This window comes from Netta rufina (assembly GCF_964035555.1).
Source record: "Netta rufina genome assembly, chromosome: 2".
NCBI lineage: Eukaryota > Metazoa > Chordata > Aves > Anseriformes > Anatidae > Netta > Netta rufina.
This window is the reverse complement of record NC_140124.1, coordinates 113,610,912-113,899,269: the sequence shown is the minus strand read 5'-3', so window position 1 is coordinate 113,899,269 and position 288,358 is coordinate 113,610,912. Positions and strand designations below refer to the sequence as shown.

At 39.3% G+C, this 288,358-nt stretch overlaps 1 protein-coding gene across 7 annotated transcripts; it reads right to left on the bottom strand.

The window, feature by feature from the left end:
• Nucleotides 1–54,498: 54,498 nt before the first annotated feature.
• On the bottom strand, nt 54,499–245,348 carry NOL4 (nucleolar protein 4; the record flags this gene model as incomplete). Of its 7 annotated transcripts, XM_084307037.1 has the most annotated exons (12): nt 54,499–54,692; nt 62,903–62,983; nt 66,503–66,683; nt 90,686–90,799; nt 102,305–102,496; nt 103,245–103,424; nt 137,947–138,230; nt 197,035–197,167; nt 201,231–201,343; nt 201,855–201,966; nt 212,942–213,091; nt 245,082–245,348. In XM_084307037.1, the coding sequence occupies 12 exons, from the start codon at nt 245,346–245,348 to the stop codon at nt 54,499–54,501; spliced, it is 2,001 nt and encodes a 666-aa protein (XP_084163163.1). The 7 variants fall into 7 exon arrangements, with proteins under 7 accessions (XP_084163163.1, XP_084163164.1, XP_084163165.1 ...); XM_084307038.1 differs by lacking the exon at nt 62,903–62,983 and having other exon boundaries at nt 201,855–202,028; nt 212,938–213,091; XM_084307039.1 differs by lacking the exon at nt 62,903–62,983.
• Between the last annotated feature and the right edge of the window lie 43,010 nt (nt 245,349–288,358).

The following is a 288,358-nucleotide window of genomic DNA, read 5'->3' as shown; positions in this document are numbered from 1 at the left end:
AAAATAAAAATGGGGCCCTATTCACCTATAAGGAAAATATTTAAAGGGATAAAGCACATGCAGTTGCTGGGGAGATGAAAATACCTTGTTGGTTTTTTTTATTCCCACTTCAAGAAAACAAAATGTGGAGTGCAAGTTGTCCGTCTACCAAGTGCAAGTTGTGGTTGGGTCTGCCCAAATGTGAGCATCAGAGAGAAATGTTATTTTTACCATTACAGTAGAACCTCACTAACCTAAACATCTTTCAGTCTGCTCAAGAAAACTGGTTTTCTTTCCATTATTCTCAAATAGCAAATGTATCAGCTGTAATAATGTTTGGATTTCAGCTTTAAGTATGTAATACTGCATTTACTGTGGCATTCCGAAATATTATAGTGAATGAATTTAGAAAGTTAATGAGTTTAGGAAACCAGTATACCACATTTTACACCATACTTTTTTTTTTTTTTTTTTTACATGATCTTGGTTTGTGTAGTTACTGGTCTCTACTTACAGCTGTAACTGGTCTCCTTGACACTGGTATTAGTGAGGTTCTACTGAATAGAGGAACCACATTTATTTTCTTGTGTGACCATTTTCACAAAAATGATAAATGCCATTTATTGTCTTAAAAGTGAGCTGGAATATCTACAACATACATTCCTGTCATAGGAAGCTCTATGGTGCACCTTGATGTTCTCTTTTATTGTAATTAGCAACATATCAATATTATTTTTGACACTGTGTGATACAAAGGCCATTTATAATTACACTAACAAATTTGTTGCTGATACAATAATATATTTTTTCTATACAAAAGTGCTCCTTAATGTGAAATGTGATTTTAAAAAATGGCTTCTCAGCACTTTCAGGTCTTCTGGTAGGAAGATATGCCAGCCAAGAAAAAGCCCAAAAGCAACCATATGAAAATTAACATTCACTGCTATGCCAGCTCCTGTGAAAAAAAAAAAAAAGAAAAAAAAAAAAAGAAAAGTGACTGGAAAATACTCATGAATAAGCATGAGTATAGCCAGTTAATGCATATCAAATTCGTATTTGAGGAGCCTTTGTATCGGAATTGTATTGCATTGTATTTATACTTGATATAGGTAGAATACTTCTATTTAAAATGAAGAGAGCAACCAGTCTTAGACTTCTAATAACCTGTGTTTATATAAGCCTGCTGGGAATCCTTATTTCTAGCTCAGGTTTTCATGTCCACAGCACATAAGTCAGTATTTTTTTGTACTTGCATCTCATACTATTTCTTGTATTGACTGACATAATACAGAAATAAATTCCGGCCACAGGAAAAAAAAAAAATTACCTTGTTCAAACGATAAGAGTGTGACTAATGTGGTAGGTAATTCATTCATGTCATACTGTCATTTTTGTATCAGGATTGCAACTTGCATGTGTGAGGTCATGATAAAATGTTATTTAAAGTGGCATTAGACTGAATGGTGCTATGTTATATTACACCACTGACCAAACTCTTCCATAATGCAGTTCCACTCATTTCATTCGTCAGTCACTGGAGTTGCACCAGGAATAAATTTGACCAATTAGTTAGCTACAGTCATGAAGTATTGTTACAGATAATAGTTTTAGGTTATTGAAATATTTAAAAGCAACTGCGGTGATATAGGAGCCTGACTAAATCCTAGTAGGACTGAAAATCTTACCTGGATTCTTAGGTCACACAAATGCTTGGGGAAAAGTGACCCATGGTCTTGAAGAAGAACACAGTCACCTTTCAAAGTAAATTTTGAATGACTCCTTTTTTTTTTTTTTTTTTTTAATTGTCCAGGCTTCAGGCCAAATATCATTCTGTTTTCTAATGACCATGCAGTTTGCACCAATAGGTGTTAACAGTTTATGCACTGAAAAGTGGTGAAAGAATTGCTTAAGAACACAACACTCTGTGTTTATGTGTGCGTACATATGTGTCCCGATGTGCAGCATGTATAAATTACTTTTTTTTTTTTAAAAAAAAAACCTCCAAAATTGTTCCCCCACTCCTACCCCTGGAACAGCACTTTTGGGTGAGAGGGAGAAACGCTCCTTTTTTTCTTTCCTCCCTCTTTTTTTTTTTTTTTTTTTAATTGCATACCTGTGAGATATGCAGATAACATTAGGGCATTTGCAGTGTGTGTGTTTGTGTGTTCCTGTTCTGAACTAATTTTCCAAGCAGAAATTCCCTTTGAAATAATGTAAAAAAGAAAAAAAGGAAAAAAAAAAAAAAGAAGAAGAAGAAAAAAAAAGAGAGATGGTGAACTGGATGCTCCCTGTTTGCATTTTATTTACCTGCTGAGGTCTAGTACACGAAATAATGTTTAAAAGATAAAAATCAAGGTTGAGCCATAAAGCAGAAGGTATATTCTCTGTACTATAGACTTTTCTTCTTGAGGGTGGTGCATGTTGTCAGGGTAAGCTACAGAACGTGCAGATGGTTTTTCAGGGCCCTGCAATTCCTTGCCCAGTTTTTCAGCTGGTGCATATGGTGCTTTATAATGCAATTTCTGAAGTAAAATTACCTTATGCTGCACCCCCTTCCCCTTATAAACACACGCACAATTTCAGAATAGTTATTGTAGCCTCTGGTTGAGCAGTTTCTCCAAGGTGTGGTGAAGTACCAGGATAAACACTCCAGACAAGCTGAGAAATGTCACCAAAAAGGATCATTTTAGCTGATACACGGGAAGGGCCCTGCTCCAAACATTGAATGACTTCTACAGCCTCGTGGCAGCAGCACAGCTGGTCGTCTTCTGGGGCTCTGCAGGACACGAGAGGGGGGAGACCAACAAAATATTCAGTGGCTTTATCATGGACCTGTGTAGCTAAATGTTTCTGAATCTATGAAATCCTGTTGTCTTCGGTCATCATGCTTTGTCACTGTAAAACCAACAACAACAACAAAAGCATTTTTTTAGTCTAATTTAAGGAGCTGCTTCTTTTATAGCACATAATATTTCGCTTTGTACTATATTTGATAGTTAAAGAATAATTTAGTCCGTAGAATAACTTTGTTGTATTTGTACTGTTCATGAATGTTACAAGAAAAGTGCTTTACTTTGTTGCCATAATTCTCTTGTACTGCTGTAAAATATTTTTTCTGCTTTATGGAAATTTAACACAATTCACATTTTCAGTACAGGGTTTTTTGTGTGTATGTATTTTTTTTATTTTTATTTTTTGTCAGTATTCTGAATGTTTACATCTGTTCAACATTAGCCATTCTATGCCTTTATAGGGCAGTATTACTCCTGCAGTATAACAGCAATGTGAAATCCACTCATACTAAACATGCATGATAAATACAGAATTTTGGGGGAGATCCCTAACGTGCATAGGTATTTTTTCTATCCACATTCAGTGAAGTAAATACCCTCCTTCAGTCCTCTACCAAAGAAAATATTATTCCCACAGGACAAGCTCAGAAAATGGTTCTCTGAATCTTCCGAAGGGGGTGTAGTTGATTTCAGCAGGATAGCTACAGTTTAATGCTGTTATGCTTCGCTTTGTTACCCGACTGGATGTGACTGGGTGAAACAAGCAATTTGGCAATTTTTTTGTTTTGAGGCAGTGTTTCGTTTAGAATTCAGGGATCATGCTTTCTTTAATGGTGCTGGGTTTTTGTTTTTGTTTTGTTTTGTTTTTTTAAGAAAACATTTTGTTGCCTACAGAAGTGACCATTCACAAAATCATAAATTAAATAAAATAATTTGTCTTCATAACTTCTCTCTTCTCCCTTTCCTTTTCCCCTTTTCTGTCCCTTGACAATAACAACTTGGGCTTCAATATTAAAATATTCTGGAAAAAAAAATAAAGAGATAAAATAATATTTGCCATTTGTTTATTTATTTTGAGTTCAGTGCCTTAGGCAGGAGATCCTGCTTGTGCACATCCATTGTATGTACAGGTCAGTGAAACAGAAATGTGAGAGAAAAAGCAGTCCTTTGTAAAGGATTTTTAAATGACAATGATGTACGACATAGTCTGAATGACGTCTGATGTAACTCAAGTATTATCGTCTTATACTAGTAAAATAAACTAGGTGTTGTGTATTAAGTTGTTGTAAGTAGAATAGTTTGTGGATGAAAATAATTATATTGCCTCAGATGGTTAATGTCTGGTGTACCTTAGTGTTTTGCCTCCATCTTCAACCCTGTCCAGAATGCATGTAACAAGTCTGCATCCAGGTGTGCACCTCTGTCATCTCTCATCCCCATGACAGAACAAATTAAATGCCCACAGTGCAGTTATGCATGCAGGGTGACCTGTACAAATTGTATATCTCAGGTAATTTATCCTTGAAGTCTGGAAGGCCTTCCTGAATGAAGTGGAATTGAGTAGCTGTTATGGTGTGTTATTTTGTGTGTGTGTGGTGTGTTTGTTTGTTTGTTTGTGTTTTTTTGTTTTGTTTTGTTTTTAAAAAAGAGTTTTCAACATTTTACTCTGCAAAGAGAGCTTTGAGTAGTAGTGGTTTTAGGGTGAAAATGGTGGACTGTGGCAACAAATAGCTTTTTTTCATAGGCCTGCATAGAAATGCTCAGGACCTCTTAAACATCATCTTTTATCCAGCCTCTTATCAATATTTGAACTGTGGTAGCAAGTGATGGTCTTGTTCATGGGGATTAGCAGCCAAAATTTATATAACCCAGAAAGAAGACAGTACCACTGACTGTAGTTCAGAATCTGGTGACCCCCCCACACACACCCTTTTTTTTTCTTTTTTTTTTTTCATATCTGATGCCCGTGCGGCACACTCTTCACCTAGTACTGTCATTCCTCTTATTTAACTTATTTAATTCTGCTTAGATATTTGCATGGAGCTGTGCAAAATCAGGGACCAGTCTGCTTCTGACAAGTAGTAGCTTTTCAATCTAATTTTTTTTTTTTACAGTTTTTCATTTTAGCAAACTGAATTCAAATCAATTTCTTAGATCTGCTACAGCTAAATATTTACCTTTTGTTTATGTTTCTTCTGTTTACTTTTTAAAATCTGTAAAATGTTTCTGCACGTTTATTTCATACTAAAACACATGTATTTGTCTTTTCCGTGCTGTTTCCTAAGGACCTTATAAGTAATAGCAAATTAAGCCATGTGATTTCTTTCCTGTGTGTGTGGTGTGTGCTCTCCTTAGGTCAGCCCAGAGAGACCATGTCAGTTCAACCAGCAGATGGCATCAGGAGAAAGCTACCTGATATGGTCTTAGAGGGAAAAAGAAAAAAAGAAAAAAAGAAAATTAAAAAAGGAAAAAAAAAAAGAAAAAATAAATAAAAATGCCTAATTCTCCAATTTTCTTCAGGAAAAGCGTATAGCGTGTAGGAAAGTAGCCATGAATACACAGATTTTCTGGATTTTTCTTTCCTGCATGTGGAGCTGTAGTCGCAGTGAAAACAAATCCTCCTTCCCAGTCCCACCCTGGTGCTGGAACTTGGCTCTCAATAGGAGCGATGCCCTGAAGCTCGCATCAGCTTTTCCTGCACATGGCAACTTTGGCACCTACCTTTGCAATTTCTGTCTAAGTCCTGCAGTCTATGGAAGTGAAGTATTGGTAAACTGTAAATAATTCTTCCTGGGGCCAGAGCCGGGGCTTTTATTTCTGCTCTTTGCTTTGCCACCCATGGATGAGGAGAGACAGCAACGCAGCTCTGTGTATCGAGGCACTTCACAACTAAACAGGAAGGTATTATCGCTGCTGGGTGTACAGAGGGTGTGTGGTGATCAGACCTGGCCCTTGTCAGATCGCACAGCTCGCAGCTGGCAGACCAACAAATACCAATGCCTTTGTGCACCACCACCGTGGAGACTGCTTTACACAATAAAGGAGGTAGATGGAGTCATGGGCATTGGTAACCACTGGCACCTGCTTGTGGAGTCAGAGTATGTTATCAGGATATCTGTTTTTTAAGGAAACTGAGCCAGATATAGAAATAAAGCAACGTTTGTTGAAATATTTCAGACACCTGGTACTCTCTAAATATATAGCGGGCACCGATGAGAGAAGTTTCTTATATCTCAGTTAAATGACAGCCATTTAATTTTAAATACTGAAAGTTCATGTGCCCAGCCTGGGAGGTGTCTGTTGATTCACCAGCACTGATGATTTCTGGAGTTGATTCACATGTCCATGGGGGGAAAAATGCCTGGATGGGACTTTTTAGAAGCTAATGACACCTTGGATAAATGTTGTTTTTTTTGTGTGTGTACAGGTCACCTTTTTAAAGCCCTTCTGTTTTGTGTCCTTAGTCCTGGTCTCTTCTTAGAGCTTAGGTCAGCCTTCATAGTCTTTATCACTGTGTCTCTCCAACAAAAAGCTCTTTTCTTCCAATATCTCTGAACATCCTCCTGCATTCTTTGGGGTAGAGGACAGCTTAGGATCCCACATAGAAAAAACACATCCAAAAATAAGCTGAATATATTGGATAATTGACTTCAATTAATAGGAAATCTTGCTATGTTGAGTAAATAAATGCCCATTTATATTAATATAGACATATTTTATGTAGCAAATATTGGGTCTTGCTGTAAACAGTTATTTGCTTCTTATTCTTTCCCAACTGTTCAGATTCACTCTGCAAATCACTTCTCATGACCCTTCATTGTGAGCTGAGCCCACCATCCATGGTGCAGAATCTTTGCAACTAATGGGTACATTTCTGCCTTTTCAAAGAGCATGGTGGAGAGATTTGTGTACAGCACCTCACCCTCCACTTGTTTGCTTATGAATTGTGCAGCATGGTATGGAGCCCTTGGGGAAAAGAATAAAGGTAAAATTAGCTGTGAAGATGTAATAATCCTAAGGTATGCTCCTTGCTTTCCTTTAGGTTATTGACAGGAAAAGTCCAAGCCTCAGATTTTGTAATGATTGTGAGCAGCAGCTGGTCCATAGCAACTAGAATAGACCATTTGTCCTGGGTTTCATCCAGAAGTGAGTATTTACAGTTCAGGAAGTCCAAATAAATGTCCTCCGGGTACCAGGAAAACACAGCCAACCAAGATAGTCTGTCACTGAGAATAAGCATGGATAAGGAGGCAGTCAATATGACTATTGAAAAAAGAACTTTAGTTATGTTTTTGGAACAAGGAATCCTGTCAGTCGTTTTAAAATTTCAACATCTGTGCAGGATTGTGAATATTAATACCACCTTTTGTAGCTCCAAGTTGAGAGAGAAATTTAAATATTTAAGGAAAAACAGACCCACATCTAGCTGATAGCATAACATTATAAAACTTGATGTCTGAGTTCTTAAAAACATCTGTTTGATGGTATTTTACAGTAATTTTGGTTAGAAAATTTAAACATTACTGTATGCTCAGTATTTTTCAAAGTAAGAATCTTTGTTTTGGTTTCCTAAACTAGGAATTTCAGAGCCTTGCTTTAGTTTCCTGTTTCCAAAGATCTTTGCTTGCATTGCTGGACAAGTCTGATTTTTGTTCTACCCTTTGTAAGACAGTTTAAAAAGTAATCTAGAAATACATTCACTGTCACATATTCCTGTTAAGTATGTCCTTTTACCTAGAGCAATTAAACTGGGTGGGGAAAATATATAATTGTCTTTTATGTTCCTTTAAAATTAAATTAAAGGGCAGTGAAAATAGCCATGTGATTCAAGGGACTTTATCAAGTATTACTGAGCTTGAGATACCAACCTTCTCCATTTTGCATCTTCTAAATATTCAGAGAAATAATATAAAGATCTTTACGAAGCATGAATGTGACAGTAAAGAAGAATGATATGTACACTGATGCCAATGGTACTTGAATATTTAATAAAAAAGGATTTATAGAGACTTAGGAAGAAAATGAAATAACCTGTTGGAGGAATAGGGAGAGAGATGTGTGAGGTGTCAGTCACAAGGGGTTGTTCTCTCTGGCATCTGATGATTGTTGCTGAAGTGACATGATGAAAAAACTAATCACATTTAAAAACTACCAAAGGAGGCCGTAAAAATGTTTAAATCAAGATCAAATATTAGGGTATTTCTGGTGCTTAAAAAGAAGGCTGATTTTATTCATGTATTACGGAACCACAAAAATGATATTGTCAGAAATCTGTAGGCCAGCATGCCCTTCTGTCCTACAGTAAGCTGAAATGGTTGCTGACAGTGGTGTCCTCAATTCACTCTTAAGGGCCTCAAGTCACTGAGACAATTTGTTTCAGCTCTTCACTTTCTTACTATTAGAAAGCTTATCCTAATATTTAACCCAAATCTTCCTTGCTGCAGTTTAAACCCATTCAGTCTTATCTATGCTTCACAGACATTGAAAATAACTTTTTCCTTTCCTCTTTCCAGCTGCCTATTAGATAGTTAGGCTGTTAATTTGTCTCTCTTGGTTTTCCATTGTTTAAGCTAAACAAGCCTAATACTCAGCCTTTCTTTATAGGTCATGTTTTCCAACTTCTTATCGTTCTCATTGATCTTCTCCAGAGTCTCTCCAGTTAGTTCAAATCCTCTTTGCCATTCAGTTCCCAGGAGTGAATACCTTATCGCAGCTGAGGCTGAGCAGAGTAGCAGGGGTGTTTTGTATGCTTTATAGGCTAAAATTGTGCTTTGTGTCCCAGAACAGTGTGTTTCATTGTCCGTGCCTGTTTGACTCAGGTTCAGGTTGGCCCTGGTAACCTCTGCATCCTTCCTAGTAAAGTTGCTTCTAGCTACTTCTTCCCCATCCTGCATTTGAAAACTAATTATTTCTGTGAAGAACATTCTGTTTATCACCGCTCAATACTGTTCTAAGGTTTTAAATAATAGTTTGAACTTGTCAAGATCATCTCACATTCCAATCTTATCCACCAACCTTATCCCAGGGAGGCATCAGCTGGAAATTCAGAAAAATAGGACCATTGTATCAGAGGATGCTTCATGTTGGAAGGGACCTCAGGAGGCCATGAAGCCCAGCCTCCTGCTCAGAACTCACTGCCCTATCATCCAATTCATCAACTAAAATGCTGGAAGGAACTGGAGCCACGCCAGAACTGACTCCGGTGTGGTTGCCATTATGTGTATGGTTGTATGTTTTTTCACCCACTTTAGATTAACCGACTAACAGTTTCATCTAGACCATATTTTTCCAGTTTACTTATGAAAATGTTATGGAAGTAGTGCTAAAAGCTGTACCAAAACCAAGGCGTGACATCTACTGTTTCTCAGTCCACAGCCCTGTTACTCTGTCATGGAAGGAAGCTAGACTGGTTTGACACAGCTTCTTGACAAATTCATGTTGACTGCTGCTGTTTTATTCTATATTCTATTTATTAATTAATAAATACTTATTTGTGCTAGCATTTTTCCAGATAGTGAAGTAAAACTGATGACACTATTTCCCTCCACTCCTCCATTTCTCTCTTTTGAAAGCTAGTCAATTGTGTTTTCCTTTCCCAGTCTTCCTTGCATTTTTGTGAGTTCAGGACTGACAACTTTGTGTGTCCCTATGGCTGAACCAGCCACCCCTTCAAGTGCCAGACAGTGTAATCCATTATGCCCATATATTTTTAAAACATGTAACTCATACAAGTATTCTCTAAACTACTCAAGGCTGAGATAGTACCTTTTTGTCTCCAGTACCAATTGCATTAATTATCTGATTATAATCGACCTCTTTAGAGATGGCTTTCCCTCTCCATGAAGTAGCTGACCAACTGCCACCTTGGTGTTCCTCTTGCTGCTGATGTATTTCAAAAGTGACTTATTTGGTATTTTTAACGTCCTTTGATGCTTGAATCTAATTTTGTGGTAGGCCTTTTTGATTTCATCCTTACATGCTTGTACTACAGGTTTCTACTTACTGTACACTATCTTTTCAGGAGATATATGAATATATATATATATACCATACGTACAATTTTATTTGACCAACTGTTAATTCCTCTTTTTTTTTTTTTTTTTTCCTTTTTCTCTTGTGACTAGAGGGCCTGTGATTTTTGTTTTTATAGATTCCACACTGCTTGTCTTGATTTTCTTAACTATCCTCCTTATTTTGGGACAGTGGGACTTTCCCCTTATCTGCTTAACATACTCCCCACAGCTATGCCACCGTTATGCCTGTACAACCACTTGTGAACATGCAAGTTTAGTGGAATTTTCCACTGCAAAAACACAACTTTTTAACCAATGTTAATACGTGGTTTGGGGCCACCTCCAAAGCAGAACAAGTGTACAAAATAAAAACTGTTGTCTGTAACATATTCATATTCAAAGCATATATACAGGGGAAAAAAAAAAAAAAAAAAAAAAGAAAAAAAAAAAAAAAAAAAGAAAAGAAAAGGAAATCCAGTGGTGATTATTGTTATGTTTTGATTTTTTGCTTATTGGGATTTATTTGGAACTGGAATGCATATATAGAAGGACCCCAGATTTGAACATCCAAACAAAGTGTAGCAAAACAAATGCTGTGGTTGCTGCTATCAGCCCAGTGCAGTAATGACCCCTGTCACTTTGCCAAGAAGTGGCTGTTGCAGAAAATAAATAAATTCTCTATCATTCTGCCAAGCAGGACAGGTCTCAGCTTTGGCAGATGCAGAAGTAAAGAAATAAATACTAAGCAGACATTTATAAAATTAAACACTGCTTGTTTGTGTCTCAAAACCAAAACAAATGAACAAAAAAAAGCCCTTTGCTAGTAGGTACAAAACGTTATTATTAAATAGTATGGGGTTTATAGATGTTCTTACACTTAAGATCAATGATGAAATACATAATAACTTTTTCTTATATTTTTATTATTATTTAGTTGTCTGCCTGCTTACAACCCCAAAGTTTTTAACATACTTTATGCTCATCCTCCCACTAACATGCAAATGGATCCACAGTATTTACACTGAAGTAATGGGAAATGCAGCTGTGTTACACAGCACAAAAGGACATAAGCTGTCCCAAAGTGAGTGGGCGCTACTAATCACTATTACTCTTTGAGTACTTGGATATGTTGCACGTACACACTACATCCTAGTTAGAAAGCATATCTATCAGAAAAAGTCCTCTTTTTTTTTTCTGCTGGAAAGCATTACCCTAGTAGACTGGCAGACTGTCCCCAAAATCTCTTGCTACCCAGCAGGTTATATTGGCTCCATCTGAGCTACTGAATTAACCATGCCTGGGAATGCCTGTGAGCTCCAAGGCTAATTGACACAGTTCAGCTCATATCTCTGCTAATAAACTCTCACAGCTGCAAAACTAGGTGTCTGCATGGGTACTCCTCTGGGAATGATGCTCGGACTGCTCTGACTTGAGAACCATCCTCAAGAATTTCCTGGAATGGTGTTTCTCAGCACGTGCCAGAATCTCTGCAGAGGATATTCCAATATTTTATAAGCAGACATGATCATGTTTAAGTGCTGGCAAAAGTCCTGGATGCTTCTTAATTTACAATCATAGAAGCAGACAAGGAGTCTGTCAAGACGTATAGGATTTATTTCCTGTACATGAGTCGCATAGATTAGGTGTGAAAGCGCAAACATACAGAGTTTGAGATGCATCACATTTATGGGCATAACTGGGCCATCAGTAAATTTGATGTATCCTTGGTTTACCAGACTCGCTACACATGCACTGTAGATACTCTTTTTGACTGAAAATCTCAGGCTATAATATAGTAACCCTAAGCATGGGGTTGAATCTATGCAAAGAAATGCTTTAGTCTTTTCATCTTGAGCATATAGACTTTCTTCTATCACTTGATACTGTGTTTTGTTGCAAAGATGTTAGTGTAAGATTAATATAGTTGTAGTTTTTATTCATCATCTCTTCATCGTTGTGTTTCCCGGTAGTTATTCAGCAGCTCAGCACACATATTCTCAAGCGGGAAATAGAGATGTGGCCTGCTATTATGTAGGGCTTAAGGAATTTGAGATAAGGATGGTGACTGAGAGAAATAATAAACAAAACATGGACTGGATATTGTCTAAGAACTTAATAGTTGCAAAGAATTTAATAAAGGAGTAATTGTGAAGAATGCATTGTAATCATGTGATGAAGAGATGAGGGATTGAATGCATGTAATTTGTCCTCTTTGATGGTGCTGTGAGGATGTTATATTTATTTTAGTGTGATGAATTCTTTCTTTTTTTTGGGGGGGGGGGGGGGGTAAGTGGACTTTGTGAAGACTGTGATGATTGTGATGTAAGAGTATATTGTGAGGAAAATTCTTAAATGAGTTTTTGTTTTAAAGTGGTACCCAATGTGGGTCTCAAGGTGCCCCATGGACAGTGGAGGGTATACCCTGCTAGGCAGCTAACTCCAACCACAACCACTCTCTCCCTCCCCCTCCTCAAAGGAAAAAGGGGAGAAAAACAATGAAAAGGGCTCAAGGGTTGAGATAAGGATGGGGAGATCGCTTAACAATTATGGTCATAGGCAAACAGACTCTCTATAGGGAGATTGATAGTTTATTGCCTATGACTAGAAGATTAGAACAGTGAGAAACTAAAAGCAAACTAAAACCAACTTCCCCCCAAGTTACCCTCTTCCACCTCCTCCCCCTGAGCACTGAGAAACCAAAATCAAAACAAAACAAAACAAAACAACTAAACCACCTTCCCTCCATTCACCCTCTTCCATGTCCTCATGCAGGGAAATGGTGAATGGTGGCTGTGGTCAGTCCCTAACACTTCATCTCCATCGCTCCGTCAAGGTCTCTCTCTGCCCCTGCTCCACATGGGGTCCCTCCTGCGGGATGCCGTCCTTCCCGAACTGAGCCTGCGGGGACTGCCCACAGGCAGCAGCTCTTCAAGCACTGCTCCCACACGGCTCCATACCACAGGGTCCATCCTCCAGGAGCAAACTGTTCAAGCACGGGTCCCCCATGGGTGGGCGGCAGCTCCCCCCAGACCCCCTGCTCCTGTGTGGGCACCTCTCCACGGGCTGCAGCTCCGGCCCGGGGCCTGCTGCTGCGGGGGCTCTCCATGGGCTGCAGCCTCCTCCAGGCCACATCCACCTGCTCCACCGGGGACTCCTCCACCCATGGGGGGGCTACAGCGTGGAGATCTGCTCCATGTGGGACCCATGGGCTGCAAGGGGACAGCCTGCTCCACCAGGGGCCTCTCCACAGGCCGCAGGGGAACTTGTGCTGCACGGCTGGAGCACCTCCTGCCCTGCTGCTGCACTGACTTGGGAGGCTGCAGGGCTGCTTCTTACTCCTCTCTCCCAGCTGCTGTTGCATAGAAGGGTTTTTGTTTGTGGGTGTTGTTTGTTTGTTTGTTTTTCTCTTCCTTAAATCTGCTCTCCCAGAAGCCCAACCAGCGTCATTCCCTGGCTTGGCTCTGTGCAGTGGCGGGTGCATTTTGGAGCTGGCTGGAGCTGGCTCTCATCTGACATGGGGCTGCTGCTGGGCTCTGCTCAGGAGGCCACCCCTGCAGCCTCCCTGCAACAAAACCCTTGCCATTTAAACACAATGCAGGACTATCCTTTACTCTTGTGTTTATTTTGGACTCTTTATTCTGTGCTCTGAAAAGGATTCTTCAGTATATGACAATACGTGTGAGCCATATACCAGCTTTGTTTGATCTGTTAATGCAATTTTGTCTCCTCAAAGCTGTCAGATGGAAAAATACATTAAAAATTAAAAAATAAAATAAAATCATTTCCTTCTAACATTAAAATTCTATTACAGTAAAGAAAATAGTATTATTCTTGTAGTTATTAGTAATTAATGATCACTATATATAAGCAGAAATCTTCCTAGTTATTAGTTCTCATTGTCTACCTTTCCTCCTGTTTTTCACTATTTAGCTTTTCGGTATTCTTCTGCTTGTTTCTTATTTAAAACAAACAAACAAACAAAGCTATATATGCAATCTCACAAGTCCCAACAGGATAGTTATTTTTGACCTATGTGAGCTATGTGAAAGCACATATGCACCATTGCTGCCAAAGGAACATTCAGTGAAGAAAGAAAAAGAAAGCTTCCTTTGATGAACATTCAATTTCTGTCTTTTCTTAGGATAGTTACTCAATTTATATATGGCAATGAATTTGCTCTCATGGTCATTATACAATCTGTCAATCACGGTCAAGAAGTTTTACATCAAAATTACTGGCTCCAGTGGTGCCCTGTCCACATCCCAGTTCCATACTGGAGTCATATATTTGCCCTGCCTGTGATTCTTTTTCATTAGAAGGAAATGCTGGCTTGCAAAAGGGTCAGAAAATTCCAGCTGGATCTATGAAAATACCTGTTTGGAACAGTTGGTGAGGAGGATTCCAAGGTATGATCAGTATGCTTAAGAGGTATCTATGTGTAGTGCTCAAGTGATATTTCTGGTAAAAATCATCAGTTTGAACACTATATATCAAAGAGAAGGAATCGGAATAATGCTTGTAAAATTGAGTTTGTTTAAGATTGTGTTGTTAAAATTGAAAATCAATCCACAGGTCAGCGATCTGTAAATTTCAATAAAGCTTGCTCTGAAGTAACAAAAAGGCACAGGACTTTAGGACTGAAATAATTTAACTTAAAATTCTGTTTGCATCACCTCATCACTGTAATTGTTAATAATTCCAAATCAGTCTCTCCTGAAGCACATTTCTGAACGAGGCAAACATCCTCATTATTTTTTCCTCTTTTTGATGCCTTGTTTTTGCTATGGGGGAGGCGGCTGGATTCCAAGTTATTTAAATGGAGGTGAAATATATAAAGCAATCTTTTGTTTGAATAATCACATCTTTTTTCATTTTATTTATTTTTTTCTAGTCCACTCTACATAATCTAACCTGGACTTCTCAAGTTTATCAAGCTATATGGAATTAAAAATTCAGAATAAAATTAACTTCTCAAAATCAGACGTAATTCTGATTGCATTCTGACCTTATCAATAAATATCCAAAGAGTGAGAGTTGTTTCATTATATTACCAGATTTTATGCATTTCCTTTCACAACATTAATGATCTATACATACTTAATATAGCTAGTTTAATAGAAAATAAAAGTGGATGGGTTATTCTGGGAAGAAAATGTTAATTCTTCATATTTTGTTTGAAATATTTGTCTGCCTACATTTTCCTATTATTTAACTTTAAGTGCATGTTGCACTTAAATTAATATTGCACATAATTAACCCTGTTTTTTGTGTTTTTTTGTTTGTTTTGTATTGTTTTGTGTTTTTTTTTTTTTTTTTTTTTATCCTTTCTGAGAATCATACTGAACTCTCAAAAATACAACTTAACTTTCATGAACACACCACAGTTTCACCACTGTTTCTGTACCTACACTATCTATGAATAAAAAAAAGGGGGGGGGGGGGGAAGGGATTATTTTTTTCTCCATGAAAACTGAGTAACAGCATATCAGTTTAATACACATTTGTCCAAGGTAAAATTAGAAAGCACAAAGTTAAAAAGACACTGAGTTAAAAAGGTTGTGTTACCCTTCCATCAAATTTAATAGACTGAATTTTACAAATTAGTGTCTCTTTTACTGGCAATAGACTGTCTTGTTTAAATTTAAATTGGATTGTAGAGATTGTATTATATCTTTTAGTACTAAAATCCACCAAGTCTGGTGCCTGTAACTAATGAATAGCTCTGAAAAATTGCCGAGAAATTGCCAGATAACTGTAGAATGATTAAAAATAGAAAACATGAAAATAAAAGACTCTGAAAGTTCATGGTGTCTAAATACTGAAAATAGTTAAAAAAGTGACTCGTACATGGAACATTAGGTCATTCTATTGGATGAAGGTGAAACAAAATCTAGTGGTTGGAAGCTAAATGGGACAATTTAAAATACATATTTTTAACAATGACAGGAAACTGATAAATGATAAAGAGCTTCTGAGGTGTCAAGAGTTGTGGTGGATTCACCACCAGCGCAAATGTATAACTCGTATTTGACAGAACATTTCATTAGATCTTTTCTACTTCAACAACTACAAATGAAGACGCGGAGATGTCATGGGAAAAGCAGTCTCAACAGGGAGAAATTTTACTTGATTTAATACATTGCCAACTTGCACCATCTTCAGATTCAGATGTTGGTGAGGATGGAACATAGCTAGGCAAACAAACATAGAAGTAATCCACTTTCCTTCTTTTTTCTTTACTGCAAAAAACAAATGAATCAAAAAAAAAAAAAACCTTCAGTCTCTTCTCAATCTCAAATTACTTTTATTTTTATTATTTTTTATTATGATTTTTATTATTGTCATGCTCAGATCCTCTCTATTCCTTCCATGCTTATTGCTCCATTGAGGTTCACCCATGGCCACAGTCCCTCAGGGATGCCCCTCACCCCAGGCTGCAGTTCCTCAGGGTTGTCTGTACTCTAGTATGGGTGGCCCCAAAAATGTCTCCTTCCCTGCAGCTCCCCCATGCATCTTCCTGCAAGTGTTTTCCCATGTGTCTCCTGCTCCCTTGTAGCTGCTTTTTTCTTACATTTGAGCAAAGACACGAAGTACTTCTTCGATATGGAAGTTTTGGTGGGCATTTGCTCACACCAGTTTCAGTGCTAGATAGACCCAGCCTGACCAGGGCAACTCATGGCCTACTCCAATGCTGGACACCCTGAAGCCCCCTAATACCAAAATGCAGTGAATTATGCTCAGTTCTTCAGGTATGTGATTAGATTTTATTTTTAATAGATAGAGTAGCTTAGGACCATAGGCGTTGTAAGAAAACCCTTGCCCCCCCCCATACCTAGAGCAAGGCAGGCAGGGCAGATAATATCTTTAGAGCTCTCAAACAGCCCACGTTCCGTGACTTATTCTGCCAAATGCTTTCTGTTAGCAGAGGATAAAGTCCTGTTTGGAAACACCAGGTTTTTATGATCTCAGGAGAATTATTTTCAGCTACTTTGTCAGCATATTCTGTAATGACAAGAAAGCATATCCCATTATATATGTTGTGTATATATATATATATAAAAAGATTATTTTCTCTAAAATTGAAAGATATGTTTCCATTGACTTCAAACATTCCCTACTTGGCCTGATTTCAGGAATGTGCTAATTCAGAAACTCTTCACTCAGTCTCAGTCTTTAAATATTCATTGACAAAGGCACCCACTATAAGTTCCTATTTCAGCAGGATAGTTATGCCAGTATGTAAACATAAACACATGTATTTAAGTGGCTCATTTTTCTGAAAAACACAGTTGACCTTCTAAATTTCTAACTATAAAATAGAAATTACATTCTCTAAGTTTCTGCAATAAACTCTTTTTGAAACTCAAATGTTACACTTCTGCAATCAACACTCCCATTGAGTACCAGTAGGTGTCAAGATTTGCCCTTGAAACATAACCTTCTATCAGGTGTTAACTAAGAGATGTACAAGAACATTCTGAACACGGGAGAAGGAAACCTACTGGTGACATTTGTTACTGATTATGTGGGAACCTGATAGATGATTTAATTTGAGAGTGCAAATTCAATTCCTGACCCACATGTCACTACACAGAAGGTTTATGTAATTATCATTAGTGTGTTGTTATTTATCCATGTGTAGATCCTGCTGACTTTTTATTACTCTCTGCAAATGTTGTCATTAAAAATGCATGCCAATTAACATAATTTCAAATGGAGATGAAAAAAATCTGATTTTGCTTTAAACTTTATTTATTTATTTATTTATTTATTTCCCTTTATTTGTGAAACAACAGTCTAGATATACAACGGATAGAGAGATAGTAACCAAGTCTGGTAATTATCTTACTTCTGTAGGTAAAATAGCAAGCTCCTTGTTTCATATTCTGTCACTGCTACTTGACCAGTCAGTTCTTTTTTTTTTTCTTTTTTTTTTGTTTTAAATAAATAAATCCCAGCACAGATGGCATATCCTGTTGCAGCACTGCTGTTTCAGTCCCTTCATGAATCACTTGAGTAGGTAATAGAGCATCTGTCAATTTTATTATTTATTATTTATTATACTGGATTTATTGAAACCAGGGAATTAGTAAAATATAAGTATGCATTAGTCTCTATTTGACACTTTATTGCAAGTACTCAGGTATCCAAGATGTCAAATTCGGTTGTGTTTCCTAAAACCTTTAGATACACCTATTTTTTCCTATTTCACTTGACTGAAAAGACTTAATGCTCACAATTTTACGAGCCTCTGTTTCTTATGATAGGTAAAAGCCTTGACATTTCTTTTTAGATCAACTTTTCAGAACCTTATACAGAGCACAGTTTTCATGTAAGCCTTGAGATGAAAATGACAAGTCAGGAGTGATCTTAGCAGGGAGCTGACCCTGTACCACCAATTTTAGCACTAGAAAACTCTCACTCTGCCTGGGAGAAACCCATTCGCTGGAACTGCTGCTGCTTGTCTTGTTCTGTGAGGCAGGCCCAGTCCCAAGGGCTCCCAGATGTCTGAAAGAGTTAAGGACCAAATGTCAGAAATGTTGAAATGAACTGGTTGGTGATTGGGTCCCCAAGGCAAGTCAGTAGGTTGTTCAAATCTCTATTTCTTGCTAAAGGACCATATCTATAAACAGCTATTTCAGTAAAAACATTCACTCACACTTAGTGTGTGTAGTACCTTTTCTTAATACTATCTTCTCTTTTTTTGCCTTCTTTTTTGAGCAGCGGGGAAAGCAGATCAAGCAAGGTCGCTTTTTTTTTTTTTCTTTTCTTTTTTTTTTTTTTTTTTTCCCAAAACTCACACTCTTGATTCATTAACAATGTTATAAATAAAACTTAGGAATAAATGTTTTGACACTCTTTGACTCTTTTGATTTTTTGTATACTTACAAACTGTAGGTAGTAAGTTTGCAATTACTGATTTGAAGAGCATAAAACAATGAACTTTCCTAATTTTGAGATGTACACCTTGTAGAAGGTACTCTGTCAGATCCAACAAACATCATTCCACCAAAATCTAATGTTTTGTCTAGCCAGTTTGATCTCATAAAACCCATTTCTGATATTGCCATCTGGTGAAATATCAGTCACGTTACAGCTTTGCTGTTCATTTTCTTTGGTAGCTAAACCACATTTTTTATTGCAAATGAACAACAAACTTCTTGGAAGTTAGATCATAAGCATTTCAGTCTTTATATTTTTCTAATTATTACTTTTATTCCTTTTAAGGGTCCCTTCCACCAGTCCCATCTGAAGAACTTTTCAGTATTTTCATTTTCTTTCCTGATTTCAGTGGTGAAGCTGTCCCAGAACTGAAGCTAACTGATTGGGAGCAAGGTACTGAAACATAACCTCAGCCATATGGAGCAGAAGTGAAACACAATATTGATGGGGATCATTTGAGTAACTGGGAAAAGGAAATGCTGCCATGGTGAATATTTTTTTGCTTGTTTGTATGCATGTTAAGCTATTGAATGACTTTATAGGAAGGACTTGTCATGTATTTCAATACAAAAAGATTTCCAGTGTTGGAAATCAGCTTTTGCAAATGTCATTGGAAAAAGAAAATTCTGCTCATTAAGTGGATTCATAATAAATATCTCTAATTGGAAGTTCCTGTACTTTTAAAGGGATGTGTATTAGCTGTAGAACTATAAAGCTGACTGAAGCACAGTGACATTAGCCAAAGATGTATAACATCCTGTAGTGTATTATCTGATAGCAAATGTTTTAGTTCTTATGATAGCAGCACAGTCAGGGCTTTAAATCATTAGTCTCCTCAGGATGAGGAAAGCTGTTGCAATGACAAAGAAGATATGGAAAATGTTCCATTACTGTGGTAGAAGAAGACCAGAAGATGTTAGTATGTGGCTGGCATGTTCACACTGGAATGTTTAGGGGAAAAGAGTGGTTGTCTGCCAGCCAGAATTTAAGGACAGGAGAGTTAGAAGTTGATTAGGAGAAAGGACTGAAATGAGGTGCCCTGTGCAGACCAGTGAACCTTTGGTAATGCTTCAGGCTGGGAGGATCAAGGGATGAGATTTGCAGCTACATAAATAAAATAATTAGGATTTAACATAGTAGCCCTCTAGAAATGTTTATAAATTCTTTGCCTGTGAAGGACCAACTGTTTCTTCCTATCTGGGACAGCAGCACCAGTATAAAGGCAGTGCCTAGGAGAAAACATTCCTACCAAAGCTTCAATCAGTTTTAATGTTATTTTTATACTGCTTTTGATGAAGAGAACTAAATTACTTCAAAAAAAAAAAAAAAAACTCATACCGATTACAATTTAATTGGACATATTTATTTTGGAATGCAAAGCATTTATCAGAAGTGGAACAACTGATATGTATGTACTGTGATCAATCAAATGCTAATTATAACTGTGGTAGCTTCCTATTTCAGAGGTCAAATACTAGAAAAAAAACTCAGTAGCTTCTATGAAATATATTCACTGATAGAGAAGTAAGGGATTTTTGGTGGTTTGTCTTGAGATTTGTTTTAATTCCCAGCTTTAAATAAAGATCAGATACAGCAGCTTCATAAGAGAGCTCTATGGGAGTAGGTCTATGTGTTAATTCACAAAATTATCCATGAATAATTTAGGACAAACATTAGATTTGGAGAAGCAGAACTTTATCTTCTAATAATAAAATTAAAGAAAAATTAAGAATCAGGTAAGTTTATTTCTTGATTCAGAGAAGCAATTTTCATGTGATGGATTAGTCCTATTTAATCAGAACAGTGAGCAGCTGGATAAATCCTAGCTAGAAGAATATTAGGTCATTTGTTAGCCCTTCAGCCAATTATAGCTGCAGCTGCTCTACGGTATCTTTTTTTTCTCTTCATTGAGCTGCTTTTTTTTTTTTTTTTTTTTTTTCCTTGAAAACACTAGCTGATGAGCCCTCAATAGATAAAAATGTAGGGCACAGAGATCTTGGAGCATCAGGCTGCTGATGGATAAAATATGGTCCTTCCCATCACCAGTGCAGTGTCAGTGAAACCTGTTCATGAAACTGGAGAGTTGCTACTCTTAGTTCTTAGTTCTTTGATCTGAGGATTTTTATTTATTTATTTATTTATTTTTCATTTTTACCATTTGAACTGGCATTACAATGGTCATGTAGCTATTGTTTGTAGCTGCAGCATTAGTTTCTCCTCCTGGGCAGCCCTGCCTTGGCTGGCTGTGTTTTGTGCCCTATCCACCCGCCCTTCTTGCAGCTTACAGGGAGCTGCTGGTGCAAGTGCAAGAGCAAACTATTGCTGAGCCTCTGTGGCAGCAGCTGGAGTTTATGGGATATTTACATGGCACGTTATACCTTATGTTTATTGACTAGTTCTGTCTAGTACAGTGGCTTTGTGCTACAGTACATCCCCTGGGCTACTCTGCAAGGTAATAATAGTATGTGCTCTATCTTGTACATGTTTAATTTAAAATTATGTTTACACAGTGTACTAACGTGAATCAATTGAAGCTTGACATTCCTATTTCAGGGCAGGAATAGCTAGTCAATATGAACTGATATTATTGATTGGGCTGTTTGCGTGTCTGTTACGCAAACCATACAGGTAATGAACATCAATATCCAGGAGGCTGCTCAAATGTTTTACAGTCAGAAGCATGGAGAGTTCACTGAATGTGGAAGGCAGTCTTCCATGCTGGAAAGCAGCTGCCAATATTTTGGTACAATAGAGTCATCTGTAATCTAAAGTATATATAAAAAAATGAAATGTGAAATACTCTGTCTTAACAGGAAAACATGAACATATGCTTCACGTTACACTTCTGACATGCGGTGTCTCACACTCCAAAGAGGCTTTTTTTTTTTTTTTTTGGAACATTGGATGCGGAGCTGGTGTTACACTTACGGGATTTCCAGGCAGAAGCAAAGGCATGGTGGTGGAGTGTCTGTTCTGGCTGTACTGCAGCTGTCTTGCACTGCCACCTCCTCTGACTCCAGTGGACCTTTTCCTGCCCTGTTCTCAGTGGTCTGAAGTCCCAAGTGGTTGTTCCTGTTCTTGCCTTTAAAACTCGATCTGAACAGGTAGATGTTCCAAGGAAATGATGAGGATTGGGCAGCAATTAGGAATGAATAATAAGTCATTATTCTAAATCAGGATTGCTAAGCATTTACTTCACCTTAATTACAGTATTTGTAAAAGAAGAGACCAAATGTATGGCTAATAGGGGAAAATTAAGACTAATCATAAGCCAATTGTTAGCTTTGCAAACATGGCCTCTGAAGATGTGGGGCACTGCTGGGCTGCCTGGGAGCTGCGCAAGGATGGAGCTTTGACTCTGAAAGCTGTCACAGGGTGCCGTGCTCACTGAGGCATGGTGTAGCAGCATTAGTTGGTGCTTCCTTACTAGTGGCAAACTGACTCTGCTGACAGGTGATGGCAGCACAGGCACCAAGCCTGTTGTTTGCAATGAGTAAAACCCTCTGGTTTCCTTCTCTTTTTCCCCCACTCTGTGAAAATTGTCTGCACATGCCCTGAGCAGACATGTGCTTTCTTCACTGATGCCGTCTTACTGGAAGCTACATAGCCATGTCAATGTCTTGCCAACCCGAAGCAACAAAAAAAATCTGCTTCTCAGCAACGCTTGTTAGCTTGGGCCCACAATTTGCAACCCACCATTTGCAAGCATGTCTAGCTTTCATTCTGAGCTTGCTTGCTTCTAGCCAACTCCAAATACGAGCAGAATAAGGTAATGGCAGTACATAAAAAGCCATGTAGACATAACCAATGATTTCCTCATTTTATTTATTTATTTATTTATTTATTTTATTTTTAAACACGGTGTTCTTTTAACACATCAAATTCAGAGTGAGTGACTAAGTTAAAATCAAGCAAATGGATGAATTGGCTCCCCCTGTTCAGAATGGGAGTCCTCCCAGAAAGGCTTCTTGATTAGGGAACCTCATATGAAATCCGTCATCCTCAGGCTATGTTGTTTCTGAATCTAAGATGGCAGTTTATGTTCTTGTGATGAACTTCCCATTGCTTGCAAATAGACAGGCTAATGTGGTTCCAGGGGCAGGATACCAGGAGACTGATTTTTGTTTTGGTGCCAGTATGCAAAGAATAATAATGAAGTGTTATATACACACTGAGCTGCATAGTGGCTTGTAGTGGGTTTACGTGGCAAGGTTTTGGTAGCAGGGAGCCATAGGGGTGGTTTCTGTGAGAAAGATCTAGAAGCTGCCCCATGTTTGGGAAGGGCCCCATTGTTTTCCAGATCCGAGCCAATAAGCGATGTTGTTTTTCGCCTCTGTGAGAGCATATTTAAGACAGGGAAAAAACGCTGCGCCACACAGCAGCCGGGAGAGTGAGAGGAGCGAGGAACAGCCTTGCGCCAAGGTCAGTGTAGAAGGAGGGGGAGAGGTGCTCCAGGCGCCGGAGCAGAAGTCCCCTGCAGCCTGTGGTGAGGACCATGGTGAAGCAGGATGTCCCCCTGCAGCCCATGGAGTACCACGGTGGAGCAGGGTTCCATGCTGCAGCCCGTGGAGGAGACCACGGTGGAGCAGGTGGCCCTGCACCGATGGAGGCTGCCGCCTGTGGAAGACCCCTGCCGGAGCAGATTCTGGGCCGGACCTGTAGCCCGTGGAGAGGAGCCCACGCAGGAGCAGGTGATCTGGCAGGAGCTGCTGCCCGTAGGGGAGCCAGGTTGGAGCAGTTTTCTCCTGAGGGATGGACCCCGTGGTACGGACCCATATCTGGAGCAGTTCTGGAAGAGCTGCTGCCTGTGGGAAGCCCACGCCGGATCAGTTCATCAAGGACTGCATCCCGTGGGTGGGACCCCACAGCACAGGGGACGAGAGTGACCGAGAAGGAGCGGCAGAGAAGAAGTGCTGTAGACTGACCATAACCCCCATTCCCCGTTCCCCTGCGCCGCTCGGGGGGAGGAGGTGGAAGAGGGTGGATGGGGGGAAGGTGCTTTTGTTTTTTTTTCCTTTGTTTTCTCACTTCTCTTGCTTGTTAGTTGTAGGCAATAAATCTTACTATCTCCTTATGCCGAGTCTGTTTTGCCCGTTACAATAATTATTGCGTGATTTTCTCGTCCTTATCTCAATCCTTGAGCCCTTTTCACATATTTTCTCCCCATTCCTCTTTGAGGAGGGGGAGTGAGAGAGCGGCTGTGGTGGAGCTCGGCTGCCCACTCGAGCGGAACCACGACAGTCTTTTTTGGCGCCCAACGTGGGGCTCGAGGAATTTGAGATAAGGATGATAGTTAGTAGAAGTAACGGGCAAAAATATGTGCAGGATGATTGTTAGGAATGTACAAGTTGTGAAGAATTTAAGAAAGCAGTAACTGTGATATGTTAGTGTGGTGAAGGGACGAGGGGTGGTGTGTGTGTGTAAAATGTCCACCTTGTCGGTGCTGTGATGATGTTATGTTTATTTTGGTGTGGTGAATTCTTTTTCTTTTTGATGTAAGTGAAGTTTGTGAAGGTTGTTGTGATAATTGTAAAGTAAGAGTATGTTGTGAGTAGTCTTAAATATGCTTTTAACAGAGGCGAGGGGTGGAATGTAGTGGGTTTACGTGGCAAGGTTTTGGTAGCAGGGAGCCATAGGGGTGGTTTCTGTGAGAAAGATCTAGAAGCTGCCCCATGTTTGGGAAGGGCCCCATTGTTTTCCAGATCCGAGCCAATAAGCGATGTTGTTTTTCGCCTCTGTGAGAGCATATTTAAGACAGGGAAAAAACGCTGCGCCACACAGCAGCCGGGAGAGTGAGAGGAGCGAGGAACAGCCTTGCGCCAAGGTCAGTGTAGAAGGAGGGGGAGAGGTGCTCCAGGCGCCGGAGCAGAAGTCCCCTGCAGCCTGTGGTGAGGACCATGGTGAAGCAGGATGTCCCCCTGCAGCCCATGGAGTACCACGGTGGAGCAGGGTTCCATGCTGCAGCCCGTGGAGGAGACCACGGTGGAGCAGGTGGCCCTGCACCGATGGAGGCTGCCGCCTGTGGAAGACCCCTGCCGGAGCAGATTCTGGGCCGGACCTGTAGCCCGTGGAGAGGAGCCCACGCAGGAGCAGGTGATCTGGCAGGAGCTGCTGCCCGTAGGGGAGCCAGGTTGGAGCAGTTTTCTCCTGAGGGATGGACCCCGTGGTACGGACCCATATCTGGAGCAGTTCTGGAAGAGCTGCTGCCTGTGGGAAGCCCACGCCGGATCAGTTCATCAAGGACTGCATCCCGTGGGTGGGACCCCACAGCACAGGGGACGAGAGTGACCGAGAAGGAGCGGCAGAGAAGAAGTGCTGTAGACTGACCATAACCCCCATTCCCCGTTCCCCTGCGCCGCTCGGGGGGAGGAGGTGGAAGAGGGTGGATGGGGGGAAGGTGCTTTTGTTTTTTTTTCCTTTGTTTTCTCACTTCTCTTGCTTGTTAGTTGTAGGCAATAAATCTTACTATCTCCTTATGCCGAGTCTGTTTTGCCCGTTACAATAATTATTGCGTGATTTTCTCGTCCTTATCTCAATCCTTGAGCCCTTTTCACATATTTTCTCCCCATTCCTCTTTGAGGAGGGGGAGTGAGAGAGCGGCTGTGGTGGAGCTCGGCTGCCCACTCGAGCGGAACCACGACATGGCTGTACCTCTGTATATGCTGGAAAATGGAGCTTCCTACTTGGGAACAAAAAGCTTTTTCCTGCATCCACAAGGGGAGGAAACCATGCGCCTGTGTAACATAGCTGGGGATGCTGATGTAAAATATCCAGCATTTATTTTTCTCTTCCTTTAAATAAATTAAGTTAAAAATGCAGAATGGTGGTGTGAATATCTGAATTCATAGACATGAATGCTAATATTGTTCCACGTTGCCTACCTTGGTTATTAATCTTTTTTCGAAGATTAAGGAAAAGGTATTTTGATTTTTATACAATATGCTATGATGAACCTGAAGAATACTAAAGACATTTTGAATTCTCCCTTGGCACAACTTCATCTAAATGAATCCTGGTAATTTTATATTTAAAATCTAAACTCCACTTTCTTTTCCACTTTCAAGCTGTCTCGTGAATACAGTTAATTTGACCTACCCTGTGAGTTTCTGGAAAGATTGTACTGTAGAATTATTAAATATAAATATGTTTGCCTTATCAGACTTATCAAAATATTGCAGGAGGAGGTTTTGATCATTCCTGAAGAATAAGGAATTGCTGTTTGAAGCTGGATAATTTTCTCAAGTTTACAGATAAGTTTATTGTTTTTTGAGTGAGGTGGTGTTTTAGTTAGTGAGCCACTGTTGCAGTGATTAGTCACTCTATACCAAACATATTTGCTTGTTTAGCACAGCTTAGCTCTTTTTATCTGTATGTTAAAACACTTTCTTCTCAAGTCACTGCACTTGAAAGGTGTTGGCTGCTTCAGCAAAATGCTTCCTACAGGCTTGGTGTCCATGTTCCTTATTACCTGCAGGATCATCTTGTCAGAAGACCCACAGTGATTACAATAGTCTGGGGTGTTTTCTTTTTCTAATACTTTACCAGAATTTCATTAGAAAACAGTACTATCTTTCTCAAAGCATCAAAACCAAAACGAAGTTGCTATCAACATTTTTAACACTTCTTCTTTTTCCTTTTTTTTTTTTTTTTTTTTTTTTTTTTTTGTGACTTAACTATGCTGGTGACAATTCCAAAATATTATATTTGTGCATTTCAAGCAATTCTGCACTTATGCAGTGTGACATTGCCCAAGAATGTAACAACAGATAAAAGGTGGCTGATGGCCTTTTGTGTAAAAATCTGTCAATTAGCAGGTTAAATTGAGTTTTCTATGAATCTGTTCCTTCACTGGACTGACAGGAAGGAATATTCTACAAGGTTCATAACTTACTTGGGTAATAATCTTTTTGAGAAAAAGATCATAAGTTATGCAGTCATACCATATATAAATTCACAGCTATGAGGAGCCTCTTGTTTTTGATGATTGGGTTACAAAAAAAAAAGAGAGGTTAAGGGTTGCTAAATGTATACCAATCAATTCTCTCATACTTTGCATGAGATTCAGATCAGTAATTCTATAACAAATAGATTTGAGAAAGGAAAAAATGTATATCCACCAATTCTGCTGCTTTGATGTTCAGGGAAGATGAGAATATATGTATATATATACTGTCTTCGAACTGGCAGTTCCCCAAGAGTCGGAACTTGGAGCTGTGAATAGATGAAACAGTCTTGGGTTTTGCATGGTGTATTTGCGTGCTGAACTCATCTCTGTCATGTTTATCTCATGCAGATTGCACTGAAAGCAGTTGCTGCTCACGTATATGCTCCTTTTTTCTGCCATTATGTATGCAATGTGTGCAAGTGCCGAATTTTGGAGAACAGGTGGGAATGACACAGCCATGTGTTACAAGTATATTCATAGATTTTGAAGCCAAGAGAGAGTGCTACAAGAGTCTAATCTAACTTCTTATATAATGCTGTTCTGTACATGCCTACAACATCCCATTTTGACATGGGTGACATCCCATTTTGACTTGAGTGTTTGTTTACTTAGCTGTGTTAATCAGCAGTCCTCAACACTGAGGAATTGACCGTTTCTCCTGAGATAGTAAAGTGGTTATTGGCTGAAGTGTGTGTGTGTGGGGATGAATTTTTAAAAATTGCCCACCACATCAGTTTCTGTCCTCCTCTCCAGGCCCATGCTGTCTGTCACTGAGCACTTGCTCCTTGTAATCTGCACAGCTGTAGGTCTTTCCTTCAAATTTCATGCCATTTTGTTTTCATTTTCTTCAGCACTCTAGTAACAGGCTTCCTACATTTCACTTACTGCCACATTTTCTTTTACCCTCTGAGCTGACGATCCAGTCTTTGTTCCTCTAAAGATTTTGCTTCTGCTTTAAATTTTCAGCTGCAATTCTCTTTCCTTTCCCTCTGCTCTTTGTGTCCAACCTCTGTTTCTGCCCCCTGCCCCAGCCTTAATTTTATACATCAAAGGAGGAAAAAAAATGTTTTCTGTATCCGTGTTTCTTTAAATAGTCCATATCTTTGGCCATTTTCATGTGGCTCCCTCTTTCAGTAATGTAGCTTAGTCAGTGTTTCCTTGCAGTTATGTCTAATTCCTCTTTTTGTAATGACTTTCTTTGCATTTGCAGATAAGCGTTTTAGGATCCACCCCTGCAGAGCACTCTCAGTTAATTGCCTTCCCAGGGAACTCTTCCTCCTGCAGATCTGGCTGGGCCGACTGCCCCACCTGGCTGCATCATCCCTCCTTCTCTCCTGATTTCTCCATTCCTTCATCTGCTGACAGATTCGATGCCCGTTGTCACTCCACTTGCTAAAATGGAGCTTACCCTTGCAGCTGGCCTCTTCCCCAAGCTCTCCTGTAGTTCCAGTCCTACTTTGTTTCACCACATGGTGTTGTGTGATCAGTATTTTGAAAGAAATTGCTTCACTCTTCTTTATTTGTCTTTTATTTCTCTCTGCTCCTGCAGATGGAGAGGCAGGCCTGTTCAGCACCATGAGATAATAAACTCATTGCTTTGTTACAGGTTGTCGAGTACTAAAAACAGATGCAAAACATTTTTCCTAGGAGGCACTCAAAACAAGCAGTAATGTGTGTCATTACAAAAATTACTGGTGACGGCACTTTTTTGCCTCCTAAGCAATACAGAGTATGAGCCTTGTTCCTTTACTAGGAGGAGTGAAGAATATATCCTGCACCCTGGATGCATTTGTGTTTCAGGGATGGAAGAGCATCGTGAAATCTTCCTGGTACGAGGGTGCTGGGGCCAGCCACTAGAAGGCAACGTGATCACACAAACAGCCAAATGTTACACTTCCTCAGAACTAGTTAAACTGAAGCCCTCACTTCTGCTCAGTGCAATCACTTTTTGTTGCTCATATGTGTAATTAATAGGGATTAAAAATGTGGAGTTCTGCAGTGATTGTGGCACCATGATGTTTGAGAGGCAGAGCAAAAGAAGAGGCTGTGGCCACTGCTGGCATGCAGGCATTTCTGCGTAGTTGGGATTCAACAGCATTTACTGTATTTATCAGCTGTGTTTGCAAACTGGGCTGATAGCAATTTACTGGAAAATAGTTAAATGCAAATAATAGTCTCTTGATTATCACTACTGGTTTCTTAGACCTGAAGCTCCATATGACTGCATGAAGGGGATTTGCTCTGCCAGCTTGCTTCTGTGGACGATTAGTAACAAACAACTTGTCTCTATCAGGAATTTAATGCTGCCAAAACGCAGTTAATATATCCATATGCCTGGGTGGATACACGACTACAAAATAGATGCAGTGCTCCTGTTTCACCTTTTCCCTTTCATCTCTCTTGTAGCTGAAAGACCCAACAGATGGTCCTTTCTGTGTTTGTGTGTTAAAACTGGCATAAAGCTGCCTCTAAGTTTTTTCTGCCTTTTAATTCTCAAGAAAACATCTAAATGGAGGAAGTCTGCTCTGTGGATCAAAAGAACGGAGCCCAATTAGCATGGCTCTCTGCTCTCAGAGTGCTGCCTCAAACTAAGTATCATGCATCTTTTAAATGGACCGTCTTGATCTTTTATCACCTGTTTTTTCATTTGTTTGCTTGTTTTATTTGTTGTTTTTCCTAGCATTCACCTTGAGTTCCACTCTTGTTGCCTGTAATTATTTTTTTCTTACACTGGCTTTTGTCTTACACATGAATAACAAGGACCTTTTCATTTATTCCTTTCTACTTGCTCGTGTCTTTTGTGCAACCTCTTCAGGCACCTGCCACAAGCTGAAGGCTGGAAGAGCAGCCACCATGTCACTCCCAGAACATCTTGCTCAACTGTGTGCAGGGGAGGGAAAGAAACCAGAGGGGGAAGAATCCCAGCAGCAGGTAAGCGATACCCCTTCCCTGGTAATCCTTCTGCTTTTGATAAGTTTGTGGATCCAGATGAGTGTATTTAGTGCAGAATCTAATAAGGCACCGGTATTTAATTAAACCTGATATAAAGCGGAATGATAAAATAATCATTTCAGGATTTGAGAGTAGAATCGCACCTGCTACAGCCAGGACACACAGTTCCCTTGTCTTTGCTGACTGTACCTAACAAAAATCTGGCTTTTGCACAGTGTCAGCCTCTGGAGGACAAAAAGCCCTGTCCTGCACTACGCCTTTGGCTCCTCAGAAATGACTCATTGCTGTTCTGCACTATTTCAAAGTGCTCTACAAGGGACAGGCAGTTGGATGCTGTGCCGTAGTCATTTTTTCTCATTACCATTGTGCCTTTATGTCTGGGGTTTGTGTGTGCATGTGACAAGAACCATCTATAAATCGGAAATCTAATTAGGGAGATTTCTACATCTTGTGGCTCAGCAGCATGCTCTGGAGAGAGGGACAGGGCAAATCTTCCCAGCCAAAGGACAAAGTGGTGCTGGCACCCCACTGCTAATCCCTGTGGCCAGGGTGGGCAGGGGAGGCAGGGTTACCTGTGCACCCACCGCCCAGCTGGGAGCCAGCTCAGGGCTTTGCTCAAGCAGGTGCAGAACCTGTTGTTTATTTAACAAGGCTGGCGGCAGCTGCTGCTACCGCTCCAGAGCAATCAAAGGATGTGTTGTTTGGTAGGAGGTTGCCAGGTGCCGGCTGTCCTATATGCTGTGACAAGCAGGGCAAAATTTCATGTAAACACCTGCCAGCATCCCAGGCAAACCTGTACTAACGGGCTATTATGTACCTGCCATTAAGCCATTTGGGGGTTTAGCTGACAGCAACATGTGCACACCAGCTATCGCAGGGAGTGCTCAAAGAGATAAGATATGGCCCTGTTTCCTTACCTCCAGCAGATGCAAGGCCAGGATGTTTGAGAAAGACCAACAGCCCCTCCAGACTTCACCCTCTTAAACACACAGAGCCAGGTCTTTAGGTGGGCTGACTGCTGCTACTCTTGCTGACATCAGGAGAAAGGCATAATACAGTCAACACAGTGAGGCCTGCCAACCACTGCCTTATTTTTCCATTCTGGGTTGTTTTTTCCCCTGGGAATCTGGGTTTTGAATGGGCTATCTGGCCTCCATGTACATGGCAGGCATGTTTGTAGGTTAGGCACTTAATTATTTGCGTATATGATCTCTGTCTTTTTAACTGAGATTGGTACAATCAGTGTCATTAGTCACAAATGCCCCCCTGGAAAGAGCAGATGCTACTAGAGAAAAAAGCAGTTCTTTGAAATATTTACGGGCATATCTTATGATGATTAACACACTTCTGAGAATGTGTATGACGACTACTGTTACATTTGGTTTATGAGACACCCAGATATTCTGCTGCAGTAGTCCTCTTAGAGCATAACTCAAGGAAAGGGGCCAAAAAGAGTTAGAAGCTGTGCCTTCTTTGACGTGATTCACAGCATCACAGGATGGCTGAGGCTGGAAGGGAGCTCTGGAGGTCACCTACTCCAACCCCCTGCTCAGGCAGGGCCAGCCAGAGCAGGGTGCCCAGGAACACATCCAGGTGGCTTTTGAAGATCTCCAAGGAGGTAGACTCAGCCAAAGATCAGAAGAAGTAAGTCTCCCAGAGCTCCTCTGCACACTGTCTGCTACTAATAGCCCTCAAGAGACAATCAACCAGCCAGAAGTGGCTGAAGCACAGCATCACTCAGTCATTCGTGCTGTAAGCCTGGCAGCAATGCTGGAGGAGTGGGTGGGAGGCCTGGGCACTGGCATGGCTACTTGCATGCCCCTCAGCTTTCAGTATGTAACCAATAATAACTGCATTAATCACACCACAAGGAGGCTCTTCACTTTGCTGTCATGCGTTGTGCCTTAAGAGTTTATTTTTCCTGTCTGCTTAAGTATAAACGGGCAGTCAGCTTTATGAAGTTTGAGACAGTCACTGGGAATGACTCTTACCTGAACTTGCTTTCCATATGCAGTGTATGTTTGCAAGAGCACTTATTATATATGCATTTTTCTTCCTTATTGAAAGTAAAACCTGCAGTCTCTTGCCCCCTGCAGTTTTTAGTGAATATTGTACATAAATGATTTATTTCTTTCTTTAGAAAGGGCTTTGCTCTGCATGGCATCTGTCATCTTGGGATTTCCCCCTCCCCCTCTTGCAGAAATGTAGCTTGAAGCTGTTTGGCTCAGTCTGAGCACAACTCAGTGTCGGCTGTATTAATTCCATCAAGCTTCATGTACTCCTTAACATTCTCTTTCATCTGTCTAGGACCTTCATTAATATGCACTATTTGTGATTAAGGTAGCATTTACAGGACTATCACAGGATAATTTGCAGATTACTACACTTTGGAAATTCTGCCCTGTCATTCACCTATGAAATTCAGCTTTTGACTGCTAAAAAAGAAACAAACAAACAAAAAACACATTAATTTCACTTTAATAATATAAAAAGACTTTTTGAATCACTTCTTAGTTTTAATTAAGAAAAGTCATGCTAACAATTCCATTCTAATATATAATCTTTTCGTTTGCTGTGGCAGGGAAATTTCCCCTTGATGAAGGTACAAGATTTCAACTGAAAGTCAAGGCAGGCAGTATGTAAATTAAAGCAGGCCAAAAAAGCTGACCTATAAAAAGTCAATAACTCAGTGGGATGGTAAGGTTTCTTGCTGATAGCCCTTCCTAAGGAGAGAAATATCTGTGTCACACTAGTAAGTACAGAGGTGCAAGTGTTAGTAAATGCTGTGAATTGTGATTATTATTTTTATTTTTTTAAACAAAGTTCAAAGAAGTGTTCTGAAAAAGAGCCCCCAGGTGAATTTCTGTGCAATGGCCAAGAAAATGCAGTTGCTGGCATGAGATAGAAGAAAAAAATAATATGGGTAACAGGAGAGAGAAACTTTGGAAGTAGATGGTGTATCAAAGAGAACAACAGAGGTCGATAAGGAAGAAGATTAAAGTAGAATAGGAAAAGCAATCAGAGGAGGTCTCAAGTGAGAGCAGTTGGAGGGTGAACTACATGGCGCAGAGAGGGAAGTCTTTGAATCGTTAAATACACCTCAAAGTGCAGTCATGCCTTTTCTGACGGTCAAAACTGCACCCACTGAAGTGAGTACAAAGGTTTCAACTGATGCAGAACTGATCCTACAAAGACCCTCAGCAGCATCACTGTTGGAAATGGCAAGTGTCACCAGCTGGGGCTCTGCTGATGACAAAGACAAGATGGAAAACTGTTACCAACACAAAGCACATGTAGCTCAGCTGTGTGTGGCTCCCAGGAATACCCTTTTTTAGGAATGCTGTTACCAGAGGACATGTGGACAACCACAGGGTGCTGGGACTCCTATGGGGTGATGAGGAGGTATGTGAGGCAGCTCATCACAAGCATGTGAAATGCTTTGGTGTACGATCACATCTGGATGTCTTGCAGAGAGAGACATCAAACTGAGTGGGAAGATAGGAGGCTTATCAGCACATCAAAGTGGAAGGTGGTGCTAATATGCCTGCACTCAGTTTGGATGCATGATCACTTGTTTAGTGAGCAGAACACAAAAAAAAAAAAAAAGGCTTTTTTTTTTTTTTCAGCCTAAAATACTATATATATATATATAAATATTCTAGTTATTTAGCAATTCAGCTCAATGACATGTGGAGGCCAGAGCAAAGTTATAAGGGCTGGGATGTTGGAGCACACTGATAAAAACTATTATGCCTAATAAAGGATAACTCTGGCTTTACAAGATGGCCTTTCTGCTCTGCTGGAGGGTGGATGGCTGCAGGGTTGGGAGGAAGCATTAGCTCAGGACTCCCAAGGAAGTTGAGACCTAGCCCCTGAACCACTTGGTGGGAAAGTCAAAACATATTGGGTAGACAGACAAGTTCAAGGACACTGGGCTGGAGAAGAAAAGAGAACAAAACAAAACTGATCAAAAGGACGAGATTATCTATGGACAATGGACAAAAGTGTGGCTCATAAGGAATCCTGCAGACCTGTGCTGAACTGCAATTTAGATGTCTTCTGCATGTGGACAGGCAGGTGACTTGTCTCACTGCTGCTGGTGAGAGACGTGCTGGAGATGTGCTTTGTGCTGCATGTGTGCACAGTGATGTATTGGGCTGGGACATGTTTGCAGGGGCCCAGCCATTGTGGCTGAGGGGTTAGGAGAAAGGAGGGAAAGCGAAACAAATATAGCATGAGTAGAAAAAGCAAGATGTTGAAAGTAGGGAAGAACAAAAGGAAGGTGGGAGATATGGCTGCAGATCCTCTTCTCGGACCAGTAATTATCAGGGAATTACTTCCCCTGCCCTTAGCCCCAAATGTGTGTGCTTCTGTAAAATAGCATTTATGGGGCAATTCCATCATTTTTATAAAGATAGTGTAATTTGCATATCACATTTGGATTATGTTACTTATTTGCATACCAATCCCACTTAGCTTTCCTCCTGCATTTCAAAATTTCAGACGTTATCACTGTAAGCAAATATTGAACATTTAGTAACTACTAGCTTCTCTGTTTAATCAAGGGACCATGTAGCATTCGTTAATGGCAAGAATATTAGCAAATACTTGATGGATATGCAGAAATAACGGAAGACAATAGGTAACGTTTACAGAGTGAAAGCTAGGCGCTGGTTTTAGTCTTCAAAAAGAGTATAGTAGCCAGTGAGTGGTGTTGAGGAAGTAGAGAATTACAAAGATATCAATAGGCCCCCACTTCAAAAGCTACTGCCTGGGAGAAGGGAGGGGGCAGAGAAGGAATTGGATTAAAGGATTTGCTTTCCACAGGAAAAATGAACATCAGTCTTGAAGGGGAACCAAGGAGTAGAGTAGGATTATGAAGGTTTATTTCTGTTTATGAGGATGATGACCAGCCCAAAGAGCATGTTCTTTCCTTCCTTCCTTCCTTCCTTCCTTCCTTCCTTCCTTCCTTCCTTCCTTCCTTCCTTCCTTCCTTCCTTCCTTCCTTCCTTCCTTCCTTCCTTCCTTCCTTCCTTCCTTCCTTCCTTCCTTCCTTCCTTCCTTCCTTCCTTCCTTCCTTCCTTCCTTCCTTTCTTTCTTTCTTTCTTTCTTTCTTTCTTTCTTTCTTTCTTTCTTTCTTTCTTTCTTTCTTTCTTTCTTTCTTTCTTTCTTTCTTTCTTTCTTTCCCATTCTCTTTCAGCACTGTTCTTGGAGTTGCTTTCTGTCTCAAAAAGAAAGCAGGTTGTAGAATGGAATTAACATGGTTGTCTCAGGTGGTGCTAGGCAGCTCCTCTGTGAATCACTCAATTTTGCACTTGGAACTGGGGCATATGATGGCAAAGGATGATCTGATGAGAAATGTAGAGACATACCTTCACTCTTTTCCTATCAACTTCTCCTCCCATCAGCCTTCCCCTCCTCTGTCCTCTTTGCTGGTTACTCTTGTGATCTTTTTTACCCCTTTTGTTATCCCTAGCCCAGGTCTCATACATGAAGCCTCACCTTCTTCAGAATAGTAAGAAGGGATCAAAGAATCAAGGGGTTTGAGGAACCAAAATGCAAGCCAGAGAAAAAAAATATTAATTTGAAGATGTGCCTTATTGGTTGTCTTAAGTGTAGTGTTTCCATTCAATGAAATTAAATGTACATTCCCGTAATTAATTCCCTTTTCTGGCAGTTACATCAATTAGCATGTAACATGGATAAAGAGAAGAGGCAGTGGTTGGTATTTTGCCTTCAGCAGCCAGCAGTGCAATATGTTAAGCCATCAAGTGGTATATGTGCTGCAGATCATTTCTCCCTTTGAAAAAAATGTGCCTGCCATTAAGGCGCTAGCAAAGAAAATCGAGCCAGGAGTTTAAGGCAAAGGGGCAGTGCTTCAAATGTACATTTTATGCTGCTAAAGAGATCCACAGTACTGTGACCAAAATCCCATTAAATGGAACACTTTCTATTTAAATCATCCCATGACATGTTTCTGGTATTACAGTACCAGAGAGGCACATAACTGTCAGGCTTAGAGACTGCTCTTCTTTTCTTCCCTGAATGGCTCTTCAGACTCAGACTGTCACTTCCAGTTCAGGATCTCAGGCTAAGTACTAAACTTCTGGGCTGAACAATGCCTTACCTCTGCCTGCCTTAACTTGCATACCTAGCAACAAATTAACAACTTCCTTCTCAAGTGAAGAAACCCTCTCTCCCCTTCCATCAGCCCTGCTGTACATCCCTCACGGGATGGACTCCAGCGTGGTGTTACTGTGGGGTGCATTGCCCACCCTTTGTGGGCAGCGTTAACCTGGCCAGCAGTGCGTGATCAGGAATAACTCAGACGAGAAGCTGTTGGTTGCTGCTTTTGCAGTCACCCTCTGGGCGTTTGAGGCATGCTGTGGCTTCTGATGTGCACAAACAATAGTTTCTCACCACACAGGGCAGCAAACTGCAGCGAGTTACAATTAAAGTCAGTGCTCACCCGCTATTACCATCCAACATTATCTGAAATACCACACTTAGCTTTCTTTCAAGGGCTGATCTCAGCGTCTTGGATACACTTAATGCTGATTCGCATTAAATGCTTGCTGTTAAATGCTTTTAATAGTCCCAAGTGCTGTGTGTAGAGAATGGAGAGTGCAGGACTTGGTTCAGAGGAACAGAGAAACAGATGTTTAACTAAATCTTAAAAAACTGTCAGCTCCTCAATTATTGATGATGCTACAAACAATAAACTTGAAATGGTGAACTAATGTCTAGGAGTTTTATTTTGTTCACTGAGAAACTGACATATGTTTTTTTTTTTTATTATTTTTTATTTTTTTTAACATTCTGTATAGGAAGGACAGCCTTTTTTTTCCCCCCAAATTCAAGTGCTTCAGTTAATCTTCACTTCTACAATGTAGACAGCTGTAACATTATTATCACATTCACCTAGATTATAAAGTATGTAGAAATCTCATTAAAATGTGGGATTCTTCATAGAAACAGCTTATCTGACTAGTGGTAGCCAGTTGGTCAACCAGAGCTGTTGTTTTAATTAGAATATTTTTCATTTTTATATGTTGTCTTCAGCTTTTTATGCCTCACAGTTGGATATTGAACTTTTCTTTTGCTGCAGATTTGGTCAGCCACCCTAGCCCTGGTTTTCTTGCTTCATCCCGGAACATTAGCAGCACTACAGAAGGAAGTAACTTGGAGGTACTTCAATCTCTAGCTAAAGAGATTTGACTCCCTTCCTGTATCTTACAGTGGACATCATGGTTACTGGCAAAACTGGTATCCTCCTTGAAGGTCTCAGAAAGGACACAAAGACCCGAAACATCAGGAAAGTACTGTCTCCAAGGATGCTGATTTTTCAGGTCAGTCCTTAGGCACATTGACTGGGCAATTCAGAAGTCCAAATTAATGTTCATCCGTTATGCATGTAAATATTATTCTAGCATCCTTCCTAGTGCTTGCTATGTGAGAAGTAAATCTGACAAAACCCTCTCCAAATACACAACCCAGGATAAATTCAGAGAAATAATATATTGAAAAGGCATGTTAAAGCATGTTAAAATATGATATCTGTCAGGTAACGGAGCGCATACTTTGTTGCAAATATTTTTTTAAATAATTTTCCTGGCTAGTATTACTATTTATCAAGCTCTCCTTTGTTTAAGTAAGGGCTTGCTGCCTCACAGCCTGTCTGCTTGGTCCTGCAGTGCAGCCATTATGCTGAATTTATGACACAATGGTAATTAGTGTGCCAAACCCAACCAGCTGCTGTTAAAAAAAAAAAAAAAAAAAAAAAAAAACTCAACCAAACCCAAGAAACAAAACCACTGGCTTGTGCCTAACAATGTAGAATTAGATGGTAGAGGACAGGGGAGCTTTATTCAAGCTCTAATGTTCACTGAACTGGCAGGGACACTGGAAATGAATGGCAGCGTAAGTAGCACGTTGAATAAATCTCTCCTCCAAGTTTGCTCTGTTGTAAGAGTCCTTCTCAACCTACAGTGTCGCCCCAGTGTAAGGCACACAGAGAACCAAATGCTTACTCAGAGTGAACAAAAGCTTGTCTCCCGCTGCTGCTTAATGCTGTAACTTTTATTAGCAGCAAGTGACAGCAGTTTAGCCTCCCTTCCTTTTTCTAGATGATTACATTCTTAAGCCGATTGACTGTGTTGACTAAAGGCAGCTGTTGATCCACACTCTTTCCTCTTACACACAATGGCACATGAAGAAAAGAAACACCAGATTTTGTGTGTTCAGGATAAGCTTCAGATTTTGATTGCCTGAACAGAGGTGAAAAATTGGTTGCTATATCTCAGGAGGCACGGTGTCCCCAGACCTGGCCAAAGCAGGGGAGCTGTCACGGGTCTGGGAGTCCAGAGCTAAGCCAGGCATGGGGCCGAGGAGTGTGGTCACAGTTTGGATCTCGCTAGATCTAGCACATTACGTCACCAATGTAATACAGGGAGAACGTTGTCAAGAAAAGGGAGAATTTGGTGAGTCAAATGTAAGAACAGCCTATAGCCTTTATGCAGAGTTAAATGGCGGTGTGTAAATAGAAATGTTTTTCTTGTTTTCAGTAGAGGCTGTCAAGACCAAGTTCTGTTTCCACTCCACAAGCCCCAGCAGGTGCTTTGCTTCGTGCTCAGAGGACATTCAGGATGTCTAGTGTGGCAGCCGCCTTTTTTGCTAAGCCACAGGGATGCAATGGCAGTGCATGGGGATGTGGATGGTGTGGAACTGACTCACTGTGTTGAATTTGCAAATAATCCGCTGAGCTTGTGAATAGCACTACTACAGGGCATGGCACTGGGGAAGCGTTTCTGTAACTGCTCAATAGCTGAAAAGCTGGTTCTTGTAGAGGAACTCTGTTTTAAGTAACTTGTATGTGTGAATTTGCACATAACTTTACCCAGGATGATGATGATGGCAGTGACATCAGCTGTAATTACCCAATTAAGCTTTTTTTCAAGGAGAAGCATGTCTTATATATAACCTTCTCTTGCGTAAATTAATGGAAAAAAAAAAAAAAAAGACCTTCTGCAAGGATTTAGTAGATAAATTTTCAAGCCCCGCATCTGCAATGCATGGCAAATACATCAGGTAAAGGTGTCACAAGAATCTGATCTCCCAAGAAGGCTCTTAACATTGTCTTATCTAAATGAGAGGAAATTTGCTTCTGAAAGGAACATCCAAAAACAAGTCCTCATTCACAAAAAGAAAATACAAGTGAAGAAAAAGTGCTTTGTTGTTAGCTTGTTTGGTTTTGGTATGCACAAACCAGTGAAATATTTTGACATTTCATACTGGAGTTCTCAAAACTGGTTAAAGCAAAGGTACTTTTCTAGCTGGGAAACTATGCTGTGTTACTGCTTTGGAACTTGCGGAAGGAAAACATCCCTTTCATTATGTCCCTTATTACTAAGAGACAGATAAAATAACAAGCAATGAATGCTGGCATCCTTACTATCCTTTTCTCCTCTCTATATACATATACCTAAGCTCCCATTCATATCTGTGTGACATAAGATGATTTATGCAGCTGAAGTACTGGCCAGACATACCGCTAGTAAACTGCTGGAAAAGCTGCTTGATTCTGCCTTGTGCAGTGTGAAAATGGATTTATGCACAGTGGAAGGACTTAACAGGGATGACAATTTGATAACTGACATTGCTACAGTAATTTAATAAGAGGAGAAAACCTAGACTAGATCTCAAAAGCTTGAGTAGACATAGATAATAGCTCACTGGTAAACCATATCCTGAGGAACAAAACTGCTGCTGGTGTGCTGTCAGATAGGGAAATTCTATTCAGTAATGAAACAAGACACATCAGTGAAGCAGATGGCTTTCAAGGTGGTGACAGAAATAGGAGTGTGGGTCTGTTAGAATAAAATGCTTGAAAGGGTCAGAGCCCAATGGAGTTTGCACTGAGATATGGAAAGATGCTTTATTTTTTGTGATTATGCCAAAAAGTTGTTTGTTTTAGAAGCATTTTGGAAAATTCTGCACCCATTGGTGGAGTGGTGTGGTAAAATTAAAATATGACCTTTTAAGTTCGTCTTTTAAGTAAGTCTTCACTGACGGTTTGGATGAAGGAATTGAGTGCACCCTTAGTAAGTTTACAGATGATGCCAAGTTGGGGGGAAGTGTCAATCTGCCAGAGAGTAGGAAGGCCCTGCAGAGGGACCTGGACAGGATGAGTCGATGGGCAAAGGCAAGTGGACAGAGGTTCAACAAGGCTAAGTGCTGGGTCCTGCACTTTGGTCACAACAACCCCATGCAGCACTACAGGCTTGGGGCAGAGTGGCTGAAAAGCTGTGCAGAGGAAAAGAATCTGGGAATACTGATTGATGCTCACCTGAATATGAGCCAGCAGTGTGCCCAGGTGGCCAAGAAGGTCAAAGGTATCCTGGCTTGTATCAGGAACAGAGTAGCCAGCAGGACCAGGGAGATGATTGTCCCCCTGCACTCTGCTCTGGTGAGGCTGCACCTCGAGTGCTGTGTTCAGCTTTGGGTCCCTCACTACAAGAAGGATGCCGAGGCCCTGGCATGTATCCAGAGAAGGGCTATGAAGCTGGTGAAGGGCCTGGAACACAAGTCCTATGAGGAGCAGCTGGGGAACTGGGGTAGTTTAGTCTGGAGAAGAGGGGGCTCAGGGGAGACCTGATTGCCCTCTACAACTACTGGAAAGGTAGGTGTGGAGAGCAGGGGGTCGGCTTTTTCTTACAGGTAACTAGTGATAGGACTTAAGGGAATGGCCTCAAGTTGTGCCAGGGGAGGTTTAGGTTGGAAATTAGGAGACATTTCTTCTCACAAAGAGCAGCCAGGCACTGGGACGGGTTGCCCAGGGAGGTGGTGGAGTCACCTTCCCTGAGGGTGTTTAAGGAAAGGTTGGACATGGTGCTTAGGGACATTATTTAGTGGGTAATACTGGTGGTAGGGGTATGGTTGTACCAGATGATCTTGGAGGTCTTTTCCAACTTTAATGTTCTATGATTCTATGAGCTATTGCTTTCCAAAACCTTAAGCTAAACCAATAGCTGTAGTTTTCAAGCAGGAATGGTGTCTTACATGATTGCTCTGCTCTCCTAACTAGAACAAAACAGAAATGAAATATAGCTTCAAGTGAAGCTAAATCCCAAAATGAAGTTATTTGTAAGGATGTCAAGGCACAGGAACTGAGTGTGAAATGCTAACCTGAGACAGTCTTATGTGGGCTGTACCTGCCGCATGCAGACACTGTGGTACTGGATCAACCACTGTTCCTTTCCCCAGGTCCCATTTCTAAGTCACAGTAATGGTGTTGTCTATGTGGATATACAATAATCACCTCAATGAGAAACAAAATTGTGGTTTAAACAGAAGCATCTATTTCATTCATAAGAGCTGTATCTATTTATTTTGGTTATCTCTACCAGTAGGTGTCATGGTACAGCAACCTGTGAAAATTCTCTGTTTAGTAGGGGATGAAGTGGTTAAATAAACACTAACTGTTGTGAAATTTTATTTAAATTACCGTATTTATTTAAGTTACTAGCGGTTAAAATAGCAGTTAATATTGTCAGATGCTATAACCCAGACATTAGAGCCCTTGTTTTGGGTGCACTATGGGTTAAAACCTTTGTCATTGCCCAGAAATTTCTTTTTGACACCTGTGGAATATACCCATTTTTCTTGTTCCAGAAACCATACCTGCCATTCAGTGGGGCACACTAATGATGGGGTGGACAAGAAACTGAGGAGTGTCATCCTCTGAAGAAATTTATAACTTCTCCTCTGAAGACCAAAATTCAAAATGAATGCCACACACATTTGCTACATGTAAGAGCAGGTTGTTTAGATATTTTTGTCACATGTCAAGCCATACTCACAGTCTTGTCCATTTTTGTGATGATCCCCATTTCATCCTTCCAGGAAAACAAAACAAAACAAAAGCACCTGTCTGGTGTGAGAAATTAATTAAAAGTGATGGCAGTATGTAAGATGGGCAATAAGGTGTTTGGGTTAACTAGGGTCATCCCCAATCAGTAATGTTGCGGTGCCTCAGTGGAGTAGCAGTTATAAATGTATGATCATAGCAAAGTATGACTGTAAGTGGATGTCTCACTTTATCTCTGCTCTTTCCTCCTGCTAAGAGGATGATGAAACAAACAAACAAACAAACAAACACCTTTAAATACGTGAAGATCTTATTAATATCCACATTCCAGAGTGGGTTAAATGACCAGAAAGTGGGAGAAATGTTTTAGCATAGACACACCTTCATTCACTGAGATAAGCTGTGACAAATTACAGCATGACACATGCTTTCTTTCACCTTCAACACACCAAGACTGAAGAGCAAAAGGCACTCTCAGCTCCCACAGACTTCCAAGTGAGCTGAGGGCAGGAATGCCAGACAGGGTGTTCAGTTTTCAAGGCTTTGCCTGTGCAGGCATGTTGCATCTACAGTGGAATAAAGTGTTTGATCAGATTGCTATGACTTCTCCTGATTATGTCTCTTGCTACCAATAAAAGCACATGCTAAAATGTTGTTGTTTTGTATTTATTAGTCCATAAACACTGTGGCTAAAATAACAAACACATTTCATGAAAGGGACTGTTACCCTTCAGCAAGGGAAGAAAAAAAAAAACAGGAGCATAACATATTAGAAATATATAAGCCCTCCTTCACCTATCCTTATTTCGTGTTCTCAGCAAAGCTCTTGCTCTATGTTCCAGGGGCATCTGAATCCTTTTTAGATATTTTAGATGATTTTTGTAGCCCATCAGCTGAAGCTACAACTGTATTTTTAAGGTAGTTGTGTTTACAGCTGAATTGAAAGGCTTAGTATGAGAAAATAAACAGAGAAAATTAAACAGATTCCTCAGAACAGATAAAAAACAAACAAACAAACAAAACACACACACACACACACACAAAAAGAACATGCCTTTCCTTTTTGTGAAAACCCTACCAAATATAGTAATGAAGCCAAATGGGAGTGTGAGAACAAATGTGCCATGAGGTTGTAGGCACCATGGAAGAGCACAAGGGTTAACCACTAGGAGTAGCCTATGAGTGCCTTCTAGTCAAGGAAGATTTGACTGAGATCTCTAGCGATAACTCACCAAGTGCCTACACAGAAACTCTTATGTTCCTGGCTTGGAGAGGCTGATCACCTGAGTCAAATATGCACCTAAGACTTGCTTGAGTGTCGGATGTGACAGCACTGCAATAAGCACTGCCATCTGCAGAACAGAATCAAAACTGCTTAATCTTCTTTAAAGATAAAACTTCTTTAGTTTGACAAGTGTGGGTTTTGCATAGCACTCCTCCACTTTGTTTCACTGGCATTATTGAAGGAAAAATAGCTAGACGAGATTGCTACATTATACTGGTATCATCTCAGATACTGCTTTTGGGGGGACGTCAGGTCTCTGTTGAATTCCTACCATAAGAGTTAACTGACCTTATTTTGGGAAAAGAGACAGGAGCCATTCTTGGAAATACTTTAAATCCTATTCCTAACTACCCAAGTGTTTCTCAAAGATAGAGAAAAGCAGCTACCCTCTTCTGGGTACCTTTCTGGGGACTGATTTTCAAAACTACTGCTGCTCAGCAGCTTGCAAAAACTCACGTGTGGTTGTTTGGTGCCAGGCTGGGTACATTTTTTCACTTCTCTATAGCGTGTCCTCAATTTCAAAGCAATATTCTCACATCAATCAAAAGTGAAATATTCACAAGGAAAAGCTACCATAGTGTACCTTCTTGTCACAAATAACAACCACTTCAGTGTGGTTTACCACTTATTAGTGATTGTGCTCAGTCTACTACTCAGCAACTAAATTTTGCAAGTGAATATTGGCAAAATAGATCGCAGGTATCAGTGGATGAATATAGGGTCTCTGGCTCCCAGACTAAATGTTTATCCTTTTTTGTTCTGAAGGAGAATCAGAATAATAAAAGAGCTTTTTCCCTTCATCTTAGAGCTGTCAACTTCCTAGAAAGCAAAACATATCAGGGTATTTCGTACTGGCCCCCAGCTCGTCTGTGATCACTTGAAGAACTTTAATAACATGGGAGAGGAGTAACAGTAAAAGGAGATCAAAGGAAGAAATTGGACAGATACTTGGAGCGGATGGTCACCTAACAAGTAAGGAAAAGGCAGAGGCATTAAATGCCTTTTTTGCCTCAGTTTTTAATATTAATGATAGACATTGGGCTGCCCACTCCTCTAAGCTGGAGTACCATGACTGGGGGAGCAGTGACTTTTCCACTCGTGATCACCTAAACTGTGAGGGACCAGCTGTATCAGTTGAATGTTTGTAAGTCTATGAGGCCTGAAAGGATTCACCACGGAGTGCTGAAGGAGTTAGTGGATGTTGCAGCTGGACCCCTCTCGCAATTTACTGAATTTCTGGAGTCTGAGGAGGTACCAGCTGACTGGAAGCTAGCCAGCATTATACCCATCTACAAGAAGGGCATGAGAGTAGACCCAGGAACCTACAGGGCTGTTGGTCTAACCTCAGTCCCTGGAAGAGTTTCTGCAGCTGGAGCAGAGCAATGCCGGACACAGGTACAGCCTGAAAGCTGAGTGACTGGGGAGCAGCTCAGCAGAAAGGGCTTTGTGGGTGCTGGTGGCTGAAGGCTCAGCATGAACCAGCAGTGTGCCCTGGCAGCCAAGAGGGCAAACCGTGTTTTGGGGTGTATTAAACACAGCATGGCCACATGGTCAAAAGAGGAAATTCTCCCGCTATATTTAGTGTTGGTGTGGTTTCACCTTGAATGTTGTGTGCAGTTCTAGGCTCCATGATATAAAAAGGATATACAGGTCCTTGAAAGTGTCCAGGGGAGGGCAACAAAGATGGTAAAGGGGCTGGAAGACCTGTCCTGTGAGGCTGAGGGCACTTGGGTTGTTTAGTCTGGAGGAAAGAAGGTGACCGCCTCTGCTCCTTGGTGTCAGGATGTGTGGGAATGGCACAGAACTGCACCAGGGGAGGTTCAGGCTGGACATTAGGAAGAATGTCCTCTCTGTGGGGGTGGTCAAACACTGGAACAGGCTTCCTAGAGAGGTGGTCAATGCCCCATGCCTGTCAATATGCAAAAGACATTTGGACAACGCCCTCATTAATATGCTTTAACCTTTGGTTAGCCCTGAAATGGTCAGACAGTTGTTCTTTGTAGGTTCCTTTCCTTTCCTTTCCTTTCCTTTCCTTTCCTTCCCTTCCCTTCCCTTCCCTTCCCTTCCCTTCCCTTCCCTTCCCTTCCCTTCCCTTCCCTTCCCTTCCCTTCCCTTCCCTTCCCTTCCCTTCCCTTCCCTTCCCTTCCCTTCCCTTCCCTTCCCTTCCCTTCCCTTCCCTTCCCTTCCCTTCCCTTCCCTTCCCTTCCCTTCCCTTCCCTTCCCTTCCCTTCCCTTCCCTTCCCTTCCCTTCCCTTCCCTTCCCTTCCCTTCCCTTCCCTTCCCTTCCCTTCCCTTCCCTTCCCTTCCCTTCCCTTCCCTTCCCTTCCCTTCCCTTCCCTTCCCTTCCCTTCCCTTCCCTTCCCTTCCCTTCCCTTCCCTTCCCTTCCCTTTCCTTTCCTTTCCTTTCCTTTCCTTTCCTTTCCTTTCCTTTCCTTTCCTTTCCTTTCCTTTCCTTTCCTTTCCTCTCCCTTCCCTTCCATTCCTACTCTACTCTACTCTACTCTACTCTACTCTACTCTATTAAACAATCAATGCTGTATTTCATCCAGAAATGATGATGTGATTTCCTTAGTTTAATATTTTCTTAATATTTTAGTTAATGTTATGACTGGAATTCCAAGTAGTCGTAATGGCATCCTGTTCATGGGGCTTACCAAGTCTTAATCAGGTAAAACTAGAAGACATAGGTTACTGCTTCTCATGTTTATAAATATTTTCTAAGCTTAGAGTTGCTCTCTGTTTGACAAGTGCCATCTCTTTTCCCTATCAGGAGTGGCCCTAATCCATTGATGTTATTCACAGCCTGGGATTGGATCTGGAATATTTGAATTGTAGGTAATTCTTTCTAATAGCTGACCAACAGAAATTTAGTGAACAAAAGAGTGACAAATAGACTAAGTAGCACCCACATAAAATGTGTTAAGCTGAGTCATGACTCAAGTAACTTTAGGCAAACAGATCTGGATCTGAAGAGTGCTGTCAGGGCTTAGCTCTTATTGGGGCACCTACTGATTTCTTTCACTGAACTGTGTCATTCACACAGTATAACCATAACAATAACTTAATATTGGTGGGGAACAATAAAGGTTAATAAAAAATAATAAATAAATAAATAAATAAGTAACTGCTATCCCTCTTAGTATCCTTATCCAGCTCTAAGAAGAAAAAAAGAAAACCATCTTTACTAGTGATGAGGATGAGCAGTCTCCTTTTTAACCAGAGACTCATTTTCACTTCTTTACGTCATAAAAATGTACCAATGAGAAGGATGTGCAGCCACCGCTAATAATCAGACTTCTCTCTCAATTTTTTGAAAATGGAATTCTGTTTCAAGTCCTAAAATATCAGCACGAAGTCTCACTGACAGTGATATAGGGACCTCTGCCTCTGGAAGATCTTCTAAACTATTACCGGAACATCCTCAGACTTCCCACAATACCTTAGCCATAGCATTTCATGGAGATTTTCCATAAACTCTTCAGTCCAAAAAATATTAGAAATGCAATGACTAGACAAAAGACGATCAGGAATGAGAGCTTTTCTATAGCAGCATGCGGTAATCCCAACAGCATACTCTGACATATATTGGAAAAAATGGGTCAAGGTGTTGATACCAAGATCTAAAGGACTTGGTATTTAAGACACTAAACTTTAGTAAATAACTATGTGGTAGTTTTTGAATTGAGCGTGATTTGAAACTCTTCATCAGCAAAATGTTTGTAAGGTAACAGAGTGACAAAGCAATTAGCAGGGACAGTAGACAGGCATGTACCAACTTCTTTTACCCACTTGTCCAAAGTAAAAGGTGGACCTCCTCTGTACTGATTTCCCCACACAGTAGTAGAAATCTGGACTCCATAGACTGTAAAAAAACTCTCACCTGAACAGCTGAAGAGTTTCTTCCCTCCCGTCATATTTTTTTTTCAATATATTTCTTCTTCTTTCCTAAATTCCCTCTTGTCTTTTCTTCACTGTTTCTTCCTACTTCATTAATAATAATTTAAAAAGGAGCAATCATTTGATTCTGTACTTTTAGCACTGAGACTATTAAGGTTTTCTGAATGTGTACCACAACTATATGTAGGACATTAAAGACTGATATTAAATCTGTATTTTTTTTTCTTTACTGGTTAAATGTTTGTATTGAAAAGTGTTTGGAAAACGAAGTTTAAAAAATTAGCCTGTGCTCCTAATTATTAGAGAACAGATCTGCAAGTGAAGCTTGCCTTGTAGCTTGCAATTTTCAAGTATCAAGGACAGCAAATGAATGCCAATAAAGCTGCCTGCTGGCTAGGGCAGTAAGAGCTTTTCTCAGCTAGAAGCTACTCCTCCATATAACAAATCCTTCCCCCCCGCTACAGAAGATGAGAGGAAATAAATAGGTCAAGCTTGTGGTGCTACAGAACTCTGAATTTGAAAACACAAATAAAAATAATTAAAAAAACAAAGTTAAACAGAGATGTTGGAAATAATAATAATATTAAAAATGCTTATGCTTTATTAAAAAAAAAAAAAAAGCCTAGTGCTTTTCCTGCTATGTGTGCTTCGCTATGTTGTGACTGAGTGTGAAAAAAAAAAAAAAAAAAAAAAAAAAAAACAGAAAACTGCACCAAACACTGACTAGCTACCCTACAATAATAAAACAGCAGCCTTGCAGGAAAAAGCAAAAATTTATGTGATTTAAATTTTCAGGGAAGCTTTAGAAATAAAAATCAATTAAAATATTTTCTACAAAATCTTGAAAACTCTAACACTCTTTCTTTATTAATTAGCTACCGTGATCTGTGCTCTTGCTGAGTCAGTGGCTACTTAGACTCTCAGGGAAAACATGGACAATCTACACACAATTGGTAGACTGGATCCTTCTCCCAACTCTCCTTACACCATAATTTTAAAGTTGGCTTACCACAGCAAAGCTATACTTACAATATAAATTATATATGTAGTCACAATAATTAGAACTCTTTTCCATTGTGTTTCCAGACATTCATTGTTAGAACAGGGAACAAAAAACTTTGCATAAAAAAATCTTTCTTCATACTCAGGGAAATTAACTGAATTAGGTGGTGCAACATAAAGTTTCTATTCATAAAGCAGGTATTAATTTTACAGTCTTTCCAGCTCCTTTGTGCTCCATATTTTTCTCTGTGGTGTAAAACAGATTTAAATGGGTTATTTGGTTTAGAGTATAAAAACATTTCTGAATCCTCTTCCCCAGCATTTCATCCAGTCCTGAGGACAGCTTACTAGAAAAACAGAATTCAATCTTTGGACTTTACATTCTGTACTTGGCACATCTGGAATACTGTTTATTGGGACAGGATATTGGAAAGGAGTCAACGGACCTGGCTCAGGCATTCACAGATTGCGTGGCCTCAAGCAACTCATTTTGCTTTTCTGCCTGTTTTTTCCCTCCTACTCATTGGTATCCATTTAGATAGGAGTGCTTTCAGGGCAACACGATGTCTCACTATGTTTGGAAAGTGAATAGCACAATGGATTCCTGATTTTGGTTAATACTCTCATATTCCAAATGACATAGACATCCTAAAGGAAGTTCATGAGCCTCTGCTGGGTCTAGCTGGGATGGAGTTAACTTTCATAGAATCATAGAATCATAGAATCATAGAATATCCTGAGTTGGAAGGGACCCTTAAGGATCATCAAGTCCAACTCTTGACACCGCACAGGTCTACCCAAAAGTTCAGACCATGTGCCTAAGTTCACAGTCCAATCTCTTCTTAAATTCAGACAGGCTCGGTGCAGTGACCACTTCCCTGGGGAGCCTGTTCCAGTGTGCAACCACCCTCTCTGTGAAGAACCCCCTCCTGACGTCCAGCCTAAATTTCCCCTGCCTCAGCTTAACCCCGTTCCCGCGGGTCCTGTCACTAGTGTTAATGGAGAAAAGGTCTCCTGCCTCTCGACACCCCCTTACGAGGAAGTTGTAGACTGTGATGAGGTCTCCCCTCAGCCTCCTCTTCTCCAGGCTGAACAGGCCCAGTGACCTCAGCCGTTCCTCGTACGTCTTCCCCTCCAGGCCTTTCACCATCTTCGTAGCCCTCCTCTGGACACTTTCCAACAGTTTCATGTCCTTTTTATACTGTGGTGCCCAGAACTGCACACAGTACTCGAGGTGAGGCCGCACCAGCGCAGAGTAGAGCGGGACAATCACCTCCCTTGACCTACTAGCGATGCCGTGCTTGATGCACCCCAGGACACGGTTGGCCCTCCTGGCTGCCAGGGCACACTGCTGGCTCATATTCAACTTGCTGTCTACCACGACCCCCAGATCCCTCTCTTCTAGGCTGCTCTCCAGCGTCTCATCGCCCAGTCTGTACGTGCAGCCAGGGTTTCCCCGTCCCAGGTTTCCAACTTTCTTTGGAAACCAACTTTTTACATGGGCAGCTAGTAATAGGACAAGGGGGGACAGTTTTAAACTAAAAGAGGGGAGATTTAAATTAGATGTTAGGAGGAAATTCTCTACTCAGAGAGTGGTGAGACACCAGCACAGGTTGCCCAGAGAAGCTGTGGCTGCTCCATCCCTGGAGTTGTTCAAGGCCAGGCTGGATGGGGCTTTGGGCAACCTGGTCTGGTGTGCCCCTGCCCATGGCGGGGGGTGGAACTACATGATCCTTCAGGTCCTTTCCAACCCATGATGTTCTGCTGTTCACAGAAGCCCATATGTTGCTGTGCTTTGGGTTTGTGGCTAAGAGAGCAGCAGATGTAGCACATCAACATTTTAGCTATTGCTGAACAGTGTCTGCAAGACATCGAGGCTTTCTCCGTTTCCCACTGGGCCCCAGCAAATAGGTGGGCCAGAGGTGGGCCAGAGGCTGGGAGGGGACAGCTGGGTCAGCTGAACTGTGGTGTCTAAAGAGATATTCTATACCATGTAATGCCAATCTCAAAAATAAGACCAGGTAGAAGTTTTTCCAGAGTAGTCAGTGCTCAGGGACTAGTCTGCTGATCAGAGGTGGTGAGTGATTGCCTTTCCATCACTTTTTTGTTTCTTTGTTTGTTTGTTTTTCTTTTGTTTTATTCTTCAATTATTAAACACTGCCCAATTTTTTTTTTTCTTTTTTTCTTTTCTTCTTTTTTTCCCTTCACTTTGCCCTTCTGATTCTTCCCCTCATCCTGCTGGGAGGAGTGAGTGAGCAACAGGGTGAGGATACACCTGCAGCCAGGGTCAACCTATGACAGCCTCAAACTGTTGAAGGCCATGACTGTATATTTAGAAAGCATTTCTATATGCTTGCTCTGTTCTTCTGTATTGCTATATTTGCTACGTCTTTATCTGTTTTATTTATTGTCAGAGCCAGGATACAAGGGTAAGTGAAAGATCAGTCTTATCCAGTGTATTTTATATTCTCTATACTTACTCCAGTAACCAATCAATTGCTTGATTTGTGCCATTATTTCACAAATCATTTTCATGTGCTGGTAAATGTTTTTCAATAGTTGATGTTGGTGTCAGGGCCAGATCTTGACTCCAGTCTCTGTTTAAGTCAGCTTTACATAGAAAAAAAAAATATACATCTTCCTTATGACTGTCTGGCAAACCTCTCAGAGTTTACAGTAAGCTTTTAATACAGGCATAGAAACTTGAGGGAAACAATTTTTCTCTGTTTCAATGTTTCACAAAACTTACCTCCACTTAAAAGGTAGTTGGCAGGTCCACAGATCATTACAACAAGAATATCTAATTCCTTCAGTATAGCTGCTTTCTGATTATTTTTATAGCTATGGTCATGTACACATTCATCTACTTTTCCTCGTTCAGAAGATTCTCCGTAAGGGATGGGCAGCTTTTGAACTGCCAAACACTTGCTTACCCATGCACTGGTTTTCTGTAGCTTCTGATACTCAGTGATCATTGTGACTCTTATGGTGGTGTTCCTTGATGACAAGGAGCAAGGTGCCAATCTGTAAGAATCCATTTGACCCCAGATCTCTTTTCATGAATTCTGGCTCCAGTTTCTCCGCTGATAATATCAAATACAGTAAATAAATCCAGTAAGTTACTAAGCCGGTGGGATTGTTACCCACAGCCTAAGGTTGTTTCTAAAGCTGCTACCCACAGTTGCTTGCCCTATCAGTGAAAACTACCCTTTCAGAAACTCCCTAGAAGAGGAAGGTCTTACAGGACTGCTCCCAAGGAACCTCCAGGATAGCTGGGAAAATTTAAGGCTGGGTCAAGGCACACCAACATCTACAGCCCGCATTGATGAGGCGTACTGGAGCATGCATCAACTTGAAGGACTGGTACAGTAATGATACTGGGTGTAAGGATAATGCTTTTGTGAAGGCAGTCTTAGACAGGAATACTCAGGGATGTGCCTTACCCTAAGAGCAAAATTTATTTAGCCTGAGGTGAGTAGGCATTGGTTACAGAAGATGTGGATAGGGAAAAGAAATACCTCTGAATTTATTTCTGGATAGCTGACTCAGCCTGTGGCTGGAGAGAGATCTTCCCCACCTGAGCTCTTACTTCCTTAGGAGGCTCAAGGCAGGGAGAGAGTAGATGGTTCTGAGAGCTATATTGGATCCAAGAGGGCAAACTTAATTGTGATGTCTGGTCTATATTTGCACACACAGAAGTGGACTGAGATTTATTGTCTCTCCCTCACTGGATGGGATTGAATTTAAGTACCCTCATAGAACAGAAAGTTAAAATTATAGTTGAATCTGTGATTGTTTCAAAGAGGAGATGAAAAAAGAAAAAATGTACTCAGAGGTGGAAGCACCTATAGAGTAAAATTCCCATTAGCTTGCTGGAATTTGGCACAGATAAAACACTTGTGGGTTGAAAGCTAAGTATTTCTTTGAGCATTTAGAGACAGATGTAAATTGTTCCTATAATTGAGGAAGGCCTTAAAATTTTCAAAGAAGACACACAGAAGAGGATGTGGTATAGAAGACACACTTGGGGAACTATTAAGTTAGGTCAGGCGTGGAGCAGGAAAAAGGGAAAACTAGCAACAGGCCGTGAAGATCACATAGTGACCTGCAACTTTCTTACTTATCCCTCAAGAGAAGGAAGGATTGATAGAGAGAAAAGAGGAGTCAGAAGATAGAACATTGATGCAGATCTCTTACCTCCTCTTCCTCTAGCCTACTGTCCTTATCTGGATTTAGCAGGGTGGCTTAAAAGGCAGTGAGGCTGCCCAGCTGAGAAGCATTCCTGGCTGGCAAACAGCCTCTTGGAAAAAAATGCTGGTCGCTGCTTCACTGGCAGTTTGAGGCATACTGGCCCTGCAATACAGGACTAAGGAAACTTGGAAATCTAAGCACAGTTTTCATCCTTCTTCTCTGAGGAAAATGTGTGCCAGTTGTTCTTTGGCTGAAGACAACATAGAAGCCTGGCACAAGGTACCTGCTTCATCCCCTCCTGACAAAGAAGAGACAGAATACGATGTAGTTATCTGAAAAGGGAAGAGAGGAAAAAGGCACTTGGTTCCTAGCAGACTTCTGAATGCTTGGAGAGATATAAGTCGAGGGAACCACACTTCTGTGGTAGAGATGAGCTACAGGATTTCACAAACATGGTGAGAAGATCTAAAAAGCAAATGTATCTCTCAAGTGATGAGTAATAACTAATAAGAAATAGCAACAATATTCTCATATCCAGGAATAAGTGCCTTTATAAAGGCACCCAATAGATTTTTAAAAATAAACGCAGAGTAGTAAAATGGTGTTGCCTCCAGCCAACTTACTGCTATAAAATGTTAGTGACTCAGATCTCATGATTTATGGACCACACGCTTCTGCTCTTATTGAGGAAATTCCTCATTAAAACAAAGCTTCAGCTAGATAAGCCTACTGGATTTACTCAATAATTTTGAGAAATGAGCTTTGGCTGTCTGCATGAATTGGACTGGAAATCTCTTTTTCCTGTTTAAAGAGAATAATATTTACAGTTTAAAATGCTATGTCAATTTGAATGTTATAATGTTTCACAATCATGTATTTAAACACAGAAATCTGTTTATTTACCCAAACAAAACAGAGGAAATGATTCCAGCCCTCAGGTTTTGAATTCTCATTTAAATATGTGAACATCAGTCCACAACTTAGAGATGTTTGTGTATCTATGTACCTCCAAAATACTCATATTTCATAGGCTTTTTCACATTAATATTCACCAACAGTATCACAAAAGTTCTTTTTCTTTTACATAACTGTAAGCAACAGTAATTCTAGAAACACTAGAGAAAAAAAAGCATAGCAATGTCCACAGTTACAAGAAAAAGTGCACATTACTTGGTCACAATCACAGTCATTACTTGGAAAACTATATGTAACAAGTAGATATAAAATATCACTGATGCCTTAAACTCATTGTCAAAAATGGAATTACATAAAAGTTTGTACATGAAATAAGGCAAATTTAGGAATGCACAAGAAACTTGTTATTCAACAAAAGCTAAACAACAGAACAGATAGTACAGTAAGCATAAACTAAAGTACCTCTTCTATATACTTAAAAATAAGCCTGCCGTAGTGCACAAAGAAAACACCATTTATGTGTAATCAATATTATAAAATAAGAAATAGAGGGGTTGGGAAGAGTGGGGGAGGGGAGAGAAAAGTTTTATTATAGTTGCAGCTGCATCCATTTACATTTTTGTACAGTTTTTAGCTAGGCCTGGGAATTATACAAATCATACCAGAAGTGTCAGTGACCTTCCTCCATAAGAATTTTGTTTAAATTAAGGAAAACAAAATAAATACACACAAGAGTGCAAATTTTCAGATTGTCACTTGCAACCTCTTAACATTCATCATCTACATCCAATCACAACTAGAGGGACTTGTATAGGACAGCAGCAGTGATCATGGAGTTAGATGAGCTCGCCGTAAGAAATCAATTTCTCTTTTTATTTTTTTCTCAATGATATGTCTTTTTTTAAAAAACCCTCAACTCTTTATTAATTGCTAATAAAGCTGCAATATATTACAGAATGGAGTTGAGAATGGTATGAATGCAGGAAATGCATGCTTCCTTTGGAAGGTATTCCATAGATGACAATTTACAGTACACGGGGGAAGAATTATCCAGCATCAAGAGTTACTCGTTGTAGAAAGAATATGAAGTTGGGGAGAAGGGCACAGTCAGGGAGGGGTTAAGAGAGGAAGGGGGGACTTACAATAGCTCCTCAAAACATTTTCAGGACCAGTGAAAAAGTTTACCAAAGTAAAAATGAAAAATCTTGAATGAAAACAAAAATCTTTTGTTTTGTTTTTTATAAAAATTACATTTTTTTAAAATACAAGATCCTTTTAATTGCAATTGTGCCCTGTAGCAACAGGACATTTGGCAACGTTTTGCCATATACTGCAGCTTTAAGTCCAATGAGTCAGTATCACATTCCACTAATATTGCACTTGGATCTTGAACTATTTTTTTAAAAACCATCACAGCATCTTCTGTTTCCTCCACTTGTTAGAACGAGTTAATTTCTAGCCACTTTTTCGATATTTATGCTGACACACTAAAACAAAAGCAATAGGCTGGACACAGTAAAGTACCTCAGAAATACCAGAGGTCGAAGTTCACTTGAAGCACCTTAACACATCACTCTATGGATCAAGAACAGTGTGGCATTATGGTAATTAACTCTCCTAAAAGACTGTGCAGTAACTGAAGTGTGTGCTCTGCGAAATCAAAATGTCATTAGTGGAAACTCTGAGATAAGACCAGGCCAGTGTGTAGTTCACATGACTCAGTTCTGCTGCAAAATAAGGTTTTCCAGTTCATCTGCAGAACGCAATAAAAATGCGGCTGATTCTCGATACCCTGCCACAAGCTGCCTCACTGCATTTATCTCAGTTGGACTCAGCTGGGGTCTAGAGCTTGTGCTACTGGAGGATCCAGAGCTCGTTGCTAACTGCCTCTTCATACTGAGATCTGTTGGACCTGCAGATAACACAGGAAAAGAAAAGAAGGTTCAAATCCTGCTGCCAGAGACATTTCACTGCAACACGTTTGTAGCTACAAATCCACAGCAGCAAAACCTGCTCTCAATGAGTGCGGGTGAGAAGCAGCACATACAAGCAACAACTGTTCAGTTATCATTCCCTTGACAGGAACCACAGCAATTTATTTTTATATATGACAGAAGCGCTTAAAATTCAGCTGACATAACAGAAGTCCACTGCCAGCAGAAGCTTAGCCGCTGAGGGGTATCCCAACAGTGTTAGCTGCACACTCCCCAAAACTGCCCAGGGATCCGATGCTGGCAAGGAGGCAGAATGCTCAACTCCTGTGCACCCCCAGCTCCAGCTGCTGTCATAGCCCTCATGGCAATCTACACAGTTGCTTTTTTTTTTTTTTTTTTTTTTTTTTAATCACAGAGCATCAAGCCCATGCTCTCCAGATATCTATTTTCACAACTTTTTGTGCTTCAATTAGCATGTGGCCAGATTGTGAATCCCTTACTGAGGTAGTTAAATGGCCTTTCAATTAAATAGTCCTCATGCCATGTGATCTTTTATTTAAATCATTAGTCATGAATGATAGGAGGTCGGTGAGAATCTGGCTGGTATAGTAAGTATGACACTACCATTTTTTTGCAATATATTGCAAGGATCTTGTAAGGTCTGAACACTGACAAGAGAACCTGAAGCAATCATCATGTTGCATTGGCAGCTTCCTCACTGTACCACTATGTACCACATTTCTCATCAAAGAATTTTCTCCAGACCATGTATGCTGCCTGCAGAAGACAGAACTCCTGAGGGCAATCTGCAGATTACTGCAATCAACAAAACTGCCTGCTATGTTGAAGTTCAGCTTTGTGGGGAATTTCCCTGATAGCATGACCACAGTTATTAGCTAAGACATACAGTGCTTTGATGAGGTGTTTGCATTTTCCACTTAAAACAATACTTTTTTTTTTTTTTTTTTTTTCCTGCCTGGAGATTTGGACAGGCAAAATTGGATTCGGGACTATTTAGGACATAGAAGGATATAGATGATAAGTATACCTATGAAGCAGTTCATTATGTGCAAATCTGGATGAACACTGTTCATTCATTTTGACAATGTAGCGAATCTATTCTTCTGGCAGGCAAAAGATCAGCCTGACCTGATCTCAATCTTAATACTCTCCTGAAAACTGGGATCAAGTTACCCCCAGCAATGTCTTTCACTTTATTATGAGATAAATGTCACTGTTCAATTTCATTTGGAAAATGTGTTTCAGTGTCAAAACTTTTCCCAGGATTGGAAAAGTTGATAGACCTTGCTTCCTAAAAAGACTGCGATAATTTTGAAATTTAGCATATTCAACTACAGAATACCAAACACACCAGTTTATATTCCAGAGAATAATCCCATCTGAATTACAAGATTCAGAAACATATATGCTAGTTTAAGCACTAGTGGAAAGAGATGCACTGATTTCCAGAAGCTGAAAATCTGATCATAAACATTACTATTATTTTTCTGTCTTTTATGTTTATGCAACTATTGGCTGAGACCACAAAGAATGTCAAGACTGCCATGTCCCCACATGCACTGAAGTTAATGAAAACCTCCCCCCGAGTGAATGAAAGTAGAGCTGGGTCTATGAAAAGAAACTACTCAAACAGAAAGAGTCTTCTTAGATCTTTCTATTTCCTACTATGCAACTAGCATGAACACCACTTAGCCTTACAACTGTATTAACCAATTTTACACTGGCATAAATGGATGGACTTTAAATGACTTCCAGTGTACAAAGGATAAATAAAAGGACAATCATCCTATGTGAATTTGTTTCAGTGTGACCACACGCTGCTGGGAAATGATCACGGTGTGAAGAAGCTCAGAGGATGTTTCCAAATAAATTCTTAACCTGGCACAGGGAAGAGGGGTATACAAATCATAAAGGCAGCTAGACTGAATAGTTGTAATAAGCCATTAAAGACTTTTATATTTATTGAGGCAGCAGTGGAAGAGCTACCACTGACATATTGAGGGCATTGTGCTCCAGGTGAACCTACTTTAACTTTTATGCTCTTTCCTTGATTCTCATTCATGTCAGAGCCAAAAACACACACACAATATAGGGCACAACAGAGCTGCTGTGGCAGAGCACATCTTTTTCTGAAGGAAACTGTAGGGGTTTTATTTGTTTTTCCTTTGTAATCCAGATTTTTAAGTAGTCGAACAGAACATTATTTCACTCATAATTTGAAAATGTATAGAAGCATTCTTGCTCACACTTGTGAGGTTTTCCTTATAAAAATAAAAGACACATAATAAAAGCACCACTCTGAAAGGAAAACTAGGTGAAGACCAGATGTCCAGCATGCATAAATCTGTATGATTCCTCACAAGGCTATAGAGTCACACTGATGTACTCAACTGAAGGACTCACCCTCTATTCCTAGATGTGCTGATTAATTATCATGAAGAAAGTGGGTTTTTTTGTTTGTTTTGTTTTGTTTTGTCTTTAACTCTTTGGAATATGTATCTCTGAAGCTCTGAAGGAACTGAAAATAAAGTTTTGTGCAAGTAAGAATAGAGACAAATGTTCAGCCTACATTCACTAAAAAAATCCTTTTGATGTGGAAGACTTCTGTTGTATACTGAGTTCTTGTATACATAGGAAATGTGAAACCTCGGATTTTAACGTAGCCCTGATACTTCAAAATATTTTTATTTATTTATTTATTTATTTTTATTTCTATGTAGTAGGAAAATAGGATTTTCATTCACTCTGCAACTCCTACCTTAAGTTCTTAACAAGTAACAGTGCTGTCCACTTCCCTTCAAATAAAAGCCCCCTGAGCAATAAAGCAAAGAAATCCAGACATGCAGAAATGTGTTCTTGGCTATGGCTTTAGGATAGTGAACATGCCAGGCAGAGAAGCTGCGTGTGCTGGCAGAAGGCTGAACAGAAAGAGGAAAAGCCATGCTTGATGTGGGGAAAACAATTTCAGTTCTTTTAATTTTGTTATGTGACCCCTACACCTCACCTCCAAATATTGTTTATGACAGGTCAAGCTTTATATCTGGGACAATACCTTGCACAGAGACTCACCACATGATATATTATACTGAATTCAGCTTTCAATAGCTATGATAGACACTCACTGGCAAATATTACTGATTATTAAAGGCTGCTTAGGCTGCTTTCTACTAAAAATGCTTTAGCCTTATCTGTAGCTTCATCAGTCATACCTGGCCCTTCAGGAGATAAGGAATAAATGCATCTTATTCTTCTAGTATAGATTTCCTTGTTTGTTTTAGTGCAAATCGGTTGTTGAAAGACACAAACCTAAAGCTTACTAATAAATATCCACCACGTTTCTTTATCCAGGCAAATAAATCACAGATATTCTGAATGCTTCTTAAAATAACTGGTTACTGTGGACACTTCATATACCTCTGTCTCCAGAAGCCATCACTACAGATGACTAAACCTGGAGAAAGCTGAACAGATTATACGTCATTTCTTTTGATGACTGTCCTTACTTTAAGTAGTATTTCCTTCATATGTTTAATAGTATTTATTGAAAAGCCAGTCTTCACAAGAACAAGGGAATGTATCTTTAAACAGAGGAAAAGCCTCTGAAAAAAAGAAGAATTCAGAGAAAGCCTGATTTTTTTTTGCAATTAATTTTGCACTGTTGGGTTCCTCCAAGGTGGTATTGCATGATTTAACATATTGTTTCCCATGCTAGAGTACATCAGGACAATTAAAAATCCTAATGCAAACACTACCAGGTTCCACAGTGTTCAAGCAAAGATTAAGCGTACATTGCAAAGGTGAAGACAGAAAATTTTTGTGTATTTATTTATTTTTCTTAGTGCATACTATTATAACTCATAAGTGTCACCTCCCAAGTTTTTATAGCTTCATAATATTCTCTTGAGCTGTGAATTAAACAAATTCCTTGAGACAGATCCTTTCTTTTATACTGTTTCTGAAGACTGAGATACTGCTCCACTGCCTCTTGGAGAAGCCACCTGATTGATGTTTTAGCACAGGAATATTTCACATTCACTACCTCAGTCCAGTTACAGAGACCTAATTTCCCTTGTGAGGTGAAATGGTTCTTGTTGGAACCAAATCAAGCTGAATAGGAAAACCCTAAAAACCTACTCTCCATTTGCTAGACAATCATTTATCAAATAAGCTGCTAGTAGTATCTGCCATTAAATACCCTGTGGGACAAATGGCTTTTCTGTAAATTGCAAGACTTAAATGCAGCTAGTTATTGCCTCACACACTACTCATTAGTGACAAGATTTATATCATATTCCAAAATATGGGTCAGACATGGATGTATTGTACTGATAGCTCAGACAGTACCAACTCTCTCAGCAAAAATCCCTTAGGAATTGTGTTGTCACTGGATGGCTACCAGTCTTAAAATTAACAACTACTGAAACAAATGAGTAATAAATATGCCAATGACTCTCAAAATGGTTACCATTATTGCATAAAATGATTGAGAACAGAAAAAATATTTTAAGCCATGTGTGTTTAAGCATCTAACCTTTCTCTCACAAATATATATATGCAGTGTGAATATATAAACTCATTTATAGCAAAATAGGAGCATAGAATCATTAAGGTTGGAAAAGACCTCCAAGATCATCTGGTACAACCATCCCCCAACCACCAATATCACCCATTAAACCACATCCCTAAACACCACATCCAACCTTTCCTTAAACACCCTCAGGGATGGTAACTCCACCACCTCCCTGGGCAACCCATCCCAGTACCTGACTGCTCTTTCTGAGAAGAAATGTTTCTAAAATTCCAACATGAACCTCCCCTGGCACAACTTGAGGCTATTCCCTCTAGTCGTATCACTGGTTATCTCTGAGAAGAGGCCAACCCCCAGCTTCCCACACCTTCCTTTCAGGTAGTTGTATAGAGCAATATGGTCTCCTCCGAGCCTCCTCTTCTCTTAGGGACATGGTTTAGTGGGTGACATTGGTATTAAGGTGATGGTTTGTCCAGATGATCTTGAAGGTCTTTTCCAACCGCAATGTTTCAATGATTCTAAACTGAACACAGTATTCGAAGTACAGCCTCACCAGAGAAGAGTACAGGAGGATGATCACCTCCCTGGTCCTCCTGGCTGCACTGTTCCTAATACAAGCCAGGATGCTGTTGACATTCTTGGCCACCTGGGCACACTGCCAGCTCACGTTCAGGCAAACATCAACCAGCACTCACAGATCCTTTTTCTCTGCACAGCTTTCTAGCCACTCTGCCCCAAACCTGTAGCATTGCATGGAAATACATTTGCCCATGCTTTGAAATCTCTCATGTGTCTTTCTATGCCATCCATTCTCCTCTCTACCCCCCCGTTTTTTTTCTATGAGTGGCTTTGGAAGTGAATATTGTACTTGATTCTCATCTACACCAATAAAATTAAGTTGAAACAACTATCAAAGCATGTTACTTTTTCCCAAATCAGATGTATTTATTATTGCAGGAATGTTTTATTGTGATATTATGCATCTGTCAATGTTTCTTTTCTTCCTCCTCCAAACAGAACAGATGTGCCTAAATCTATTGTTTTAAGTGCCAAGAGATCTCAGATCAAGTAAACAGAGACTAATGAATTGGACCTTTTAAGCTTCTTTCTTCCCCCTACATCTTTCCCTCTGGGAAACACATTTTCTGCTAATTTAAATAGCAGGTATATATGTACATACATATATATATGTATATATTTATATAGATGTTGCCTGAGGAAAGAGATGTGAAAACACATAAATGCCTATAGCCACTGAGCATCATGCATTTTCAACAATCAGCTAACACACTGTTTTTCAATGAAAGGATTACATGGCATACACCTGTCTGGCTTGAACGACTGTCTCCTGAACTTTGTGCTAAGGTAGAACAGTAAGATACTGTCCAACTAAGCCACAGACATTTCATCCCAGTTCCTATGGTGGGAGCAGAATAATACTTGCATATGCCATATGGACAATAATTTGAAGAGGAGGAGGAAGAAGGGGGAACAGAAAAGTGGGTATGATCTTAATAAACAATTCAGCCAGTATTTCACAGAGGGAAACAACCACTTTTGCCACAACATAGGTAAAATAATTTAATTTCTCCCAACAGAACATTTTGCTGTTTTTTGAAAGGAGACTAAACACGCTCTCCCAGGTTCCTAACTCCATCAGTCTTGTTCTGTCTCTTCATGCTCCAGGCTCCACCTGTACTAGAAATAAACTGTTTTGTCTTTTATTTCTATCTCCGCTTTGATTTCTGCAGGATAGCACTGAGAGCACAGAAAACTGTGCAGTAGTACAGGGATAAAAAGCTTGAGAAAGCAACCACAAGGAAAATATTGTTCATCCCCTACATTAAGGCCATCCATGTTGTGGTGAGCATGTGACACTTAAAGAATTAACTGCATACTGGATATGCTCTGCTGGACTCTATATTATTTTTTTCCCTACTTTATCGCCAAGAAGCCTCTAGTGAATGTTCAAGATTTTACATAAGGTTATAATTTCAGCAAATTTGAGCACATTTTCTCAGAGCAAGAAAAGTCCCCAGCTGTATGACAACTTCCCCTACCAAGCATGGTTCCTGGGACATTTCACAGAGGTGCTAGACCTCATCACACACATGGGATAAATGACTTGCATTCCCAACAACCTTTGGCTAAATTACTTTTGATGAAACGACTTCAGAAATATTCACCCTGCAGCTGACTTCAGGATGGAAAACTTCAGTTCAAATAGTTAAAGTTTGGCAAAGTTATAAACAAGGAAAATAAGAATGCATAATGGGAAGAGTGGAAAAGAAAAGACATAACAGCAATTTTCTCTTGCATGCCTCATGTTACCATCACAGAATCACAGAATTTCTAGGTTGGAAGAGACCTCAAGATCATTGAGTCCAACCTCTGACCGAATATGAAGGTTGCATTAGAAAACTGTCAAATTTGAGACATAGATGCCTGTGAATTCTCACATCACTGTTATCAGTAACATCACCCTCTAAAAACTGTTACACCTGACCATCCCCTGCATTTCAGTACATGAATGCATACAGGCTTAGTGAGGCACATGGGAATTGCATTGCACCCTGCACCCTGATACTGTAACCTCACAAAAGATAGTCTACATAACAACTTCAACTGTGATAAGTACCTGTTATTCCTACACAACTTCTCTGTTGCTTATACTAGTGTCAATATACTCTCTTTGCATCTATGCCAATGTGGTGTGGCTTAAAGGGAAGGAACCACGTGGGTCTTATACCCCTCAGCATTCTGTGAGCAATGCTTGGCACAGCACATGCTTCTGTATAACCTTATGGCTGATAAATTGTACAACCCCGTTCAGCACACAGTATGTTCTACTTTTCTCTAACCTTTCAACCCACTTAATGCACCTGTATCCCAGTGAACTGACAAGCCCTGTGGCAATTGCTTGCATCTCTGACCTAAATTGCACAAAAGAGCAGTGAAATAACTACTTCCTACTGCTATATGAAGAACTAGACTGAAGTGCTCAGCCATCCTCTCCCTGCCCCAGAGCAGCACAGCCATGTCAAACATTGAGGCTTATCAGCCTTCATCCTTCCTCTTCATCAGGGATGCACTGCACTGCCCAGCATGCATGCAGTTGCCCTGCTCATACAAACCTCTCTTGATCCTGCAGCTATACCAAAATAACTTCAGTTCTGGAGCACAACATGCTCTAGAAAGAAGTGAGGGATCAATGAGCAAAATTAACTGTGTGAACCAACATTTGTGCCAGGGATTGCAATTAATTCCACTGTTTATTAGTAACAAATAGTGACAGAGGTGAACTTGGACAGTGCACCAGATATAGTGGGGGCTTCCCATTCTACAAAAGTCCTGCAACCTGGGCTACTTGGCTGATGGGGTCGATTCTGCAGGACCCTGAAGAACCAGGAAGGCTGATTTGGACATGGGTAGACAGTGGAGAATAGCCTGGGGACCAGAGCCCTCCTGGAGCAGCAAGGAGAGGTGGGCAGTGCAACAGGAGTCCAGCAACTACTGCAACAGGGACATTGGCTGCAGTGTGTAGGCCTGCCTGTGGGAAAGGGGGCTGCAAGAACAGCCTGTCAGGGCTCAGGATTTGCTTGCAGTGTGAATTTATTGGGACTCACCGGGAGGACTCACCTGAGTTGGAAGGGGACTGGACATTTGTGGTGCCTGGGATGCAGTGCTGACTCGCGGCTGTGGTAGAGGGTGGCTGCAGATCTGTGTAGAGAAACAGAGACAGAACAGCTGCTTTGTCATGTCATGATACAAGGGAGTGTCTGGCACGGCTAGTCTGCCATTCAGTCTGAAACACAATCTCTCTTTTACACACACAAAGGGAATGACTGACATTTCTGCCTAGAAAACCAGATGACGGCAGAGAAGGAACAGCCCCCAGATCAGCTCCAGGAGGCCCAGCAACAGCAGCAGTGTACACCCTCTTAGAGAAAATGAACCTCAGGAAACAAAGTGGCTGTGGAGAACCAGGCTCAGAAAAGCCAGCCCTGACAGCTGGTAGTAACCAGGAAAGGGTGGACGAAGACTTGTTAGACAGAAACACCTGGGGTGATCCCATTTCTGCCAGGAGAGGCTCAGGCAGCAGCACGCAGGGACTCTGACAGCTCATGGTGGCAACAAGGGATTTTGCTCCCCGTAGAGCAGTCTGACACCTGTACTCATCCTCCTGCCCTTGGACTGGGCATCCCTCCAGGCTCATGCCAGGTATGGTGGAATGGGGCCAGCTGAAGCCTTTGCGGCTGGCTGGCGACTGGCAAGCAAATGTCATTTGCATTCACCCCACCCTGCAGCTTTTCTTTTCATCTCTGTAGCAGGAACTGCCTTAAAGCAGGAACAGCCTTAAAAAATGAGAACCGTGGAAATCCACGCTTCTCAGTAAGCAGTTCTCCTTGAACATCTACAAGAGTCAAGGGCTACTTGCCAGAGGCCTCTCCTCAGTCTGTGTACAGGCTGACAGAAGCTCCGTCAATCCATAGATTTCTTGCAGATGGGTTGAAGCTTTCAAGTTGAGCTGGCTTGGCCTAGATGGCAAAACACCTGAAACACCTTAATGCTTAAAGACCAAGCCTTTTCCTGCCTTTTTTTTTTTTTTTTTTTTTTTCTCCTGACAATGAAGGAAGGGTCACTGTACAAGCTGTTGCATTCTGCTTGCTCATATTGAGCAGCTGTATGAAGGCTCACCCCATACAGTTGTGTAAGGAAATAATTATGGTTCTGTAATTGCCATGTGGAAAGACAGACTGAGGAGGGAAGCCTGCAACAGCAGGCAGGCACAGAGAGGTCCCTGAGCCAGGGCTACAAAACAGTTGGGTGAGCAGATAGCTAAGTATTTAAGATAGGATTGGAGTAGGAATGAACTCTATAGGGGAGGAAATAACCAAATTAAATGAGTCACAGCATTTAAAACACACACATTAGCTGGATTACTAGATAAGAGAGCTATTGGACATTGTCATTATATTACTGTGGGGAAATATCCAGAAATAAAAATTCAAACAGCAAGATTTAGCTGTCTTTTGCAACTTCTCTTCCTTTTTCCTGTCTTAGCAGATATGTAAAACCAGACTGTATTTGTTTATACGCACATTCTGACTGAGGTGTATATTTATCTTTACACTAGGTGAATGTTTATGAAGGTGATAAAAGCATTTGATGAGTTACTAAGTTGAAAAGGAAATGCATTCTTAAAATCACTTCTTAGGTCCTGAAAACAATTCACAAAGAACTATTCCATGTATGTTTGGGACTTGACTCCCTGAAACATAATAATTACTGCAAACAACTGCCCTGTGAGGTCTGTCAGGAGGGAAGCTGTCACCCCTCTCAACTGCAACTCCATCCACAAATGAAAAAACAAATATCCAGGGACATGTCAGAGATGATGGTCAAATACCCCAGCGGTACTATGCAGAGGAGTACAGTGCACTGCACAGTTACCCAGCTGCATTAGTTGTGCATCATTTGGTAGTTCTGGGATAACCACCGTTTGTGGTTACAAAACCCATCTTGAACATTAATCATGATGAAAGCACTAGAGTCCTCTGCATTAAAGATATGAAGAAAATGTTGCTTCTAATCAGAAAGCAAAACTAATTTGTGATGTCAAATTTGTACCTCATTTTCAAAAATTGAAGTTCATATTGAGGCGCCATAAAATACTTTTGCCTAAATCTTACAATCCACTAAAAAATAGAAGCTATGAAAATGTGTCCTGTTACAAAAGGTTTGAAGGGAAGAACAAGGATACAAAAGAGTTGTGATTCCTTCACAGTTTAGGATTATGTAAAATGCAGCAATTCTGATGGCTTCTGCTGACAAACAAATCATATAGGAAGCTTAATCCTGCTCTTACTTGGATGGAAGAGCAAGCACCAACTGTTTTCAGCAGGAACTGATTAGGACATTCTCTGACCACAGTGTAAAAGGCAATTTGAAAGTTCTTGTACATTTTTCCAGGAACAGAGATTTCCACGGCTGTCTTACTCTTATGAAAACATTTGATCAGAGATCATATTCAATATCTCAGATGTGTTTTTTGTGCACATGGAAACAATTGTAATCATCTCTTCACATCAAAGAATTTTGAAAACTAAAATATTTTCTTTTTTTTAAGCCTATAGAAAATTTTATGTAAGTCATTCACAGAGGTGAAGGTCACCAGTACACCATATACCACTAATGCTTCGCAGGCTGCAGCCCTGGTAACATTCTGAAAATTGCTTAGCATGTTGAAAATTGAGGCTGTAGATGAACAATTATTGTCTTGCCAAAGCCAGTCCATGTACCTGTAGCATCATACTCCTCAACCAGTGAGGAATCAGCCAGGACAACAACCCAGGGATTTCTCTGTCCTCTGAGACATTTTTTAAGTACTGTTCTTGGAGGCAAGAGTCCCTCAGTTTTCCAGAGTAATCACTTTTCTCTGACAGACAGACAATAATATTCTTCTTATCAGAATAGGTAAACCATTTCCTTTGCTCTGAATTTGTGTGAAATCAGTAAGGGGGACCATTTCAAACAAATGTTACAATTAACATACATTTGTTTGTTCGCTAATATAAGAAAGGACTATTTAAACAAATGATCCTGTTTGTTTATGAGGTGTTTATTTTTGTTTTGTTTTGTTTTGTTTTCAGATGGGCATATAACCTCATGGTGACACATAATTACTTGCACCATTTTTTAGCATAGGGTAGAAATATATGTGCTGATTTCTCATTTAACACTTGTCATGCCAGATCCTTATCTGCAGTAAATTAAAACATCCAGAGAAACCACATGAGAAATCCAGGCCAATTCGTTTGTTTCACAAAATATGGAGCTCAGTGTTTTCAAACTCCAGTCACAAAGATACTAATGGCTTCCTTTTGTGATCAGTATAGGAGATGACAATAATAACAGGGTATGTTCCCGTAAACTCATACAAATCTGATGAAGATCTAACCCAGCATTTTTATTTATTTTTTTACTCTTTGCTAGGGACTTCAGGTTTAGTCTCACCCTATTGTGAATTAGTCCCTTGAAACCGAAATGAGACTAGCATGCAGTGAACAAGCATTTTGCTCAGCAGTCGCTGTTTGCAGGATTGTGTCCCTACTCATTATCTGATAATATCGAGCCCCTCGGACTAGCTTTCTGGACAGCAGGAGAAATGTACACATGAACACATATACACACGAACACATATACACACAGGCATATTTTGTAAGGAAGGAAACTCACCACTGCTAGAAGCATCGTTGAGATTTAGCAGCCCACCTCCGAGCCCTCTGTAACTATGGTAACTGTAGGTCCCATTTCCATTGATGTACAACACCTCCTGTGTGCTGGAAACAGCTGATGTTGAGTAAGTGACCTGGGTTGGCTCCTGTTTGTACTGTTTGTCAGCTGGAGCAGCCTCATCCTGAAAAAACAATGAAAGGTTTTGAATTATTGTTACATTTTATCTTGCATGAGAGGGTCTTTTCCATTGTTAAGACTTCCCATCCGTTGCTTTCACAAAATTTTAGTACATGTCAATCAAGCACATACGTGTCTCTCATTGAATATCAGCTGAAAAAATACAATGTAAAAAAAAGCAATAAAAGATGTTTCCCGCAAATATGAGACATTTATTTATTTATTTATTTATGTGCACCACTAGCCAATAATACTGCTTCTCAAAGGGGAAGAGGCATCCTCTCATCCTGAAGAGCTCACAGTCTCCTGCAAAATCCAACTCTTTGTTGGCATGGAAAAGGATAGAAAGAAGCCATTGTTTTCTGATGATGGGTGTGACTCTTCTGAGTCAAAGAACCATCTCTTTCTAGATAAAACAAAACAATACAGAATGCACCAACTCCTTTTCTTGATGTATCAGCCTCAAAAATGACAGAAGGAATGGAGGAACAGAATACAAACACATTTCCTATATTTGCAGGGGGCTGAATGAGCAACCATCCACATAAGGACAGTCCTTACCACGCAAGTGGTAAGGATGTCTCTACAAACGTGGTTTGAAAGTATTTGTAGTCTCGTGTATAAGCAGCGACTCTTTGTACACCATGAGTTCTTCTCATGCTCCCTATTAACTTCTTAGATGATTGTGTAATATCAAACAGGATTTAGCACAATGGCCCCACAACTTTCCCCTATAGAAAATCATATTTCAGAAGTGTATATCTCTCCATCTATGATTGCTGTATCTACTGCTGAGAGCACCACGCCTCCACTCATGATCATAGACTGCCCCAGTAGCAACTTCACTTATGACACTGGGGGGCAGAAAGCATTGAAAAAAGATTTAATGTGGTTTAGTATTTGGAAACAAGGAAAACAATCAGTGCATGACTGCTCAACCCACTGCGGGGATTTGAGTGCCAGAATTTCTCAGAATTTCTGATTTAGCTTGCAATTGAATTTGAACTTCTTTGTTTCTCTTGAACGTGTAGACATTTTTTATTTTATTTTTTTTTTAGTAGGCCTGACTCTATTATGTGATGAAAATATATGTCAGTAGTTTCAAATAAAATAGTTGTATAGATCATCAGTATTTATAAAAAACAAGATTTTTTAAAGACATTTTCAAAGTAGTCAACTAAACAATGATTTTTTAGTATCATCTCCCCTTTTTGTAAGATTCTGTATTACCTCTTTATTGTTGCTAAATATACCCAAGTTACAAAAAATTATAAAATATTACAAACCTTTATATATATATAAATAATAACAATACATATACCAACACAGAAGGATCAAAGAGTTCAAATAGTGCCCAGACTGTGTCAAATTAAACGTTTGTGAAGTAGTTTTCCTGTTACCATTAGTCAGTCCCATCTCTCAAATAAGATGCCACCAACTTTTCTGAGATGAAGATATCCCTTTCTCTTTTATTGGCTAAAAAGACTTGGGCTCAACTGAGATGACTCATGAAATGGAACATATATTATTAACAGAAACTTTTAATATTTAATACAGAATAGTGAGCCACCAGATAATTAATTCCATAAACAATCAGAATGGGGTCTGTTGAGCACTAATATGAGTGGAAGCTAAGCTCTGCATTTTTAAGAGAGATAGCCAAACTGGTCTCCTATGTATTTTCTTAAACAATAATAGACTTAAACAAAGAGCCAAAATCGCAATGCCTTTTTTTTTTTTTTTGGCCAGGAATTCAACTTTAACATTATTTACCTTTAATCTCCAAATGTCATTATAAAAGAAGAAGTATTATTTTCTATGAGAAAATATAAGCTATACAGTAAAGTTCTGCCTTCACAGCAAAGCTTAAATCATCATCCAAATCCTTGACTCTGTCAAGGCTGAGATGTCTTCTTATCTCCAAAACTAGATGACATTTCATGACGTAGACTCACTTGGGGCCTCATTTTATTGTCACAAAGATCAGCAAGGGATTTTCACCAAATTTATCAAGGACTGGACAGTGTTCAAAGGGTACAATGCAAAAAGGACTAACTCCCAGAAGCTGCCAAAATACTTAGCTGTATGTACACCAACTGCCCCATCTTTTGCAAGAAATGTACTGATGTCTCCAGAAGAATCACTGTACAGCCACATAGTGCCAGCCCATGGCTCAGCAGAGTATCTGAGGCCCTGTTTCCTTATTCAACTTTCTGGGATCCACAGATTTGCTGGGCTCCAGAGGCCCTCTATCCATTGAAATGAAAACACATCAGTGAGTTTATTGCAGAGCTGGTGCACTGAGCTCATAGCAGAGCACAGCAGCGTTGGGCCAGAGGGCACAGCATGGATGCAGCACATTGATGTGTGCCAGCCTGGGTGCTGGAGCATGTGGCTGAGGTAGGAGACCTGAGCTCCAGCTTCTTGTTGCAAGACACAGTGAAGAGGGGTCAAATTTGGGATGCAAGGTCTTTGCTAGCTGTGGCAAGGAAGGGGCCTGAACTCAATGCTGCCATCTCCTAGCAACCAGGCTAAAAGCAAAATTGTGGTGGGAGTCATAGCTGAAGCTGTGCCACTCGCCGAGTGCAAAGAAATGCACAATTCATGGGCAGAGAGATAGCAAACAGAAAGGGAGCATGACTCAGTTCCCTTTCAGAAGCGTGCTTCCAGCCCTGCTCCCTTCCCTGTCAATACCTCTCATTCAGCATCTCCCTAGCACAAGCAGCTCTGAGACTGGGTGCCCAGGACTTTGTATCAAACCAGTCACAGCCCTGTGAAACACCATGGTGTGCCCTGTGGTGGGGCTTGGGGAGTAACCCTGGGGAAGGCGCTCCCTAGGGGAATGAAATGGGTTGAGCAGGATGCTGAGCATGGGACTGTTGGTTCTGCGTATGCTCTAGGTGCATACTTAGAGGAAGGTGTCTTCCTCTAAACGTTGCATATATTTTTAAAAAGCGTGCCAATCACCTGTACTAAAATGTTGAATAGGGCGCCATACATTTCAGACCTGAAATTTGGACCTTACCTAAGTGCTTAATTCAGTGCTTCAGGATGTATAAATGTAGAAGCAGGGTAGCATTTTGGACAACCTTTTTCTGAGCAGGCTCAGGTGTTAGCTATACCTGCAGGATGATGAACCATTAGCCTGGTAACAGAGGGGTTTAGGTGTCAACTCTCATACACTTCTCTGGGATTTAAGCATTTTTCAGGAATCTTATCTACTAAAAAGGCAAAAGTTTGTACTTTCTCCTTGTAGCCATGTTGATGATAAAGAAGCCAAGTTCTCTTTCTCTTGGGGAGGGAGAACATGAATATCATGTTCATTTTTGTATATCCAAGATTTATTCTGCACAGATTAACTCTCTTTCTTTTCATCTTAATTGCCTTTGCCTTTAAACTGTTGTAGAAATTAAACAGTGTTGTTCCAGAACTGAGATTTTTCAGTCATTCTGTGTTACTTGTTCAGCACTTTCTTCTGACAAATACTTTCCCCTTATGTTACATTTGTATTAGAAAGGCTTAATAATTGATTTTAAGTTTGATTTTTATAAAACATTTAAATTCCATAATACTCAGCAACAATTAACTAACCTTTTATTAATATGTTTAACCTATCTAGAACACATATTGTTGCGATTCATAACAATTTTTAAAACCTTCCAAGTATTAACTAACCATTTTATAACTGTTTATAATTTACCTTTAATAAGGAGCATGAACAAGAAGCAGATAAAATATTTGTCCATCTAGAATTTGACTTATACCATCTTCATTTTGTATATGGCAATGGAAATAAGTCATCGTTCTAACAATATTTCTCTTCTGACTTTACTTTGGAGGAGAGGTAATTTAGGTCTTGAGCATACCATCTGGAAAATGATGGAAATCACAGAAATGCAAAAATACCTTTTAGGTACCAAAGCATGCTAAAGTGCAGTTATCTGTTCACTTGAAAAAGTGGCAGCATGAAGTACATACTGTGATCTACAACTTGGTGTATATCAGCAATATCTATATTTTACTTTTGTGCCCAGGTCTGAACCAGGGGAACACAATTTTATTATTATTATTATTATTATTATTATTATTATTATTATTATTATTATTATTATTATTATTATTATTTGCTTAACAGAGTAAATAGATGCATTTATTTATTTATTTATTTATCATGGTAGTGATTAAATAATCTACTAAAGACGGTATATAGTCAGAAAAGATTTAATGAACTATTACATAACCCATATACCAAGGAAACCCTACTCTGATGTATTCTGAGCAGCTAAGGAATAGTTTAAAAGAAATTACCCTCCACAGCAATGCAGATGCTAGTGCAGAATGTCACTTTTGTGCTACAAAGAGCAAGACTCACTGGCAGCATCCCAGCCTCCCAGCCTATGCCAAAGGAGGTTATATAGGCATTTCTTTTCAAGAAATCTGTTCATTGTGGAAGCAACTCTAACAATGTCAAAGCTCCCGCCCCCCTTTTTTTTTCTTGTTCCCTATCTCCCTCACCACCAACAAAATAATAAAATAAAGTTATATCTTGTTAAAATAAGAAGCCCCAGAAAATCAATGCTGCTCTATGGGAATTTTGTTCCCATATATAGAGAAACATCAGAAATTCTGTGCACTCCCATCAAGAACAAACATTGCTGTTGCCTTGGCTGTTGCTCCACTGTTATCAATAAGCACATAATCACATGGACAATGCTGTCTGACCAAAAAGCTAAAAAAACTACAAGAATATAAATGGTAATGTTCCAAACATGGCAGAAATGGTAACATGCATTTGACTCACTGCTTTCGTGAAGCACATTGTCTACCAGATCAATAGATTAACAACTCCCAGAATACCAGCTTTTTAACTGCCCTATGTCAAGGTGATTTTTTTTCCCACTCAGTTAGAAAAGAGAGAAACAAGGAAACACATTTTTGCCTCATGTTGCCTGACATTTCCTTTCTGAATATGCTAAAATGCCTAACGTGGATTGCTTTTTGTTTTTCTCAGTAAATGCTGCTCTTACAAGACGACTTTGAGGCTAGAAAAACTCAAATGCAGATTAGTCTTCAAACAGATAGGCAAGCCAGGGACCCTGTATTTGCATACAGTCCTCCATTTTTTCAGCGTAGGAAAATCAATTTATTCACGTGAAAAAACAAAACAAAACAAAACAAAACATGCTTTCATGTGCTTTATTTTTCTTTTCCAACCTCAATAGCTTGTAGTGTGGCTTTAGAAGAAAGTAGATAATGCTTCATATATTTTTTCCCATTTGGGCCACACCAATTTATTTCTGTGATTTTTGATTCAAAAGTGAAATAAACAGAAATATGTGATAAAACTGTGCAGCACTTTTCAAAGCATACCCAATTAATCCTCACAATACTCTTGTTAGATGGGACTTTTATCACTGTTTTTCAGATGGTGAGATTCTGGCAACAAAGGCAACCTTAAGCTAGCATTACCTACCATGGAAATGCTTGAGTTCTGCAAACATATCAGTGTAAAGTACTTCTCTTTGTGTAACTTTTTTTTTTTTTTTTTTTTTTTAATAATGTGAAGAAACTCCAAAGTTTAATCATGGGGACACCCTGCTGAATCTGCAGAGGCTGTGGAGCTGGGAGCTCCCTGCACATCTCAGCTGCTGCACAGAGAAGCAGCTGCCAGGTGAAGAGGCCTTCAGCATCCATCTGCATGAAGCAGGGCATTTGAAGGAGGGTGAGCCATGGGATTCCCATGCTGGGTCTGTGGGGCGGCCTCTTCATGGAGATCCAGAGACAGCTCCTGTTTCCCCATCTCATGACATGATACCTTGTACGCTGTCTCTTCAAAATTGTTTCATACTGTGTCTTCCAAATGCCCAACTCCTCATCCCATCCTCTTTGTTTTTCCAGTTTCATTTTCTACCCTCCATCTCAGTTTCAGTCTTCTTGTTTTATAAAACCCTAATCACACCTTTTCAAACAAGTCTCTTGCTCCCTGATAGCTGAGCAGCTTCAGCTACTCAAGTCCTTTCATTTCCTAGTTTGTATTTCATCAGTGTCACATTCACTGATGGTCCCATCTGAGATTTTCTCTTCTTCCTGGGACTCCTTTCAGTCTCCTAGTCCTCTGTAGTGTCAAGACCAAACAGCATCCCAACCTTTTTATGAAATGGTAAATATATTTAAGAATCATACAACCCTTAAAGGACAAATTTTTCCTAATTCTTGAAAATGGATGGTTTTCTCTGAAAGAGTTCAATAGATGGGATACACAGAACAGTAAATATAACCCCTGGGGGCTGAAGGTCATGAAGTTATTATCAAACTGCACACCTGGTACTATAATGGAAAGTGTCAGGTAATCTTAATAAATGATGGTACTACCAATGGCTTTGATGACATACATTGTTCTGACTGAACACCACAGCACCTTTTATTGGCTTTAAATGCATTAAATTAATTCTCTAGTCTTTGACACACCTTTTAATTTTATGACCAATATCCTGGAAGCCCAGACACCTAAACAGTATTTTGGCATATTGCACTAGAGTAAATTTTCCTTCAACATGGCAATAAGGCTGTTGACTCACTGTACTTAGAAATGATGGAAATGACATTTCCATAATTGATGGATGTGTTTCTTTTAGTTTTGGTTTCCACTGCACATTCTCCCTGCCCTGAGTTGTTGGGGTTTGTGTTAGGATTACTGTCCACTAAATAAAACCGGCTCAAGACTAGGAATCCCTGAATAAGATTTAAGACATACACAGTTCACTGAGTTTAAAATCCAAATGAAGCTTCATGGTAGTCCTTTGCATTGGCTGACCTTCATATTTAAAGTACTGAATATTTATAGTCCTTTAAAAGAACAACTTTTTTTTTTTTTTTTTTAAACACATAGGAGGTCCTTTTACAACTGTGATCTAAGCATGGAGGCAAAGAATGGCTTGTAGAAATAGGTAACACGTTTTCCTAGGCCACGAAAAGAACTTCTATGCCCAAAAGATGATCTATTAAAAGATATTACCTTTCCCAGAAGTCCTTATTTCTCTTATAGCACAACAAGGAAAAGACAGATGTTCAGTTAAGTCATCACAGTTTCAGAATGTACAATGAGAAAATTGCTGCTACAGGTTTCCAGACACAGGTATCCCAATCAATTTGTGTGAAGAAAAGTTAATTCATGTAACTTGTTTACTTTGTTGCATACCTCAAGACTATTTTGAGTAAAGTCCTAAAAAATTTCCAATCCACATATTTAGGTATTATTAATCCAAAAATAACATGTACCTGAAATTTCAACTTACAGCTGAAACCTGAAAATTGAATTGCCAGAATCTTTATAGTCTGTTTAGGAAAATATTTAAAACACCCTGTATATGTGTTTTATCTGAGGGGCAAAGTTATTCTCCAATGATTTTCCAAGGCAGATACTTATGCTGAGTATTTCTCCACCTCTCAGACTGGTCACAGTATTCTTTAAAATGATGAGTCCTGTAACCTGTTGTCCAAAATCATCATGACAGATAGATTCAAAAAAATTACTGTGCCTCTGGACAGATTCCTTCCACTTTAAATCTAGTCATCCTTCATAAAAGACATTCCAGATCTTTTTCAGAGGATAAAGCAATAGAATTATAGATGAGGTCTAAGCACAGCCAGAAGAGAGACTCCAGGGTTTTTCCCCAGAAGTAGTGAGAATAAATTTATGGCTAAAATCAAACACAAAGACAAGTCCAAACAATCTCACAGGACTCATGCCAGATATTCTTTATACTGGGAAGTGTTTTGACAATTCAGCAGTGGACTTACTGGTGAAGTCAAGAGGACTCTAGTTGCTGTTCTCATGCATGCACCCTATTTCTTCTCTTGAAATGAACATCCTTCTATTTCCCATCCTCTGTATTCAAATCTAGATCATATTTTTCCTGTTTACTGCTTTCCTGAAAAAAAAAAACTGTTTTCTTCAGATAGTGAGGAAATATTGGATTAGTCTACTTAAGCTAAATCAGGTGTAATACAGAGTTATGCACCTAAACCCCTTGTAATAGGAATGGAGATGTGGGAACTTGAAAAGCACCTATCAAAATGCTAAGCTGGCTGCCAAAATTTCAAGGATCTCCAAACTGTCCCCCTGAAGCAGGCCTTACTTCAAAGACAGCAAAGCACCATGCTACAGTTGCAGATTAGAAGGGCAGTAGGTTCCTTTTGCTTTTAGTTTATTAACACTGGAATGAACTGCCAGCATCAGGGCTGTCACCAGGCATCAAAACTGACACAAGACAGTGTTTGACAAGAAATGAAAGCACGAGACTGACAAGAAAAAAGAAGATCAAAATAAAAAGGTGCTATTGTGTGGAAAAATCAACTTTAGTCTCCTTATTTCTGACAAAATGACACCTTTTTTGTAGACTGGAATGGGTATGTTAACCTATGTTATGTTAAATAACAGGTTACTGTTTTCGCACAGAAGCATTTGAGTCTGTGTTTTTTTCTACCACTGCTACTTCACCCACAGAACAGAAAACTTTTGGAAGAGGTGCTCAGACTGTTGCAAGGAATCATCAGAGAATCACTTTTATTGGAGCGATAGCAAAGCAGAGGGATCATTTTTCATAGCCTGTCAACTTTAGCCAGTTCATTATCCACTGTGATAGCAGAAGAGCAACGTGAGCTTTCAGAGGTCACCTGTGCTGCTGGTTGAGTGTGGAAGCATGGACAAGCTACTGTTATAGTTTAGATAACTGTGATTCAAAGTCAGTGGGGAAAGAGAAACTGGGTTCTTCTAAAGGACCAGGTCTCTCCCTGTTCATACTGAGAAGAATAGCTTTTTCCTTCCTCTACAGTGCTTGAGATAAACTCACTGTTCTTTAGTGAAGATCTGGGTAGCTGATTTTTTTCATATTCTTTCCCCTGGAAAGTGTCCTGCAAGTTTAATTTCCCTATTGCCCCTGATGTTCTTGTCTTAGGCTGCAGTTAGCTTTCTTCATAAGATATTTGAGTATTTCCTGTTATATTAAAGAGGGAAATCTGAAACTTGGACATGGCCATGCTTTTATTTGTCTAGAGTGTTTTAATGTGTGAAAAAAATTAGTCAGCTAATGGTTTGTCAGCTAACAGTATTAATTGGAAATGGCTCAACATATAAAACAGGGGCTTAGTGTATAGCACACTGCAGTGCATGCACAGCAATGACTTCCTCAGTTTAATTTTTAATAACATGTCCAGTGGTGACTAGCACCAGGTTACAAACATTTACAAATATGTTAACAGGTGGAAATAGACTTGGCTTGATTACATAAACTGCACTAATGCCTTTGAGTTTTGGCACAACTCCTCTATGTTCATGGTGTATTTCACAAAATACGTATGACATTTATCATGGTGGAAGTCCCATCTGTTTCAGTTTAGACGAAGATACCATGCAAAGAGCAGGAGAGCCCTCAGAACTACAATTTTGTGCTTTGTGGAGGAAGATGAGAGAAGTGGAGGCATGCGGGGCTTTTGCTCTATCCCCATTTTACCAGCAGAGATAAGAGATTTGATAGGGCCCAGACCTCACAGATCTTTTTCTTCTCTTAGGACAGGCAGAAACAAAGGCAGATTCTCACTCTGTCCTGAAGAACAGCACAGCATGGATCTTGCCTTAGGCCTTATGATAAATTACCAATTTAGGTTTTGTTTTAACTGTTGACCTTGAAAATCACAATGTCCTTTACTCGAATCTCTGCATCAATTCTCAGCCAGCATTTTCCTGGAAAGTAAAAGCAGTTTTCCATAGGAGACTCCATCACAAAGTCCTTCAGCCTGTCATGGAGGATAGGATTAGAAAGAATATGAAAGGATCTTTGCCTTCCTTGGGCCATCTCCCTCAATCTCACATCCTAAAATAGGTCAAGACATGGGACCAAGGAAGCAAGGCTTAAAGAGCAAGCTCCTAAGAGACCTCATTTGGTAAGTGCCTAATCCGAAATGTGAAGCACCATGGTCCAGGATGCCCCTGCTAAAATGAAATTAACTGAAAATATGAAGAAAATACAGGTAAAACTTCAGTGGAAATGAAGCACAGGTTTCTGAACAGAAAAAGAAATAATAATAATAATAAAAAAATATTAATACCCTTCTGCATATCTCCTAGAGTCCTTTCAAAGCCAAATTCTTTGCAGCAGCTAGCTCCTTGCAGAAGATGACTACAGATCATTTTTGCTTATTCTCATTGACAAGCAGTACAAACACAGAAGCCTGAATACCTGACCTTTCTTCCAAACAGAAACAACATACACCGCATGAAAACAATGTTATCTTTTGCTATCCCACAAGCACTTTTGCCTGCAGGTAATGGTGTTGAAGGAATCAATGTGCTACTGAAACTGATGTATGATGACAAAGATGTAGCAGTATTTGCTGCTGACCCAGAAGGATGCAAACTGGGAGAAATCCCTCCTTTGGAGCAAACTCTTCTCATTCAGAACAAGCCTTGCCATGCCTCAGGCAACTCCACTTTTATGATCACAATCAAGATTTTTTTCCGTGTTTTTCATACTTGTGTGTATTGTCCTCAAGAAATTACCTCAGTGACACCCTCCTGTAAGAAGTGACTTTTCCATTCCCCCTTGCCAACATGGCATTTTATGGAGATTATGATTGGCAGCATGTTCAGCCAGGATAGGTGAACATTACTTCACTCCGTGCAGGAGGACTGTGGCACCAGAGCACCAACAGAGAAGATTTTAAAACTCCTGAATCACATGTTGAGGGAACGTGCAGGGGAAAGTGTGTGGGAGTAGTGGAGCAATGCTAGTGCCAGCTTTGCAGATTTATTACTACAATATCATCACGGTCAGCATAATTAAACCTCCCACTATAGGTCCCCTTGTCTGGTGCATTACAACAGATATCACTCCCACTACTGACACCATATTTTCTTGACACAAAACAGCTTTCCATACACCTGCTAGCTCTAGGGTATGGAAATGCAACTTCTCAAAAAGGCTTTATTGGAAAATTATGGAGTATGATTTGAACTTTTAGAGCTTTTTCCTATTTCTCTTCTGCCCTACACTTTCTTTTAATATTAGATATATTAGTCTTTGTGACAGGGGGAATGGACCAAAGCACTTTCTATTAAATCCTAAATGAAATTCTTCTTTATTTAGAAAGAGAAGTTGATAGCCTAGACATGAAGAGCTTGAAGTCAACACTGAATTAAGTTCCTCAGTTTCACCTAATTAAAAATATCTCTGTGTTCTGCCTTGAAAAGAAAAAACAACAACAACAACAACAACAAAAAACAACCCATCAAAAAAAAAAAAAAAGCCCTGGAGATTCCAGCATATTGCCATATTTACAGTATGGTGTCTCTTCCACAGGTAAATTCTAGTGGAAGTTACAAATAGTTGTCTTACAAAAACATTTTTCTTGTCTTAAAATAGAGAGTGAACAATTGCTTTCCTGTATGTATTTAATGACCGGTTCTTGTTTTCAACAGTAGGCTCGGATATTTTGAAGTGTTTTTCCCTGTGGTTGACACATTTGATTGGTAACTACTCCATTTCAAATCTTCCTTAAAACTTGTACCATATGTTTTTGAAAACCAAAATTCTTTCTATTAATTGAGTGCACAATGCCTTCTTTTAAAACACTGCCTCAGGTACATCTTGACTTTTACAGTTAAACAACAACAACAAAAAAGAAAATATCTTTTAAAAATTCAAGGTATCTTAATAAATAACAAAAAAACACTACCACCAAAAAAACAACCACCACACCCTGTCTCAAACTATTTAGTAGCAGGAAAATGTTTTGCTACTGAAGACCTACTCTAAATTTTTGACTGAACTTGGTGCATGTCCTTTGACTTTAGTTCTGTGTTTTAAAAGAAGATTCAGAAGATAAGAAGTGATGCTTTGGGGTATGGCCTTTGATTCCACAGTCATCAAACCACAGTTGGAAGAAACAAAGAAATGAACTTTGACCAGTCTTTGGAGGATGCACTGTCTGATTTGCTTCATTAATGGAGATAGTAAAACTGAAGCTTAATACGAAATACCATGAGTAATAAGCATGAAATTTGTGCACTGTAGTACAAATCTGTTCCCCAAATATTCTCATTTCAGGGGAGGATTCATCTGGCATGATGCCTGGGCTGCTGGCCACAGCCTGCCTGGCTGTCTTGCCCTGTTGCCCTGTGCCGAGCCTCTTTAGCATCTGGTGCTGCTCCCAGGCAATGCACTCAGTTCCTGCTCTCACAGCTTTTTTTTTTTTTTTTTTTTTTTTTTTTTTTTTTTTAACCCTTGGAAAAATATGTTTCTAAATATAGTTTAGGGACATCAAGCCCATTGTTGAATTACAAACATGTTCCTGCTACCAAACAGAAGCAGTTTGTGCATACATTTCCCCATATATTTTCTGCGTGAAGAATTGCAATGTTCTGAGGCATACAACTGAATCTATTGTGCAACTGATGCTTTGAATTTAGTAGTAATTTGTCATTGTTTGAAGTCTTCTAAATCTACTAATTCATTAAGCAAAACCAAAACACACTACCCTTCCCTTGAAAAATAAGGGTTTGTACATACACACTGGGTTTGCCCTGATTTCATTAAACTGGATCAAATTCTGTATGATAACAAGGATTTACTTCCAGAAAGATCAACCTCTCCCTGTGCTGTAAACAGGAGGGTGTGTGCAGTGAATTCATTAGCTAAACATGGAAAAGGAAAGGAAAAAAAAAAAAAAGGAAAGAAAAAGATTTTTTAATGTATTTATCTCTATCCTAGAAACATCAGACAGACTAGAAAAAGCTTCACATTTAATGTCATCTTGTCATGTGAAAGGGAGGGATAATTAAAAATCTCTGTATTCCTGGCTTTCAACACAGGGACAGGAAGAACAAAAGGGCTGACTCCAAACCCTGCATCTTTGGGCCTGAAGAGGAAATATTTATATCTACATTTCCACTGGCTTTTCCTCTTCTGTCTCCTTGGCAGGAGACAAATGTAGAAGACACAAGGAAGACAACTGTTTCAGTCCCTGTTCATTTGCATTCCACCTGCAGTAGAAAAGTGAAAGGTTGTTTTAAAGTCACTGTCCAAAACCATCTTGACACTCCATTTCTGAGCTTTCGGTTTTACCAGCCTCCAAACCAGTAAACTGACATTGGCATTAACTTTACTTCATACAGCAGCTCTGTGTGTTTAAAATGTTCTCTGAAGTCAGCAGCCTGAAATTCAACGATATATGCTAAGCACGAAGAGCCTGGAAAAATAAAGCTTTTTCTAATTTAATGATCTCTGTATCGAGGTGAAAAATTACCTGCTCACCTTAAGTCCTCAGTGTAAATCCAAGGCATGAAATTATTTGCAATTGCATGCCTTGCACATTATTCCTTTCCAATACATGTAGCAAATTTAACGTAGGTCGTGCTGGAGTGTGGCAGGAGGGGATTGCCCTGTGATACTCAGCAGTCCCTTCCAGCTGCATCTGCTAATAGCACAACCATATCCAGCACTGCTGAAATCAGGAATTTTGCCACTGACTTGAAAGGCAGCAGAATTTAAAATTACAATGCATACTGCTTATTTTCTTCCCCTTGACAATATGGCCAATGCATTGTGGGTAGGAAGCTGAGTTTCCCAATACTGGTACATAATTTGATCTCTTGACAATAATTCACATGCAGCTAAATGGTGCCTGCATAACATTTTGTGCCTCAGTGGTTAAAGCATATCATTTGCAACCACAAAAGCAAACCATAGACCAACTCAGAAGTAAAATAATCATTAGGTGGGGAAATGATGGAAGTGCACAAGGCCTGAAATGCAAACTGGCATGTGAGTATCCAAGGACAGCACAGTCTCCTTACTGATAATTTTGAACACAGATAAAATAAGTATTGAAGTACAGAAATTAGTCCAGTCCTTATTAAATACCAAATCACAAGGAGATGCCTGAACACAAAATATTATTTATAAAGCTTTCATATGTCATTGAACTCTGCAAGTTAAAGTGACTTTTGTCTTTTGTGCTTTTTAGGATTCCAGTTCCTATTTGGCTGCTTTATGTTAAGTGAACCGCCCGTTTCCCTTTGCTCTTTTCTATTATCTAAGATGCTACAAGCGTCCCATTCTGAAGCAAAAATCACTCTGAGTTGAAATTTTTCAGGTCTTTTGGAAATAGACAGCAGAAAAAGACTTGACCCCATCCCTCATCCCTCTGCAGTGCTGACATTTCTGGTCAGCATGGATGAAGCATCTTTTCTTTCCCATCCTCCAGAGCAAATGAGGCTCCATGAAACCCAAGAAGAAGAGTACCCTCCTCCATCTCTTAAAAGGATGTATAGCTGACGTGCTCTTCCTGCATACTGAATAGCTGTGGCAAGGACTCAGTCTCCCTGAAATGAGACCACTTCCTCATGCTTGCTGAATTCGTGGCTTTCTGTCACAGAAGCGCTGTCTTAAAGGGCATACTCCAGCTCTCCTCTAGGAGACATTTCTGCATAACTGCCTTTTCTGTAACCATTATTGTCCAATTTTGCCCTGGATATGAAAACAGACAATATAAATAACAGAACAAAGAGAGCATTTAAGAGTCCTACTATTTGTTTCTTCCTTCCTCTTAGGAGCTGCAGTATTCATTGATCAGGAAGGAGAACAACACACAGAGTGACACAAATGTATATCCTTCTTCCTTCTTTCCTGCTGTCTGAATTGTAATACAGGAAATAACTGCTCAGCATCAAGATTTAGAAGCCATGAATTAATGGCACAGCCGAAACACAAATTCTGTCCTCATATATAAAGGTTTAAAGGTCTTTTTTCCCCTCAATGCCAAAAACCAGATAGAGTAATCCTGAAATGGAAGTCCATGCCCTCCCTGCAATTCAGGTTTTTAATTAGTTTCTTCCAAAACAGTTCTACAATTACCTGCAATTTGTCTACCAATAATTTCCTTCCCTCTTAATAGAGATACAAACTATTCCTGGTCTGTAACAGCCAGGTTTTTTTGTTGTTGTTAATAAAACTGTGCTTGAAGAGTCTTTTGTTAGGTCAACCCCCTTGTTACATATAGAGAAACAACACCAGAAAATGTATTGAGGCAGATCATTAACATCTCCTTACAAAGCTCAGTTTCTTGAAAAATGAACATTTAGGAATTAGATGTAAATGGAAGGAAACACAGTAGCTATGATCTCCAAGTGGCAGTATGTGTGTGCATTTATATTCTGATGTATTGTATTAGCACAGAACCTGCATCCAGTCTGCAACTGGCACTTGTATCAAGCTGCTCTATTCAGGTTGCTGCTATGACAACTATCCAGAGGCAAATGTCAGGTCAACTCCCAGCATATGTGTCTAGGCCATAATTGCATTGTCAGAAACCTAATAGCCACCTACTCCTACTCCTGTAACAGCTAAAAGCAATGTTGTTAAAATTACTAAATGTTGCAATAGTCTTAACCCCCTATTCATATGCTACTAAAGCATTGAAAAGTTTAGATTTGTCTTCCTTTTGTCCCCCAAACTAGAATAGGGAAGAAGAATGTGTTTAAAGGGCCTATTTACAAATTTATGCTCATTTATGTTTCAGTGTAAACCTCTCGTTACACTTTCTCTTCCTTGAGGGCTAGATATTATCTTTTGCTCCACCATGATGATTATAGATTATTGATATTTAATTTGCGTGGCTATAAATCACAGTGGGGGAGATCATAGCTGCCACCTTGCTGAGAAGTTTCTTCAAAACACTTTCAGTGTTTATCATGTTATCAGCTACATTTTAAAGAATTTCTTCATAACATAGTGCGTCACAGTGACTTGCTCTTATCAACATGAAGAGCTCAAATAATCAAAGATTCTTTTACTGAGTTTACCTTTTATAATTAAACTGGTAGCTTTCATAGGGCTCAGAAATATCACCTCACATTTATCCTAATCTTACTTATCCTAATTTAAAATATATTTTAACACACGCATATATATATATATATATATATATATCATGCTTATATTGAGGGAACTTTTTGAGATACCTCATAGGGAAGGAAATAATGAAAATGGAGATAAAGATGAAGAAAGTAATATTGTTGCAATTGCAAAGTTGTCTTGCAGCTATCTCCAAATGTGATCCGATATGAAGAATTAAAGTCAGCATATAACTGATTTGTTCAGAGGAAGGGAAATTGTTTCCCATGTGCACATGGAGATGTACACATGGCTTAATAGCCTCATTGTATTACCTCTCATTTGCCTTGTAGGTAGTGATAAAGAATTGTTAAATTAAATCAAACTAAACCACTTGTGTGTTTTACAAGAAAAGTACTCTTTTTACTCCATTTGCTCTGTGCACCAAAGGTACGAGGACATCACCTTTCATAGCCTATAAAGTTGTCTGACTTGTTATTTTCAGCTAGTGTCTGGAATGAAAGGAAACCATACTCTTTAGATTTAGTTTTTAAAAAATTAAAACACAGTAATTTTTTTCTTATCATGTATGTTCTATAAAGTAATGACTGTCAAGCATTCTGTGGAGAGCCTACTGTTTCAAAAAGCACAAGCTTCAGCTGAGAAATACCTTTGTTAGGATGGGAGATATGTAAGATAACTTATTTTCCTCTGAGCTTAAACTCTCTTTCATCTTAACTTGTAATTTGCTATGTAACTATAAAAGAATCATACATTGCATATCCTATTACCTAGGGCATAAGGATAAAAGTGTATGTAGCGCACTCCTTTAGATATCCAAAAAACTCTGCATGCTGTGGTAACCTTTCCATGACACTGCTCACTGAAATGGAGGTCAAAACTGCTAGAATAACATGGACTCTCCTCTTTGAGGAGAGAACCCAGTCCATTGGTTTTGCAGTCAAATGTGACTGCTATTCTAGCTACAAATACAATAATGAATTCTTAAGGGTCCAGATTCCTAACTACTACAAATCGCCAATGAAGCTACATCAGTTTTCTAAATGATCTGGCTATTTATCTATAAAGTCTATAAAAAGGCTCATACACTTCTAGAGGCAATGTTCTATGATTCGGTTGTTCTACTTTCTGTTATTTATCCTCCCTCCTTTTTCCCAGATGCTCACATTGTGTCTTGATCCCCAAAACCTTATTTCAGTTAGAGGGAAAATGCTCATTCATAAATTTTGCAGCATGACAGCACATGATAAAAATCAGTTCTAAGCGACAAAACAATGAAACATAAGGCATTAGTAATAATAATAATAATAATAATAATAATAATAATAATAATAAAAAAAAAAAAAACTACCAACCAACCACTTGTGTCCCATAAAAGTAAAGACATTTTTTTCCTTGTATTGTTCTATTTGCTTTTCCAAAGGAAGATTTCAACTTTTCATCATCCCTAGGAAAAATAAAAGAGCAGGTGCTTCTCACATGCACATATTAATTTTCATAAACTCTTATTTGTTCTTTATTTACTCTTAGATCTTCCCTTGAAGAATTTTCCTTGGTCTTTTTAATTTCAGAAAGAATTGTAACAAGGCTAATCCACCTGCACTTTTTTTTTTTTTTTCCACAGAGTATCTGTATTGTGTTTACATGGCAAGGGCTTGGTGCTAGGGTGCTGCAGAAGTGGCCTCTGTTAGCAGAGCCCAGCAGCTGCCCCATGTGAGATCAGAGCCAGCTCCAGCCAGCTCCAAAGGTACCTGCTGCTGGCCAGAGCTGGGCCAGGGAGCTATCCTGGGTGGGACTCTGAGATTTAAGAAAGGGAAAAAAACTGCTGTGCAACAGCAGCTGGGAGAGAGAGGGGTGAGAAGCAGCACTGTAGACCCCAAGGTCAGTGCAAGTGCTCTGGGCACACAGCAGCAGTTCCCCTGCGGCCTGTGGAGAGGCCCCTGGTGGAGCAGGCTGTCCCCCTGCAGCCCATGGGTCCCACATGGAGCAGATCTCCACACTGCAGCCCGTGGAGGAGCCCCCGGTGGAGCAGGTGGATGTGGCCTGGAGGAGGCTGCGGCCCATGGAGAGCCCCCACAGGAGCAGGCCCCGGGCCGGAGCTGCAGCCTGTGGAGAGGAGCCCACGCAGGAGCAGGGGGTCTGGGGGGAGCTGCTGCCCACCTGTGGGGGACCCGTGCTGGAGCAGTTTGCTCCTGGGGGATGGATGGACCCCATGGTATGGAGCCATGTGGGAGCAGTGCTTGAAGAGCTGCTGCCTGTGGGCAGTCCCCGCAGGCTCAGTCTGGGAAGGACAGCATCCCATAGGAGGGACCCCAGGGGGATCAGGGGCAGAGAAGTGAAGGAACAGTGGAGATGAAGCATCAGGGACTGACCACAACCCCCATTCCCCATTCCCCTGCACTGCTTGGGGAGAGGACGTAGAAGAGAGTGGATAGGGGGGATGGTAGTTTTGCTAGTTTTAGTTTGCTTTTAATTTCTCACTGCTCTAAACTGTTAGTAATAGGCAATAGATTTTATTAATCTCCCTATGCTGAGTCTGTTTTGCCTGAGACGATAATTGTTGAGTGATCTCTCTTTCCTTATTTCAACCCACGAACCCTTTCCATTGTATTTTCTCCCACTTTCCCTTTGAAAAGGACAAGTAAGAGGACAGTTGTGTAGGAGTTCATCTGCCCAGCAAGGTAAAACCACCATAGTACCCTAGCCCAACACTGCTGTACACTGTCTTATGATGAGGTTTTATAAAAACTGCATCATGGAAGTAACTTTTCTGAAGAAGCAGAGACTGGCAATGGTTAAACTCTCAAAACAAAACTTCCATTTCTGTGACATGAAACAGAGCCACAGAGCTGAGGCCTCTACAGCAGCAGTACATAGAAGAAGCATCACAATCTCTATTCACTGCCCAGTACAGCAATGTCAGGATGACTTTGTTTCCAGGTTTTTCTATTTATTTAACCACTCTCCTTTTGCCCAACCAAGACAATAGAATGCACAAGAAATCATAAGGATTCAGATAATGCCTCTTCTATTTCTGACTGAAGCATGTAATAAAAGGTCAATCCAGTTATTGTTTCTACATGTTTGATTAAATGTGATGTAAAAAAATAAAGCCCTCAAAATTCAAGACTGGAGTTACTGTTTTAGAATCTGGACTCTGCAGAGATGATATGGAGAACAACACAAAAGCTCCCTATTGCCTTTGCATCCTCATTCTTCATATGAACGGTGGAAAATCAACCAAATCCAGGCCAGTCTGTAGGCATTTCACATTTTGGCAGTAGCATCAGTAAGCCTCTACAAATTTCAATATATAAACCTATAAAATTAATGGAATGGAATTTAAATATTTTTAATATCAGGCAGAATTAAAAAGTGAAAGCAACAGAACTCTTCAGTCAAGTAATATATTTCAAATATGTAACTTCCAGCATGTAGGGTACAGGCCAATCAACAGAGCTTGATTTCAAGATAATGAAAATGCACTGAAGCTAAAGAGATCACTTGAGCAATATCTAACACAGCCAGGCAGCCAAAGCACTACAGTATGAGCTGGTAAACACATTTATATTCCTTATCCAGAAGTCTCAGAAACTGACAATGCTTTTACTGTTAGTTTCGAAAACTATGGAAAGGTACTAATTTCCTTACAGACAAGATTACATTGTTTCCAATTATGAAATAAATGGTTGTTATGAAAAAAAATAAAATAAAATTGACAATAAGTAACTGATGCCAGTGAGACCAGCTTCCATACCTTATTTTCAAAATTGGATTTTTGCAGGCGGAGTCTTTGAGCCCTTAAAATTTTCCATTGTTTTGACTTTTAAGCTGGTTATTTTTGCTGAGCAATAATTGAGGTATATTTTATTTCTTCAAATCACTATTACTGTAGACAAACCCATATTTAGTTTGGAAAGTCATATTATTTTACTGGTGTACAGACTTGCCTTAGAGACCTACACACAGCATGCTCACAATTTCTTGTTACAAGACCATGTCATGCCAGGGAGAGGAGAAGAAACGAAGGAGACGATGAAAGAAAAATAATAATAAAGAAAGAAAGGGATTTCAAGAAACTGATGAGGTTTTATCTTAATTTCAGGACTGGACATATGACTCCTTGTTCATAACACACAGACTCTAATCATCCTAGCACTGACTAGGTGTCCCTAAGCTATCTGAGTGAGGCAAGGAATGTGAAAGTAAGCTGACACCAACCACCTTTGCTGGTGGAGGTGGCACTGTTCAGTGGGGACACTGCAACTCTTTAAAACACATACCATTCACTCCACAGAACCCACAAGCCAGAGACAACATACCTGCAGCAGGCACTTTTCAGCAGCATAAATACATAGACATTTTCTGCATAGCTACAGGCAGGGACAGAGAATGAGAGAATAAACGTGTGAAAACATGAGTGAACACACAAGGCAGTGTGACCAGGACCTTCTGATATTCACCCTGTTTTTTAAAAGGATCTGGCTGATCAAATTACTGAGATTCCTTGGAAAGTCCTCCATACATACGCATTAGGTTTTCTATCTATATCTGTAAATGTACATTTGCCACATTCTGAAAAATATATTTCAGAATATTACCCATAAAATATGTATGTATGTATGTTTGTACATCTTTGAAAGATGATGATGAGGATTCAAATTACATCTTGCTCTAAGGCAGATCTACCCCTCTAGAGGAAAAATAAAAGGCAATCCTTCACTCTGCTGCATGCAATAACGCATCTTTAATGCAATACTTCCATTCATGTCTGAGGGGAAGTGCTGAATGAGTGCTCTTACCAGATCCTCTTAACAATCTACTTTACAGAACCATCAAATGTCTGTCCTCTGTTAGAAACTCTCTTGATAAAATTTATGAAGTGGTAATTTTCATTATCTACATCTTTTTTCCCCTTTTCTCCTCCCAAACTTCCACTGAAGAGTCCTTAAAGCCTGAGTCCACCCCATTTGTTTAATGCTCAATATTAAAAATTTACACTTACAAAGCAAAATTAGAGCTATGTTAACAAGAAAATGAGTTTTTTGCTGGTTTGGTTTTGTTTTTAAATTTGTTTTTGTTTTTAAAGCTATGGAACAGTAAAAAAAAAAAAAAAAAAAAACAGGGTGAATTGAGTGAATTGAACCTTTGCAACCTTAGAATCATAGAATCTAGGAATCTTCAGGTTGGAAAAGACCTCCAAGATCATCTGGTCCAACCATCCCCCAACCAATAATATCACCCGCTAAACCATGTCCTTAAGCACCACTTCCAACCTTTCCTTGAACACCCCTCAGGACAGTGATGCCACCACCTTCCTTGGCAACCTGCTCCAATGCCCAACTGTTCTTTCTGAGAAGAAGTATCTCCTCATTTCCAACCTGAACCTCCCCTGGTGCAACTTGAGGTCATTCCCTGTAGCACTATCACTAGTTACCTGTGAGAAGAGGCCAACCCCTAGCTCCCCACAACTTCCTTTCAGGTAGCTGTAGAGAGCAATAAGATCTCCCCTGAGCCTCCTCTTCCCCAGACTAAACAACCCCAGTTCCTTCATCTGCTCCTCACAGGACTTGTGTTCCAGGCCCTTCACCAGCTTTGTAGCCCTTCTCTAGACATGTTCCAGGACCTCAATGTCCTTCTTGTAGTAAGGGGCCCAAAACTGGCCTTGAGGTGTGGCCTCACCAAAGCAGAGTACAGGGGGACTCTGGCCCTGCTGGCTGCACTATTCGTGATACAAGCCAGGATGCCGTTGGCCTTCTTGGCCACCTGGGCACACTGCTGGCTCATGTTCAGGCAACTATTGACCAACACCCCCAGATCCTTTTCCTCTGCACAACTTTCCAGCCACTCTGCCCCAAGCCTGTAGCATTGCATGGGATTGTTGTAACCAAAGAGCAGGAACTTAATCTATTTAAGAAAAAATCCACTGAAAAAAAATCATTTGGAATATAAATAAGAAAAGTGAATGAAATTTAAAAGTAAATAAAGATAAAAATAATAAAAGATGGATAGAGTCCTTTTACCTATAATGGACTGTCCCTGGATACAGGTCCACCTCCCACCTCAGCATGAGAACTGAACACAGTAGTTGGTTTTAAATACCCCAGTCAGATATATTCTGGAATGCTTTGTTCTCAATCTACTTTGTTAATATTATGTACTTGGAATAAATAATTACATTTCAATGGAACCGGGGCTAGAACCAAGGTTTTCTACTTCTTTAACAACTGTCCACTATTCCCCCCTTTAGGGTAAGTTTCTTAGTGTAGGCTTTATGGAGCTAGCTAACACATTCACATTGTTTTTTTCCAGACAAAACTATTCAGCAAATTTATCCTGAATTCACAAATAGTTTTGCAAGTACCAAATCTACATCAACTGAACTAATTTACTGTTTACTGAACCAAATAGCTGGGACTATTTGCAACTGTCTCCACAATGTTCTTGTAACACACTGACAAAAAGATGAAGGAACTGAAGAAAACAGACTCCACTGCATCTTCTTGTTAGGCAACTTTGCTACTTTAACATCACCTTTGAAAGAAAGATGATCAGTTTGGAGCCATGCTACTGACAAGTTTTGAATTCTGTAAGTAAAAGTAAAGAAACATCTTACCCCTCAATGAAAATCATTACCAAATCCTTCAGTGATAGTAGTACCACAAATAAAAGTAATAAAAATCCTATTAATACGCTTTCTGACTTCTGTCTACAGCTTTTTCAATGTGCTTGTTTCAACAGCTGACTCCTTGGAGAGTATTATGGGTTTATTATTTAAATCACTCAAAAACTCTGCTTTACCCTGTCTGCACTAAGGAGCCACTATTTTTGTAATTACTGATCAGGTTAGTCTCCAGACAATGCAATGAAAGTAACTGCAATTTGTACAAGTCTTTTCTTAGTCTCCTTGGCAAGCATGTTGAGTTTGTAGTTTTCTTTTTTAATTGTTACTTGACAAATCAGAGAAAAATTGACAGCATATAAAACCTGCAGAACCTGAATGAATACTAAGCCACACTTAACATTACAATGCTTTGACATGTGGTTTGTAAATCTTAATGCAAATGTACAGCTTTAATGAAAATACTTTTTTTTTTTTTTTTTTTTTTTAAAGAGCAGAAAAGCAATATCTCCTCTCAGCTCCTAAGTTAACAATAATCTAAGTGTGGTATTAAATATCCTTTCTTTAGCTAGGGAATGACCTGAAAGGAGTCAATTCCACAAAACAAACAAACAAACAAACAAACAAAAAGTTTATCTACCATGACTGAGCATGACTGAGACATATCTCAGAAACAACTGAGATATTACTAGAATTGAGCTTTTTGATAATCACAAAGAGAAATAAAGCCTAAAAGTTTTTTTCAATACAAATGTTAGACATTCACTGTATCTTCAGAGCAACTAAATAATCAGTGTAAAATGAGCTACCAGTTTGGCTTTAAAATACTGAAAGAAAACGTGTGATTCTTAGCAATTTAAAAACACTGAAATCCTAACACACAAAGTAACAGGTGCACAATCACATACAAAAATAAATATTTATACGAGGTTAAAAAACTCACTAGTAAGTCACCTGACAGCATTTATATATATATATATATATATCATAATAACTTTTCTGTTTTAGGCAAATAGGCATTTTCAAAAACATACACAATTTCACCTTACATTTATAAATACATACAAACATTTGAAAGAGATTATGTGCACAGCTAAACATTCTGACTCATGTATACAGGCACAGTTTCTGATATCTATGTAACATATATACTGCATGTTCTGTTACTTGTAAGTCTAGTAGGCAGATTGCAGACTATGTCCTCAAAATCTATAACCATTAAAAATCAAATATGTAACATTATTCAGATGGACTTTATAAATAAACTAGGCACCCTCATACAGCTTATGTAAATATATATAGACAAAGACATGCTGGCATATCATTTTAAGAACTACAGCTTTTGTATTTTCATTATCCTTGCTCGCAAGAAATATATAAGGGATTGCACCACCCTTCTGCATGGTACGCAATGTAAATGAGTCCAGTGGATTTATAAATATGGATGTGGAAGACCCCCAAACAAAACAGTACCTGCTGTCTATCCAACCGCATCCTTTTTGCAGCATTTCTGCTTTCACTCTCACAGGCGGAAGCCAGGATACTCTCTGCAACTGCTGAAGTAAGGTGTGAGGGAATAGGTCGTGACTATGAAAGAGAAAAGAAACAGAAATTATTTCTAGCATAATCCACGATATCCTTATCAAAGCACACAAATATCATCACCTAGACAGGAAAGTCTGCTCATTGAAATGTAGCTTATAGCAACAAAACAGGGAAATGGAACTTGTAAAGATGAAAAATGAAACTAGTTAGATGTTAAAGCTGCAGCTGATCTGCGGATCCATGAGAAGCCCTTTCCCCCCACAGCTCTATTGTCCAGTGTGTTTAGTCTGGCTCATTATGCTGTACTTTGAACAGACAGTGGCATATTCTCCGCGTTCCAGCAGCACCCTGGCCGTCTGATTCTTGTTAAGAAAACTGAAAGGCTTTTTATCCTGTGCAGCATGTGACAGAGATGACTATTGGTTTTTTATAGTCATAAAAAACAAACCAAAACAAAACAAAAAACCCTGAGTGATAGGACTGAAACATCACTCACAACATAACAGATTGTCAGAACATTTCAGAGTCTCAATCTGTAGTATATGAACATTTGCATTTCTTGCTGCAAAATGACTGATGTGATTAAAATGACTTTAAAAAAAAATAATCTGTTTTTCTCTTGATAATGCCAGCCTTCCAACAATGTAGATATTTTGTGGTTCAACTAGATATGGTTCATTTTTCTCATAAAAAACCTTCCATTATGAATTTCACAGCATTTACATGCTTTTGGTTAAAGGTGCAATGAAACAGAAAAACAAAACAAAACAAAACAAAAAAAAAAAGATGTATTTTATATAATATGATATATTTTTTAGTCTGCTGTCAGTTATGTATTTCAATATGGTCTTCCCCACACATTCATTGAGAAGACTATTTACACATCTTTTTTCCTAATTACATACCAAACAATCTGGGAGATGAAGCTCACAATATTAAACTAGTCTTATTCTTTAGTATACAAAGATATATTAGAACTATCTGGAAAATAAAGAAAATCGGGACAACATCACAGATACAGTTATGTACACATATATAAGCACACTCCAGAGACCGCAATTTATTAGACCATGTTCTGAACTTCCATAAATTTTCAAAGCTTCATTGAACTCAAAAGAACTGTGTGACTTTACAGCTACTGAGAAACTGGCTGTATACATGGAGCTTTTTTTTTTCTTCTTCTTCTGTTGTTTTGTTTTTGACTGGGCGGGGCTCTGTGTGTGTGTTTTTTTAGTGTTGTTTGTTTGATTTCCTTTTCTTATTCCCCAAAACATAATTGTGAACCTGTTGAGAAATGTCATTGAGTTTTGGAAGCAGATTTTGAAGTATTCTGTTCAGTTCTTATACAACCTTAGAACAGATTCATTATATTGGCTCATCTGATTTTATCGTTTTCATAATATTCCAGAAACTGTTAGGTGGCCATTACTAATAGTACATTTTTACCTTTAAAAATTGAAATCCATTTATAGACTTTGAATGTCCTCTGCAGAATGCCTATTTATTATCTCATGCTGTACCTTCTCTAATGCATGGGACAGCATTCTGGGACCAGAGGCTGAACTAGCTTTTAGAAATAGACAGGGATTTAGGGTCTCCATCTCTAGTGCTCTTGACTTAATTCTACCCCCTCACACAAGAGCAAGCTCTCTGGCATCAGTAACAGCTGTGTAAGAAAGACAATCACCAGCAACGCTGCAATAAAATATGACATTTGGATTGATTTGACAAAACAAAACCTATTGAACTTGTTTACAGTTTGCACAGCAATGTATTTCCATGCACTTTTGAAAATAAATCATTCAAAAGGTGAAGGACACAGATGTTAAGCCCTGGTGCCATTACAAAAGTTAACATTACAGTACATGCAGACACCTTTCCAAGATCTCCAGAGGAGGGAGTAAGCCTTTGAGGGAGGCTTTCACTGACAAAATTATTTTGCTTCCTTGCATGGTGGTATGCTGGTGATGATGACCTGAATATGTTATTGCATCACTTAGCCTTGCTAGATTCCTCTCTATATTTGGTGGCCAAGTATCACTATAAATGCCACCATTTTATATATGTTTCAGGTACATCAACTATATTAGCTGCATGAAAGTCTCAGTGTGTTCCTCTAGCAGTGGCTACACAATGATGGTCCAGAAAAATTGTTGAGTAAACACATGGCTAATTCCTCCAGCTACAGTTACAGCTCAGAGCTACAAGCAATCGTTCACACCAGATACATAGTACGCAATGTATGTGCCCAGAAAGTAATGTAATGACCAAAAGGTAAAATGAACTCAATTCCCTAGATTATTTGCTTATGGCAGAGAATGAGTTTATTGAAGTGTTCATTAACATTAAAAATGAGTCGCCATTATAACCAAATATTCATTTCTCTCAAAAAGACTGTAGCAGTTATGTTCACCATTGAAACATTGAAAATTAATACCTGCAAAAATGAATTAAACTCCAAGTAATGGAGTATACTTCTCTTGAAATATGTGTTAACCTGTAATTTCTCACACATCACTGCAGCCGGCTGTTGATATGTTCATGTCAAGAATTATCTAGAATGAACCCTAGGGAGAATGTAATGAACGCATGGTTGAGTCACCTGGGGATTAAAATACTGTAACAATGCACAGGAGAAAAATCATCTGATTAAGGTTCACGCTCTATCAACTCAGCTTGGGCAGAGCCCTAGTCTGGCATTGATTGAGATGATGAACAGTCCTCTGTCACTTTAACAGCTCCGTAGAGCTGTTAAAAAGATCTTCTGTTCCATGAAATGCCATATCTGTGAAACGTCAAAAAGACCAATTTTGAAAAGCCTTGCCTAAGAGGGAAAAAACACTTTGAAGTAATCTTATTATTATTATTATGTATTTCTAAATAAACTGAAGTCGCTGCCCCATCTTCTAAGTTCAAAGCCCCCTTCTGGCTTAGCTTAACTTCCACTTTTTCTATACTTCTGATTATTCATGACCCCTGTCATGACTACCAGCTATAAAGCCAACCCAGTCCCTGTAGGGTTCTGCACATTTCTAAACTCCCTATCCAAGGGTGAGACAGAAAGACCGAGGAAAATGTGGCAGAAGCAACATCATTCAATTCTGCAGAAGGAAGCCTGCGGGTCTCAGACAAACCAGTATTTTTTAGGCTCCCAGGGTTCCTTCTGCTGATAGCAGAGCTCTGGTTCCTGCATGTTTGAGACTACAGCAGGAAATGTGGGAGCCACAGAGTCCCTATTTCCAAGGGCTCGCAGGCTCCACAAACAATCCCTAGATCCAAAACCTCCTCACTGGTCTAGCATGAAAACAGGTTTCAATTTACTGGACAAATTCATATTTCTTAAAGGGGAGGAAAGAAAAAAAATAGAAAAAAATAAAATAAGAAAGAAAGAGTCATTACAAAAAATTCCTGACCAGCTTTAAGTGACAGAACATACCTACTGTTTGATACATAACATTCATAGCCCCAGACTTGTATTTCTATCACTTCACAGTGATGTAAATCAGGTAATATCTGTAGTGGAACTACCCATGTGTAAAAAACAGAAAAGAACCAAGCCTCTAATCTTTAGTCTGTCAAAACAAGCAACTCACATGGAAGAAGGCAGGATATAATTTTTGTCCTTTTGAAACAATGACAGATAGAAAAGAGGAAAGTGTCAATTTTATAGTAACTTTCAGGTGAAAGGATTAATAAAAAAGGGAATCTTTAAAAACATCTTAACATAGACCTTTGGAGAAGACTATACACTTTGGTCCACCACACAGCAGGGGTATACAGAACTCTTCTGTATTTAGAAATGAAACTGACTGTATCTGCACTAAAACAGCAGCCACGTTTTGAATACACATAGTTCTTTGTTTTTGTACTTCTTTTTGGCTGACACCCAACACATGTTCAACCTTAACACAATGCATGTGAAGAGCATTTTGACAAAAGATGTAAAGGAAATCTCCTAACTTTCAGGTACATGTGGATGCATCTCTTTTTAACACCTTTTGAAAAGACTGACATTCAGGAGCTGGTTGAAATTCCCTCAGTAGCCCAAAGGAGATGGCCGACCACCTCCAGCCCTCTCATATTCAAAAACTGCCTTACAAGGCTGTTTAAATCTGATTCTTGAGACCACCCCAGAGCCTTAAGATAATGATGATGATGATGATGACAAAGAAACAAACACACTTAACTATCATACTGGACAGGACCTTGTACATGGTTTTAAGATTTATTTTTTCATTTTTGTGCAAATTAATATAAAAACTTCACAAAATTACCCCCTTATGTCTTTCTGAAAATAAATAAATAAATAAATAAAAATCTATTGGCAAATATATTTTAGCAGATTTCTTCAAGAAAAATCATATCAGCTGTTTTTCTTTTGTAGTCAAATAACCATTGGTCTGCTTTCAAGAACATTAAAAATGAAAATATTTCAGAGGCATTGGTGGTGGTTAGATCTGGCTCTCAATAACCAAAGCATCTTACAACAAGCTTTCTGGAGGGATGGAGTAGTTTTGCAAACTTGCTGATTTCTTCCATAGTTAAAATCAGGAATATTTGGCCAAGATCCTCTAAAAAATAACTCTATTAATGTAATCTCTGGTTCCCTAGCATAACAGAGGCTAGTACTTTCAATATGCTGTGAAATACCCATTTTGTGGCACACATCATTTATATGCAATATCCCCAGGTCTTCTGTTTGAAGTGATGTGCCTTTTCATTACTGATATGGGAAACATGAAATACCCTTTTTGCAATGTTCACAGAATTTTTTTGTTTCTATAGGGAATCTAAACATAAAAATAAAAAAGTCATATTCTAATTTTAAATGTGCATTTGTAGTGCAAGTCTACCAATTACAGACATAATACAGGGACTATTTTCAGTCTAAACCACTAGGAGCAGTGTATTCACCAGAAAGAGGTTTCTAACTAGCTGTGTGTGCTACCCTGTGGTTACAGAACTGTTGCCTCTAAAGTTACTGCATTAGTGTTTTCTGTTAGGTCTAGTATTTCCTTCTAAATAATAGCCTAAGTTTTCATACAGGAGCTTGGTCTAGATACTTTGTCACATGTTACACAGGTCTGACTCAGTTCTGAAAAAAAATCAGCTATCAATTATGTCAAATAATGGGCACACATGCACACCTGGTAAAACACAAAACTTTATATCCTGACATTTGTGCATAAATACTCCCTTGTAGTTTAGGTCAGTTAACACCAGAATGAAGAACCTTGGAGTATAAGATAGTTGCAAGCATGTAAACATGGAAGCTAATTTCTTTTGTTCATAGAGACTCTAACAACTAATATACATGTAAATGTGTGAATGAGGACATATTTTATCTATTACTCAAACATGAAAACAAATTTTCCAAGGCAATTGGCCATCCAAAGGTGAAAATGAATGGCTGAGATGCCTCAATGGCAGTTACTGAGTTTTTCCAGAGGTACCCAAGCAGTCTGTGCTCCCAACATTGCGAGGCTCCCTACTGCTTTCCTGCATGTCAGCTTTTCCTTATGCATTGTAAACCAGTCCATTGCCAAAATGAAATATTATGCCACAAACCTTTCATAATAATGTATTAAGATCTAAGACAATGTGTGAAAAACCATAACATGTATCTAATAACGGAAAATATCCACAATGCCTTCTAAGAAAGGGTATGGGTTATCTTCAATGATTTTTTTTTACTCAGTATAATGCAGTTGTATGGCACAGAACCATCCTACACTGCGCAGTTAGAAGGATTCTGAAAAAATTCTGCAGAGTAGTTTTAAATGTCCACAGTAAAGTATGATACCACAGTCTGTTGGATAAAATTTTATAATTATTTTGTAGAAAACTATGAAATATGAACAACCAGACTGGCATTTTAATGCTTGCAGCAACTGTTTCTAACTGGGTTTTGATGTATTTTGCTCAGTCTTGCAGCCTGCAGTGAAACTGTGATAAATACTCAATTGTAACAGCTACTAAGGAATTCAAAGAAACAACTAGAATTTTTTTTTTTCCTAAAAGGTAGAGGAGACTTTTTGAAATGTTCAGTTATAATCATATCACTTTTTAAAAGTTTTCAGCTTTAAAACACATTTAATTGAAACAATGCATATTGCACATTGATTTGACAGTGCCTAAATACCTAACATACATGTATATATAAACTTACATATCCATATTCCTGTGTTAAGGAATTCCCATATGATACTTTTCAGCCAACTACTTTTCTCCTGTTGCTGCTGCCCCTACGTACAGGGCCAAGTCCTGGCCCACTTACTTAAGAAAGATTTTCAGTGGGGCTACTGGAAAATTTAATTATCTTTTGTAAATAACAGAAATAAGATCCGTCTAACTTAGTCTGCATAAAATCTGAGTATTTCATCTATACTAGTTATCTAGGCTCCTTTTTTATTTCTTTTAAAAGACAGGTATCTCCAGAAGTTGACTCTCAAGTCAGCTGGAGATAATCTCTCAGGAGGGTGTCATCTATGGGATTCACTGATTGCTGAGGGAAAGTCACCTAATTTCTCTAGCACCTTAACTCTTAGCTAGTAAATGTAGGTGAGATTACCTCTATCCTAAATACATATGGTATGACAGAGTGATAGAGAATCATAGTTCATTGGGCTGAACTATATCTGAGATAGGCTTGGATTTGATAGATTGGACTGGGTACTCCAGCAGCAAACAGTTTTCTAGTAAAACTCCAGAGGACCAGGAACAACTGAATCTGATTTACCATTGTTTCCTAATTCAAATACAGTGATCTAGGTCACCTACTCTTAAATTAGTGTCAGAAGCCATATCATCAAGTAACACTATAGCAGGGGTCATAATATGTCAGAATCACGGTACAAGAAAAACTGAAATACTTAGTACTTTTTTTTTTTTTCTTCCTGATTTCATTATTTCAGTCTTCAATTTCAGTCAGGTTGAACATTCTTTTTATCCCAGATTTTAATCTTTCCCTAAAATAGTTGTTGGGGAGAGGAAGTGCTGGTGGTAGTTCCTATTTCGTAACTTAGTGCAATTTTTCAGTCATGCTTATGACCTTTACTGTCAACATAGGCCTGGAGGACTGAAAAGCCAAGTGACTGCAAGGGCAGCTGGACTACTCAAAACTAAATTACTGAAATGAAAGCTTCCTCACTGTAAAGCTAAAACTCTAAAACAGAGACATTTTAAAGAGGCAGATTTCAGAAGACATACCACCCTCTGAAAAACACTCGATCACAATAAAAAAGCACTCCAGCTCACTAGATGCATTTAAAACATCTTGATCAGCATGTGCACAGTTGCAAATTGTTAAAACACCTCTTACAGCCAATTGGCACAAACAAAACACAGAAGCAGCAAAAGACATCAAGGTTGCTGATCTGTTATTGATAGATAACAATCAATAGGATAGATCCTGTTATTGTTCTTCTCAGCTCCTTCTTACTTAGGAGCTATCTTTATTCATAGTGTTATTCCTTTCCTCATCGCTGACACATCCAAACATCTTCAGACAATGAAAGGTATTTGTAACTAGACTTTTCTCTCCAATATATAACAGCAGTATCACTTAGTTCTTTTATAGTATTTATTTGTATGACAGTAGTGTCTAGTGGGGGGTGGGCAGGGGCAGGGGGGAATTACTCTTGCTAAAACCAAATTTTTTATGTTTAAGCCTTGATATACTACATGGGAAAAAGTGCATATCTGTGCAAAAGGCACTGTAAGGTGCAGTTTCAAATGGAATGCAGAAACTGAGTCTGATGATAAGAGATCCTGAAGATGGAAAGGAGCAGATAGTAGAAAGAAAATGTGATTAAGTTAATTCAACTCTATTTTATCATTTCAAACATTGCAATTTTCTGGACTGTAACTAAGTAAGTAAATATGTGTACTCAGCAGCTATTACTTTTTTTTCTTTTTTTTTTTTTTTTTTTCATTTGGCATTTTTTCACATATACATAGGCAGGGACAAGTCTAAAGTACAGATTTTTAAAATATTAGTGAAATAGGTCATTTGACTATTTCAGGGAGAAAACTCTTGTTTAGCATACACAGATCACAACCACTTAATATATAGAAAGGAACTCTCATTAACATCAGTCCTTCAGAGAGGGGCAATAATTCATTTTTTCTTTTGCTTATGGGCAAATGAAGAGAAAAACAAACATTTTCTTTAAGAACTTCTTAAAGTTGTGTGGCACTGCACAAGTGGAAGCATAACCCAGAGATATCATCCAAAATTCAGTGATTTCAGGACTAGGCAAACTTCCTTCCCAATGGAAAATTATGAACAAGATCACAGAATATAGTAAGAGAATGTTCTCAATAGACCATAAGCAAGAAAGAACAGGAGGAGAAAAGTGATCTTGCAATTCATGAGAAAAACTTTGACAATGCCTTGTTGAGGGATATGGTTGTGCCAGAATGAAAATGCAAGTGGCAAAATTATGAGCTAAAAATCAAATGAGGAAAGCATTTTCAATGCAGAAAGGGAATTCCTCAAAAGAATATTTGTAACAAGAATCTGTTCAAGCTGCCTTGGATTCCACAGACTCCAGGCTGTCATAAGTAGGTGAATAACTGTAAGCATCTCTTAAAAATAATAATAAGAAGAAATATTAACTAACAACACAAACTCATGACACAGAACCTTTCCTATTGCCTCAGAGCTAGAACTAGCCTGTTATGCAGTGAGAACTGTCATTTGGATTACAGATGGAAAATAACTGACAGAAGCAGGCTTCAGGCATGCTTTTTCATCTTTACCATGCAGTCTTACGCTAATTAAACTTATTGTTTACATTTTCTCTTCACTTTGCAATATGACGCTGTAGATAGCTGCACCACTCCACATAGTCTGAACTGTCACACGCCATTTATGAGATTAATTCTCTTTTTCTCTTGCAACTAGATGCTCGAAACATGGCATTCTGGCCCTGAACAAAATGAAAAACTTGTGTTTAATATGTCTAAAGTAAAAGGCACCACCTGTGGAGATTATTATCTGATATCCTATTTAATATAACAACAGTAGCACTATTGCTCCTGAGGAGATCATTATCCTGTTTTGCTGTAGCTGTGTGTAGCACCTGATTCAAATCAACACCGACATGTCCTTTCATGATTGTTTTGAACAAAAGTTATTATCCAGACACAAAGTGATTCTTTTCCACTGTCAAAATGGTGAGTATATTCAAAATAATCATACAGTCAAGTGCCTCTGCCCATGATAGTATTTTTTTAAAATGGCTTATAGTCATGACATACCAATAGAGTAATTTAGAAACTAGAAAATAATTAAAAACAACAAATGGATATGCGTTATATTTCAGAATTATTCAAGACTTAAACATAAAGCACTAGTAGTTCTCTCAGGAAGTTAAAAGGGAACTGCTCCAAAGATTTTGTCTCCTCTTCCTACCTGCAAACAGTGAAGCAGGACAGATTTTCCTTCTGGCCCAAGAAAGCTGCAATCTTTGGTATGAACACCTGTGCCTTGTCACTTCTATTCATGGGCAGCAAAGTCAATATTTTAGAGGGTAATTTGTTTGTTTGAAAGGAAATAAAGCCCATCATAAAATGTAATATTATAAATATAGGGAATATTTCTGAATTATAAAGGTTGCCTATTTGAATCATGTTCCTGGTAATCACTGCTTCTTTTCCCCTCCCAGGAATAAATTTGACCCTGCAACCTTTGTTCATATGAAAGTAACCTTTGCAAATATACATAATACACTAAAGTCAAACCAAGCTAGCTTTTATGGGTCAGACTGTAAACTCCTTGTTCATACAGAAAAGCAGTTGTGCAGATCTTTCAGATGATAAAAATTAAAAAAGTCAGTTTACATAACTGCTCATCAGCATGAATAATGATAGTAATGAAGCCATAAATTGGAACAGCGAGGAGACTTGCTAGCATCAGCTAATTTTATAAGTATTTTTATTTTAAAGTACAGCACAGCAAAAATATTTGGCACCATGAAAGATGAACAAGATGTTGCTGAATTATTCTCAGCTGGAGTGAATGGATATAATTTGATTCTACTTACTGTATCATGGAAAATATTTACTTTCTGTTTTTCCTTCTTTTATTTTGGAGGGCTATACAATTTGACATGTACACCACCAGTCAATCTGTGGTACTTTTATCAGTACAGCTGCCCTTTATTCTACCTGTCTATTTTCATCTGTGTTTCCATTGTTCAGAAACAACATTGTCCCAATGTTTCAAATAATTAAGCCACACAGTCACAAACACATACAAAAATTTAGTTTCTGTCTCTGCTGTTTGTGGTATCCAGTAATGGTCTCACCCTACAATAAACTTGATATTGTGTTCTTAAAACTGTCAGCTACCATTTTAAAACAACATATGGACATAAGCATTCTGCATAGACTGCAGGAAAGAGAAAGACAGAGAGAAAGAGAGAAACAGTAAAATTCAGTCATGCCCAGTATTTTTATGTAATCAATGGGTTTGTAGATGATTCATTAAAATAAAAATGGTATGTTTGATCACTAAATGATATCTATTTGTAACGATGAAGTGATTTCATTGTCATCTAAAGGCCAGAGAGATAGCTAAGACACATCAAGCATAAGGTAGGTAGATACTCAATTTCTTGCAGTTTTCCTGGAGTTTGGAAATATAAAAGTTTTTTAAAGATAATAAATTTGCGAATTGGTGAGAAGAGCTATTCTTTGCCCATTCTTAAGCTACTGGGTAATATTAAAATACTAATGTTGGAAAACACTGCTATTTGTATACTGTTTTCATGGTCTTTTGTTCACTTACAATTAGTAAAACTGCTCAAAATGTAAACTTGATACCTGTGTTTTAAAATCACTGCCTGTGTTTTATATAGATATATAAAACTATATATCTATATAGTTTTCTATCTATATAGTTTTCTATCTATATAGTTATCTATATATAAAACTATAGATATATAAACTATATATCAACTGAAAGATTTAAAGGAGTTACCATTACTGATAGTTCATAGGATAAAATGTGCAAGAAAGAAAATACAAACCATTGCCAATGCAATGTTACTACACTGAGCATTTGCTTAGATATAGCATTTTTCTAGCAAGATCTAATTTTTATAGAGTTCACACAAATGCAGTTAGCAGAAGTATTTTATAGAAAAATCCATCTTACTTCAAGATTTTGCCAGGCAAAAATCTCTAAGTGTAATCTTGAGTAGGAAATAAGTCACTATATAAGCCATCATTTGGTTTCTCTCCTTATACCTTGTTTTGTTTTTAATTTCTTACAGATCCATACTAGTTCATCTTGTGAATTTTAGTGTCTCAAATAATTTTTATACCAGTGAAGAAGGGGAATAAATTCAGGAAGAATGAAGGAGGCAAAAAGAAACCTCTGACCTGGTATTACCAAAAATAAATAAATAAATAAACGAGGAAAAAAAAAAAAGAAAAAAAAAAAAAAAAAAAGACACTAAGATGAAAACAAAATAGTGTCATGGATTTACATATGGGGTTTTGATGGAAACTAGGGCTGGGTTTTAAATCAAAACTCACCATCTCAAAACCACTTCTTTTCATCCGCCTGCAGGACTTGAGGTAAGTACGTATGCGTTTTCTGGCACGCTCTTGATACTCAGGGAATTGTCGCCTGCATGAGTCAATGATAGCTTGGATCTTTTCTTTTGGCTGCTTAGAGATTGGGACCATTCGGTCCAAGTTTTCATCTACAAACAGCCTGACAAACATCTGTTGGCAAGAGGGAGACAGAGGAGACGGGTTTGGAGGGCTGCTCTCTTCTCTTCCTAGCTTTCTGTCTTGATTACTGATAGGAAGACATTTTTTTCTATCCACGGAATAGCTTTGTAATGGGAAGCCAGAAATATTAAGCAAACAGTTCTTTAAAGGATTATTTGGGGGGTGGGAAGGAGCTAATTTAAGGGAAAAAAAATAAGGACAAGAAAAGAATAGTCTATAGGATACAGAACTTGTGAGATAAACCAGAACAGATTGTGAAAATAGGCACCACTTAAGTTTCATCATTAACAATAAGCTGTGATTGCTACATCATTTTATTGAAGTGAATCTCACTTTTCTTTGTTTGAACAATTGCTTGTGTTTTCATGCATAATTACATACACTGGGAAAGCAATAGCGAACAGCTGACCACTGGAATGGTCTTCTGATAAACTAGCTACAGCCCCTTTCCATTCACTGACTGAACATGCACATCCACACGTCCACACACACAGGCACATATACACACACAAAACAAAGCCTTGTTTTCTTCACTGGTAAAAAGGCACTGTGCCTTAAATTCTAAATAAAACACAGTAAAACTTTCATCTGTTGGCAAGACTTTAATGTGCATTAATATAATTGAAAAAGTTCCAGCAAATTAAATTAATGTGCCTTTAATATTGTCAAACTTACCATAAATAGCAATGTAAAAGGAGGTAGTAGAGGTAAACAAAGCAACAAGTGCAAGGGGACTTACATTAAAAGCTTTCAGTCGCTCAGCTTCTACCCCATCCGACTCATTAACCTTCTCAGGATCTTCCTGCTCATCATGGTCATCCTCATCTTCATCTCCTCGATTCAAAGACAGATCTTCAGCACCTCTGCCTACACTCTCATTCTTGCCAGAGTCATAGCTTGAATAGCTATGTGCAGGGGACTGAAAATAGATTTAAAAAATAGATATGTATATATCTGTAAAAATTCACCATAGAAATAAGGTCTGCACATCAAAAATGCTTTATAAACATTTAAACAATTCCGTGGTTTCTTTTTATTCTTGGTTCAACATTGTGTGCTCATGGTCCTTGTAAGAGTAAACAAATCTCAATAATATTCATTTTAGTATTTTTAAAAAATGTGACCAGATGCAAATTCAGTAAACAAATTACCAAATTACCTATGATAATTACAGTCAAGATACTTGCCATACATACTACATACAGAAGTTTCTAGCAAATACTAACTTCTTTATATTAGCCAAGATGTAAATAAGGGGCAATAGGTTTTCCACAAAATTCCAAAGTGTTAAACATTACCCATTTTAAGGCAAAACAGATATAAGTAGGAAACACTGATATTTATTCAATCAGTATGAAATATTTTCAAGAGCCAATATATGTTCAAAACATTCAAAATGTGCAGATGATCATGTTCTAGCTTTCACTTGGAAAACCCTAAACCAAATTAGAGATGCGTAGGTTGGTTAATTTTATGAATGCTCTGCTGAGAAATATGTAGCAAAACCATTTTCTTTCCTCATATCAGCATTCAGATTTTTCCCCTGAGCAGAACAGTCAGCTTACTGTATAAATCAGATGACCATCTCATTAAAGTGCTATCCACTTCCGAGACCAAAAAGTTTTCAGTTATCAAAAGAGTCAATACTGTGCATTTTTTGTGAAATATCAAGACCTCATTTACCTGTTTCCTCTGCATATGCTTCAGACTGACAAAACACAAAATGACATCAGTAATGAAAAGCCTTCTACAATGTAACACTTTAAGATCAAAGCTTTGCACCAGCCATACAAAAGTATCACAGAGTATTTTCACCAGAGCCATCAGATTCACATTTAGGTAATTCAGAGCTCTATTTTACTTCTATAATAAAAATCCTGTAATATTTCAAGATATTCCTCCCTTGCTTCAAAGCATACTGTATTCAATTAACTTCAAAGAGTCCTGTATCAGGTACTACATGATGAATTTCACACATATCTATATCTTTTTGTGCCTCTTGTCTAAATGCCACCAACATATATATCAAGATATATATATATATCAACAAATATATATCAAGAGCATAATGTGTCAGTCAAGAATATATTTCAAATACACATGGTTAAAGTCACATCTTGTTCTACATTCTGAGCCTCCTAAAACTGTCTTTCATTCAGTGTTGTTTTCATCAACAACAGAATGCAGCTGGGCAGTGAGGTAGGAGGGAAACGCCTACAAAACTACGTTCATCTTTAAGGTATATTTCTTGCTTTATATTCTTTCTCCAACTATTTTTTTTTCTTTCCCTATTTTCCCTATTTTTTTTCCCCTATTTTCATTTCCATCTCATCTTGGCCCTCTGTACACCACTGGTTTTGCAGTCACTACCATTCATTTCCTCGCCTTTCCTTTCCAGCACTCATGCTCCAAGCCTTCCTTATCTATCCTCCCCAGACTATATTATCTCAGAACAAATCCCCTTGAGTTCCACTTTTTAATTTCTAATGCTTCTAACATCAGATCTTGCAGCCTCTCTCTCATCCCCCTTCTTAAGAGTCTCTTCTCTCCCTAAACCCTTATAATAGACAAAGGGAGAATGAAGAAACATCAAAAGAAAACAGAAGGGCCAGCCTCTGGATACAAATATCTTCAACAAATAGTAAGTTCAGTATCACCTCCTCTTCTTACAACTGCACAGTTACAAGGCAAAAAAATTACCACTAATCCCAGTGTTCATGATGACAGACATGAGGTGGTGTGGGAAGATGACTTTGGAGAGACAGAAAAACAAACCAAACCAAAAAAAGGTCCATTTTCTTCTTTGGCACACTGATGTTTTATTTTCAGATGATGAATATCTACACTGCTGCCCATTCAGATCACTCGTCCTTGCAGGAGGTGGTGAATTCATTGGATAATTATGCTCAAGAAGAATATCCTGATCAGTTCCATCCTGATAGAAGATGCTTATAACATATCAGAGAATCTAGCATATATGAGCAACAGTCTTTAACCTTACTATTGGCTACCAGAAGGCCAACAGAAGCAGCCTGATAGCCTGTTACGAAGGAATGTGAAGAATGATTTTAAAAATAAAAAATAAAAATAAAAAATAACATTGTAACTATATACAAATGCTATGCAGTAGAAGATCTGATTTCAGACTGAGACTTGCTCTTTGGTACTTTTTTATTTCACCACTTACTATAGCTATACAACATGCAGAGAGCTCCTAGATAATCTAAAATCCATTTCCTGTGCTAAGCATCATATAAAGTTATATCAAGCAGAAGCTACTGCCCTGAAGAACCCTACTGTCTGAAACCCTTGTTCTGCAAACACTTGATTTCATATGAGTCATTTCATCAGACTAAATCCAATTAGACTACTCATGTGCATATAGTTAAACAGATGCAAAACTGATTTCAACATGTACATATGTTTGGACTGATGCCAAGATCATAAATTATGCACCAGGATTGAGATTTGCTTTTGTGAAGGAAAGGAATTCCGACCAAAGTGTATTAGCTGTCACTAGAAAATGCAATAGTTTCTTGTTTTGTTTTGTTTTTAAGAAAGCATTGCATAGAGAGACTTGTCCAATATTTTTTCCAAAATATTTATTTCAAGAACATCTTTGGTGTCATAAATGAAAATTATAGAATAGCATGCTCTGCAAAACTGCAAAAGTTGCATGGCAGAAGTAGTTATTCACTGGGGATTTGATGACTGTGTGCAATAGCAGAAAAAATCGTGGCTTTTTTCCTAGCTGGTGGGTCAACAAACTGAGGTTAAAAAAGCTCAGTTAAGAAGAAAATGTCTACATTTTTATATTTATACATAAATGAATATTTAGGCAGAGAAGGAAGAGAATGTTCCTCTCCGTTGTGTTGACTCTGCAGTTGCGCAAAAACTGATAAGCATTTTCTTTTGCTACTCTATTAAGCATCTGCAGTGGTAAACAGAGTAAGACAGCAGAGGCAGAGGACAGCTTTTCCCTTAGCACTTCTGTCTCTAAGTCTTAGAAGCCTTATGACTTAAGGTTGACCGTTTTTGAAAAGGCTGCTCCCACTTTTGCCAGGTAGGTACCATCTCATTCATTTCTCTGCATCCCTCAATACATACATTTTAAGTGTTCCTCTAGGTGCTAGACTAGAGAAGTGATCCTAGCTAAAAATCTTCCCCCTACCCCTGGCCTTTTATTTATTTATTTATTTATTTCATTTTTAACTCCTTTTGCCAGTATGTTTAAGACTTGGTTCCTGTTCACCACCTGAAACTACAAACCTTTGGGCTTGGCAGGAGGGTGTGAGCATGTAGAGGACAGAGGAAACACACATCTCTTGACAGCAATGCAAGATTAAAGTGATTATGGAATGGAAGCATTAGATAGACAAAAGATGTTCCACACATGAAATCTTTGTGTTTGACAAATATAGGTGCGAAAAGGAAGTGATAGAAAAGTAAAGAGAACTTATTCAAGGAGAACAAATGAGGCCAATGGTAAGTCCAGGATCATTGCCTCCTTGAAAATCATGAAGTTGTCTTAAAAATACTGAGATGTTGATAGATATATTATGGTCATCTTGTCTTTGTCCTTTTCTGAAGGTTCTGAGTTCATTGTTTCAATCTCTTTCTTGCAATAATAGGTATAAGACTCTTCTGCATTACAAAAATCAAAGGTTATTAATGCCTAATAACCTGGTTTCAGGAGTTTGTAACATGAAATAACCAATATCCTTCTAATAAATAAGTAAATAAGTGATCAGAGGGCTGGAACACTTCTCCTGTGAAAACAGGTTGAGCGAGTGGGGGTTTTTGAGCCTGGAGAAGAAAAGGTTCCAAGGAGACCATATAGCAGTTTGCCAGTATCTAAAGAGAACGTACAAGAAAGCTCTTTGTCAGAAAGGACAAAGGGTGATGGCTTTAAACTACAAAATGGGAGATTTAGACTACATATTCAGAATAAATTATTCACTCATAGAGTGGTGAAGCACTGGAACAGGTTGCCCAAAAATGCTGTGGATGCCCCATCCCTGGAGGTGTTCAAGGCCAGGCTGGATGGAGCTTTGAGCAACCTGGTCTGGTGGGAGGTGTCCCTGCCCATGGCAGGGGGGCTGGAACTAGGGGATCTTTAAGGTCCTTTCCAACTCAAACCATTATACAGTTCTATGAAATCACAAGTCAGTAACAAATGTAACTTGAAGGAAGTTATCATATCATACAATAATGACCTGGAAGGACTTCACATTGTGATCTAGGACATCTTGCTGCCACAGAATAAGGTCCCAACATAGTTCCTGACAGCCATTTGTCTGGTAGTTATCTTAAGACTTCCAATGATGGAGTTAACATGCATCTATCTCCCAGATATTCTAGGTTAATGTTTCACCATCCTCAGAAATATTAAGATATTTTTAACACTTACCTCAGACTTTTATAAACAGTACTAAGCATGTTTCTTTTTCACCTATCCCATATGGCAATGTATACCTGGAGAAAAGAGCATTCCCTTTCTTCCTTACAAGAATCTTTCAGATGTTTGAAGACTCTTATCATGTTCCCTCCCCTCAACCTTCACTTCCAGAAAAATTATTCATTCTCTGAATCTCATGTTGTTCAGATTCTTGACCATTCTCTTTGGCTGCTGTAAAAGCTCTCTATTTTGTCTGAAACTTTGTCAAGGAGCAATTCCAAAAACTCTAATGTGCATTATTCCACGAGGTCTTTCTATGAAAAATATATCCATTTATTGCTTGAATGATTTCTGTATGCTTGTAGCAGAAAGATCACATCACTTTGTTTGCAAGATAAAAGAATACCCAGTATATGCAATAGACAGTAATGCAGAAACCCAATGTTACCACCAGAAGTTGTGTTATTAGTTTCAGAGAAATAACACATAAATAATCTAAAACATAAATAAAAGCAGTCTACCAATAGTGCCCCAGTGGTCAGTAGGCTCAGACCCTGGTGTATGGCCATCAGACATGATTTGATAGATGATACTACATGAATTCACTGCATGAGGCTTTTCCCAGCAACAAATATCAAGGGTCACTTGGCTATTCTGCATATCTCAGTAAGTGTATGGACAAGGTTGTGGATGAATGGACCAAATGTTACTCAGAGACAAACAAATAATCGATATTGATTATTTGTTATGACCACAAATTGAAAAACAAAAACAAAACAAAAACAAAAACCTACAGCTCTGTGATTTTTAATGTTAAAAGGGAGAAAAAGACCCCACCCTTTCAGGAAAAAGGTCTCTGAAGGAAACCTAGTGTAATTTAAATAAAACAAAATAAAAAGCTTCATTTTTTACATTTACAGTTTTACATTTAATTGTATAGTGTTCTTTCAGTTCAATTCTTTCAGTTGCTACATTATACATTCAAAAACTACAGAAATTTGAAGAGATGGCAGACTGCAGGTTTTCATACTGCATGGAAAGGAGAAGCGTGAAACAGTATTCACTGTTAGGTAGAGATGAAAACACTACTCTGTATACCTAATTCCTTCCTAGAAATCTGTCTCCATATTTGTAACAATAAATAATAATAAAAATAATAAGTAAATAATTTTTTTCATAATATAAATCTGATGGAGTTCTGCTCATCCCCTCAGACGGAGTTGTACCTCCAACTTTTTCTTACTTCTCTTTTTACACGTCAATCTATCCCACCGAATATACCAAAGACTATAATTTCATCAAATGCTCTAGCAAATTAGGTGTGCTTTTGCAAATGCACATTCACGTATGCTTCTGTGTATGCATATTTTCATAGATATTATTCTTATGATATAAAAAGGGATTAGCATATTCTGGCAACACCGTGTTTGATTGTTTTTAAGTTTTTTGTTTGTTTGTTTTGTTTTGTTTTTCCAAAATTGTTAATTAAATTAGAATGTAATTTCAAATTTTCATTTAACTTTAACATTTTAACAGATTCTATATATGGTGGGTTTTTGAGGAAAGTGATATACTGGTTTTCAGTGAACTCACTGAGTATGAATCATGCATTTTCTTTTTTTATTTGAATGAAATTAAAAGGTTAAGTTTGTAAAGTTAAAGGAAAACTTATATCCTACATTTTCCTCTTAAAATCATAATTGTTGTGAACATTTGTTGCTTAGAGCTCAACTTCATATCCTACACAAACTGAATTTTCCATACTGCATGGAACTTGCTTACGGGAGCTTTTTTGTTTTGTTTTGTTTTGTTTTTCTTTTCTTTTTTTTAACATTAAATCATACATACATAATAAATAACACATTAGAAAAAAATAGTTTGGGCACATATATGCCTTTTTGGTATTAAAAGAGATGAAATCATGAATTCAGTCATTCCAAAATCTTTTTCCCTTAATTCAAACAGTAATGAAGGAGGCAGAACTGAAAAACATGCTTAGCTATCTTAAGCAATCCTCTTTGAATTTTTATGGATAGAAGTCCAGCTCTCTGTGATTTTTCATTAATAACCCATTTTTTTTCCATGACTCTTCGTAAAACCTATGCCTTCCTCTCTTCCAGACTTTACTGTCATTACCCTTTTTACATATTCCCTTTAAATCTTCATACTATCATATGTGTAGAACTTTACTTCCCATCATTTTTTTCTCATTACAGAAAAAGCTGTGAAGTCTCAAACACAATTCCAATATCTCACCATTTATTTCAAGATCCAATTAACCTCATTTTCTTAAACTTATATTTGCTCGTGTTACCCATATCTTTGTATCTGGCTATAACCATTTTGCTCCCCTTGTTACACCACAATCAGTCTTTCCAGCTTCTTCATAAAACTTCACCCTCGATAATGGAAAGGCATCACCGTATATAATTTTGCTATTTGGAACATGAGGATAACAGCATTTTTAATGGAAGAATAGAGAGATGAAATCTTCATAGGTTTCATAGGTTTGACTCTATAAAACTGTTATTTTGACATGTAAAATGTTTTGGAGTACATTGTGTAAGACATTTGTACACAAAACCTGTATTACACCGAAATATTAAAAGATTTTTTTCTGTTTGCTTTGAGTTAACAGTGTGTGCTCCAGAAAGACAACTAGTTCCTATTGTAAATAACTGAACAATGAATATATATTTCTTTTTCCTCCTGGACTATCTTTGACATGGTCTTTGCTCCACACTTATTGTTTTTACAGTAGTCACTGAGAGAATAGTAACTATTTCCAAGACTATTCATTCTTTCTCAGTAATTGACCATATTATATCATATTATCTGTTTGCTATAACATTTCTTTCAACAGAGGCACATTTATTAGCAATAAGTAAACTCTCAATTATCCAGACACTTTCATTCCAGCAGGATATATCTGGATAGAAAGAAGTTTGGATAATTGAAAGATAAGAAATAATTGAAAGAAACTCTGAAACAAAGATTTCCCGTGATTTTCTCTTTTAGCTAAAATATGGTCTATTGTAGGTCTATCAGCACTGGTATTGACCAACGTTATTGAAATCTAACCCTATGGTCTAGTAGAAATAACCTCAGAAATTAAGTAGGGAGTAAAAACAGATGCAACTGAGAATTCTCAGACAAGTAGAAGAATGAAGTATATTTAGAGGCAATAGTTGAAGGAGCTTCTTTCTAATTCATCCAGAACCAGTCTCCTCCTACCTGACACAGCATGCTCAGGAAGGCTCCTGCTCAGCAAAAAGATGTTTCCCCAGCCATTCTAGAGTAGCAGAATTCCTGGATAATCAGAACAAGGGTGTCCAAACCTCTCCAGCCCACCAGTGTCGAGAGTACCAAGGCAGAGCTGATTTAACAGAGCGGGAGACTAGCCTATTTCTCAAAGCTTTTATTTTACAAACTTGTTTTATTAATGACTTCTAGAACTCCTGCCATTGATATTGGAAGACAGATATTTTCAGCCAAATACTGACAAAAATAAAAAAAAATAAAAAAATAAAATAAAAAAACACTAGTTATATAACTCACAATAACCGGTCATGTTGTACAATGTGGCTGCTGTGTTTTTGGCAAAAATACAATGTCATTTGTGGGAGTTAAAAAGTCAAAGCTAAATGGTGACAGACTCAAATAAAAGCCTAAATTATTTTTGGCATCATACACCACTATTTTGCAGCTTTAGAAGGATCTGACAGAGCTTCTGTGAATTTCAGAAACAGGGGCTGCCACACAAGAAAGCTCCATTAGAAGCTTTTGGATTTCTGCAAACCAGGAGGCCATACAGGATTTGATATTTCCTACAGTACTTTCAGAATCAATTCAGAAGATCGAACTGTAGATGTTATACCCTTGTAAGATCCAACCTTACTAAAAAAATAATAAAAAAAAAAAGTCCTGTTTTATTATCAAAGTAAAGAGACTTCATAAGTGGTGTCCTAAGAATAGCACTGGCATACTTTGCATGACACACTGTGAAGCCAAAAGCCTGGGAGCCCCCCATGTGGTTTTTGTGCTTTTGTGAAAACATAGTAATTAAATACTTTTATTAGAAAAAGTCAATTTCAAAATTTTTGGTGAAATTTTGACTTTTTGCCAAGAACCTTTACAGTTTTCACTCTGATTCCACAGCTTTCCATTTGTCAGTTGTTTTTGTTTTGTTTTTATAATGAAATACCAACAATTTACATGCAGATTAAAGAAGCTTTTTCTTATGAAATATGCTTCAGTGACTATCAAGTTTCACATTACAGGCAGACAGTGAGCATTTGTGACCACCAGTAAGTATTCAAACATATCCATCATTCTTTGATCAATTGTTAGACATCTGGCTGCTAAAAGCTACAAACTATTTTGTAAAAAGACTGGGCTATTCATTTCTTCTCAATTTAAATTGACAGTGATCAGTATAATGTATTCAAATGCATTTAAGAATAAACTAGTATGGAGAAGCGCTATATAAATCCAAGTATCACAACAACAGTCATAACAATTCAAGCCTCAAGACTCACTCTTCTCTTTGCACCCTGTCCTAAGCTAAGTGACAGAAGAATAAGACACAATCGAGAGCATCTGTAGGGCTGTAACAAACAGTTGAGGTTCACAGGAACTCTCTTGCAGAAGACCATTAAAACCTCTGAAAAACTCAATCTACCTTCAAAGAGTCCTCTTAGTAGATAACAGCACTACTGCTGATGTTAAAAAATATCTCAAACTGCTACTAGATTTTAAAACAAAAGTAACTACTGCATACTACAGCTGCATTCATGGCCTCTAAACTCTGACCTAGGTATGAAGCTGTCATCAGCAAAAGCAGGAATTGAGATATGGAACTGAAGTAACTTACTGAGTAGCAATTTCATTGTCCTAAGGTTGCTGTTTTGTTTCTAGGGTTTTAATTTTTTAGAACTACGTGCACACAAAATGATCATAAACAAAGAAAAGCAAGACTTCTTGTCAAGACGGCATCATTGGCTTCTCTTTTTCAATCCTGCAGCACATTGCTGCTGGAAAGCCTAAGTAGAAAAATCTACTTCCTCCCTGTTTACACCAAGGAATACAAATCACATGCAATTTGATGGCTTAGTCATAGGCCCTTTACCAAACATTTACAGTGAACTAGAAAATTGCCACAATTTTTTGTTCTTTTTTTCTCCTTCTGTTCATGCTCTGTGATTCAACTTAGACCAGTTTTTCCAAGCTGCTTTCTCCTAAGATCTTTCATTCTTTTCTTTCTTTTATGCCTTTAGTTCTTATTGCTTTGTTTGCCTCTTGCACTGCTCTCTTCTTTCCCCTCATACTCTTTCCTTCATATCTTCATCCCTAAATTTCTCTCTATTCCCTCTTGCCACAAAGTTATGTTGTGACATCAAAAGGGTTCAATAGCCCATTTTATTCCTCAGTTACAAACATGAAACATAAGGTTATTTTCTCAAGGCTCAAAGAATCTACAATGGGAAATTATGTGCTTGTATGTGAGTGTCCCTGGAATCTAAGACTACTCGTCAGCTGCAAACACAGGTCTTGCTAAGACAACTACAGGTGTAGAGAATCTAAGAACTGTGTACCTGCCTCTTTACTCCACCAGCTTTACTATGACTGTTCCCTACTCCACCATAGAAAAAGCTTGTATATGCCTGAGCTGATATCTGTAGAACAAAATTCCCAAGGAGCAAACATATTCACAAGTGAAAGAGTTTAAATTATATCAGTAATACAGGTGATAAGGATTTTTTTACTTGACATTTACTTTCATTCTGCTCCCCTTTTTCTTTCCCATCCCTGTGTACTACAGGAAAGCTAGAGATGAAAGCTATGAGAGAGGTAGGCACACAAAGTTTCAAAAGAAACTTCCAGAAAGTAACAGCAGAGACAGATGCAGGGCATAATAATAGGTAAGGACTGCAGGACTCATGTGTCACAAGAACAGCAGCAGCAAAGGAGAGGAGCATTCATTTTCACTAGGTAGAAAGAAGGAAAGCCACAAAGATGAAGGATGCATTTGTCCTTTTCTTGCTAGAACTTCGGCAAAAGGGGTGCTTTTTGAGGGTCATAAACTCAGCAACTCCCTATAAAGTCTGCCTAAGACTGCACAGCTGCTGGATGTGTTAAAAACGTGGTTATATGCTGAGCTGCGGGCCTGTATTTTCCAATAAGGAAGGAGGAGCAGCATTTTTGAATTACATTTTTGTCCTGATTCACATGAGCAAGAAGGACACGGTGCAGAGAGCAAAAGTATGATATAATGAGAGACTAAAATTGGTGATCAGAACCAGAGAGGAAAATGGTTTAACAATGGTACAAAAAAAAGACCTTTCTTGGTGTGCTTTTTTCCAGATTTATTTTAAGTTTTCCCCTTTGCTGGCTCCCCTTCCTACTTCATTCCTATATAATGGCATTTCAGATGTTATCCCACCTTTCTCCTTTCCAGTCCAACCATGCTAAAGATACAAATGTTTGGGAAGTACATTAAAAAACAGCTGGTGGAAGCAGTGGAGGCAGGAACTCCAACTCACCTGCCTCCATTGCTTGAGACAAATTTAGGCTCTCCCTCCTTCAGTTTGTGTTGCTCAGTCACTAGAATGATATGCCAAAATAGGTTAGAGGAGACAGTCCTGTCACTCCTCCTCTTCTGATCATGTGAGTCTGACCAACCATTACAGAGTGGAGGAAAAAAGACAGTAATGGTAACATATTGAGAGATATACTCAAAAATAGTAATAAAAAATAAAAAGCCAATTGATTAATAGCATGCATACAACCCAGTACTGAACAGCCATTTACACTTGATCTCAGTCATCACATGACATCTTAAATATCTCTCTTTTGGGGAAAGCTGGGAATACAATGGGGACATTGCACGAATCTGTTGCACATGCAACAGAGGAGTTTATTGCTTACAGAGGAGTATAGGGACACAATCAGGGAGAATGAAAGACTATCTTGTTCTGGCTTTTCACATTTATCTATAGCAGCATTTATTTATAAAATAAATTTTTATTTATTTATAATTTTTTTTTATAAATTTTTATTTATAAAAATATATTTATTTATAGCAGCAACCTTTTTATTCACTGATCTTTATAAAGTGTCTCTGGAGGTAAGTCTGCTGGATTGTATTAGCAACCAGCCCAGGGAGGCAGAGGCTAATTGTCTTAATTATTGCTTAAGAACCAGGTGGGGAGATTAAGAACTTGAGAGCAATCAAGAGGGGACAAGTGAAAACAGGGCTCCTGAACTGGTGGGAAGTGTTCCTGGTTTGCAATAGCCTGACGGACAGGAGAGCATCTGAGATGTCTGTAGCCGAAGCAGATGGAATAGATTATTGCTTAGTTCCCTACTTATCTGCTGCTCATAAATCTTTTGTCTGATTTATGTGAATGGCTTGTAGTTTCACTCTCCTTGTTTAGAGGAGAAATAAAACATTTACGGTACTTGCCAAAAGAAGCATTGTATTAGAGTAAGCCAGATCTATTGCTTGAGGTTAGCACATGACAGCAAGCATATGAATATTGCAGGAAAACTCCTCATTAGGGCAGTCCCTAGCCTTCAGTCCTCCAGGCCAATGTGTCCTTAGCAATTGAACAGAAAAAGCACCAAGAAACAGAAACAACAGAAGAACCTTTCAGTCCTAAAGCCACACTGGCTGTGTTTCTGATAAAAATATGTTCTGTCTTTTTGACAGTAGGGAATGAAGTAAAATGTTATTAAAAGTATTTCACATAACTCTCAAAAGAAAAGGTAATGCCTGATCAAACTGTTCAGGGAACCAATTTTAGCACGCAACATAGTTGTGTGGAAGAACAAATGCTCTTCCCCAGATGAATCAGAGAGATCACAGTAACCTTCTAAATCCCTAATAATTAAGTATCTCTGTTGGATTGCAGCTTCCATGGTTCATCCTCAAGAAAACAGAAACTCTTACTGTAACCCATAATTTGGTCTGCTTGAGATAGTACAGCACTTTCTCATTTGTACAAAAATTAGTATATAAAAAATTATATATTATATATTATAATATATATTATTATATATATAAATATATATATTAGTATATATAAAAATATATACTAAAGTATGCTAAAGCTTTTGGGTGGCCTGACTGTGAAGGAGCTGATTTTATATGCTGCCTCTTAAACTGTCAGATCTGTGAGAATTGTCCTTCTTCCTCCAGAATAACATGACATAATGTAAGTACTCAAAAGCATCTGCTGTTTGGAAAGAAAATTGCACACAGCTTTGTCCAGCACAGAAGAACACTTCTGAGTTGACTTCTCACTCCATTATTCTCTGTAATTTTTTGTAGCTGCATAACCCTTTTTTATTGCAAAATGTTTGTGTCTCATTGGTACTTTGAGCTCAAAGGGAACCATATAGCCATCAAGAAGCAGAGTTTCCAACGTGATCTAGTACAGCTGGTCTGCAAAAGCCTAAATTCATTTAAAACAAATAATATTTCTAGCTTCTATTAGCAGAGATATTTTGAGTTGTAAATTCTAGGGACCACCTTGTAACATGCATTCACTCTGTCTTACTAAGCCGTTGCACAGGGCTCAACTTGTATCACCATCCAGCAATGGAAAATTCCTTTAGCAGACTAGAAAATCCTATTTGGCAGAACACTCCTCCAAAAGCCACATCCAATCCACATATATAGAGAAAGATCACTGGGATGAAAAACAGCTAGAAGTATAGCAGGAAAAAAAAATAAAATAAACCAGAGCAGGCAGTGCATATTCTTGTGTTCATATCACAACACAGCAAATGCCTAACTAAGCTATAAGAACTTCTGTGCGTCTTGATCCAAAGCAAATCATTTAAACTTTGTTCCTCCTCAATTCGGGAAAAGGGGATTTGATCCTACACCACGCCAGCTTATCACACGCAGAGAATTAGCTTAAAAGTTCACATCCAGATCTGAGCTGGCCTAAAGCTTTAAAAGTTCATGTCCTTTTCTGTTTGCTTTTTTATATGATACGACTATTTCATTTTCCCTAGCTTCCATAGATGAAACAGGAACAACAGAGAGGAAAACAAAATAGAATATAATTTTTAAAATAACAATGTCATCCATAGGTCTAGTTTGAGAAAGTGGCACCCCTCTTATTATGCAGCTGCCTACACTGTGAGCTCACACATTATCCTCATTCACAGAAATCTACTTGAGTTCAACACATGCAGTGTTATGATCTTGTCAGGCTATAAGATCCTTTTGGAACACACATGGGAAACATAACCCTCATCTGTTGCATTTTACTGAACCCAAATACAAGATGCACAGAATGTGAGAGACTGAGGAATTTTCTGTGAACACCCCTGTCACCATAACTGGAAGTGGCAATGACTCTGCTCTGTGGTGTTGCCAGGCCACAGAACAGGAAACCTGTAAGTAGAAATTAATTATAAACACTTAAAGAAAAGGGTAAGTTTGGTAAAGCTCCCCACCCCTAGTGAGTAACCAGATTTAATGAACCTAAGCAGAATGATGTATTTTGCACGTGCACTATCTGGGCAACCTTTCCCTTTGGGTGCCTGACCTGCCACACACATCCAGTGTGATCAGCTGGCCTGGCATCCCTGCAGCTCTCTGAACACTCTCCTGCATAAAACTTGCTTTCTGCCTAGTGGGCTGCATCAGAGACAGCCCAGAGCTGATTATATTGAGCACAAGGTCATGAGGGGTGAAAAAAGCACCTGTGTACCTGAAGCTGCTTTAGCTGCCAGGATGTACATACCAAGAAGACGTCAAGAGCTTTTATCCCAAGATCTTTACTGGATCCTTATGGTTGATTAATTCAACAGTGTATGTGCTAAGGGTTAGGGTACAGTCTGAAGTGTGTGGATTTAAAGATAACTGCACAAAAAAAGAAAACAAACTCATATGCTCTTCTTGTTTTACTGATTTTTTTTTGCACACAAGAGTTTTTGAGACTGCTAGAAAACATCTCGGCTGATATCTAAATAGGCACTGGACATTAGGAGCCAAGAGTCTCTAAATATAGAAGTCCTCAATGAAACTGTGATTCAGCTTACCAGAAGGAATTTGTAGGGGGTCTAAAAAGGTTGCAGTGTGTTTATTTTGTAGCTAAGGGATTACAGATGGATTTTCTGAAATCCAAATAAAAACTTCATGGCTCATAAAATGGTCCCCAGATAGAAGGTTTCCTGAAACATGTATGTCAGTGCAGTTTTTAAAGGTATATATGTAATCAAGCTTTAAAATGCTAGAATTTATAAAATAGTGACATCTACCTGTCTGAAAAGCAACATTTGTAATATTACTTTTTTATATTTTGCTTTAATTCCAGTATACTAAACTACCTGCTTATCCCCTAGTCAACAAAGTAAACACAACAGGATTTCCTTTCACAGACCCTGGGTCTGTAACACCTATAATAGGACTCTAACACAAGTATCTGTTCACATGTGGCATAGGACAATTGTTATCCATAGGTTCATGCCTGGTGCATCACACCAATAATCACACTGAGTTGGAATCAACACGAAGGTCTTAGTCATAGTACCTTTGTTTTCCATTACTAAAGTAACACCACATGGGCAATAATAGTATATAGAAATTGTTTTTCTCTCATAAATTTAACTTCTTTGGTCTCGTTAAGAAATTTGCGACTGCATATTTGTAGATGAATGCAATGGCATGGTTTCAAGCTACTGATATTTTCTGTTCAGTAAAGCTCTTCCAACAACGCCGAAGCAACAAACAAAATACAGGGATTCTGTAGTCATTCTGGCAGTTGTAGCTTGTCTCTATGAATCCCATAAAGGAGTAACATTTATATCCACTCACTCATTCCTATACAGAAATATCCAATATTATACTTATTATTACACTTAGATTAAACATGTTGGTTAAACATCTTCAAAAAGTAGAATGGAAGAAATTTGACATCCTGTTGACCTAGACTCCCAAATTTTCACCAGCATGCCTTCTCCATTTCATTCCATATCTCTCGTGCTTCTTAAAGGGAGAGAGCTTGTGGCTTGTTGAGACCTAATAGAGTAATGTTTGCCCAAGCACCTTCTACCTCTTGAAATGAAAGGCCCTCACAGATGCATTACCCTGGATCTTTCTACTTAATCCAAATGCAGATTTTCATTGAATTTGTAGGAACTTAGCATGGCCAAGATTCCCACTTCATGAAATTAATTTGAAATTTGTCAATAGGTTCAAAGGTTAGGCAGAGACAGACAGACAGACAGAGCTGAAAATATATCCTTAGAAAATGAAATCAAGGCAATGACCAGCACCCCAACAGACACATCTTTTCTCATTGATAGAATAAACAACACCATATGGGTAGCAAAACAGTTTTTTTTTTTTTTTTTTCGGGATTAAACTCCTCCTTGTAACCAAGTTGTAAAAAAACATTTCTTACTTGGGTCATGAGTAAAACAGGAACAGTCTGGCATAAAATTTCTAAAGAACACTTCACATCCAAACATGTTTTTATGGAAAGTCATGCTCTGAAAAGATCTAACAAGTATTTTGAAATTTTTTGCTCTAGGTAGAATGAATTTCAAAGTGGTGTGTGGGAGGTATCCATGAAGAATCCTATATTTATTAACCACTTCCATAGTGCTTTGAACATGTATTATTGTTATTTTTTAGATATATGTATAAGTATGAATATATTCTGTGGCATTATTACATAGTTCACTATACTGAATAGGGCTGGGAGATAATCTTTATTTATTTATTTAACATAATTTAACTTCACAGTTTGGTTGAAGGCAAGAAATGTAAAGCAATGGTTATACAAAATCTGTTGAAAGCATGAAATAACTTTCATAAAAATGATTTGATAAGGTGATGTTTTTAAAAAGATCCAACTTTCCTAGTAGCTACTTTTATTTATCAAGCCTATGAGAGGTTAACCAATATATGAAGCAATACGTTTGCACACAGCCACAGTCTTTTAGATGCACTGCCTTTGAAGGCCCTGCTCTGAAAACATTACGTGCGGCAAATGGACCATTCAGTAGTTTTTAATTGCTAATAAATTCTGTGTGATATGCTTCATCAAAGCTCCACATTAGTTTTAGGACAGCCTTAGCTTTCTTTAAAACCACACACACACAAACCCAAACAGGTTTATAAGCTGAAAGCAAAAAATTCTACTATCTACCATTCAACCTTTCAGAAGTCAGTGAAGAAACACAAACTATTGTCCTTAACATTGTTGTCAATGTTAGAAAACTAGAGAAGAGCTTACAACCCTGCTTGCCAGACCACCCCATAGTACTGCCTCAGAATTCTCATTTGCAAAAGAATTCCCTGCAAGCCATCCTTCAGACAAATGCCAGAGGGAAGAAGAAGGAATATATTTCTACACTAAATCTACCTTCCTTTACAATGCTTTGCCAAAAGTGGAATTACAAAAAAATATCACTGCAATTTTGCAAGTCCACTCTCACCTTGCAAAACAGATGGAGTAAAATCATCCAGCTGTAAGACTTCAAAGACATGGAGGATCTTCTGTTCTGATCCATCACTAACTCCAGACGGTGTTCCTCACCAAAGGCCTCTCACTGAAATCTTATCACAAGTAAATATTCCCCCTACCAACACTCCCAAAGCATTTTCTAATATGCTCATGCTAATATCCTAAACAAACAAGTAATACATATTTATCATCTTTTTATAAAAAAGAAGAAAATATATCATAATTGCACACAAACTTGCAGTTTCTGTTGAAACTGAAAATGTCCCTTCTCAAGATGGAGCACTGCATGACTTGTTTGTTCGTTCATTCGTTCGTCCTTTCTTTCTTTCTCTCTCTCTCTCTCTCGCTTTCTCTCTCTCTCTCTCTCTACACCATGGGCAGGGTGGGGGTCAGTGTCATCTTGGCTTGTCCTGCCTTGTTGCCTGCCCTTCCCACACTGAGCAGGGACCTGCTCATCCCTTCTTGCTTGTTGCTAGTTGCTGGGCTGTTGGTGGGACCTGCTGTTGCCACCAGCCCTGCTCTACTGGCTGTGGGGTGCTGTAGGACTGGGCTTACATCAGAGAGGGCCTATACAGAGAGGGCCTATGTGTCACAGCCACCTTCAGCTGCCTGGTTGCCTTCCCTGATGGAGGAGCCCTGCTCCCTGACAATGCTGATGTTCAAGTCTGTTGTAAGTACTGATGTGCTATTTGCAGAAATATTTCTTTCTTGCTTTTGAACTGCTACACACAGGATTCTTTTCTTCCTTGTTCTTTACTTAGAAAAACTGTTGGAATAACTTCCTTAAAAGTACCATGTGGAAATATTATAAAAATAAAATTATATTTTATTAAAATTATATATAATTAAAATATAGTCCAGTCCAAATTTCAACAAAATCTGAAGCAAGTCTGATCGGTGAAAATTCTATTAATTACATTTTGGGTGCCATTTATTAAATTAAAGTCTCCATAATAGTACACCAGTTTCTCCACAGGTTTAGAATTTTGTGCCCTTTTGATATTTTTTCAAAAGTAAAGCAATGACCTAAAATGTGTGCTCCTGAGATCAGATAGGAAATCTCCTCTATTCTTGCCAATCTCATCACTTGTTCTAGTCAATAAATTCTCTTTCTGAACCTTTATTTGCTGAAATGAACAATGACAAGAAAAGGTCACTGAGCTAAGGCAGTAAGAAGGTAAGACTTAGGCTGTGAACTGGGTTTAGAACAGGCAGCTTTTCTGACTCTTCTGTTGGGTTTTGCTTTCATGTACTGTAGCAGAGGCAACAGGGGAAACTTCTGATTCTGGCACAAGTGTAAGAAGTGATATTGAAACTAATGAGAACATCTGTTGGGATACTTCTATATGACGAGAAGACCACCGTACAAAGTGGATCCACTTTTTGGCTGAATTCTCTCAAGTAATCATGATCACAAAATATTTGAGTTGGATTAACTTGTAAAACAGATTGAGGAAGAGGTCCCTGCAACACAGGAGACAGGAGGCAGTAACATAAATGGTCATTTATGCCACTTAGGAAGGATGGTCAGATAAACTAAAGGATTAAAGGGCCTGCACGGCAGTGAAAATTTCATATCCTGATGACACAAAGCCATTTCAAAGAAGAAGGAAGGAAGAGGGAGACTCTTGCACACCCAACCTCTGACCTGAAGGAGAAAAGAAGCAGTAGCAGAGGTTCATCCTTGTCCCCAGCTCTGTACATTCTTAGTTATTTAAAGTTAAAAACCACTCTTATTTTTTCCAATCTGTTTATGTTTTCTATGTTATATCTTTCAGTTAATGTTTGCCCAAAAAAACAGTGAATGTTATACATGGTGCCCAGCCCCTGTAAAATGAATAAATTTTACATTTCCGCTTTTTTGTAAATTTACAAAAAAACAAAATTTGTAAAAAACTTTACATTTATAAATCCGCTGCAGGATCTCTTGGTGTCAATATTAGTTATGCATCTGTAGTGACTGAAGTATGTAAGTTTAGAAAATGGTCTGCTGGAAAAAGAATCTGTAATTTAAAGATGTGCATAAAAGCACACTGTTAAAAGCATTTGCCAGAAATACGTGGATAGTACATATGCCTATTAAGCAGGACATAAATTTAGCAATCTGAAGAGCACTCAGCCAAGCAAGCTAGATACAAGCAAGCACCACAAAACAAAGATTGTACAGTAAGAAGTAATATTTAAGGAGGAAGTCAAACAATTTCTTAGGTACAGGTACACCCATACACACACACACTCATACTTTGTACATAAATTAAAAATCTAGATTTAAAGTCCAATGTTTGAACTACTATCTTCATTTTGTCCTTTTTTTTTTTTTTTTTTAATGTATATATATATATATATATATATATATATATATGTATATATATATATAATTAAGCAGAATTTACCTGGCAAATCACACTGTTATACAGTTTCAAAGATTCATTCTGACATTTCTGCCATCTCATTATTCTGCAGTTCTCTCAGTTTTGGCTACTTACTCAAGTAATTACTTAGTTCAATCAATGATACAATCAGCAAAATAGTGGCTGTACCTTGTCTGTCTGTAAGGCCAGGGCCACTTCTGAAAAAAACATTTAAAGAAGTTCAGAGGCCAAATCTTCTGTCCTCAGGAACATATTAAAAAGAACAAGAAAAAAAAAAACTGTGGCATCAAGGTAAATGGAATTAACTGCGGTTTGTACAAAAATACTCTGAACTCACACAGCTGTCGAGTCAGAAGCCTAAAAGAGAAACAGATGACTACCTTAAAGGCAACAGAGCTCCACTTCGCTTTTAAAGTGGCATAAGAGTACTATACAGTGCAGGGAAATATGCCATGATGACAGCATGACGAACATTTACTTCTAGAGAGGTGCTTGCTGGGCACAGATTAACCCTGCATCCCTACAAAGGTACTAAAAGCCCATGTCTATGCAACTGAACCCCAACTGAACTGAACTAAACAGGGATGAAATGCCACATCTGCTAATTTTTGTATTACCTGAATACTCCCAACAGGGAAGGTATATAACTACATTTAATGTAAATATCTAACTTTAAGGCAAATAAGGTTTATTCACGTAACTATCAATAATGTAGTCCATAAAATCTCTTGTATATACATACATACATTTTCATGATGAAGGCTAGACAGATTTTTCAAAGAATCAGTGAAATTGTCATCCTTACAGTTGACAAAGCATAAATTAAAACAAAATTTTATTTAAAACTAATTTCAGTTTTCGCCACGCTAACAAAACCAGAGGAACCTTTCCAACAGCTATTCAACTGAAGTCAGCTCTGCTTCTACCAAAACTGAACAGCAAACTTTGTCTTCACCAAAACTGAACAGCGATGTCTGGAGATAAGGATTGGTACTGTGATTAATGTTCAGTAATTGCACACAGGAAAAAAATTACTTTTCCAGCTTTCCTATGGATTTTGTTGGCTTTGTGAAAGTCAGTGAATTATGTTCATGCTTGTATTTACAAATGAATAGATGAATACCTGCTTCACAAGAGCAATCCAACAGTTGATTTATTTTTATTGATGTTTTGAGAATCCCATACATGTTATGTAAATGCAAAGAATTAAGATGTAGGAACCCCCGGCAATTAATATATCAGTTAAGGTATAGATTTTTCATTACTGCTGTATAAAGTTATGCACATAATTATCTTATTAGAAATAGTATATCCTAAAAATTAAAGTAATTGTATAAGTTATAGATGTTAAATGACAAAAATAAAAAGTAACACTGTAGCATCATGTAAATGTAAAGGGACATAATTCTCCGCTAGCAAAAGATGATAAGTTCTCTGGCACTGCCTACATCACATGGGCACAATAGGTCGGGTAGAGATAACCAATAGCCTCACAATGAAATGGTAGATTCATAGAGCCTAAATTCATTTTTAATTTGCTAATTTGGCATATACAGACCTAGATATAAGTGACTAGCACTGTAAACATAACTAGAAAGTGAGCATTAAATATGGTTTTAAACATCTATCTATAGAAAAAGAGTAAAAGAAAAGCAGCATACTCTGTTAATTTCCTGTGGGGAAAAAAAAAAATTGAAAGGAAAAAATAAAGAAGATAAAAGGTGATCTCAACACAGTTTAGAGAGATACTTAAAAAATACTTACCTCTTATACTAATAAGAATGATCTTGGAGTGGCATGGTGACTGCAGCAAAAATAAATATCCTGTACTGGGTTTTATTTCCCAAACCATATGCATGCAGGGCAAAGATCTACTAAGGTCTGTGAGATATAGACACTGAGACCAGGTTTTTCAAAAGCTTATGCCAGGGAACTGGCAGTATGGAAGGCTTTTACACTTCTGCATATTCATGGATTTTAAGCCCAGAAGAGAAAGTCTGCACTGTAGAACATCACCTGGTAACTTTTGAACAGGAGGAAATACCTTTTACCCTTTTCCTACATGACAACCATGCCCAAAGCCTTGCACATGAAGTAGAACAAATATTTAGGAAAAGAACAACTGTCTTACACATAATATTTTCATGTAGTAATCAGCTACTTTTATAGAAATGGTTGTTAACAATCATAGTAAAAATAGTCTACCTCAATTCCACCCTGATTAAAAAAATAAATGTTTCATCCATTAAGCCTTTTAGTAACTGTATTCTAAATAAAAGACAAACTACTGATTGGTAAGAACCAATGAGAAGATCTGTGAAGTTGCCACTTTGCTTTATCTCTAGAAATGTAATTCTATCCTTGTGTAGCAAGTTTTTCAGCTCCTCAGTGTTTTATCACATATTCAAATTCACTATAGCTTCCAAAATCTTTTTTCAATATTATGTAAAGTTGTACATGATTCCTGAAGGCAGAGTGGACATTTAATTGCATTATTGTGTATAGAGGTGGATTTCAAAAACCATTTGATGAATTACGTCACACGGAAAAATCAGCCTTGTAAGACAGTCATATTTAAGGCACATTATCACAAGAAGCATATTCCACTAGATGCCTGCATCTCATTTGTCTGTTCCTCCACCTCCTGTCTAAGACAAAAGGGTACAAGATGGCACACATGCCCCAGAGTCATTTGACCTTTTTTCCACTAAACACAGCTATTCCCTCTAAGCAACCACGCTGGGGAAAACAGGAAGTTTTAAAACCTTTATTTTTGTTCAGTACAGCTTTTGGTACAGGCCCTGTCCCACGGAGTTCCATCTGTAAAAGATTTTTTAAGAGCTTATGAGTAACTGTACAAAGATGGTTGGGAAGCGGGGGGGAAGGTTGAGGGGTCAAAAAAAGAAATATCACTGATTCAGTACAAAAGGTCAAAAGAATATCTATGCAGTCTTTTGAGCACTCATGTGGAGCTCATAGTGTAATACTGAGGACATGCCATAATGGGGCCATTGATGCTAACCACTAAGGAAATCAACTCACCTTTCCCCGTTTCTCTTGCAGATTCTCTCATTCAGCCTGAGACGCAGCACAGCACAGGTGCGCAAAGGCAAAGTGTACAGGGCAGAAATTCCAAAGAGTTCTGCAGAGGATCTTCCTGATGGAGTCAGACAATTCCCAAATACCATGAGAAATATGAAAGGAGGAAACACACTACATCACAACCTCTACCCAAGCACTGAATACAAAATAGTCAGAAGCAACATACAAGATCACATCCTGACTTTAATTAAAATGAAAAAGGAAGACAACCACACAGTCTTGTCTACTGGAGCACCTGTACACAAAGATTAGGTGTGTGCCATTGCAGGTGCCTCAACAAGAGACATGAGAACTTCAGATGCTTCTGATTCATCTGTATGATGCCTTCAACTTCAAGTCATTGCCACTGGATAGGATTGTTCTCATCAGACAATGGGAAAAAAGGATATATAGATAAATAGATATACACATATATATCAAAGTATGCATGTATGTTTTTGTGTGTATATGTGTATATATATGAACAGAGCAGCATATATATTGTTACTCATCAGATCCAGGGAGTAGCTCATGGCATCTTCATGATAGGAACAGTTAAGAAAACAGACTGAACAGGTGTGAAGGAACACCTAGAATGACAATATGTGACCAAAACAGCTGAGCATATGTATGGGAAATACTTGGTTGTACCATGTAAAGATCCAAGTAACAGCTGGAGTATACAGAAATACTGTGAGTTCCAAGAAGCAGCAGCTTAGTATGCTAACAGATGCATATAGAATTCACCCAATATTAAAATGTTTCATCTTATGTCATACTTCTATGTTTGGAATGAAAACTCACAACTGTTATAGGCCCCTACCTTTGGCAGAATATTTTCGTAGTTGGTTATGCTTTCATACTCTGTCATCAGTGCCCAGTGAAAAGTAAATGTTGTATATGTACTTCTCAAATCCAGTTTCCAGGATTTTTTGTGCTTGCAAAAGAATACTGCTCATTAATCTACATAACAGGCAATGGCTTAGTTGTTGCCATGTATTTTGAAAGATTATTCGATCAATGCTGTTTAGTTGTGTTAAATTTACACAGCACACATTTCACAGCTTCCACTGCTTACCTGCATCACTGTCCCCTCCCTGCCTTGGTAAATAACGTAGCAGCATTTTGTCATGTATTTGAGGTATTCAAACTTAGTCACTGTTAGAGGTAAAATGTAAGGCAGTATGTTTTGCTGAAACGTAGGGCACACAAAACTCCAAGCAAAGTGATAGGGATTATTGGAGGTTGTTGGTTTTGATTCCCTCTTCTGTAGGAAATGAAAGGGACCATCTGCGAAATTCACCTAGCAAATCACTTGCTGCTGCAGGGATCTAGGGCATCAGTGCCTCACTTTTTTCCATGGCATGTTACAGCTGCACCACTATTGTTTCTTAGAAGGCTGAAGGTTATTAATCAGAACTTCTTGGATGTTGTGGCTTTTCGTGAGCTGAACTGTTGTGGACCTTCTTGGACTAAAAGTCTATAACATAGGTTGCCATTTCCAGAGGAGAGGACTCAGTAACTCTGGTGATTCCTTGCAGTCCTCTTTTCTGGTAATTGATATTATTATCTACATCTAATATTTTGTTCACAAGCACAAACTTTCAGCTAGGTCTTCCTAGAAAAAGGGAAGCAAATGGAGGGGAATAGAGGATAGTTAACAGAAAAAGCCAAAGCAGTGAAAGGAGGGATACAAAACAAGCAAGAAAAAAAGAAAGATAAAAGAGAGCAGAACGATTAAATAGTTTTAAAGGTGAATTTTACTTCCCCCTCTTTCCTTCCTCTATTATTAAAACCACTCTCATGTCACCTTGCAAATCCAGTTCCCTGAATAAGTGAGGATCTAAAAGAAGCATTGAGTGTTCTATTGTGCTTGATTATTCCCAGGAACTGCTATAGAGCGAAAATGGAGAGCAAACAAAAGCACAGTATGTTTGAAGGTGTGTCAAATATGTGGCAAGACATTTGACTACTGGCATTCATTCAACAAAAATACAAGATTAGAGAAGGAGATGTCTGTAAGTGCTAATAACAAATATATTTATTTTAAAACCTCAGCAACATGCTGGTATAAAAGTCATTAAAGAAAAAAAAAAAAAGGAAAATAAAATCTTGACTTCTTTCCTCAGCAGCTGACTTGGTTTATAGAAAAGAATTCAGTATCATAAGAAAAAAATAGGAATAGTTTGGAGATTATCAACTTCTTAAATAACAGAATAGTTTTGGAGAAATGCAGTGTGTAGGAAGTAGCCAATTATCAAGCCATTCATCACAAATCAGCTTTGAGGATCAGTTCTTCAACCTCTGTTATCTGAAAAATAAAAAAGTGACAGTTCATCAGCTGTAAATAATATTAAGACTAAATACAGTTTCAGTGAGTAGCAATTATTGCTGCCCCATTATATCTTGCTCAATTTACCATCAAAGAGTATTTAATCTTCCAAGACCAAGATTTGCTCCCAGTCTTTTTCTAGTTGGTAGAGGAGCTGTGATAACAGAAGAAAAAGCTGCTGTGAACCATTTGACCCGGTAGGACTTGAACACAAATTCAATTTCCTTCCTAAGAAAAGAGAAAAGACACACAAAAGCAAGAGTTAGGCACTGAAGATATTATTAATTGTAACAAGGCCCAGCCCTGAAGGTATCTGTCAGGAACAAACCCAAGTCAACAGGAATTTTCCTGAAAGGTACAGACATGGGTTCCCAGGCTGCTGGATTATAAAAAATGCTTGGCTGTACACGGGGAAGAAAATAGTAATTTCATACACCTTACCTCATTGATTGTTGCTGCTCTTGAGAGCTTTCTTGCTTGTCTGAATGGATGTCCAGCCATTAAAAACAAGTTGGACAAAGTCCTGTATCCCCTCCAGGTACAACTGCTGCTGTTTCAGTATGAGGGACCAGTGGCTCCAAAGGTGAGTGAAAATGAAGACAGACAGCTGGATCTATGAGTAATACACATGCAATCTGGAATCAACAGCACCACTGTCTGCTACTTGACCAGAGTGCACTTTTTCCTTTAAAAAAAAATCTGAGAAAATTTATAAAAGGTCACATTAAAAATTATTTTTTTCCATGCCAGTTATACATTAACTGGGGTTTCATATGCATATGGAGCCAGATTGTATTCTCCATTACAGATACGTAAATATGAAGTAACATCATCAACTTCAGATTAATTGTTCTGGATTTACATCATTGTAATGAATGCCCTGCAGGAAACCAATTTCATTTTCAAGAGTTTTCACAGAACATGAAAAACAGCTACTAAATGTACTTCCAGTGGGAGGAATTAGACATAGAACCGATGTTATCATAGACAAAGGGCTTTGATGAATGTGACTGCTAGAAAATCCTAGAGCATTCATATTTTCTGACAAACACTGCACTAATTTTTGCATGCACCTGTAGTTGTTTCTCTTCATAATAATCTGCTTAGACATTTATTATGGGTAACCCCCAAATCAGAAGTCTGAAAAGACTATCTTATAAACTTTTTCTTTAATGGAAAAGGATCCTTACACTACATCAAATTTTTGGTACCAGAAAGACTCTCAGTGGCATATAACAATTTTCCTATCAAAGGAGAAAAAAAGAAAATAGAAAAAAAGAAAAAAAAAAGCCTTTATTTTTTTTTTTCATAGAACTATGAGCTTTTCTCCCAACAACCAATAAGCTGACTTCTGGAGCTAGAAAACTGTGATTTTCTCAACTTTCTCATTTTCTAAATGTAGGGGAAAGTAAACCCACGGTGTCTGATAAAATACTAAAGCAAAATATAAAGGACTCAGTCTTTACAAGGAGACCAACCTATAGAAACCCTATGTATGAAGTAGGAATCAATAGGAAAGAGAAAACAGGCTACTTTCTCTCACTCTTGTGCAGATTACTTGTTAGGAAACAAGGATGCCACAAAACTCCTTTCTGCTATTTTCATTAATTTGTTCCATATGTAGAATAAAAGGAGCCTATCTGTTTCCACTGCAGTGTATCTCCCAAGCAACTGTGGAAAACACTGGTGTGCCTTCTACCTTTGCACAAATCCAAGCACAGCAAAGAAAGAGCAATGTGCATAGTTCAACAGAGCATTTCAGCCTGCCTTCACACACCACAGATGTAAGATGTAAACCAAAAGACAATGTAGCCAGGCACCACCTACACATGATTGCCACAGGGGTGGATTTCACCTTCAGTTCACTTCTTTTATCACTTCTACTTTTGAATCTCGGTATAAACTATTTCCAGGGACTTAACGAAAAGCAGCAGTGATGGAATCCATCAGATAACAATTCAGGTGCAGATGGAAGAAGTCACCATCCTATTCTTGGTGCTGTGGTTGGAATGGTGGAATCAGGCTGTACCCTTGAAGTGCTACAGCCTACTGTGGGCTGATGTCTTGATGCTCCACAAAGTGCGTATCACATTGGTTTTGTATTCTGCCCCACTCTTACATTGTTGTCTGTTGTCTCAAAGTCTGGTATGTCACCAAGTGTTGTAACAAGTCCTGCCTACACTGTTTCCCTCCTCATAGGCTAGTCATTAACAATAGCATAAAGAATTTCATTCTGAGCCTTTTCCTAGGCTTAATGTTTAAACCATAAAATAAGGCTGTCAAACACCTGGACTCCTAAGATATTTTCATCAACAAAACAGCGGTCAGTAAAATATGCCATTGTTTTAACACTTTTTATATTTGACTGTGGAACTGAAGTAAAATATAACAATTAAACAAATCTAATTTCCTCTTTTGCCAAATATAAGAAGTGAGATTCAACTTTAGGCAAGAATCTCTGTGGAGAGGATGAGCTGCTGTCAAAAAAACCTTTCTTAGGGCTTAACTAACTCCTAATCCATATTCATAATCTGTAACACGGACACTTGGCAGTGTAAATTGGAAGGGCAAAAGGGTATTTTCAATGTACCAAAACAGCCAACCTGTAGAGCTTAAGGGTACCCTAGAAAGACAAGATGCTTCTATCTTATCCTTTCCAGCTTTCCTTCCTGCTTAGAGCAGAGGTGACCATATATATAATATAAGCCCTATGTGACAATGCTGCAATTTGTCTGAAACCCAACTATGACACTTAAATATAAAATAACGAATTAAAAAAGAAATAAGAAACATTTTAGCTAGGAAATAATAATAAATAGAAGGAGGAAAGGAAAGGTAAATAATGTCTCTAACATTGTTCTTAAACACACCAAACTCCTCCTCTATAAACATGTAAACTCCTTAAACACTCCAAACTCCTACAGTTTTCCCCTCAGGTAGGTGGTTATCCATTTCACATTTCATCAAGAGTTGTTGGTTTTGTTGTTTTTTTTTAATTACATCCTAAGTGTCTCAACAAGCTACTATTGGCCTATATAAAAGTCCCCTGTAGCTCCTGAGGACACCATTGCTTTGGGAAAAAAATAAATAAAATAAAATAAAATAAAAAAGTGATCTTATATCTTATCCTTATCCTTACATTCTGAGCATTTTCTAAGGCAAACCTGCAAACAAGGTTTGCAGAAAAAAAAAATCATAGGGATAGAGAGTGACTATGCATGCCTCAGAAACCCAATGTCAGATGTGATATTCACTGGACATTAGAAATGACCTTTCATATTACTTTACTGATAAAACTGAGGAGAGAGAGAGAGGGAGAGTAGGAAAGAAATACACTGAAATTCATTCTACCTCACTCCAGAGATATGGAGTCTATTGATGGCTAAATTCACATGCACTTCTGGAAAATGGATTCATGTAGCATCAGATTACAACAGGTTTATCTGTTTGTTTGCTTTTTTTGTTTGTTTGTTTGTTTGTTTGTTTTTTCCCAGTCAGATCACCTGGATTCCATATGTTTTCTTCAGTAATGGTGAGTCCCAGAAAAACAGATGTTGCAAGATGTTGCAGCTGGACTAACCAGCAGAGATGACAAAAGTTTAACCTAGAATGACATGCAGGAACTTCAAATGACTCTTCACACTGCATCTCACATATGCTCTGGCTTTCAGATCCCAGGCAAGGTTATAGTCTTTAAATGCCATCTTAGACTGGGATCTTTCTCACTTATAGCCTGCCAGGCTAACCTGCAGCAGTGTAAATGCATCCAGTACAACGATAGTTTGGTTTCAATAGCTGGGGACAAACAGCCCCTGGCAGTGACCTATGACAGCAATACTGTTCTTCACATAAAGCTAAAGAAAAAAAAAAAAAAAAAAAAAAAAAAAAAAAAAAAAAGTTAAGAAACACTTTAAAAAGTCTAGTATTAAAGGAGTAACAGAAAGCAAGAACTCCCTTTTAGAAACCCCATGAAAGATCTGCAGTGTTGTGAGCCACTGTAACTATAATGCTCTGCACATTATAATTGAAGGTCACTGCATGCAGCAATCATTATTTGCTGTTCTCTCCTTTAAAATTGGTTTTCTTTACAGACTTAGAGAACAATTACTAATCTTGTGTACTTCTCCATGCAGCCGTTTACACACTCAAGCAAATCATAACCATAACCATTTATTGCAGTTTTTCAGTACTTAAAGGGGGATTATAAAAAGATGGAGAGCAACTTTTTGCTCAGTCAGATAATGACAGGACAAGGGGGAATGGTTTTAAACTAAAGGAGGGGAGATTTAGATTAGAAGTTAGGAGGAAATTCTTCGCTCAGAGGGTGATGAGGCACTGGAATATGCTGGCCAGAGAAGCTGTGGATACCCCATCACTGAACGTGTTGAAGACCAAGTTAGAAGAGGCCCTGGGCAACCTGATCTAGTGGGTGGCATCCCTGCCTATGGCAGGAGGGGTTAGAACTAGATAATGTTCAAGTTCCCTTCCAACCAGAGCCATTCTATGATTCTGTGATAATGCATATTAGCTTGGCCTACCATACATCCGGAGGAACAGAAGGCATCCAATTTTAGTATCACAGATTTAGTCTGACAGAAAAAAAGACAGCCAACTGCCTACAATTAGTAGGTATGTGGACAAAATGGACACACATTGTGTGTCTCCTTGTTACCTCACTTTATTGTATCTCCTAGGCTTTCATGACCAGTAGAACATGTTTCTATCTGGGAAATTCCAAATAGAAGTTTTACAAATGAGAAATGTCCTTCACAATACACTCATGATGAAGTATTTATTAATCTAGGTAGAATATACGGCATAATATAGGTATGGCTGTTTATCTCAAAAAATTATTTTCTCATACTATATCACAATAACTTTGTTATCCCAATGCAGGAAGAACAAAATCATTTAATAGGATTGGGCTTGCTATATTTCATGAAATGAATGATGTGGAAAAGATAAAGTTATATGAGTTTTCAAGATAAAATACATGGTGTAGGAAAAGCAATAACACGAATCTGAAATCAAAAATCTCATTGCTTAGGTATTTAAATTCAAAGATGCATTTGCAGAACATTTACAGTGAGTAATTTTATAATTCTTCCGTAGTACAGAGATTCAGCCCTGTTAAGATATATATGTACCTGTTTTTGCAACTAGGCAATACTCCACTGATTTCAGTACAGCCCTAAATGGTTGTAGGAAGTTCTACTGCTGGGTCTTATTGGAGGGTCACTTCCCTAATATCAGCTCAATAAAAATTTATAAAACCTACATATACACTCATAAATGTATACGTACTTACATATATATACATATATAATGGAAACTGTGAAAAAACATTTCTTCCTTGTATAACATTTTTTCAGTTAATGGTAAACATTCTGGTCCAGATTGTAAGCTTATGTTACAATTTGTCAACCCTCTCCACTGCACAGAAAATGTGGTCTTTTTACACCAAGAAGAGGTTACCACACATGCTCACTGCCTGAAACTGAGGATTCAAAGAGAAAGTTTAGATTGTCCTCTGAAATATAATTCTTTTTTAAGGAGTGTTGGCAACATCAGTTTTTAAAGTCGTACTCTAAAGTGACTAAATACACACCCAACTAGTTTGCAAAGTTGAATTGAAATTTGTTCACACGCTTATCTAATCTCCAGTTATTCGTCAGAGTCTTTTCAGACAAGGAAACCTGATTTATTCCCCCCAAATATATATTTCTTACAAATCACTAATGATTTTCTCTGTGTACATTAGATAGCACTGATTTTAGGAAAATGTTAATTATCCCTGTTTCAGCATCTGGTACTCCATCACTTTCACAATGAGGTCTCTATCTAGACAACTTTCCACATAGCATAAGTGTATAACTGCTTAAAACGGGCATTTACAAGATGGATATTCTAAAAATCAAAGTTGCACAAAGAAGTAACCAATTTCATAAAACATTTGCCAATTATCTGTCCAATTTACAAAGAAAATATGATGGAAATACTACTTTTTTTTTTTTCCCTCTCCAAATAATTTCTCTGATCATATTTCTACAGCATGTACAAAATAATCAATCAGAGCTATATTGGCAAGTGGTGGAGCCCACCACTACTTGTGAAGGAAAAACTCTTGAAAATAGTGTTGTACGACCAAATACGTAAAATGCAATGCAAGAAAAGTGATTGTTTCCAGGAAAAAATAAGCTCAGATACCTGTGATTTGGTGGAGGAGGTAAAATATGATGAAATGTTTTATTATTATTATTTATTTATTTATTTATTTATTTATTTATTTATTTTTGGCTCTGATGTGGCAGCGTAAGTTATCTTTAAACCTAAAGTCAGGCCTGAATGAATGCAAGTCGACGAGGGAAATTGTGCCTTTCAGTTAATTAAAGCATATGTGATACAGTATCTAAAAAGGTGATTCAGACAGAGCAGGTAGGAAACACATCAGCCAACAAATCTTCCTAGTACCGTCCCTTTGCCTGTAGGTTTCAGAAATATTTGGCCAGCTCAGGCAAGCAACATCTTCTGCAGGCTGAATAGGCCATTGTAGAGGCTGAAGGAAGCATAATGTATTACTTCCTGCAATGCTAGTCCAATAATTTAAAATATATTTCCCCCTATTAAAAAAAAAAAAAAAAAAAGATAAAAAAAAAATGATTAAAAAAAAAAAAGATAAAAAGATTTTAAAAAAAAGATATTTTCATGTATCTTTTATATTATTATTTTATAATATTATTATTATTTTATAATATTTTCATGTAACTTTTCTCAGCTCAGCCACAAAAAGATACGATAAGAATTCCACATTACAGTAAGTGGCATATCAATTTGATATTTGGTGAACACTGCAGATGATTTTTCTCATGAAAACATGATTAGAGGTTACGCTAAACACATTTGCTCACCTATCACTACTAATGATGCCATTACTCAGGTCTAATCATGTCTGATAACTGTACAGCTGTGAATGGATGGAGGTCAGAAGCTGTGAGGGTGCTGTTAGATGCTAGAACTCCTACACATCTTCAACAAACACCACATGTACTTGATGTATTCTGGGTAAAAAGGGTAGCTGACAGGTGGCTCCTAGTAAATTTGTTTTATTGCCAACCCTGCTTTCTTTTTTTTTTGTTATTATTATTTTTTTTCCTTTTTGGTAGAAAATTATAAAATTTTGGCTGGTTCCTTGTGATTGTCTTGCTCATGTGCATCCAGTGGGTACTGCAACCAACTAGGAGTCAGACCTTCTGCATTGTTCAAAATGATTCAGCTCAGTAACAGCCAGAACACTCTTCTGGAGTGGCACAGTATCCTGAATCACCAGCGGAGCACAAGAGGATCTCCTTGATCAGGTCTAGGGCTTGTAAAACATTCTGTGACTCTTTAGCACATAAGGTACTGCACAAGATAAACCAGTAGTAATGATTTATGTAAGTGTATATGTATGCTTATGAAACACTGAGGTGTTGTATAGCCCATTCTGTTCTAACACACTAATGTTTTTTGTTACTTCTAAAAACATTCTGTAAGTACTTTTAAATTTAAGAAGGATGGAATACATCTGTAAAATAAGAATGTAGCCACAAAAATATTATTTTACTCTACACTTAGCTTACAAACCTCTGACATTACTTTTTTTTTTTTTTTAATCCCAGGAGTGTTATTCCTGAAGTCTTCACTCCATATTTAATAATCTTTACTGCATACTTAATAAATCATACATTTAAATAAACGGTAAACATTAACATGAGTTTCACTAGGACAAAAAAGGGAGGTAAATTTGCATATTGTTCACAGTATAGAGTGGGTAGGATGACAGTGAGTGATGAAAGAGTATATAGATGTGGGGGATGATTCAGGCCTCTTAAAATTTGTAGAATAACAAAGAATGAGACAGGTTTGATTGTCATCTCAACTCATTACAAACAGATTTTAACACTTTTCAATAACTTTTTTTTTTTTCATCTGAGTTGGAACTGATTAAAATTGGAAATGTAACATTAGGCTATATTCTTGTCTTAGCTACAAATGAGTCCCACGTTAAAATTCCTCCCTTCCTTCACCAAGCTTATTTGTGTATTTACAAGAGTAATGGCAGAAGCAGTAATATACCTCAGGCAAGAGAGCCTGTGTGTCTATCAGTATTTGGGTGACTGGCTTGTAGAAGGTTCACTGGAACAACGTGCCCCAGAGCAAATGAAAATACCATTCATACGCACCAATTTTGAACTCACTGTGCAATAGTCAAAGTACTGAGTAAATCCAGCACTGGAGAGTATACACACTCTACAGCTATTCAGAATACTTGTTCTACAAATTTTAACTTTATTAAAAATGTTCTGAATAGCTGTAGTCTTAAATGAGTTTAAAGTCATGTCTTAAATATAACTTATTTAAGACTAAAGTTTCAAATAAGTTTAAAGTCACTTAAGTAAGTCATAAATGAGTTTTCATTAATATTTGATGGAGAAAGTTTGGGGATATATGATTTGCTCGACTTGAATGGCCAAGAAAGAGAATGACTAACAATCACCTATATTGTCTCCCTTTTTTATACCCACCAAAACCAGACACTTGAGTTAACATTTCAAGTTTTTATTTTTACTCCACAAGCAATGAAGACAGGAGTTAAAACTTTAGTGTAAATAACTGTTGTTCTCTAGACATCAGTTATGTACAATCCCTTTCTGAATTACCTAGTAATAGTGGTTTTCCATATCATTCCTATTTCAAAGCTCTGCAAAAAAAAATGTGGCAATTCAAAGTATATCTTCTCAGGTTATTTTGTAGTGTGCTACTGAAAGCTACTGACCAGCATTAATAGTATTTGGATCCAGTACTAACATCTCATAACTGCCACTGTAAAAGAGGTAATCCAGTTGGGAGTTATAAATAAATAAATAAATAAATAAAAATAATAAATAAGGGAAAACAGGAACTTGTGACCAATAAGAGCAGAGCAGATCAATGGATAATTTCTATGATGCTATGATGCAGGTCATTTCTTCACCCTCCCTACAGTATGCCCTCATGACAAATATATTTGTATCAAGCTAGCTGTCTAGTCCATAGGATCTGTCTTTATTCACAATATAACCACCCTCGCTTGTCCTTACCCACATAATGGCAACTACAGAGAAAAGCCCTCGGGGGATTTCAGCTTCTTAAAGCAAACTTGTCAGTTCTAATTCAGGTTAGGTGCCTGCATAATATAAACAATCAGGAAGGAACCAAATCAGTTCCTTTCAGATGTTGTTAATTCACATGTAGTAATTTGTTTGGGTATACACACTTAACATTCATGCGGATTCATTCTACAGATACATAATACATGTAATGAGATGGTCATCTATAAATATACATATAGATATGTATCCCAGTACATATACATATGTATATGTATTACATTACATACATATTATATATATATATATATATTTAAAATGGATAATGTAGACAGTTCTCCATTAATGAACTGATAAAATTTGTGTCTGATGGAGAACTGCAGTGATATTTTTTTCCAGGGTGAGCACATTATATATGCCTATATGTACACACCCATATACACCCACACCTTAATGTACTTATGCATCATATGTGTGCAGCAGAGCATACACATCTGTGTATAGCATTTTAGCAACGATGTGACAAACATTAGACACATTGCATAAACGCATACTTGGGAATAATCTTTGGTTTGGCCTCACATCTTTTCCTTTTCTAAGCTACACACTTCATAGCTGGAGCATGTGGAAGCATCTTACCTTGCTTCCATTTTCTCTTGCCTCCCGTTCCATCTTGAGATCAGAAATTAGGAGAGTCTTGTATTTGTTCTTTCCATTACTGTTGTGATCATCTAGTCTGTATTCTGAAGTCAGCTGAGCAGAGAGGGGACTGTCACTCAGGTTCAGAGGCTGCTCATCCTGCTCCAGATTTGTTTTGCCATTACTGTTGGTTTCTGCCATCTCCCTGCAGTGTGTTCCCCCTGAAGCATTGGAACTGTGTCCCACGGTCTCATTGCCATTAAAACTCTCTGCGGCTGAATCATCTATTAAAAAATATATATTTTCAGTCACATGCCACATCATCATCTCTGTCCAGTTCAAACATAGTTTATACCTTCACAATGTTTTTCAAAATAGAAGTAAGAAGTAATATAGAAGTTTATATTACTAACCCCAGTACATTTCTGCAAAATGTGCACACACACCCCTCCACATTTTCAAGTGAAAACTTTATGTAAATCCATTAAATATTACTAAGTTAAGGGAAATGATCTGGGCTGACACCTTAGTGTCGTTGTGTACACAAAAGCTAAGTATCACACTGGATTTTTAGGGAAAAAGTGACAAAGTCTGTCTTAACCCATCTGTTTGTCCATATGTCTATGGATCTATTTATTCTTTTACCATGTTCACTACTGCAGTATTGCATATTTCTGAAGTGAACAGAGATGCACATGGTATTGAGAGAGACTCTAGCTCTCAGGTTTTAAGGGTGCAGAGCAGCATATGTCATATCCATAAACATCCTCTTACAAAGATACAATGTAAATATATCTATGTATTCACTGCTGGCAGTAGTGATTATACTGGGAAAGTCAAATCCAGAAGCAGTGATGCTCTCTTCATTTTGCCCATGTGTTTATTCACTTTGCTCATTTGCTATGTGTCATGATACATTTTTAAAATAGTGCTTAATAAAGGTTTAAATTATCAGCCTAAGAGTTACATCTGAAAACTCTGGATTTGGTGTTGTTAGCATTAAGATTTTGCAGATAAATTGTCTGGTTACCATGTGTCTTGACATGCTTCTGGGTTTGTGTATCCGGTGTTTGTAAGCACTGGAATTTGCCAACTGTGCTACTTTCTCAGCCACTCTACTGCTAAACAGTCCTTTGGCTATTTAATAAAACAATTCATCCTTCAGCTGATGAAACAACTGCAGAATTTGGACCTCAGCTTGCTTACTTGTTCTCCAAAGCATCTCTTGTGTGGCAACTTACATGGTTTAGCTAATGGTGCAAACTCCTGCCCAGGGCTCTACAAGCCTATGTTTATCACAGACAGTGAAGCTGGAATCAAAACTGGGGGGTTAGTAGCCAGGAATGTGTACAGACTGAAACTGGAGGTACAGGATGAAATGGAACTTTATATATTAGTACCTGAATACACCAGCTGCTATTGTGCCCTCCTAATTATCTTCCATGGAAAAGAAGCAAACACATTCACATACACATGGAATTTAAAAAGACACCAGGATATATTCTTGAAAGGATGTGCTCAGAAATACTTACACTTGAAACCATGATTGACCAAAGTGTTGACTCTGCAGAGTTAATATAGCATAAAACAACTATTCACAACTATTCAGATCAGAATTTAAAAAGTGAATAAAATATTGTATAAATAGTTAATGTTCTAATTCAATTTAGTACTTAGAAAGCCATAGGTGAGCCATCATACATCAGTGTCTTGCTTGCTGTACTCATTCAATGGTACTATGTCATAAGATATAAATTCTGAAGATTTTGTTTTGTAAACCTGTAAAAAAAATCTAGTTTCATAAAAATATATAATAAATATATAATAAAAAGCATACTTTATATGCTTTTGCTCTGGAACAGTTCTGGAGTTTACAAAATGTTTTATAATTAATGGCTAAAAACAAAATATAATAATCATGTTCTCTTTTGGTATGTATCACTTCTAGATCACATTGCATGTAAATATAAATGTATATACAGTAAAAGACATAGTGTTCCAAGAATAGGATTTTTAAATGCATACGACTTTATCTGCTAGGCACCAACACAACTTGCAACAGATCACATTTTCATTTTAAGACCTGGGGCTACATGAAGACTTCAGTGACATAAACGAATAAGGTGAAGAGGTAGAAAGAGAAACTTTCTACCATGCCCTGTGACTTAAGTCTTAAACAGCCTTAATAATAATACATTAAAAATAACAACACTTTAAAAAAAGGTTAAAATTATAAATGCAGCTTCAGAAATAAATACACAATTTTACAATTCAGGAGTGGAAAATGGCATTTAAATATGGGGGATTATTTTTTTCAAAACAAATAACTGTACTTATTATTACTCGTTTTAAAAGCTCTGAAATATCAGGAAAATATATATTTATTTAAGAGAGAAACATTTTGGTTACTGCTGATTCGTATTTAGGACAGTTAGCAGATAATTGGCTTCTTGGTTATCAGTTTAACAAGTGACAGTTAGTTGCAAATTATTTAAAGCAATTGCTGAATTGTTCACCAGGTAGGGGATGCTCCTCCCTTTGAAGAATTCAGAATATTCCTTATGGTAGGGAACAATGGGAGAAACAAGTGAGTGACCAGAGGATGCACAGATCTGACTAAAAGCTGGGGGCACTGCCTGCTCTGCAGCACTCAAATCTGATCCCCTAGGACAATTTTGTCTGCTGGCATCTGAGTGTCCTGGATCACACAGCACAGAGGAGCCACTGAAAGGATACAGATGGCTAAATGAGAATGATGGAGTAGGAAGGGATCTGTGTCTGGAGCCAGATCCAGAAACACTGAAGTCCAAAACAAGGCTGTTAGCTTTGGCTTGTAATCATAAACAATAAAGCTTTCTCTTCCTCCCCCCCCCCCTTTTTTTTTTCCCTACATGAAGAATGGTTGACAACTAAAACTTGTTTGTGTGTGACCATTACAATGAAACAAAAAAAATAAACAGACCTTTTATACTTGTTCTAAAATACAAGCACTGAAAAACTCCTATGCTGAATAAATGTCGTCACATATTATATTACTTTGAAATAATAACACAGTAGATACATGACTTTGGCTTTGCTTAGAAAAAGCTTTGTTACTTGATGGTAAATCTCAGTCCTACTTTAAAGTCAAATAACTGGCTTTTACAGTCTTTTAACCTTGCTTGTTAGAAACAGGAAAGATTGCCTGTCAGGAAAATGTTCAGGAGCATGGTTGCAAGGGCTATAAAGCTCACTTTTGCAAATAAACATAAATATGTATTGCTATAAAAAAGGTCAAGAAAAAAAAATATTGGTTTTGTGCTGGTAGTTCCTTACAGATATTACCAAGGTAAGTAAATTACATGGTTTAGTGCATTTCTCATTTCTGGGCAGGTGGTCTGTTTTGGCCAAGAACAAGGCTACTCTAAAGCTGTAGTTACTCTGTGCCTGAGGTACAGAAACACAGACCACATCAGGACTAATTGGTTTGGGGAAAAAATGCAAGGGGGTTTGGCCTGGGAGAGGAGTAGCACTTTCCCCAGGGCAGGTCAGCTCTCCTGAGAGGGCCCCAACACCTTCTGCTCCTGTGCCCACAAGGCCTGCAAGTGCACATGGGTGATGCATGGACACCAAGGGGCAATGCAAGTTTGGTGGGAACTTGTCCTGAAGACCTATCTCACTGGCGGACACCAACTCTCAAGGGAGCAAGAGGCGAGATCTCACCCTGTCACTGCACCCCTGAAGTGGCTTGCACGCAGAGTTCGCTTGCACAGATTTCTCGCCTTTATTGATCACCACACCTCAGCAACAGTAAGGTGAAATGGAGGAAAGCCTGTTCCCTTTCCAAATATGTTTTATCACATCTTGCAGGGGCACAACAGGGGCCTGGAGGGTCAAGAGGGCTCAGGGAGCTGAGGCTTTTTTCAGCTATGGCTGCCCAAGAGTGTTTCTCCAGAGTAGCTCACCAAAAGCTGTTGCTTCATGAAGGACACCACTAATGGTGGGCACCACAGGGGAGAAGCCAGAGGTCCAGCCCCAGGGTGGTAGAGAGATGCAGGCAGAGAACACGGTGGCACCCCTGGGACCTGCCAACATCAAGCTCACATCTTCATCTCTTCCCCAGGCCACCACCATCCACAGGCATCGCATCAATCAGCCATGGTAGTGAATGATGGCTTCATCAAATACTGTTGCTCAAGGCAGGAGATGTCTTTAGGAACTCAGCAGTTTTCAAACCTGTACCCCAGCACACTGGAAGGCTGGAGGCCTATCTGTGACCGTTTTTATTACTGATGCCTGAAAAGGGAGAGTGTCTGCAAAACAGGTGTTTCACTTCTCAGAAACAGTCAGCGGGTGCCTCAGCTACACAGAGAGACCCCATCCAGGGATTAAAGAGCATCACCCCTCAGAGAAAGGGGTGATGCTAATTGCAGAGGGCAGGTATCTTTGGAAGGAATAGTACCTGCCTCCTGCTGAGCCAAATAGCACTGTCCAGCCTTCAGCACAAACTTCTCTCCCACATACTGATAATTCTTAAATCTGCTGTTGCCAACGTCTCCTGCTCCTGCCTTGCACAGAGCTCCACACTGATCCCCTGTTCTGACCAGCACCTCTGGGCATCATCAATCCAAGTACTCTTTGTTAGGAACAACTCTCAAAACAAAAACTGCAGTGATATTCCTACCTCATGTTAGTTTCTCATTATTCAACACATTGCATCAGAGCTTCCAGTTCATCCTTCTATATTGTCATGAGGCCAATCAGACACAAAGCAACACCAGCTTTGTTTTTGTATAGTTCCAAATCCTAGAGTCATGCCTGAGAACTTTCCAAGTTCATTGCAGTCACCATTGTGTTAGATTCTCTCCCTGATTTCTAAGGAAACTTGAAAGATAAGACAATGCCAAGACAGAAATCCCAAACAATACATTCAAACAGGTGCTCTGAATATGAATTTGATTCTCAGAACTGTTGCATTCTTCACTTCAGTTATTCACCACAAACATTCTCATTAGCATGGCCTAAACATTTGCCAAAATTCAGTTTCTCCATATTTTCATACAATCACCTGTATTCTGCAGGTGATTTCCATGACAGTTGATAATTTAAGAACACACTGATTTAGAGCAGGAAATCATGTCTTAATTTAAAGGATTATGCTCTCCTGCCACAATGTGTAGATTTATGAATGGTCAAAACACACACTTTGCTAGGATTACAGATTCTCCTGGGTAGATTTCTTCTACCCAGAAAGAACTGTCTTTAGACCAGACATGTCAAATGCTCAACACTGTTCTCAGCTCGCTTAAAGGAAAGCCAATTGAAGAGTGCATGAAATCTGACTAGAATAACAAGTCCCTCAAACACCAGTTTTCTGAGAGCACAAATTTAAGATCTAAACTCTGATATAAACATCACTGAATTACTGTGAACCTCAAACTAAGGTACATGCATACAAGTGTTGCTTATTTCCTTGAGAGAAAAATCTACAGATGTTTTAAAGGATCTCTTGCATTATTGTTAATAAACAATTTTGCACTATAATTCACCCAGACTTTTCATATTCCTTGCAGGTAACTCAAGGAGAGAGTCAACAAATCATTCCATATAAAGGCAGATCTCTGAATAAATCATCTCTCTTCCTCAAATTACTTGTCAAGCTGGAATTCACTTAATATTTAGAGTATGCTTAACTAGTTTCTATAGTTGAAATTTGTAATGGCAACTACCTGAAACTTACTGCTTATTTTACTAGCCAGAAATCCATAGTGTATGCCTTCAGCTCTTACAGCAGCAGTGCAGCACAGTCCCATGACCATATACCACCCAGATGCTCAGATCTGCTGAAAGGATGGTGATGGTTCAAGGAGCTAAGGATCCCTCTCATTAACACCAAGAATGAAGTGAGAACCCCATGATACCAAAGCAGCTCTAACACAGGTCCCTTTTTTGCTATAAAGCAAAGCAGACAGATTATTTAGGAAGCAGACAAAAACACAGGGAAAGGAAATTAACCTTACAGCAGCTTTGGCTCTTTTGAGGCAAATTTAACCATATGAGTGGGGGTCATACAAGCTAGCACCATTTCTGATGGTAATGAGCCTAATTAATCACACTAAATTAAGAAGGCTATTGTTGGGGCCACTTTGCTCGTCTTGCTCTAAGAAGTGGAGATGGGATAAGGGCACATATGCAGCCCAAACACAGCCTGATGCTTGCAGACTCCAAGGTAGCATGCACACAGGTTAAACGAACACTTTGAGTGGGTTGCCAGTTGACAGAGCATCTCTGAGAGCTGCAGTTACTGTAAGGTGGGTAATGGTTCTTTCTAAAAGGAGGAGGTGGGATGTGAGTGAGCTAAGTGGGAAGAGTGAGACTGAAGCCTGTGCAAGTGCAGGCTGTCTGTCATAAAAACTACTCTCACAGATTGCCTACCAATGTCCAGTATGATGAAAGTTGCTTTAATCTCTGGGATTTATACCAGCATCCCAGGTCTTGGTAAACAACAGCTTACACCCTTAGCAATTTGATTCATCTGAACAGGACCATTTGCAACAGACGATATTGCAGACCAAAAAGTGACAGACTCCAGACCGGTTTTGAGTTACGATGCTGTTCTCTTTAAACCTTTGGCTTCAGCATTGCACATGCTTTAACTTTTTCTATGTTAAAATATAACTTTGATTAAAATAATAAGCTACAAAAGCAAACATTTATAACTAAGTAAGTTACATTGTTTCTGCAATTCCACAAACCCAGGTCACACAACCAATCCTTCAGAACTGGAGCTATTGAAAAAAACTCTCTACTAGTGGCAACCAATGGCAGGCAATTTTGAGAGAGAAACACAGTGAATCAGAAAAAAAGGTAGCATAGACTACTGACTCACAGAAACTTCTGTACTACAAAATAATTATAGAGACTTTTCTAAAGGAACTAACAAAAGAGCGAGGTCACATTTCACTCCCACCACTTCTCACAATGACCGTTTAATATCAATTTGTCACAGTTATGTATTCGGTTATGCTTCATTTATATCACAAGTCATGTTTCAAGCATGAGTTCAATACATAACTTAAAAGCCAGTCAAAATCAACTATATCTATTCATCTTCTCCATTCCCTTTCATATTATGATAAAGAACAGCAGGTGAATTATTGGAGGTACAAAGGTGATTTCAGACCCTCTATTATTCCCTGTTTCAAAAAGTATAAGAATGGCCATAGATGGTTAGATCAAAAATCCACTTAGTCCAACATCCTATCTCCAGCAGTGGTTATTAGGAGATGTTTAGGGAAGAGAATAAGGCAAGTGTATAGAATTCTTCCCCCTATGGCTTGCCCAGCCCGTCATGATTTTCAACTCAAGGTCTTCCTAAGCTGGAGGTGGTCTCTGTGAGCATACTGACACTCAACAGATTTATTTCCCTTGCAAATACCCAGTGTCTCTTTGAACCTGTGTGAATCTCAAGTACCCTTCTCTGCTCTTCACAGAAGTTACTACCACCATGTTTCCACTGAAATGTCAGTACTGTGGCAAGGAAACAAGGAGCCGGAATTAAGAGGTGGGCAAGGGCCTTTCACATGACAGGAGTCAGATGATGTGCAAAGAACTCAGTGGGACTGAATTTGCTTCATTGCAAGAATATGTATTAGTCATCCTCTTCAGCTAACATTACTAACGTTAACATTTTCTTTCCTCCCTTTGATACATGTAGCTTTCCTGACATGGCTGGCTTTTGTGAATTCAACTATGGAACTTGCTGCACTCGAATCTGAGCCTGCAATTTCCATCGGTTCCAATGCGATGCCAATCAGTGTACTCCTCACTGCTGTTTTCGGTGGTGGCAGATTAGGTTAACAGTAACTTTTTGTGATCACTCACTCTACCAGTTTATGAAAAGGGTGGGAAAAAAAAAAAATGAACTTAAAAAAAATAATAATAATAACTAAAACTACAAAACTAATCCTTTGCCATTTTCAGTGAGACTACAGTAAGTTAAGTTTTATAGGTTTGATGTACACATGCACATACACAGTGGAATCAGCTTTCACCAGGCTGTAAATCTTATTTTGTTATTAAACAAACAAACAAAACAGCAACAGCAACAAAACCAGCAATTAACAAGTTTCCCGTGGATAAATGTCTCTATTTTCTTGGTGCAGGTACAAAACAGGCAGATCATTTTATTCAATTATAACATTAAATAAGAGAACGGTGAACAACTGCCACTCCATGGCACCAACAGCTATCAGCAAAATAATACTTCCCTGTCAGTCACAGCACTGATAAGTGTTAGAGAAGGGCTCGTTTATAAATCTTGAGTGCTGCAAGCTTACTTTGCCTGCAGAGCTCTGCTCCTGCATACACACAAGGAGATGAAGCAGAATGGCTATTAGGAGGGTACTGCACATGTAAATAAGCAATTGAATAGCTCACTGGGTGCACAGTAGTCTTATTATCACTGTGCATCTAGTTCATACTTGTGCTTTGGCATTTCCACATCAAAAGACATGGCCCACACTGCATCTGGGGAGAAAAATTTCTAATTTTCTCTTTATTCTGGAGAAGCCTCTAGGGCACTGTTGTGGTGAAAGCTCTATCAAGCAGTTCTTGATATAGAAAACCTACAATTCTTCTAAAAGTTTTTAGTCTGTATATCTGACATACAAAATGTCATCTGGCATTGAAAATTGTGGCTTAGAGCTCCATCTCTGGACAAGCATTGCAGGAACAAGTTCTCAGCCAAACATTTGAGTCGTGCCAGATGTATTGACTTGCACTCATCCTAAACAGGATTACAGGCTAAGAAAGTTTACTGATACAAAACTAGGGACTGGTGGAGGCTGGGAGGCAGGGAGGCAAGCAGGATTTGGGATAGATCATCTCTTATTTTTGAGGGAAATTCCAACTACAGACAGAATACATCTGCAAAAAAGGAAGTTTGAGACAACAATGTGTTAAGAAATATATATATATATATATTTTTTTTTTTTTTTTTTTTCCTTAAAGTGAAAAGAAAGTTGCCAAGCCTGGAAGAGGCTTGTGCTTTTCTAGCTAAAGTCAGTGGCAGCAGCAGCCGTTTACCACATCAAAAACAATGTGGTACTGTGCCAGCAACAGACCAAAGAGTAACATGTAGGTTCAAGTTTGGTTCCTAAGCATCAACCCAAATGGGGCTGAAAGGAATTATGCTAAACTTGTCTGCCACTTGTATCTAGTGCACATGTGCAATGTCAGATTCTATTTTATCAGAATCTGCCAGAAGACAAAAGCAAAGACAAAAGATCAAGTTGGAGTCAGTAGAGGAAATTCTCCACAGACTGCTTGCCCCAAATACTGGTGTTTTCAATAAAGCCCTTAAAAATCAGTTCAGTTTGCCAGCTTTGGTGTGTGGAGTGGGTTCACACAGAGAAAGCAGTCTGCACTTCATTCTGGAAGGGTAAAGCCCTTAACACAAGCTCAAGCAAGACCTGTGATTACTTGACAGCTCTGCACCCCCCACCTCTGCCTTCTTTTCTATAAAGGCAACAAGACCAAACACCTAAAGCTTGTTATAGCCCACTCTGTGAGTAAAACCAGGAGAGAAAGAGGAGAGAAGCCTGGAGAGCAAACACAAATGGCTGCTTTGAGCTTCATACAGCCTTAGCAACATTTAATCCAAACTCTTACTTGAGGCCCCAAACCTTACAGTATAAATTTCTGGATCTGCCTGCCTGCTTGCGTTTCTAGTAGAAATCTGAGCAGAAGTTTCCACATGAAATATGAATAAGTCATATGTCTCTTAACATTTTCCCTGTCATTGGAAGATAACAAGTAAAACTAAGTCTTACATATCCAGTGAAAAAGAAGAGAATTGGGAAGAGATGTCTGTGCATGCCTGAATATAGGAAGACCAAGAGTATTGATGAAGTTCAACAAATGTGATTATATTTTAAGTTTTATTTTAGAACCATTCTAGAGCAGACTTACAATTTTTTTTTCTTGATTTTTGTATTTTTACAGTCTCAGTGGCTATAAAGTAGCTATTTAGGTTAATGAAAACAAGCATAGTTCTAAGTTCAAAATGTCATTCTGACCCAATCAGACCTATATTTTGAGTCTCTCTATAATAAATTAAAGAGACAGAAAGAGTTAATAGCATAGCTCTCAGTAAAAATATTTCTACAAATAGTTCGGACTGACTGGACATATCACCATCAGGTTTGTACCTCTCAGGATATCAAAATATTAATCAAATTTTTTGATGCTTTTACACAGGAAAGTATAGTTTAAAGACTTGTATTGAGTAAGTTAAAGACATTTTATTGTTATTCACAAGTGTACAATGAAAGCGAGGACATAGAAAATGTTTCATTTCCTAACATTTTTATATTTTTTCTCATTTTTATTTGATAATATTGGTAAAATCAACTTTTTTTTTTTTTTTTCCCCAAATACTTGTTTTTTGCTTTAGAATAATTCAGTCACATCCTTTCCAATCACATTGATATGTAGGCTTCTCTCCATTCACATTAATATATAGGCTTCCAGGAAAATTTTCTAACTCAGTAGACAGAGTAAAATAAATGCCTCTAATATTCATATACTGAAATTCAGTTTAAAAATAGGTAATTAATATGTAATTGACAAAAACTAGTGCAAAAGGATATGAAATAGGAAGTAGGAAATTACAAGCTTTGTAGTTCTAGCATCATCAACAAATAACTAAAATTTCCTTGATATGTTAGGAAAGTGAATGTTAGTGAATTGTTAGGGTTGCTTTTTTCTTATTAAACAACTTAAATGTAATTAATGTTTTTGCCAAGACAGAGTCTCAGTGAGTCAAGTGCAGGATCCTGTTATAGACAAACTGCAGTTCAGAAATTTAATAAAGAATTCCAGGGACTGGGAAGATGCTGTTACAAACCTGAGTAAATAAGCATGTTGGAGGGATATAGTTTACATGTCTCCTTTGAATTTGGTTTGCTTTTTATCCTGTCACTCCAAAATGTTTAGGGATGTCCCTGGCAGCATTTATGTTACTGTTTCCTGATTTGAGCATTCCTTGGGAAACTACAGTGAGTGGTCTCCTCACTGCCTAAGTGAAAGCAGTATTCTGGTCACACAGGACAACACTTAATACCAAACTTGTTGGCCTCTCTCCAACTCGAATGCAATCATTTTTGAATGATGCATCCATTATGCCTTCTGAATTTTATTTTTCACTATATCTGTTAAAAACAAGTTAAAAATATTCAGCATCTACAAAGTTAAAACACCAGCCCAATCAGCAAAATAATGCAAAAGGTGACAACAATCACCAGTGCTATGGAAGCTCTACCTGAACACAAAAATATTGCCTCTGAGATAAGTGACACAACCACATCATCATTCTCACCAGCATGTTGATTACAATTATAAACATCAAGCAGAAGGAAGAAAACCAGTGATAGCCTATCTTCATCAGTCTGAAAAATCTCTCTCATTTAGTGAATGTCAGAATTGCCTTGAGAGATGTACAAGCGTTATATGACAGTATACTTCTAGTATTTTTTCCTACTAGCATGGCGTAGATCCTAGCATTTTCCAATAACATAACTCAAGACAGTATAATCCTGAATCATATAACGTAACATTCATTGAAAAACATCATATTTGCAAACTACATCCATAAATCCACATCCATGATTTGAGGTCTATCATCAGTTGGATGATACCAGACAGAAGACCATGGACTTTCTGTGAGATGTTAATACTAAAGTGAGGTCTTTTCTGCCTTCATTAAAGTCACCACTTTTAAACCCTGACTGCATCATACTACTGATACAGATAGACATGTTGGCTTCCAATCTAACTAGCAATATTAAAACATGCTCCTTCATTTTCAGAAAATATTTTCAGCAGAGATATCAAAGTCAATATTTTCTTACAGTTCCTAAAGTATAGCTGAGCACTTGCTCACACATCATCTACAAATCAACTAGAATAACAGGTATCTGAAGACAAAAGAGAATGATTTTGCTAGATAGTGTCAGCACAATACCTCTGGTAAACCAAATTACTATGATACAATGAGCAAAAAATTCAAACTCTCAAAGGCTCCGATAAATAGCTCTGGTATATCCACTGCTATTCCTCACTAGATCTGCAGACTCAAAATTTTAACTGTCAAGCCACCTGAGTAAAGTTTTTCCTCCCCGTGGACTCTGCAATGCAATGGAGTACACTTAGGTGGGAAATGGAACAAGTATGAGAGAGTGTCTTGAACAAAAGTGTGAATGAAAGACAGCAAGCTTGAAAACTTTTATATGAAGACTATGATTTCAGTTTCTCCCTGAGAAGCTAATGCCAGCAGAAACACTCTTATGTGTTCTTGGATATAATATTATTTCAGTAACTTTCAAAACTTTTCTTCCTTTTAAAAACAGCCAGTTTGCCCTTGCTGAAATATCATCGTGACCTAGACTCAAAACCAGAATAAACAACAATGCCAGGAAGTAGAGCAAAAATACCATTCTTCCATGAGAATCCATGAATGGTTTTGCAGTTCTTTGCAGACTGGAGATATTTCTTATGAAAGAAACTAACTGGTCCCCATTTCTACTGCAACTAAAGGCTTCTGGTGTCACTGCAGGATTCATCTGTGGGGGAGTCCACCCAGATATTTGTAGCACCTGCTTTTCCTGCACTTGACAGCATTGATGAGGAACTATTAACAATGAAAACGGAGTATTTGAGAAAGTTTTAATCACAGTGAATCAGTCTTGTTCTTACTACAATTCTTACTAAAATGTGTAAGTGGTTGTTAAAGCTCAATGCCTTAGAAAAGGAAATAACAAAGCCATACCCAACCGCAGTACCTACTCGGCCTCATTATAATATCAGAATGGGTAAGAATGAAGGACAGCATAAAATTGTGAGAAATGACCATTTGTTGAGCCGGCCCAACTGCCCTGTCTGTGGAAAGTGGCAGGCTGCTCCTGGTAAACAAAGCATTCTGACTGCTGTTTTCAAGCTAGCTAGGAGAGGAAAGGGGAACTTGGGTCAAGAGCACTCATGGAAATGCTTGGTGTTATTTTAAAGCACAAAGTAGAGGACAATGATACTGCAAAATCCTCTGTATAATTTGTTTTCTCTTTAAAATATTTTTGCGAACAAGATTGGCCCACAATACACTTTGCATCTTGAAGGGATCATTCTTGTATGGCTACTTCAATCTAACTGAAATGCACATTAGAAACAGAAACAGCACTGTTTTTATTAGCGTATGACAAACCTGTTCCAAAGCTTCCAGAGAAATTGGACAATATAGAGTGTTTGCAAAACCAATGAAAACAATGAGTTTCATTGCTTTCTCCTCCTTAAGATAAAAATGGCCATCAAAACAACAGGGTTCCTGGGAAGTTCTTTCAAATCCCAGATCATTGCTATACAATTCTATCATCACCTTCATAAAAAGATCTCCTTCCTTCCTAAATAATAATTATGTACCAATTCTGAAGGAATTGTGTCTTCCAGAAGCTTATCTAAAATATTTAGAAGCAGAACATGGATCTGAAACGGGGTTTGAGAACAGAGTAAGCTTATTACTTCTGGGTGGAAGCTATTACCATTGGATTAAGCAGAAAAGTTATGCATGCTGCAAAGTGGAACACATGGTATCAATCTTGATCATGAATAGAATGCTATTTACAATAACTATTACTGTCCAGGAGGGCTCTTATTTTTGTATTTAGTGCAAAAGCAAACAGTAATGTTGATACTCAACAGCTTGAAATGCCTAGAGTGTCCTCTTACACAGAACAGATTTTTCCTTTTCTGCAGTAGTAAATAACTGCCATCAGAAGAAATAATACAACCAATGCAACAAAAATTATAATCTAAGGTAAAGTTGACAACAGTAAAAGTACTCCGATCAAATCTGTTACTTCCACTTCAAACACAAATTAGGATGGAAAAGCTTGTTGCTGATGTTATCCAGAATCACAGAATACCCAGAGCACCAGAGGTGCTCCAGGTTTGGCAGCTTCTGAGACTGTTTCATTTTGGAATCACAAGAAGACTTCAAGGCTAGATGCTGAATTGATTCAAAAATTGCAAATCAATCTGGGGAAAGCATAATTTTATTAGCCCTGGTTAAGTGAGTGCAAGTCTCCAACATACAGAAAAATATTGACACAAAATGACCAATCATACTGCATACACTAGTCCAGGTACTTAAAAAGGTTTCAGCTGTCTAAGCAAAGAAATAGTTGTCATCTTTGATTCTCCAACACATGAACAAAGACATTTTGGAGGACCCAAAGGGCAATCTTCATAGAAGAAAACACCTCTCTTTATTAGCCTGTGTCAACTACAGCAGCTTCAATAGAGAAGCATTTAGAAAGCATTCTAAGAATATTGTCTTCCTCTTCAGAAAAGTTTGTAATACTTCAAAGATATTCTTAGCATTCCTCTTTCTGCAAAGAGCTAAGTATAGTAGTTCAGTTCCTGTTTCCCCAAAATTAGATGAAGCCCTAGAACAGCACGATACAAAGACAGTGCTTGTCCCCTGCACAACAAATATGCTGTTGTAAACACATCAACAGAGCAAAGATGAGAAAAATCCATATAGATGGAGATGGAGCAATTATCAGTGATGCAGAAAATACTTAAATTTCAGTTGCTGCACAACTTGATTCAGATAAGAGGTTTGAACTTCCATCTCTTAACCCTAGCTAAAATGTCCTGTAATGCTTTTGGACTTTTGGTCCAAAAGCTTTCAAGCTGAGCTTGAGAAGCCTTTCACGATCAAAATTTAGTGAGAGCTGTTTTAATTTCAGTGTTATCTTCTTCTGTTGAAGAACACTTGGGACAGACATAATTTAACATATTTCTAACAAAGGGCAAGAAATACTTGATAATTGTACTGAAAATCATGGACGTGAAAGTCCTTATTATGTAGATTTTACAACCAGATTCTCAAACAGTCTGTTTTTGCAAAACACATTTCTTTCTAACTTCAGCAATGAAATCTGCAGTGTCTGGAGTTTCCTACACTACAAATACCTGACAAACTCAATAATACAGCTGCTGCTGCTGCAGGAAATTAAGATGAAATACAGGGAGTAGAGACTTAACTTTTGTAGTGGAAGTAGAGTCATGCTAACAGCACTTTGCAGATAGAAGAAGGACTAGTACTACTAATGCAATCTCTGCATCATGTGGTAACCACAATATGAGCCGTTAAAAACAATCTTCAGTAGTTTACATAACAATGAAGAGCAGAATGGAATTACATTAGTGAATAACATGGCACTCTTGCATTTGGACCTGAATTTCCAAAACACAGTTTTGATCAGATCCCATTTGGTTTGCCGCTGGCTTAAAGCATTCACAAATCACAGATGCTTTCAGGACTGCTGCTGATGTTGTCATCAACCCACACAAATAGCGGTCTTACAAGGGCCAAACATCTCAGTTGCCTGATGTCTAACTTCAGTTCAACTACTCACATACACAAAACATATTTTGAAAAGAAACTCATAAGGCAATGGAAACCTGAAGCAAATAAACAGCTTAAAGTACTTAGGGATAGTAACTGTTCTTAATGATAATGAATTTATGGTGTTGATAGTATCCCACCATGAATAGATATTCTCTGAAATACAGGGAAAAAGAACCCCGGACTTTAAAAGTTGACTCATGCACAATTTTTTTTTCGTACATAAACAATGAAACACATAACTTACTACAGTACAAAAACAATTGTCTTATCTTCCTCTACTTTCCATGTTTCAGAAAACATTATGAACTATAACGAACAGAGAAAGACAAACACAAAATGACTTATCTATCTATACACAGACCATTAAAGGTCTATCTGGAATACACCAATAACTAATATATTATCAAGAATAAATGTGCAATGAGAAATTAAAATGCACTACATGTGAAAATACTGATCACTCAAATCTTGGGTTCACACTTACTCTCCTAACTCCTGTAAAATTCTAGGTGGATGATTCTGGTAAAAAAACAGGAGAAACCCTGAATTCCCATTGTATAAATTTCTACCTCAACTGTGATTTTCATATTATTCATACTAGTGTTTTACATTTTTATATTCTGCCAGTAAAATAAACCTTTGCATTGCTCAATAGGGGGCTTGTATGCCCCTCATGCTCCTTGTAGCCCCTTGCTGTCATGGTCTCACAAATGGCCTCTGGAGAAGGCTGAAAAATTCACTTTGCTATGGCTAGCAACATACAAAATTACAAGAACACTAGGGTCACAACAACAATTCCACTTACATTAGAATTAGGGCCAACATCCAGACAACACATGGCATTTCATCTACCAGTAGAAACAGAATTTTCCCAGGAAATCTTGTTTTCTCACCCCTTATACTTGGCCTTGCTGAAAATTAGCATTGCTATTTTGCCCAATTCTTCAGCTAATATAAAATACTTATTACAGCAAAGCCAGAAACACAACACTGAGAAAACATTTTTTAATTAACTGCTACAAAGCTGGCCAGAAGAACACCATACACATGGCTGAAATCTACCTTTGGATATATATGTTCTTAATCTCACTAGAGTCAATAGCAGCCAGTGTGCATTGCCTGGGAAATAACTTAGTCCATTAAATTAATGCAATTTACATACAACTACTGGCTTCAGAGTTTTATTTTGGGGAAGAAAAGGAAGATAAAGGAGATTGAAAATATCCAAAATATTGCCATGTTGCTATTACTTTTTTGAATTAAGGCAAATTCAACTCAAAAATATTTTTAAATCCTTGCAGATTTGTTTAATAAAAAAAAAAATACAAATAAAAATCAAAAGATCTGAGCTTATGTTTAAAGACAAACAAAATCCCAATAAATTTAAACTTTCTGTTTCAGTTGAAGATACTCTTCTTTCATTGAAGGCCACTTTTGCTACCTTCAATCCGTTTATGGTCTCTTTGGTAATATGAGATATATACATACATTTTAAAAGGAATTAAAGAGACAAATAAGCCCCAGCAAATAAAATGCCTTGCAACCAAGAAAAACATATAATCACTATTGCCGTTTTCTTATTAAAATGTGATGGATAAATCTCTAATATGGAAAGACACATACATTGTATATAAAGATGCAATGTAGCGTGAAGTTTGTATGTAGTATAAATATGTGATTTCTGTTACTGATTTAATAAGAATACCAGCAGCAAGATTCCTGCTGGGGTAGAATAGAGTTTGTGATTTTAGCATATTTTTGGGTGTTAACAGACGGCCAGGTTCTGTGAGGTGCAACACACCACCTGGGAAGTGCTGAACATCTTACCTCCTTTTCCCTGAATTAATACCTGAATGAGAAAGAGACAAATTTTTATCCTTGAATTCCAAATGGAGGAAGATCTCAGGTTGCAGGAGGGGGCTGTGCTTTATAAATATTTTTGTTTTTGTTTTTGTTTTTAATTGTTATTATAATTTTAATTTTTGCAACAGTGAGAAATGTTTCAAGGAACGAGAGTAACGCACTAATTATAATATTTTTCTGATTGGTGTCATAATTCTCAAATTTGATCTGGTGATCCTGTATATGCATTAAATCACACCAATTTTATGCATGTAAAAGACATACCAGATGCATGATGTTAGTCAGTTCTAACCAGCAGACAGCCTGAATGCTAGGACACGGTGGCATAGGGAGGAGGCAGTTCAGGCAGAGGGCAGTACCTGCAGGGAGCAGGAATGAAGTGAAGAGGCTGGGCTGGGGAGTAACCTGCTGCAGTAAGGAAGCAGAGTTCTCACAGCAGGAAAAGTCCAGTTGAGGAAACCTGGTAAAAGGGGCTACATCTGTAATTTTGAGGAGCTAAGGAACTCTGATTAAATAATTTATTTGTTTATTTTTATATACAGTAATCAGAGATGCCTCTACTTCTTAGTTTCTGGCAACTCTAGGAAATGAGTTCTCTTTAATCAAAGCACAGAGATTATATAGGAACTCCCTCAAGTTTGGAGGCCTGGCCTCCTGATTCTGAACTGTCTCTACTACTTGGATCTGCCCTTGTGTGTAATACACTCACACTGTTACAAATATTGGCAGCCTTTTCTTAGAAGAGAATGCAACACAGGTTATGGGTTTAGGTGCATGCTTTGAACCTTATTGCACTTTCTCACATGTAATTAGTCCTGTTTACAATTGGTGCTTAAAATTGTCCAAAAATACAGATAAGGAGTTCAAGTCCCTTTATGAAAATTCAGCTGTAATAAAACTTGGACCAACTTCCTAAAATCCCACATTTTGCAGAACACAGAAAAAGTTGAGACAGTGTTTGACCAGCCAACCTTATACAATACAAAAATTAAGCACTAGGGGTGTGAAAAGAAAGAAAGGTAACAAAACATGACCTTGAGAGAAAAAAATCCAACATCTGGGTTAATTTAAGAAAATGACACACAAGGTAGAAAATTTGTGTAATTAAACACTTACAATTTTTAAAAATGTATAAATAGCTATATTAAAAGGTGTAACTAAAATAGCCTCATAGAGGTTGTGAGAATACACAATGAATTATCTGGCAAACGTATGTTATTTTACCACAGAAGAGGCTTTTAAAATCAATATTTTAACTGGAAGGATAATGAAGAATAATTTCTGAGTGCTCTCTCTAATGAAAAACATTTGATAAATTTTCTCTTACCCCCATCCCCAGTTTGCTTGACAGTTGTGTGGATTCCCTGTCACCCATATGTCTACCACAGATTCAAGGGCCAGCTTGAATAATGGCATAAATCTTCTGTACATTTTGTGCTTTTTTTATAGTCTTCTATATAATAGATATACACTGGCTACTGATTTTATCATCTACAGAGAAGACAGACATTCTCTTTGTTTATCAGTGCTTTTACTATTTGGTAAATGAGACAAAAAAAAAAAAAAAAGTTTTCTGAGATCACGCATATTAACCAACCTGGGGCTTATGTGTGACCCTTTCTAAGCTGCCCTGGAAGGGAGTAGAAGAAAACAAATGTCTCTTCACTACCCATTTCATGGACCCAGGTCACTGGAAAGGCAACACAGTATTTTTTCATCATATCAGTCCAGATGATCTCCCTTTTTACTCTACAGACACACAGAGAACCATACATATGCTGTTCCTTTAAGCAAACTGAGTGTGTTTATAAGGTTTTTGCAACAAGAAAGGTTTTAGATATGCGAAAATTGCCTATCCTTCAAAGTGAAAACAGGTCTTTTACTTCCCCAGTGATATATAATCATGAATCACTAACGGGCCTCATTAAAACAAAGACCCCATTTGTCTGCATATGTATATGCATGTATGTATTGCAGAAACACACACACACATACATACATTTTATACATGTAAAACATATGCATAAATAGATCTAAATTAGACAGTATTTGTATATATTAAATAATCATAAAGTTACTTTTTTACTTAAAAACTCAATAGGAAAAATATACATACTAACATTGTAAAAATACATAGGCTGAACATAAAAACTCTGTTAAAAATAATAAGCTTAGGAAAAGCTGACAGTAATAACAAACAGACAGTTCAAACCTTATTGCAAATCATCTAGTTTAAAGCTGGGAGACTTGAGCATCTATTAAAGTGAAATACAGGACTGTATCAAAGACAGCTAAAGCATTAAAATAACCAGAAATTGAATAGCTAGAATACTCTCTGTTTACGTACTACAAGCAATAAAACAGACACACATTTCACATGCTGCATCATGTCACACACCACCTTAATTTAGCTACATTAAAATGAGTTTTCCTCAAATAAAAGCTTGTATCATGACTATACCTTTAAAATCTCATGTTCCCTCTGTTTGGGTTTTAATATGAAGAAAAAACACTGTTGAATCAGAGTTGTACATTTTCATGCTTAATATTGATAGTTCAGCACTTTTGCAGTTGACTTTGCAGCACACACAAATCACACTTTCCCGCTTATTTTTCAGCACACAGGAATTCTTAAGCACGCCGCACAGTGCATACACAATTTGTAAGTCACGCTCATCATCACTTGTTCAGCGTTATGCACCAAATGAGACATGCTCCAGGTTCCTAGGTGCGCGTCTCACGATGATGTTTTAAAATTTTATCACCTAGTTTCCAGGGAACTAAGGCTCTGAATCTGTATTTGAAATACCACCTAAACGGGTGAAACGTATTGGTATTCCACACACAGCCTCCTGCTGTCATTCCACTGTTGGCATGGGACAGTCTTCGGCAAGACTTAGAAAACCTCATTCAATATTCCTCTCTGGAGGATCTGACACTTACTGTGAATTCTGCTCTTCAACTTAAATACCAGTGTCTGTGGCAGGCCAATTCTATCATTGCAGATACAGCATCCCTCAGGCGAGGTCCAACCTTTCTCTCGCAGTGCACCCAGGGATTAGCTTGACTTCCCCTAAATTCTCTCCAGTGCACAGTACGAGCTAATCTTTCCTGTAGGAAGCAGGAGATGGGGTTGCCATGACAACAGAGCACATTCTAGCAGTGGGACCACTGAGATGAGCTGAAAAGACGACAGCGAAACATGCACTCAGCCTTCCTCCGGGGCTACAGGCTCCTTCCTCCAGGATTTAATTCCCCTGCAAGTTTACTGGCAGGCTAGGAGGTTGATTATCTATGTATTTTGCTACGGGGAGATTACTAGTTAAGAATATGGTTGAGAGATCGTAGTGTTATTTAATGAAACTGCCATCCCTGCTTACGTTAAATTGATGATTTTCTAAGCAGCGTGGCTGCTATTAAACACTACTCGTTCATACACATTAGTCCTACACTTAGTCTACGCTAACATCTCACTGTAATAAAGGAATAAAGTCTCAAGCCAAGTCCTGCACTTCAGCTTTGGTTTTCCAGTGCATTAGCCACAGCCTTTCTTTCCCGGTTTTACACTCGTAGACATGCATGCACACAAAGAGCACGGTACAACATCTGTGTTTGAGGCGCGGGGGGTTATGCTGAGGGGGGAGGGGATGCTGACAAAAGGAAATCACAGCAGCCACGTGGCTCATATAAACGAGAAAACAGCCACAATAAGCTTTGGGAGCCCTGCTCATCAGGCTAAAGAAAATCAAGTAATCCATACTGTAAATACCAGCTATTTGCTGCCCCAGAATAATGTGTGGATCCCATGCTTTAAGCATTTTTTCTCAATGAGAATAGTAGAAAGCTTTTATAGTCACTTCAATTATTTATGCATTTTTAATTGTCCAATCAAATTTTTATGCAAAGGGTTTTTCTTTGTGCTTTCATTTTTCCTACAACACCACACAACATATTATTATGGTAAATTCCTGGAGGCTGGAGCATGACTGTGCCTTCTTGTGTTATTTCAGACACAAACACATCTCAGTGAGCTGTCACGTTAAAGAAGCATCAGCTGAGAATGTAAGGCCAGTCTTTAATCATGCTTTTATCCGTCCATTTGCACAGAACTGATTCCTTACTCCTTTGTGCCTTCTCTCTTGAGCATGCGATGTATGCATGTGTGTCTACACACACAACATAGCATCAGCAGATAGGACACACCAACCCCTCAGCCCCAGAAATGTCTTGCTGTATCTGAGTACTAAAAGAGCTGTAGATGACTCAAATCTACACTATCTGAATCCATTTCTCTCTCTGAAATTTTAAAACCAAGGAGCCTCCACAATGTTTTCTCACACGTGAAAGAGAAAGAGCCCACAAGCTGCAAATGAGCCAGATCTCCTACTGAGGAGGGGAGGGGAGTGTGCAGACATACAGCTTTCCCTGTACAGCAAGTCATACAGGAGAGCTGGCAGGTTAGTCCCAACGTAACTTGGTCTCAGCAGACCAGGTATGGCCAGGAATTAGGTTTTGGTTGGGGAGGGAAGGAGCCCTCTTGTTACAGGCACCTCACTGCCTGGGATGGTTAAGGAAGTTTGGGGGAATTCTTGGGGGGAATGGGGAGATAAGGATGGTCAGGCCAGGATCTTCTTGGGTAGATTTATAATCAAATTGCCATCCAGCTACTACCCTGGTTGCATTTACAGTGAGGAGTGAACAGACAAAACCCAACCAAATGAAAAGCATTACATTATTTTTCCATGGCCAGAGAGAATTGCACTTCTTGAATTTTGAAAAATATCTGTTACACAACCCTTTCAGTTTTACCTTAATTTGGATCTTAGTGTGTATCGAGAATATACATGCCTGTGTACAAAATAGTATCACTCAGAATCTGCTGTCTCTGACTCATCACACAGCTTGCTGTGAAGATGAATTACACTACACAGTATAGCACCTGTATTTATTAACATCTAATTAGTATGAGTTTTCTTTTCTTTATTCTTTTTTTTTTTTTTTTTTCACTTTCCACTCATGTTCTATGCAACTGGAGAAATTCCAAATCATGTAAATGGCATACGGTTTTGCTTTTGAAATCATCCAGCCAGAATTCCCAAATACTAAAGAATCTTTGGCTAAATGATTTTGAGCTCGAGAGACAATATTTTACACCTTCAATTCCACTGGGAAACGCTGATATTTGTAGGCATGCAAATTGGTTTTGAGGAAAAAGGGCACATAATCAAATGTTGAATGATGTTACAGATTTTTCCTGTCATACACTGTCTTCTCACAGTGTGAAAGAAACAGTTAGCAGCAAGATTAATGCAGTGAAAATAGCTAAACTACTATTATGGCTAATGAAAGTGAAGTTCTGGTTCTTTTTTTTTCACAAACTGTAACTGTAGAAACCAGTAAATATTGCCCTTAGAATGCAAACATGCATTTCTTAATGCTCAAGTAAAGAACTCACATTTAATAACACTGAGTCTTACTCTTCTGGAAATTCAGTCTTTTGACCAAACACAAAATATAAGTACTGTATTCCTTTAGCAATTGAGTAACAAACGGATTCCCCTGCCAGCACCCTAAACTCATAATATCCAGTTACTAAAATGGGTCCAAATTTATCCTGAACATCTTCTTCCCATTTCAGGCTGAAACTTCTCGGACTTTATTTCTGGTGGATACCCATATCATTCCCTCAGCAGGAACACACCGTCTCACACACACATGGAGAACCAGTGGCACTTTAACTCTGCAAAGTTCAGAGATCTGGAACATCCAAGAACTCACAGCTATCTCTATTGCATATGTACATGCACATATGCATACCCAGGGAAAGTCAACTGTTTTAATAAAACCAGATAGAACTTGCCAGAACAAGGAATGAGACAAAATTAAAGATGATGGCATGTATTTAAGCAATCTAGTCTGACTAGGGACCAATATGTATCTTACTGGGAGAAAAGAAACATGTTGGTAAGGCTCAAAAGTGTATAAGCCAGCTCTCGGTCCTTAGCAGAAATAAGCTGCTACCACTGCTCTACCTTTTTTGAAAGCAGTCTGCCCTTTAACGAGGGTGGAGTCTGAATTTTGCCCTCTGTCTACCCTCTCGTTTGGGAAGGGGATGAGAGGTGAATATGCAGCAAGCACATTTCCTCTCAACAAGACACCCACAATTTAAGGAAAAGATGTGGGAGCTCAGAAGATGCATCCTGTCCTTCATTTCTGCATGAATTCACAGCTTTGGCCACAAATGAGGAGTCTGAGGGTGTTATGTTGAAAATAAACAAGAAAAAAAAAAGAAAGGAATATAAATCTATTATGTGAGTCCAATATGAAAAGTTGACACAAGAAAATTAAGGTTTCTGTTTTGATTTCCTTTCTATTTCTTTACTATGTTTAACTGAGAATTCACCATTAAATTCTCATTCTTATTTTATAGTTTCTGTACGTATATCTATTCACAGAGTGCTTTGAAATCTGTGGGTAAAAGGGAATATGAATTGTCTTTTTCAAGAAGAAAGATATTTATTTTAAAAAAAAAAAAACTTTTTTTTTAAAGAACTATTAACTTGAAATTTAACAGTGCTAAATACTGGGCCTGAACAAAAGCACATGTAAGTCTTACTGGAACAGAGCTACAGAGCTACATTACCCAGTACTTTGCAGGATCAAACCCTTGATTTGGTGTTTTAAAGCCCTTAATTCCCTATCTGTTCCTTCCTCTCTTTAAAAATATCTTGGTAACTCAGATTCTGCGTTTGTCAGATGAATTCCTAATATGAAACACTGACTACATTTCAATCCTAATATAGTGATAAATCAAGAATGAGAAGTCTACACCAGTGCAAACTGTACCACCACCTTCTGAGAGCAAACATCAGTTTTAATATTTTAAACACAACACTAAAGGAGCAAAATGAATAATCAGAATACACCTAAATATATAAATTAAAAAGGTGGTGTTTTCTGTTTTAATTTGTTGTTGTTGCTTTTGCACTTCAAGAAGGTAACAAAACTATTCTTAAACACAATCTCATTCTTGGAAAGGTATCATATAATTTAGCATTTTCCTCCTGTAGTTCTATCCACCAGTTCATTTAAGCAATCAGGATCTATTTCCAGTAACACTTACACTGTTTTTATACATCTCTGGTTCCTCTCAATTCACTGACTTTACTCAAGGTTTACAAGTAGGAGTAAGTATTAACAGAATTAGGGTCAAGTTTGAATCAAGTGACATAGTAAGCGATGAAACATTTCAAGAGATGATATTTAAATATGCAAAAATCATTGTGATTTCTTTCAAATAGCCAAAGTAATTTACAAACAAAAACTAAAATAACCTGCAGTTAAAAAAAAAAAAAAAAAACTAATATCATGTCTTCTTAAAACAATGTTTTGTGTTTTGGGAATGTAGTACCAAATGTAGAAATACTTACTGAAAGGATAAGATACCCTATTGTGAGACTTGGGCAACATTTAACAACATTAAATAAAGTTATTTCTACATTGAAATTATAAATGGAAGAAAAGGTCAGAAGTTAAGATACAGTAAAATGTTCTTTCTTCTAGGACTGTAGGATTAATTCATCAGTCTGGGAGTGGTGGAGAGGCTTAGCAAAAATAAATATGTGCTTTCAAATGTCTGTCTTGTAAAAAATAATTTACCCAGTTTCTTAATCAGGCAATGGGGTTGGACTAGGCAATTTCCAGAGCTCCATTCCAAACTCAAAGATTCTGTGATTCTGTGAATTTCACAGGCTAGTTTAAGGCAATACAAACTCTGATGAGTGAAACCAAAAACAAAAGATTACACCATACTTATGCCTGATAGGCAGTCTTATTCAAAAAGAGGATAGAAATAAAGACTGGCTTTAAAATACAAGCTGTTATTTCCGGAAATGAGCCCTTGCCACTCTCCTAAAAGAGCATAAGAACATAATTTTTTGACCCTGATACCAGGCAGTAGCTAGAGAATAGAGACAAGAGTGAGAACAGAGCAAGCATGCCTTTTACAGTCCTACCACGTTTAGGTCAGACACCTCCAAAACCCAATCTAATATACTTTGGCTACATTCTTAGCCTTGTGGACCTCTCCAGGAAGTGAGCTCTGTCTTTTGGACCAACTACAGCAGACTGACTTCTGTCCATGCTGCTCAGGGCTAGACTAGCTTCATCCACAGTGAATTATGTTGAAACCCTCTCATCTGCATGGTAAACTCAAATTAACCAAATGATCACAGAATCACAGAATTTCTAGGTTGGAAGAGACCTCAAGATCATTGAGTCCAACCTCTGACCTAACGCTAGCAGTCCCCACTAAACCATATCCCTAAGCTCTACATCTAAACGTCTTTTGAAGACTTCCAGGGATGGTGACTCCACCACTTCCCTGGGCAGCCTGTTCCAGTGCCTCACAACCCTTTCAGTAAAGAAGTTCTTCCTAACATCTAACCTAAAACTCCCCTGGCTCAACTTAAGCCCATTCCCCCTCGTCCTGTCACCAAGCACATGGGAGAACAGACCAACCCCCACCTCGTTACAGCCTCCCTTGAGGTACCTATAGAGAGCGATAAGGTCGCCCCTGAGCCTCCTTTTCTCCAGGCTGAACAAGCCCAGCTCCCTCAGCCGCTCCTCGTAGGACTTGTTCTCCAGGCCCCTCACCAGCTTCATCACCCTTCTGTGCACCCGCTCAAGCACCTCGATGTCCTTCTTGTAGCGAGGAGCCCAAAACTGAACACAGTACTCGAGGTGCGGCCTCACCAGAGCTGAGTACAGGGGGACGATCACCTCCCTAGCCCTGCTGGTCACACTGTTTCTGATACAAGCCAGGATGCCGTTGGCCTTCTTGGCCACCTGAGCACACTACTGGCTCATATTCAGCCGACTATCCACCATAATGAAACAATCCTCCATAGTGCTGGTTGTAAAAAGCACACTAATGACATTTTATTGTGGTGTCCAAAACCTCAGAGGGACTTAGCTGACTTGTTCCCAAAAGAAGCCTGAAGGTGAACTGCAAGGACATCACGTGTATCACCTACAGATCAGATCTGCATATAAAAAATGCAAAAAGACAATGAATAGCTTGAAGACTGGTCTTCAAGACTTCTGGTCTTCTTTCTCTGTTCTTTGACCCTGTATAAGCATTTGGCATCTACAACCTCTGTTTCTGATGCACAAAATAGTGACTTGTTTTATTTATTCTGGTCACGACCTCTGGTAATTTCGTCATACATTTTTTATTATGAAAGACAACAAATAAACAGTCCTTCTTAGTCTTCTCCTTGCCATTTGTGACTTTACAGACATCAGTCATGTCCTCTTAAGATATCTTTCTTTCTGGGTTAAAATGTCTTAGTGTGTAGTCCATTCTCTCATGCAGACAATTTCATTTGTTTGATCTCCCTTGTCACCCTTCCCTGTACCTTTTCTTCAATACCATTTTTTGAAAGGAGGTTGGAATGGCCCTGTAGGCACATAAATTTATACAGGGATGTGACAGGAGTATATGTTGGGTCAGAGGAAGTCTCTTTAGCCTAACGTTCTGTCTTTTATGGTGGTGAAAAATCAGATGCTACTGTTCACTGTTTTGTTGTCTACTTCTTTCTTGCTGGATCCCATTGTTCTTCATCTGTATTAAGGTTTTTAGTCTCTCCCTTCTATCCCCATTTTCATCAAGATTTGTATACAAAAATTTTATCTACTTTCTCCAACTGCAGTAGTTGATTTAACATCTAACTACAAATCCTGTTTAACCCATACCTTTAGTGCTATTGCTAACAATTCATACCAACATGTTTGTCAACCACTACTGAGCAATGAGCTGATATTTACAAAGATATTACTCCAAAATGGTAACAGCCAGCTGACAGCCAGTGTGAACTGTATATAAATTTAGAATCATATTTCTTCATTATTTTTACTTTACATTCACTACAGACAAATTTGTTATGCTATTTTATCACCTAGTACCATGAGATTCTTCTGTACTCCTTACAATCAGGATTCGGTTTTTAATCCTGAGTAATTTAGCCTTGTCAACAACAACTGTCACCTAGTTCTCCAGCCTCTTTCTAAACTAATTATGAATATTATGGACAATAAGAATCCTTCCACAAATCCAGTTAGACTCCACTGATGACCTCTTTCAACTGAGAAAAATAAATATTTATTCGTATTTGCCATTTTTGATTTTTCTGTCACTGAGACACTACAGAGCCTTTAGGAGGGGCCTTGTTAAAAGCCTTCAGGAAACCCATGTGGATCACGTTTTCATCCCCATTGCTGAGGGATACCCTCCTGTACAACAGATTCACATCAAAGCAAGCAAGTTGAAATGGCCCAACACAGGCTTTGAAGAGACCTAACTACTAAACTGAGTGAATGTTTGGGCATTCTAGTGCTCAGACTTGTAGCCCTGACTCTTTCCTTTGCAGCAGATAGATGTACTTTACAACAGCCACAAGCTCAGTGGCTCTTTCACATAGTAATAGTTTGGGCTCTTAATGTGTTTGAGCTCTTGACTCTTTCTTTGTACATTGTATTTATACACTGCATTATTTTGTACTTCTGCATAGTAACCCTGTTCTTCAGGGTAGTTTCTGCCAACATGACCTGCAAAGACCTCTGTTTTTTTCATGTGCAGTTCCCTGGATACCAGCTGTAACACTGAAAAAATCACATTTCCTATCTTCCCTCTCAATACAAGATACTTTGAAGGTCAGATCATTTGTATCTACCTAAACATAAGTGTGAACTTTAAATTCTACATTCCCAAACAGAAAAAAATCAGGGCATGGATACTTAAAATATTTAAATTAAATGTCATCTAGGTAATATCACAAAAAGTCTCATTTAGCATAATGTAAATTTAGACAGGAAAACTTCTTCACATTCTGAAATAAGAGAGTCCATTTCCAAATCTGTTTTCCAAGTTCAGTGCTATTTTCTTTTATACACTGTTAAAATACACTCTCTGATATAATTTCTTTTCTGTATGTGTTACTTCAAATATTTACATTTAACTCTATTAAAGATGCTCATTGATTTCTGTTTAGCTTTATTCATGTGAATTTTGCTCTACAACCTGTCTTTTTGCATAATCTACCCAAACAGCTATCATCGGACTGGACTTCTCAGAAAGTAAACAAATAAATAAAATATCATAATGACCAGTGTATTTATTGCTTTCTTCTTTTAATGCTCATAACTTTGGTCAGAAAGGAATATCTCTACATTAAACTGTATAAACTACCCACTCCAGCTTTATCAGCTAATTTTAAATATCCAAGTGTCTTTTAAAAAAAAAAAAAAAAAAAAAAAAAAAAAAAAACAAGTATTAGTTATTGAAAACAAAAATCAAGTAGTACAACTAGTTAAGAAAAAAAATTAATCTTAATTAGCTTTATAAAAGTAATTTCTGCTTCATTGTTGATATTTATGACATTATTAGAATACTGGTTAAATTTTAAGGATTACCACTAAACATGGTAGGACTTTCTTCTCCTGCTCCACTCGTCAGTGCATATTTCTCCCATATTTCCTTTCCAGCAGCCAAAATAGCTGTACTGGAACATACATTCTAAATGAATAAATTCTTTTCCATTACTTCAAAAAAAAAAATCCCACAGTATAATGCAATTGCAAGAGATATTATCAGTACGGTAGATGCTTTTTATAGTCCTTATGGTTTTATATGAAATTAATTTTAGAAGTTGCATCAAATTTTCTTCCTGGTACTCCAAGTCATGTCACTACGGTGCTTTGGATGACCGACCTACTGTGCATTTCTATGTTTGAATGTGCTTAGGTCTGTTTTCAATATAACATGAAGTCTGTTTTTCCCTGATATAATATTGGATCTTTTAGGAAAAATTAGTGTCTTCTCCCATTTATCATTTTAATCTACAGTTCAGGATAAAGACACTGATGTTAAAAATAAGCTGAAAATAGGATGCAACAACACAGTGAGATGACTGAAAGTTCTGTAAACAAATAGCTTTGAAAGACCAAAAACTGCCAATTTCCCAGTCATGCCAGGCAAGAAGTTCTATTTAATGCTCCCTGAATAGCTTTATTAATTCAGAACTGGAGAAAAATATTTTAAGTAATTTCTATCTTAAAGATCACAGAAAATAACAATTTTTACATATACCACATTGGCTGATGATGTTTCCCCAAGAGCTGCCATTTATGACAGACGCACAGAGGAATCAAGATGAGTGAAAAATAATAAAAGTGGTACCATGTTAATGGCCCAGCAAAGTTACAAAAATCATCTGTTATTTATCTCTAAAAATCTGTGGATGACTATTTGGTGTAAGACCAAGAGTAACAAAATTAAAAGAGAAGCAGTTTATGTTTTGTTGCATAACTACAAAAAGTGACAAGAAAGCTATGCCAAACAGTTCTGGCTTGATAAAACATCATAATCAGGGAACTTATAGTACAGGAAAAATGTTGAATACTCTTTTTTTTTTTTTTTTTCTGGTTCAGTAAATGTCATCATATTTGTAAGAAATGTACCCATAATATCACATGACTGCTTGAATGAAAATTGGGGAAGAGAATAAAATGGAGCTAAAGAACATGCAAGCTGTAAGACAGATGCTTTTCATACATCCGCTAACACAGTTAGATCTAAGATTCTTTAAGTACCAAGATCTGTATCAAAATACTTTCAGTTCTCCACTTTACTGCAGAGTGCATCACAGGAAGACAGTATGAGATGCTGATGCAACAGCACGTTAAGAGGACATGGAGAAGATTATGAAGAAAAATTTACTTCTCCACCTGGTTTCCACCTGGTTCCAAAGCTCTGTTAAGTTTCACTGGTAGCTATATAAAGAGTAATTTTGGTGGCGTGGTAGGAGCAACAGCTAAAATCAGTTTCCAGAGTGGGAATCTCAGACAGGAATTATGAAACCATCCTTTAATTTTTTATTTTACATTCTCACTGGAAGAGACAGCAGTTGACTGATTCAATATCTCACCTGGCATTAGACTCAAAGAATTAAATGAAGAAATTATTGAGGGGACACCAATCCTACAATAAATGGTTTATGTGTTATAGATAAGGAAAATAAATAAACAAAAGTTGAGACGTGAGAGCATTGCCTGGGCCATAGCAGCTGGACCTTGGCTGCTTATTACATCTGATACCTAATTCTCAGAAATAGACATAAAATTTGAGGAACCATTAACAGGGACAGAATGGATATGGCATGGCAAAACTGATCTAAGAATATACACTGTAAAGGAGAACAGTGGGAAAAAATTGATACACAAGATATTCTAATGCTCAAAGCATGACATGTATACAGTGAGGTAGCAGAAAAAAAAAAAAAAATCATAAATATCATGTCAAGACAATGATTGATACATGTATATTCTTCCCTTTCCTGCTTTGAGAAAAACAAACATTCACATAGTGAATTTGTGAAAGCCAGTTTCTAATAGGTTGCACAGTAGAGGGAAACAGCACTACCTGAATGAACTTCCATGGACTGTCCACCCTAAGACATCAAATAAAAAATATAAATGTAGTCCCTAACTCTCAGATCACATGAAAATTTTCCTTATTGCTTATTCCCTAAGACTAAATACAGTTGGTCTGCAGTACATTATGAGATTAAGCACTACATTTATAATGAGGAAAATTCCTATGACAAAGTCATTTAAAGTCTGTGAGAATTATTGCAATGATTTAGCATTTTTTTCATAGAGTGCATCTTGCAACATCCATGTTTTAAATGGTAATAATTTGCTCACCATGAAAAAAGGCAAAGATACACATTTAATTGTATTCTCTAGTCATGACTATATAAATATATTCTGCGTATGAGATTTCAGAATACCTTGATTAACTTTTGTTTAATGAAGACCTAGTCTGGTACTCACTGATGTCATGCAGGCTTGCATCAGGGTCTGGCTGTTTCAGATACAGAGGGACAGATGCTATGACAATGACTATAAAGGGTAGTTGGACTGAGATTTACAACCTGGGCTAAGACTGGACAAACAATAAAACAATTGCTCAAAGTCTAGCTAAGTAGTGACCAAACAAACCATTTTGGAGTCCCATGGTGCAAAACTGATTTCAGTGAGATATGGATGGCCAGGACTAGGAGCTGGAATCCCAGACATGCACAGTGGTTTATGTGGGTCCTACATGATTTAATTTGTCTCCACTAGGTGACTTAAATGGCATTGTGACCTTCTAATTTAAGAAATGAATAATATTCACTGTTATACTAAATGCATCATAGGGGGGGTAGACAAATCTTGAGGAATTTAAGTGCTACTTCTTTCCCAATCCATCCCATGGCTGGTAGCTCTAAAATAGAAACGCTAACAAGCCTAGTATTCCCCTATATGAGTCCAAATTGGTGAGGCTAACATTGAGATCTAGTCTTGGTACCAGCCTAGTCCCACCCATGCAGAGAAGTGGTGAGATGTGTGGGGTATTGTTAGCTCCCATCTGGGCATCGCTTCCTAATCTCCCACTAGGAAACATGATTCAGGAGGATGGTTACCCACCAACACTCAGAGTCAATCACATCAAAATGAGAATGACAACATTTTCCCTCCACATCTCATGCTTAAAACTGGAAATGATTTTCACTGGAAAAAAAAAAAAAGCCTCTTTTATTTTATTTTTTAATTCCTTTCCACATTTCCTGAAACCATATCACTAAAAGGTCATGGACGTACCACTTCCTAGAGCCAGAATGTGCTAGAGGGTACTGGTTCCCCCATGAGAAGGATGGCTGTGTGCTTCTGCTTTGTTTTTGCAAAGCTGGCATGCTGGTTTGACGCTGCCAGTAGGCATGCCTTGCAAGGCTGCCCGTGACACCTGCGTCTCACTGAGCTCTGCCTCCAAGGCACATACGAGTGTGTCACTCTTCACAGTACAGAAGAGGGAAACGAGGGTGGCACGAGCAGCCAAGCTGGTGGGACCAGCTGCAGCACAGAGCAGCCATCAAGCAGTGCTCTAGTTCCCACCCAAGTGCGTGTTTGGAGGAGGAGGCACACTCAGTTCAGGCAGTGATTCCCTCACAGTTTACTTTTTCTTTTAAAGTATGCCATCAAACAGAGGGAAGCTTTTGTTTTAACGCCGCCTTCTCACCATCTGAGAAAGGTTAAGGAAAAGAAAGTGAGAGAATGGCAGCAGAGTACAAAAAAGGAAGAGAGAAAAAAAGGGCAGAAGTGAATAGCTAAGGACTTCCCTATATATATATATATATATATGTATATATGTATATTTTTTTTTTCTCAAGTAGTTTTTCTATTGGTTGGCTAGCTTTTTGTTTAAGTATTTCTGTTTAACATACTCATGCATGTAAGAAAGCACACCAGCATTTGCATGCCCTGACTGCTGTCAGGTCACCATTTTGCCAGCTTTGCACATATACATCTTAAGAAACACCCTGGCCCAAAGGCTTAGAGTTAAATCAAACAAGACAGAAAATAGAGGGATTTAAAGATATATTATCACCTTCACTCTCCAGACAGGAAACGAGACAAAGAGAAATTAAGTGACCAGGGCAGAGGTAACTAGGAAACATACACAAATCCACTGAACCCCAATTCCTCATGACCTCCTTTCAGTATTGGAGCAGGGCAAGCACACTGGTCACTTCCATAGTGGCTGCTTAGCCATTTTGTCCTACCATCCTATAAAAGCTAATTTTTCAGTGGTACTTCATTTCTGTCTGACCTCTTTTTTTCTGCAACCATTGGTGCATGGGAAGGGAAGGGAAGGGAAGGGAAGGGAAGGGAAGGGAAGGGAAGGGAAGGGAAGGGAAGGGAAGGGAAGGGAAGGGAAGGGAAGGGAAGGGAAGGGAAGGGAAGGGAAGGGAAGGGAAGGGAAGGGAAGGGAAGGGAAGGGAAGGGAAGGGAAGGGAAGGGAAGGGAAGGGAAGGGAAGGGAAGGGAAGGGAAGGGAAGGGAAGGGAAGGGAAGGGAAGGGAAGGGAAGGGAAGGGAAGGGAAGGGAAGGGAAGGGAAGGGAAGATTGTCAACATAAAAAAAAAAATCCAAAAAACATTAGGATGGTTGAACTAAATATTTTTCTACGAAGTGATCAGATACTTCTCAGAGAAGAATTCTATTTCACCTGATAGAAAACAAAACAAAACAAACAAAAAAAGTATACTAAACAATTAGGGATGGTAAAATAGAGATTCAGGTAACACTCATATGGTTCATTATGATAATTAGCACAATGTATGCACAAAATCAAAGAACAGACTCATAATACTGCATGCAACTGAGCACTGCCTTTTCTTGCTGTTTGGCTACAGATTCTCTCTCTGCTATCTGTTAGGGGAATCAAATCCTCTCACTGCCCGTATCTGCAGGACTTTTTTTGATTCTTTGATACTATGCCGCATGTGCTATCAAGGATTTAACATACAGAGGTGATGCCTGGATATCTAAAAGCAAGCATACATAATCACAGTGGGCCAAGCAAAGATTCATTTTTCTAAGTATCCAAATACTAAACAGACGTTAAGACCATACAAACAATAAAATATGATAATCCTTCTTCTGGTACATCCTTGCTGCTTCAAGCTATCAATCCTTCATGAGCTTCTAAGATTTTCAGAAGCTGTTCTGAATAGTCATCAGTGGATCTATGCTTCAGGACTACATTCACTCCACTTCTGAGCTGTTCATATTTTTGGCTTCTGAAACATTCTGTGACAGTAAATACCACAACTTAATAATGTCCTGTGTCCAAAACCATCTTTTGATTCTTACGATTTCACTGCCTGCTCATTTTATGAAGTGCCCCAATTTTCTACAGTATAAGAAAATGTAGAATAATACCATGCTTATCTCTATACAACCCTTACAATTGTACAAATCTCTGTCATACCTCTTTCTCAGACAACTTTTTTTTTTCTGACTGAAGAGCCCAAGAGATTATTTGATGTTTCTTCATTCCACACTGCCTTCCATTCTAGTCTTTCTTCATTGTGTCTCCTCTAAGCCCAGAGCATCTTGTACCAGTTTTTATTTTCTAACATCAGTTTTCAAGGTATAGCAATGCAGTAAAGTTCAAGGAAAGGGAAGAAACATAATATGATAATGAATTCTTATTCTGTATTATACATTTTTGTAGTGTTTAAGCAGAGTTTGCAGAAGCAACTAAGACTTTTAGCTAACATTTCTTCATAAGTATACAAAAGTGAGATCAGTTTATGCATAAAAGATTCAGAAGCTGTAGACCTGAAAGTTCAAATCTGCTACTCTTCTGTATAGAACTATCAAACACAAAGGCTTTTTATGAAATTTCTACTGCAGAAGAGTTTTGTCTATACAGAGCCAGAGAACTCTGGACGTTTGTCCATTCTGGACTGCCAAACTGCTGGAAACCAACATACTCTGGCATACATAGTGAACCCAACATGTTTAGAAGGCATCATTCAAACTGGATAGGTACAGCAGTGATAACTGTTTTGCACATAGGTGAAAAAAAAATCAGGCTTTCTGGTATAATTTGTTATGCACACATCAATTGTGCAGCAGTGTGCAAAAAGAGTAGTGATGCCAGAACACACTGAACTTACTGCACAATGTCTGCTGCATTAATGATAAACTTGGTGTACTTGGGTTGTATCCCACTTACTGTGCACACACAAACAGTTTGTGCAGCTTACATCATTGGGGCTGATGGAATAGACTTACACTACAGGCCACACATATATATTTCCAGCTAAGAAATCTCATACAGGAATACAGAAGTACGCCTTAACCTCCTCCCTCCTCTGTTTAGCATGTAACTCTAAGAAACTTCAGAAAAAACATCACAGATGACCCTCGCTTTTGTATAGCAAATAAGTAGAACAAAAGTCCCTAAGGAAGGTTAGTCCCAAACAATACAAAATGTATACAAATTAACTTACACATAGAAACAGGTAGGAAGCCAGTGTTGTTCAGTCAGTAAGTAACAAAACATCAAAAAGGGAATGCATCTTAACTGTGCCTTCATATTAAAGATGCTGTAGTTTAGGTTTTTAGATTTTGACTCTAGGGAAAGATGTTGGCAGTCATAGTGTGGTTACTATTCTGAAAGATCCCCAGGAGATGGTATTTATTTAGATAGAAAACAGTTTCTCAGGATAGCCTTATGGGAGATTCAATACATCTCTTCCTGAGGTTCCCGAGGGGACGGAAGTCAGACAACCTCACTTCAGCATCCTGCAGTACAACACAAACAACATCATGCTGGACACTCGCTCAGGACAAGCAGGCAGCCACTGTCAGTGGCTCATTAGGCTGTCACAAGAAGTAAAGGCTTCAAATGCAGGGATATTAATATTCCAGACACTGCATCTATGGTACATATGAAAGCCATTTTTTTCCCTGTGCGTATTTATATGTATATTACTCAATACCGTGGAGAAACCTTTTCCAAGACTTGCTTTCACCCAGCTTGCAGCACACTAACCCAACTCCTCTCTGTAAGTTACAGGCCTGAGGGCTTTCTATCTATAGATACCCTACCCTTAATTGAATATACAGTGCACTGATTCAGTTAATAAAACCAGCACCATAGATGGCTTTCACCAGCATGTTATCCATATCCAGTTCACTGAATCTCTGATATTTAATTAATGCAGTTAATATGAACACAACATTTAAATATTTCATGTTGCCAGGATTTCTGGTCCCACACATAAAGTGAAAAGTACTCCAGAAACTGTTATTTATCCATAAGTTCCACTCTCATGGTATCGAGTCCTCAAATTAGAAGCTCAGAATTCTCAAAATCATTACTAAGCTATACTTATATATGTACATACGGGTAAATCCTGAAAGCTATATTTTGTTTACCAAATTGGGCTTTTGCATTTCATTTAGGTTTCTTCGGGTCTTGCTTGAATAAACATTTCTGCTTACAGTTCTCTTAAAACCAACCACATTTTCTGGAAAAATTAAATAAAATAGATGAAAGCTAAAATGAATCTTTTAAGGTCCTCAGGATGCTTTCATTGTGATTTCAGTCAAATCTGTTGGGTTTATCTGTGAGTTTGAGGAAGAGCTGGGAATCTTGCAGTGAACAATATTCCTCTCATTTACTCCTAATGCTTGAATCATGTTTCTGGCTGAGGTCCCAGCCTGAGACAGGGGTGAGCATAGCTAGTGCTAATAAACTGTCATTTGACTTCTCATCTTTTCCTCACAAGGAAAGGAAGGCAGATAGTGGAAAATTTGCCACATTTTACCCAAGGGAAGGAGAAATAAGTTGCCCTTTCCTTTTTCCCTCAAGCATACTAAACAACAACAAAAATTGTGGAGGTGCTCACATATTGTTGGCACAGATAGAGGGAATAAAGCTTTGAAAAGGTGAATCACCAGTTCTGGGGCAAGGATAACTAGGAATTCAAACATCTGGAAAAAATGCCATACTGGCTCCACCCTTTCTGCCATATAAGCCCATTTAAACACTATATTTTATAGATAAAAAGAAAAAAAATGTTTCCATTTGTTTTGCTACATTGAGACTCTGGAAGCAATGCCCCATTAGCCTCATATAGTTTACATCTGTTTTCACTTAAATACGAAAAACATAATGGCCCATGCTCATGATATATCTTATACCTTTTCGCTCCCTCACACTAATCATTTTCAGTATACATTCCTCTCAAGTATGGGATGCTCAGAGGGAAAATCAGAGAGTTCCAGCATTTTTCCCACTGCCTGGTGCTCAGAGAACTACTCAGGGTTGTACAGAAGCTATGGTCATCACAAATTCCATATGGGGAATCAGGGACCTAGCACCACAGAAATGCCTGGCCACTATGGAAAGAAACACTACTAATAATAGAAATACAGTAATAATAATAATCTCCAGCTTTCAGCACTGAGATGAAAATAGATCAAATCATTCAGAAGCAGAGATAGGAGGTGATGAATGGATGATAATGACTAGGACAGAAAATGGCTGGAGAGCATACCCTTTGTCCTCACACATCCCAGCTACTCTGGCCATATCTCTTTTGCTCCATCCAGCCTCACTGGCAAGACTCCTTCAGAGCCCTGACAGCAACTTAAAATTACCCTTCCCCCCATAACATAAGGGAGGGCATAGCAGCTCCACCACCTGCTCTCCCAGGAGGGGAATCCCTGCCGGGGTGCTGGGTCTGGACGGGTGCAGTGAGACGTGATTACACCTCCCAGCACTGCCTTGAATAAATCTGCTCGTCCGCTTTCTGCACAAAGGACCTGGCTGGTTCTCTCCTTGTTCAACGAGGAAAGCAAGGATATTCTCAAAAGAACTCATTTCACAGGTCTTTCTTCAGGTAGGGAAAAGCATTGCCCTCTTCATGTAGTATTTTCACTTCAAAGTGAAGAGGGAGACAAATGAAAGATTTCCATGAAGGGCAATAAGTGAGAACTGCCTTGGGCATGACTGATGTATATACAGTGGCTGTTTATACAAGGGTTTTACAAATCCCATAGTAAGAAGATTTCCTCTGAGTTGTTCTGCTGTCACACTCATGACTTCCCGTCCTATTAAAGAAATTTCTCACACCAAGCACTCTGACCACTAGGAGGAATGTGTGGATACCTTCATAAACATGGACTGACAGATGTGGCCATCAGATTTTTTTCTGTTATAATAAATAGTCTGAAAGAAAGGCAGATTTTATAGGCTTTTCTTTAGCTACCAGCCACCTGCCACTGCCTTAGACAGCTAATTGAAATCAGCACACAGTTACAGCCTTCATCCTTCAGTGAGGGATGAAAATTTTGCATGTTATCCATGCATTAACAAGTTGAGGCAAACAGGCTGCTGTTTTGTGTCTGGATTGTGCCATGACAAAGAGGATGTAAAAACATTTTGCTGAACAGGAACAGATAAAGTCATGTTTAATTCTATGCATCAGTTAGGTCTCATATGGGTCTTCTCATGGCCTGGACAGATTCCCTACAAACTCTACGTAAGGAACTCAGGAATCACAGGGCAACTATGATCAACCTTTTTGTTGTTGTTTGTTTTGTGTGTGTGTTTTTTGTTGTTGTTGTTGTTGTTGTTGTTGTTGTTGTTGTTGTTTTTTGGCTGAGAAGCAATATTTGTCACCTGATTTCAGAGAAGTCTCTGGAGGAAAGTCATTAATGTAATGCATCAACCCTTTTGTTCCAACAAATACATTCCTGTTCTTGTGATGAATAACTAGGCCTACAGGAAATACAGTAATCTAATTCCCGCTTGTTGATAGAAATTTAAAAAGCATCATACTAAGATCATTTAAAAGAGGGTTTGAAGATTCTTTTACTTTTTAAAATATAAATATAATCCTCCAAGGCAGATGGAAACCAATAATGCTATAAAAGCCATTAACTGTAGAACAATTTCATTAAAACACTGTTAGCTGCAAGGTCTACCACTAAGAAATATTCTGCCCAGTGATTTACATTATAATATACTCACTTGGTGAATATACTTGGAGATCTTTTTAGTCTCAGTTTCCTTTCAGTTGTAGGTTTTACACTGTAACTCTTCCCTACTTCAACAAAATACTGCGTGATTAAAAACAACACTAAGAGGTTAAGTATTCCGAGAATTAAATGATACACCTCACAAAACAAACAACCAAGCCTTAATGAGAAGCACTTTCTTTTGGATGAAGCATTTTTAATACTTGCAGAAATAATTGATGTTGGCAGAATTTTGATATCAGTAGACCTCTAGTGGCTATTACAGTAATTGGTGATTACTTTTTTTTTCCCCAATATTTTTTTCTGAAATTAATAGAGAAAAAAATAAAATAAAATAAAATAAAATAAAATAAAATAAAATAAAATAAAATAAAATAAAATAAAATAAAATAAAATAAAATAAAATAAAATATAAAATAAGGAGCAAAAGTGAAGCAAAATTTTATTAGAGTATAAAAAAAATAATATTTAATTCCATAACTGTTATTCAGCAAGTATTTAGAGGCCTGGTTCTCATTGGTTTTAATAAAGTTACACAGCTAAATACCTTTATAAATCTAGCCATCAAAACCAAAATCTGAGTTGAGTCAGCAGTGGACGCTTTAAAATTTCCTGAGATTAATTAAAAAATATTTGTCAAACGCTCTGAGAGAGGTGTTTACAGGTTGACTCTCAAAAGGGACATGAAAGCACTTCCACCCTCTCCAGTCTGGGCATGTGTCCCAGCTGCACATACACTGTCCCTCCTCACTTTGCTCACTGGTAGAAAGAAACCTGGACCTGCAAGTCAGAAGTCATCTTCAGATGGCTTGGGTCAGGTCCCTAGTTTGGAGAAGGAACTGGGGAACAGGACAATGTTATCATGTGCTAGAGTTAGCTGTGACTCTAATCTAGCCATAAATAGTCACATAGCTGGTATTTGGTTAAAAATAAATAAATAAAAATTTTAGCTATTCTTTATTCATTTTGGCATAGTTATCGCACTGCAGTGTCTGTAAGCAGATGTAAAACAGATAAGATTCCCTTCAATGGTTTGTAGTAAAGGAACTAGTAAATGACAAGCCCTGATGATCTTTGAAAAAATCAGACTTCATTAGCTTAACACAATTTCAAAGACATAGATTTGATACCTGAATATAAGACTCTCAAGCCTAAAAGTTTAATAATTTGTTTATTCAAACTGCCTATTTAGAACTTTTGGCATAACATGAAATTTCCCTACATTATCTGACCAGGTGGTTCAGATAAACAGAGACCTGACTACACATGTATAATTTTTATTTTTCTCATTTCCCAAAATGAAAGTTTCAGGCTTTCAGCAAAATGCAGAAAGGCAAAGAGATGAAGAGAAAAATCTGTGTCCAGACGTTGGCTATCATGCTCTTCTCATGTGACAAGTTAAAAGGCTTTGGTGATATTTAGGTTTAACAAACACTTAATTGCTGGTGTAGATACCATTAACTACTTTTTTCTCTATGGGAATCCAAAAGAATTTGATTCCTAAGCAGATACACTTGGCATCTTGCACCATCAGTTAGAAAGCGGTGTGAAATTTAAACTTTCATTGCCAGAGTGCCTCCCATTTTACCGTATAAGAGGTTCCACTTTAGTCGGTTTCCATATACTATTTCTCTCAGATATATTTCAGATTCAGAATAGCTATCATTTTGTTTTCTTCACAGTGTTGTATCTTCAAGAAAATATCAAATCAAAAGAACTCAGCTAAGTAAAAGTTGTTCATTGGGTTCAACAGATTTTTGCTGAGATCTCCTTAGAATGCTGGTGAAGAACCGATTAATCAAGCACAATCAGAAAAGCTGAATCTTGTTTAAAGGACACTCCTGGCATCCATGCATGAAAACACTGCCTTTTGATGGACCTTTGTGCCAAGGTGACTTAATCACCTAAAATTATCACAAAAATGTAATTCTGCACCATGTATTTAATTTTAGAACCTAAGCAGTACCTAGAAAATATCTTCTATGTATAATGTTACACACCTTAGTGTACACAAAGGCAGAACATACAACACTCAAAATGTTGAACCTTTACCATGCCACTGGATTTTTAAAAAGAATTTAAAGCCTTTATAATCAAAGATAGATCATCTTAATGAATGAAACACTCTAGAAATGAGTCCAAAGAGATCTGAGCACACACACGGAAGCACAATGTTTTCAAATGTGTGCCAGAGTCAAAATCTCTCCCTTGAGGAAGAACTTCCAATACATACTCATTGAAGCTATTTTTGACTTATTATTTTAGGCTGAGCAGTTCAAAAAGAGAGCATTTAAAATATTTGCAGCTAAGCATTCATAGTTTCAAAGAGTTCAGCAGATGATCTCTTGGCAGTCTGTGTCCAATAGCTGTCTATTCAGATAGGATGATGGCTGTTCATTATCAAATCATCTCTTTGCCTAAGGGTGTTGCCAAACTTGTTAATGATAAGTTTGGCTGAGCAACCTGGATAACAGTGGAAGCAATATTACTTTGTAAAAACTGTGTTTTGTGCCAGCAGTGATAACCTGCCATTGCAAGGCTGTTTAGGCGATGGGAAAAAAAAAAAAAAAAAAAAAAAAAAGATACATATCTTCTATTTTAAATGGAAAGAGTCCCACATGATTTGGTTATTTTATTTACAAGGATTCTTTGCATTATTGAATGTATACACAGCCTCAAATTGGAAACTTTAATATCCTAGTTCCCAGTATTTAACACTTCTCAGGATCTGAACATACTTTGGATGTGCACCATTTATTTTTCTTTATTCTCTGTTCAAATAGCATTTTCCTTTGGCAGTGTATCAGCCAGATCCTCCAAACCCAGGAAGAATGCTGTCTGTAAATGAGACGAGTTTGCAGCTCTGATGATTCTTGACACACCCTGCCAAGACAAACCTTCATCCAAACACTTCAAATTCCTGTTCCTTACTCCACTGCTCTGAAGCTTTCTCAGAGCCAAAAGAGCTGGAGAGCCAGCCTTTGCACAACCTTCAGCTCTTCCTGTATGTTCCTGGTTATGGAATCTTTGGAAACAGAATAGTGGAAAGGCACACAGTAGGGAACAGCTTCATTTAACTTCAGCATAATTTCAATTGAATCACAGAACAGCCCAGGTTGGAAGGGACTTCAGAAGATCACCAGGTACAATCTTTAGTTGTTCCAAAGATTGATTGTCTTCACTATAAAAAATTTCTTTCTTGTATCAAGATGAAACCTCTCTTGGTACAACTTGTACCTGTTACCCATGGTCTTCTCCATGTGAAGAGAGAGCTTCTGTCCTCGTTATTACCAGCCTTTAAGTACTGAAAAACTGTGATGAAGTCCCCCTGAGCCTTCTCTTCTCCAGGGTGAAAAGACCTACTTCCTTACAGTGCAGGTTCTCCAGCCCTTCGATCATCTTTTTGGTCCTCCTTTGGACCCTCTGTCTGCATCTTTTTGAATTGTGGGGCCTAGCATTAGACACAATACTCTAGGTGTGGCTTGAAAACCAGAGTAGCATGGGATGATCACATCTCTATCTGTGCTAGTAATGAAGTTGAAAACTCAATAGAAACTAAGTTTGAACTCTTTTATATACTTCTTTGAATGTTCCTGAAATGGAACAAGAATGCTAAGAGTGTCAGCAACTCTTTTAAAAGCTAGTAGTAAAGAGCTATGAGTTCGAGGCATTTTCTGGGCCCAGATTTCAAACCTAAACCTCACAGATGTTTATTTTTTTAATGAGTACTTCAAAGGGTTTATCAATGACTGTGCTTAAAACAAAGAACAAAGGAACTCACTGGTGTTTTGTGTTTATAGTCAAAACTTGTTTGCCCGGGATCTAGTTAGATATAAGGAGAAATGTCATGACTCAAAATGCAAAAGCAAGGCCTCAGCCCTACCTTGAGGACTCTAACATCTAACAGCTTCCATATGGCTTTTTATGTAACCATGTCATACAACAAGCAGAGGAAGTTTCTGGCCTATCTTCACAGCTATCCTCTTCTTTCCTGTGTGAATGTGTCACTAAAAGTGCCTATCATGCTTCAGGCTGAGCTGAGCTGTAGCATGCAGAAAGAAAAGGCTTCTACTTCAGACACCTTTGGCCAATCCACCCATTCTCATATTTGACATGTTTACAGAATCTAATTTAGAGTAGTAAAGACTATCTCATAAGATGTAGGTGGATCTTAAAATACCATTCAGATTTCCAGCGTAGTCTGAAAGCTGCTCCTCAGTAACATCAGAGGAGTGGATTTGTCAAAAGAAAAGAAAAATCTATATATAGTCAGTGCTGAATCAGTATGAACATCCAGGAAAAAAAAAAAAAAAAATGAATACAAGTTATTTGTAGTTTTCAGGGCCAAAAAAATCCCTTCTTCTGAAAGCTTGTCAAATTTTGTTAAAGAATAGTGCAGATTTAACATAGGATAGAACTTTTTCCACTGACTCTGTAACTCACTCCTATTACAGATTATAGATGTCAAAAAAACTCCAACACCTCCATTCACTCTCATGTGAGCAATATGATACTAACATTCTCCCTTTTCTTTACTCATTCACCAGAGTCCTTTGGCACATTTCTTAAAGTATCAATAAATTCCCCAAACTGGTAACTCAGTTTATAATCTGAAATGTACCCTTTGGAGTATTGTCTTTAAATTATTTTACAGCTTTTTTTTTTTTTTTTTTTTTTTTTAATTTTTGCAATCTATGTTCTGTCCTTCAGTCATATTAGTGGCAATTTCTGATACCTCCAGGTTCTAAAAGATATATAGTACTGTGACTCAAGGCAGCAGACATTCTTCTAAATCTCATCCTTACTTCATTTCCTCAGCTCCATTGGCCTTCAGATTTAACTAGGGAGATGGGAAAGTAACCTTTCTAAGTTTTGCTATCCCAGCTAATATCTCTAAACATTCTGGATTAATGATGTTCTGAGTCATTAGAAATTGCTGCCACTCTTGTTGTATGGATGGGTACATTTGACAAAGATGGTAATATTCCCCCAAATGTTCCCAACTGAAAACACTTCCTTTAGTATTACTACTTAGAACAATAAAACTACTGAATCAGGGCTTCAATTTAAATGCACAGGCAAACACCCTCAGATTGCTTTGAAAAGATATTCCACATGTACAGGGTGGGTGGAAGAGGTGACAGCATCTCTTCTGGAATTTAGACAACATAATGCAGCATGCCATTTATGCTGTGTTACTGACTAGCTGGCATTCCCGAACAGATTTTGTTGTACTGAAATCAAGCAAGCATTTACCACAAACATCTATTTGGTTTCTTCACCATTTGAAGATCAGAAGGGAAAGCAAGTGAACTTCAGCAGATTTTTGTATTACCCCAGTACACTGGACTTATAAAATGTGCCTAATACTTAGGTTAACATTACATTTTTCATACTTACAAGGATGTAAGGACAACCAACTATCAGCTATCGCAGAAATCAATATTGTGGACAGAAAATAACAGCTGTTTTTAAACAAGGTCGGAACCTCATTTGCTCTAAAGTAGTGTAGGCCCACTGAGAATATGATGCAAGACATTTGCCTGCACTGACATTTTTCTTTCACACACTGACAAGTAATTCTCTGTTATACAGCTTCTTCATGGAGTCACTGCAAGAGAACTTGCAAACCTTCACCAAGAGCAGCACTTTCAAAGGCATAAATGGCAGAAAAGCGCTCTCTCTCCTGCTACATCTCTGCAGCAGTTAGATGTCTAACTACCAGTTATGCCTCTGCCAGACCCTCACTGCTGCCTCTCTTCCTGTCTTCTGGACAACTCTTTGGAAAACTGTTTTTGCTTGCTTCTAAAACTGCCCTTCTCTTCTCATACTCGGAATCCCAAGCAGAAATCAGCACAAAGAGATCTTACCTTTTTATTTGCTCTACCTCATTCTGATCTCATGTCTTACAACCACCAGTCCCCATCCTTTACTACCATTCTTCTTTGATACTACATGGTTACTGTTGGCAAATAACCAAATACGCAGTACTGAGGAAAAATATTCCTTAGACTGTGAGCTAAGGATTACTTTGAAAATTATTTCTTTCCTGCAATAACTCTCACCCTGGAGAGAAAAAACCTTGAAGTTCTTCACCAATAACTACAGGAAGCTATGAAAAAAAAAATGTTCTTTATCACCCTGACACTAATGCAAAAACTCTTTCAGTCCCCAGTCCATCTCTCTCCCTATCTGTCTTGATGTTTACATGATGGAAAAATGGTCTTTAAAAAATGAAAGTGAACAAATGAAAGGTGGTAGGAGGAAGGAATTGATTCCTGATGGTCTCCCTGTAACAAAAACATCCAACATTAAATTACTCAACCCAGTCTAAATTTTAGGACCTTTCAAAATGCTATATTAGTGGCTGCCCACTTGGGCACTTTGCTACAGCAGCAAAAATAAACTAATAATCTTCCACCTGTAATGAGCCAGAAGTCTCCTTTCCTTTTTGGCACAGGCCTTAAAAGGTATGGAGTTTATGAGTCCTTGCCTTGATTACCACTGTCATCATTGGGCACTGGGACAGGCTCCCCAGGGCAGTGGTCATGGCATGGAGCCTGCTGGAGTTCAAGAAGCTGAGGATGTTCTATGGTTCTATGATCATACAAAAACACCTAAAGAATTGCTCTGGCTAAACCTCAGGAGAGCATTTACTCACCAGTACCAATTATCAAGTGCACACCATCTTTGTGTTCCCCATGAGACTTCTGACCTGACCTGCAAAGCACCATCAGAAACAGTTCCAGGAGGAAACCCTTAATATGGGTACCATCCTATAATAGGAAAGAATTTTGAGGGAAGGAAAGGGTTTCACAATAGGTTTCATATATGCGTAGATAGGTTTCACATGGGCTTCGCTATGGAACCTTCTACAAGATAGTCATCCAGATTTATTTTTGACATTTCTTCCCTGGAAGAAGAATGCACTGTTAAGCTGTTGTAGCTACAGCTGCCTCTCAGGTACAACCTGCAATATTGTGATAAGAGCTTCAGATGCTGACAGCCACTATTTCTTGCTGTTGCTTCTGTTGAACAGGAAAACACAAGCTGTCTGAGATGGCACACACCTTGTGACTTGTCTGAAAATGCATTCAATCAAAATCTTTTCCACTCACATCAGAACAACAAGAAAGATATATATATATATATATAATTTTTTTGTGTGTGTGCGTGTCTTGGAAATTCAAGAAGTGTTTGGCTCTGATTGGATTTGGCATTCACAGAACTGACCCTTCCAGAAATTCAAGTCTGTGGTATTTCTGAACAGTCTGGGATGGTCTCTAGAGCACAGAAAAATGTAGCATCTGCTTAATAACAGATTCCCATATCATAAAGATCTATCTCTTTTCAGTGATCATTTCATTTTGTTGAAATAGATGAGTACAGAAAGAGATATATATTTGATAAGGGTAACACAGATTTATAAATAGGGGTATAGAATGTATAAACATAAAATCTATTCACAGAAATTGATACTTCTGTGTATATTTGAATTAGTTTTGTTCTTGTTCCATACTGTGTAATGGAATATACAAGAGGGCCAGAGGTTCGATACTAACTTTATTTTTAATAGACATTTTTAATAAACACTGCTGGAAAAATAACCTTGTCAAGTTGGCTAGCTCAATTTCTGCCACTCCCTAAGCAGTCTTTTCAACCCTTTGCTCTCTGGATTTTTCCTCAGAACTGATTCCTGTTCACACTTGTGCATACAGCCAAGCAGAAACATATGAGAAGGTATCCACCACATGCTTACATAGGAAAGAAGAATAAATAACATTTTACTGCCTTGAAAGGTGCTGAAGGAGGACAGTTTTCAGTCTGAGCAGAAACAATGGAAAAGTCTGGAGGGTGGTTTTCTCCTTATTTTTTCATTTATAGTCAAAGCGTAGCTAATTCCACCATTCCTAAGAAGTAGTCAAACTGGATTTCTTTCTGATCCACAAGACAGGAATGTCTCAGAAACTCATTGTTATTCAGAGAAATAACAGTTCAGGGCAAAATTGTAGTCCAGTGCAGGGCATAAATGGTTTAAAAAACAAAGTTATTGACCATCTATCTGTATACAAAGAAAAAAGGGAAAGATACTAGTAACACCAACACTTGCTCCCTCCATCATATATATGTGCTTGATGATAAGGTAGGTTTGGGGTCTTACTAGCTAGTCTGTTTATCCGCATGAATTAGCCAGCCCTTGTGTTATACAAGATCCTACAACCTTCATTCATTGCTTCAACTAAGAAGCAATGGGCTTTATTTCTATTATAGCATTCCTGTTTGGTGGGACACTTATCAGATATGGAACCCCCTCCAGCCTTCCCTTCTGAAGTGTTATTGCAGCATCCTCTTCTACTAACAGAGGATCATACTAAGCAACAACAGAAACAGCAGAAAGCAAAATCAAATCCAGCCTGAATAGATTGAACATCACCGCCCCCCAGACTACCAATCACATTACTAAAAAACAGAAACAGAAAAGACTAATAATCTACTGCTACCCACTCAAGTAAATTATCTATGCAGTAGAAGCTCTTTTGCACAGAAACTTGTTCTTCTGTGTGGCCATAGCAGTGTCTGAGCTGCTTGTAAAAGGCTGGAAGGCCAGCGGTATACATGGTTTCCTAGCTGGTGAAGAATTATTTATCAGAAAAACAATTGTTTTACCTTGTCCACCCTCTCCTTTCCAAAGCTGCATTTAAGTAAGGTTCTACTGAAATCAACACTGTACAATGCCAACAGAGAAAATTATGTTCAAAAATCACTCAGAACCCTCTTTTTTAAATCAACAGGGAGAACTTGGCCAGGCTGTCATCTTGTTTTTCAAAATCTACCAATAGCAGATGCCTTTTAATGTTTTCACCACCATTTCCCTATTTCTTTGGTAAGCAATCTTAGGTTCTTTTTTTTTTTTTTTTTTTTTTTTCCAGGGAATGAAAGGAAGCATGCTGCTGAGTAGCTGATTCAGAGAACAGAAAAATATTTGTCCTTGTTAACAGGCTTTACAACATCCATGCTTTTAATTAAAATAGAGCCTATTTGCAGGAGATATAACAATATGTGCAACTACAAGTCTGTGATTACAATTGTAGCAGGGATTATAGTCTGAGCCAGGAATCTAAGCAGTTGCATAGTTCCTAGAAAGCACACATAACACCCAGTGCAGAATTGCAGAAATGTAGCAGAAAGAAGAAAGGAAGATACAGGAACACAGGCAGAGCCTGGCTAACTCACTAAATATCATCTCAAGCTTATCATCTCCACATAAACTGCATTGATGGTTTAATTAAAGAACCATTGACAATTTTGTCATCCACATTAACTACTACAGGATCTCTTCAGCTGCTTGGAACCTACTATGAAAATGTGAAAAACAAAACCTTTTCTGCACTGGACTTTGTAGAAATTCTTACTGTTGACTTTAGTAAGGTTTTAGTTGCACACTTATTTTTTTGACATGATCATGCAGGATGCAATTTCCAAAAGTCAGGTCACTAGGGGTGAAAGTTCTTTTGAACATTTCATTAAAATATGGTCTTTGGAGAGTTAACTGAAAGGGTTATTTAGAAAAAGTTACCAATTTTCAGACCAGTTTTTATTTTTTTTAGACAGATAGAAATCCTTGATCAAGAAGATAGATATAGACCTGTAAAGTATTCAATATTATTTATAGGTTCTTTATACACAAACAAGGAGTCTTTTTAAAAGACACTTCACAACATTTTTTGCTTACATTTACTCTCAGCCTCTCTAGACCATCTGGCTGCTCTCACTATTTGCATCACACCTCTTGAAGAGGGTCTATTTTCCCCATTGCAGGTAATTCACATTGAGAGTCCTCACATCTTGTAGTTCTGTCTCTTCATCCTCTCTTTGATAGGCTGCAGCTTCAGCTGCCTTCAGGATAATCATCCAAGAGACACTTAAACAGTGCGACATAACAAACCCACTGCATGTCTTTACCAATTAAGTCACTAAAATTTTTAGTACAGTTCTTATTTTGGTTCTTCTTGGAAGAGTAACTACATGTAACTGAAATGTCATTTGTTGTCTTTGCAAAGAAAAAATAAAAATATTCCCTGCTCTATCTCCTATTTTCCCATCTAACCAATAATAGCAATTATCATTACTAAGAATTCAAACCAGTCCATTGATATCACGGTTTTATCACACCCTTTCTCAAAGCACAGAATCAAATTTTCTAATCAATTATCACCCCAAAGTACTCATTACTCTTGCCTTATTTAAAAGCTGCTAATGAACGACATCATTTTTCCTTGTTTATGATCTCTTTCAAATATCCTTGCCCATGTCTATAGTGATGTGAAATCCAAGTTTCAGAGTATGAAAAGCTAAAGAGAAAGGTTTGAACTGCACCTTCCAGTCAGATATAATTATTGCTTCATACACAAGTTTAAACTTTTGTTTACAGCAGGGACCTGGAACAGTTACTAACAGGAATCACTCTACCATCTTCTTAGGGAACAGCCCCACCCAGTAAAGCACATGGGACATCAGGACTTCTAGAAGCTTGGTAGATGCCGTCACTAGTTCTCTCAGACATGTTAAGCTGACTCCTTGATTCAGTTCATGAGAAATTGGTTTGTAAAAACTGAAATGAAACTGAAGATCTGAGGAAGGACATAAGAGGTAAAGATGCAAATACACCTATGACCAAGGAAGTCTGCAGTAGAGACTGATCTCAGGGAAATGCTTCTGCTGGAGAGCCATATTCTAGTTGCAACGAAGTGCACTAATGAGTTGCTTAATGATGGAAATGGAGAAAAGTTTCTCGGAGCTGACATAATGCATTAATTTCCTTTCCTTTCTGTGCACCTAAGTCTGAAAATTGTAAATAACATAAATTTGGATTCTTCCTTTATGCTGCTACCTTTTATCTGAATATATTCTAATGGGAATGCCAACGCTTAATGTTGAGGCTCTGGATTGATTTCTCAGCATCACTTAAATGCAATTCACAAAACACACAAACGAGGTGTCTTCCTCCACAGCATTTCCCCAGGTGGGTTGAGTAGCTGATGAAGTCTGCCTGTCTGTCTGTCTGTCTGGGTGTTCCTCCAGTGCCCACCTGGCATGCAAGAGACTGCTTGAGCCTCAAACTCCCCCCAGTAAGCTGCAAGCCAGTCACCAACTGCTAAATGAATTTGTAAAAAAGCCTGTCTGCATTTTAATCTGTCTTGATGTTGTCTAATTATTTGTGTATTTTTTTTTCTGTTTCCAGTCAACCTGCAAACTATCACTTTTTGCTTTCTCTCAGTAACCAGGTTATTAGAATTCACGAGTACTTGGAAGAGATTGTTAAAGTTCAGCCTATCCTGAAAATTCTGGAAAGATTATATATTTCTTCCTTCCTGTTATTAAGAAGTGTTAAAAATAGGTTGTCTCTCTGCCTCAGAATAATGAATGTGGTTACTATTTAGCAAGATGAAATCAATTATTTGAAAACACTGCTTCACAGATCTCAGGAAAATTTATATATCTACTTACTCTGTGTTAAATATTACAAAGTTCTGTAGTGCTGAAAAAGTACTGCTCTCTTTTTGCAGATGAAGTATTTGTGTTTAGTTAGCAAATGACTTCTAATTTTAAACTTTCAGCATGAAAAAAAAAAATCAAGTAAGATACATTTTAAATTTCCATTAAAAAAATTGCAAGATAGCCCAGTGTCTTCAGGGAATTTCCTGTTCAGAAAAAAAAAAAAAAAAAAAAAAAAAAAAAACAACAACAACAACAAACTTTCTTTCTTAAATAAAATATAGCTAAGTAAAGAAATAATGGCTATATTTAATCCTCTTTAAAGTATATTACTTTAACTGAAAAAAAAATATTTTTCTACATTAAATGTAATTGGGAAAAAAAATGTGGAATCAATGTCTACCATATATTTTAATCATAATTATCAAAAAAACTCTAACTATACTGTAATGAAGCAAACCAAATTCAATCAAACCATCTCTGTACATAGCTCCTACTAAAGTCAACTGTTACCTACAAAAGGATAAAGTGGAAAGCAAAATTAAATGGGAAGAAAAAGCCTGAAGAATGCTAAGTTAAGGGGAAAAAAAAAAATCAACCAAAACCAAACTAGCATTTTCAGAAATCCTTCTAAGCTTAGTTACAATGAGTTGCATATTGAAATTAAAAGCAAATTGGCTCTTTTTAGTACCTACGTAAGGAAGAGAGAGCTTGATGGGTTAGCACTGTTGCCAAAGTGAGACATCTATTAACAGAGGACTTGTACAACACTGATGTAACCTGCAGACGTGTTTTGAAGATGTAAATGGATACAGGTCTGAGGCAAGCCTTTTACACAGGAGTAGGCTTCACTTAACACTAGATTGCTCACGTTAAAAAAAAAAAAATGTGGCTGTGAATAGAGTGAATGGCCTGCAAGCATTTTAGCATTATTTGTGAGAAGATAATTCTCATTTCAGAACTATTATTGGCTGAAAGTATTCCCTTATGTAATTATGGAATAATAGCTGAGAACTTGATTGTAACCAACAGTTAGTAGTTTGTTGCTAACAAGCCAAACATGACAAACAATTTTGAGGCAATTATTGTCATTACAAGCCACACTCAATTGTTCAAGGCAAGCGTAATGGAAAGTGACAGTTGTGCAGCTGGGAGGGTGGTGCGGGAAATGGAATTGTTCCCTGCTTGCAACAGACCAGTCACACTGTAGCTGAGAGCCTATGAAATGCATAATTCACATTTAATAATATTTTAGTCTCTGCAACTAATTACAGTATAAGATCTTAAAAAAAAAAAAAAAAAAAAAAAAAAAAAAAAAAAGAGCACGTTATAAAAAATAAATAAGAAAAGACAGTTAGAATTAAAATGTACAGGGAAAGACATTCAGCCCAACCAACTCACAAGATGACTATGAAGCTGCAATCAGCAAATGAATTAGGCAGGTCCACCCAGTTATTGAAGTTCTGGTCTTAGCCATGTATTCATTTATCATTAATCTGCACGGAGAAACACTGTTGCTTAATACTTAACATATATAGTTGTACAAGGAGTCAAAGGCAGGCTTTTATCTATCAGACTGTAGAAGAGCCTCATCAATCTACTCAGCCCTCTGATGACAGTGCAAGTATCAGCTGCCTTGTAAGAAGTAGCCAGTACATTAACATACTTCATTTGTTGAAAAGTCCATCCAGTACTCCAGAGAACCCTTAATAATCCCAAGGACTGAAAGTTTCTAATACAGCAGCGCCATTCATACATCAAGCCATTGCACAGGCTCAGTACAATGCATTATCACTGACATCGTAACAGTGTTCAGGAGTCCTTTCAGTGTCACTTGTAGCACCATTCACACTGATAACGTGTCATCTCCAAAGAAGTCATTAAAGTGCCAGTGGAATGAGATTTGTACAATTGTCTGGATTTCTGTTCTTGTTTCAGCTTTTTTTTTTTTTTTTTTTAAAAAAAAAAAACTCTCTTAAACGTATTTGTGCAAATCAAGTTACATCAAAGCAAACCTGATGGGCCAAATCACCCCAGGTGTAGCTTCACTGAAACAAAATAATAGTATTATTGTATGCCAAGTTCTCAGGTCCACTTTAACTCTGCTTAGGTGAAAATGATATTAATTTTCTCAAATAGAGCCATGTATTATACCTGATTCCCTGTGTAAAAAAACCTCTGTAATTTTGACAAGAGTAAGATAACACTTCAGTGCAGCCCAAAGACTTATTCAGCAACATGCATATGTGACTCTGCTATCTCGTGCTTTATTTGGTAATGAAGCTGGTGCTTGTGAGAGGCAGCAGATTGACAACTGCAGACACAGGAGACCTTTGCTTATCCTCAGAACAGATTGCTGGGCAGCAGAAGCAGAGACCTTCCTCATTCCCTCTTGCAAGTTTGTCTCAGCCCTCATCTTTGGGACGTGCTATGTGTTTGTTGCCCTCATTCATCCTCTGCTGCATCTGCTCAACCTCCCAGAATAAGGGAAAGGTAAAACCTGTCCATACAGGAGATCTTTCCTCTCCAGCGAAATTAGAGCAAGATCGCAAAACACTGTGCATAAGGTACTATATTATCAGCACTGCTTTGATGCTATGTGTCTCTTCTTTTCCATTTCCATGAGACAGACAGGTATCATAGATCTCATTCAGAATGCTAGTATTTATTGTTTCATCCTTACTCATTATATGAATAGAAATTGTTGCCCAAAATGTCACAGGTGTCACTGGCTTGAGCAAGACCAGAAAGTCTGAATATATCTAAAAATTAAGAATCTCTCCTGGCCCCAACTTGAATGCAAGTTTATATGCTCTGCCATTTTGAAAATGAACAAAAAACAGTAAAGTAGCAGTTGTTTTTCTATGCTTTTTATAAGCTAACAGTGCTACATCCTCCACTCTTAATCAGCCCAAACCCACACTATTAAGCAAAAATTACCTTGTGCTTTAGAGTAAAATGCTTATTAACCTAATGTCCTGTATAAAATACAAGCATAATAAGCAACTTTTATAGCATTATAGCTGTGTTGGTATGATCTACAAATTGCAAATAAAACCAGTCAAGCCACAGAAAATCCCCCACATTAAAAGGCTTTCTACAAGTACATGAGGTTGCATGAAGGAAAACTAGCAGGCTGCTTTTCATTTTATGTTTAATAGCACAAGCTATTACAGCTTTATGACTTTGGGTGGTAATTTCAGTCCATCCTATGCACTATAGAAATGTCAGGTGCTTTGTTTTGAAGCCTAAAGATGTCAAGATTCTAAGTAAAAGACGAGCAAACCCTGCAAACATTTGGGCTAATCTTCTGTGGTCCATTGCTGAAACTGAGCACAACTAGACCTCATATACAACAAGCCTATCTGGAAAACCTTTCAATGTTTGAACAGAAGTTAAAGGCACAATACCCCTTAATTTAAAATTAATTTACAAAATTATTTTACAATAAGTTTCCACAGAGACTTCTTAAATAGCAACAAAAAGATTGCAATGGGTTTAGTGCTGAGAATCTTCTGCTCTCATGTTGGCTTTGTTACCACTCACTTTACTCTACATCAATAGCACAGTCAAAACATAGGCAACAGCAGGGAGGATTTACACCAGTATGCTCCTTTGCCAATCTGTCTTCACTTTGGCCTGAACCCATACATCTCACTTGGTGTTTGAACCCATGCATCTCATTTAAATTACATTGTGAAAAAAAAAAAGTCAGTATTGTAAGATAGAGAGTCCAGGTTTAGTGGAATAAAGATAAAAGCAGAAAGAACTGCTACAGTATAACCAATTCAGAAGGGGAAGATGGATTAAAAACTTGGCTAGGGTTCAGTTCAGAGACAACAAAACAATGGCAAGCACGGGTCTAATAAACTCTGCACTCTTGCACAGACAAACAGATTTAACAATTTAATTGGCTACTTGTTTCAAGTCAAGCTGTTGACTAAAGATTACATCTTTGATGTAGAAAACAGGTATTTAGATGATCCAAAACTTCCATCTACCACAAACACCATATGAGTGAAGGGAACAGCTAAAGTAAACCTCAAGCACTTCCTAAATATACGCTGTGTAAAGCCTGGCAACTTAAGCATGCTATGGAAAAAAGAATTGGCACCATCCAAATGCTCACAAGCTACTTGAAGGAATACTCCTCCACTACATTACAGTACTATTGCCCAATTTTCTGTAAATTGAAAAAGAAAATGGGAAAAGCTTATTACTGATCTCCATGTCTAAGGTTATATTACAACCCCTGTCAAAGGTTAAATCATGACACATTTTGTCATAACTAGACTCCATAAGCACAGTCTCCATACAATGTCTGTGAGGGGTATTTCTATATAAATATGTATACACACATAACTATCATTTTCTACAAACTGGACTGAAGAGAACATAATCCCTTGACCCAAATCCAAACAAAGCATTCAAATGTTTTGCTGCACCTCAGTAGAGTGAGAAAAACTGCAAATAGGAGAATTCTCCATCTTGCATGGACTTACAAATAGCCTCATCTCTGATTTTTATTTGATAGTTCACCTGGTGAGGTATCCAATTTAGCCCCTTGTTACTTCTAGGGACAGAACTGTGCGTGTTTCTTGTTTCCTCTAACTAGAGCCCCCCTGCTCTGCTCCTGTGCCTTAGTCACCAATGAACCACCACCACAAGTGAACAAAGCACACTCAGCTGTTCTGCACAGAGCTCCAGCTAGCAGGCAAGGGCAACCAGACTCCTGTTTTGCCTCTGGGCAGATCATCTTGTTGCCCTTCAGACAGACCTGTCTAGAGATCCTTTTTTTTTTTTTTTTGCTACAGAAATCATTTTGTACAGGTTGAAGCACTGAATTCCTAATTATATATATATAAAAAAAAAAAAGTGTATCTCCTTTGTTTCAGACTCAGTTGGCAAACCTTGCATGCTGCTTGCAGTTTGAGACAAGAGCAAAAGGTTTTGATTCACTCGCATCCAAGTCCCTAGAGCATTATTAGAAAAAAGGAGAATCAAAGACATCTGTCATGTGGGAGCTTTGCCTGCAGATGAGCAGTGTGCAGCACTCACCCCAAGAACCAGCTTAGGACAAGGGAGCTGTAGCATTTATACCTATAAGGAAACAGACAGGACACAGACAAGACTCCCAGAGTAGGTAAACAAGAAAACAGGGGTGAACAAGAGGAGGGGGTACAAAAGAGAAAGGAACACTTCGGCAATTTCCAGCCCTATTATCCAGCTTGCTGCTAGAAAAAGCAGCTCCCAGGGACTGGTAACCAGATAGCCCTACCCCATTCCCAGCTGGGGAACAAACCAACTGCATATTAGAGATGCTTTCCTATTCTAACTCCCCAGGGAAGAGCAGCAGCTCTTTTCCAACTCCTCCCCCATAGTTGCAGCAGCCCTGCAGGTGCTCACAATGCTATTTTCAGCCATCCACCAGCAGGTGTGACTCAAGGCCCTGTTATTTAAAAGCACACAAAGGCTAATTTTAAAGTGGGAACTGTCCTTCACAGTGCTGTGGTGGTTTCACTGCTATGGACAGAATTCACCATCTCTCTCTACTTTTTTTTTTTTTCCTCAGTTCTTCTTTCCATTTCAATCTAATATTCTTTATGCAGGGAATTATACAAAGCCTTGGTACGTTTGCTGAGCCCTGGACTCTTGTGCAGTACCAACACGCATCCACTGCAAGCAAACACACACCTTCCCTCTCTGTGTCCTCCTCCTCAGCAGTTTCCTGCTGACCATGGTATTCCTCGATGAAGAAGTCAATTGCTTTCAGTGCTTTCACCCAACACTGTGGGTTGCTCTCATATTTTCTTAATTCTGCTCAGGTTCAAATGATGTAACCATAAGAAACAGAGAACACAGGGTACTAGACTAGAAGATGTTGAGAAACTGCAGGCCAAATTTTCTAGCATGATCTCTGCAATGGCGTTCCAAAGCCACATACATGATTGAATACAATACAGGTATAGCCGCAGATAAGAGGGTATGAAAGCATTTTGTTCCCTTAATGTAGGGCTGATGTTTCATGGTGCTCTGACAAACTGAACTGGAAGTGTCTCCATCTATCCCTTGTTAGCATGGCCAGACCCACTACTGCGTTCCTCTAGGGTACACTGACTGTTTATATCGTAGCATTAATCAGTGGAAATACATGGGAAAAGAATGCTAGATATCGCAAAATATTCTTACACCAGCTTGTATGGAAAGCCATGCAAATGTCCAGTGGCAGAACACACCACTTCTGGATCTGTCACTAATCCAACCCAGACAGCAGTAACTCCCGTTAGCAAACGATTCCCATTAGCAAATTATTCTACCAGCAAGAGTACGTTTGTGGCAGCCGTCCCGTTCCACCACAGGCACCATTCCCAGCCAGGTGTGCGTGGGCTATCACACACAGCAGTAAGTTTCCACCTGCCAGAATGCAGCAAACACATTCCAGATAAACCACACGTCAGGTGTCTTTACCAGTAGACTGTATGTGGTGGCTGACATAAACTCTCATGGACATACAAAATAGTTCAAGGGAAAGGAGAAGGAATCGCTTCAGACACACATTTATGCTTAAGTGATAATTTGGGTGGGCATACACTATAATTAAGTATTAAATTTGTGAAATTTTACAGTAGAAGCTGTGACAGCAAAAGGAATGTTACTGTTAGGTTCACTTAAGCTCCCCTTTGTCTTTCCTTCCTGTTCTGCTTCTTTCCCTATGTTCCATTGTTCATTAATTTCCTCTAATCTTTTTTTTTTTTTTCCTGCCCTCTCCTATCATTCTTCTTTCCTGCCCCTTCTTCCCTTCTCTAATGTCTTCCAGTTTCTCCTTCAGCCTCTTCTCCAATACCTTGAAACACAGAATTGTTATAACTGGACACACTCAGGTTTGCTACCTGATAGCATCTAACACAGGAAAACCATGAGACAGGCAGAGCTGTTATTTCAAATCTCTCTATCAGCAGATGCTTTAGCCAGAAGAAGTAACAAAAAAATAGTATTGCCTTAAGAAGGTGAGCAACTGCCATCTGGGAGGAGAGGAGGGAAAGCAGAGAGACTTAAAGCAATTCTGTAAGATTATACTACCTGTAGTTCAAAGACCATAGTGCATTTATTTGCCACAGATTTTAAATAGCAAGTGACAGATTAGCAGCGTTTTATCTTTCGTACATATGTTCTTCTATGATCAGATGTGGAGCGTTACTCTGGTAGCAGAATGTATTAAGACATGTATGATAGGCATTTCTCCAAGTTGTGGCACTGAGCTGTGAGTTTTACTTCAGAGTTACACGTGCACGCAATTACTATTAAGAAATACTTCATATGTGAAATAGATTGAGTATATGTGTAAGTGATAACCTCTAAAGCACAGTTTTCACCGAAAGACAGACACATAAAACAGACACCTTCCAAAGAATCCCTGAAAACTCTAAGTTAACTGTATTATTACATATTAGCCCTGAAAAGTCAGACTTCAGCAGGAAAGCGAACTGGCTTCCCCTGCTTCTTGTGCAGAATTGCCTAGGAAATTATAATGAACGTCCTTCTCCTTTATTTGTCTGGAGAGCAACACAGCAGAAGGTCATGCCCATAACCAGATCCTATCAGCCACTGTGTAACACACACACCTTCTAACATACATAGCTTACAAGCTAACAACCGGTGATGATGCAAAAAGTGGAAAGAATCCAGCTTAACCATCAAATTCCATATATATAGTGTTCAGGAGAAATATAAGAAGCCCTTCTGAATTGGCACACATGTTCAGGAAATTACACAGTACAGAATACCAATATGTTGATTTTGATAGCCACAGAAAACACCTGCACTTTGGGTGTTGCACATTCATGTGCCACCCATGGGCCACCTTAACATGCTGTATAACAGAGGCTGTGCATGAGCTCCATCCCCAAGGAGAAATTTCACTTCAAACCAGGCCTATCTAACTCATTCTGTAACAAGGGCCGAAATCAGAGTACTCATTTGTGCTCCTTCTGTGCAAAGTAAAACTTCTATCTCTTTCAACAACAAATTAGCTTCATCTTGCAACTAACCTAGAAATAACTAACATTCAGTTACAATGCTGCTGGTTGCATTTTCTCTTCTATTACCTCTATTTCTCTGTTGGAGTTTGTCTTTTCAATCCTATTTTCTGAATATTGCATCCTGTTCCTAGCTCTCAAACAACTACTCTTCTGTTACATACTTCTTCTCTCTTCTCTCTCATTTCAACTACCAAAACCAACTTTCTCAGCTTTCTGGATTGCCCTGGAAAGGTTTGAGTTTCATATCATTTTATGCCTGCGTATGGTCACATTTCATATATAAAAATAATAAAATAATAACACTTTACATATAGTGATCTAAGCACTCACTTGTTGCCTAAGCAACAAGTAAATTAACTTGAAAAAAAAAAAAAAAAAAAAAAAAAGAGGGAAAGGAAAGGAAAGGAAAGGAAAGGAAAGGAAAGGAAAGGAAAGGAAAGGAAAGGAAAGGAAAGGAAAGGAAAGGAAAGGAAAGGAAAGGAAAGGAAAGGAAAGGAAAGGAAAGGAAAGGAAAGGAAAGGAAAGGAAAGGAAAGGAAAGGAAAGGAAAGGAAAGGAAAGGAAAGGAAAGGAAAGGAAAGGAAAGGAAAGGAAAGGAAAGGAAAGGAAAGGAAAGGAAAGGAAAGGAAAAACACAACCAACTTCATCCTCTTCATGCTGATACAAAGGGAACATACATTTCAAATTACCTAATGAAACTCACCATGAAGAAAAGGACACAGCAGGTACTAAATGAAGGCACAGAATGGGAGAGAGACAAGACAATACCACATTTTCTGTATGAAAAGAGAACCTTACCATCCTGCTGGCCTTGGAGATTCTGAGGACTTTGCATTCTCTCTTCGAGATTTGAGCTGAGGTCGGAGTTCACAGCTGACATCCTAGTAGAGTCACTCATATCAAACTCATCACTTTCTATAGAGCTTTCATCCTGCAAATTGAAAGTTTCAGAGACATGTCAGAAAATATTGTATGCTGTTCACATTATATGTGGAGCTTACCCACTCTAATTCATTTCACTTATACCTGACATGGAATACATTCACATAGTAATACTTCATGTATATAAGTGAACAAGCAAAGCACATAAAGAGCAAGGAACACACAACATTTATGTGATATGATAGTCTGACAAATGCAATTTGATCAACTATGATGATACTGCATAATCACACTCATATCTGTTTCCATAGCATTTTGTAAAACAGGGTTTTAACTAGAGACCCCATGCAAAGTCCTTGTTACTCAGGCATGGCTGGGGAAAGCTCTCCACATTACATGCCTGAATTTTCTACCTTTCTGAAGCAAGGCAGGTAACCCTGTGCTTACCACTTACAGTAAAATATTTCTAAATTGCAACTTGACCTAATAAGAAACCACAACCAAATTCTCTTATCATGACATCACCTTTACATTGCCATTGTGTTTACAGAAGCATCTATGAAAATGAGGAAGATTGTTTACCATGCTCAAACGACAGTCAATGGCAAACCAAAGTAATATAATCACATGAAAATCACTTGGAATTTATTCCACCTCATATATCTTTAATATGACTTATCCATCAAGTCCAAATACAGAGACTCTTCTAGTGATGGTAATAGAGTACAAAAAGTCACAATTGGAAAGTTTGTCCCCAGTTACACAGGTAAAACAGTTTTGTATCTAGTCCCATGAGTGTTCACATACATGTTTAATATGTGTATAATATGTGTTTGATTTCACTTGTTTCAGTCCCACTGAAATTCATGCAACCATTTATGGATTAAAAATTTAGCATTCACAAGTCTTATTCTGTAAGCTGTGGAGGCAACATACAAACCTACAGTGCTACATTTTCAGTAACAATTTTTCTGAGATAATTACTCCTGTTGTGAAGAAAAGCCACTTCAAGTGCATACAGAAAAATAAGGCAGATAACTTTGTATCCCTTAAAGATTAGTTTAAAATACTTTTCCAATTAACATAAGCCTTTTTGTTTTAAAATCAAAACAAACAAAAAATGAACAAAATTAAAACTTTGTTTTAACAAATAACAGACTGTTTTTTGGGTTGCTTACCAGAAGTAACCTATAAAACAGCAAAGTTTACAATTTGATTTACCATGTATTTACTGTGAACTAGTTTCTACAGATGCTACCATTGCTTTCTTCTTTCTAAGCACTTGGCCCTTAGATCAACTCCTCTCTTGGATCTTGGTGATTTTTCCAGCTTGTATAGGTATTTCTTGTTGAACCAGGATGGCACTACCAAATGCCATCCAGGGGCTAGAGAAGAACATGCAAGGTGATATTGTTCTGCACCATCACAGCAAGACAATGTCATGTAATGGCACAAACACAGCTTGTTCTCAAAGTATTATTAAAAAAAAAAAAAAAAAAAAAAAAAACGAAATGGAAAAGTGAGGCCTTCTATAGTCGGTACCTCTCTACCTTTGCCCAGGCAGGGTGTTAAGCACCCCAGATAAGGCAACAGCAAATAAAAGAGCTATGCCCTTGTGTGAGCTGGGCATCGGGAGCTGGTGTCCACCAGCCTTGTGCCTCAGACAGATGGGGCTGAGGTACACAACAAGCTGGTTCTGGGATTTAGGGAAAATGCATGCTGCTTTTTCATAAAGCAAGATCAAGACACGAATTCCCTAAGATCTTCTGGAACATTATGCTAGTGTTAAGGCACAGTGGTATTTCTCATTGATCCCTGCAGGGATCAGCAAGTAGCAGCTTACATTTTCTATTTCTGAGGCTGGGCAATCTATATGGGCTCCCAATAACGCAATTATGGTTATCTGCTACTTGCATAGGTATAAAAAAACAACAACACACATGGGCAGCCTGTGTTTGCCTCTGTAGAAGATCTCCAACTCACTGTACACGTTGTGTAAAACATTTTCTGAATTTGGATGTACCCACGTGGGGAGCATGAGCTGGTAGCTGCTGGCCTTTGTACCAGTTGCAGCACAAATGTAAATTCCCACATGTGAATGAGTTCTCCAGTTAGATCAAGCTTGTTTCCCTTTCATCAATGGCCTCAGATGAAAAATGATGAACTGAGGATGAGAGAACTTGGAGGCTTTCAATCACTGTGCTAGCTAGTTGTGGCATCTCAGTTCACTCCTGTCTCAATTCCACCCCCTCCATAAGAACACAGATATGATTGATAAAACCTTGGAAACAGAACCTTCTTATAAACCCAAGCATGTTTTTAAGTGCATGACATAATCTGAATATATGCACCAGGAATCTTCCTGCTTTGTACTGTAACATTTCACTGCCATTTTTTTTTTTTCTGTGTAAGAAATGTACAGCCTGTATTTAAAAAGAATTTCTTAGCCACAATTCTTTGAGAAAGGATGTAAAGATTATCTTGAGAACTCTCCTTGTGTCCACTCTGCTCTGGCAAACACGTTATGACTAAAACATATCAAAAACTACTTTTCTTTTTATAAATCCAACATTGCCAACATTTCATACTCAGTAACATTAGAGCTACAAAACTGAGCTGGGCACAGAGATACCAAGCAATGCTGCTTCCTGCTGCCCATGTATCATTGCCGCTGGTTCATCCAGATGAAAAAATGGTTTAATGAAAATATCAGTCATCAGACCAGAATGACAACACCAAAACATTCAGGCTATAGAGAAACTGTGGCAGATGGCCCTGATCCATCATGAGTGCCTGACCCTACTGTGGGCTGAGTAATACTGAAAGAGGGGAAGTGGGGAAACCAAAGAGTCCTTTAACTCCTAAGGCTACTGCAGGGATAAAGCCTCTTACCTCCTGCTGCTTGAAATCCTGCTGTCAGATTCCTAAAAAGGGCCAGCACACTAGGCTGCATTTGTGTGTGTGAAGAACCCAGAGTCAAGGATCTCTCCACACACCCTTCCCAATAAAAATAAATACTTTTTTTTTTTTCAAAAACAAACCAAAAAAAATCAGGCAAAAGTGAAACAAGGATCCTGATATTTCTGCAAGAGTGACAAAATCCTCATTCTATGGGGTGCTGAATAATTCATACATCTCTAGTTGTAGCTGATAGCTACTTATTATGAAACCAAATCTGGCTGACTCCACAAAAGTCAAGGGTCACTCAGGGTCTTTGGGATAATGCAGCTGCTAAGGTAGTTTTGGGAGGTTCTCTTTATAAAAAATAATAATAATTAAAAAAGTCTTGTAGTCAAGCAGAAGGACACAGCACGCAGGACTGCTATTTGGCTGGCAAATGGCTGGGCTTCTAAATATTTGGCAGTTCAAATGGTAAATGAACATATTTCTAGGAAAATTAGTGTACTGCAAAAGATTTGGTAGGTGCCCTCCAATTGACAAAGTATCTCTTAATATCTGAGAAAAATCTGAATACATCACAGAAATAATTCTTGAAATGAATTAAATGCAATTCAACTCCAGTTCTCTCTAAGGAGCTTGATTCTCAGGCTACAGCTCTTCTTCTTTTTTTTTTTTTCACTGTCTTTTTATTTGAGGTTTCAAAAGAACCCCCTACTCTTATTTATCAAGCTTTTTGCCTTGAAGATATCAGCTGATGTTGCTAAGGTTTCCATCTATCTCACCGTAACATGTTGCATCCTGGCTACTAACCTTGAGAACATCATGGCATTCATTTCAGCTGTCGATGGTATTGCTCTCCAGAAGCGGACAATGAAAGTCACTGCTGAGCATAGCGCTAAGTCTGAGGAAAACATGCTGCCCCCCTTATCGTTTCCAGTGGTTCAGACAGTAAGAGGGCACCTTCGGGTTCTTTGAAGCAGTACAAAATATTACCCCCAGCCATGGAAGGGCACTAAGTCATGACACTTTCTCTCAAACTGATTACTTGCAGACAGCCTTGGTTTGATTTCAGAGTTACTATTCTAGCAATGAATCATAAAGACAGGATCCACATCAATCTTCAGTTCAGTTCCTTGGCTACCACAAAGACAAGCAACAAAGAATACAGGACAACAACAACAACAAAAAACTTAAACGGTTTCATTTTGTACCTCATCTTGCTGTGAATTTAGTAGCTGCAGCTTCATGTGTTTCATATAGGCCATGGTAATTGGCATATTGTAATCAATCATACTGGTCACCAAAGTTGGAGGTTTTCCATTATCTGTAATAAAAATATTTATTATGCATTATATGTTAGTTGTGGAGGCTACTTCAGCCTACTCGGCAGTCAAAGTCAGACAGTTATGTCATTTAGTTCTAACTTTGGCATTTTCAATTGCTTGTGGGCTGTGCAGATGGAAATCTCCTGAAGAAAAATGGAAATCAAGTTTGAAACCTGGAAAGTGATGAGTACCTCTATCCCAAATGACTACAGCACATGCAGTCTATCTGTTCCTTATGTTTAAGCCTCCATATAAACATTTTCCTAGCAAAATAAATGATTTCCTCCAGATAGAATTATCTTTCTATTGAGGGTGCATATGGTATTACACTCTGTCCTTAAGCAAAAGCAGAAGATTCACTACCTTCCAGCTTAAGTAAACGAGATGATCTGACTTATTGAACTGTTCCAGTCTACCAAATTTTTATGAACCCTCACTTAAGCTAGGCAAATATAAATGGGTATTAGAAATAAAATTACTTTACATTCCGCTATTTGACACTAAAACTACCTTTATGATCTGCTCCATCTGGGTTTAAATGCATTCTTTTCTGGCACTCTGAGCAGCTCATTAGAAATCGTGTCACCGCTTCTCTCGGTAGGAAGGCATAGGTCTCTGAAATCTGAAATGAATAACAAAATATAGGTGTTATTATATAAGATGATTGAACATGATTTAACAGAACTGATCATTATATTTCCAAATAAGGCTTATTTTCATATAATGCCAGGAAGTACAATAAAAGAGTGTTCTGCGTACTATACAGAATTTCAATAAACATCTATCCAATCTGCCTACTTCTCATTTAGTGGCTAATAATAGTAGATACTGAACAAAATTTCACTCCTATCAATAGGGGCTTCCTTTTCTGTTTATAGTTTTTTTCAATTTCTTTCAGCAAATAGATTCATACATAACTGGCTTCCTGCTGAGGGGCTATTTTTAAAAAAGAAAGCTGAAAACCATTATTTTTCTTATAACCAATACAAAATAAATAAATAAATAGATAGATAGTTAGATAAGCTTGGCTTATATGCTCTATTTGTTTTGACTGTAACAATATGTAGACAGATACAGGATTCAGTGCATTAGCAGTGATGATTTGAATATTTGTGAAGATAGTATTGGAAAGCTTGTGACTTATATTGCAGGGCAAATAAATTATTTTTATTAACAGTTATAGAATTTGGGAGTCACTCAAATTTAGAGATTCTGCATCACCTGGAGATACTTTGAAACAATATATTTTGGTTGTCTCCTTCTTTCAATACAATCATTCTTTCCAACCACATACTCACGTGTGTCAGAGGGTCAGAGGAATTTTTATTTTTATTAAAAAAAAAAAAAAAAAGAGAGAGAGAGAAAGGAGAGGAGGAAGGACTTGGAAGGACTTATTGCTGTTTTGAAAGATTGCATTTTTCCCACTTTCTCTCTAGGAATGCATATATCTTTATAGACACTTTTGCCTTGCTGAAAAGGACTTGGTGATGGTTGGTGCCAAGTTGAAAATGAGCCAACAGCAAACTCTGATCACAGATAAAACAAATTTCGTACTGGCTACATAAAGCATATGGCCAGCAGATCAAAAAAAGTTATTATACTTCTTTACTCAGTGCTGGTAAAGCAGCAGCTGGAATGTCATGTCTGGTTTGCCCCTCCACAGTTCAAGAAGGTGGCTCAGAAGCAGGAGAAGGCCCTGTGGCAGACCACCACAGAAGCTGAAGCCCAAAGCAACTGGCTTGGATTTGATTTGAGGGGGGTAGATTTATTTTGTGTGACAAAGAGTAAGTTATGAGGCAGAGAAAGATCTAATTGCAGCCCACAACTACCTGAACTGGAGTTACAAGAACTGTGGAGAGAAACCCTTCAGAGTTTTAGCCACCAACTTCATTGACAACCACCACCAATTGTGGCTTGGGACATTCAGACAGGACATGAGGAAAAACTTTTCCATTAACAGGCCAGGGTACAGGTTTATCAGATGGACAGGAGAATCTCCAACCTTAGATGTTTTCAAGACATTGCCAGGCAAAGCCATGGCTTTTTTGTGATTCTATTACACACTCGCATTTTACAGGATGTATATATATACAGAACAATGCGAGTGTGAAGAATCTCTAGTCCTTCTTTTCCCGACCAAGGTGACTGTTTTGCAATAGAGATGTTTCCCCCAAAAAGACAAAGTCCCAGCAAGAGAGGTTAAAAGAAGAATCAACTGATATCTACTTGTATTCCTTAACTGCAAAACCTGCAGCAGGATTCAGTTTCCTATCAAGAGGCTATGTTGATCCAAGTCTACGTAGGAAGTGCAGAAAGATGGAGGTGGACTGTATGAAAGTGTGCATACAGAAAGGACAAGATACTTTCCTTTAACTGGATGTAAATGGGATTAAATATTGTGCAAAAAGCTTGTGCTCTTCACAAGGATGTTAAGAGCAGGGTGAATGATCTACTTTGTCCCTCTTACACTCCTCTTGACCTGTTTGTCACCTATTTAGTCTGTGTTGAAAGTCTAATTTCCTGAAACCCCATGGACCAAATTCGTCAGTGACATTGTATTTTGAAATATAGGTGGAATTTAAATTAGTGCTTTCCTGATGTGACATGAGTTTGGTCTGGAAAAACATGGGAAATTACGCATTGTAAAATAAGAATTATTCCATCCTGTTCATGGTATTGTTGTTCAGGCTGTTTATTGCTTTTGTTTGTTTGGTTTGTTTGTTTGTTTGTTTGTTTAATATATAACAGAAATCTTCATAGAATTATAGAACCATAGAATATGGTTCTATAATTGGAAAGGGACACACGAGAGCCATTGAGCTGAACTCCCAACTCCACACAGGACCACCCCAAAATCAGACCTGTGTCTGAAAGCATTGTCCAAACGCTTCTTTAACTCTGGCAGCTCAGTGCTGTGACCACTGCCCTGGGGAGCCTGTCCCAGTGCCCAACCACCCTCTGGGTGCAGAACCTTCCCCTAACCCCCAGCCTGACACTCCCATGTCCCAGCTCCATGCAGTTCCCTTGGGTCCTGTCACTGGTCACCACAGAGATCAGTGCATTTGGGGGGAAAAGAAGGGGATTATTTTAAAAGCAAAATTTGTTCTGTGAGAAGAACTGGTATCGATTTTCCTTGGGCCAAAAACAATTTATCTGAAAATGCAGGCACTAAATGAAATCCCTTCTGAATGAGAAATCCTGCCAAACATATTTCAGATCATTTTACCTGTGTTTTGTTTTTGTTTTTGTTTTTTTGTGCCACTGAACAAATGCCTATTTACCTTTCTAGATTTGAAAACATTGGTTATACTCAGACTTTATGGAATATAAAATGAAAGAACTTACTTAAAATCAGATGGAACTTAGCATTAAGAAAATTGCTAAGTGCACATATGCAGCAAGCTCTCTCTCATAACATTTAACACATTTAACACTGTATTGAAATTAATGGAGCTTACCCATGGATTCATTAGTTGCCTGCATTTGATAGGAATGCTCCATTTAGTCTAATCAAACATCTCTGTCGAAATTCCATTTCTGCTCAGAAAAGATGAAAATCCTTCATGGAAAGCAAGTGAGCTAAGTCCCAGATTTGATAGGTATGCTCTACTGACTATAAAGGAACCAGGTTTTATAACTAAATTTTCCACACAGCAGATGCTTGTGTCTCCAGCCTCCCACTGCAACACAGTTTTAAGGATGCCCTTCCCTAAATAACATCAGTTTTTACCAACTTCCTCCCCTGTTTACTTTGTAGTTTGAATCAATCACTTTAATCACTTTCAGGCCAAGACTTCAGCTTGTGTAAATTGCCATAACACAATAAGTATCAAGTTAAAAGAGATATGTAGAGGACATGACCTACAATTTTCCTTAATCTTGCTTCTTGAATATATCTAAAAAATCTCTTTTCAATTTTCAGTGGCAGAAAGTTTAAAAAAACAAAAAAAAAAAAAAAAAAAACAACTCACACCCCCCAGCAGTGCAGACTCCTGTTTGCTTTTCTCACTGAAGAAGGGCACATCTACTCCATAAGATGGAGATATCAGCTTGCTAGCTCTGGCTATGCTCTGAACCAGCTGGCTTAGCACCAAAAGTGGCCTAGAAGATCTCTAATAAAATCAACACTAGGTTGAACATAAAATATTGTATTTTACCTCTAAGTGGAGTTTATCAGCTTGAGCTCAAGGTTGGACTGATGTAGTTCATGGAGCTGGCTTGCATGTTTTTCAGAGCAAAATGGGGAGGCCTATGACACTTTGTAAGTAACTACACTGAAATAGTGGTCTGACTTCATCAGAAAAAAAAATGTTTCTATCCTCTATTCTGTCTGAATGAAAGCAATAATGACTCAGTCCTATTCTCACTGCCTTCTGTAGCACTGCTCCTAGTTCTCTTCTCAAGGCCGTTAGCTAACAAAAATATAGCCAGGCCATATCATTCAGTGATGCCCTGTAATAAAATAATACTATCATAATGCAATTATTAAAAACAAAACAAACAAACAAGCAACAACAACAACAAAAAAAGTGCTTTTACATTTTAAGAAAAAAAAAGGCAGAAAAGTTAATTGAATTGGGGGATATTACATTGTTTATATCCACACACTCATGATGCAGACAGGCATATATTTGCTATCATTTACGGGAAACTGGTCATGCATATGTCTCTACCAACCACAGAACATGCAGCGCTGATTTGTCATGCTGATATAACATCCCAGATTGCATCCAATTTACCGTATTGATAAAGTATCCCAAGGTACATCCAAAGAGGGAAATACGACTTGGATTGATTAAAAAACAAATTATACACATGCTTTCTTCAAATGTGATGCTTTAGAAGTAGCCTTATATAATTCCTTATTCTTACTGGAGGTTTTATTGCACATTAGTACATCTTCTGTTCCTTTGTAGAAATGCGTTGTATCTGGATGTATTCCAGTTCATGGACAAACCAGAAAATACGCAGATTCGAGCAGGCCGATGTTTAGGTGTTGTGTGCTAGGTATAGCTGCTACAGCTGAATGCTTTTAATATTGTAAAGGGGAAAAAAATATGAAGAAGAAACTAGACTTCTGGGGCATTAAGCAAAGAGTGCCAAAATAATAAGTGTTTAGTTTACCCCCAAAAGTTACAGGTTAAGAAGCAAAACATTCCCTAACAATATAGTCCATGCAGGCCTAGATATATTTTGTTTTAACTCTGAACACAAAGGACAATAAAAACATAGTTGACATCAGTAGAATAAGAGTTAAAACTTTTATGACTTTATTCCACTGTTCATAAGAAGTCTACAGTCCAACAGATTTTGACATATATCAAGCCTTCCAAAACTTCACCCAGCAAAAAAGTCCTTCTAAATCTGGAATTGGTCTATGTGCTATCTATTGGATTCTATGCAGAACACAACTACTATGAGGGAAGTAATCCAGTACCTGACCATGTAATCTGTTTTACACTGGAGCTAAGTGAAGTATGCCTATGTCTATGAGAACTATGTTGCCTTCCCCTTGTGTTACTGCTGGCAGAGAAAATGGGCAAAATTAACTTTTTTCTCCCCAAAGTCCAGATGATTTAATTGCAGGACGTTGTGATGATGTAGTTTTCAGAGCTCCATTTTTATTTGGAAAATTAATGAGCACTAAACTGAAAGGCAGATTTTAGGACACATATGGCATAGTCAGAAAGACAAGTGTGAGGAAAGAGAGTGAAATTTTGCAAGTGAACCTATTAACCCCTAAAGCATTAACATGGAGAATGTATGTGTAGTCTGGATGATACGATGTGTCAGAACAGAGAGAATTTTTGGTGTGCATGTATATTTTTTTAATTAAGGGTAATGAGGTGAAGGGAGATGACTCAAAGAAGAATTCAAAGAGGAGAGAGAGACAGAGAGAGAGAGAGGATGGAAATCTGTCCTGGGCCCAAAGCCATCAAACCAGGTGGCAGAAACTGGTTTCTTGATGACAGGAGGGCAAACCAGCCAAGGAAAGTCATCTCCTTTCCTAAGCAAGAGGTCAGAATAGAAGACTGATGTAAGAAAGCAGATATAGTACTGCTGGGGGTTTTATCAAGAGCTCACTACCCTGCTATATTGTGGAAAATGCTGGTCCCTCTCATACTCAACTTCTACTTCGCAGCTCCACTCCCTTCCCATGTAAAAAGACCAGCTTTCTGAGAGGGAGGCACATGTTAGCTGGTTCCTTGCCAGGACACTCAAAGCTTGCCCTTTGCAAGAAAGCAGGAACAAGTCAGAAGAAAAAAAGTGAACAGGGCTTGGATGTTTCGCCTTGCACAAAGGAGTAGTGTGGATCCAAGTATTTTAGTGTGCTAAGGCCCTACACAAACCTCACAGTCTTCTGCTTTCCCACATATAGAGTTTGCCTTGGATGGAGACCAGCTAGGGCACAAACCTGCTTTAACCCTGTTTGATGAAGGGAAGGAAGGACTTGAAGGGAATGCAACCTGTGATTTTTATTTTTTTTCCCCAAGGAAAACATGTTCAGTGTGGTAATTAGAGGGGACTCACAAGCACATTCTTGGTTTGAGGGTGGAAAAAAGTCATGTCATGTTTCACGATTTCAAGGTTTTTCTTAGGTTGACAGAAAAATATTTATTACTGTAAGAGCAAGATGGAGAACAGGACCCCAGATATTGCCCCACACCTAAGAGAGTCCTGTTATTCCTCAGATGATATATATTTATGTACTACCTTTCTGATCAGAGTCTTGCCTCTAGCTACTTTCCCTTGACACATAAATATCTCCCACATGTTTTGCATGCCTACTTCCCTTCCAGCTCATCATCTTAGTGCTCTTTTTTCATTCATGGGCTGGGAATTTTATTAACCGACCTATTTCCCCTGCTCAGACATCGCAACCCTCATTCACAACTCAAGTTCACTGCTGCAATGTTTCAAGGCTTTGCACTGTGGCTATGCTGGTTCAACAGGCAGATATCAGATTCACAGGTAAAAGTATTCAAGTGCATAGAATTTCAGGTGTTTAAGGTGGCTGCAAAACTTGCACTATCTGTTCTCAGGTAGACGTTTCACTTAGTGATAGGAAGCTTTGTCGAGATGTAATACGGTAAGGTGAGGGATTTATTATTCATAGTTTATTGTTTAAATAACATAAAAATCTATTTTTGTTTTGTTTTGTTTTGTTTTAAGAATACTGTAGAAAAGTAAAATCTACTCTTAAAAACAGTGCTTGACCACTAAGTCTGGCCTAACTGTCCTCAGAGCTGGACCTGGGAGGAGGCAGAGATATTTCCATTCTTCAGAATAGAGACAACAGCATTTCTTGAAAAAAATAATAAGGCTACCGTTTTTTCCTGGTTTGCAGTGAGTGACAAAGAGTTGTCCTAACAGCTTGAGACTTTTACACTCTGCTACTACTGCAGCCACAACTTTCCCATTTGCTGCCACTTCCAATTCCTCAAAACTTGAATTTAAAATTTAGATACATATGAATAGTGTAAATCAAGATATGTAGCTCAGCAAAGACACAGAGAAGCTAGCTATGCACTTGTTGCACATCTTTCCCACCAAGCCCTACAAATTCTTCACCTGAACATTTCTTTTCTGTATATTCCTGTCTCCGCTCCAACACCGCACCCTTCCACTCAGGGTCTGATGCCTACACACATCCAAACAGTCCTTTTGGACAGAGAGAAAAATGTTCTATCCCAAAGCAAAGTAGTTCCTCTAGGACACTGAGCTGTACGTGAGTGTGAGCAGAGCCACCCATCTGAGGATCCTCTGCACTTTTTCCTGACTGCTCAACCAGCTCTTCTAGGCCATGTGTTTCACTCCGCCATCTGTGGAGCATGGTAGCCCAGAAGATCTGGGGAAAACAGGACAGGCAAGGCACTTGTTTGAGCACTGCTGTTATCCTTGGCACCAAGGGCCACTCTCCTTCCACCTTCCTAGTCACCTGTCCTCCTGCTGAGCCGCAGACTTGGCCTGGCCTTGTGTCTCATATCCTGCCTTTGTGAGGGAATCATCTCCCAGACAAGGCCCTCCCTGGGAACCACAGAACTAACCAAAATTATAAATGCATATTAAGTACTCCTTCAGTTTGATGAATGTCAATATTGCAACACTCTGGATGTAATTTAAAAGCATAACAACTCTTGATTTCATTTTACGTATCAAAGTCAGGTCTTTATTTTTGCTGGTGTAAGTCTACCTACAAGTACAGTTATTCTGGCAAGGAACATAGCCCATCAGTTTTGTATCGTATGCAAGTCAAGCACTTGAAATGAGCATGAAACCTGCTAGCTAAATGGGAAGTTCACCCTTTGTCATATATTTTCAAGGTTACCCTACCACGTCTTCCACACAGAGTATGTACAATTCCCTTCTCTTGTATTAGTGTACAGAGAAGAAAAAAATGGACCTTATTCTAATCTTAAATTGAATTAACTTAAGATTAAGTTTGAATAACAAATGCCTTCCTAATATTTTTTAAAATTTGTGCCAATAAATCCTAAAGTTTGAGTTTGGTACATCTCTGTACCATGAAAATTTTATAAGCTCCCTTCCAATATACTGCTCCTTTAGAGGTACCAAGCACCACAAACTATTTACCTTCCTGTGCAGCACCACTGGAGGAAGTCCACAGAAATAAGTTGCAAAAACACAATCCATTTCCACACAGTTAATATAAACAAGTCGCTATAGAATAGAGATTTGTAATTGAGCCTGTAGCTGTTCTGAACATGTTTTCAGAGAGAAATACTGACAAATTTGAGCACTCCAACACCTGGGGTGACACTTTATCAAAAATGAGAAGACGCTACCAATTCCAAATGTGTTAGTCCATATAAATGCAGTGGTTAATTAAGTTACCTTTGACAATTTCATTACCTTTTTAATCATGCTTGAGTACTGTTCAAAATTTTGAATGGAGCAGGTTCACAATTGAAAATAGAGATCCATACATATATAAGCAAATTAATTACTTGAAATTACTATGTTGCAACTCTTAGGGCTGTGCCATCTATATTTTTAGAAATATCCAGGTACTGAAAATCCATGACAGTATTTATGAATTTTGAAAGTTTAGCAATTTTGTATAAAAAGTGGGGTGGGTTTCTCCCAATTGTTTTTCTGATAAAACATTCCAGTTATCCAGTCAGAGAGCAGAGGCAATGTGATACAGGAATTACAAATATGAGGAATGCCAGGAATTCCATGCCAGGAATTATGAATAACAAATAGCAGTTATAGTATACAGTTGCAAACAACCCTTCCTGTAAAAACTGTTAACTCAAACTGTTTGGTGAAGGCTTATGCATGTTATATACATTTACAGATGTTAAGGATGATTCATTTTTGACTTGTGAATAAAGAAACAAGACTAAATTAATCTTGTTTCCAATTCACTTAATAAAATTAAACCCCGCCAAAGTACTTTAGTTTGATTTATAAAGCTCTTAGGGTACAATGTTTGTAAGACAGTTGCCCAAGACGCTACCTCTTTCCTGCAGCATCATCACAGAAAGAGATACTGCATGGAATTCCAGAGTCATTTTTTCTTCTCTTTTTTTTTTCTCTCTCTTTTTTTTTTTCTTTTTAATCTATGGAAATGTTTTAAAATTATATATGTAAATCCTATCTTTGGGAAATATGACTCAATGCCCATAGCAAACAAATAAGCAATAAAATGAATAAAAAAATATTACAGACTTTGGTAATGATATAGAAATTTCTATTTGGGCACCTTGATTATCTGCTCATAGAAATGTAGTAAACCCATGTCTCAATTACAATAAAAGTTAACATCACATGAAGAGTGTGGTGTAGGCTATTGAATCTGCACAAATTGTTCTCATGAAAATTACACTACTTGTCTTTCATGCTGTCCACAATAAAAAAATTTCTTATCTGTCCTGGAATTATGAGATTCTTATAGCAGTAAATATTATACTTAGTATATATTATACATTAGTAAATATTATTTATAAATATCTATAATAGTAAATATTATACATGTCCTATGCATTGGTAGGATTATGACTTGAAGCACTCTATTTATACTTGGCAACATTCCTTACACTTATATGTTATTCTACAAAGTTTGAGATCTATATCTCTGAACAGCTTACTGAAGTAAAACAAAATAGAAAGTCAATGAAAATATTACTTTTCTAATGCTTTCTAAAACACAGTGCCAAGTATAAAAATGGCTGAGGTGTTAGATGAAAATTAATTTAGACAGTTTGTGTTCATCCTGAAATATCACTCCAAGCCTTACAAAGCACACCCAGATGACTGGTGTCTTCCTTCATACATCTACTTTCAGGTCAATACTGCCGGGAACAAATTATAAAGAGCATTGCCAAGAGCTTATCACACAACAAACTGTCTGAAATAGCCTATAAATAAAATATTTGTAAAGGGATTCAGAGATACATAGTAAAGATTGTTATATACCTGGGGGGGGGGGGGGGGGGAGGGGGGGAGCATCGGGGAGAGAGACAGTAATGGAAAGAAAGCTATTTCTTGTAGCTAAATGTTGAGATATGGATAGAAAAACATGGAGTGCCAATACATTTTGGTTGCATTTCTCTAAAAATAGTTGGCATGACTGCAAGTTGATTGTAAGGTTAAGAACACTGTATTCAGGGTGACAGATCACCTTAGGACCCCATGCACAGTCCCCTGCCAGCTCCATCCCTCTGGAGCTGAGGGAAAAGGTCCAGCAGCTGTAAACAGCTGGGCAGGTGGACCAGGTTCAGTCATTCAGTTTGCCTGGCACTATCACATCCCTGTGCATGAAGGATCGGCCATTGGAGTCTAAGGAAGCATGCATATCTCAGGCACCATGGGAAGGAGTAGTACATGTTTTGTCAGTTCTCCATAAGCAAAGTGTTTATATTTGTGCCACTAAACACAAAAGCTACTTACCAATATTTTATGGCAGTGGCCAAACTGTTTAGTTCAAGCAATAAAACACAATTAAAAATCTTAGAAATAATACTTTTTTTTTCTACTCAGCCAGTGTATACAGATTTGGCAGCTGCCCTCTCAACACTCCTCTCGTTGTACCTAGTAGCTGTCTGGCCTTTTCAACTTCAGCAAGTTACAAGTTTTCATACCATTAAGCCAAAAACAATACTTAGTCAGCAGCAAGAAACTATAAGGAAACCTCATTCATATGCTGAAGTACAGCACCTCATTTAGCAAAGTTGTGACAATACCTTATAAGTCTTCTTTCAGAATACATCCTATTAATAGCAATGAATTAATATTGAGCTATTAGAGAAATTGTCAAACCATTATAGAAAGCATAAAATCTCTGCTTGTACCAGTAAGAACATCTCTACTGAAGCCAATGCATCTGGCCCTTATAGCACAGGATGTGTGGCCCTCCTGATTTCTAAACTGTATGTTGTCGTGCAGTATTGAAAGATCTCAGACATAAATTTGAAGGTGAAGGCTGCGGTACTAATCCAGCTGGAAGAAAGAAATAAAACAAAAAACAGAAAACACAAATTGCAAGCCATGTGACTAAGCCCAAATAACTCACACTTTTAGAGACTATTGTTTACTTTTAGTTGATCGGTTGTTGTCTTTTTTTTACTTACTGCTTTATACGTTCTCTTTTGTCCAGCATGTTTTCTGATTTGTTCTCCATTAGGCCCAGTTTCAACATGCATGGAATAGATAATGTCAAAGAAATCTTCTACCACGGCTACCCGCCGTAAAGACAGCTTCTCATCTACACCTACTCCATCCTGAAAAGAAAAAAAAAAAGAGAAAGGAAAAAGTAAGGAGGAGAGGAGGAATAGGTAAGTGGTGATAATCATGGAACACATTCTCCTTTTTCAGCAAGGAGTTAAAGACCTTCCTCTGAGATCTGAAGGTCACCCAGACATGTCTGTGAATGACAGAAATAGTAAGGTAAAAAAGTTGTATGATCAGAAGGATCATATGACACTATCCCTTGCAAATGGTCCATTTTGCCAAGCCAGGGCATTTGGTTTCTTGACAGAAAGTGATCTTTCATTATTTCAAAAATGAAACAAAAAGTATCCGTGTTTGTTTCTCCAAATGCACAAATGACATTCAAAGGCAGAAGCAGTCCCAGTCATAGCACACAAATGCATTATGTGGCTGTTAATAAGAATGCAACAGCTCTTTCATCCTCTCATTCCCCTCCCAGTAAATCTGTACCTAGCATTTCATAAAGGTATTTAATAAAAGGTTTTAATTCACAGGTGACAGAGCTGACTGTAATTATGAATACAAAGGAAGTTGTTATAAACAATTTAGCCCCAGAAAACCTGCTTGAAAATGTACTGCATGAAGACATACCACAATAAGAGGAAAAGAAAGAGGTATTTCTGAGATTTGTGCTTTTGAACACGGATGTCAGATTGGAATGAATGACAGAAAAGTGAGGACATCTACCAACTGATTTCCAAAACTGACAGTGCCATAGTAGCTAAAGGCTTCTAAATAGAAAGAGTCCCCCATGGCTCTGAGATTAATCAGCATAGTTCAATTTGGACCATCTATATGAGGGCTTTTTGTTTTACAGCTGTCTATGGATTCAGTTCTAATGAAGGGGAAAGAACTGGGAATCTTTTTTTCCAGGGCAAACAGCTATGAAGCAGGCTGTGTTTTGCAGTACAAAATAAGTTTTTGAGGAATAAAGTGAGAATGGCCAATTCACTTGCAGTCCAGTTCAGTCTTTGTATTTAGACCTCAGGAAGCAACAGTGTCACCTAGCCCTTATGGAGAGACTCCCATCCCATAAGCAGTTCCTAAAATTTCACTAACCACCTGCATGACAATTCTGTGGCACCGCGGCAGGTTCTGTTATCAGCATCAGTAAGAATTTGTTGGATACTGCCCACCACTGCTGTGTATTAAAAAAAAAAAAAAAAAAAAAAGAGAGAGATGGGGCAACACGAAATCCAGATTTTTGCAGTTTTAATCTTTAGGGGAATTCACACGTGAGCTCTGCAGGGGGACCCATCCTCAATCATTATTTTCTCAGCACCCAAACAGCTCGGTGGGATCCCTAATGATTTCAAACGCTCTTATTATGACGACAGTGTTATCTCACACCACTCTCAGAACACTCAGAAGTTTATAGTGTTGATTAACTGATAAAGATTTAATCTGTTTATTACTAATGAGTTTTGTTTTAGGAAATTTCCTACAGGGGAGCTCTCTTTTTTAATTAAAGAGAAAGGCATTACAACGATATTAATTTAAAACCTGAGATGCCACATCAGCAGAACTGACACATAAACATTAAGAACATATTCAAAGAAGAACCTCAAAAAGAAAATTATTTTTGCTGCTATTGGTGTCCATACTGTGCAGTGCCCTTTTTTGGTAGTCCCATCTGTCCCCTCACTGGACACAAAGAGGCAGGTAGACATGATGTGGATGTGCTCTTCAAGTTGTGTTTCTCCTTTCAGATGAATAAAACAACAAACGTCACTACTCCTTTCCAAAAAAAAATAATAAAATAAAAATAAAATGTGCACAACCCTATGTCATGCCTTCTAATTGAAATGCCAGAAAATGTATACAAACTTTTAAAATCTTGTCAGTCAAATAGGGTAGGAAAAAATGATGTACACTGAGTGGAAACTCCTTCAGGGTAAGACAGAACTATTACTTAGCAACTATACTCCTAACTTCATCATAAATATGTCTGGTTGGGCCTGGGCAATGAGTAGGTCAGGCTTCGTTCCGCATGGTGCTGCATAAGGTAGACCCTGTTTCAGAAAGTCTGCAGTGTTTAAAAGGTGCTGAACTGCTGCAAGTAAGCTGTGAAGTACATCTGGCACAATGCAATACTCTGCAGAGACAACTTTAAATGCAGAACCAATACACCAGATGAGTAGCTTGAATGAGAATGAGATAGCTATTTACTAAGACTTTTGATATCCCAGTCCTGACATCCCAGCAAGGAAAAAGCTGGGCAAATGATACAACCACAAATCTCCATTTAAACTATAATGTCTATGAAGTGGATGCAGTTGTATTACTTTCATACCACGTGCCATTACACTACACTTTTATCCTGAAATTGGTATTTTATAAAGGCATTAACAAAGCCGCTCTACTTTATAAGCTGGCTTTGGGTAAAATTTTCACAGTGCCTAAGGGGACATTTTTTTAGCCTCAACTAAGTCTAAAAAGAGATGAATGAGGGAATACATGATAATGTTATTCAGATGTCTGAAAGGCTATGAAATGTCCACAAGGGACAGGACAAGTAATAGGCTTAGACCACGGCAAGGGAGATTTACATTATACATTATGAAAAACTTACTATAGACGTGGATAGTCAAGTACAGTAACAATTTGCCTGGGGAGGTTATGGGATCTCTGTCACAGGAGAATTTTGAGACCAGGTTAGACAAGTATCTGTCAGGGATGGTTTGAGTAAATCCTCTCTTGGATAGACCAGATATTAATTGAGTCCCTTCTTGATAACTCCATGACAGAGAAGCTCAAAGACCACGTTCAAAGCAACTTGGGTACTAACAGCTCTAAGAGAGTAAGAAGGACATTTATAAATCACTGGGGTATTTTAAGGCTTTTTTTTTTTTTTTTTTCATCATGGCATGAGCCCAAGTCCCACTTTCAAAAATGACTTAAGGATAGAATCCTCACTGAATGTTTCTCTTCAAAACTTGGACTTAGACTCTTAAATCTTTTAGGTTGACTGTCATCTCATTTGTTTCAGCCATCACAGAGTTATGCCCCTATTCTAAATCAGTTTCCAATGTTCCTCTGTGGTTATCAATGTAGCAGGTGCTGCCAAAATGCAATTCATCCTTATAGGAGCCGGAATACGCTTAGTCTCTACCAGTGAAAAAGTTTATTTTACTCTTTACATTGCAGGTTTTTCTTGTTTCTATCTTTAGTCAGTCATCTTCCTATGTGCTTAGGATACAAATAAATAGATGTTTCTTTTCCTTTTCAGCCCTACAAATTGTATTTGCACTGAGATTTAGGTTGTTTATTTGTTTCTAGTCATCGACATAAATAATACATTTCTGGACAGAATTGACTTTTACTGACAGTTGTTCACCTCTCGCAAACTGCTAAGGATCCCTTTGAACAATGATGTTTGCATCTCTTTTACTGAGGTGGAACCTGCAGGGCTAGCAAGAGTAGAAACGAGGAAAAAAAGTTTGCCAATGATGCAAACATATAAAAATCTTAGTGCAAACTGCAAAAACATCTATTAAATAAAAGGCCGTCATTTTAGCAGTTACTTTGCAGAGGATTTAACACAAGCCTTTAAAATTAAAAGCACCAAAACAAAAGTGCTTGTAGTTTCTTGCTTGAGAATACCTGGCACCATCTCATGTTGAAATTTCATGGGGGAAATATGTCTCATAAACATCCTCTTGTTTCATGAATGAATATAACTATTGGCATCTTTACAATGTTTGAAAAATCTTCCTATAAACACATGATAAAAGGAAATGGAAAATAAAAGTAAAGGCTTGGTTGGTGGTTTTATAAAATGTGCAGATCTATAAAAACCTCTTGTAAAAACATCAAAGTCAGAAACATCTACAAATCATTAGGGGTAGATGGAAATAACAATCAACCTAAATATTTAATTACATTAAGTAAATCACACACAAATGTAAGACTCCTTTGAATGCTGCAATACTTGTGTAACATTTTTCTGACACATACCAGTTTAGATTACAGAAGAGGCGAAGCACATTCATGCCATCACACCTCTGCTGCCTAGTATCACGTTTTTCTGTCTTTCATACGCATTTTCATTGAATAGACAGCAGTCTTTTGCTGACTGAAACACTGTACCCTGAGTGCACTATATATCCTTACAAAAATTTCTGCATATAACATAGACTCCTTGTTAGCTCATACATAACAACGTGATTGTATGCAGGTATTTCATTCCTTTTGAACTGAATACAGAAAAAATTTGTATCATAAGCATTAGCAGGAACCAATAGTTTATGTATAACATAATCCTTACATATCTGTCTGCAGAAATAAGTTAAATGATCACACTGAAAACCCCGTTATTTGTTACTGCCTTTATCTGCTTGCTCAGTAACTGTAAAAATATTAAATATTAATATTTAAGAAGAGTGATGACCATCTCTTGCTCCCATAGAAACGAACAAATCTATTTTCATCAGCACACTGATTTGAATTCTCAGGTTATTAGTATATCCACTTGAATATCTAACTCTCCTGTCAACGCAGCGTAAATCTACAATAGATCAAAAAAAATAGCATTTTCTAGCTGTTAAGTGGTGTAAAAATAAATAAATTGATCATTTCTATCCAGTTCCTAATGGGAGGTGTCTATAACAGTAAAAGGGGCATTTATTATTTGAAATGTATTGTTTCTGCTACTCGTTATATGATCCATTTGAACAGCTAATATCATCTTCTACCAGCAGATGGAGACAAGAAAAATCAAAGTTACATTAAGGCAGATGTACACCATTACCACCTGACAAGTCCTCTATCTGGAACTTTTAGAGTAATAAGCCCTATAAAGTATAAACCTAAAAGCTTGGATGTGACATTATCAAGTCAAATTTTATTGTGGAAATAAATCTTGAAAATTAAAAGAATTAAGTGAAGTAAAATGGCAAATTAATACGTCATTTGAGATGAGAGACTAAAACTAAACAATGGACACAAAGCTTATGAATTTCTTCTGAACAGAAGTTTTATGGAAGTTTTAGGTGGGAAAAAAAAAAAAAAAAAAAAAAAAAAAAAAAAAAAAAAAAAAAAAAAAAAAAAAAAAAAAAAAAAAAAAAAGTCCTCTGTTGTCCTGATGGGGAAGCTTAAAAGACCCAATAAATACTAAGAGAGACCAAATAATTTCTGAGTATAAATCCTGTATTCCTTTGTCTCTTGGACTGGTCCAGATTATGGGAAAACACCAAAGCAAAATCTCTGTCAACAAATCATAACACAGGAAATGCTGAGTGCCAAATGAATGTAAAAGATCTCACTTAAAAGGACTGTCCTAGTAAGAGGTCATCTTTTTGGTATGAATCATTCACCGTATTAAATTAAGCTCTAGCAGTTACAGATAATGGATTGTGAAAACCAGCTTGCCAAACAGCAAAAGGAAGGTCTGTCACCTTTATTTCCCTGAAATGTAGTAACATGGGAAAGGGAATGATTTCATGACAGAATGATTTCATGACTATTTGTTAAGTCTCTTGATCCAGGATAACCAAAGACCATGAGTGATATCTGTATAAGCAAGCAGAGCAACTCCAGAGGAGCAGATCTGTAAAGCAAAGCAATTGATACCAAGGAGCTGATTCCATCCTGCATGTATTTCAGCCTAGCATTAGTCTGGTCCCTGGCTTGTCCCTGTGGACTCCCACCACTGGTTGCAACCCGGGTGCACATGTGTTAAAAATGCCAGTTTTCTTGTACTGAAAGTATCCAGTTCATGCACTGAAAAAGCACTGGAGGTAAAACAAAGCACAGGCAGTGAGTGAGATCAGGAGATCTGTTTCAAGTGCATGTTCCTTTTTCAAACCAAAATCCTAGTGCAGATGCAGCCATAGCTTCTTTAGTACAACCACCATTTTTCACATTTGCACTTTGGGTAATGTGATGAACATTACCCAAATAGATGAGGAAGTCACTTACATATCTAGCTGAAGGGCACACACTGCCCCAGTGTGATCAGGGAGAGCAGAAGGAAAGAAGCTGAACAAACACATATTCTAACATGGAGGCCATATTTGACACGTTACTCCCTCCACCTGCCTCCCATCTAGCAAATTCCTGCCTGCTTAGCCTGCTGAAATGAAAGATGAAGCCTTCATCACTAGTCTTATTACAGCTTGCCTCTTTTGCTTTTATTTGTTTCCTGACAGAGAAAGCAAGTTAGTGCTGTATTCTGTCTATAGAACTATCTGGAGGTGGTATATTTAATATAGGAACAATAAACCCATATGCATCACTTTTAGTGAAAAGTATGGAAAATTTCCAATTAAACCAAAGCTAGAACTATACAGAAAGAAAGGAAGATAAAATATAACACCTCCAGGAAGACTGAACTTTGCACTTTTGGTTATTTCTAACACTGGGAAAGCAAATTAACTCAGCAAATTGCAATTTTTTTGTGATAGATTTGAATTTAGCTATAATTCACCAATGAATTCTTCATTTTAAACAAGAGAATTATAGATTATTATATTATCCTTATAGAGGAGAATTCCTGATCTTACACTGCTTCCAAGTAGTTTGTGCAGAAGTCTATATTTAAAACGACAAAGTGACAACCATTTCTTTTTTATATACATGTAATATTTACCAGATTGTATTATTTCCTGTTCTCTGAAGGATGCTGTCTGTTTTCTAGTGAGTTAGTTTTCTATTAGAGCTAATTAAGTTTTGTCTTTGAAATCTTTTTTTTTTTTCTTTTCTTTTTATCTTCATTACATTTCTGAAAATATTCAATAGATTTCACTTGCCCTTTACAAACCCTTTGTTCTGTAAGCAGCTGAGAGGTACTACATTTAGCTAGGACAGGAAGGATAACCAAACAGAGGAGGAGAGTAACATAGCCAAATATCATCTGAACTTTTTGCCTGAGCTCACATTCATGATCAAAGTTTTAATACACTTATTCCCTCTTGGTGATTCATTAGAGGACTAATGAGGAACAGAATTTTCTATAATTGTGTGAATTCTAAGAAATGGCTCTTTTTAAGCTTAAAAAACAGCCCAGGCTTCAGTTCTACCAAGAAACATGATGAAAGTGTGTGAAAATTTGTCCTATTACACTAATCTGTTATTCTTTGACTGAAAGTAAAACTGAACATAGAGGTAATTATTAGGATAGCTATAAAATATGATTTCTCCTAGTGAAGCAACAAAAAAAAAAAAAAAAAAAAAAAAAAAAAAAAAGTAAATATATCATCAGGCTAAAGGCCCAAAAGAGAAGGACAGCAAGCTATCAAAGCAGAAGTGACCATGAGTAGTACAAATACTGAAATGACAGTCTCTTTAAACACTTTTTCATGTGTATGTGCTCTTCATATGTTTTATGTAACAATTATAAATTGTTAACAAACTGTTAACAGCTACCTGAAGACTTTTACAGAGTAGATAGCTAGAAGTTTAGCAGGGTAACTGCCGTCTCAGTCTTACACTGAAGCTGGAAGGGTCATCTGCTACTTGTGGATATTTTGAAGATAGGGGACTTCAGCTCCCCAGTCTGACAGTTCAGCACATTGCATACTAATTTCTATCAGACTTTGTTTCTAAAAGTTACTAGAAATGACAGTATATGCAAAACTTAGCTTTATTTTTGTCTTGGAGCAGTTCTTGGTATCTATATAGCACTTCTGTGAGAATAGTAATGATTGTTTGTCCCAAATAAGTTTACCAGGATAAAACAACTAATTCTCTTCTAATATTTTTTGACTTTAGGGGATATTAAAATTAATGGGGTTTGGTCCTAGATTGGTCCTGTTTGATATGTTTTGTTTTGTTTTTTTTTTTATTTTTCTAAATTACAAACTCTGGCATTGTCATCAGCTCAGCAAAAAGAAATGGTAAAGCTACTAACTGAATATTAACTTTTAACTTTCCTTTGATGTTTCAAAAATTGCATAATTATATTTTAAAATGTGCTACAGGTATTCAAGCAGTAGGGGAATGCAATGTAGATCTATAATGCCACCTTTTTTCAGACTGATGAAATGCAACTACTGTATGCCAAAAGTAACCTAACACTGAAGTGAAGTTTAAATGATGACAACTCATTACCCAAAAGTGCTGCCTGTGAAATTAAATGTGTATTTTTGAATTATATTCCAAATACTCATAATTGTCTGATATAAGGGTGTTCCCAGGGGGAGCTTTTTAAATAAATAATGTGATATGTATGTGCCAAGAGTTACATACTGTAATCAGGTTCCAGGAGGATACCACACCACAGATCAACATTGTTTAGTGACAAAACTTAAAATAATAATAATAATAAATTGCTTTAAAAGCCTGGCTAAAATACTTCAAAAAGTCAGGGGAATGAGATGGATCAGAAGACTGCTAATAGGATATAGTGTTATTGTGTCTGGATCTCTGGGTTCAACTCCAGCAAGGGCTTTTGTCCCTTAAACTTGTTTCCACCTGCTCTGTACTGCAAGGAATAACCCTGGGGTGGCTGGGAGATGAAGTGGGTGACCTAATCTCTCCCATCTATGTTTCTGCAACAGCTGTTCACTTGCTTATACAAAATGAGTTCATGGTCTCAGCGCAGCTCCCAGAGGACAGCTGTCTCCATCACCAAAACCACCGCTACAACAGACCATTAGGTGCCATTAATTGGTAACCTCATTAGCAACATCAGTAAAGGCACTGGGGATCAGATTTTCAGCTGCACTGGTGCTGCACAGGCAGTTTATGGTAGGGACGGATGAGAAAACATTAGCAGCTTTACATCACCCACACAAAACCTTGGTTCTGGTACAACCCAGGCGCCGATTCAGCAAGTTCATTCGCAAGGCAAAGCACAGAATAAGGAGAGCTGTCCCCAGCCCCAGTGCCTAAGGGGACAGGAGCCTCCAGCATACATCATGCTCCACGCAGGGGCTGTTGCTCTGTTTGCATTACCAATACACTGCCCACACTAGGGGAAAGCTGCTTGCTTGCGGGGAGCAAAGAGATATTTCTGAGATAGGACTTTTGGAGTACAAGCTAACAGGTTCTGCTGGAGGTGCCCGTAGATTTCTGCAAGGACTAATGGCCAGGGATTATGAAGGGCTTGCTGTAATTACGCAGGTAATGTTACCTGATCAGGGATACAGGCCTTCACTCACTCAGCTGTCAGGTTAGTGCAAAACTGAATTCACGGGGCTGTGCATGACACTCTATTTCTGTCTGCACACAGACAGTTTTAGCGGTAGCAGTGTTACAGCCCTGATGAGCTAGAAGCACAAGCAAGGAACTGTAGGGAGAATTAGGCTCCCACCAGGTCTGAAACAGAAGTAGCAAATGTCATGTCAGATATTGGCAATAAGTTTTCAGTGTAGCCAGCAAATGTCGTGAACAAATATCCAACAATGATTTTCAGGAAAATTCATTATGAGGGTTGCAAAAGTTACCGCTCCAAAAATGCATTTATAAAACTCTACTCCTGTGTCAGACCTGAGGGAGGGCTTGTGCACTCAAAAGTGCACATCAGACTAAATTAGTTGGTAAATAGAGAATATTGCTGTTTTTATAATAGTTGTTAATGTGTGTGCATTTGTGTGTGCAGATCAGATTTTACAAAATGAAATGACCTCAGCAGATTTGCATGGGGCTCTATAACAACTTATTTGTAGGCTTGATCTTCAATTAAATTACATTTGCCTAATTCAATTCTTTTTTTTACTCCTACAACAGCACTTTTCTCTCCTGGGTAACCTAGGCAAGAGCAGGCGCCAGATGCAAAACCCTACGTTTCTGTGAGGAAGCACTGCTGCAGACAGATCATTTACACCAATTTTTCTCCTTTTTTTCCTCCTCCATTCCCTAACTGTAAACAAAATCTACAGCATGAAGAGGCCAATCCTTGCCAGCAGAAGCAAGTTTTGAAAAACACTGCGCAGCCATATGTTCAGCCCTGACCAGCACGATCGTTAGGAGGCTGACATCTGCAGATGGAGGGTTCATATCACCATTCAGCAGAAACATGCTGCTACTGTACACTGAAGTCAATGTTAGCCAGACTTTGTTCAGGATAAATGCTCAGCACTGGCCTGCAATATCACCACGTCGATTAATTTTTGCTACAGCTACACATGCGAAATATATATCTAAAAAGAAACTAAGAAAAAAATAGTGGCACTGACTGAAAAATGGAGCCTTTACAACCCCTTTTGGTAATCCTGTTTAAAGAACATTCTTCTGTATCAAATGTTATCTTGAAGCTGTTTGGGTATTAGAATAACACTTGCCAATGATGAACCTTCACGAAAGCCCACCAAATTCTCTTTGGCCGGTGGGGTTATGCACTAGGAGAATACAACCACATAAAACGGTCTCCCTAACTTCTTTCAAGACCCAGAAGACTCAGTTTTTCTCCAAATAAACTCTTTGAACAATTTCATCAATAATCACTATAAGAATATAAGCCTTCCTCGCCTTACTTAATGTCCTTCTGAAAGCAGTGAGATTACTCTACTTAATGTTAGTGGGAGTGATATCAGTTCTTCTTAGAGAAGCTTTAAGATAAAATGCATTTTCCCCACTATTTTTTGCTGTTTCTCCCCCTTGTTCTTCTCTTAGTCTAGCTGCTGCACCTCATGCACTCCAAACACTATTTTTCAGGGCTTAAAACAGATTTATGGTCAGCAATTTCCACAGGGACTGTGTGCATGTTCTCTCAGGCATGCTCAGGCACCACTCATCGGAGGGCAGGGAATCAAAAGCCGTGTCTGTTCTGCCACTGGCAATGAAATTCAGTGGGTTCATGCTTGCTCTGTCCTTCCTTCAGGCCTTTATTCCAATGCAGTCGCCTTCTTCGAAAGCCTAGGCTTGAAATGACATGCCTCTATATGAATTTTCTTGTATATATTTGGTAACCTTACCTAATATGCACAGGTATCATCGCCTGTAAAAACAGGAGAGTTGACTGGAAGTATTTTTTTTTTTCCTTTGATTCTGAAATGGACATAGATCTCTGAACTGCAAATTCTAAGTAGAAAGGGGTTGTATTTTCAGTTACATGAATTTTCCTCAGAACATTTCCTGCATTGAATCTGGAACAATTCTAAGCAGCAAACAGTTCAAAACATCAGTAATTGCAAATTGAAACCTTGAATTTGTAAATGCTGTTTTACTGGGTAAAGAGTGGGTTTTTTCCTCTCTTTTTTTTTTTTTTTTAGTGAAGACAAGAGGTACACCCCAGCTCTGATCACTAACAATACTGAGCACCATCCCTTTTCTTTTTTAAAGAGAATTAAAGAAATATGTAGATAATGAAGGAAAACATTACTTCCTCAACAGTACTTCTAAATATTCAATCGAATAAGCAGGTAACCAGATTTCCCCAATATTTGATGCATGAGAGAAGATAGGAAATTGGAGTATTTGCAAGTTAAAGACTCCCTATTAATCAAACGCTTGAAAGTCTCTGCCCTAATCTACGCATGCCCACGAATTTACTATTGTAAGTATTGCTTTGTATGCTGATGTTAGTATACGTAAAGCACAGCTGATGAAAGAAAAGGAAAGATGCAGATGAAACAGTCTGCTCTGTATAATTAAAGTTCATGATTATTCTTTCAAATCTGTAACAGTTAATATGCAAACTATAAGGATCTTCATAATTATTAGTACAACTCTGTGCAACAAAACACAAACCCAGCACTATATTAACTTTTTTTTTTCTTCGAGCATGTATCCTTAACTGCATTTGCTTTCTTTATACAAAAAGAATAAAGTTATAAATTTCTCAGCTGTTTACCAGAACAGGAAGAAAAAGTTGAAACATAGCATTAGAATTCAATTATGTATTAAATACAGTATAATGATTATATTATTCATCAGGTTCACTAGAATTCAGTGCTCTGTCTCCTAATATCTTAGTTTAAACTAGTCTGTTCAAACTGAAGCAAAACCATAATTCACCAATATTAAGTAACTTGCCCATTTTCTCGCTCTTCTGTGTATACTGGCAATATTAAGATAATGGGATACAGCGCTCGGATGTGTTCAATAATAATAATGATAATAATGTTTCTCTTCCTCTCATTATGTACACATGTTGTGTACAGCCTGACTGATTGATACAGCCATCCACCCTAGAGCCGGCTGTAATTCGTGGTTTAGCTTGCAATGTGCTATGGGATTTCTTGAATTGAATAGTACTATACAAACTCAGGGATATTACAGATGAAAGAAAAATCATCTGGTCAATTGGCCCATTCCCCTACGGTATAGGGATTGTCTCCTACTGTTTATGATCTACTTTCTTCAGTCATGTTTTAAATGTCTTTTCTGAGGTAACATTCGTCACTTCATCTGAGAGGCTGTCTTACAGACCAGCAGAGGTAAATGCAGAATCGTTGGCTGAGCCTACAACAACAGCCTGCTACAAAATGTTTGCAAACTGCTGTGCCACCATCCCTTAGTTACGTTCACTTGGAAGACAGACACTATAAGAACACTCCCTAGGACTCATTCGGGGGCAGTCTCAGTGTCATACAAGATCACATCCACGGAGAAAGTCAGCAAGGGCCTCTCGGTGGCAGTGAGAAATCAGTGATCACCTCCCCAGGGCTCTGCCACAGCTCCCAATCCCTGCTGTGCTCCTACAGCTGCCAAAAAAAAAAAAAAAAAAAAAACAAAAAAAAAAAAAAAAAAACAAAAAACTTCCCTTGTAAGGGGTCCAGAAAATTACTAATTATTTCTTCTAGAATATAATAACATAATTCAAAATCCCATTGAAGACTCACATTGATTGTAATATACTATGACTCAAGCTCCCAAGTTGTTCTATTCTTTCTAAAATCTTGCTCTGTCTGCAAAGGACTAGGGACACACTGTCAGCACTTTCAGCCTCTCAGCAAAGCTGATACAAATAAAAAGGGAGATCACAGTTTCACACCCATGTTCGAGATGGCAAAGGGTTTAAGGCTTCAAATCAAGGAGAGCCAACATCTATTTTCGTCTTGGTGACAACATAAACGATAACATTTTTTATTCTGTAGAGCAAAATGTTATCAAGAATGGAATTTGAAAGTGAGACCTTTTGTTTCTTTCTGCAACAATTCAACATTAAACTTCATGTTCTGAGACACTGCTGCGCCTACAGAAAGCTGTAGCTTGCTTTCTTCAAACCTTCACCTTCTCCTTTAATCAGGCTTGCTCCTTCCTGGACTACGTTTCCCAAGACACATTGCAGAAGGAGATCATGTGTATCCTGAAACATTTAGTAAAATCAAGGATGCCAATGTAGTAGGAAATTTTGTATCACATCCCTCTCTTTGTAAATACATTGCGCCCACTCATTTGCTTGCACTTTATAGCAATCACTAACTTCAAATATCCTAAAAGGCTTTGCAGCACTTGCACCAACAGATGGAGTCAGCTGTGTGGACTGAATATGTACTGTATCTACATCACTTATGCCCTGTCTGCTCTAAGAAATACGCTGTTATGTTACTGATGAATCACACCTGCTACCCAAGCCACATACAAGGCCAGATCTCCCTCGCTAAGAAAACTAAATGCAAAATCCTACTTCTACAGTGGCCAAAGAGGCATGGGTCACCAAAAAGACGTTAAAAAGACCACACAGACAAGCCCTGCTCTGCTCTTGCAAATAGCCTATTACGGTACTACATGTTGAGTGCTACAGATTTTAAAAGGAAATGACACAGTAATTTCCCATCAAATCAAATCATTTCCAGCATAACTTTTCATTGGGGGTATTCTGCATGTATCCTGGCATTTGTTTTCTGGGGAGACATCAGGCACAGCTGCACGTCTGGTAAATATGTGTATTTGTTTTTTATGTATGCGTGTGTGTGAAATTAAATTCAATCTGATTTAATAATATGTTACTGGCATGGCAGGCTGGCTAGCCATTGCCTAAGAAGAGCTAACAGACCCTTGAGGTAGCTGTCAGCAGCTGGTACAATGCGTTTAGGATGGGGTTTCATTCTGTATCTGGGGTTTTATCCCTTCTATCTATTTGCCAACATTTCCTATCTTGCTCAGTCATTTTTAACAGGAATCTACCATCTGAAGGTACTTCACAACACAATGCCATCATTTCACTCTCTTTCTCCCAGGGTCAGGAGATCTTTCTCATCAGGCTTTTTGAGAGACTTATTTTATGATTTCTGATATTAAAAAAAAAATATCTTTCTGAAACTCCGTCACATTTTGGATGATGAAACAAAAAGGGCTGCTTCATTTCATTTCTTCCTGTTAAATTTTCTGCTCAGCTGCTCCCTTCTCTCTTTTTCTATTTGTTGTTGCTGTTTTGTTTTGGTTTTTGGTTGGTTGGTTGGTTAGTTTGCTTTGCTTTGTTGTTTTCTTTTTTCTTTTTTCTTTTTCTGTCTCCTTGTGTTTCCACTTCTAGGTCATGGGCATTCCTTTTTCACTCAGCGTACCTGCCTCTGCTCTGATTATTCACCAAAATACAATAAATAAATAAAACTATTAAGATGATACAGCATCTAGTCTAGTGTCCTATTGTTTGTCTTCATCCTTTCTAGACATCAGTTATATTGGGTTTCATGAGTTATTAGCGAAAAAGAACCATTATGTTCATCTTGACTCTAATACTACATATAACTCAAGCTGCATAAATTCTCTGAATTAATTCTCGTGTGCTATTGATGTAGGTATTGTAGCAATTTATTTGGATTTTTTGGTCCCTCACAAGTCAAGTTATTAGAACTACAAAGCCCAAGAAGTAAAGCAGTGATGTTGCTTTCATATTTGATCCTCCCATGATCCCAGGGTTGCAGCAGAAGGAACTTGGTTGAGATGGCACCTGAGAAGTATGCTCTTCAATAAGTCATTTACCAGAGTGCTCTCCTTCTCCAGAGCCTTTCAGTATGCAGCGTAGTCATGCAACTTTTTTCAAATAATGCTTTTACAATCTGATTTGTAAACTTCAAAACCTGAAGCTTCTAGACTCTCCTATTATGAAGCTGAGCTTTACATAATTTAAGATGCATTCAGTGTTCCTATCTATGTAATTAAATTTTAGACTGTTTTTGTTAATTTGAACACCTTCTGAATCTTTTTTTCAAACAGCTTACTAAGCATTATGTTGAAATAATTTGACTGAAATTATATCCTTTGTTTTCTCATCTTTCATGCTGATGGCCTTTGCTATAAGAATAATTATTTAACTTGTATTTGAAGCATTAAAAATTATTGAGATAGGGTAAGGAAAATCCTGAAATTGGTCTGAAAAATCTTCTGATTTAGGAAACAAATTGTTGATTTCTAAGTATACAGGGCCCACTTGGGACTTTTGCAGGCTTTAAAGTCAAATTTCCCTAACAGCAGCCTGCTGACCATTCATGGTTTACAAACCAACAGTATCAGTTTCTACTGATACCACAGTATTGGTAGAATTCTGGAACCGTGCTATCCACTAGCAGGTTATACACTCATCAGTCAAAAGACTGATAATGAAATACCCCGGGTCCTTGAGAGATCTTGAGAACTGACAGGAAGCTGTTGCTAAGATTGACAATCTCTTCTATACAGCTAGGAGGATTACTAAAAGATTTTTGCCTGTTTTCCTCTTTTCCCTTTTTTTTTTTTTTTTAACACAAAAGTAGAATTTTCACATGAGCATTTGACTGTAGATGTGATTTTTCAAGAAAAATGACAAACACCATGGGACTCACAAAGAAATTGTAACAGTTGATAACACTCCCTTTTAAAGCTATTTTAACAACTGTAAAGGAAGAGAAAGCTTCCTGCTCTTTTGTAGATGAACATCTTTAGGATACAGATGGGGTTTTGTGGTTAGTTTCTCACAAAGGAATTCAATGTTATTTTCACGGGTGATGCTATTATTGGTCAGGTGCTTTACTATCCTTTTAGGTCTCAGCTGTGCTCCATTGAAGACAATGGGAGTCCTCCAGCTGTATTTGATGACACACAAACCACCATTTATTGAAGCTGATAAAAAATAGTTTCTGTATACTACTGCTGGAAGAGAAACCTCTCTGGTACCCAGGGCTATGGCCATTCCTGCTACCCATCCCCTCTGGGCTGCCCCATCCAGCTGTGTGGAGGAAGGGACTTGCAGAGGGGCAGACCTGACTTCAGACTGATTAATAACTGCACGTCAGAGACTTGAGATCGCATTTTCACATCTCAACCACATGCAAGCATTTTTATTGCCCATAACAGCCCATTTAGCACCTCGAGGGCCATAAGTTCAGCAACACTACCCTTCAGCAATAGGTGTAACTCCATCCTGTGCTATATGCCATACAGCTATGTACACACTGCAAAAGACCACCAGGGTTTGTAGCTAAGAGGTGTCCCGAGTGCCAGGTTTGAGCAAAAGCAGCAAGCGAGAGCAAACACCGGCAGTGACAGTGGTGCAAGGTGGTCACCCCCTGCACCTCTAGCCATGCCAGCCACAGCACATCACTGCCGACAGGGAGTATTTGTAGCTGCCGCACCGCTGGGCAGCCAGACATCTGCCAGCAAGGTCTCATGTGGCATCACGCCACGGTACGGTGGATTTACTAGGGGATGCAGGCCTTGCTGCGAAAGACAAGGGCTTCCCGACATCAAACCGCTGGCCCCTGGATGTCTGCGGGTGCGAGGAGGAGAACCAAGCCCCCCGGGGGCAGCCGGGGTCCCTCAGAGCAGCCATCTGAGCTGACATTTTCCCTCAGCCGCTCGGCTGCTGGCAGCTGGCCCTGCAGCTAACAGGCAGCAGGGGCCCAGCCGTGACCTTTGGGTCTGGGGGATGGCAGCTGGGGCCCTGCTGGCACCCTACAGCACCCCACAGCACCCTGCGGAGCCCGGCGGGGGGGGCTGAGAGGCCGCCCAGGTGCAGCCGCAGCCCGTCGCCATGGGAACGGGAGGGAGGGAGGGAGATGGCGGAGGGCGCCGCGGCCGTGCCCGCTGCTCCCCCCCTCCCTGCCTGCCGCGAGTGGGCGTGAGGGGCGGGTGTGCATGAGTGTGTGTGAGTGTGTGTGTGAGCGTGTCCCGGAGGTATTGCACTGTTACTATAGGAACCGGCAGGGATAGAGCGGGGGGAGCGGTGGCGGGGCGGCCGCGCCCTCTCCCTGCTCTCCCCCCCCCTCCCCGTGCCCTCGATGCCAGCCCCGGCCATGGATCCAGGCACGGAGCCGGGGATGGAGGAGGAGGAGGAGGAAGAGGAGGAGAAGGAGGAGGAGGGCGATGAAGAGGAAGAAAATGCCTCCCCCCAGCCCCGAGGGGCAGCCGGGGTGGGGGGGGTGGGCGAGAAGAAGAAAAAAATAATAATAATAACATAAAAAATAAAATAATAAAAACAAACAAACAAAAAAAAACACCCTGTGGTGGTTGTTTACTGTACCATATGGCTGCAGGGGGAGGGGTGGAGGAAATGTCTGCCGGTTGCTGAACCGGTGCACTCATTGTGTCCGATGGAGTCACAGTCACTCGTGTCGCGCCTCGCCTCGCCAGTGCACAATATCAAAGCTTTCCCCCCCAGTTTCCCCCAAAATGCCAGCCCCGATTTGGGGCATGGTAACTCTTCCTCTCAGCCACCACCAGAGACAGAGATTTTGGGGTACGGCGTGCCCCAAAGCCCCAGAGGCTCTGCTTCGAGCATCAGTGCAAGCTGCAGGGCCTCACCAGGAGCGAGACACAGCGAGCTGGCGGCTCCTGGAGAGCGGGCACACCAGCGGTACAAATGCTCTCCCTTCCCCGAAGCCTGTGCCTCTCTCTGCCAAAACCTGTGCAGATCTTTTGTTTGTGTGATGCATGGGATGCAGCTCGGTTTTGAATCCACGCTGCCATACATGAAACGTAAAAGGAAAATGAAAAAAAAAAAAATGCTGCCAGTGTATTTTTCAGTTTGTTTCAGGGTGAAAAGCTGATCCATCTCAGGGCATTGCAGAAGAGAGGGATGGGTCACAATGGGCAGTTCCTGCCATCGGTGCCACAGAGAGACCTGCGCTGATGAACACAGTTTCTCCCGTGAGGCAGCACTTCATTTCGGAGGCACACAGGGTGCATCCTGTCTCTGGAGAGCTTTCTTGGCCGGGGCCAGTGGAATGGCTTTGAAACAGCTTATGCCTTTCTCTCTGCGATTCATAAGACAGGTGCTGAACCTCTGTATTATTAGAGAGAGAAAATCCACAAACTACAGTGTCTGAGAATATCCAACTATACTGCTATCCATATTACCTTGTGAAACGGAAGTATTTATTTTTTTACAGCATGGTTTGCTACTTAAAAGACCGATCCCGTTACTATTGTAGTCAGTGGGATTTTGATATTGACTGTAGCAGGAACAGTTTTTGCCTTTAAAATGGTCTATTTCACGTTATTATAGCAAAGACATTCAGTAATTCTTAAAATCAGTCTTCCTGGTCTCGGACATTTGAAAACATTAAGCTACAAATTATTTCAGCTCAACTTATTCACCACATTTCTGCTCATGTCATGTCCAAAGTTTTGTTTAGATAAATAAGATAGATAACTTATTGCTCCAGATGGTTGTGGGTGGATTGAACCTAATAGGTTCTCCAGTTACATGTTTTTGAGTTTTTATTTATTTATTTATTTATTTATTTATTCTGATTTTACAGAAGCCTACATTTAGAAACCCATTTGTAGATCTCCTCTTGTACACAGCTTAGACTGCATTTGGTTGCTCACCAAAATAGTGTGCCTTCCAAAGAAAGATTAAAAATATTAAAATGCAGCCAGCACAGTGAGTGGTTCAGTTCAGCTGATGTTACACAAATGTGCTGATCCTACTGCCCATAGATAATATACATTTGAATCTTGGCACCTGCCATCAGATTGGAATTCAGAATGAGAAACAGCAGGCCTTGACGTCTGGAAATAAAGGCAACATAAGGAAAAAAAATGTTCTGTGCCTATTAGTAAATAATAATCTCCAGCAGCAGAGACAAATGATAAGGATTGACGAAAATGTGTAGCTCTGCAGACATTAGATAGATATTGGGGCTATTGTACAATGGTGAACATACTCACATTAACATTGCGAGGAATAGCCAGCACCTATTCATTAGTTGCATATTTGTATAAAGACAAGCTTTTTAGAGTCTAGTAACATTCTGTTTAGCTACTTTCTACTATATCATTTCTGTGATACTCATTAAATTAAATGTTGACTAATAAGATCCAATTTGAAATGAATACTGGGGAAAAAACACAGAATTTGTTTTAAATTCTGCTGAAATGAAATTTCAGTGAAAAAATGCAATAAAAAAGTAATCTGATTCATCTTCGACACATTTTCCAGGCAGTTTGACTTGTTAGGCGATTAGTATCTTAAGGTTGTTCTGTATTTATAGGTGGTCAACAGGTATGCTTAGTGACATAAATACTGATTTTAAATATCAGTAGTTGTCTTATTACCAAATTAACAGGAAGCATCATCCTTATTTTACCTAGTTTATTTCATTAGTTTTATTATTGCTATTGTGAAATTTGTAATACGCATTATCCAAGCTGATTTTACTTTCCCCAGCCTCCACCTCTCCCAAAGCTGACTTACTTTCATTAGGATGAGCTCACAGGGAGCTATTAAGTGAAAGTTTGTTTATCCGCTATTTGCTTTAACACTTTACCACATTTGTTCTCTCATCTCGCTTTTCTTTCAGTCTTATTAGAAGCAGCTCTTCTCTAATGTAAATATAGTTCAAAGAGACACAGAAAAGGGAAAGAGATCTGAATTCTCCCCATAGTACTTGTCCTAATGCAAAATCCATAGAAACGGGAGAATATTTAAAAACAATCAAACAAACTACCTCAACAGCATGACTGAGGATAAGCATATGGGTTGCATATGTTTAGTTGGGGAGGGGAAAGGATGAGAGATACACACTTGTAATGTTCTTAAATATATGGAGAGTTTAAAAGTCTAAGAACAGGCTCCTTCCCTGATTTCTGCAGTGGAGAGCTGTCTGGGGTGATGAGCACAGCCCCAGCATTGCAGAAGGTTGTATCACAACCAAGGAAGTAGGGGTAGCTTGTTTCTAGCAGTATTTACATCTGGCATTGGCCTTGCTGGAATTAAGCCTTCATATATACTTTTATAAGCTTTAGAAACACATTTATACATTTATCAAACACTGGTCCATAATATTGAAATATGTTATGGTATAAACGGTTAGCTGGCATAGGTAAATTATTATTTAAAAATGGAGGAGCTTTGTTTGGGCATATCCTGTTGCAAACCCAGCCACTGCCACCCAGCCCAGAGGTATGGACTGGAGAGGGCATTGAGCACACAAGGCAGGTGCTTTTTGGGTGGGTTCCTTCCCCGGGCACCAGCCACTATAAAGCCTAAGCATCACTGAAGGACTGCATTGTGCCTTTGAAACAGGGGCATTGTCTTTGTGACAAAAATATGTTTCACAGGCCTTCTGCTTGTCATGTCCCACAAGGGGATTTTATCCTGTGCCATTTAGGATGACATAATTGCTCCTTCATAGCTCTTGGATTTCACCAGCTTGACTCCTTCTAGCTTCCTACAGCTACAGTTTTTCAGCTCTTTTGTAGGTCTGGTAGATCACTCTTTGGATCCACCAGACAAATTGCTAATTCACTTTGAATATTTTCACACAACCTTCTACACTGAGCATTGTTTATTTGCCTGCTTTCAAGCAAACATGATAAAAGCAAATTTGTCAAAATTTTTGAAGTTTGTTTAACTGAAAATTTTCCTGACTTAACATCTATTAAGAATCAAATTTATATTAAAAATAAATAAATAAATAAATAATAAAAATCAGGTAATTACCTGTAAATTTATTAATGTTCAAAGGTAAATAGCAGAGAAGGCACAGTTCATTAGAATTCTATTAATTAACATGTTCTACTTACTGCTACTAATAAAATTTGACCTGCTTTCTCCTATTTAAGAATGCTTTTTGTTTATTTGTTTTAACACCATTTTTGAAAGCAGCTCTTTTGGTTCAAGCTGAAAATGTAGGATTCAAGTAGGAATACAGGTGAAAGAATATTTTCAGTTCCACCTTTTCCTCAATGTCAATCTTGCCAAAATTGGGCTGATTTGAAGAGAATAACATTAGAATTTGCTATACTGAAAGGCAACAAAAAAGAAAGGAAGTAATTTTATTTTAATCATCTTTATTTAGTTCTAGAACTAGCTTAATTTCTATTGTTTTGTTATTTGCTTTGGCATAAATATAACTCCCTGACAGCTCACCATATGCCAAACCTATCTCTGAGTTACACCAAAACAATGATAACCAGGCGTTTTGCACTGGTGGAACAAAGTGGAGGATTTGGATAGGTTTTCCAAAAAAAAATAAAAAAGTGTCACAGTCCACTGAGTTTACAATATACATCTCTTTGAGAAGTTCTGTTTTTTGCTGATGTATCCATGCAGAACTTACTACTCTGACTCCTTGTGGGATAGTCCAGATTTGAGACAAAAAGGGGTAACTAGAATGGGGTCTGTCTGAACTACAGGTTTTAGATGGATGCCTGGCATTGGAATAGAGTATTCAGCAAAAGAAGGCTGAGCTGTTTGCTCACTCCAGACAGAGTTCTTCAGTATTATGACAACTGTGGCTGTGGGCCTTTACTGAACTCTCAGAATATAAAAAGATAAAGGTTATCCAAAAATGTCATTAAATATATATATATGACTGTGTAGATTAAGGAAGAAGAAAATGAGTTACGTTCTTTATTTTCTTCCACTGCTGCTTCTTGAGACTTGCAGTGGGACGAGTCACCTAATTAGCTGTATGTCATTCTTACCGGTCAGGCTGGTCAAAAGCAAAATCTTTCAGAAATTTTATTCACCTGAATGAGCCAATTCCTCTCATGTTTGCAATTAATTCTCTAATAATTTTGTTGTGTTTTTTTTTTTTTCCTTCCACTTTTCTTCCCACTACAGTAAGAGTTTGCTAATAATTGCAACAATAACTAAAAAAAAATGCTTGCACAAGTAGGCAAAAATATGGAGGTGAAATCAACATGTTTCTGCTCATCACAGGTAGGGTAAAATGGAAAATGGAGGCAGTTGATTGTAAACTTGCCATCCAAATCACTGTAATCTCATGCACTGATCCACACAGGATAGTGCTGGAGCTCTGAAATTTGACCATCTCCTTCCTTCTTCCAGGGTAGTAACATCCCTACAGCAACGAGCCATAGAAAATGCTGCTGTCAAAGTGACCAACAAACCATCTAGTCCAAGTCTCCAAGGGAATCCATAAAAGATGTTTCAGAGTAATCAGCAAATAAACAAATAAATCCCTAAGCAAAATACGATGCATCTAATTGCATTGTACAATAATAACCAAATTATTTTCCTCTGCTAGCTTCAACCAACATAAGAAAACATGCCTAAAACTTGCTAATACAACTAGACATGAAGCAAGAGCAGAAAAGTTGAGACCATCAGCAATACGAAAATTCAGTACAAAGGGGAAGGGCATGGGAAAATGCTGGGATTTCACTGCACTCTACGGGTCTTTTCTCGTGTTGACCATATGGGCTGGAACGTGATTAACCCCGATAAATTCTGTATGGGACCATGCACAGAGAGCTGCAGCATAACACCAGGTAACTGCAAGGTGCTTTGCTGCAGGTAAGTGCCATCAGCAGTGCTGGTGCTCCCAGGGGAACAGAAGAAGGGCAGAAACAGGACCTTGTCCTCACTTCTGCTGGGGCCAGCAAAGCTGAATGGACATAAAGAGCATACTGCATCCTTACAAGAATCATGGAGCTATCACTCTCTTGTAAAATCCTTGGAAGAGATTTTGGCTGAAGTGGTCAGAGTTTCTCCTGAGGCTGCAGTGACCTTCCAACCCCAATACTAAAGGCAGTAAAACAATGGCCTAGCCTTGAATTTCCCTTTTAAGATAGTTGTCAAAAATCTTACTAGAATGGAATAGGATTAAAAAGGGTGGGTGCAGAATTTTCTTTCTGTTGTTCATCAGTGTTTACACCGCACCACTTCTCTCAACTTTTCTCTACCTTTTTGTATCTTTTCTGTGCATTCTATTTTTCTATTTTTTTTCTATTTTTCTATTGTGTATTTTTTTCTTAATGTTCATCTTTCTGTGTGGTATAACCAATTAAAATGCATTTCATTCAGAAGTACCCCTTTTCTTTAATTAGCTCGGTTACCTTCCCCGGACCTTTCATCTGTCTTGACCTTTTGGAGATGAATCAAATGCACTAAGTATGTTATTAAAGGCAAGGACATATCATTTAATTAATGAGAAGAATAAGTTTTCAATATCATTCTCTATACTTTTCCCAATGATGATTTTCATTGCCCCTGCTATGCTTATTGAAGATATTCGCTTATTGATTTGTTTGAAATTATTCCTAAATATTTCCCTTGAGATGTTATGCTAAATCTATACAGTTTAAATGTGATTGAAAAGCTTGAAATCTTCCACTCCTTTCAAAAAGCTAGTGTTACAATGGCATAAAATGTAAATTATCTGGCAATGGTCTGCAGGGAGCTCTGCCTGCCATGATTTCTCCTTTTGTCCTTTGTTATGATATTTCTATTTTCCTTCCCAATCCTTCCTTGACTTGCTTAACCTGATTAATTTGCATCTCTGTCCAGTGTTGAAACCTCTTTATTTGTCTGGGTTTTATCTGTATACTTCATATATATCCATGTGTGTGTGTATGCACATTGGACTGCATTTGTATAGTTCTTGCTCTCTTCCTATGGTTTCACAACTTTTCACCAGCTTTAGGTTGTCATCACTGCCAAAGTAAAGTCACTATCAGACTATTTTCATTTCAGAAAGAAACCAGAAGAAAATTTTAATTTGAAAATGATTTTTAAAAGACTTCCAAATATGATGGGTAAGAGGAATGTAACGGACCCTTCCAAAATCTAAACTAGTTACACCAATCAGATAGTTCATATCGACACTTAACAACTCTAATTTCAATGATTTTCTTAATGATTTATTTTTCTGGTGTTGAAATATGTTTCACTGGTCTGTTATTTCTACCAACTATATTCCCCAATTTTTTTTCCTCTTTCTAATAGATTTTTCTAATTATTCCAACATCATCACCATGTATAGTGGGAAATTATATATTTTCATAATATTTTGGTTATTTCATTCTTGAATTAATTATTAATTCTGGTGATGTACTGCAATTTAGTGTCTCAATTCACCGTCATCTTTTTCTTTATTTCTTTTCTTTGTTTCTGACAATTATTCAGTTTCATCACTGAAGAAATGTAAACCCAGAATAGGTATTTCGTCAGAGAAGATATCAACTGAATAATGAAATTTTGTGAAAACTTTTCATCCTGTTTGATTGTCTTTTCTGTCTGCTGAAACCTTTGGCCATGCCTTAGCTGTTCTTCTCTTGGTGTATCAAATAGTCGTGTAATTACTTACTTGTTATTTATCTATTGGGTCAGGGTAATAACCATTAATTAATTCAAAAGTCTGATTTCTCACGTGCCAAGACAATGCTTCTTTACCCTACAAATAGGTCATGATTTAGTGGTAGCCACTTCAGATCTGAGTCTGCCTTAAACAAAAGTCCTCTACAAAATCAGTTGGTTGTACTGCTAGTGCTATGTATAAGTCTGTAGGCAACTATGAGAGACTTATTAATTTAAAATTTGTATGGTGAGTTACAGCTGTATGTTATTTAAGCACAAGTGATCTCAACTGCTTTTTTTTTCTTTTTAATACAGTCAAAATATTATAGTATCCATCCCTTGTTGTATTAAAATCTTTGGGGTAAGAAAATTTACAAAACCTTCAGACACACGGGCCTTGTTAGAATATAAGATATATAACCTCTCGTTTCCTAGAGAAGCCTAATTACAGCTTCTCAAGTCAAAAAGGCTGAATAAGTTTCATCCTAGGCTCAAATAGGTCATTTAATAAAAATTGCCCTTCCGAGTCTACAAAGAATATTTATTCCTAAGTCTTTAAGTCTTTCCTTGAGGTTCAGTCTGCCATAGATCAGATTTATTGTGTAAAATGTTCACTACAGATAGCCCTTAAATTGACAAGCATCCACAAATACAACTAAATGGTTCAAATCCTACAATTCAATTTCAGCAACTAGCTCTAATCCCTGCACATGCACACAGTAAATGTGAGGTCGTGCAGGTTGCAAAATCATTGAATAAGCAGTTAGAAGCCTGAACAACTACCTTTGCTTAAGGTGATCATCTGTAAGGAAATCCATTGTATCTGGAAGAATGTCCAATGCCATAACTTGTAGCAAGTCTTTCTTGCCTACCTGGATATTTTATGTTCACAAGCGATTAAAGTATACCTCGCTAGTGGAAATGTAAAATTGTTTGGATCATCTATTTAAGCAGAACAGAAAGGTAATTTAAGAAAGCTACAGGAATCACATTCACTGATTCTGCAGGGCAATGCCAAAAACTCCCATGCACCAGCAAATATCATCTCCTCATGAGTTTTTAAAGCCAGAGAGACTTCTGGCAGATCAAAAATAACATATACATGAGCAAAACACCTTTTACATCCTGTAAAACTCTACTCATTTGGGGTGCTGTGTTGACCAGGGTCACCTCCTCAACAAAGGAAAAAAGGATTCCTGTGATGCTCTGCAGTGCATGGGAGGCTGCAGAATCTGGTAGGATCCGCCTGGAGATTCATGTTTTCTGGCACGCAATCTCATGATCTTTCTCCAAATTTAACTCATTTACATCTCTCTTCAATATCTGCCCTGATTGTGTTGTTCCTCTTTTACCAGCAAGCTCTCAACAGCTGTATCATGTGTACTGGGGAAAATCAGGACCCAAATCACTTCCATTAGACCAAGACCAACAGCTGCTAGTTGCCTCCTCCAACAGCAGACCAAACCTCATGGTTTGATTTGAGCCCATTTTAATTTGTTTCCATTGAGTGAAATTAAATTTGAATCATTAACTCTGACAGAGCCTTCTTCCAATGTTCATGATAAGCGCTCTCTATATGGAGTCTTTCTGGGTATTTATGTATAGTCTCTCCAGATTGCATCTCCTCTCTTTCTGGAGCATTGAACAAGGACAATGCTGAACACCCCAGAAGTTAGGGAAAGAAACAAACTATCAGCATTAAAAGATCAGATGACACACCATTATGTTGTACCTATGCGTATCAGCCCATTTGAGCAGTAGCCTGCTGAAAAGTGTCTTCTTACCACTCACTGATCACACAGCCATGCAGCTACAGAAAAAATACTTGCTACCTTTGAAGACAGTCACCATGCAAGTGTCTGAAACAGTCTCTACCACGTTGCATAGAGGCTGAATCCAGTGCAGCTTCCCTAGCAAGAGGCTACTGAAGTACAGAAAAGATGCAAGTCCATTGTCACCTCAGTCTTCTCAGCAAGGTTCCACAGCAGCATGAATATTAAACTAGAAGCGTTTATTCTGGATCACTCGGGAGACTTGGAATCATAAAATCATAGAATATCTCTAGTTGGAAGGGACCCTTAAGGATCATTGAGTCTAACTCCTTGGGTTTTCACGCTACAACCCTGGCCATTAGCAGGTGATAGCTATGGTGAATCTGTTGTCCTCTCCCTCACTGTATGCATTACTGTACAGGGTGGATATATCAGTAGCAGTTTCTGTTTTGGTATTTACTAGCGTTACAGAAGAAGCATTTCAAAATAATCCCTTTTTAAAAATTTGCTCTCTTTTGCTCACGTTTCTTTGGAAAATTCTTGCTCAACATTGTTACCATGAAATCTCAAATCCTCCTCTCTCCTTGCCTCTCTGTCACACAAAAACACGTGTGTGGAGATAGCATCTTACATATGGCCACTAACATTTTTTTCAGTTTCAGGACGGAGCTATTCTCCTTATTCAGGAACACTGAGCTGAATGCCTACATTAAGAGTTGCCAACTAAACCGGTTTTGTTCCATCTGCTATGACCATTTTCCAGCACTATCTGTCTGATTCACCAGCCTCCTTCCCCACGGAGTCCATTGGGAGATCTGAAAACAGCAGGACAGAGGCTGCGGGTAACCGGGGAAGGCGAAGCTCTGGAGACCTGAACTGGGAAAATGCGGCTGGCAGATAAACGGGACGGATACTGCAGGGCTTGAATACAGCTGCTGAGCCTGGAAGGTGCATTTAACACGACTGTAAACTACTGCAGAACCGTACCCTGGGACAAATTACTGCTCACCCTCACATCACCTTTCTGTGGTGCTTGCTCCCATTATGCATTGGCAGTTCAGCAGGCTACAGAACTACCAATATATATTCGAGAAAGCCTTTTATTCATTTTTGATATTGTTGGCTACAAAAGCAGAGAGAAATGCAACGAGACAAAGCTTTGTATTTTCAGGTTGCTATAAAATGCCCCCAAATAATGACCATAATTTAAAATGCAAGATAATTTAAAGCACCATATTTTGACATATAGCTATTTTATAGAGTGATCTGTTTCTTATATTTTATTGTTCATAAGCAAAGTAATTTATATAAAATCAAATGAACCATAAACTCATACGCCCATCCACAATTCTTCACCACTAACAGAACAAGAGACAGGCTGGGATACACCCTGTTCCTCAGAACTGACTGGCCTATAATTTGTAAGCCCTAAATCCTGTAATCAGATTGAGTGGTACAGCCCTACATGCGTAGAGAGCCTCCCTGTTCTGCTCGCGGCTATCCGAGAGGTACCAGATCCTGCTGGGGGATCTGAAGATTGAACTAAACTGAACAAAATTTGTTTTCTGAATGGAAGTCCATTCTATGCTTATAGTTGGAAAATATAAAAGAAGGCATGGGAAAAATCGTACATTAGGCTTGGGATTTCATTAAGGTCTGCGGAGTTGTTCCAAATTAAAAACGACATAAAAGCAATCTAAGCATGGCATTTGAAGTTATATTCTGCTAGTTTGCTCATTGCACATTCTTTATCAGAGCCATATCTCACAATCAGTTTAGTCCTTCTTTTTTAAAGAAAAGTTCTGCCTAGCACCTGCCGATACAGCTTGGGCCATTATTTTGTAACTTATGTTTAAGTCAAGCTTGATTTTAGGAGCCATATTGATATCCATTGAAGACATAAAGCAAGAGAAAAAAGCAGTGGTGAGAATAAATTTGTTTTCCAGTTGGCAATCAAAAAATAATTCCAGTTAAAGAACTATGCAGAAAATACACACACAAAAAAAAATCCACCATAAAAATCGTCTATACAGTTTGAAAAGATACTATGCTGGTAATATTAGCTCCACACCTCCTCATGGGTTGTGGGTACCAACCAGCAAAACTCGATAGCAATTGCTGTCAGCCATTTGGCATATTTGTTGGCTTAGCACATTTATACAGCGTGTCTAGGCTAGGCATCAGCTCACGATTCGCATACAGCAGAGCTTGGGCATAATGAAAGAAAACGCGCGGCAGTAACAGTAGAGATCTGAAAAGTTGCAGAAGTGAGATGTTCACCAAGTTGCACATACAAATAGCGTGCTGTGTGCTGTCCCACTCTGGACCTAAAATGGCTGTTTTGCAGGGGATGTTGTTGCTTGGTGACCAACAGTGCATCTCCTAGGCCACAGAGGGATGTGAACATTCAGGAATTGATTTGTTCCTGTTGCTCTTGAGGAGACCATACCCAAAAATAGATTAAGCCGGCACATAATCATCTATGCACTCTCCTTGCTGGCATGCTTAAACTTCATATTTAAGGCAGGCCTTTGATTTTGACTTACTTACCATCCGGGCAAGGAAAAAGCAGAACAAAACCTAGCATGCTACTGTCCACAGAACAGGAAAGTAGACCAAGCCTCAGCTAGTGTGAGGATGCAAGATACCCTTGCTTCAATTAAGTCTGTGTTGTACATCTAGCCTGTTCCGGTGCAACCTCCCAGTTGCTATCAGGCTCTCTTCCTTTCATTAGAATCAAGTAGTTAATTAGCCCCAGCCTGTCCTCTCTCCTTCTCTCTTTCCCTTTAACGCAGCAGTAATGATGTCTAATTACCAGCAGCAGTGGATTACAGCACCATCAGGAGCAAATCTCTCTGGCTGACAGCAAAGCTGAGCAGCAAATCTTAAAGCTTCAAGGAGAGAATAATTCCTACCAAAGTATTTGAATATTATTTGCTTGTTTTTGACCAGCTTGTGACTTTAGAGTCCAACTTGTAATTTCATCCGTCCTGTTATTGCAGAGGGAGCGCTCATGCTGCCAGCAGTGATTAATTTTAAATTGAAATTACTTTTACCTCTATGGTGAGATCAAGTGATGCACAGAAGAGGGAGAGGACAAGGGAGGGAATCACAGTTTGGGGACCTGTTACCAGTTGCGTCTCTCTCCAGACAAGCTCAACTGTACGTGATAACAGCAAGAAAAAAAAATAACAGACCCGGTATGTGGGGATGTCTCTAAATGATCATAAATTAATAAACTCTTAACTAATTAGTAAGAGTCAAAGAAATGAGAGAACGGGCTTTAAAGGCTTACCAACAGTTGCTGTCCTGTGAAAAGCCAGTGTTTCCCCCAGTAACACCATTTCAGGCTGGGTGAAATCCTGCCCCTGCCTAAGTCAGTAGGAGCTTTGCCACTGGGAGAGGGGCTGCACCCCTGCTCCATACCATGGGGCATTTCAGAGCACCCAGCACCTGGCACACATTGCCCCTGCCCTAGCAGCAGTTCACACACGTAATTGCCACGCTACAGATCAACAGAAATACCTCCTCTGCCTTTTTGGATAGCAACACCAGCTTCATGTTTCCAGGAGGGCATTTGTTTCTCAGAGCTACCTGCGGTGTAAGAGTGCTGAGTACAGCCTCTTCTCATTTCTGCTGGACAAAGGATCTGTGCTGGACAGCAGAAGGAAAGAGAGAGTTTTTTCCTAAATACAAGACCATTCCCATAACGAGTTTTATGTCCTTGTTCAACTAATGTGCTTGTATTCTGAAAATGCTTACAAATATTTCATGCTAACTTTCCTTCCTTGTATTTACGATGATGCCTGCTTGGTTGCTTTAAATATCTAAGACAATTATTTCTATACAAATACGAATACATATATGCATTTATAGGGACATTCACTAATATTCACAGTTGAGGGTATGATCCTCCAAATGAACAAAGGTAGGACCAGCAAGGCACTCAACCTCTCACTGAAATCTCCAATGGAATAATGGGAAAAGAAAAAAAAAAAAAAAAAGAAAAAAAGAAAAAAAAAAGACCTGAAAATGAAATTTAAAAAGGAATTCAAGGAGGTACTCCAAGCTCTCATGGCCAGGCAAAGGTGGGAGAAAATAAATAGGTTGATCATCAGTGAGTCTTGTGTCTCAGAGACCCAGAAGAGCCCTTAATTTTTAAATTCTTCCTCATAAAAGTAACGATAGCCTTTTTATTTAGCAGGGTAGTGAGCATAATTTCACTCATAAAAACACTGAATTTGCTTACAGTTTTGAACTTGCAGTGAAAAGAACAGTCTTAGGAATAAAAGGTCTTGCCTGCTGGCTCCTTGCAATTATTATCCCAGGAAGCAGAGGAGATATTAAAAAATTCCAACCTAAATGGAGACTTTTTGTTTTGGACAACTTTTACGTAACTTCCGTTTGTTGTCAAATTGCAAGGAAAAATAAATTTGGTCTAGGGTACCTGCTGGGGTCCAAGATTAACCATCAGTCACCTAACTGTCAGACAGACACCCGCCGAATTACCTGGCTCTATAGGCACACCTAGAACGCCTTGGCGAATCAAAGCCACAGAAGGGGGACAAGCTCCCTCCAGCGCTTCCCCTTCGCTCTCGGTCTTCATATTCATAACCTCCTCCAAAGGGATCCCGCACCTCAGCCTACCCATGGCCAGGAGGTGATGGTGGCGAGGGGCCCCATCTCACCAGGCCCAGGGAATGCCCAGCTCGGTGCCCTGGGCGAAGCAGGCAGCAGCAGATTTCCCCAGCAGCCTACGTCACGGCCAGGCCCAGAACGCTTTCCCGAGCAGCCCCCTTCGCTGCGCCACCCACCAGCCTCCCCGGCGGGTCAGGATAAGCTGCCACTGCAAATAAAAAAGAGAGCGGTGCTCACCCGAGCCCAGCGCCCAAGCCGGAATATTTTTAATTGCCGGGTTTCCTTTCTCAGCTGCTCCCCCCCTACCCCCCCACCTCCCCAGACACAGACAAAAGAAGCTTAGCTTGCGTGACCCGGAGCACAAGAAGTAAGAATAACGAGTTCAATAGGCAAAACCTACTTGGAGCCAACAGTTCCCATCTTCTCACATAGGAGAATCTGTAGCCTCTGCCACCGCCGAGCATAATAACCCTGCCGCTGTCAGACCCGCGCCGGGCTCCGCAGCTCCGGAGCCTGCCGGGGGATGCCACGCTACCGTATGGCATCGGTGGAGTTTGGGCTTTATGGCTGCGAGACTCGCGCAATCCCAGGAAGAGTAACAAAATAGAGCGTGCGGTCATGTGCGAGCCCATCTCCCTTTGTTGAGCATCCTCTCCCCGCCGCCGCCAGCATCCGAGCCGCGCTCCGGAGCCAGCGAGGCGCGTTCCCCCCTGCTCGGCGTCTCGAGGGCTGCGGTCTAACAATAAATAAATTATATATATATATATATATATATATATATATATAAAGGGAAGGAAAAAAAAAAAAAAAAAAAAGCAGGCGAAAGCCCCGCTCTCCCGGGGAAACCCCCCCGGAGCAGGCAGAGGGGCTTTGTGCCAGCTGCCTGCCCCGCACAATGGCCGGGGCCGGCGGCGGGACAAAAGCCGGGGCCGGGCCCGCAGCCCCGACCCGCACGGCCACCGGGGGCACCGGGACACCAGCGGGGACACCAGCGGGGACACCACCGGGCACCGGCGGCGGCGAGCCGGCGGGGTGTGTTTGGTGCGCGCTCGCTTTAAATAAAAGGACCACAAAGAGCTCGGCGGTGTCTAATGTGACAGGCAAACGCAACATGGTGATGATGACTTGGGGGAAGAGGGAGGAAGGAGCCAACTGTGGCTGCGGCTCCCCCTTTGCCTCTCGCTCCCGGAGCGGGCTGCAGCGGCCGACATAGAACAAGGAAGACAATTCTCTACTAACCGTGGTTTTGACTGGCACGTACAGCACTTGCTTCCCTCCTCCAGCACCACCACTGACCTCGTCCGAGTTGCCGAGCTGGAAGCCTTTAGATTTGACCCAGAATTTGAATTTGGCGTTATCCGTCGAGCTCGACTCGGAGCCGTTCAGGAGCTGGACGATCCGCTCGTATTTTTTACGGGTCACCGTCTTGGTTTTCCCCGAGTCCCCGTAAGTCCTGAGGCACCAGTCCTGAAACTGCCGGTACATGTCCCGCTCGCCGCTCTCCATCGTCTCCCGGTGCCCGCGCGCGCCCCCGCGCACCCCCGCGGACACGCGCGCCCCCCGCGGGCCGGGCCCGGCCGCGCTCGGCACCTGTGTGCGCCCCGCAGCGCGCAGCCCCCGCCGGGGGAGGGACGGCACCGAGGTCCCGGCGCAGGCAGGCAGAGCCCGGCTGCTTTTCTTTTTTTTCTTTTTTTTTTTTTTGTGTGTGTGTGTGTGTGGTGGGGCTGCTCCGGGCGGGGGAGAGCCGGGGGGGCCGGGAGGGGGGTGGGGGGCAGCGGTCGGTTCGGTGGAGTGGCGAGGTTCTCCTCTTTTTTTGTGTGTTTTTTGATTTTTTTTATTATAATTGCTATTATTGGACTGAAGCGGGGCTGGCTGGTGGAGGCTCCTCTTCTCCTTCCTCCCCCGGTACGTGCTCAGTCCCTTCAATAATCGCGCGAGGCAGGACTATCCCGCTGGCTCCGGCAGCCTCTCCTCACCCGGAGAGGGTTCGGGCGGATAAATAATTAAAATCCCATCCCTCGGCTCAGCGAGGAGAAAAGGAAATATTGACTCGGGTCCTTCTTCTTCTCCACGCATCAGCTGCGCCCGGATTCACCCTGGATAGCGCAGGTGAAGGGGAAAAAATAAAATATAGATATATATATATAAAAAAAAAAATAGCAAGAAGAAAAAAAAAAAAATCCCACCCTCCTCCTCCAGCCCGGCAGCCTTCTGGAAGGCTTTCTGTCTCTGTCCTGGCGGGCTGTGCCTCTCCCTAAAGCAGCCCCGCCGCGCAGGATGGAGGCAGCACTGAAGGGCAAGCTGCTCTCCTCGCTCCCCCTTTATTCCAGGGCTGGGCAAAACCGCCTTACATCTCCCTGCTCCGGGCATGAAGGTGCTGGAAAGAAAGAAAGTTCTTACCTGCTATTTTCTAAGCCTAATACATCCGATCCACGTTTTAAGTGCATATATTTCTATTTTTAATATTATTTTTTTTTGTAATTTTTTTTTTTTTTGTAACGGTCTGTGAGCATCTCACTTCCTCCTGTTCAGTCCCATTGAATTTTCGATGCCTTTTTAGGAATTTTCTTCAATTTATTTACTCTGCCATCCCAGCAGATGGAGGAGGAAAAAAAAAAAAAAAAAAAAAAAAAGGAAAAAAACAAACAGCCAGATATCTAGGAGACAGGCTCGGGTGTCGGACCGGAGGAGAGCGAGCTCAGTCCCAGGAGGATGCTGAAGGCAAGGAGGCGGCTCTCGGGTGCTGTGCCAGGGCAGTGATGGTGCTCCCATGCAGGACTCCTCGGCTGCGGGGGATCCTCTGCTCTCCGTGCTCAGCCGGCTGCGAGGCTTCCAAGTAAGTTTGCGTGCGGATGCAGAGCAGACCCCCTTTTTTATTATTATTATTATAAAGGAGGGGGGCGAAGAAAAAAAAAAAAATCTTGATTTTTTTTTTTTTTTTTCCCGTTTTGCCACAGTTTCAGCTCACGCCGGGCAGGACATCCCCTGCGCTTCCTCTCCGCGTCGCCTCTCCGCGGCCGCGCCCGCCCGAGCCTCCCGCATCCAGGGCCGGGCCGGGCCGGGCTGAACCGAGCCGGGCCGGGCTGAGCAGGGCTGAGCCGAGCCGGGCCGGGCTAATCCGGGCTGCTCCGAGCCGCGCTGCTCCGAGCCGCGCTGCTCCCAGCCGGGCCGGTGCTTCCTCCCCTCCCCGCTCCGCTCCGCGGCGGCGCCGCACCGGGCCGTGCCCCGCGGGGCTCCGCGCCCCCCCGCGCCCCCCCCCGGACCCCCCCCCTCGCCCTGATTGGCCGCCGGGACAAAAGTTTCGGTGGCGACGGCGGCGGCGGGCGGCGGGCGGCGCTGTCCCGGGCCGGGATGGAGACGGGAGACCCCCCCCCCCAGCCAGGGGGGGATGGGGAAAGGGGGGGGTGTGGAAGAGGGGGGAGCGTTTCCATGGCGATGCCGTGTCTCTCTCCCCCCCCCCCCCCACCCCATCACCGCACCGCCACCCCCTTTCCCCGCGCGCACCCGGCTCAGCTGACACATCATTAGGCTGGGAGCTAATTAGCGCTTATTGGAGCACGGAGCGCGCGCGGCGCCGCGGCGGGGGGCTCGAGGCTTCCGCGACCCCGGCGGGAGACCCCCCCCCCCAAACCCCGTACCCCCCTCTCCGCACCGCCGCGGGGCGTGGGGGACGAGGAGGAGGAGGAGGAGAAGGAGGAGGAAGAAGAGGAGGAGGAGGCACCGCGCTCTTCGCGTCCGGGCATCCCCGCGGGGGCGTCCCCGGGTCCCCCCCCCTGGGTCCCCACCCCCGGTCCCCGCCCGCAGCGCCCCCCTCTCGCCCCGGTGGTTCCCGTGCAGGTGCACGGCGGTGCCCCCCCCATCACCACCACCACCACCAAAGCCCCCGGGACCGGCCCCGGGGGGGGGGCTGAGGCTTTGTGTGGCCGGGAAATGAGCGCGGCGGCCCCAATCCGGCGCTGGAGGAGCCGGGGGCGCTCACAAAGGATGCGCTGTGCAGGGAGGGGTCGGGGGAGCCCACCCCCGGCCCCCCGCCCGCCCAGGAGGTTCTGTGGGGTGTGTGTGTGGGGGGTTATTTCAGGGTGCTGTTATATTTGGGAAGGGGTCGGGGCATGGAGAAGGCTGCTCTGCTGAAAGGGGCTGGCGTGTAATGGTGCTCATCCCAGCCAGCCGGGGGGCTCCCGGCAACTTCCATGCCGGCAGAGCCGGAATCCAAAGCCAGTCACAAACCGAGGGGGGAAGGAGGGAGCCACACACCCTGAGCGGTGATACACAGGGTTATAGCACGCATGGGCTGCTGGAAACAGGCAGGAGCACTCTGGCACATCAGAAAATAATTCCATGCCCAGGAGCGCTGCTCTGGATCACATAAAGAGCCTCATCCCCTTCCCAGCAGACACAAATTCCTAAATTCAGTCGAGTTGGGACCATGCCTTAATAAAACCAGGAACCCTCGTTATTTTATTTTTTTTTGAAACTGGTAAATGGTAGGAGTGGGAACACATAAAAGCAGATGAAAAGCAAGTGTGGAGTGGAGTAGGGATGGAGAGTCAAAACTAGCATAATACTCAGCTGGGTTTGGTTTTTTGTTTTACTGTTTGGGGGTTTGATTCACGGTGAAAGGTGCGGATGTTTTATGAGTGGTTCCATCAATTAATTGGGCAGAAGTCCCAGGAGCATCCTGGAACTCCACTGTCCCCAATAATGCACCAGCACGGGACTCAAAAATGATGCCTATCATAAAAAAATGGTGATCTGAATGAAGTCAAGTGTGTGGTATATGACTTTGCTCTCATCCAAACGTACTTTGTAGAATATATTTACATAGCGTCCATAACCTTATGCAGAAGGCCAACTGCGTCCTGGGCTGCACCAACAGAGGAGAGGCCAGCAGGGTGAGGGAGGTGATTGTGCCCCTCTGCTCTGCCCTTGTGAGGTCCCACCTGGGGTGCTGCGTCCAGATCTGGGGCCTCCAACACAAGGAGGACGTGGGGCTGTTAGAGCGGGTCCAGAGGAGGGCCTGAAAAATGCTCAGAGCGCTGGAGCACCTCTCCTATGGAGAAAGGCTGAGAGAGCTGGGGGTGTTCAGCCTGGAGAAGAGAAGGCTCTGGGGAGACCTTATAGCAGCCTTCCAGTACTAAAAGGCGGCTTATAAAAAAGATGGAAAACAACTCTTTAGATGGGCAGATAGTGACAGGACACAGGGGGGCTATAAACAAAAAGAGGGGAGATTTAGATTAGATATTTGTAAGAAATTCTTCACTCAGAGGGCAGTGAGGCCCTGACACAGGCTGCCCAGAGAAGCTGTCGATGCCCCATCCCTGGAGGTGTTCAAGACCAGGCTGGATGGGGCTTTGGGCAACCTGGTCTGGTGGGAGGTGTCCCTGCCTATGGCAGGGGGGTTGGAATTTGGGGATCTTCAAAGTCCCGTACAACCCAAACCATTATGTGACTCTACGAACCTATAGGCATTATGTAGGACCCTAAATATACAGTAATTTCAGCAGAATATATTTGGTGAATTTATAATAGAGAATCTTTTATCTCTAATTTTTAAATCATCCAAGAATCTGAAATTAGAAATAAAAGTTTAAATGAGAAAAAATTACATGGGGTTAGGTTCACCTTTCTTTTTCTTTATCAAAACTCTGACAGGGTTTAATAGTACAGATGGGACTCTGCTGGCAATGAATGAATGAAAGGAGCTGACATAGATTCTCCTTCTGTCAAGACTTCTAGCGACACCCCATTATCAATCAGCTGAACTTCAGGGAATCCCCTGAGCATCCTTGGGGAATGGGGCCGTGTTGGTCCTTCGAAGCCATGGACTGAGGCTCTTTTGCCATGTTCTGCAGAACTCTCTTCCCTTTTCCAGAAAAGGAAAGCTTCTGTCCTCTGGTTTGGAGACAGCCTTAGCACAGCAAATCAGTGCACTGCTGTATTGTTTGCTCTGCCGCCAGCCTGAAACAATACAACACCAACAGATGTGTGAACTTTTCCATTCATTGTAATGAAGTGTTAGTTGCAAAACAGAGTTTTGGTGGTTTAAATTGCCTCGTATGCATCAGACTGTGAAAGAGGTTTAAAATAAATCATGAATAAGTTATAAATATTGTATTTTTGGAATTATCAGCTCTAACAAGTCCACTGGCAATAGAAAGTGAAGACTTAGGCAGAATGAGGCCTGATGTCTCTCATTAAAGTTACCACCAGTGTTTCAAGATGAAATTATAGCATTGTGGTGACGTAGCTCTGATTCCATAGAAAAGGCTGAGAAGACATTTTCAAATTTTTAAAACTTGCTAAAAAAAAAAGAAAAAAAAAAAAAGAGAGAGAGAGAGAGAGGGAGAGAAGAGAAGGCTTTTGGTTGAAAAGTATCATCCGCGTTCTGCCAAGGAAGAGTGTTTTGAAACTATTCACCATAATATTCCAGCAGTTTGTGTTTGATATGGAGTTACTGGATGGTTAAGTGTAGCCTTTGAGGGTAAGAATTTTATATCTTCTGTGTTTTTTTTTCTAATTCATGGACATAGAAAAATTATTTTAACACTTCTAGCTTGCCATATGCATGAGCTCCAGTGAAAAGCCTGCTTTCTGTGCAGGCTGCACATCTTCCTCTTAGAGCCAAGAGATGATATGCTTAGGAATAAAGAAACTGTAACTCCAGATGATTTACCTTTAACTGCATGTCTTCTAGTGCCTTTCCTCTCCTCTGGAGGGAATTTCTGTGGAGGTCTATTGTTGCGTCTCTTACAGCCCGGTGATTGCAGTAACAATGAGCTCTGGCAGCCCTAGTTTCTGTGGAGGCAGAAGTCATTGTTCACGCACTGCCTGGGTTTGCCTCTGCTGTCTTGCTTTGCTCTCAGGTGCCTGGCAGCATCCCCTACAGTTAGGCAATCTGGCACCATGGTATATCAGGGGAGGCAGGACTCCGCTGCTGGTAGTGTCCACGAGGAGGAATAGCCACCATTCCACCTGCTGGCATCTCTGGTGTTTGTAATAAATGTAGGTGATCCATGACATTGGCTGCTGAGAAGATCAGAAATTAGACGGGTGGATTCTTACTAGTATAAATGTACGAAAACCACAAGCAAATGAATGCCTCTGGGTGTTTGATCTATCCATCGGGGCCCCTGTGGTGAAGCCAAGCCTGAACTATTAAAGCCTTATTGTTGAATGTAAATGTATGTATGTGGGTTTATGTATGATCTATGTAAATGTAATGTAAATGTGAATGTAAATACTACCCATTCTGTATTGTCTCCAAATCCGTTATATGTCTGTATTTTTTCAATAGGTTTTGTTCAGTTATTCCTGAGTTTGGAAGATAAAGAGTAGGTAGACCAAGACAATGACTCAGAGATGGATTAGAAGAACAAACTGGATTGCTAAGTCTTTGGGGGAAGAAGACTGTATGTTCCTGGGCTTGTATAGAAACCATGAGACGTGTGCCATAATTCTGGTAAGGATTTTTTCACACAGAGTGATGCTGATGATGCTGATGAGAATAATATTGAGATATATTCTGTATTTGCCTTTTAACAGTCTCATTTGGAGACACTTGGAATCTCTTATGGAAAATACACAAACTCCCTTTCCCTTACTGCAGTTAGAAAAATTCATACTCGACTTCATTCTACAAAGCTACTTTGCTTTAAATAGCAGTTCTGCAAAACATAACTTCACATATACCTTTTACTCTATGCTTTATTACTAGGAATATTTGCATGAAAACAGGGTCTTTGTTTAAAAGTTACTGCTTCTTATTCATCACAGCTCTTTGGGTTGGAAACAATTACAGTACTCTCTACAGAAGGCTCCGATCCCTTCAGAGGAGGAAAATACAGGCAGGAATAGACAAACTTTTAAGAACCTAAGCCTTTGTTTTCATGCAAATGTCCTCATTTCCTTAGTAATAAAGGATAAAGGGAGGAAAAGGGAGTAAATATGTGACACATGCTGAAAAAAGAAAAGTGTTTCAAATGTGTTGAGTTTTCTATGTGGGCATCAAATGTTCTTTAACGTTATAATGATGCCTCACATTCAACTTTTATCCTAAAGGAGAAGGTGTGCTCAGAGAATTGAGAATGTTGTTTTTTTGTGTGTGTGTAGGGTTTTTTATTCTTTCCGTGGGTGATGTATCTTTCTCAGCAAGAGCAATACTGATATAAACCAGCTTACTGGTTTACAGCATCACCTAGCACATTGTCTAAACCAAGCTGGAACTAACAATGCAGTGCTGAAAATGCTAGCAGCCTCTCTCTATTAGCATTCTCGACTTTCTTACTGTGGAATAAGATGTGATCACTGGAAATTTTGCCAAAAAGTTTCAGATACGGTTACACAAAGACTGTTTCAGGCACTACTAGGCAAAGCCAACCATGGGGTGGAGTGTGATTAACCGGCTGGCACTCTGCACCTTACAGCAGGAGGAAACTGTGGAGGAAGGAGAAAGAAGAAGAGAATTACTCAATCTGAAATATCTGGCAGAACACAACATTAATCCATCCCCAGGGTAAAATATCATCCAAATTTCACTTTTGCATCTGATGTGGAAGAGAGTGCGAGCAGCATGGGGTCCTCCCGCCGCTTCACGACATTGAAGGGATTGTTAGCTCAAGACCAAAGCAGAGAAATGAGTGTCATTTTTCATTGCAAATATCACTTCCTTCACTAGTTTGTGGTTTTCAGGCCCTTAATCTAATTGGTCTTTCTTCATAGTTGAGATCTGCTCAAAGTGGTCCCAGATTTGTGCTGGTGTAGCCTTAATATAAGGTGCCCGCATTTTTAAACTAAAACACCATGGACAGGGTCACAGAATGGTCCTGAAAAAGTGCCCTTTCAGAAACTGTTGGTTCTGCCAGCTTTTGACTCAGTAATGTGTATATGCCATTTTAAAGTCCTGAATAAAGCTATCATCAACACACTGAATCAATGCTGTTAACACTAACTTTAAGCAAGAGAAGAATATAAATAGTGTGTGCCCTCATGTGACTTTTCCCTGCTCACCAAATGCAGCTCATCTATTGCACACTTCTTATGCTGGTCTCCTTGTTCCTGTTAAAATACTGAATAAATTTCACTCAATATAAACCCATTCCAAACAATAACAACAAAAGATCATTAATTAAAAAAAAAAAAAAAAAAAAAAAGAAAGAAAGAAACACAAACAACACAACTGATTAAATAAGAAAGTATTTTCAGAATAACTGGGGATTTGTATATTAAAGTGGGGTGTAAATCTCAATTTACCAAAAATAAAATTGGTCCAGATGCAAGAAGAAATTTTTGTTTGCTTTGGAGGGTTCTCTTGGTTGTTTGCTTGTTGGTTGGCCTGCTGTCTGTGTGTGCTCTGATGGGGTTATCCTGACAAAATCAGCTGTTACAGATACCATTACACCAGCAAACTCTGATTCTGGTTGCGGTTACTCAGGGAAAAGAACAGCCTGGAATAAACTATTGCAGCAAAAGCACAGTTTTTCTGGTCACAGACATCATCAGAACTAGAGGTATGGATACAGCTAGTACCCCTGAATTGCTATATGATCATAACTGTTAGCAAAGTTCAGATAATTGCATTGTCTCTTAATGCAATATCCTCTAACTGCTCCATAGTTGCACTGCTGGCCGTATTATTTTGCTATTGCCTGAGGCACCACCTGCAAGGCATACATGGCCAAAACTTCCCATGTGGCATCAGTTGTAGAAGAGGAGGCTGTAGTAAAGGTTACCACGTCCTGCTGCTGCTCCTTGCACTATTTCAGAGGACCTCTGACCAAGGTATGTCCCTGTCACCTGTAGGGGAGCAGGACACTGCCACAAATCAAAGGCGGCAGAGAATTTTGATTCATTATTTGTGGAAGATGCCCAAGATAGGGAATGGGAGGTATTGTTGTATTGTTGTGTCCTGCAGATCTCCCAGTTTAGGAATGCAGTTCTGGAGGAGACCTCCTCTCAGGTTCTATCTATTATAAGTAGTCAAGGAGGGGCTACAAAATTCCTACTTCACATTTTCCCATCACTACAAGACTCTCCCAACACCTTATGTCAGTCTGGAAACCTGCAGAAAGAGACTGAAATCTGCAGTAATTTACAACAACAGGGAAACTGTTGTGGCTCTCTGATTTCTAACCAGCTGTGCCCCGCACTAAGCAATGCAACAAGGAGGCACTAACGGTGAAAGACGACAGCACTCGGGAATGAAACGAGGTATGAGCTGAGGACTGTCCTCTATGCTCTATCTCCGGAGTTCTGCCAGAATCACCACATTTATCTATACCAAGACCTTGAGGGATATTGTTGTAAGAAGCAGGTTTATTTAGACCTCGGAATGACGGTGTGTTTCTTTAACCCATATTCATAGTACATAGAACAAAGGCCAAAATCAAAGTCATCTGACAGTGAAGTTTTAGATATGATGGAACCGGGCATCATCATGGGCACTCTGCCATGCACCTCTTTGATATGGCCCCTCACTTTGAGCTAGTATGTGGAAAGAGAAATAGCAAAAATGCCCGTGTTTTTTCAGGAAAGTCTTTTTTTAAGAGCAGTGAGATTTCTCCACTTGCTATCCACTACCATTTATTGACCCTACTCTAAAACACTAGAAATGCAAAAGCAGTTTTGCTAAAATGATCCCAATGCCTTATCTTTCAGATGCTAACCCAAGGCAAGTCTCCAAGGTACCTTTGAGGCTTGACCATTGCTGCTAAAGACTGAGTGATTCACCTGAACCAGCATGTTCTCTTGTATAAATTTGATTTCTCTCTCCCCAAAGGAAAGACCATCTGAAAAATAAATAAATAAATAAATAGCTCATTGGATAGTGCTTCAAGGCTCTGCAACTGAAAAACTGCCTAGTGCAAAACCTCAATAATGGCAGCAGTACACCTGAAATTTGAAGGATCGCATGAGTATTTGTATTTATCACCACTAACCTATAGAGAACAATGCTGCCTTAGCAAAGTCCACACTCCGTTTAACACAAAACTGAACTTTGCGTTGTTAAGCTCTATATATTTCATGTTTTACCTATTGAACTTTGCATAATGGTTTTTATGGAAGAAAGTAAAACCAGAGCTCTTTGTACTTCACACAGCCATTTTTTAAACTGGAGGTGTACTTTGTTTTCTGAAATTGATACCCCCTTTCAAACAAATATGCAATAAGAAACGTGTTCATGTGTGAAAAAGCCATATGCAGTGTTGAAATTCTGGCCAACTTGTTATACAGATATTACATGCTGGAGAAATGATGACTCAGTGGGGGAATTTTACTCATCATTTCATACACTAAACTCCAGAAGCAAAATCTTGCCTTCACTGCTCTTGGTCATGCCAGATATCAGAGAGAGGTAGAGATGTGCATGGACATACACGGGAGAGCTCAGAAAGCCATTCTAATGGTTTTACTAGGTTGTTTTGTTTGTTTGTTTTGTTTTGTTTTGGGGTGGAGGGCAGGAAACACATTAAAATTGCATTTAATTTTTCTGTAAGATCAAGTACTGCCATGGTGTTCCCAGTCCCTGATTAGAAGGAAAATGCCATTTTGGCCTTTGCCTCCAAACTTGCGGGAAGTCTGGTTCTGTGACCACCCACTCTGTCGTTGTACATAACATAGGCAGAAAGAAACCTGCTGTCAAATTACTGACTTTCTACTTTTCGTATTCATTTTGTTAACCAATCAGCAAGATGTAACAGATAAAGAATACATGCTAGAGCCAAAATTTGTCCATCATACAGTTAGCTCATACAGGCTGGCCCATTTGTTCATCCTGCTCTTTTCTATCATCTTTATTACCTTGATAGTATATCACTTGCTACAGGCCTCTGAGAATGAATGCAAATACAATTGCACCAGTGGATGCAATAACCATAGAAAACAAGGAGCTGGTTTACAGACATACTGCAGGAAATAATCATGGTGTGCTGAAGACAAACTGTATCACTTCTTTTCTGCTCTCAAATCCATCCCAAAGCAAAGATCCAACATTAAGTGTCCCCTCCTCAGGCCACTTTAAAAAGTGAGCTTGAAATACATCCTAAAGGATAACTACAGGGAAAAGGCCTTTACAGATATCCTTCTGTCTGTATTTCTCTGATATTGCTGGGTGTCCTGGCTATGGTGGGTACCATTCCCCCCCCCCAAAAAAACAAAACAAAAAAAAAAAAAAACAGAAGGGGACACATCCAAGGAAGCTACCTGGGGCCTTGTAGAAAAATCCAGATACCTTAATTCTGGCCAGAAAAACAAGCAACGATTGCAAGATGTTGGAACACACATAAAATAAAATCTGTTTATTAGGGGGTTTGCTGCATTTTGTTCTCCCTCTCTTAGGCACAATTTAGAGAGAAATAGAGTAGGCACAATTCTAGAGAAGTAGCTGACGTGTTCTTCTTCAAATAAATCCAGTTCTCTGCTGCACACCACTCCTGCCAGATCCACCCCCTTTCAGACTGAACACAGCTACGCTCAGGATCTCCAGGCTCATTTCAGGGCTTAGTATATGTATTTATGGTATTGGGATTTTGTCTGTACATATAAAAGCTCTCTAAGTATATATAGAGAGATTTTAAAAATAATAATAAATAATCTGATAAACCTCAATGCAAGGATATGAGTCACAGGGTGAGTGCCCCATATGCACTGAAGCATACCTCTGGGTAAAGTCATGTTGCCCCTGTACTTGCAGAGGAGCAGCTGTGACTGAAGCAGTGCTCAGTTCTGGTGCCCACCATCAGGGACCGGTGGGGAACAGAGAGAGGTTCACAGGAGGGCTACAAGAGGGGAAGGGAGGTATTTCAGTGGGAGACTTGAGTAGATCGATCTATTCAGCTTAACACAGACAAGGTTAAGGGGAGAGTTGGTTATAGCTTATAAATTTCCACTCTCCCTGTAGTCATGGAGTAGAGGACTAAGAATTTGATAATATATGTCATTTCAGTCAAGTGGAAAACTGTCTGACAAGAACCAGTGAAATCTGAAACTAGGCATTTTACCATGGAAGGTAATTAATTATCAGAACAATTTACCGAGGACTGTAATGGATTCCCCATGCCTAGACATTTGAAGTTGAAATTAATTGATTTTCTCAGAGAAATTCTCCACTTCGTACAGGAGTTAATTCAAGAATATCCTGTAACCTGTGTAATACAGAAGACAAAAAAAAAAAAAAAAAAAAAAAAAAAAGGTAGATGATCACAAATAGTCTTTCCAGCTTTGTGATCTATGAATTTACACCAAGTAGCTAATGCATAGCTGCCTATATCTTATATTCTCTTAGTATACCTAGTAAGTATGATTCAAATATTTTGCCTTTATTTATATTTGCTTGGGAAATGTACAGTGAAGGACTATAACACAAACTACATGTTTACTGTCTAGGATATTTTGTCTGGCATAGGGATTCACAAATGTTACGGCTTTATCTAGCCTGGATACCTCTAGCCCAGAGCACGGCATTTCCCTCCACAGTTTTTTCAGAGGTTTTGCCACCGCTGAAGCCACCAACCACCTTGACTTGGATTTCAATGAATTCCACTGGATGAGCCAAAACGATGCGGCATTTGCCATAATGAATATACTCAGGAGTTCAATTAATAACTCGCTATGGATTTTGTTGTGCAAAACTAAATGTTAAATAAGATGCCAGTGGACCTGTCTGACCAGGACTTCTCTATTCCTGATCACCTCTCACTTAGGTGTATGAAATAAGAAGTGAGGTCTTCCCAGCCACTGCATTGAACAAGACTGCCCAAACCCAGCAGCGTGTTTGTCTTGGAGCAATGCAGGGCTCAATACAAATGTTACTTGACCAAGAAAATGAGAGCTTACAAGGAAAAGGAGAAGCCTTTCAATATTTTGATGGTAAGTCATGGAGACCAACTTGATGGAGAACTTTAAATAAACATTGCTCAAAAACATAGCTTGAGGCAGTTATGTACAGCTCATGTGAAGCCATTACAACACACATAGCTATATAAAAGAGTAGGGGAGTAATGTCTTTTATTACAGCTGGAAAAATGAATACAGTTGTTCTAATCAAAGAGGTTAATTACTTTTTCCTGCAAACTTTGTCTCTCATGTCTTTGAACTACTGTGGCTACAATGCTGCTGCTCTTTCTGCATACACAGTGTTGGTGACAGAACTGGTCTTACATGCAGCACAATGTACTTGAGCTGAGAAATAAAACAAAAGTAATGATTGTACACAGTTAAACATGCACTCTAAAGCAAAGGTGAGAAAACCAATTGATCTTCTTCCTGTTTGTTCAATGGTGCTTTTTGTTGTTTTTTCAACAAAGTGAAATGACATATTTGCTTTATAAAAATAATGCCCTCTCCCTCCACACTAGATCCAGAAGTTCAAATGTTGTAGAAGTAGCAGTAATAAGAGTTAAAGAATCCACAGGCTGAACTATTCATGCCAGTTACTCATTTCACAGAAGATATCCCTTTATGATTTTTTTTATCCATGATCAGGTGATTATAAGTTGATCTTTCTTCAGAAAGAGATGGCACATGATTATGTGCAGGGAGAGATTTTATCTCATTCTGAAGAAAGATCAATTCATAATCACTTTCTTAACTTCTTATCAAAATATAATGGAGACTTTTTTTAAAAAAAATTAATCTTTAGTTGTAACCAACCAAGAACAAAGTCAACAGAAAGAGTTCAGACACCAGGTACCATAAGCTTTTTCTGCACAAGTTAGGTGGCAGCAACACTGTAACAGAAAATAAAAATACTTCCCTCTCCTACCTTCCTTTCCGAAGACTGAAACAATCACTCATTTACTAAATGACTTTAATGTAGAGCTACACTTAGACTAACGTGTTGAACACCTGAATGAGACTCGGTGTGCACAGGGTAAGAATGATTCAGATACAGAGAGATCTGCCTAGCGTTTATGTGCATTAACAGCAGAGATTAGTCAGTCAGCTCTGTGCGAGTGTTCATGTGGCAAAATGAGCAATAAATGGCAACACATTGGAAAGCATTAGTGTTTTTTTGGAGGATGAGGTAGAAGGAGGGAAAATTGCTGCTATCTGTGGTATAATTTAACAGGTAACAGCAACTTCGGAAGAATAAAAAAGCTATCAGAGCCTCACCTATTTGAAATAGTGGGTCAATTAGGTGATTACAGAGTGATCCCCGATTAGCACACTGTTGGGACAGTTCCTGCTTTTGACATGACTTCCTGGCTAATGTTGCTCAGGACATACACAATGGCCTAGTATTTTGTCTGTCCAGCTGAATTTTGTTGATAGCGATCACTACCTATATACTCAGAAATTTTGCTAATAGCAAGGAACAACCATCCCTTTGAGAAAGGTGCCCAGTAGGGTGAACTGGAGGTTCAAGATAACCTCACGAAGAACTCTTCTGTTGGTGGAAAAAAGCAACCACTCAGGGCAATACTGGCAGACCACTTCTAGGCTATCATCTGGCATTGCTAACACTAAAGCAGTTACCAATTAACTTTTAAAAACATTTTTCAATATGGTAATTCTGCAATCAAACTCACCAGTGAATAGCTTGCTCCAGTTTTTAATGCAAATCATTGTTACTGGATAAACCTGCACTTTAGCTATGGGAGATGTACTGGGTATGAGTGGTTTGCCTGTTTTGAGACCTCCACCTCCACTATGGTACCTACTTTGGGAACTCAGTTGCTGCTAGCACATATCGGTAAAAAATCGTTCATTGTCCAGAGAAGTTTCTCGGGGGAATGCTACGCCTGGCTGCCTTACACAAACTCTGAAAAAGCATTCTGAAATTGCACAGCAACAAAATGTAAAAATCAGCACCTCATTTAGCATGCACCTTGGGTCCACACACACAGGGACAAATCCAGGGGCACGGCTACCAGGCGGTCCCGAGGCACCAGGACTTCCACAGCTGCCTGCTGCTAGCAGCAGCCTCCAGCCGCAGCAGAACCCACGGTGGGACAATCGACCCCATATCTTTGTCATGAGGTTATTGATGGGGGATCCATGATGGAGTAATATGGGATGTTTTTTCCAGGTTCCTGAATAAATGACACATTGCCAAAAGTATTTCCACGTGCCTTTCTGAGATCTTGCTGCAAAGGAGGGAGAATTTAACAAGCGTACAGCATAAATTTGTGCCACTCTGTTCCGGGGTTTTGTATTATTGATGTGAGCCTCAGCAAGAGCTGGTTGTAATTAGCCCGACGCTGGGGAGCCACGCGGCCTATTCCTCTCCTGCCATTTCAGAGCTGAACAAGGAGGCGAGGATGTGTCTTTCTGTGCACTGGCAGGGCAGGTAGGCAGGTCGCATGCCACCACATGGGGTCTGCTGGAAAACCCTCTGCATGAGGTTGTTGATCCCCTTCCTGTCGCTGGAGAAGTGTTATCACAACATTGCCCAACCTGGAGATTAGGCCCCCTGGAGACCAGGCAAATCTGCAAAGTTACCAAGCAGCGGAGCAGAGCAGAGGTGCGAGAAGAAATGTCTTCTGCAGGTGGCCTTTGCTAGGGCAGCAGTCAGTAGCATCGGGTCACCACACACTTCTCCCTCCCCTTTCCCTTTGTCTTGGCTTGGGTGTCACACTGCCACTTTTTTCAACTTTTTAGTACACTTCTAAATATTTGTTTTGTAAATAGTGACAGACATACACGGTTACATTTATCTGCAGAGGTGACTATTTTAGAAGCCCAACTGAGAAGTGAAAACTTTTGAAAGCTTTAATTTGTCAGTTTCTGTAGATAACCATTACCAAAGAAATTATTTCCTTTAAAGAGTCAGATTTTTCTGTGACATAAATGTTCTCATGTAGTAGGGGATATAGTTTTACAAATCAGACACAAGTAAAAGCATTTTTCATGCTGCTTAAACCAAAATGCATTCACGGATTTCAAGAAGAGAGAAGCCAATTTCTCATCTAATTCATTGTTCTGTGTAATACAGGTCACGTAATTTCATCTGGTTTCTTAGTAACCTGTAATTCTCTAGGCATGTGCCTAGGAAGACTGACATTCTCTGCAAGTTTAAAAAATATATATATTCTTCTGGTCACATGTGAGATGGGGTTTTAAGGAGATGGGCTTAGCCTCTACCTGTACCTAATCAGCTGTCTCCCAGCTGATGAGATAAGGCTAACAAGCAGCTTACTTAAGGGAGGGAGCTGCTCTGGGGTTAAAGAGACTGGGTCATGTTAAGGATAAGGCTCTGTTATGCAAACCTGGGTGATCTGCCTGCTATCTGGTGGTGGTAGAGAGCTGGGAAGAGTCAGGTGGTAAGATTTGGCCTACATGGCTTTGATTTATGCTTCTGACTGGTTCAGTCTCTTTAGGAAGAGTCTCAGGTAAATGCTGCTGGTGTTCAGTTTGGCTACCTAGCCTTCCAGCCTACTCAAGGGAAACTGAGGGCTGAGAGGAAAACATTCAGCTGATAAAAAGGCTGTTTTGTTACAGCAATTGTTACAGATCTCTGTGAGATACTTGATTGTGGTATGTCTATTGTCTTGTAACAGCAATTGATGTGTTTTTTATGCAGTGTTTTATCTATATTTTTATCTCTGAACTATGCTATAACTATAAATTCTTACAAGGAAGATGAAGAGTTTATCACTCTGCATAGGATGGGTAGTGTGTGAAACTACTAGGGAGCATGTCAACCCCTTCTGTACTGATTCTGCTAGTTCAGTATTGAAAGCATCTTTACTATCATGGACTTCAGATCCTGCTGGAGCATGCATTAAAGCCTTGCAGTACCAGGTGCTACACACAAATTGGTTTGGTAGCTCCCTCCAACCAAGTTCTTGCCATCTGTCATTGTGCTGCTGAAATGGGTCCCTTAATCCGGCAGTACGAATGCTCAAATCTATAGAGAGGCTTATGCAGATGCCCTCTCCCATTTGCAGTTCAGGCAAAGATCCAAAAAAAAGAAGAAGGGGGGAGGAGGGTGTCTGGGTATCCAGGGCACAAATCAGGCAAGACTTAAAAGGCATGAAACCCCTCTTATCCTTTGGTCTCACTTACCACCAAAGCCCTTGTGTGGTGCACATGGGTTTCACCCTGTGGTTCTTGCCCAGTTAAAGGATAACAATGCCTGGAGGCTGCTTTCCTTCCCTGCGAATGAGTCCCTGCACTACACTAGATGGCACTGCTTAATACTCACGTTTTGCTCTGTGGGCTCCCTGCATCTGGAGCATCCTGTAGCTGCAGCGTCTTTGGACTTCCACCAGTGCTCTGTGGTGGCAGGCAATGGGGTCACCTGTGGGGAGTGATTCAGGGCAGTCATGGAGCAAGGAAGCAGTAATGGACATTAGAAACTTATGCTGGCTATATCACTTTACTCTAGTGAACAGGCAAAGCAGAGGGTTTTAGTAATTAACCAAAAGCTGAGTTTTGATGTTACCTTTGACTCTTGTTAACAACTCCAGTCTTACTTCTTTCATAAATGGAATACAGGGCATTGACAGAATTGCTGCAGACATTGGTTATCATACCAAGGAAGAAATATGAGTGATAATACAGCTGTTAGATCAATAGGCATGGGGGAGAATAATCTGTGGGATAACAGAACTCTTTGCTCTCATCAATATGCTATAGATTTGGCAATAAGCAGCTGGGTTCCTGCTTTCAGAATAGTGTTCAGCTAATTTTGCATATTGTTTCTTACAAGGAGGGTCTGATCAAAATTTAGGAATTCTGTTGAGCTCCTAACTTTCAGATAACAATCTTATATTGTGCCCTTTACTCACTAATTAACTGCTGAATGCACCTAAAATGTGAAAGCATGGAGTTCTAGTATTTTTGTGTCCTTTGTAGGCATGCACTATATTTTCAGAAAGTCACTCATTAAAACTGATGAGTAGTGTATAGCTTTTGCATGATTCTTCCAAAATGTTTTATAAAAGCAACTATTAGTTCATGCACAGATCTCCAGCAGTAAGGAGGCAACAAAGTGCTCCTACCCTATGCCAGATGGTTTGAAATCATCTGGGCCTGGAAGGTTAAAAACAGAATATGTTTAGAGTACTGTGGATTATTTCTAAAGATGGGTGAAGTTCTAGAGAGTTTAAAATGGGATAGTACCCTCAGAAAAATGGTGAAAGCAGAGGACTGGTAGCTGTAGAGTGGCCAGCCTGATGCCAGATCCTAGGAAGAGCAGAAATAGACTGGTAAGTAATTGTGGGAACTGCAAGATAATGAATAAGTTCTTCTGGTTCCTCATGTCTCAGGCCACCTTAGTTCCTCTGGCATAGAAGTAGGCCTCTTAGGTGTGACGGAGCATCAGAGACTTCTTGGATGTTTTCATGCCGATCCATTTGGTCTCTGACTTAGGCAATGGAAGTGAGATCTAAACCTGAAGATGACTCGAGGTGGAAGGGGCTGCAAGTGTGCCCAAGGATTAGAGTAGAATTTAAAATATTTTGCGGGGGGGAAAAATGATTTAAAAATACTGGCTGGGATTCAATAAGGACAAATAAGATGCAATATGTTGGTTAGTGGATCATTCCCCTCCAAAAGAGGATGAAAGACAAGTGGTGAGGAATTTTTTCCAGATAAGTCCTGAGAGTATAGCTAAACATAAATCTCAACTGTGCAGTTGCCAACACTCCCCCTAAATCTCATAAGAGTGGGAGATACAGACATATATAGATTGCAAGACACATGGAAAAATCCTTTTTCCACCCATCATTGATCAAACCTCAGCTGGAGCACTGTGGCTGGTTTCGGATATTGCTCTTCAAGAGCAATGTGGCACACTTGGAGAGCATCCAGAGGAGAATTACATGGCCTCCCTTAGTGAAGAATATAACCTATGAGGAAAATATATTTTTAATTATTTAAATTAATGAATAAGAATATGGGATTGGTAGGAAAGGAATCACAATTTTCAAGCGCATGCTGTTTCAGAGAGGAAGGGAATAATCTCTTAAAGTATGGTAAATAAGAACAAAGGCTTTGAAATAGTGTAAGAAAGATTAGGGTTTGATGCAAGTTAAAGCTCTCAAATGTTGGATGCCTGAGAGAGCTGTGGAGTTACCATCAGGATGAGCTTTAAGATGAAATAAGAGGATGTTGGCAAGAACTGTCATGAACTATAGGAGGTATAGCGAATCCTGCCTTGATCCAATGAGAGGGACTAGATAACGCCTTTCTGTATTTTTTTTCTATTACAGACACATTTTTAAATGAAAGTTACTATTAAATGTGCAACATAACTGATCTAGAATATACATATGCTTTACATTACATACCTGTATATATTGGTACTACATCATCTCATTGTATTGGTTTTTACTCCTCCACTGAAAATGTTCAGGGATGTTCAAGTTGAAAAAGGCTGAATAATATTGATATGGGACCACTCATCACATTCATGATTCAGAAAACAACTGCAGACTGGAATCATTTAATAGAGAAAGATGTGTTAAGTTTTTGGTTTGCCAAAGGAGTATCGGATTTCTGTCATACTTAATTTTGCCAACACAAAGCTTCACATTCCTTAATCATAACATGGCAAAGGAGATGAAACATGGAGTCATCTCGTGTTAAATCTGAAAAAGTTTTCATCCTTTTGTTTTTACCAGACTTTCTTCCAATTCATTTTTTTCCTGAATAAAATGTTGATTTTTTTTTCAACATAAAGTCCCAGCATGTGATTAAACTGACAAGTTGGATGTGAATTGTTTGTATGAGAGTCTTGCGAACTAGAGGATTTAAGAGGTATAAGAGGATACTTAAGGAGTCTCGTGTTAGGAAATGGACTAATCATCTATTTTGAAACTCTGTTTTTGTCAGATTCTTTAATGGTTGTGGAGTTTATGTCCAATGCAGCACTGCAAAGAGCTTTTTGGTTGTATAAACGTTGTTGGACAGATGACAGAAACATGCTAAACCTTAATTTGAAGATCAGGTACAAATAAATTTTAATTCCATGTATAATAAGTGTTATAGGTGGATTTGAAAATATGTTTCAATCAACATTAAGTGCCATTTTACACAATAAACTGAGACATAACAGTTGCATTTGAAGATGGTAGGAGTGTATACTTGAAAGAGAAGTGGGGAATATTCAAAAGAAATCATGTTTCCTTGAAAAGCCATTTTAAAAAGAAAACATTTTGTCTTTCATGTCATTGTCCCCTGTTTCTTATAAAAAGATGATTGTGTTGTGGATAGCAAGGGGGGCATCTCACTGGTGTTTCGGGTAGGGGCTTCCTTTCCTCTGCTTGCTCTTTGTTCTCTTGCACTCCCAGTCCCAAGTGCCCCGACTCAGTGCACATCCCCGTGGGGGTAGCCCTGTGCTGACTGAGGGCTGCACCAGGTGGCAGAGTGGCAAGATGCTGGCCTCTGCAAATGCCACAGAGCCCTTGGGAATATAACCTCCCTATTTCAATCTTGAAACAGATTTTCAAAATCTCTCCCTAGAAGACTTACAGCTGTAAATCCAATTGGAAATCAAACTTTTTCTTTTTTTTGCCAAAGTGATCAATGTACTTTAAAAATCTGCCCCGTAGCTTCAGCCCATGTGCAGAAAGATATGTATTGTCTGAGGTTTTTTTTACAGCCTACATTTGCTGTTATGAAACTTCTATTTCTGCAGAGTTACTGCCATCCAAACTCACCAAGGTAACTGTGCCGAAGAACAAATGTTGTTCTGATGGAGACTCAGTGGAAACAGACCTAAAGATTTCACATTTTTTCTTGATATTATTGTGCTTCTGAAAAACTGAATTGTTAAAGGACCCCCTCCTGCTTCTCCAGCCAAATGTCTGCTCCTGCCTGCTTGGAGGCTGCTCTGCAACAAGGAAACAATTGGATGGGAAGCACTACACACCGAGGTGCTGCAAATAGGCAATGCTGCTTCTCAGCACCTCAAATTGGTTTTGTCATGTACGATCATAACACAAGCTGGATACTGAAACATTGTGATTCAATAATTTGAGCTCTTGTCTGAATTGGCACAAATAATGCTAAACACTTTTCATGAAATCTACTTTAATGATGGAAATATTGCTGATTTTTGGTGCAAAGGTACATCTGTTTTATTTACAATGCCCAAAGTTAACTTTATTTATTAGCTGCAAAATGAAATAATTAATCTTGGCTTGGTGATGAGGTTTTCTTACTCATGTGCATTTCACCTAAGCAACAGAGATCACGTTCACATGGAAAATAAGTTTCAAAGGTCTTCTGGCCTCTTAGAAGAATAACTTTGAGAGCTGATCATGTGGTCAAATTCTGTAGAGTATTTCCTACATGAAGCTCTTAATACTTGTAGTTTTCTGTAAATTCTACAATTTACTTGGACACTTCTCATACTGAAAAGTATTGTTTTCTGGTTTTGTTTTGGCCACAGTAACTTCAATAAATGTTAATGCGAATCAGTATGGTTTGATTTTATTTTATTTTTTCATTTTGGTCTATTTTCTTTGATTCATTTCCAAATGATTTTTTGAGGAAATGTAAGCTCAACGTTCAAAGATCAGTTTACAAAAATTAAAAGTTCTAAATTACGAAGTCATAAAATACAATGCTAGCTACCTACATATATTAGGATGCTCTACAGCACGGAGACTGAAAATTAAAAAGGAAAGAAGAGTTAAAGCAGGATTTCACAGCTATCCCCTGAAGGGCATCAACTTCTAGTGTGAGAAGGAACTTGCACTTAAAAAAAATATGCACAGCCTCAGTCATCATCTGTATGTCTTCTCTGTGATGGCTATTAAGAGGGCAGTGGTCTTAGTTAAATGCATTCACAAAACCAAGAGTATGCACTAAATGAGAAATAGGCATAACGAATGCTTTTCAGGCACTTGCTGCCAGAGGCTGCACGTTTCATAAGATCCTTCTTCCAAATGTGTCATTGCATACAAATGGTTGGCAGGCATATGTGTAAGAAGTCTGAGTACTGACTGTTTTGGTGGTCTTAATGTTGCTTTTTCATTTTTCTCCCTTCCTTGCTCTGTGTCTAAATGTGCAGGTGGAGGAGAGAGGGAGATGGAGCACATAACGAGTGTCACGTTTGTTAGTTGTGGGAATAGCACTCTCCTTAATGTTTTCTTCCTTTCAGATGCTCATATTTGCTATTTTAAGTATCCTAGCATCTTGCACAGGATACAGAGATGGCATACAGAAAAGCTAGGCTGGGCCATGCTCCATCAGCTTGAGAAGCAGACGCTGTCATGTGGAAACCACCACCAAGCCTAGCAGTGAGGTGCCCTGAGGGTCTGCTCTGCTCTTCTGCAACCCCTCTTCGGGCTTGGCAGTGGGCTGCAGGCTGCCTCCTGCCTGGAGGAATAAGCTTTGAACCTCAGTAGCTCTTCTGTCACCTCTGCTTGTGCAACAAAACCTGAACAAGAGAGAAATAGATTTGTCATTCTGCAAAGGCACTGAGGCTGTGCCCCAGCGTGGTGGTCATACTGCTGCTTTGTGGGTAGTGACTTGGTTGCTGTCAGCATTATCTCTGGCTGTACAGGAAAGCACACGTGTTGTATGCAAATCACAAATAATAAAGAAATGAGCAATATGGTTTCAACTGCTGATATTCTCACCTCCGACTTTCACTCACGTTGTGTGTATGTGCAGCGAGCTCCATGCAACAGAAGAGGGCAACCTGCTGAAACTGGAATTTGGCAGAATGAAGCAAATGCAGTACTGCTGGCCATCGAGGCTCAGGCTGCTCATCTGCTTCCTCTCCTCCTCATGAAATGCAGCAAATTTAATTCAACATGGCAGTTTTGTAAGGCAGAGAGGAGGGACAGTCAAGGGTGTTTATGGATCGGATGTTATCCATTCACAGTTTATGTCCACACAGCAAATGGCTTTGAATTATTGAAACCTGTTTGGAGTGGGATTCCTACCAGGTGACTGGTGTATTGGTGTTACTGAAGTGGTTTCCATTTTGTGAATTGGAGAGAGAAAAAAAAGAAAGGATGCTAGTTGTAAACTGTAACACACTTTGCACATGTTCCTGTCAGCTTCTCAAAGGTCTAAACTTCATTTTTCTAGCATCCTCAGAGGAAGGTTAATGCTCATTTTACAGGCAGGAAAATTAGGGTTATTGAAGTACCAAAGCAGTAATAGAAGTAACCTTCTCTAGTTCTTCTTTCTACTAATCCATCAGAATGGATTCTAGCATCCAGAACATTACAATTCTCAACTTGCTTTTTTTTTTTTTTTTTTTTTTTAGCCACAATTTTCATACCTGCTTTAGAAACATTTACAAGTATACGGTCCCCTTGGGAGCCATGCACAAAAAGTTCCTTGTGACTACGAAAATAAAGATGAAACAAAGTAATGAGAACCTGCATCTTAGAGGTTTCAAACGTGATTCATCTGGATATTTTGAAGTGTCATAAAATAGCTGAAAACATGAGTAAACCTTTCAGTCTAGCCTAGCCCAATAAAACAGGAACAGGAACCTAAATGCAAAATCCAAACTCAACACCTAGTTGCAGGTAGGTATTTGAGGCCTTAGCAGGAACCTTTTGCGTGTTGACCTGGCCTCAGTCAGATGTTTTTCACTGGCTCTCTTTCCCTTGGTGCTCAGCCTGTGACTCTCGTTGAGCTGAAAAGTTGCAAACACACGCAGAACAGCAGCAGTTTGCTCAGCAAGTTGCAAACACCTCCACGTGTTGGCTGAAACAAAGCTGATCCAATAAGAAATGCTTCACTGCAGCACCGAAACCGATGTAACACTTGTCTGTGCTAAAACTACAATGACTAAACTTTAGGAAGGTGACAAAATTAAACTAATTATGCAAATAAGAAGGGCCCATCCTGAGATTTTTACTGCAGTAGGGTTTTTGAACTACTTTGAAGTATAGTGCAATGCATATTTGCTAGACCTACCTTTTTTTTCTGGTATTTATGGATTGTCAAATCAGAGGAAACTTCTCCTCACAAAACCAGTAGCAACCTAATTCACCATTGATACATATCCCCAGCCTCAAGGTTCAAGGGGATCATTACAAAAATTTTTCATCATAACCAGCTGTCACCATGTCTGCAAAGTTTTAAACCACGTGTGCCAGCAATATGAAATTTTATGCTGCTTTTGAACTTCCTGAATTGTTTAAACCTTTCTTTCTGCAGTCCTTCTGACCAGCTTGTGCTGGTGAAGCCCAGGAAAATCACTTGGCTCACTAGCCAAGTCACTGACTGTGTGCATTACAGGCAATTCTCATTAAGAAAAATAAAAATATTACAACCTGCAGCTTTTCAAAGCTTGAAAACATGCTTCTTTTTAGTATAACAGCACAGGAATACTCTTCTGTAGATTATGTCTTAGCAGAGAAGCCTTTTTACATGAACTCAAAAGCAACAGCACTTCCTGCAAGCTTCTGCACACTTGATTGTAGTGTAGGTGGGAACTCCTACCTGCAATAAACCAAAAGCAATAAATGTCCACCCATAAACTGTTGCCATGATTTCACCTCCCCTTGGGGAATATTCCCTCAATGCAAAATCATCAAGGTGAAAGAGAAAATAACTTCGTAGCTCTTGGCTCTTCCATTAGCTAGGACTCGGATGAAACCAGAATTTACCAGAGTAAACAGCCGAGAAAAAACTAGCAGCAAATCTGACATCAGTTACACATCCAAAGGACCTCAAGTCTACATCGTGGCAATTCTTGGCCAAGAGATCTCGTAGTCACTGTTCTCTTAGAAACAATGGTCTAGCACTACTGTTACAGCAGTTACATCATTACATAAACTTTTTGTTTTTTTTTACAGAATCTTGTGAAATGGGTGCATTTCCTAGGAAGACTGTCAAGAGAGTAAGTTTCAGTGATGGCTTGCCCCACTCCTACGATTATTCCTATGGTGAAAATAATTCCCTGATGTACAAATAGAAGTGGGCACCTCTTCTCCCCCAGAATGGTACCCTGAAGGCATGCAGCAGAAGACTTCAGGAAGCAAATATTTCCATCTTTCTTCAGCTCCACCACAGCTGCAAGTACACATAGGTTTATACCAGAGCGAATACGAAACTTTCAGTACTTCTGAAGGAGTACTGAAGTGATCCAAGGATCTCAAAACACACTGGACTTCAATATCAAGTCTGTTCCACAGATGTGATTGGAAACTTGTGACATTGTTCACTATTTGAGAAAGGAAAAGCAAAAAATAAATAAATAAAATAGGAGAAAAAGACATGCCTGTCATCCCTGCTCAAGCCAGTAGGACGTTACAAAACAGACTTTAAACCCTTTGAGACTCACACTTCACTTGAAGCAGCACTTCTTTCACAGCAGCATAACGTTTGCCACCAGAAGTGTTGAGGTTGTGTAGGCTAACCCCTGGTATGTCAGAGGACGTGGACTGTTACCCCGTTAAGACTGTATTGCACAAAATTACTGATGATTAACTGAGCATTATCTCCCAGAGAAGACTGGAGACAGAAAAAGAACAATCAGCCATGCCCCTTGACTCTTTGTTCAAAGAGTTAATTTTCTGCAACATTAAAAACATGCCTGGTTTGGGATTTGCCTGTCTTTGGCTTCCCTTTTTCCATCAGCCTCGTTTCTTGTTCTGCCTTCTCAGCTGGATTAAAAAGCCTTTTGAATTTGTTTTCCTCCTCTGTGAAGGTGCCTCACAGTGCAATCAGGTCACTTCTCAATCCTCTCCTTGACAAGCCAAGCAGATTCAGTTCCCTGTCTCCCACTGCAAGGCTTTTCTTCCAGCCTTTGAAGCATTCGTCCAAACCCTATCTTTGCCCTTTTTGGTTCCAGATTCTTTCTGTTTGTTTGCCACGTTTACTTTTTAAAGCACCAGCAGCAGAAGGACATGAAATACTCCAATACCTGTGATGCCAATGAGCCATTTAGTGGTTAAATCCTTTCTCTGCACAAGTCACCAGTTCACACACCATGCTCCGTACAAAGACAAGGCACCAGGAGCTCCTGCCAACTTCTTATTTCTTAGGATCTTCATATTTTCTTCCATGCTGTTGTGACCACACACTCTGTAGGTCTGACACCACCCCCAGTTTCCCTTCCTCTGTTCTGGGTATGTAAATTAGATTTGGCTGCATTTTAATGCATCTGGTGTGAAGAGCTCCTGCAAATCAAGTAAACCTCTATAATACTTATTCTAAATAACAAAGAAAATTTAAAACCTAATTTTAATTAACGGTAAGCATTCTCCAGTCTCTTGAATTTTTGAGTTCTAAATATCAAATAAACTATAAAATCTCTTATTTTTTTACTTAAAAAAAAAAATGATTTTTATCCAGCAACCCCAACATTATGAATCTAGTCTGAAAAAAAAAAAAAAAAAAAAGGTTAGAAAAAGCAGCAAACAAATTACAGAATGAAGTGTTAAAGGCAGCAACCAAAAAGAGGAAAATATGCCTGAAAAGAATTAGCTGCATTAATAAGTGAACAACAGAGTAATTAGTATTTCAGTATCAAAGGGTCTAAGTCTCTTTGAGGAGGGAAGAGAAATACAGCTACATGCTGCAAGCAGGGAAGTAACCAACAGCATAATCATTGCTAGAATCTGATTTCGATAATCTGCCCTTACTTGGAAATCCTGTCTACATACAGAAGAGACATGACTGCAAATTAATAAAACAAGTTTAGTCAAAGGCTATTTATACTTCAGAATAAAACTTGGTGAAAATCTTTGCCTTCAGAGACCATACACATATTGAATTCCATGTAAAATTCCCAATGCAATTGATGAAAAAGATCTTTGTCTCCAGCAAAGGTGCATCTGATCAGTATTTGATAAATTCGGGCTGTTAGTTAGATCAATGGTTTCCTTAGTAAAGGCTAGAAATTGAGGGAGAGTGCTGCTGCTTGTGCAGATGATCAACAACACTTGGAGAGAGCACAGAGACCCTGCTACTTTGTGGAAAGCAAAACAGTCCCTGGGTCTGAACCAAGCTCATTTGAAGTCACTCTGCTCAGATATTCAGCCCTATCTTGGGGCTCTCATCTAAATGGTGCAGAGAAAAGCAGCCTGCCACACACATACACACTTGCTGTAATACAGTGAGATGGAAGAAAGGTGTGGGGGTGTAGAAGACACTGATTCTGCAAACACATGCACATGTCCGTAGCTGTGAATGCACATGTTGTCCCGTTGATTTCATAGGGCTGGCTGTCCATTAAGTTTACTGGCAAGACTGGAGCCTGCTGTGGCAAAGCCCCTGGGAGTGAAGGGATCCACAAGTCCAAGGTGTTGGACTTGGAGTAGCCTTGTATTCACTTGTGTGGGTGTCGAGGGTGACCAGAACCTAGTGGGTCATCCCCACAAAGTACAGTGTGCCCAGTGACTTCCTCCTTATGGCAGACACTGCCTTAAATCACAGCAGGTGTAGCAGATGTATACAGAAAACCCTGCATACACTTCTACAAGTTAAATGCTGCCTGCAGCAAGCTGCTCGGTGCTGTCCCTGACCTGTGCTCACTGCAGGCGGGAGGCAGAGCCACCCTATGCAGCCTTCTTGGACAAGGGCTTGTCGTGTGTCCCAGGTCAGAAAAAAGTCCCAACTCACATTTTCCTGTATAAGGAGAAAAAGGCTCCAGTAAAGTGGCTGAGTCCACCAGATCGCATTAATAATGGTAAAAGTAACTGGAGCGTCTCATCCTATCTAAGCTCATTCATTTTATATCTCCACTAATTCCTTAGCCTGCAAATTCCTAGAACCAGAAATGTCCTAACAGACTTTCTGCCCTTTGTGAAATGTACTTATTACCTATACATGGGAAAGTAATTTGGCATTTTGATTTTGAACAGTCATTTCTGTGTGAAGCATTGTGACGCAGCAGAAACCAGCAGGTTCCTTGTAAGCTGAGAATTAAACAGTGGCCATCTTACTCGCCTTACTGGATTTATTAAAAAAAAAAAATCAAACTAATAAAAAAGTTTATTATTCTTTGAATCATAACTGTACTACCCAGAAGTACTCTGAGCCTCATTTTGTGCTTGGACTGCACTCGTAATGGACTGCACTTGGAAATGTGATGGGTTGGGGCTCTATGAAGGACGTGGAGCACATCCTCAAGTCTGGTCATGGTGATCTGTGTTATGACAGGGAGAAGCAACCCTGATGTGTGTTTAACTAATCTAGCGAGGGTTCTTCAGCCCTGGAGAACCTCCAGAAAGTGTGAGGCCACTGCAGGATTCATGCCATTCGGTACCCTCTGCCCGGTGTGAGGCACTGCTATGGAAACACAGTAGCTGGCCTAACTGCATTCGTTCCAGGGCCGTGGGCAGAGAGCACCAGCTGGATGTGGGCCTAATAAATGGGTGGAAGCTGAAGGATCGAGGTAGGTTTAGAGGCTGCAAAAAGCTCTGGCTAGCATCTCCTGCTTCTTCATGATCATCGCAAAGGCAGAGTATTTGCCAGGAAGTTAAATCATGTTGGTTAACTTTGATGTTTGAAGTTGAAATCCATTTTCAGGTCAAGTTCACCTTTCTGTGACGGCATTCCACTGGGGTCTTTCTGGGGTTTTTGTGGATGAACCACGGCTCCAGCGATCAATAACTTGCGCAGAAAATCTGTTGCCCAAAGGATCTGATCTAAATCCTATTTTTTCAGGTGGAACCAAGAGAAACCAATGGAAGCATTTCAACTGGAACAGAAATCAGAAGCCTCTTCTGCTAAAAGATGTTCAAAAGGAGCAGAATTGTTGGCATCCCGACAACTCCCACATCACATAGACAGGAAAAGCACTATTGGTGCAGGCCTTCTTCTGGATCAGCTTCAGGCTCTTTCCCACCCTTCCACCTGCCCTGCTAACAGGAACAGCAACTGATGCAGTTGCTGATGCTTCAGAAACAGTAAGGCTCAAAGCCCAGCGCTGTTACACAGCACCAGCAAAAGCCACAGCAGCAGCACATGTTTAATAAAGGTATTCCTAGCAGCCTGCATGCTCGATGTGCTGTGATTACAAGCAGGGCAGCAGCACGGTGCAGCGCTGGCTGCCCCCTGACAGCTCTGCTCCCCTGGAAGCACGGGGCTGACAGCTCCGCGAGGAGAGCAGCAGAGCTGGAGGCAGCTTTGCTGGCAGCTGGCCTGCATTTGCAGAGCTCTCACCCAGACCGTGCTGGTGCATATGAGCTTTCTGAACAACATGTGAAAGCCCAGGGCAAGAGGCAAACAAATTCCTCTTCTCGTTGGGGGAAAACAGAATGCTGTGTTGTAATTAAATTTGCCAGGCGCTACTGTAGTATGGTTGTGCAGATGAGAGGATGCAGATATATATTCCTGGGCAGCCTACTTTCATGTTAAAGCACTGGAAGATGGTTCGATGGTTGTTTTTGCTTTGTTGTGTTGTTGTTGTTTTGTTTTTGGTGGTGTTTGGGGTGTTTGTTTTTTTCACAAACAGTGGCATTAATGAGCTTGTCTTGCCTCATCCAGGTAGACTTGTCTAGTCCTGCCTACTCCAAAAGGCAGTTTTTCAGAAGTATAGTTTGCAAGAATTTTTTTTTTCTACACTAAAAGAAGGATGCAATTTTAACATTAATAGAAACATGAATAAAACTTCTCTCCAGACCTTACCTTAAGTAACAGCAATCTTGTTTTCCTGGCTCAGGGGAAAAATAAAAATAAAAACCATGAACAAAACAAAACAAACAAACAAAAACCTGCTAAAGCAAATAGAAGGGCTATGGACTCTTATTTATTCAGTTCAAACCCCTTATGACTAGGTCCCATGGATCTCAGAAGTTCTTTGTCCCTGTGAAGGAGAACTGTACAGACTCTCATTTTCACATGATTATTCCCTTTAAATGTTGTTTCCTCAGCTTCCCGGGGAACAGAGGTGGACAGGGTGCAGAGTATGCCTTTGAACTCCTGGGCATTTTATTTGGTGTTCTGTAGCTGCCATTACCACATGGCCACAAAGCTGCAGGTAGTTCATTTTGGATCGTGCCTGCAATCACCTGGGAAATCTCCTTTTATTGTTGCATGCTCAGGTTCCATCATGATCCAAGTCCCTGGGCTGATCAGTGTAAATAGCTAGTGAATACTTGTATAACCTCTCCTGATTATCATGCAGCTGTACTGTGCAGTAACATTCCTTCATTGACTTTGTCATTACCTGTTTAATGTTCCTCTGTCTCCTTTTAAAATAGAAATCTTCTTGACCTCAATCAGTGTTTCTTCAAACTCCTTCCTCCCCCGCCTCTATCATGTTCATGCTTCTCCATCAGCCTTTAATGCTCATTCACTGGGGTGGCTTGTCCTTCATCACCTGCTGCCACTCTCCCATCCTATGTTAGAACATTTTCATGTTAGGACATCAGAGCTAACACCACACTCGCAGCCGGGATTGCCTCCGGTTAATGGTGGGAGGACGAGCTGGAGCTGCGACAGTGACACATGCCCTCTGTGCCAAGGTGGTGTGAGCCCCAACAAATGCCCTGGGAGGGAGGGGAGAAGGGGGAGACTGGGAAACAGATTCCCATTTGTACTGCACTGTGAAGGCTGTGCTGCTGGTGGTGGCACAAAGTGCCGGGTTTGCTTTTGGCACCTAGGAGGGAGCTGCATGGAGTTTTGGATAAGCAATCCTGATGGGTACAGTGTGTGTAATAGTAGAGAGGATGAAAAAAGCAACTTATCTGGTGTTCGTTCTGTGGCACATGTCAGGAGGGTGCTTCTGTAAGCACAGATATTCTCCAGGACTCTTCTGAGAGCAGTTACAATGACACTGAAGAGATATCGCTCAAAAAGGGCACAGGCCAGATTTCCTGGGCTCACCTTCTAACAGTTTCACTGTTTCAGAACGCCATATTTTGGACAGGTGGAGGACTTGCACAAAGATTTGCAGAGTACTTGTTGCCCTCTATGCTGCTGTACAACAGAGCTTCTGCTCTTGCAGTAAAGTATTTTGCCCAGGTAGTTTCTGATAGGGATGAAAGATTTCAAGCCTATACATGCCTGAAGTTATCAATAGCTGAACTGTGCTTCAGCTACTTCCTTGAAAGCGTAGATGAAAAACTCTTCTTCTTTGCTCTCAGCATATATACTCATTTCATCACTTTTCCCCCACCCTTTCCAGCATTCAGCCACAAAGGCACAACAGCAGGAGAGCCCAGACTCAGAAATGGAGCTTTTGTGCTTGCTGTCACCTCCCACCTTCAGCTTTATAACCTTGTTCTTCCGCAAAGGCCCAACTGGTTTTCACCCTTTTCAATATCCCAAACTTCTCAGCATCTTTAAACAGCTATACCCCATTAGAAAAGCAAGTATCAGCTTATATTATGTGCTAATCACCCCAGCCCAAAGCCCCTGGTTAACTACAGAATCATAGAACTATGTCCTGAGTTGTAAGGGACCCACGAGGATCACTGAGTCCAACTCCTGGCTCCACACAGGACCACACAAAAATCAGACCATGTGTCTGAGAGCGTTGTCCAAACACTTCTTGAACTCCAGCAGGCTCAGTGCTGTGACCACTGCCCTGGGGAGCCTGTCCCAGTGCCCGACCACTCTCTGGGTGCAGACCCTTTCCCTAGCCCCCAGCCTGACCCTCCCCTGTCCCAGCTCCCTGCCATTCCCTCGGGTCCTGTCGCTGTCCCCAGAGAGCAGAGCTCAGCGCCTGCCCCTCCGCTCCCCTCGTGAGGGAGCTGCAGGCCGCCACGAGGCCTCTCCTCAGCCTGCTCTGCTCTGGGATAAACAAACCCAGGGACCTCAGCCACTCCTCATGCATCTTCTCTGCTGGACCCTTCAACATCTTTGTAGCCCTCCTTTGGACTAGTTTTATGTCCTTTTTATACAGTGGCTCCCCAAACTGCACACAACACTTGAGGTGAGGCCTCACCAGCACAGAGCAGAGAGGACAATCCCTCCTCTTGACTAAATAGCAGTACCATGCCTGATGCACCCCAGGATATGGTTGGTACTTTTGGCTGCCAGGGCACACTGCTGGCTCATGTTCAACTTTCTGTTATCCAGAACCCCCAGATCCCTTTCTGTGGGACTGTTCTCCAGCCTCTTCTCCCCCAGTCTGTACATATAGCCAGGTTTGCCCTTTCCCAGGTGCAGAATGCAGCACTTGCTCTTGTTAAACTTCATATTTTTGGTGATTGTCCGGCCTCTAATCTCTCTACAAGGCCTCGCCACCTTGGTCAACTGGGTGGGCAACCTTGTCATAAAAGGAAAGTTAAGCAGGACTTTTCCCTCCTGAATCCATGTTGGCTGTGACCAATGACTGTGTTGTCTTCCAGGTGCTTTTCAGTAACTCCCAGAATAATCTTCTCCATAATTTTACCAGGCACTGAAGTGATACTGACAGGTCTGTAATTACTAAGGTCTTCTTCCTTGCCCTTCTTGAAAACTGGGACATTAGCCAGCTTCCGGTTGATTGGAACCTCTCCAGATTCCCAAGACAGACTAAAAATTATTGAGAGAGATCTTACAATATCAGCCATCTCTCCGAGTACCCTGGGATGAGACTCATTGGGCCCCATAGGCTTCTATGAATCCTGCTGGAGCAGAAAATCCCACACAAGTTTGGAGTTAGCTGGGATTTTTTCATTCCCTCAGTCACAGTCCTCCAACTCACCAGCCCATCATCAGTGCTGAAGACAGAGGTGAAGAAGGCATTAATTGTCTCTGCTTTGTCTACATCCCTGTTTGTGAGGTGACCATCCTTAAGTAATGGATCGATGTGATCTGTGGTCCTCCTTTTGCTGTTAACATTTATATATATACACATGTATATATCCCCTACAGTATTAGCCAGCTTCATTCTGATTGAGCTCTGGCTCTAATTGAGCACTGGCCACACAGATTTTCTCCTTACAGTACAGAACAGCACACAATGACATCTACTTAATTTTCTTGTTCCTTAATCCTCACCCAGAAGCTCTCAACCAAAATGTCATCACCAAACTGCAAGCTCTGTACAGCCCATCCCCTCCATCACATACAGCACCATTACATACAGCACCACCTGCCCTGCCTCTCCCCTCTGAAGAGTTTATCGTGTGTCCACCATAACGCTCCACTTGGAGGACCCTTCTCACCATGCCTCACTTATGCCAATGATATCATAGCTCTGGGACTGAGCCAAGGTTTCTAGCTCCTCTTGCTTGCTCCTTATGCTGCATGCACCTGTGTAGAAGCATTTCAAACATGTTTCAATGTACTCAGCACCTTGTGGAGCAGACCGAAGGATCTCACTAGAACGCAGTCCCTCAAATTTTGTCATGCCACCTCACAGTTTATCACTGGTGAGCCTGTTTTTATCCCTTTCCCCCTTCAAACTCAGCATATAATTCTATCAATAAGTCCTGCTAACCCCTGTGCAAAAATCCTTTACCCACTCTGAGAAAGGTGCATCCTATCAGGCACCAACAGGCCAGGTGTTGTATAGACAATTCCATGACTGAGAAACCCAAAAATCTACCGGTAGCACCAGCCTTGCAGTCACGTATTGATCAGCAGGGTCTGCCTGCTCCTTTCAATATTATTCCCTGCTGTTGGAAGGGTAGATGAAAACACTACCTGTGGCAATTTAACCAATTGCCCTAAGGTCCTGAAGTCCCTTCTGATTGCCCTTGGATTTCTCTTTGTTACTTCATCACTCCCATCCTCCTTTTAAAGCCCTGCAAGTCCTTTGCAGCTGAGGCGGTTTATTCAGCCCACAGCCAAGGGCATCCGGGAAGGTTAATGGCATTTCTCACTTCCTCCAGCTCCATCCCTGGCACAGTGGGATTCCCACAGCCTCTCACACCACTCGCACTTGAGCCAAAACTGCTCTTTAGCTTAACTTAAATAGCCCTTTCCCCTTCCTGCAACTAACTCTCCTGAATTACTTATGAAGAGAGATCATATAAGCTCTCAGTCTTTTGCTGAGCTAATTATTCTTGCATGTATTCCCTTATCAGAGAGTGGCTGCCCCTGGCCATCAGCTTTACCTCTGCTCCAGGCTGACCAAGTCTTTCCTAATTCATAGCCACCAGTATAAAGGGGGAATGACATCTCTCCAGAGACTTCTATGACAGCATTAATAATTCTTATCTCTGTAGGAAGCATCTTGCCTAATAGATTTTTGGTCACCTGTTTTTTCTTCACAGCCGACACTTCTTAGTGGTTCATTGTCATCTTGTGAATAATAAAACCAAGACTTACTCCTCCTCTGTCATTCATAGCTGATGATCTCAAAGAAATTTCCATGATTAATCCCGAAGCAAGGAGACTTTACTTTGCTATTAAATAAATTTCCATTTCTACTACACTGATGTGCATGCTCATTACATTGTGCTTTCCCTTCATATTCCAGCCCCCCTTCTGCTGGCATTGCTGGCACCAGTCTGGTGTCCACAATGTACTTCTTTATCTCCTTCCTTGCACTCTAACACCAAAACAAAGCAAAACCAGCATTAAGTCTGAGCCTAAAGCAACTCCATTGCTAATTGCCTTTCTTGCTGATAGCTTGCCCCCCAAGAGCATGCACAACCATTACCCTCCCTGGAGCCAGAGGAACAACCAGTCCAGTGAACGTGAGCCTCCCTCTCTCTAACACACAACAACATGAACACAACATCTTCTGTGGGTGACAAAAATTGGCAAGTGGCAATCACAGTTACACTTCTTTCCTTGCCCCCTGCCCTTATTTCCTCCCAGGGTGGCACAGATTTCCTTGTACACTCAGAGGGCCACCGCAGGGATTAGAGTCTGTGGGTTATTTCAGGGGGACATATTGCAGTATGGCCAGCAGCAGGTCCTCAAGAGCTGGGGATGTGACTGCAGCTTTCTCCAGCTCCTGTGTCTCAGCCCTGAGAGCACCAAGAGGCCTCAGTGGTCCTGCCCAACCTCTCCCAGGGTCTCCTCAACACTCCCTCCTGTGGGCTCAGGGGCTATCATGGTATGGTACCACCATACAGGGCTGTGTCACATTGGTAAGGACGTGGCCTGTGCTATGGTTGCTCCCATTTCCCATCTCAATGGGAGTCCTCACAGCATCCTAACACTGCTGTGAGCTGAGCATGCTCCTCCTCAGCTTTGAAATCTATGTGGCACCAAGGGAGCTGGAAATGATGCTGCCTGTGCTTCACCTGCCTTCCTTCCCTTGGTCAGAAAAGAGGGGTCAATAGTTTTATCTTGGCCCCAGTAAATTAATCCCATATTCTGTGAAGAATATCTTTCTCTCCAGCTGCCAAGTAAGAAGTCTCTATGAGCACCCACGTTTCTAAAGCATCAAATTAGGTGTTGGGAGGGTAGGCTACCTGTCAGATAAGGCACACTTATGTACACTAAATGTACATTTCCCAAATGAAAAAGAGAGACAGGTGCCAAACATTACCATATTTTTTTTTCTGCTTCTTGCTTTCTTTAGTCCATCCTTACTGGAAGCAAATCTTCAGTATCACAATATTTCGTGATAAGTGGGTGCAAGACTTATTCTTTCACTATCCATAGCATAGAAAAATAAGTCTGTGCGTTTTCACATTTTGCTTTTTCTAAACACAGGTGTCTTTCCTCATTCTAGTTAAAGTGTCTAGCAGCTCATTTTTGGCTATTGTTTCCCCAGTTGCCCCCGTGTTATTTCAAGGTTGACATGATGACAAAAGCCACTTAAGGATGGCAGCTAATAAGACATCTGCTTTCCCCTAGTGAGTGTGAGGAGAGGCTTGTAAGGCAGCAGTCAGATGTGTATTGGTAATAGGATGCGTTACCTTTCAACTCTGGGTCACTGCTTCACCTCTGATCCTTGTCAAAAAGAGTTGTTATCTGGCTGTAAATCACTAACCTAGGAAAAAGGAGTTGAAGCTCTTTCTTGAAGTCCTGCTGACAAGCATCTACACCACAATTAGCCAAAGAAGGGAGGATAGACCAGATCAAGCTGCCATCTCGCTCCACGGCAGGGGTCCAGGGGGTCAGGGGCAAGGATGCTCATGGGGCAAGGGGCTGGACAGGATCGCTGGTGGCCAAGCTCAATTGTGTCTGCAGGACCACCAGTTCCACAGGCACAAGCTGCATTTTCACATAAATAAAAATAGCAGTAAAACAGTGAGTTTATTCAAGGTTTAGATTCCCTGTTGTTTCTAGAGTGTCACAAATGAGAGACAACAGCGCCCATTTGGTAGACTATATTTTAGGTAAGGGTGGACTAAAGAAAGAAAACTGTAGGATAAAATATGGTAATTTTCAGTGGCTATGGAGTCAGAGCATAAAGGGTTTAGTCGTTCTTTTAGCATGCAATGTGTGCAGCCCTGGGCTTTGTGATAATTTTGGCTGTTCTGTGATGTGTCCACACAGATATCATGCCAGAATGCCAGCCAGCTGTGCTATATTTGCAACACAGAACATTATCAATTTCATTTTTCTCTGTGTATCATAAAATAAGGACTGGGTAAGATTTAAGTCTGCAGTTTTGTGAACTAGTGCTGTTAATCACTGAATCATGCAATGATATCAGGTGGTTCACATTAGCAGTTCTCACGATATGTAATTATCAATGTCCTTGATTTCAAGTTGTCACAGTTACTGTATTATGCATATAGATCACTATTTATTTGTAGCCTTTATGGCTGTCAAAACACAACCAAAACTTAATCCCAACAAAAGGGCATACTGAAGAGCTCCATTTGTGGTGATTAAATCGTACATTAACCCTAAAGAACAAAAGGTCTGACATCACTCTCAGGTAGTTAATGATTATTTTTCCTGTTGTCTCCAAATAGTATCTGAAAATGACCATGCCAGAAGGCATAGAAATTCCTCACATCACCTTATCCTTTTTATTTTTATATGTCCAATTGTAGTGTATGATCAGAGAGAGACACAGGAATACAAATTAGTTAAATGATTTATTAGAGGCTAAAAAAAATGAAGGGGGGGGTGGGGGGGGAATGGGAAAGGGGGGCAAAGCCATCCTTTCTTAAGTCAGTTCTGTCCAGCAATTTTCCAAATACTTCTAGGTTGACTGTTTAGCTGCAGAAATTATTTCAAAGCAAAACAGGGGAGAGTGGACCAAGACATCCCACAACTGGTAGAAAGATATTTATTGCAGGAACCTATCCCATTCTCGTTGGTGAGAAGAGAACAGGGCAGCCACTCAGGCTTAATGCAAGGACCCCATCTCCTAAGAGGTCATAGCAGATGCTCCAAGAACACCAGAAAGGTACAAACACAACACAATGAGTCTTTCACTGCTTCCATCCCTTAAGAACCATCAAACTGAGGCCTCCAGAAAAAATAAATAAATAAATAAATAAAAATAGAGAAGAAAAAAGAAAAAAAAAAGGCATCTATCATAGAACCACAGAACCATAGCATGATTTGGGTTGGAAGAAACCTCAAAGATCATTCAGTCCAACCACCCTGCCATGGGCAGAGACACCTCCCACCAGACCAGGTTGCCCAAAGCCCCATCCAGCCTGGCCTTGAACACCTCCAGGGATGGGGCACCCACAGCTTCTCTGGACAACCTGTGACAGTGCTTCACCACTCTCTGAACAAAGAATTTCTTCAAAATATCCAATTTAAATCTGCCTAAAATCTACTTTTTCAGTTTAGAATCTATAGTCAATCTATACATGAAAGCTCTTCATTCTTACTGGTGCTACACAATGAGGACTTACTCTTTTGCCCACATCTTGTTGGGTGGAGTGGATATTCTCATTCAAGTGCTGACCATGCCTCACCCAGCTCCTCAGGGCTTTATTCCAGAAACATCCTTAAGACATTTACAACCTATACATAGTGATGGTAAAAAAATGCTGAGGAACCGAAAACTCATGTCTTGAAGGTGTTACCCACCAGCCAAGCCATTTACAGGGAGACCACGAGAACTGTGTGTTTCCCAGTGGAAAGACTGTAAGAATCAATGGCAATGGTGGTTTAAGATTTTATAGCCTGTTGCACTCGAGAATCAACCCATCTTCTTCAACCAAGATATTTTTAAGCTCATAGCTCCAAATACGTCTTCCTTTTCATGAGATACTGACTGGGGCAGGCCAGCTGCTGCGGCACCCTGGCTGCAGCAAGGCCCTGCTGGGGTGCAGGAGTGCAGCAGGAGCCTTCCTCACCCTGGGGAGACACCCACTGCCTGAAATAAAGGCAGAAGAAATAAAAGCAGGAGAAAGGCTCGGTGGTGTGGGGCTAGGAGCATCCATTACGTGGTGCTGCAGAGCCAGGCAGAAGGGGTGGCATGGGAAATGACATCGGATCAGAGCTCCCTGGGACCCAGCTGCTTCCCTTCCTCCACATCCAGCTGATTTCACAAACGATGTGGGAGTGAGGATAAGAGGCTGCTGCAGATGCTGCCCAGCCTCAGAAATCTCTTTGGCCTGAGCAGCCTGCCCTAATTTCACCAGGCGCCCAGTCCTATCTGCAGCCACCAACTCGCCCAGACCTGTGCACAAGTGATACAAGACTTCATGTGTATTACATAGGAATATCTATTTTATATTTGTGTGCAAAATGAGCTATGTAGAATCCTAATTAGGAGCACTTGGTCCTAAATAAGAACATCTACTCAGGAAATTAATTGGAGGTAGTTAATTAGGGATAACTCCCCGTGCAGCAAAGCCCTTAGCATAGACGTGGGAATGAGGCTAACTGCTGTGCAACTGCTCCTGGCTCCTCTGCAGAGCGCAGGCAAGAATTTGTCCTCAGGCTCCCAGCGAAGAGAAAATACTAGTGTGTCACCATGGTGCATCTTTGGCTTGGCCACTTCTGCAGGATTTAAGCTGTTGTTTAATCAATGTGCTTAAAAACACTGATACAGTTTGATAAAGTGATGATTAATCTTCATTATACTCCCCTGTGATCATCACAGCAAAGAACTGTGCATGTGTGTCTGCTTATCAACTCTTCTGAAGATTTTCCCAGTAAAGCAAGACTTGATCTTGTTGTCAAGTCCCATTTTCGTTCACATGCAGCAGAAAGGAAGGGCTCGCTTTTGAGGGAAAAGGATAGTAACAGGAAAGCCCAATTGCCGGGCAGTTATCTTTGACATTCGTATAATGTAGTGTATGTCCTTACATGACATTTACGTGACAGAAAAAGAGAGGCATCGATTGAAAAAGGTTACTAGAGTTCTTCAGGCATGAAGTCATCTCCAGGCAGCACAGCCACTGCAGTTTATAAACAGGCTGTGCCACCGTCCATCTGCGTTCACGGGCCAACAGCCACATTTAACCCATTTGCTTGCTGGCAGTTCTTTAACACCCAGCTTTGATTTTCCTTCCTAGCAGGAGTATTAAAACCAAGAATTAGGCCAAATGCTGGATTTAGGAGAGATTGTTGCAGGCACTGCCCTTGCCATCCTGTCTTCTGCAGAGGAGAAGGGATGCACACCAAGGAGGTGGCACTGGCTTGGGATCTTGGTCTACATGTATGCTGGGAAATCACAGCTGGTGCTTACGAGGGCCTTTCTTCTCTCAGCCCTGGGCATGGCTTTCTGCAAAACTGGGAAGCTGGACAGATGGGTAGAAGATGCTTAAGAGGGCAGAAATGTCAGGATGAGTACCACTGCTTAGCCCCTGTTCCAGTTTTGGCTCCATGAAGAAGAAAATGCAAAGCTTTCCCTCAAACAGCCAGTGTGTCACCTATTTCCGCAGCAGTTGCTCTGCCTTCTGCTTATCTCTGGTTTCTAACTGCTGTGACTGACTCAGGCCATGTCTCCAGGGTCATTTTATTCCTACTGGTACAGGTATTCCTACAGTATTGCTTACATTCAGCTCAGAGCATAACATCCTACAAAAAGCTGTGTAGACATCCTTGCAGTCACTGAGGCAGATCTTGCACAGACAGGATTTCTGAAGATGGAAGTCCAAACATAGACCACACCAAGCTGAGTGGTTGGACAACACACTGGAGGGAAGGGATGCCATCCAGACAGACCTGGACAGGCTGGAGAGGTGGGCCTGTGAGAATTTCATGAGGTTCAACAAGGCCAACTGCAAGGTCCTGCAGCAGGGCTGGGGCAATCCCAAGCACAAATACAGGCTGGGAGGAGAATGGATTGGGAGCAGCCCTGAGGAGAAGGGCCTGGCGGTGTTGGTGCATGAGAAACTTGACATGAGCCAGCACTGTGCACTTGAAGCTCAGAAAGCCAACCATGTCCTGGGCTGCATGAAAAGCAGCAAGGCCAGCAAAGCGAGGGAGGTGACTGTGACCCTCTGCTCTGCTCTCGTGACTCACTCTGGGGCCCCCAGCATAAGGAAGGCCTGCAGCTGTTGGAGCAAGTCCAGAGGAGGGCCACAAAGATGGTCAAGGGGCTGGGACACCTCTCCTATGAAGACAGGCTGAGGGAGTTGGGGGTGTTCAGCCTGGAGAAGAGAAGGCCATGGGGAGGCCTTACAGCAGCCTGCCACTACCTAAAGGGGGCCTACAGGAAAGCTGGGGAGGGACTCTGTGTCAGGGGGTGGAGTGATAGGAGGGAGTGGGAGTGGCTTTAAACTAAAAGAGGACAGGTTTAAACTAGATATTTGTAAGAAATTCTTTACTCAGGGGGCGGTGAGGCACAGGAACAGGCTACCCAAAGAAACTGTGGTTGCCTGATCCCTGGAAGTGTTCAAGGCCAGGCTGGATGGGGCTTTGGGCAACCTGGTCCGGTGGGAGGTGTCCCTGCCCATGGCAAGGGGTTGGAACTTGGGGATCTTTACAGTCCCTTCCAACCCAAACCATCCTGTGATTCTGTGCAATACAGAAACATAGCCCAACAGCTTTGGAGGAACTGTCACTATATCACTAGGAAATCGAAGAGGACAGGTGGAAGCCTTTCTGTTTTCCTGCCCTTGCAGTGCTGCCTAGATTACCTGAGGTGGCCTGGTGCATCGGGTGGTCCCACTTCATGGCTTGCTGTGAAAAACAGCTGCTTTAGGGAATGCAACTCTCCCAAGCAGGGTTGGCCACAGAGCAGTGCTGGAGCTGCTGCTGCAGTTTCTGGGCATGGGCGTGAACTTGCCAAGAGCACAAAAGGTCTGGGAATGGAGCTGCCTCCCCTGCAGACTCCTGGGCACAGTCTGCCTAGAAGATGAAGTATTTGCAGATGAAATTGTCCCGGTCACAAGACAGAAAAGATGCATGATAATGCTGGCATCTCCCAGCACATTGGACTGATTATGAATCAAAAAGAAATGGTAACGCTGTAATCACAGCCTGGGTGCTTTTACATGGCATGTAGACAATACAGAGACAACTTACTTTCTGAAATGCATTTGTTGTGGGCTCATGAAGTTGTCTAAGTTTTTAGTGTCTTTCACGCTATTACTTTCCAGGGTGTGATTAGGAATTACTTGGCCAGTGAACACTGCTCTGCCTGCGTGTGTGGGAGCACTGCCAGCCGTAATAGCTTCCCTTTCAGACAGTGTCTTCTGTGCAGTGTTGGACCCTAGAACAACAAAAGCTGTACACCTTTCACATCTGAAAAGAGAATAATGTGTTCTGCATTGTGTTTAATTGGAGTCACACAACACAGCATTTGGTACTGCAGACAGCAGCACAGGCGTCTGTGTTCCAGTTTGCTGCATTGCTGTCTGAGCCCAGCTTTTCCTCACTGCATCTTGCAGGTCGTGTTTGTTCATGCTCTTTCAAATGCATTCCAGTTTCTCCTTCTGGTTTCTTTCCTGAACTGGGTGCCTTGCCTTCTGTGTGCTGAAGCTAAGGATGTGCGACGCATCCAACATCCACTGCATGCTCCGGGCAGCCTACCTCTGCCGCCTTTCATGCCACAACTTATTTATTATATTTTTTTTTTTAAGAGAAAGCACCCTGGGATTTATTATTTATTTATTTATTTGGTGAAACAAGGGATTATAAGTAAGGAGGGCAGGTCTAATGACTCACAGGTGCAAAATCACACGGAAAATTAAGATCTGCTTAAAAGCCACGTGTGTGTGAGAGAGAAAAAGCCTTAAAGCCACCACGTTCAGCAGCCTGTAGTCAAGAAAACGCTGGGCTTTAGGAGCCCATGGGGGAGGTTTAGCCAAAGCTCCGGGGGCCGTGCAGATCCCTGCTCCCTCTGCTGGCCAGAAGGGAAGAGCTCTGGCAGGAGGAAACCTTCCCCTGCCCGCTCAGGCGGAACCGGGGAGGTGGTGGGAACCAGGGGCTAACATCTGGGGTATTGTCAGGGTCTGATAGAGGAGATGCGTCCGAGTCAGTAGCATAATGGTATCTCTCCCTGCTGTGTTCCTTCCTCTTTGTGCTCTTCTCTTTACAGGACTTCTGCAGGATAGAGCATTTGGGGAAGATTTTCCCTCCAGGTGGCTGTGTGTGAATCCCCCTGGGTGACCTGCTCCAGGTGGCCCTGCTTGAGTAGGGGCTTAGGCCCGCTGGCCCCCGGGGATCCCTTACAGACACAGCTATTCTGTGATTCAGGGCCTTGGGAAGAGCTTCGAGCTCTGAAATCAGGTTAATTGTCCTGGATTTGGTAAGCCCGTGCTGATGATCACTGGCAGGACAAGTCCATGTCCACGCATCACAACTATTAACTTTCACAGACATTTCTACAGCCCTACTGCTTTAGTGCCTGAAGTTGAGGTGGGGAGAGCCAGTAACTCGTGATGATTTACTACCACAATGGCTCTAAGGAATATTTAGATAAATTCCAGAAAATATTCAGAAGTGGGAAAAGAGAAGTAACTGCAAGAACAACAAGGAAATGCTCAGTACTGTAGCTGTAATGCTGTAACAGACACAAAGCTGCATTGAGTTAAAGGAAAGAGAAACCATATACTAAAAATACTAATTAAAAACAAACATTAAAAGGATACATTTGGAGGCAGATACACTTAATTGTATAAAACTTCTGGTCAATGACATAGAGGTCTCCAGGAGTTTTTGTTGTATGTAAGTGCAACAAAACGTGCTCCTGAGGAACGCTCAGTGCCCTTGGGCACCCAACGTTTTGCCTAATATGCATCTCATGCATAATATTTCCTTCTCTTGGCATGGACAGAGCATCTGTCTGGAAGCATGTGTGCATCCTGTGCCTTCACTGGCTGTCTAGCTCTTGGTTTGAGCTTCCCTGGAGATGCACAAGTGAAAGATCTCAGCAAACAGGGGCATTGCGCTTCCTGTGTACAAAGGGGTACAGCTGATGTTCAGAAAAATATTCATGATTTTCAGTACACAAGGCTGACTTCTCTTCTCTCTTGGTTGTAATGCGTTAAAGATGATATGACTGGCTTAGTACCATAACAGCGTGTCAAAATATGTTCTTATGGTGAGAAATAGAGAACAGTTACTTGTTGAAATCTAGGTTCAGCAGTCTAACTGCATTTGGCAAATAGCTTACATGTCTGTTTAAAATTATATTTATGTCCTACTGATTTCAGTGAGACTGAAATAAAAAAGAAATGCTTTGCTTAGCTGAGAATTAAGGCTCAGTCTCATAAGCATCCCCCATCATTACTGAATTCAGTGGAAGCTGGGGAAACTTGTCATCCAGCAGGAAAAAAAAAAAAAAAAAAAAAAAAGTATTTTATGAGGTATGATCTTAATTAAACAAATGTATATCCTTCCTGACTCAAGTGAAATGGAAAAGCATGTGGCGATAGTATATTTAGCTGAAAAAAAAAAAAAAAAAAAGAAAAAAAAAAAGAAAAAAAAAGAGTGCCACA